This window comes from Xyrauchen texanus, chromosome 2 (genome assembly GCF_025860055.1).
Source record: "Xyrauchen texanus isolate HMW12.3.18 chromosome 2, RBS_HiC_50CHRs, whole genome shotgun sequence".
NCBI lineage: Eukaryota > Metazoa > Chordata > Actinopteri > Cypriniformes > Catostomidae > Xyrauchen > Xyrauchen texanus.
In genome coordinates this window covers 60783892-61055169 of record NC_068277.1, presented here as the reverse complement: position 1 = coordinate 61055169, position 271278 = coordinate 60783892, and the positions used below count along the sequence as shown (strand labels likewise).

The window sequence follows — 271278 nt, the reverse complement described above, 5'->3', positions numbered from 1 at the left end:
TGCCCAAATCTAAAAGTGCTGGTGATTGGCTGTGGTTAAGCATCAAGGAAAAACACTAGATTACACCGGTTATGCCCAGAGATGCAGCTCACAAGTGAAGCTGTAGTGTGTATGCGTCCCAACCCCCATAGATGTAAAAGATGTGGAAAAGATAAAAAGTGTGGCTACATTTCACCAGGCTTGATGCCAACAGTGTGTGATGCAATAATTGTGACAAGATAATTGCTGCCAAGACCGAAAACATGACAAATCTGATGAAGCACTTGACAGTGCTCAGAATAACCTTAAGAGCAGAAAGTTGCTCTGTCTTCGACTGCAAGAAGACCGAGCCACTGCAGTCATCCTATCAGTGTCCTCCTGCCACAGAGCCTCCTTCAACATGCCCACCACACACGTCCTCCTCCAAAACTACTGATGAATGCAGCGGCGCTATGACTGGGACTCCGACAGGGAAGGTTAACGTTTAGCACACAAACCAACAAACAAAATAAGCTAACTAGTAGTGGTACCTGCTTGTGTATTTGTTAAATAAAATTTTCTGTGTGTGGTGACATAGTTCTATAAACTGGGACCTACGTAACGTTAGATATAGTTTGGATGTTTGGCTATAAATAGCTAGCTAAATCAATGCTAAAAATGTTTTAAGGTTGACAATAACTGATCAAGTTTAACTCACTTTAAACTAGTTATCTTGTTAAACCATGCTTATCCTTAGGGTTGGTTGAATTAAGAGTTCTTTAACATTAACTCTTCACATTAATGTTATAGCATCTGCCCCTGCTGACCCTGGCATGAGAAGACCATCAAGTGTCAATCTTTTCACACTGGCAGAAAATGGAAAAATTATGAAGGAAATGCAAGATGAGAGCCACAGGGCAGTCACAAACTTCATTGTTAAATGTTTGCTGCCTTTTTCTACAGTGGAGGCTCCATGGTGGAGGTAAGTAAGATGTGTGGTGTTGTTGTAACTTTACCGCTACGGTTGTTGGCCAGGTGTCTAGATAATCTCTTAACCTAGATAAAGTAATTTTTATTACCTTTTTATAGGAACTAACAACGTTAAAAGAATGCTATTTTTATGTTTTATGGGCTTGCCTGAAAAAGTAGACCTGCTGAGTGATTTAAAGATCTTATGTATGCATTAGTGAGCCTCACATACTGATGGAAATTGTTCATTTTGCACTGAAAACTATTTGAACTTTATTCAAACTATTTCACTGATATCTTTTGTTGGTTACATTTTGTTCCTTTGTGCTTTTTTATTCCTTTGTTGGAGCTGCAGTGGCTCAGGAAATTAGTCTTTGAGTCTGTAAAAAAAGTAAACAAATTATTTCTTAAAATTTGTATCAAAAAAAGTATTGTTCAGGAGCCAGTGTCGAAGTCAAGATATCGATATTGATTTTTTTTTTAACTATACCCAGCCCTACTGGGCAGCGTCCACTCAGAGTCAACTCTCATGGAGATAGACTCCTCACTGTGAGGGCATGAGTCTCAATACGCTCCACTCGTGAATCACCCTAATTCTAAGGAACGATTCAGCCTCACGCGCCCTCCCACCTGTGATACACGAGGAGGCACGGTGGGGTCGAGAGTTTGAGCAGGATGACTTTGAGGTTGTCCTCATGGCGGCACATGCCCTGCGAGCCCCTCAATCTCTACAAAGTGCATGTTTTCCAATACACTATGTGGGAAACGAGCTCCGACCTTCTGAAAGAGTGAGCGTTCTCATCTCGTTCAGCGGTTTTGATGCTGGAGATAATAAGAACAATGTAATTATGCCCACCACCCCCCACAGCAAGGGAGAAGAATGCTGACAGGGAGATGCTCCACGTTCTTACAAGGGTGTCCAAGAGCTTCACTGTCACGATTCCCTTGTTGTCTGCCCTGGGTTTCACTTGTCCTTGTCAAAAACTACACTTCCCATGATCCCCGGCCCTCATCACTGCCAGCCCTGTGTCATTGTGCTCACCTGATTGTAGTTTGTCATCATCACGTCTCCAGTGATGATAAACCTTGTTTGTTCTCCATTCCCTTGTCGATCTTCAATGTTTATGGATGCTTGTTCGTTATTATTCCCTGTGCTCTCCGTCAATGTTAATCCCTGTGTACCCATTGAATGTCTTCCGTGTTTTTGTTTAATTTTCCCATTGTGGAGATTTCCTTTGTTCCTGTTTTGTCTGTTTTCAAATTCTTTCAATAAAACCCACTGCACGTAGATCCTCGCCCCTCGTCAGCCTTCCTGCTCATCGTAACATTCACCTTGAGTGGACTCCCCGAGAGGAACCTGAACAGTCTCGCCTCAATGAATGGTTCCTGCAGTCTGGCAGCTTCCCACAAATCTGCCACATTCTTCTCCGATGTTCATAATGAGCTATCCAAGTCCTGGTGATGAGGTCTTGATGCGCTCGCGCTGTGACGCCATAATCTTTAAATGGTAAATGGTCTGCACTTATATAGCACCTTTTATTAACCTTAGAGGTTACCAAAGCCCAGCGAGTAACAGGGTGTGGAAATCACAGCCCATACATCCTTCCAAACTATGTTGACAAACATCCGCACTTGCGGGAATAGCTTACTCAGCGGCAGGACAAGCTAGATCAGCACTCCACGCAATGGCAGTGCTCCAGGTGTTTCAAGCTCCTCAGGCAAATGGATGAGCGTGGCTTCGACTGAGCAGGCCATCGGCAAGTCCATGGGAAACCTGGAAGTTCTGGAGCCACATATATGGCTTACCCCCAGATAGCAAAAAATATCCGCACGGCTTCTTTTTGCCGCCGACCCTAAGCTGTCGGCTATAGGTGCGTCCCACTGGCAGAGACGAAACATTTGCCGCCGAATTCGTCACTCCCATTTCTTGCGAGATGCCACCGGCGACGAGCCGGTGGGCTGACTGCTTCATTTTCTCTGGCGGTTGCCTCCGTATAATGGACCGCGGCCGGCTGGCGGCAAGCCGCTTTGAAATACAAGGATTTCTACTCTCAAAATCGACCAGCTATGTTGCCTATTATTATTTTTTGCTCCAAAGCCATTAGGGTTTATAACAGATTCTTGACTCTTGATTCCATGATAAGGTAAGGTTTAGGAAATTACATTTAAATTACTTTGAAACTCTGAAGTGATTATACAGTAATATATGTAAAATATATTGAATTATTTTATGCACTTAGGTGATTTTTTTTTACATTTTTTTTGATTGATGCACATTTGAGACATGCACCAATAAACCAAAAATAATTCCTTTTGTAATACTTACTTGGCAATAAATATCTTTCTGATTCTGATTAGGTTTTAAAATAGATATTTAATTCATGGTATGAACAATTTAGCAGAATAAATTGATGAAGTTAGACTTTTCTCCAATGCCAGACTATCAGTGAACAGTGAAAGACATCTGCAACATGGCCAAAATCTTGGGTATACTTTATATTTTTTTTTTATTAATTTGCAACCATGGTGATATCTATCATAAACATGAAAATCGCTGTTTTGACGTGAAGGATAAACACAATGAAAAAGCTAAATTATCCTCTGGTTTCACAGTTGCGCAGAAATTTAAACTCTACATATCGAGTTATCTGCACAAATACAAGGGTAAGTATTTTAATCTAATGTGGTGTGCCGGCAGACAGCGGTTTAAGATGCAATCTTGTCTTATAAGTATTAGGCTATCATGATTATACAGTGAGCAAGCTATGTTAATAAGTGTTTAATATAATAAAAGTGTAGAGCAACAACCGAGGGTGTAAGGTAAAGGCTGAATATTGTAGATTTATTACAATATGTTGCATGTTTGAATTAAAATACCTGTGGATATGCAGGAGCACACACTCTACAAAGGCCTGACAGGAGATTTGCCTGATCTATCTGTCCTTCAGGTGAGTAGGGATATAACAATAGCAAATTTCACTGTACAGTATGATATATCAACCAAAATCTGTATACCAATATTTCATTATTTTCTTTGTCCTCCCCTTTTACAAACAAATATTCTGCTTCAAAGAAAAAAAATGAAATTGAATTGATGTTCTCATAAGGGTCCTTCATTATGAACTTGTATGCCATGCATAACATACTGTGGATAGAAATTAAAGGGAAAGTTACTGGTATAATAATTGTGGTTATATTATATTACTATTATATTTAGTGTATTGCTAATCAATATATTGTTACTTCCCAGGTGACAGCGGCTCACTTATAGAGCAGGTGAAGCAAGTTGGGACAATGTTGAAGACCTTTGCTCGCACTGGGCAATCAGGTACAACTTGCAAACAACACCTGTGGGTGTTGGTTTAATTCCCACTGGGGACACCTGTACATGTAGCAGACCTAGATATAAATGTCATAGTTTAGTAGTTGAAGGGCCAGGACTGACTACTTTATTCTTTTATTCTGGGAACCCCTGTAGGTGCAGATCAGACCCTAATGCTGCGACGTCTTGGAGAGTTTGGCGATGTTGTGCGTAGCATGGACACTATGCTGAAACATTTCAGTGCCAATGTGTCTGTTGGACAGTTATCCCTGACAGGGGATCTGTTACTCCCCCTAGACACCCAGGAAGATTTGGTGTTGCTTGATAACAGTTTGAGGCAGGATAAAGAGCTCCAGCAACGATTTGTAAGTGTGCTGATTTCGTTTATAATCTAAAAAGTAGAGGTAATCTAAAAAGTAAAATTAAGATTGTACACTGCATATTCTACTGTCTGAATCCACTGCCTGTCACATTTTAAATTTATGAGAAGCTTCAGAGAAATTACATTTGTAACACTTTTTTTTTTTTGTATTTTCAGCTTCGGTTTTTGGCAATCAAATGTTGGAGGGACCTAAAGACAACCGTGTGGCGAATGCTTCAGAGTATCTTCTCTAATCACCTTTCCATCGATACAACCTGGACTGGTGTAGGGGATAAAGCATGTTTTAGAGACATGTTCTGGAAGACCATTGTTCAAAGTAAGTTGGATATTTTTTTATATTTAAGTAGATGTATGACCTTATGCCATTCAAATGGAATGACAGATCTTTATTTTCTACAGGAGCCATCTGGAAAAACCCGGCAACCCAGGATGCCACTGATGAGGCGATCCAGGTTAACGTTACGAGTTACCTGAAAGGAGCATATGAACGTGAAGGTGGAAAAAGGCGCCGCACAGCTGAGAGGGACCCACAGCCGACCCCTTAAACCTAGGCTGACTACTGACACCCCAGCATCACTGACAACTGGAACCCTTTCTTTATCCTGCAGTCAGTAACATCAAGACCCCTAAAAAAGCCTGCTAAAAGTGTCAGACTACACTCACCCAATCCACACTGTTCACTGTGGAAATTACTCTTTTTTTTCTCTCTCTCTCTCTCGTGACCCTGCCTTGAGGGCAGCTCCTTGGATGAATATGGGATGGTTTGTCCTTTTCTACAGGTGCATGAGGAATCACTGAAGATATGCCAATTTGCACTGCATCATTCTGAAGCCATATTTTCTGCTGTTAATTGTATTTGTTCCCTCTTGTTGTCATGTGTAAGTTGAATGTCAAAATTTATATTATACCTGTTATCCTGCACATTCTTTGATACCAAAGATCTCAATTATTTCATATACAATTTGCTGCTTATTTCATTGTTACAGTGCTTAACTATTCTATTTTTAAATATAGCTTGTAAATCCTAGATTATACATCTAATACTTGATATCTGCACATTATCTGGTTTCAAATTTTCTACTTACCGTGACTGTAGTATTGGCTTATTTCATTCCGTCAGTGCTTAACGATTCTATTATAGTTTGTAAATCCTATTTCATGCATGGTATTTGATATTGCACATTAACTAGTACCAAAAATTCTACTTTCATTCCATCAGTGTGCTTAACTGTTATTCTATTAAAAATAGCTTGGGAATACCATTTCATACCTCTGATACTTGATATTGCACATTATCTGGTACCAAATATTCTACTTCATTCCATCACAATGCTTAACTGTTATTCTATTGTTAAATATAGCTTGTAAATCCTTGTGCCACAGGTCAGCATTGCAGTAATAATGGTATATTCTACTCCAGAGCTTTACTCTAAATTATTACCACTTATCCTATTGTTAGAAATGACTTGTAAATATGATGTTATACCTCAATTTATTTGGTATCCTGCACTTTCTTTGGTACCAAATATCCTCATTGCTTATGTTTACTGGTAATTCTTTTCATCCCAGAGCTGACATCTTTATATTATTAACAATTATTGTAAGTGTTACAATAGTGTTTTTTACAAAAGTGTGTTTTTTTTTTTAACAAAATTTAATTGGAAACCGTCTCGGGTTACATGTGTAACCCTTGTTCCCTGAAAAAAGCGGAAGGAGATGCTGCGCTGCTAAGCGCTACGGGGAACAACTCTAGCTGTGAACCGAGCTGAATAATGTGTGCAACACGTCAATGAACATTGACCACAATTTATAGCCTCAGCTGATGTAATCATTAGATGCACCTGCGGCCAGGCTATAAATGGATACGTCACCAGGTGTCGTCAGATACTTCTTTTTGAAGAGCAGTCCTGGGACGTCCCAGTGCTGCAAAGCAGCGCAGCATCTCATTCCGCTTTTTTCAGGGAACAAGGGTTACACATGTAACCCGAGATGTTCCCTTTACAAAAAACTTCACTACGATGCTGCGCTGCTAAGCACTACGGGGAACGCAATACCCACGCCGCCGCACTTGGGGCTGTCCGGACCCCTACGGTTGTGCAGTGTACTCACAAAAATGCGAGAGGTCTCAGACATGAGCTTGAGATGTCGACTCAAGGGCATAAGAGCCCGGAGTAGCATAAACATCTAAACCATTCAATTTTGATGAATGTGTGCGGAGAGAACCAGCCTGCCGCATCACAAACTTGTTTAGGCATGGGCTGAGATGTCGACTCAAGGACATAAGAGCCCGGAGTAGCAAAGCATCTAACCCATAAAGTTTGATGAATGTGTGCGAAGAGAACCCTATCGCAACACAAACTTGTCATAAAAACTGATGAATGTGAGCGGAGAGGACCAGCCTGCCGCATCACAAACTTGTTCAGGCATGAGCTGAGATGTCGACTCAAGGGCATAAGAGCCCGGAGTAGCAAAGCATCTAACCCATAAAGTTCGATGAATGTGTGCGAAGAGAACCCTATCGCAACACAAACTTGTCATAAAAACTGATGAATGTGAGTGGAGAGGACCAGCCTGCCGCATCACAAACTTGTTTAGGCATGGGCTGAGATGTCGACTCAAGGACATAAGAGTCCGGAGTAGCAAAGCATCTAACCCATAAAGTTCGATGAATGTGTGCGGAGAACCCTATCGCAACACAAACTTGTCATAAAAACTGATGAATGTGAGCGGAGAGGACCAGCCTGCCGCATCACAAACTTGTTCAGGTATGAGCTGAGATGTCGACTCAAGGGCATAAAAGCCCGGAGTGCAGAACATCCAAACTAAAAAAGTCCAATGAATGTGTGCGGAGAGGACAACCTGCCGCATCACAAACTTGTTTAGACATGGGCTGAGATGTCGACTCAAGGACATAAGAGTCCAGAGTAGCAAAGCATCTAGCCCATAAAGTTCGATGAATGTGTGCGAAGAGAACCCTATCGCAACACAAACTTGTCATAAAAACTGATGAATGTGAGCGGAGAGGACCAGCCTGCCACATCACAAACTTGTCCAGACATGAGCTTGAGATGTTGACTCAAGGGCATAAGAGCCCGGAGTGACAAAACATCCAAACTATAAAAATCTAATGAATGTGTGCGGAGAGGACAACCTGCCGCGATCACAAACTTGCTGCAGAGGGAGACCTCTAGCCAAGGTTTTAGAGGAGGAGAGCCCTCTGGTAGAGTGCACCCAAAAACCTACTGGCAAAGCTTCGAGAAACATATCCTGTTCGGCCAGCGCAGCGCCATTAATAGGAGGCAAGACCCTTGCTGGTGAACATCGCCAAGACTCCCGTGGGCAGAGAAACCGGGGAAAGAAATGCATACAGACGCATTCTGGGTCATGTATGTGTCTTAACGTCCAGACCCAAGGGGACTGGGTGACTTCAGGGAGAAGTAGAGGAGACATTGCGCTATTCATAGAGGCAAAGAGGTGCTCTTCTGCCCTAAGATCTCACCCAAACTTGTTCCAAGTGGAAAAAGCCCGGCATTTAAAAAGGTCTCGATAACCTCAAGAGAAAGCCCTGTGTCCCTCAGTTGGTACCCTTAGGGGCCAATCATGAAAGATTCTACAATTAGGGGCAGGGATGAAATATTGCCCTGTGCCTGAGATAGAAGATCCTTCCTGTTCGGAATCGCCCAAGGCGAGCCATCAAGGGAAGAGATTAGCTCCGAGAACCAAGCCCTGTTCGGCCAGCGCGGTGCTATCAGTAAGAGGCAAAAACCCTTGCTGGCGAACTCTTGGCACCTTAGGGTGGAGTTCTTAACTCCTCCGTTGGTATTTTCTGTCTGGACCTTAAATCTGCTCCCGTATACGGGCATCCAGGGATATAACTGACCTGAGTGACAGGAGCATACCCTGGGCCCTAAGGAGAATCCGACGTGTCAGAAATACAGCTGACAAGAACGTGGGTCTCCTTGATGATTTATGTAAGAGGCTACCGCTGTATTGTCCACCCGCACCAAGACATGGCAGCCTCAGGAGGAGGTATTTCAGGGCCAGAAATACAGCCATCAACCCGAGACAGTGACTGTGACAACCGAACTGACGACCCTCCTATCCCCTTAAGCTGGACGTCCACTTAAGGCCGCTACCCCGCCCGTCAGGGAGGCGTCTGTCGTTAGCAGTCTGCGACAACAAGACGCACCTAGAGTGGGACCCAAGGCAGAAAAACGGGGTCTGAACCACATAGAAAGGGAACGAAGCCTGAGGTGCATAACACTTTTTACCCTAGGGGTTTTGGCCCTTGGAAGAAATCCCCTGGCTTTTGGCCACAACAAAAACGGTCTCATGAGCAGAAGGTCCAGAGGGATCACCGTGGACGCGGTCGCCCTGAGACCTGGAAATCGTTGATACTGATAACAGTGCAACCTTGACCTAGCCTGACTTTGCTCAGGGTGATCTGAATGGACTCAATCCTAGCGGGAGACAGTTGTGCCCGCATTGTGATTGAACTCCATACGATGCCCCGATAGATAGTGTTCTGAGTGGGAGAGAGGACGCTTTTCTTGGCGTTGAGCCTCAACCCCAGAGAAACAGATGAGCTAAGACGATGTCCCTGTGCTGAACTGCCAGTTCCTGGAACTGCGCTAGGATCAGCCAGTCGTCTACATAATTCAGAATGCAGATTCCCCGGAGTCACAAGGAGCCAGCGCTACATCACGCATTGTGAATGTGCGGGTAAAAAGGGCTAGGCTGAGTGAAAGAACCTGACCCTGGAAGACTTCGCCCCCGGAAATGAACCTCAGGAACTTTCCATGTTGTGGCAGAACTTGTAAATGAAGTATATAAGTGCATCATAAGATCGATGGTGACCAGCCAAACGAGTTGTAGGGCTTGAGACACGACCGTCTTGACAGGCATCATCTTGGACTTGAACACCCACGGGTAGTTCAAGCTTTAAGATCTAAGCCAGACGCCACCCCTCACCCTCCATGGGAAATGGGAAGTATTTAGTGTAATATCCTAACTCTCTCTCTGGAAGGGGAACACATACCATGGCCCCTTTAACCAGGAGATTGAGTTTTTTTGTTTTCACATAAAAAGAAATCCGGTTCACGGTAGTGAGAACACGCCGTTGAAACACGGAAAAGCGGCGAGTGAATTAAATCCTGATGCCCTTATAAGACCCACAGAAAGAATATATCCGGCAGAAGTTTCCATGCTGCCAGGATCTCTGAGATGGGTATTATATTTTAACACTTCCTGTTGAGGGGTTGTCGAGTGTTTCGCGTCCTGAATAAAATGCAGGAACAGCGAAAACACCCAATTTTGACGGAAGCCTCTGCAACCCGAAACACCAAGAGGTGGCGGGAATGGAGAGGCTTCATGGGGGTACCGGGAGGGGTGAAGTGAAGCACGCGCCCCGTCCCGAGGGGAGCTACCCCCTAATCTAGGCGCAAGACCATCAGGGTTTTCTCTTACTAGAATTTATAGTCCTTGCTTCGGGGGCTGGCGAGGGCAGCGAGACTGTCCCCAATCCCTGGGAGGAGGAGCACGACTCACCACGCTTTGCTTTTGAGCCTCCCTTCAGTTAGGACCGAGGCGGGTCTGAGGCTTGCTCGTCAAGCGCAGAACCCACACTCAGGTCGTCCTGAGTTATGCCTGTTTTACAGGCATAATAGGCTGACCTGTTATGCCTGTAAAACAGCATAGTGTGCAGAGCAGCACCAGCCTGACCTGCTGCTTGATAAGCCCTTCCCACTAAAGTGGAGGTTGTCCTACAAGGCTTTGAGGGGAGAGAGGGCTTCTTAAGTGACGATGCTGAGCCCGGCGAGAGATAGCCCGGCTGCATCACTGAATACCCCCGTGCCTCAGCACCCACGATAGTCGAATACAATGACGTCGAGGGTATTTGAACACGGGAAGAAAATATATGTTTTTTTTTTTTTAGGGGTTCTCCATGAGCGAAAAAGCTCTTCATGGAGGTTATCAAAGAAGGGAAGGGACCCATGAGGCATTCCCTTTCTTAGACTGGAAGATAAAATCTATCCCCTAATTTGGAGCGTTTGGGGGCAACCGCACGAGTAACAACATCGAGCAATTCCTCCGTAGATTTTTTATTGCGGACGGAAAGCTCGGAGGCGGGAAGAGAATCGTGATCCACCTCATGATCCGAAGAAGCGTCGGAACGCGCTTCGAGATCATGTGAAGGACCAGCTGGGTTTGGGGAGAGAGTGAGAAAAGGGATCAACCCGTCTCTTGCTCCTCAGCCAAATCCATGCAAGAGCACCACGAACGATCTTTTTTTTTTTCGTGAGTGCTGACTCCCGGAAGCAAGCGAGGCGAACACGACGCACTCTGCCTGTTAAAGCAAATCGCAGTGCTCGCACCCACCCTGCTACAACGCGAGAGCAGCGTGCTCTTACCCCCAAACAAATAGAGCAAAAACTGATGTGTGTCGTCTTCAGCTATAGAGCGAGAAGAGGGGAACACGCACCGTTTGCGGCTTTCAGTCATTCTCTCTTTTTTTTCTTTCTTTTTTAAATATATATATATATATATATAATATTTTCTAAACAGAAGAGAAAAGAGAACAATGTTCACTGCACACTGCCTAACTGATTCTAACTATTAACAGAGGAAAGAAAGTTTTGACAGGGTTTGTGAAACACACAGAAACAGAATCGCTCTGAAAAAAGAGTTTCTGACAACACCTGGTTACGTATCAATTTATAGCCTGGCCGCAGGTGCATCTAATGATTACATCAGCCGAGGCTATAAATTCCGGTCAATGTTCATTGACATGTTGCACACATTATTCAGCTCGGTTCACAGCTAGAGTTGTTCCCCGTAGCGCTTAGCAGCGCAGCATCGTAGTGAAGCTTTTTGTAAAGGGAACTGCATGTTCTTTAGTGTGTGTGTGTGTATGTATATATATATATATATATATATATATATATATATATATATATATATATATATATGTGTGTGTGTGTGTGTGTGTGTGTGTGTGTGTGTGTGTTTCTGTTATTTATATTTCAGTGATCTGACATCTTGTTTCAATGACAGTTACTGTACTTTGAAATGTGGAATTAAAACGCCAAATGGAAATTTCTTGATAAACTGCATGCTATAAATATATATATAAAAAAAAAAAAAATATATATATATATATATATATATATATATATATATATATATATATATATATATATATATACTGTATATATATATACAAGCAGCGGCAGATCGCTGAAAAATAGCGTTTGCCTCCGACGCCCCACGGAAGGTCTGCCTTAGATATAACGGCGGCGGAAATCCTTTTTGGGAGTCCGCCTCGACTACACATGAGATCTGTTCAGTGCTGGCTGAAGCGTTGTGTGCCACGACATGCTTGGTGTCAAGGGCACATGCGCATCTCTATATCCTGTCGCCGAATAGCTGCTTTAGAACCATGGACAGCTCCTGCGTTTTACCAGTGAGGTGTCACGCAGGTCCTAGAGCAGGGGTGCCCACACTTTTTTGTGTGATGATCTACTTTTAAATGACCAACTCAATAAGATCTACCAACTAAAAAAACACAGTTTCATTTAAAATAAGAAAATGCTTGTTGGGACTACTGCTTGTATCCCTACATGGAATTAATCTTCTAATTAATAAAAAAAAATATATAATAATGTTCAATGTTGATATAATTCAGTTTTAAAACTAAACCCAAAACACCTACAGCACAATAGATTACAATAGCCAGGGCATTTACCTTATTCTGATGACGAGTAAATATTGACCAAGCGAGGTTTTGTTTATTCAGTTACTATGACAACTAGGTTTGCGCATACGCGCCTTCCAAGGACTTCTGAGAACAGAGCGCGAAATTGCGATGCTACTGCCCAGATTAGGCAAAACTGAATGGAATCAGACAATTTCGCGCTCTGTTCTCAGAAGTCCTTGGAAGGTGCATATGCGCAAACCTAGTTTTCATGGCAACTGAATAAACAAAACCTTGCCTGGTCAATATTTACTCGTCAAGTGCAAGTCAAACAGAAGCTAAAAGAAGGAAAGACATTATATTTATTTTTATAAAAATGTAACGAAAGTACATTTAAATTTTGTGCGATCTACCAGCATTGCCTTTGCGATCGACTGGTAGATTGCGATCAGCGTATTGGGCACCCCTGTCCTAGAACTATCGGCTGTATTTCTAGCCTTAAAGGCTTTTCAATCAGAAATAGCAAACTGTCATGTCCTTGTTTGCTCAGACAACATGACAGTTGTGGCATGTATGAACCGCCAAGGCGGAATTCAGGAGACTTCATCCTCACTGTATTGAGGATTTGGGAAATATTCAGCAAAGTAGAATCTATTTGCCTCAGTGGAGAATACTCACTGTCCCCTCTGGTACTCGAAGTCTCATGGCCTGCTGGTAGGGGCCCCATTGCATACTAATGGCTGGCGAAATGCAAATATGCATTTCCCCTGGTATGACTGATTCACTCTGTCATATGTAAAGTCAGAAAGGAAATAATTCTATTAGTTGCACTGAAATGGTCCAATCAGCCATGGTTTCCAGAAATGATAGGGATGCTGTAAAGCTCGCTCCTCTCTCAGGCAAAGACTCAATATGACATCCTCAGACCTAGATGTTGAACCTGTATGTATGGCCCCTGAACGGAGTGCACTAGACGCACCAGAACTGACACATTCAGTCATAAACACCATTTTACAGGCCAGAGTGCCATCCACGAGGCGCCTCTACACACTAAAATCAAAGGTGTTCACTGATTGGTGTCTCTCAAATGGTAAAGACCCAGTAAACTGACCCATACTGACCAATGAAATTCTCATATATCTACAAGAGCGATTAGATGCAGGACTATGTGCCTAAGGTCCTAACCACGCCCTTCCGAGCACAGATGGTTCACCTTCAGGCCTTATTCCCTCCTCCAATAATTCAGACGAAGAACAATAATTGCATTTTTATGCCCTGTGCGGGCACTACACGCATACGTTGAGCGTACACACCAGTTCAGACAGTCTGATCAGCTTTTTCTATGCTATGGAGGATGCACAAAAGGAATGTCTGTCTCCAAGCAAAGACTGTCGATGCAACTGCCCTGGCTTATGAGTCACAGGTGTAAGACTTGCCCAAACGGTGTTAAAGCACACTCAACTAGAGGCATGTCCTCCCCTTGGGCATGGACGAATGGTATGTCCTTACAGGACCTATTTTGTGCAACAGGAAGGTCCTCTCAAAACACATTCGCAAGGTTTTACGACCTAGACGTAATGTCTCTCTCTTCACAAGAGAGACATTTAGAGTGCTTCCTATCCATTGGCCAACTATATGTACTTATACTCCTCCCGTTTAGGATGCGCTCCCCATCTTTTACACAACCGCCTGCATTAGGCCATTGTAATTTACCGTAAGTCACATGCACTTGCATTATAAATAAACTTCCTTCCCGACTAGGTTCGAGAAGGAGTTAATTCATACAATGAATGTAGTTCATATATTCGTCCTGAGTGCTACCCTCCTGGCCCAACACAAGGGTCCCTTACTGCGACATACTCTTGCCAGTCGCCGTCCACGAGCCTGTGGCGTCATGCAATGTCAAGTACACTAAGTCATAAAGGAACGTCTCAGTTATGTACATAACCTTGGTTCCCTAAGATGAAGAGAATGAGACATTGCGAATGCTAGCAACACTATAAGACTCAGAGTTCTTGAGATATGAGCGATGCGCTCCTTGTTCTCAGTTATAAATTCTGAGGAAATGGTGTTTTTCCATCTTTTATAGCGGACAGTTTTGAGCCAAAACAGGCATGGCTCAAACACCATAGCCAATATTAGAATATTATCGTTATTGTAGAGAGTTTTCAACTAGAGAATGTAAGAAGGCATTCCCCATAAGCGTTAATAAATGCAATGTCTAATTCCCTTCATCTCAGGACAGAGACGGTCTGTATTAATGTAAATCGAACAGTCACGCATATGGCTCCCATTTGGTTATTTGTTTTTTTTGGGGGACCAAATAAAAAAGTCCTAGGAACATTCTCTGTAGGTTATTTTTTTTTTGTTTTTGGAATCATAAACCAACCTTCCCAGAATGTTGCAGGTAGGTTTTTTTCACTAGACATCATGCAGGACCCTGTGAGTATGAGATAGTTTAAAGCAGTTGTTTACTGTCAATGTTAAGTGGTGATAATTTAACAGAGTTTGATTAATGGTTTCGTGGTGAAGGCCCATGTACAATGGAGGAGGATGAGGAGGCCTGATGTAAGCACTGTTTGCACATTATACACTTAAATACCTATTTGTGTGGTGAGGTGCTCATTTTTTCCAACAATTATTGGCTCCAAGACACTGGAACCCTTTCAGGACCCTCTCTGACTGGGACCACAGGTGACAAAGTGAGTATTAACTTTTGAATTCAACAAAATGCCAAGAGCATTCCATCAAATAATTAAACTTTTTATTTCTACAGAATGCAGAGAACATAAAGACAGTGTACAATTGCTACCTCCTCAAATAAATGGATACACTGGATGTAGACATCCAATACAAAAAAACTGAAGATGGGAAAGTTGGAATTGGAAATCCAATAACTGGTGAAAGATGCAAGTAGAACTGCCATAATTAATAATGAAACTGACCTTTTGTTTTTGACACCATTTAATTGTATGCCTTCTCCCCCAACAGGCAGCTTCAACTTGAAATAAAATATACAAATTATGTGTCTTGTAGAATTAAATGAAATTGAGGGGAAAGTGGAAAAAAAGAAAAAAGAAAGCTACAATGTAAAGCCTTATGAGGATTGGAATATTAAGATATTTGACTCCTAACAAAACCCCTGAGAATTCGCCTGGATAGAATAAAAATAATATATTTATTTGTAATGACAAATTGGTGAAGGTATTTTTAAAGCTGTACTATTTGCCATATGTTAAGTGAATAACCTAGCTTGTGCCAGATGCTTGGAAAGAGGAGAGGCCCGAAATATTCTGGAGTCATGAGCTGAGTCAGGGCATTTTGCCTTTACATTAGTGATGATGCATTCTGCATGACAGAGCATCTGAAAGAATGGAAAATGCAGGTCACTAGACTGGATTAATATAGGCATAACAAAATATATCTAAAAAAAGGGATGTGGGTATATATATATATATATATATATATATATATATATATATATATATATATATATATATATATATATATATATATATACTATGACAATTATCATATATTATAATTTAATTTAATAAAATAAAACATAAATATTTCATTAAATTTGAAACACAAATCTTTATATTCATCTTAACCCAAACAAACATACAGACCCTGACCTGATCTGAAAAGGCTGCAAGTGAAATGAGATCTACTGTCCCAGATCCTAAAATTAGCTTGTTGCTGATCTCAGATAAATGTTGTTGCACTTTAGCACTGACACACAAATAGTTAGAAACAGAGAGTGATAGTTAAAGGAAGTTTTGCTACAACAAGAATAAAACACGAACGCCTACAAAATAAACATTGACAGACCGTTTTTATGGAATTAACACAAAAATGTTTGCCCATGGAATGGGAGGAATGCTGGAGGAGAGAGAAAGCACACAGAAAAAGGATGATCGAGGAAGGGGGGAAGAAAGTTGAAGAAGAAAACCGGAAACTAAAATGGATAATGTCCTACAATGACAACAGCATAGGAATGAAAGAGAGGGAGGTGAAGGAAAACAAGAGAGATACAATTGATGATCATGAACTGGTTCAGCATTATCAAAGGCACAGTTACCCAGGTGAGATATTCCAGGCTTTGCAGAATATTAGGTTGGAGAACCTCCTCACTGACCTAATCCTGAGCACAGAATATAAACTGAGCCTTCATGTTCACTCCCTTGTCCTGGCAGCAGTGAGCTCCCTTATCCACAAAAAGCTCCAGGAGAAGGCTGGAGATGAGAAAGTGATCTCAATTAGTTTGGGTCCTGAGGTGTATTGTTTGGGGCTGGCTGCAGTGGTGGAGTTTGCCTACACTGGGAACATCACCTCTTTGAACAAAGACAACATGGCACAGATCCGTACTGCAGCTCTAAGCCTTGGAGTTCCAAGAATTCTGGAGCTTTTTAAAGAGGAGGAAGAGCAAAAGACAGGCAGATGTAATAAGGAAGAAAAACCAAACAAGATCTCAGCTGAAGACCAGTTGAATGTCAGCTTGCAATCCATAAGAGACCTGTGGGTTGAGAGAGTGGGATGTGATATAGAGCTGGTTGCAGAAGGAAAAGTTTTCCATGGTAAGATACCCAGAGACACTGTGAATTTCAACACACACACACACACACACACACTATATATATATATATATATATATATATATATATATATATATATATATATATATATATAAAAAGATTTATAAATTAGAAAATATGAATGATTCTTGCCCATGCAAAACACAACAGGCTAGGGTGGTTGCCATGGCATTGTTAGGAGGTTCTGTGTTGTTGTTTACTGACCAAAGTGAAAAGAGCACATATTCAAGACTTTAAAGGCCTATTCACACCAAGATTAAGACTGCGATGAAAACTGACAGACCAAGTAGATAAGAGATTATTGCCATTTTCCCAGTTTCGCTGCTGCTGCACAATTCAGCTTGTTGGTGGCACTAATCAACTGGAAAACAAAGGTGCTGTACTCTTTTACATATCCTATGCACATAATATCTGAATTCAATGGAAATATGCAATAAACAACTGATTTAAAAGCTGTGAACACATTCTTTGTTTTTAGAATTTTTATGTAATGTGCTAATACCTCATATTATATAATATATTGGTTGTTTTGTCTATAAAGGGCTCATATCATGTGGAATCATGAATTTGCCTTCATATGTTGACATATGAGAAGTATTTCTACTTTTAAAAACATACTGTAAATTCCAGAACTCAAAACTTAATGCCCAATGCAAAAAAAAAACATTTATTGAAACCAAAACACCTCATTCCCTATATCCATATATAAGTGATGTCACAAAGGGTACTCATTAAATCATGACCACCTCTACAGCAACAACATCAACGCCTACTTTAAAATCATTGCACCCAGTGCCCCGCCCACTGGTGCTCACTTAGAAAACAGAGAGACAGACCTCATTCCCTATATCCATATATAAGTGATGTCACAAAGGGTACTCATTAAATCATGACCACCTCTACAGCAACAACATCAACGCCTACTTTAAAATCATTGCACCCAGTGCCCCGCCCACTGGTGCTCACTTAGAAAACAGAGAGACAGAGAGAAGGACAAAAGGCCTACTGTGGCTCACTACCCCTGAATGGTTGGTTTTGAGCAAGAGGAGGAACAATGTCAAAATATAGGAAAAATCGTAATGGAAATGGACCAGAGACACTAGTTAGTATTGATGAATCAGATGAGGAGGATGATCAAATGGATGTTGGTAGGATAGAGGGAAACAGTGATACGAAGGAAGATGCAGGATCAAAGAAAAGAAAGAAAAATCAATAGGAAAGGGAGGTAAGAAGTTCTGGGGAGAGTGGAAATGAACAAGAAGCGAGGAGTGAAATTATACTGAAATTCAAAGAGTAAGGTGGATTACAAAAGGTAAGTCCAATTGCATTAATGAAAGAGTTGAGGAAAGTAGTTGGAGAGATTAAGCTTGCTAGAGTGTTAAATAATGGAGATTTGTTGGTAGTAAGTAACAATGAAGAACAAAAAAGGAAAGTGATGAAAATGTAAGTAATGTATAAACAGGAAGTGGTGAGTAGCAAACTTGTAGGTCAGAGGCAGTGGGTAAGTGGAGTTATATCTGGTGTGCCATTAGGAGTGTCTATACAAGAGCTTAAAAAAACATAAATGGAGGGCATATAGTTAGGTGCCAAACAAATGTTTATGAATAGAGAAGGGAATAGAATAGAGAGTCTCTCAGTAGAGCTTAGATTTGATGGAGTTATTTTGCCGGAAAAGGTCAAACTTGGATTTATCAGTTACACAGTGAGACCATATATATACCTCTTCCCTTAAGATGCTATAATTGCCAAAGGTATGGGCATGTTGCTTTGGTGTGTAAGTCTAAGAAAAGATGTGCAAAATGTGGGGGGGAGCATGATTATGGCAAATGTGAAGGAGCTGGACTTAAATGTTGTAACTTTGGAGGAGAACATAGTGTTGCGTTTGAAGGATGTGAGGTGAGGAAGAGAGCTATTGAAGTGCAGAACGAGGGAGCTAAGAAGAACATTACATATGCAGAAGCAGTTAAAATGGTTGATGCAAAGAATAAAGAGAAAGTTAAAGAGAGATACATGCAAATGGAGGGAAGGAATGAGTTAGGTTCAGAGATGGAGGGTAGGATCACAGAGGATATGATGATTGTGAACAAAGTAAATTTCTTGCTGTTCATATCTGAAATAATTAATTGTACTGCACAAACAGAAAAGAAGACAATTAAAAGATGCAGGCACAATTGTCTCCCGCACAAATCATTTCCATTCAGGACACCCTGTGCAAGGTAAGGCTGGGTCAAGTTTGCACTGCTCGTCAGTATCAACGAATACTAGGACTCATGGCATCTGCATCCGTGGTGATCCCTTTGGGCCTTATGCACATGAGACGTTACAGCTGTGGCTAAAAGCCAGGGGGTTTCATCCAAGGGCCGGTCCCCTAAGGCAAATAAGGGTTACGCGCCGCAGGCTTCGTTCCCTTTCTATGTGGTTCAGACCCCGGTTTCTTACCTTGGGTCCCACTCTAGGTGCGTCTCGTCATCGCAGGCTGCTAACGACAGATGCCTCCCTGACAGGCTGGGTAGTGGTCTTAAGTGGTTGTCCAGCTCAAGGGGAATGGGAGGGTCGTCAGCTTGGTTGTCACAGTAACTGTCTCGAGTTGATGGCTGTATTTCTGGCCCAGAAATACTTCCTCCAGAGGCTTCCATGTCTTGGTGCGGGTTGGCAATACAGCGGTAGTCTCTTACATAAACCATCAAGGAGGTCCACGTTCACGTCAGCTGAATTTCTGGCACGTCGGATTCTCCTTGGGGCCCATGGCAAGCTCCTGTCACTCAGGGCAGTTTATATCCCCAGATGCCCGTAAGTGGGAGCAGATTTACTGTCCAGACAGAAAATACCGACGGGTTCTGTCACGAGATAGTGGAACAGATCTGGGTGAGATTTTACAGAGCAGAAGAGGTCCTCTTCGCCTCTATGAACAGCGCAATGTCTCCTCTACTTCGTTTTCCCCCAGTTTCTCTGCTTCCGGGAGACTTGGCCAGAATTCGCCAGCAAGGGTCTTGCCTCTTACTGATAGCGCCGCTCTGGCCAAACAGGGTATGTTTCTCGGAGTTAATATCTCTCCTCGATGGCTCGCCTTGAGCGATTCTGAACAGGAAGGACAATATTTGCAATATTTCTCAGGCACAGGGGACAATATTTCATACCCAGCCCGAATTGTGGAACCTTTCATGCTTGGCCCCTGAAGCGTACCAACTGAGGTACACAGGGCTTTCTCCTGAGGTTATCGAGACCATTTTAAGTGCTAGGGCTCCCTCCACTTGGAACAAATCTGTGTGAGATTTTACAGGGCAGAAGAGGACCTCTTCACCTCTATGAACTCTTCGTCTCCAAGCAGACTATGTCGCATTGGGTGAGGGACGCTACTGCCCTGGCCTACGAGGCACATGGTCAAGCTTCGCCAGTAAGTATCAGGGCTCACTCTACCAGAGGGCTCGCCTCCTCTAAAGCCTTCGCTAGAGGTCTCCCTCTGCAGCAAGTTTGTGATGCGACAGGTTGGTCCTTTCCGCACACATTCAGTAGATGTTCATGCCACTCCGGGCTCTTATGCTCTTGAGTCGACATCTCAAGCTTGTGTCTGAGACCTCTCACATTCTTGAGAGCACACTACACAACCGTAGGGGGTCCGGACAGCCTCAGTGCAGCGGTGTGGGTATTCTCGTTCCCAAAGCGCTTCCAGCGCATCATCAGAAGTGTAGCTTTTTGTAAAGGGAACGTCTCGGGTTACTTTAATGTAACCCTTGTTCCCTGTTAAAAACAGAACGAGATGCTGCGCTTCCCTGCCGCACTGGGATGCCCTGGCATTGCCCTTCAGACAAAATACCTGACGATGCTCTTTTGACGCATCTATTTATAGCCCAGCCCCAGGTGTATCCAATGATTACACCGGCAGAGACTATAAATTCCGTTCAATGTTCATTGACATGTTACACACATATTCACAGCTGGTCACACACATGAAGATGTTCCCAAAGCGCTTCCAGCGCAGCATCTCATTCCGCTTTTATCAGGGAACAAGGGCTACATTTAAGTAACCCGAGACGTTTTAGATTTAACATTGACATCTTATTAAATTGCAGGGAGTACTGCATGGGAAATAGTGCGACAAGACACTATAGGAAGTGATCACTATCCTATATTAAAAACAGTGCAAGTAAATGCAGGAAGAGGTAATGTGAATCAGGGAAATATGGGGAAATGGAGGTATGATAAGGCGAGTTGGGAAGAATTTATGAGTTTGAGTGGGGAGGGATTAAAGAACATTATAATAGAAACGGATAGATCGAGAGAGATGATCAGTAGAGAGTACAATCAATTCAAATAGTAGCAAATAAATATATACCAAAAAGTTAAGGGGGTAGAAATATTAAGATAGTTCTCTGATGGAATAAAGAGTGTGCATGTGCCATAAGAAGAAAAAAGAAAGCATTTAGGAGAGTCAGGAAGTCACATAATTGTAAAAATGTGATAGAATATAAACAAGCACAAGCAGTTGTAAGAAGAACAGTTAGGAAAGCCAAGAAGGTGTATTGGATGTCATACCCCAGATAGCAATGAGTCGGCGGGCCGCTGGCGGTGCTCCGGAGGCAGTAGAAGCGGCAGAATGGCGATATCGCAAACACATTTGACGGCGCACCGCCGGCGGCAGCCGCATTTTAAAAGGGTCCTGGTCCTTCAAATACTAAATTTCCTACCACCTTCGTTCCGCGCCGTTCCATCGAAGGCGGACCTTCTGCGGGGCGTCGGAGGCAAACGCAATTTTCGAGCGCTCTGCCGCCTCTTATTGTATATATATATATATATATATATATATATATATATATGGAAATTTGAAATTTGTCTGGTTTTATCAATCATTATTCTTGATAATCTGCATGCTATAAATATAAAATATATATATATATATATATATATATATATATATATATATATATATATATATATATATATATATATATATATATTTATAGCATGCAGTTTATCAAGAATAATGATTGATAAAACCAGACAAATTTCCATTTGGCATTTTAATTCCACATTTCAAAGTACAGTAACTGTCATTGAAACAAGATGTCAGATCACTGAAATATAAATAACAGAAAAATACAAACATTATATATACACACACACACTAAAGAACATGCAGGTTTCCAATTCAATTTTGGTAAAAAACACTTACAATAATTGTTAAAAATATAAAGAGGTCAGCTCTGGGATGAAAAGAATTACCAGTAAACATAAGCAATGAGGATATTTGGTACCAAATAAAGTGCAGGATACCAAATAAATTGAGGTATAACATCATATTTACAAGTCATTTCTAACAATAGGATAAGTGGTAATAATTTAGAGTAAAGCTCTGGAGTAGAATATACCATTATAACTGCAATGCTGACTTGTGGCACAAGGATTTACAAGCTATATTTAACAATAGAATAACAGTTAAGCATTGTGACGGAATGAAAGTAGAATTTTTGGTACTAGTTAATGTGCAATATCAAGTATCAGAGGTATGAAATAGGATTTACAAACTATAATAGAATCGTTAAGCACTGACGGAATGAAATAAGCCAAAACTAAAGTCACGGTAAGAAGAATATTTGATACCAGATAATGTGCAGATATAAAGTATTAGATGTATAATCTAGGATGTTCAAGCTATATTTAAAAATAGAATAGTTAAGCACTGTAACAATGAAATAAGCAGAAAAATTGTATATTAAATAATTGGGATTTTTGGTATCAAAGAATGTGCAGGATAACAGGTATAAAAGGACAAACCATCCTATATTCATCCAAGGAGCTGCCCTCAAAGCAGGGTCATGAGAGAGAAAAAAAAAAGAGCAATTTCCACAGTGAACAGTGTGGATTGGGTGAGTGTAGTCTGACACTTTTAGCAGGCTTTTTTAGGGGTCTTGATGTTACTGACTGCAGGATAAAGAAAGGGTTCCAGTTGTCAGTGATGCTGGGGTGTCAGTAGTCAGCCTAGGTTTAAGGGGTCGGCTGTGGGTCCCTCTAAGCTGTGCGGCGGCTTTTTCCACCTTCATGTTCAGATGCTCCTTTCAGGTAACGCGTAACGTTAACCTGGATCGCCTCATCAGTGGCATCCTGGGTTGCCGGGTTCTTCCAGATGGCTCCTGTAGAAAATAAAGATCTGTCATTCCATTTGAATGGCATAAGGTCATACACATCTACTTAAATATAAAAAAAATATCCAACTTACTTTGAACAATGGTCTTCAGGAACATGTCTCTAAAACATGCTTTATCCCCTACACCAGTCCAGGTTGTATTGATGGAAAGGTGATTAGAGAAGATGCTCTGAAGCATTCGCCACACGGTTGTCTTTAGGTCCCTCCCACATTTGATTGCCAAAAATCGAAGCTGAAAATACAAAAAAAACGTGTTACAAATTACATTTCTCTGAAGCTTCTCATAAATTTAAAATGTGACAGGCTGTGGATTCAGACGGTAGAATATGCAGTGTACAATCTTAATTTTACTTTTTAGATTACCCTATGGCGTTATAAACGAAATCGGCACACTTACAAATCGCTGCTGGAGCTCTTTATCCTGCCTCAAACTGTTGTCAAGCAACGCCAAATCTTCCTGGGTGTCTAGGGGGGAGTAACAGATCCCCTGGCAGGGATAACTGTCCAACAGACACATTGGCACTGAAATGTTGCAGCATAGCGTCCATTTTGTTGTCCATGCTACGCACAACATCGCCAAACTCTCCAAGACGTCGCAGCATTAGGGTCTGATCTGCTCCTACAGGGGTTCCCAGAATAAAAGAATAAAGTAGTCAGTCCTGGTCCTTCAACTACTAAACTATGACATTTATATCTAGGTCTACTACATGTACAGGTGGCCCCAGTGGGAATTAAACCAACAACCACAGGTGTTGTTTGCAAGTTGTACCTGATTGCCCAGTGCAAGCAAACGTCTTCAACATTGTCCCAACTTGCTTCACCTGCTCTATAAGTGAGCCGCTGTCACCTGGGAAGTAACAATATATTGATTAGCAATACACTAAATATAATAGTAATATAATATAACCACAATTATCATACCAGCAACTTTCCCTGTAATTTCTATCCACAGTATGTTATGCATGGCATACAAGTTCATAATGAAGAACCCTTATGATAACATCAATTTAATTTTTTTTCTTTGAAGCAGAATATTTGTTTGTAAAAGGGGAGGAAAAAGAAAATAATGAAATATTGGTATACAGATTTTGGTTGATATATCATACTGTACAGTGAAATTTGCTATTGTTATATCCCTACTCACCTGAAGGATGGATAGATCAGGCAAATCTCCAGTCAGGCCTTTGTAGAGTGTGTGCTCCTGCATATCCACAGGTATTTTAATTCAAACATGCAACATATTGTAATACATCTACAATATTCAGCCTTTACCTTACACCCTAGGTTGTTTCTCTACACTTTTATTATATTAAATACTTATTTATATAGCTTGCTCACTGTATAATCTTGATAGCCTAATACTGATAACACAAGATTGCATCTTAAACGAATGACTGAGTTGAAAACTTGAATAAGAACGCATTTTACCCGGAGGGGACCAGCTAGGGAAACTTACCTGCCTACAATAACTGTTTTCATTTGAGTTACATTAAACATGAATAACCTTAGCCATCGGGCTATTAAAGTAACAAGCCTATAACTGCGGTCTTATCAATTCTAGCTTCACCATACACTCAAACTGTGAGGTTTCTCCGTTTTCTTCATGGACCTGTAACACAATGCCCTGACAGTAGTGAAATAGGGACTGTAGTGGGACTGTAGTGAAATAGGTAAAAATAAATCAGTAGAGGAGGTGTGGGTTATGATTAAGAAAATTAAGGGAATTTAAAAGAATAATGGATATCCAGTTTTAAGCATGAATGTAGAAACAGCTGTGGAGGAAGGAGAGAAAGGGGAAATGTTTCTAAAGGCGTTTATTAAAGTAAATAGTTCAGAAAATTTGACTGATCAGAGTAAGAAAATAAGAGAGGATGTGTTGAAAGAATATCCAGATTTAAGGCGGGGAGAGACCGTTGGATGCCCCATTCTCTATGAGTGAATTAAAGAGGGCAGTGAGAAGAATGAAACAATCTACTCCAGGTTTGGATGAAGTTAGTTATTGTATGATGAAGTATTTAAGTGATGTTTCTATAAAGGTGATTTTAGCATTTTATAATAGAAAATGGAAAGAAGTTATACTTCCTCAAAGTTGGAAGGAAGCATTAGGAAAGACCCAAGTAATCCAATAAATTATCATCCAATAGCTCTTACCTCTCATTTATGCAAAGTAATGGAGAGAATAATAACTGATAGATTGACACATCATTTGGAAAAAGGGAGCTGTTTTTCTCCTTATCAAAGTTGATTTATGTGTGGAAGAGGGTATTTGGATCCAATACTATCTTTAGAAGCTGATATAAGGAAGGCATTTATTAATAAGGAAAGTGTCATCGCTGTTTTCTTTGATATAGAAAAGGCGTATGATATGCTGTGGAAGGAGGGATTATTAATAAAGCTGGGAAAGATGAATATTAAAGGAAGAATGTATAATTGGGTTAAAGAGTTTTTAATTGGGAGGAGAATTAGGGTGAAGTTTGGTGGGTTTATATCCTCTAGTGGTGTGGTTGATAATGGAACACCCCAGGGCAGTGTAATAAGTCCACTTTTATTTATCAGCATGATAAGATCTATATTGGATTATGGTTGCATAGTGTATGGTTCTGCAAATAAATCTAATTTAATTCAGTTGGATAGAATTCAGTCTCAAGCCCTAAGAATTTGTTGTGGAGCATATTTTACTTCTCCAGTTTCAGCTCTTCAAGTAGAGATGGGTGATATGCCTCTGCATATAAGAAGACAACAATTAATGGCTTCTTATCGGGTAAATCTAAGAGGTCAGAGTGGGAATCACCCTACAAAAAAGGTACTGATGTCTAGTTGGGAATATGAGAAGAAAGAGTGTAATAGTTTTGGATGGAGTGTGGGGAAATTAGTAAAAGGTATGAGACTGGAAGAATTCAGATATGCTCCAATAATTCCTTTATCTCCAGTGCCACTGTGGGTTATGCCCCAAACAGAAGGTGATTTTAAATTATTAGAAAGAAGGCAAGAGGAAGGTCCATATGATGCTGAGGTATATGATGTAAGGGAGTATGTGGGGTCAAGATATGGGGATTATATGCACATTTATACAGATGCTTTGAAAGACCCCAAAACAGGTCATGTGGGTGATGCATTCATAATACCAAAGTTAAAAGTGTATAAAAATAACAGGATATCAGATTACCTATCAGTGTATACTGGAGAGATGTATGCAATAATTATGACAATAAGGTGGATTAGTGAAGTTAAAATATCCTAAGCAATAATATGCTCAGATTCTAATTCAGCTCTAATAAGTCTGAATGAGCAGAAGTCAGAAACTAGATAATATATGATAATAGAGATTTCTCAAGAATTATATTCTCTTCACCAAAATAGTATAAAGGTACAGTTTTTGTCGGTACCGGCTCATATTGGGGTGAGAGGAAATGAAGAGGCTGATGTTTTAGCAAAAAAGGCCATAGAGAGTGAGATAGTTGATATCCAGATTCCTTTTAGTAGTTCAGAAATAGTCAATAATCAAAAAGTATATTATGAAATTATGGCAACAGTATTGGGACACTGACACAAAAGGTAGACATTTGTATGGTATACAGTCAGTTGTGGGTAAGGGAAGAGTTTCAGGTGGGAGCAGATTTGAGGAGAAAATCATTTCAAGATTAAGATTGGGGCACACAAGGTTGAACAGCACAAGGCACTTAGTAAGCAAACATCCAACGGGTCTATGTGAGATATGTGGTGTTAATGAAACAGTTGAATATGTTTTAATGCACTGTAGGAAATGTACTTTTGAAAGGAATGTGTGGAAGGATGAACTAGTAAAAAAGGGTGAGCAGTTTACAATTTAAAATGTATTAAATCTTGGTAGAACCATAATTCCATTGTTGTTACAGAATTTGGGAAGTACAGGTTTGCACAAATGTATATATGTATGTAAGAAACATTATTATTATTATTATTATTTTTATTATTATTAATTTATTTTCAGCCTATGCGGGTTTAAGAATTAAGGGTGATTGTATGTAGATTGGTGGAGTAAGGTAAATTAGAAGATTGTAAGTAGAGTGTCAATGGTCCATTTGGGTTATAGGTGGCGATAATGCACTTATATGTCTGCAATCCGCCGTAAAACAACAAGAAGAAGAAGAACACCACTCCTGAATGCCAAATGGGACATGTTAGGATGCGCCAGCAGATGGAGGCAAAAAATGACAGGGAAAAGCCAATGGATATATTCCCAAGGTGATTTATTGCTGTATTTACTATCAACACTCACTTCTCTATAAACAAACACTACTCTCCACTACAACCACCTATTTCAACTACCCACCAAAAACTGGCTTCCCGGAGCCCTTTTTATAGCCCTGGCCTCTTCCTGGAGGTAAGCGTAGTTCAGAAATACATACACACAAAAAATTATAATAAGAAAAAAATAATAAACATACATATAGTTTCTTTGTACATTCATTTCCATAATATAGAAACATTTAAAGAAAAAACATTCAGAAAATTATTTTTACACAGACAAACAAGACGGAACCCTTATTACGTCATCACCATATGGATGTGCTGCTCTAATGATGCTAATGTATTGCATAAACGAACCAGATTTTGAACTGTACAGGTCTTCTGATTGAGTTTCAAATATGTCTGGTTTCAAGGGGCTGGACGCTGTTAGCCAATCATAACAGAGGACATTTACATTAAAGTTTAAAGGAGGAGCTGTGGCAAAAATCAAGCTTTTCAGAAAGATGGCCTGAGACATGTGGAAATGATCATATATTGCTAAATTATGATTGTTTTAGTGAACAAAATCTTTACTAACATCATCAGTGGACCTCACAGAAGATAATGAAACAATTAAAAAAAGAGCCTTTCATGACCCCTTTAATGTACATTACTTCCCTTTGTATATCACTGTGCCTGTTATATTGTCCTGGCATTAAAAATAGAAGTGAGGTTAGTCAATTTGTTTGAACTAAGCTTGTAGTAAACTATGACATAAAAAAAGACTCTTTACATGCAGTACTTTACTTCAAGTGTAGCCAAACAAACTGCTGAACCTTGCTGCAATTTTTAATGCAAAAGTAATACAACACAACATATTCCTTTAACAGTGCTCTTTTTCTCACCACGCACAAGAAACTCTGAACATGCTAATCTAAATATTAAAAAGGAACGTTAGTCTGTGTATTCTTTTATTATTAATTGTATTATATCTTATAATATACATGTTTATATTTAAAGTAATTTATTCCATGTGTGCATATCACTGTACATTGTCTTATATTATCCAGACATTCAAAAAGAACAGCTGGTTTCGTGAGGTCATTTGGAATATTCATAACAAAATACTTGCATACATATAAAGAAAGAAGACACAGCACATATGCAACAATGCTCTTTACCTCATCTCACACCTACAAAAAACACATATGCTATATTCCTCAAAATGCATAAAAAACATGAAAAGAACATAATAAAACAGTTACGCCAAATTAGGTAAATAAATGCCTTATCTGCATTAAATATATTAATATCATGCATTGACAGTTGAATGCTAAAAAACCCATACAGTAAATCAGAAGTAGAACAGCACCGCCTACTTTACATGGATGAATTTGTTTTTCATTTTATTTGTTCAAGTCTTAGTGTGAATAGACCTTTCATCTGCTGTTCGTCTTTTTAAATTCGTAACAACTTTGGTGTGAATAAGCCATTATTTAAATACCTAGATTCATGTCCCTCATTCAGTATTAGACTATGAGATTGGTTTCACCCATTTATCGTCAGCTAGACAAATTTAATACATAAAAAATCATAAGTCATGGACCATTCATGTCCATAGTTAGAAATCACTTAAATCTTTTATCATACTCAAGAATATATACTGTTGTGAAAAATGCTTTTTGATAATGCTACATGTTCCCTGTCTGTCACTCACTTGACCTTGTGTCGATGTAGTAACACTAGTAGTTTGATCTTGAGTGCCCCAATCACCTTTGCTAAAAATAGAAAAGGCCAGTGAGAGTTGGCGAGTGGAATTTGCATGCCACTCTCCGCCCCGGACATACGGGTATAAAAGAAGATGGCGTGTGTCACTCATTCAGATTTTGTCTTTGTGTTCATCCTCTCAACTTTTCACTACGCTGCTGGATTTTATGGTGCATATCAGTGGTCACCCTTGCATGGTTGAGTGTTGAGTATATTTCTTTCTAAAAGAGCCACCTGGCGTGACTGACCAAGGCTCCCCTGGACATACGGGTATAAAGGTAGGGAATCGTGCATCTGTTCATTCAGGTTTTGTACTGAGGAGCTGAGAATAAGGTTTGGCCATTGCAGTGGCTCGGTTCAGCGTCGTGGCCGGGGGGACACAACATATCATTCCCTCCATCAGGGAACAGAGGTTACAACAGTAACCTAGATGTTCCCCATCTGTCACTCACTTCAACGTTGTGTTGAGTGAAGCAACACTAGGGGTCCCTATTCAATCAAGGCATGCACTGAACCGTGTACGTGTGCTGCTGATGCAGGTGCGGGCAGGCAGTTGCAAGCCAAAGCAAAAGGCTGTGTCAGACTGCACATACCCTTGCCCAATGCCCTACTAAAATAGGTGCTCCATAGATGGACCTTTATGGATTACCCCTGTGTGCATTCCACGGATGGTCAACACTAGCGACATGCCAAGCATGGGCAGTAGGCTGTGCCAGCCATGCCTTTGTATCCTCCTCGCAGGTGTTTACCTCGCATTTAGATGTGACCTGAAAGCCGCATGTGGGCATTTTGACACACTATCTCACTACATATCTGGGAAGCTGGTTCTCTTCTAACTCCTATTCTTTCAAGGAGAAAAGACCCTGTGGAGACCACCACCTGCCCAGGTTGGAGGGAGATAAATTGTGCCAAAATACGTCACATGGGCTTTCAGGCCACATAGTGAGAAATGGCATGGCTGGTAGATCCTACCTTCATGCTAGGCATGGAGCTTGCTACAACTCCGATGCCGAACCGGAGCAGCTAGGACTGCCTAATGGAGGCACTGGTCAGCCAGTAGGGGCAATCTGACACAGCATAATACACATAGGGGTTAATCCACAAAAGCCCATCCTGTGGAGCACCTATTCCAGTATAGAGTAATTTTATTACCCATAGTGGGTCTGGTCAGGGAATTCCTCCACTGAATTCTTGGACCAGAGGGCTAGGGAGGAAGAACATCCAGGTAGTGCAAATTTAGTGAACTCTCCTGGGCGAAAAGAGCGCAAGTGAACACCTCAATGGAGGGGGAAAGATGTTGTGTCCCCCCAGCCATTACGCTGAACCGAGCCACTGCAATGGCCGAACCTTATTTTCTACACCTCAGTGCAAAACCTGAATGAACAGATGTATGATTCCCTCCCTTTATACCCGTATGTCCAGGGGAGGGACATGAAAATTCTGTCAACCAAATTCTCATTGGCCTTTTCTCAAGTTCAGAGGTATCCGAGGGCTTCAAGAAAGTCCCCTAGTGTCGCTTCACTCGACACAACGTCGAAGTGAGCGACAGACGGGAACAGCTATTTGCGTGATTGTGTGATCTGAGTTTGTGTGATTCCTTTGTGAAAAGTTCAAATATACCAACAGCAGCTGCGGTTCTTATTAGAGCAGTCACGATAACAGCGAACTGTGAAATAACATCATTTATTTAAAATAATTCTCAACAGCACTTTTTGGGCATATTCAACTCAATTTGAGCTAAGCTCCTGTTAAACGCAGCTCCTATCCAGGCTGCAAAAAGAAACAGGAAGTGCCGGACAGGAGTGTTTGATTGTAAACAGTAACTTCATATATACACTTGTTGTGTGTTGAGTGCTAAGCTGTGTTAGAGACACCTACATTTCAGATGTGCATATTGTGAAGGAAGTTGTTTGGGGAAAAAATATTTTTCCTAGAACTTGCTGCCATCTAGGGGAATTAAATAAGAGATTTTTAAAGAGATATTGATCAAACAGCCCAGAAATGACATGCAATATAACAGGAAATAATAATAAAAAATAAACATTATTTAAAAATAATAATAACAAAATAAACCTATGTTCATCATAAGATTATAAACAATTTTATTTAAGAATTATAGAGATTAAAAGTTGGGGGGGGGGGTTTCTACTAAATGAGACCAATTTTATGTAGTCCACTGTATGTGTGCAAGGTGGGCTATTACATTTGTGTGTGAAAAATTGCAGGCTGCAGCCAAATGCAGCAGAGGTTAAAATATTACATTTATTTTTATGAATTCTTTTCCCCTCATTTAAGCTCATAGGGTGCTCTTGGCTGCCAGCTGCGAATACTTTAAAGGCATGTTTACCAGTGGAATGAGAGAGAGCCAGCAGGAATCCGTGTCTATGCTGTTAGTCGGGGCTTCCGAGCTCGACACCCTGCTGCACTGTATATACAGTGGGTCTCTTGCACTTGGATGGGGCTGTGTTTTTGAACTCACCTGTACATCTCTCCAGTTTCAGTTTGAGCCAGCTCTATCACTCTGCCTTAACTTCCTGCAAAAGGAAATTGACATTCACAACTGCCTGGATGTGGCTTCTTTCGCAGAGGCCTATGAGATGTCTGATTTGAAAGAGCTGGCAGAAGATTTTGTCTTGAGACACTTCCAAGAAGTATCTGCCACCCCAAAGTTCCAGGACCTCCCAGCAGAGAAGCTTTTGGAGTTTCTCAGATGCGATGCGCTGTCCACTCCATCAGAGCTTACTGTTTTCCGAGCAGTTGTTGCCTGGGTGGAGGCAGATCCTGTTGAAAGACTTCCGCAGGCTGAAAGACTCATGACAGCAGTCCGTTTTCCATTCATGACCTTCCGAGAATTTAGAGAAGTCCGTGCTGTAAATCTGAGCATGGAATGCAGTGGAGAAGGTGAGGTTGACCTCTACAGATCAGCACTTAGGGAGTTTGGTTTTGGTGTTTCTGACTCTGTGGCTCAGCATCGTGTGCGCCACCCTAAAGACGCTCTTGTTTTAGTTGGAGGTGATCAGCTGCATCCAGACATGGGGCAACGACTTCCTAGTAAGCAACTATGGTTTGCTAACTCTCTGCGGAGTGGAACAGGCCTCATAAAGGAGATAGAATGGAGAATGCTTGGGGAAATGCCTGATCGGGCCAGATTTAGACATGGCGTTGGGGTCTTCGGTGGTAAACTTTATGTTGCTGGAGGCTGCCACTTTTATGCCAAGGCTGATACTATGAAATCTGCTTACAGGTATTGTGTATTTAAAGACTGCAAATTTTTGGCTTTCATTTCATGTTTTTTTATATATATATATATATATATATATATATACACTTCTAAAAGCTGACAAATTACACTTAGCTGAGACTTAGCAGAGACTTAGAGACTTAGCAGACAACTCAACGAAATTAAACAAGAACACAAATAAATTAAGCAACAACACAAAGAAATGAAGCCATACCACAAATAAATTAAGCCACAACACAATGGAATGAAGCCACAATAAAAATTATTTAAGAAACACCACAACAAATTAAGCCACAACACAATGAATGTAAGCCACAACACAAATAAATTAACCCATAACACAAACAAATTAAGCCACAACACAAAACTATTTAGCCACTTAATTTTGTTGTGATGTAGCTTGATTTCTTTGTGTTGTGAACTTGTGTTCCCCATCTGTCGCTCACTTCGATGTTGTGTCGAAGAAACTAGGGGTCTCTCTTGAGCGCTGAAAATACCTCTGATCTATGAAAACAGGCCAATGAGAAGTTGGCAGACAGAATTTGCATGTCCCGCCCCGGACATATGGGTATAAAGGCGGGGAAATACGTCTGTTTCATTCAGATATTTTCTTCGGAACAGATGGTCGTGTATGCAGCGAGCTGCGAGTCACACACCTGTTCCTCTACCTCTGAGCGATATGCTGTTGGATCTACGGCGCACTTCAGCAGCTTTCTCGTTCTCTGCATGGCAGTGCAGTTTGCCCCTGGGCGCTTCGACAGCGCTAACTTAAAAGAGTGTTGTTAAAAGAGTGATTTCCACTCCTGAGAGTTACTATGCGCCCACAGGGACCAGGTGCTCAGGCACCTCAAACGCTTAGAGCTTCAGGTCAACTGTGAAAAGAGCAAGCTCGCCCCAGTTCAGAGCATCTCTTTTCTAGGTATTGGGGTTAGACTCAGTCTCAATGTCAGCAAGCCTCACCAACGAGCGCACACATTTAGCGCTGGAATGCCTCGCCACCTTCAAGCCAGGCACTGCGGTCCCTTTAAAACTTTTCCAGAGGCTCCTGGGGCATATGCGCGGCGGGCGCTGCTGGGGTTGATGCATATGAGACTGCTTCAGCACTGGCTCAAGACTCGAGTCACGAGACGAGCATGGCGCCACGGCACGCACCGTGTGATGGTCATCCCCGCCTGCCGCCAAACATTCAAACCCTGGACAGACCTCTGCTTTCTGCGGGCAGGTGTCCCCTTGCAGCCCCCTGGTCATGACTGACGCCTCCAAATTGGGTTGGGGCACCGTGTGCAACGGGCACGCAGCTGCGAGCCATTGGAAAGGGGCCCCACTGCACTGGCACATCAACTGCCTAGAGTTGTTGACTGTATTCTTTGCCCAGCAGAGGTTTCAGGGCAAACACGTCTTGATCAGATTAGACAGCACCACCGCGGTAGCATACATAAATTGTCAAGGTGGCGTATGCTCCCGCCACATGTCACAACTTGCCCGTCGTCTCCTCCTTTGGAGCCAGCTAGTCGCTGCATGCCACTCACATCCCAGCAACCTCAATGTGGTGGTGGATGCACTATCACGACAACGCTTGCCCAGTGGAGAGTGGAGGCTTCACCCCCAGTTGGTCCAGCTGATTTGGGAACGGTTCGGCAAGGCTCAGGTAGACCTGTTTGCCTCCCAAGAGACCACCCACTGCCCGCTCTGGTATACCCGAATAGAGGCTCCCCTCGGGGCAGATGCACTGGCACACAGCTGGCCCACGGGGCTGCGCAAGTACGCATTTCCCCCAGTGAGCATTCTTGCACAGGTGCTGTGCAAAGTCAGGGAGGACGAGGAACAAGTCACTCTAGTGGCTCCCTATTGGCCCACCCGGGTCTGGTTCTCGGACCTTGTACTCCTCGCAACAGCCCCTCCCTGCCAAATACCCCTGAGGAAAGACCTTCTTTCTCAGGGATGGGGCACACACTGGCATCCGCACCCCGACCTCTGGAACCTCCACATCTGGCCCCTGGACGGGATGCAGAAGATTTAGCTGATCTACCACCTGCCGTCGTAGACACGATCAACCAAGTCAGAGCCCCTTCTACCAGGCAACTTTACGCCCTAAAGTGGCACCTGTTTGTAAATTGGTGTTCTTCTCAGGCCAAAGACCCACAAAGGTGCGCAGTCAGGTCAGTGCTCTCATTTCTGCAGGAGAGCTTGGAGGGGAGGTGTAACTAGTGCCCTTTCCCTCGTTTAAGGTAAAACTGTGCGCTTTTTCTCCCAGTTCACCCAGAAAGGTGATGGGATCCCTCCCTGGATGACTCCTCCCTAGCCCTCTGGGTCCACAATTCAGCGGAGGAAATCACCAACCCAATCCACTGTGGGTACTCAGATCTACCCTGAACAGGAATAGGTGCTCCACAGATCAGGGCTCCCATGTAGACTTCCCCCTGTGTGTATTTACCATGGTACGGTCCCCTTACGAGCGGACCCGCGTCTCCCTTGGGCAGTTTCCACTGCCCCCCGGTCGCCGTGTCTGTAGCAACTCCTCCCTCCGAAGAAGCGGGATCTACCACCGCGCCACATCCCACATGTGACCTAAAAGCCCATGTGGTGTATGTCACCACTCTTACCTCCCCCTCTCTTGGCAGGTGTGGTCTCAGCAGGGTCTTTTCCCCCTTAAAGAATAGGAAACTGGGTAAGACCCCCTTCCCCGCTGCGTATAAGTGCCCCAGCCGCCGACTCTATGCGAGAAACATGGCTAGGCTTGGCCCATTCCCAGGTTGACAAGCGTCGCCTTGTTCCCCTGTCTAGGGTAACTATAAGGATTCTGACGACTTTATGGGGTATTGGGGGAAGGGTGCAGTCTGATACAGCTGGTCTGATACAGCTGGTCATTTTGGCACGTCAAGTACCTGCCCGCTCCTATGTCAGCAGTACACGTACACGGCTCAGCGCATGGCGTGATTTAAATTGGACCCCTAGTGTCGCTTCTTCGACACAACGTCGAAGTGAGTGACAGATGGGGAACGTCTAGGTTACGGATGTAACCTCCATTCCCTGATGTTGTGTCCTCCCGGCCACGTCGCTGAGCCGAGCCAGTGTTGTGACCGGACTATTTCCGGCTCCTCAGAAAACTCCTGAATGAAACAGATGTATTTCCCCACCTTAATACCCGTATGTCCGGGGGCGGGACATGCAAATTCTGTCTGCCAACTTCTCATTGTCCTTTTTTCATAGATCAGAGGTATATTCGGCGCTCAAAAGAGAGACCCCTAGTGTCGCTTCTTCGACACAATGTCTCGTTCCCTCCATCAGGGAATGAAGGTTACATCTGTAACCTAGACGTTTGCATTGTGTTGTGCACATCTGGGCCACCTTATGTTCCTCCCCCAAATTACCACCAGTAATCGGCTAGCAATAGCATGTAGCAAATAATGTTTTTGACAAGATTTTTTGTAAACAAAAGGCCATTGACTATTTAAAAGTACAAGCCCTTAAATATGGCCCTCCCACATTCAAAGAAAACAGGGAAGGGCAATCAGTAGAACATATTTTTATGCAAACACTATACTTGGTTATGAACATATATACTCTGATGGATAAAAAGATCCTGAATCTGGGCGCGCATGCTTTTCATTTCAAGTTCCAATCAGAAGGGTGGGAGTGTATAAATGGCTAACAGGTCATTTGGTAGTGTTTACAGTAGAGATGATGGCAGTGATTTGGGCATTAGAGTGGGTAGAGGATTCTAAGCCAGAAAGAGTGTTAATTTGCTCTGATTTGGTATTGGTTCTTCGGTGTATAAAAAATTACACTTCTAAAAGTAGGCAGTGTATGAAATTAAAAATACAATTAAGGCTAGTTACTCTGGGACCAGGATGTTCCTACGGTGGCCCAGAACACAACAAAGTTTACAAAGCATGAGTCACACAATGATATTAAGCCACAACAAAATTAAGTTATAACACAATAAAATTAGGCCACAAATCTAAATAATTAAGCAACAACACAACAAAATTAAGCCACAACACAAAGGTATTTAGACACATCACAACGAGAATAAGCCACAGTACAACTAAATTAAGACACAACACAAAGAAATGAAGACACAACAAAAATAAATTAAGCCACAACACAAATAAATTAAGCCACAAAAAAATAAAGAAATGAAGACACAACTCAAAGAAATTAAGCCACAACACAATGAAACTAAGCCAAAATTAAACAAAATTAAACCACAACACAAATAAATGAAGTGACAACACAACAAAATGAAGCCACAACACCAATTAATTAAGCCAAAACACAAAAAATTAAGCCACAACACAAATAAAGCCATAACTCAACGATATTAAGCCAAAACAGAAAATAAATTAAGCCACAACACAGCAAAATCTAGCTAAAACACAAATAAAGTGTTTTGAAATTAAGCCACAACTAAAATTTATTTAGACACAATTTAACAAAATTAAGCCACAATACGAAGATATTAAGCCACAACATAATGAAATTAAGCCACAACACATAGAACTTAAGCCACAACAAAAGGAAGGCACAACACAAATAAATGAAGCCACATCACAAAGAAATTAAGCCAAAACACAAATAAATGAAGCCACAACACAGCACAATTAAGCCACATAACTACAAAATGAAGCCACAACACAAATAAATTAAGCCACAACAAAATGAAGCCAAAACACAAATTAATTAAGCCAAAACACAAATAAATGAAGCCACAACATGGAAAAATTAAGCCACAATTAAAAATTAAGCCACAACACTAAGAAATTAAGACACAACTCAACAAAATTAAGCCAAAACACAAATATATTAAGCCACAATACAATGAAACAAATCCACAATACATATAAATTAAGAAACAACTCAATGAAATTAAGCCACAACACAAAGAAATTAAGACACAACACAAAGAAATTAAGACAGAACACAAATAAATGAATTAAGCCACAACACAATGAAATGAAGCCACAACACAATGGAAATAAACCTCAACACAATGAAATTAGGCCACAATACAAATAAATTAAGAAACAACACAACGAAAATAAGCCACAACACAACAAAATTAAGCCACAAGACAAATAAATTAAGCCACAAAACAATGAAACTCAGCCACAAGACAAATAAATTAAGAAACAACATAAAGCCACAACTCAACAAAATTAAGATACAACACAAATAAATTAAGCCACATAACTAAAAAATTAAGCCACAACACAATTAACCCACAACACAAAGAAATTAAGCCAAAACACAAATAAGTTAAGCCACAACACAGCAAAATTAAGGCACCATTACAATTAACCCACAAAACTAAGAAATTAAGCCACAACACAAATAAATTAAGCCACAACACTAAGAAATTAAGCCACAACACAATTGTTTTTAAGACACAACACAACAAAATAAAGCCACAACACAATTAAACTAAGCTACAATACAGATACATTAAGAAACAACACAACTAAGCCACAACACATTGAAATTAAGCCACAACACAAATAAATTAAGCCACAACAAATATAAATTTAGCCACAACATAAATAAATTAAGCCACAACACAATGAAACTAAGCCACAATACAAACAAATTAAGCCACAACACCAATAAATTAAGCCACAACACAATTATATTAAGCCACAACAAAATTAAGTCAAAATAAATTAAGCTACAAAGCAAAGAATTTAAGACAAAACACAAAAACTAAGCCACATGTGTAGCAAATAATATTTTTGACAAGCTGTTTTGAAAACAAAAGGCCATTGACTATTTAAAAGGACAAGTTTACATATGGCCCTCCCACATTTAAAGAAACCATGTAAGGGCAATCAGTAGAACATATTTTTATGCAAACATGAAAATATATACTCAGATGGATCAAAAGATCCTGAATCTGGGGGCACAGGCTTTGCATTTGAAGTTCCAATCAGAAGGGTGGGAGTGTGTAAATGGCTAGCAGGTCAATTGGTAGTGTTTACAGTAGAGATGATGGTGGTGATTTGGGCATTAGAGTGGGTAGAGAAGTTTAAGCCAGAAAGAGTGTTAATTTGTTCTGATTTGATATTGGTTCATCGGTTTATAAAAAAAATTACACTTCTAAAAGTAGGCAGGATTTGGTGTATGAAATTAAAATACAATTAAGGGTAGTTACTCTGGGACCAGGATGTTCCTACGGTGGCCCAGAACACATCAAAGTTTACAAAGCATGAGTCACACAAAGATATTAAGCCAAAATTAAGTTATAACACAACAAAATTATGCCACAAAACAAAATAATTAATTGGGCAGGGTTTGGTGTATGAAAGTCTAGCACATATGTGCTGGCACACTAGGGTGCCAGCACATATTGGGATTGAGGGAAATGAAGAAGCAGATTATTTAGCTAAAAGTACAAAAGTCCAGTCGCTGTTGAACAGAAGAAGAAGAATATGGCCCTCCCAAACTTCTTTCAAATGCTAGCTTTTTTTTGTCTTTTCTGTGTCAATTATTCTCACTGTCTATTTCTCTTTCATAACCAACACCTGTACATCTGCACATAAATGGCAGGTATGATCCTGTCCATGACAGCTGGGAAAGGCTGGCAGACATGGTGGAACAGAGGAGTAACTTTACAATGGTGGTCACTGGAGACAGTCTGTATGCTATTGGAGGAGACAAAGACATCAACACAAACCTTGACAGCGTGGAAAAATACTCACCAGAATCAGATTCCTGGAGGTAGGAGGCTGAATACAGATGTAGACAAGGATAAAATAGCTGTGAACTGTCTTTAAATATCCCTTTTCAATCCCTTAATCAATAGATTTAGTGTGAGTGTTTATTGTATAGACTGGAGAAGTGCAAGTGCTGTGTAGTGAAAATATGATCAGACTGAGGGCTTGTGGCTTTCACTCCTATCTTGGAATCCTTACACTGGCTCCCTGTAAGGTTTTGTGTTGATTTTAACATTTGTATGCTTACCTACAGGGCTTTGCATGGTTTGGTTCTCCAATATTTTTCTGAGCTTTTAACCATGTACATACCAAAGCGCAATCTCCACTCCTCTAAATTTTAATTTTTTTTAACTGTTCCTCAGATTCGTTTACACTCTATGGGTGACAGGGCATTCTTTTCTTATGCTCCGAAACGTCATGGTTACTGTCGTAACCTGTAATGACACTAGGGGTCGCTTTTGAGAGCCCCAAACACCTCCCATTCTTTGAGAAAAGGCCAATGAGAATTGGCAAGTGGAATTTGCATGCCACTGCCCCGGACATGCAGATGTCTGCTAGAGAGGTGCCATTGGCCAGTGCCAACGAGGATGCCACACTCCTTCTAAAGTGTGCTCGAACCAGCAAGGGGGCAGGCACGGCCTGGGTCTGGTAGGCCAATGCAATGGCGTCCACGATCCAGTGGACAATCCTCTGTTTAGAGACAGTGTTTCTTTTGCGCTGTCCACCAAAGCAGACAAAGAGCTGATCAGAGCTGACAGAGAACACTTGCAAGTGGGACATATTTAAGGAGAGGACTTTCAGCTCAACTGATTCTAGTGGCTCAAATGGGGCTCCCCGAAGGCCCAAGAGGACCACGGAGAGATCCAATGAGGGGAAGAGGCATGGCATGTCAGGATTCAGTCTCCGGGCGCCTCTGAGGAACCTGATGATCAGGTTACCATCCACTGCGGCATGGTGTGCGGCTATAGTGGCTACGTATACCATCAAGGTGGAGGAGAACAGCCGCCCCTCCAGCCTCTCTTGCAGGAAGGAAAGCACTGACCCGACTGCACATCTCTGGGGCTCTTCGTCTTGGGAAGAACACCAATTCCCGAACAAATGCCACTTCAGGGCATAAAGCTGCCTGGTAGAGGGAGCTCTGGCTTGAGTGATCTACAACTGCTGGTGGTAGGCCACTTAGATCTTCTGTGTCCCATCCAAGGGCCAGACATGGAGGTTCCAGAAGTCTGGGAAGAAAACAGGTCTACTTGTGCTTTGCCGAATCGACTCCAAATCAGCTGGACCACCTGGGGATGGAGTCTCCTCTGAGCGTTGCCTGCAGTGACAACGCATCCGCTGTGGCGTTGTGGCTGCCCAGGATATGAGTGGCCCACAGTGACTTCAGCCGCTGCTGACTCTAGAGGAGGAGATGTTGGGTGAGTTGCGACGAGAGTGTACGCCACCTTGGAGATGGAGAATTATGACTTCAGGCAGTTCAGCACCGAATTTGCGCACTCGCTTGTGAGGTGCACAATCATTGAGACCGAGTCTAACTCCATGCCGAGAAAAGAGATGCTCTGAACCGGGGAGAGCTTGCTCTTTTCCTAGTTTACCCGAAGCCCTAGATGGCAGAGGTGCATGAGCACCGAATCCCTGTGCTTGCACAGCAACTCTCGAGCGTGTGCTAGAATCAGCCAGTCGTCGAGGTAGTTGAGTATGATGCCAACTTCCCAACGGGGCAATAGCTGCCTCTGTGACTTTTGTGAAGACACAAGGGGACAGGGACAGGCCGAAGGGGAGGACCTTGTACTGATATGCCTGGTCGTCGAACGCAAACCATAGGAAGGGTCTGTGTCAGGCTAGAACCGAGGCGTGAAAGTACGTGTCCTTCAGGTCTACTGCAGCGAACCAATCATGATGCTGGACGCACGTCAAAATGTGTTTATGCGTCAGCATCTTGAATGGGAGTCTGTGTAAGGCCTGGATCACAACTCACAGGTCCAAGATTGGCTGCAACCCATTTCTTTGATATGATTAAGTAAGGGCTGTAGAACCCTTTCCCCATCTCGGCTGGAGGGACAGGCTCTATCGTGCCCTTGCGAAGAAGGGTCATGATCTCCACATGCAGGGTGGTGGCATTCTCGCCCTTCACCGAATTGAAGCGGACGCAGCTGAACCGGGGTACCCAACATGGTCTTCTGTTGTTGTCACCCATCCACCTCATGGTTCGACATGTTGTGCATTCTGAGATGCTATTCTGCTCACTACAAGTGTACAGAGTGGTTATCTGAGTTAACAGCCTTTCTGTCATCTCGAACCAGCCTGGCCATTCTACGTTGACCTCTCTCATCAACAAGGTGTTTCATCCACAGAACTGCCATTCACTGGATTTTTTATTTTTTTTGGCACCATTCTGAGTAAACTCTAGAGACTACTAAAACAATATTTACACAAAATGTTTATTATCTCTTGAGTTTATATTTATTAATCTATTCATAAACCTGGCCAATATAAAGTATTGGTCTATCAATCATCTAATTTCTGTCCAGGAGATACAACTTATATATTAAATATATTTCATTTGTCATTTTTTTTCCTGCTGGTGTCAGCTTTACCAAAGCTTTGGACCAAAGCCAGAGCGGCCATGCTGCAACAGTCTGGAGAGGAGAAATTTATATTTCAGGAGGCTTCAATTGCAGGTACCAATGCCTAGTGTCGATGTTCCTCTACCACCCAGAAAGAGGAACCACTTACCTCAAAGAAATGACCCACGATCGGGCCCAGCACTGCATGGAGAACTTGAGAAACCATTTCTTTGTAGCTGGTGGGGTGTGTAACCTCCATAATTTCTACACAGACCAGCTTGTCTGCGAGATGTACAACCCCATACACGACACCTGGACAGTGTTCACCCCTCTTCCTATTCCACATGTCGGAGCAGCCTCTGCTGTTCTGGAGGAGAGGTTGTATATTTTGGGCGGTTACTGCCAGGAGGACTACAGAGAGTCCAAGCATGTTCATCGCTATGATTCTGTCACTCAGAGATGGGAGTGCATGGGCAAGATGCCCGGCCCTGTCACAGACATACGGGCATGCCTCCTACACCTGCCTGACCATTTCAGAATATGAGACTAAAGTTAACAGATGTTTCTGTGCCTTATTTTATGATTGTATATGCTAATATACACTCCTTATATTTTTTGATGCAACGACAAGACAAAGGTCCGCAAACTTGCATGGGCTATTCCTGAGTCTTAGCATCACATGTACTATGACATGAATGTTTTGATTCAGTGGAAATATGTTCGTACGCTTGACAAAATTTTTACTTGTATTGACAAGATGTTTAGATGGTGTGACATGTATGATCGCTACAGTTCTGTAAAGACGATATTGTTTCAGCCTGAGCAGAGCATTATCAACCCTGAAGACTGACTCTTAAGTCCGCCCCCATATTATAGCCATTAAAAATGCCTGCAGATTGGTACATTTGATACATACATTCACCATGTCTCCAGAATCTGTCTGTCTACTGCTGCAGCAACACTCCTGAAAACGCACTGGCGATGCCTGATGACAATGCAACACTGCTGGACCCCCACCCACAAACTTGTGACAACAGCTGGTTGGATATATTTTGCAAGGGTCTGGGGTATCACACCCTGACCTTCCTTACAACGCCATACAGCAATGCTGGAGCAATAGCTGAAGCCGAGGCCTATGCTGGGATTGATGACATAGACAGTTGTATCCACTCTGACGGCTTCAAAATCATTAAAGCGACTGTCGTGGTCCTTCTGGAACATCTCATCAACAAAAAGCTTAAATAACTCTGTTTGGGTTGCGAGGTGGACCATCCAAGTCAGATTATACATTCCTGCTTGTTTGAAACTGATTCCTATTTCTTTGACGCATACTTTGAGGAATTGTCATGTAATCTGGTTAAACCAGGATTTAAACACATCATAGCTTAAGCATTGAGCTGGTGTGGTTTGAGGATTCACCCCCAGAGGATTCAGGGGATGGTGGACACTATTTTGCATGAACTGCGTGACAAAGTTTACATTGTGGAAAAGCTTCACAAAGTCAGAGAGAAAGTTGTGGATGTCAGCAGCGAACAGATTGTCTATGTGGACAGCTGGAAAGGCTCCGCACATGTTGCCTGAGAGTGATACTGAAATGGGGAACACATGCTGTGTAACAGGACTGGCAAATTATCTTCTTAAATGTTGTATTAGATGTAAGATGACCTATATATACCTATATACCTATATAAAGTGCGCGTGCAAACATGTGCAAAAAGTACAGGATAGAAATTTCTAACAATTAACAGAGCAATAGGCACAGTGAGAGACAGTGCAGCACCGACCAGTACACAGTAGTGCAAAAAGATGACAGTTTCTAAAAACGTAAACATAACATACTATGAGATAGTGTTCTATGCACATAGCAGTTATTGAGGTAGCAGACAGTTAGAAAGTGACAGTAATTAAAGCCTTAATGGGCTTTCTTGGTGATCGAGCTGGTGTTGAGGGACCAGGTGAGGTTCTCCACCAGGCGAACACCAATGAATTTGGTGCTCTTGACGATCTCCACAGAGGAGCCGTCGATGTTCAGCGGAGAGTGTTCACCTTGTGCTCTCCTAAAGTCAACAACCATCTCTTTTGTTTTGTTGACATTCAGGGACAGGTTGTTGGCTCTACACCAGTCCGTTAGCCACTGCACCTCCTCTCTGTATGCTGACTCGTCACAGTCGTGTCATCTGCGAACTTGGCGATGTGGTTCGAGCTGTGCATTGCTGCACAGTCGTGAGTCAGCAGAGTGAACAGCAGTGGACTGAGCACACAGCCCTGGGTGGCCCCAGTGCTCAGTGTGGTGGTGGTGGAGATGCTGTTCCTGATCCGGACTGACTGATGTCTCCCAGTCAGGAAGTCCAGGATCCTACGGGTATAAAAGGAGGGGACATGCATACTGCTCATTAAGTTGGTCATCTCACATCTAATATGACATTTAAGTTTAAGGTCCTGTTGCTCAGCACGTGTTCCCCATTTCAGTATCATACTCAGGAAACTTATGCTGGAGCCTTTCCAGCTGTCTATGGCATCATAGACAATCTTCGCTGCTGACATCAACAACATTCTCTTTTCCACAATGTAAACTTCGTCACGCAGTTCATGCAAAATTGTGTCCAACTTCCCATGAATCCTCTGGGGGTGAAACCTCAAACCACACCGGCTCAATGCTTGCGCTATGATGTGTTTAAGTCCTGGTTTAACCAGATTACGTGACAGTTCTTCAAAGTATGCATCAAAGAAATAGGTGTCAGGTTCAAACAAGCAGGAATGTCTAATCTGACTCGGATGGTCCACCTCGCAGCCCAAATATTCTTTCAGCTTTTTGTTGATGAGATGTTCCAGAAGGACCACGACAGTTGCTTTTATGATTTTGAAGCCGCATCTCCAGCTATTTCTCCAGCATTGCCATACGGCATTGTAAGGAAGGTCAAATTGTGATACCCCAGATCCTTGCAAAATGTATCCAACCAGCTGTTGTCACAAGTTTCCTATCTGTCACTCACTCGATGTTATGTTGATGTAGTGACACTAGGGTCACTCTTGAGAGCCCGAGACACCTCTGATCTTTGATAAAAGGTCAATGGGAATTGACGAGTGGTATTTGCATGCCCCTCCCACGGACATACGGGTATAAAAGGAGGGGACATGCATACTGCACATTAGATTTTCTCTTCGGAGCCAAACGAGAGTGGGCTTGTCCTGTCTGAAGGGGAAACCTCCGCTGGGCTTCCCCCACGGCTGTGGTCGTCCAGTCACATGCGGACGCTGAAATAACGGACATGCTTTCCCAGGCCGCTGTGTGTGTCAGGCTAGAGTGGAACCCTCCACTCTCCCCTGACCCTCGCGGATGGGTGATTAGTATCTGTCACCCGTGACCAGACCTCTGGAACCTCCATGTCTGACCCCTGGAAGGGATGCAGAAGACCTCAGTGGCCTACCACCTGCCGTGGTAGACACCATCACTCAGGCTAGGGCTCCTCTATGAGGCACCTGTATGCCTTGAAGTGGCATCCGTTAACTAAGTGGTGTTCTTCCCAACACGAAGACCACCAGAGATGTGCATTTGGCTCAGTGCTTTCCTCTCTGCAGGAGAGGTTGGAGGGACGGCTGTCCCCCTCCAACTTGAAGGTGTACGTAGCTGCCATAGCTGCACACCACAACACAGTGGAAGCCAAGCTTTAGGGAAGCACAACCTAATTATTAGGTTCCTGAGAGAGGCTAGGATGTTGAATCCCTCCTGACCTGACGGGGAACTGCAAGCGTTCTCTGTCAGAAAAACGTGCCTTGAGTTCGGTTAGGGCTACTCTCACGTGATCCTGAGACCTCGACCGGGCTATGTGCCCAAGGTTCCCATGACCCTTTCAGGGACCAAGTGGTGAATCTGCAAGCGCTGTCCCAGGAGGAGGCAAACCCAGCCTTAGCGTTGCTTTGTCCGGTTTGCACGCAGAGCTTCAGGATATCTGAGCAGCTCTTTGTCTGCTTTGTTGGACAGCAGAAAGGAAGCGCGGTCTCCAAACAGAGGATAGCCCTCTGGATCATCGACGCAATAGCTGTTGCCTACCAGGCTCAGCACGTGCTGCCCCCTGCAGGGCTTTGAACCCATTCCACCAGGAGTGTGGCGGCCTCCTGGGCTCTGACCAGTGGTGCCTCTCTAGCCAACATTTGCAGAGCAGCAGGCTGGGCTACACCCAACACCTTTTTGAGATTCTAGAATCTCCGGATTGAACCAGTCTCGTCCCGTGTCTTAGCAGGAATGAACAGGTAAGTCTGGGTCGACTGCCCGGGTATACTGCTTGCGCCTAGCTCCTTTCACCTCCCTTGAGCTGAAGATATGCATTGTTGATTCCCAGCAGTGTTCACAGATGTGTTCCCTGGTTGATTTCCTCCTAGCCCTATGGCAGATGAGTTTGCAGAGAAACTCACTACCAGCCCAGTATTGAGCTAACTACGCCCCATACTGGGACAGGAGCTCTGCATGAACTGGTTCCCCATAGGCAGCCCCTTGCGACGTATATTCCACTGAAAAACATTTCCCTGTTGGAAAACTGCATCTTCCTTGGGCAGAGATCCCTCTGTCCCAGTCTCCATGCTTGTAGAGCTTCCTCCCCCATTGGGCAGGACCTACCATGGGACTTCTCCACATGACATACTTCTGACTAGACTCGGCAAGACCATGTGACATACTTCCACTTAATATATCCCCCCTCTCTTGGTAGGGTGTGGTCTCCGCAGTGTCAGGGAATGGAGGTTACAGAAGTAACCAGGACGTTTGTGGGTGGGGCTCCAGCTGTGTTGCGTTGTCATCAAGCATCGCTGGTGGTGTCTCCGGAGTGTTGCTGTAGCATTAGACAGACATAGATTCTGGAGAGTTGGTAAATAAATGTTCCAATCTGCAGAAATTTTTTAATGGCTTTAATTTGGAGGTGGACATAAGAGTCAGTCTTCGGGGTTGGTAACGCCCTGCTCAGGGTGGATCACACATGTCACACCATCTAAACATCTTGTCAATACAGGTAAAAATGTCGTCAAGCGTACGAACATCTTTCCACTCAGAAACAGGCCATGCATGTTCGCAGACCTTTTTCTTGTCTTTGCAGCAAAAAGTATAAGGAGTCATACCGTCCTACTCGGCGATGTACAATGGCTCATTGCCACATTCATTCAAATCTCTCCAAACAGAATTGTAAAACATAAACTACTCTTTGGCAAGAAAAAAAGCCAGGGTACTTGTTATGTAAAATCATCTCCAATATCCACAGCGTAGTTTCACGGTCTGCATAACCTTGTCAAACACATATCTGCCTACACGATTACCAGACAATGAGAAATCAAATCCACATCTTCATGAAGAGAATTTGTCAAGCTAACATTTAGTTTTTCATTGGCACTAAAGTCAGGTCCTCTCTCATTTCAACAGGCCCTCTCATTTGTGAAATACACATCACTCCTTTAGGGGTTTTAGGAGCAGCCATTGTTGCATAAAGTTGCAGAGTGAAACAACAAATTCAGGATGTAGGTAGTGATGTAGGTGTGAAAAGCATACTAGGAAGGAACAATGATAAGAAGTAAGACATCATTACCATAAACATACCATAAACAATCATTGACATTTGACAACTGGCCAATACATCCCAGAAAGATCATGTCCAAACATTTTCTTTAACATGTCCGGACTATATTCTACCTGTCAAACAGGGGTGACAGGGGGGTCATTATTCACATGTCATAAATCAATCAATTTGACATTTTGACACATAGTATAGGTTATAACTATTACTTGCAACCATTTTAGTTAGGGCGTTACCATTTTCCTGGAATGTGCCCCAAAATGTGGGTAGTGGTACATCTCAGTCTATGCCTGTACAATGCTTATGAGCTCAAGAATGGTTTGTTCCATTTCATCAAAATTCATTTCATGCCATCTCAAATTAGAGTACACTGATACTAATATATATATACAGTATATATATATATATTAATGACTTTTGTGTATTATAGACTGTGTGTATTCATGTACATGTCTACATCTAAATGTTGAAAACATTGTGTATTAATGTGTGTTCACTTTACGGCTTTAATGGTGGTGACAATAAAGGGTCAAAAAAAGTAACGCTCTGTACACTTCTTGTCTCTGACATCAGTGGCTAGCCAGTTCCCCAATCTGCGAATTTGTCCAATGGGTCAAAGCTGCTGAATTAATCCGTTCATTTATGTATTATTTATTGTTCTTGATATTTCATAGTACATGTTATTACTGAAAATGTAGAAGAAATTAGACATTACTGATTTACTTTTTTTTCACTGCGCTTGAGGTCATTCCAAAGTATCTCTATTGGTTTAAGGTCTGAGCTCTGACTTGCCAAAAGTCGATTTTCTTTTTTTTGAAGCCATTCTGTAGTGGATTTACTTCGATGCTTAGGGTCATTGTCCTGCTGCATTACCCAACTTTTACTGAGATTCAGCTGGCGCACAGCCACCAATATTATTCTGTAGGATATCTTGATAAACGTAGGAATTCATTTTTCTTATGATGGCGAGTGGTCCAGGCCCCGAAGATGGGAAGCAGCCTCAAATCATGATGCTCCCTCAACCATTCTTCACCATTGCGATGATGTTTTCATGTTGGTATGTAGTGAACTTTTTACTATATACATCTTTAGAAAACTTCAGGAGCACAGCAAAACATTTTTGGGATAGTGGCAGCTTCGTTTATGGTATCATACCACTGACACCATGCCTATTTAAAGTTTTCCATATAGTAGACTCATGAGCAGAGATGTTATCCAGTTCCAGTGATTCCTTCAAATTTTTAGCTGTCACTCTAGGGTTCTTTTTTACCTCATTGAGCATTCTGCACTGTGCTGTTTGAGTCATATTGGCTGGACGACCACTTCTAGAAAGAGTAAGCACAGTAATAAATAATATCCATTTGTTGACAATTTTTTTAACGGTGGACTCTTCCAGAAGCTCTTATAGACACCTTTGTTACCCTTTCCAGCTTTATGCAATGCAACTGTAGTGTAGAATAATGCCAGTATGTTCAACAAGTGCTGTTTAATTCAACAGGAAGCATTTACATTACTACAGTTCTTACTACCAAACACGGTAGCAAGTCTGGTACATTCAGTAGTCACCATCTATTCTTCTCTTACTCTCTCACTCTTTTTCTCAGGGTCTCAACTAATACCTACTTTATGACAGTGCCATCTAGTGGTAGAACATAGCATACATATAGAGATAGAACACAACATCTCCCTTCTCTGTAAAAGATTACACATTCATAAAATATGTGTTAGCGATAAAGAGCAGATCAAAATAAGACAAGACTGTAGTTGTCCTATACTGTGGAACTAAACAAAATATACCCATATTTCCTAGGTAGCATTAGCACAGAATATTGTGAATAAAGTAACTTTACATAAGGCGCATTAAACATGTAACAGTGCACCTAAGTGTATACATAAGAATTTCCCTTCACTTAACATTTTAAATGTGTCTAGTGCATAATCAGTAATACTTTAACTATAACAACCAACCATCTCAGCTTCTCATTTTCAAGTAACGGCATGACATAGTCCTTATGCCACTTAGGCTTGTATTTAACACGTGGCTATTCATTAGAGTGGTCAGGAATGACTCGGTTGTCAGAGTGTGGCAGGTAGATGTGTCACAGACTTGTTCAGCCACAGAGGAAAAGCGAGCAAGGTGAGATGCATTCCAAATCTTCCCATCACATAGTAAGAAAGAGTTTGGCCCCATTCTCTTTCTCACAATTACTGGGTGAGTGAATCTGGGATGTGCTTTAGGGACATGCTGAGGTTTTCTTATCCTAACTTTCTATCCTGGTTTGAAAGAAGGTGTGTGTGCACCATGTTTAGCATCAGTGTAACGATTCATTGTATGCTGCTGTCTCTGGACTGCATCATGAGCAAAAGCAGCCAGTGGAGATGTGGCAGACTGCAGGGGAAGAACATCCACTTTGGTCTGCATTTGACTTTGACTCTCCTTCTGTAAAGGAGTTCATGAAGTGAGGTGGAAGTTGCTGCATGAAGCCAGTTCAATACAGTCTCTTTCCATGGCAGTCCAGACCTCTGGAACCTCCATGTCTGACCCCTGGAAGGGATGCGGAAGACCTCAGTGGCCTACCACCTGCCGTGGTAGACACCATCACTCAGGCTAGGGCTCCTCTATGAGGCACCTGTATGCCTTGAAGTGGCATCTGTTCACTAAGTGGTGTTCTTCCCAACACGAAGACCACCAGAGATGTGCATTTGGCTCAATGCTTTCCTCTCTGCAGGAGAGGTTGGAGGGACGGCTGTCCCCCTCCAACTTGAAGGTGTACGTAGCTGCCATAGCTGCACACCACAACACAGTGGAAGTGAGGTGGAAGTTGCTGCATGAAGCCAGTTCAATACAGTCTCTTTCCATGGCAGTGACTGTTGGATTGCGGTTTGAATGCAACTTCTGAGGACGCGATGGAATCTCTCAACAGCTCCATCCGTGGAGTGGTGGTGGCGTAGTGGCTAAAGCACAGGGCTGTTAATCAAAAGGTCGCTGGTTCTAACCCCACGGCCACCACCATTGTGTCCTTGAGCAAGGCACTTAAGTCCAGGTTGCTCTGGGGGGATTGTCCCTGTAATAAGTGCACTGTAAGTCGCTTTGGATAAAAGCATCTGCCAAATGGATAAATGTAAATTAGCAGCTGGATAGTAGACTAATGTTTTGCTGTAAGATATACCTTGGTCCTGAAGAAATGCTGCAAAACCTGCAGAAGTGAACTGTGCACCATTGTCTGTGACAATGTTATCTGGGTTACCATGACAACTGAAGACAGAGGTCAGGAACTGAATAACGTCTGCAGTAGTGGCAGTATGTGAAAAAGTAAGCTCAGGCCACTTGGAATAGTAGTCAGTCAGAGTAATGGCATACCTGCAGACAGGAACAGCTGTGTTGAAGGGTCCAACAATATCAAGGCCAAGTTTCTTCCATGGCCCATCAGGCAGTGGAACATGTTGCAGAGGAGCAGGGTGAGTTCTGGCTGTTTTATCATTAGACTGGCAGAGTACACATGAAGCTATGCAAGACTGCACTTGTGAGTCCATTTTTGGCCACCAGTACAGGTCTTTCAGTCGTTGCTTTGTGTGGATGACCCCTTGGTGACTCACGTATGATCAGAGTGTGTCATAGGGAGAATGGACAATGAGCTTTGAGCCTCTCAGGATGTAGGTATCCTTGACTGAGAGTTCATCTCTGATCTTGTAGTATGGAGAAAGTGTTTCACTTACTGAATTAATAGAGGAAGGCCAGCCACTTTCCATTTGTGAGCACAAGGCTGACCGCTCAGAACAAGCAGAGCAGGCAGAGTCAAAGTCATCCACTGGGAGGGAGCTCAAGGTAGCAGAAACTTGTGCCACCATTTCAGGTTCCGCATCAAGGTTGGAGTCGTCAGGCACATACAAGGGAAGGTGTTAAAGGCAATCAGCTGTGTAGTTCTGAGAACCTGGTCAATAGATGACATCATAGTCAAAACAGAGCAAACGTGTGGACCAGCGGGCAACACGCATTCCAGCCCTACCGATTCCTTTTGTGCTGAGTAGTGTTGTCAAAGCCTGATGAGAGTAAAGCGACATCCCCACAAGTATATTCTCAATTTTTCTGCGGCCCACACACAGGCAAGTGCTTATTTTTCAACTGGAGAATATTATCACTCTGTTGCAGTTAGTGTGTGGGAAGCAAAAGCCACAGGCTTCTCTGTGCCATCAGACTGTACTTGTACAAAGACAGCACCAAGTCCATAATCACTTGCGTCTGTGTATATTACAGGGCATAGAGAAGGGTTGAACAAAGCAAGTGCAGGACTGTCCACAAGAAGTTGTTTAACTTCTTCAAAACTGTTTTGAGCTGCAGGAGTCCATGTAAAGGTGTCTTTGTTGCTGACACATGCACGCATAGGGGCCACAACTGTTGCAAAGTTAGGCAGGAACTTTGAGTACCAGGATACTAGGCCCAAGAAGGAATGCAGGGCAGCAATGTCAGATGGAGGCAGGGCTTTCAGGACAGCATCGATGTGCTCTTGATCAGGAAGAATGCCATCTGCAGTGATGACATGGCCGAGGAAGTGTAGGGAGGGCTTCCTGAAGTGACATTTGTTGTCATTAAGCAGTCGTCCATCCTCTTTCAGTTTTTGGAGGACAGTGTTGAGGTTCTGGTCATGTTCAGCAGGGGTGGTGCCGTAGACAATGAGGTCATCCAAAATTTTCTGGAAAGCTGAATGGGCATATGCAAGGCCATAGGGTACCCTAAAATATCTGAAAAGACTCCCATGTGTGATGAATGCTTTGAGGTCTCGGCTCTCTTCATGGAGAGCCAGCTGGTAATATGCATTAGCCAGATCAATTGTAAAGAACACTTTCGCACCTTGTAGGTTTGAAAACAGTTCATCCATATGAGGCAGGGGGTAGCAGTCTGTAACTACTGCTTTGTTAGGTTTATGGAGGTCTGTGCACATTCTTATTACACCAGTTTTACGTGCTGTGACTACTATAGGTGAAACCCATGTTGATGCATCAATCTTTTCAATGACGCCAGCTTTTAGCAAGCGGTCCAGTTCCGCTGAGACAGAAGCCCTTACTGCAAAAGGCAGGCATCATAGTTTCTGACGTACAGGTTTGAGAGTATGGTTGATTTTCACCTTATGCACAAAGCTGCGTGCACAGCCGATGTCAGGAGTAGCAGGGATGCAGGATGCAGGTTTAGAGTCTGTAGTCAACACAGGGACAGGAGGAGTAGTGAACAGAGGTACGACAGTATTGCCTTGAATGCAGATGTGTAAGGCAGCCATGAGATCTCTTCCTATAAGAAGGGTGCCCTTCTTTACCACAAAGAACATGGCTGAGGAGGTAGAAACTCCTCTACTCACTGTGACGTGTATGCATCCAAGCACAGGAATTATTTTCCTTCTGTAGGTCACCAGCCGACTAGTAAGTGGAAGCAGTAGTATGTCGATGAGCCACTTATCGTAGATGTGGTGTGGCAAAATGGAAACTGCAGAGCCTTTATCCACAACTAGTTCAAGCTCATTGGCAAGGGAAGCAGGTGTACTGACATTAATTGTGCACAAAAGTGTCTCTGATGCATGGCAAGGGTCTCTCAAGAACAGCACAGTCAGTTCAGGTAGCTCTATCTCATGTACATCACTGGTTTTGAGTGAGCGGCAAACTCGTGCAAAATGTCCAACTTTATGACAAGATTTACATGTTGCCTTGGCTGCAGAGCACTGAGGGAAATTAGCAACATGTTTGTCAGAACCACATCTGAAACAGCTACGAGAGGACGTAGAAGTCACATTGGCAGACTTATTTGGGCAAGTTTTGCATTAGTATTTTGTATATGGACGGGGATGTACAGCTTGCACTGGAACACTGTCACCTGCTGCAATAGTTTTAGCTTGCTGGACAGCAGTTCCACTTGAGTTGCAATTGTAACTGCTTTATCCAGAGGTAAATCCGGTTAGAAAAGAAGCCTTTCCCTAATGCTGGTGTTGGTCACGTGTTCAATTTGCTGGTTACGGATCATTTCGTCCATTTTATCATCAAAAGCACATTTTGAAGCAAGGTTACATAATGCAGCCACATGCTGTGTAATAGTCTCATGAGGTGCTTGTGTCCTCTTTCTGAAAGCATGACATTCCACAACAACATTAACTTTGGGTGTGAAATGTTTCTCTAAGGCAGCGACAGCAGAGGCAAAAGTGTCACCTGTATCTGGCAATGAGTAGAAAGTCCGTTGTGCCTCGACTCCGAGGCAATGGAATAATGTAGCTCTCTTGCGAGCCTCAGGCCAAGCATTCCCTGTTGCATTAATCACCAGCATGTGAAAAAAAATAAAAAAGATCACCAGGCATCGGCGGATCTCCCGAGCAAGGCAAAAACATTGGAGGCGGAGGCATGTAAGCCACGATGAATCAGTAAAAACAAGCAAAAAGACGTAGGTTCACTCGTCGCCAAATGTAGTGTAGAAGAATGCCAGAATGTTCAACAAGAGCTGTTTAATTCAACAGGAAGCATTTACTTTACTACAACAGTTCTTACTAGCAAACAAGTTAGCAAGTCCAGTACATTCAATAGTCACCATCTCTTCTTCTCTTACTCTCTCACTCTTTTTTTCAGGGTCTCAACTAATACATACTTTACGACATTGCCACCTAGTGGTAGAATGTAGCATACATATAGAGATAGATGTGTCTCAGCAAACAGAGTACTCAAGCTAAGTTTTTGGCAAGCTGTAATATGCAAACACTTAAATTTAGATCAATAAAATTGATCATATAATTAAGAAAATGTTTAAGACACAATGCAAATACCTACACTGGTACATTGAAATAACCTTATTAAAGGAAAACACATTTGTATAACTGCAATACATAATTTGTTACATCACATTTGATTTTGATTATTCTAATTTGACAGCAATTATGCATGCTGTGCTAAGATTCCTGATTCAGTTATGATGACGTGCAGTAGCCTACCACTAGATGGCAGTAGGCAAGCAGCAACGATTAATCATTCTGTTCAAGAACGTATGCAATGTAGACATTTTTCCAAATCATGCAGGAGATTATGTGTGAGAGAAGAAACTAACAGAAAACAAAAAGCATCAGCAGGAAATACTGTAAATAAGACACAGCAGTTACAGATGTACACAAGGGAAATTAGTAATTGGACTTTAATACTGAGGAAGTCTGAGTCACAAACATTATATTACCATACCTGAACTGAAGAAATTAATATCAGACCACATACACTTAAGCATTTTTCCAAATTTCATAGTATATGAATGCTGAATCCTGATTGCCCAGTGCATGAATATGGGGGGATGGAAAAACCACCAATAACGTATATGACATGAACCTGATTAAGTTTATGTGGAACTTCTCTTATAAAAGTTACATTGATATTGCTGCTTGAAAAGCGAATACTGGAAGCAGTAATATAATGGACAGTAAAAAGTGAAATATTAATCACAGAAAAGCCTGAAACCCTAACGCCAACTAGGATAAGAAAATTGTTCCCCCAAAGAAAATAAATGAAACTTGCTATGTTGCTGATGGAGACCAGCTACATGAACATCAAGGTGAGTAACAAATGAGGGACAACAAAGTGCTTTTGCTTGGAAAGCAAAGGCATAGCATTTGAGATGATTGTGTTTCTCTTTCACATGCGATTGAGTGAAAACCAATAAGAAAACAAGAATCAATGCAACTACATAAAATTATATGACAAAGCCCATGCATGCTGAGCTGCTAATTACATATCAGTAATGTTTTAGCATCATAGCCTACCACTAGGTGTCAGATTTACACAGCAACATGGATACTGCCCCTTTAAAGGAGATTTGATTGTAGGCATCTGACGAAAATCGAAATAAGAGTTTGTGATGTAACATGCGATAGGAGCGACTAGCAGAAAACTTGCATGTCTTGTTGGATGAATCAGGAGCATGAGCATCGAGGTGAGTAGCCGAAAGATGTGTAATCCAAATGTTGAGCGACTGTTGCATGTGCTATGCTGTGTGTTTGCTCACATGCGAGTGAAATCAATGCACCGTATGAACGATGAGAGACAGCTGTGATACATTATAATCCATAGGGTATATCATGATTGGATGAGATGCCAGAATTGAATGACTGGATGATGTAATGCTACTACAAGTCCTCTAAGAGAATTATCACCTAGGCTTCCATTACAAGAAATGAAAAACAATAATGTGTAAGATTAGTTACATTTATGTATTATACGTTTTATTTATCAATGAATCTCACCAGCTTTGGACATATGTTTAGTGCAAATTGCAGCTCTCGACAATTGTGAGGCCAGCTCCCTTGGTTTCTTCTAGACCATTTTACCTAAACAATTAGAAAACTATTGTTGTTGAAACAAAACTGCATGTTCACTCCACAACAAAATAATGAAAGAAAATAATATTACCTCACAGCTTTGGCATGCATAACAGATCCTCAATAAAGGCCTTAACTCAGGACAGTTCACCACCAATTTTTCGAAGTATGGCCAATTCACTTGCAGGCAAAATCTGAGCAGAAAAATGTCACATCTTCTTGTGAGAGGGTATTTTGAAGGAACAGGGAGTAGGCAAATATTTCTCCTCTAAACATATTAAGGGCTTTAAGAAGTCCTCCATGTCAGCACACAGCAATCTCAAGGCCCTCTTTGTCAATCTTGGATGCTGACATTTTTGCTGACTCCTTGGCTACTGTCCACTGAGAGGACCCACAAACCCCTTTGCCTGATGCCTAGAAGACATTATTTGCTCATTATTATTCATATTTCAATAGTCATTAACAGACCCATTTGGGAATACTTTAAGACAATATAAAAATTTTGATTTTAGGTTAGACGTTATTATGTTTGGTCTTTCCATGCACATATCCAATGAATGAGACAACATCCTCATTTTTCACAATAAACATGCCATCAAAGTTGCACTTCTCTGTCCTATGTTTTATAGAGAGAAACATGCCACATACACTTAAGAAGTGCAAGAGAATGTGAAGACACCATATAATTAATTTAGTAGGAGTGGCCATTCAGATTCCAGAGAGAATTTGATTGGCAAAACAACTTTGCATTGCTGGTTGGGTAATTAATATTTTGGTACACATTGGTTGAAGCGAGAGACAAAATTTTAAATGCTTACATCTTCTAAAAGTTAGATTTGACAAAGTTTAGGCATACTGCATACAGATAACCTTTAGGCTAACATAAATTGAATAAAAGTCGCACAAGTCCAATTTGATTCATCGGTCTATCAAATAAAGGGTGGGAAAAAAGACGTACCCTGGCACATTTCGGAACCTGTAAAGCTTCCTGTTACCATCCACCAAGTTGCTGGAATTTTGGCCCATTCCTCCAGACAGAACTGGTGTAACTGAGTCAGGGTTGTAGGCCTCCTTGCACGCACACGCTTTTTCAGTTCTGTCTACAAATCATATTGAGGTCAGGGCTTTGTGATGGCCACTCCAGTACCTTGACTTTGTTGTCCTTAAGCTATTTTGCCTCATCTTTGGAGGTATGCTTGGGGTCATTGTCCATTTGGAAGACCCATTTGCGAACTTCATGGCTGATGTTGAGATATTGCTTTCATGTTTCCACATAATTTTCCTTCCTCATGGTACCATCTATTTTGTGAAGTGCACTAGTCCCTCCTGCATCAAGGCACCCCCACAACATGATGCTGCCACCAATGTTCCCTCTAAGCTGCATGCGTGCATGCCGTGTAGACTAATTGAAGTTCCCACGCAGCACAATTTTAGGTTGTGCACAAAAACTTACTAGCTACCGAGTAGGCGAGCATCCAGTGAGCAGCAATGACGAAATGAAAAGAAGAAACTTTACCTCTAGAACCTCTTAAGAAAAAGGTTACTTTGACTTTCAAACAAGAATGGCTAAATGAAATAATTCAAATGGATACAAGTGATTGTCCTATTAAGACAGTTAAAATGTCTTTAAAAACAGTAAAAAACATATTTAGCTTTGGAGCTAGTGGGGTCGTGTGCCAATTTTGCTCTGAAGCTAAAATCAAAGGAGAATGAATGAGTCAATGCTGTCTGTTCAAGAAATTCATGATCATCTGACTAAATATTTTAGCCTTCCCGATAGCTGGAGAAGTAAAACCTGTGTATTTGAGTCAATTAATACAGTTGTACAAGCTGAGACTATGGAAAGTGTGAGAAACTTTGATTCTTTGCATTAAGTTTAGGAAGTAAATTGACTTCACTTACAAAAACTGTGTTTGCCGGGATAATTCAGCTGGCAGGATGCAGCGTTCAGCATATTGCGGATGCAATAATAAACTTTTACACGGGTCACTGACTTTATTTACAGAAAATTGTAATGTTAATGTCCGACAGCGCCTCTGTCATGTTAGGTAAACATAATGGAGTCACTGCAATACTCAGACGACAGATACCGCACCATACTGAGCAATATTGTGTGCCTTTGATGAAGGAAGTGGAAACACTGCTTGGAACAGTATATTCACTATTTAGTAGGTCTTCTGTGAAGAAATACAAATTTGAAGAGTTAGCAAATGTCTTTCAGACCTTTGAATGAGGTACATTGGCAGTCACGTTGCCAAGCTGTAAATGCGTTTTTGCACAATTACAGTGTATTAACAGTATAGCACAAAAGAAGCTGAACCCTCATTGATGCCCATAGCCTTGCCAGTGCTAAAATGGAAAAAATTTGGTCTCAGTATCTCAGAGCATGTTTACTGGAGCAACCGAGTGAATGAGCTGTTGGAAACAAGTGACAGTGCGGTAAATACAGCAGATATTATTCTGTTTGTCCTTAAAGTCTGTGACCATCTTGATGGCAAGCAAATGCACTGAGCACAAACAGCAGCGTTCTGTCATAACTAACTATCGAAGCCACTCTTTTGGATGCTCCAGTATCTCCAGCCAGCCTCTTTGTTAGTTAATAAGTTTGCCGAGCGTTATGTCGCAACTCAGCAGCAGTCACAGGCTATGAGACACTTTATGCCCAAACTGAGTATATCACAGCCGGTTCGCCCTTGCTCTGTTTTGCGCCTGCACCCGACTAAAAGCTCCATACCTACTGCCTCACTGGCACCTGCGTATCAGCATGCTCCTGATGGGCACAACCATTTGAAGTGGAAAGCAGAGCCCACAGTTTCCTCCAGGTCTACTCCAAAAAAGGCTTGATTGGAGACACAAAACAATGTTCCCCATCATCCCACTACTGGTTGTCAGGAATGGAATACTGTTGTTCACAATATTGTTAAAAATGTTGTTTCTGTTCTTGCACTCAAATAAATGCAATAAAAAATGCAATAAGTGCAAAAAAGAATACCGCACTCGTTGCGAATGCACAAGATGCTCACACATTCTCAAAAAAGAGCCCTTTCCTCTTCAAAGTACACACATTATGTGCAACTGCTTTCCTATAGTGAGAGCCGCATCATATGAGTCCTAACGGGTATTTCAGAATGGGTGCAAAAAACAATCGAACATGGTTATACAATCCAACATACATGCCGGCCACCCTGTTTCAACAGCGTTCTGTCTTCCACAGTTTCACCTGAAGACACGCCAGTGTTACGAGCCGAAATACACAATAGAGATTTTGAGATTGCAATAGAGATTGTGCCAAAGTGTCAAGCACAAAAAGGGTGTTACAGGTGTTATTTTCTTGTTCCAAAAAAATACGGTGGACTTCAGCCAATCCTGGATCTGAGGCGTTTAAATCGCGCACTCGTAAAGCATCCATTCAAAATGATTACTCACAAATGGATCTTATCGAATGGGAGCAGATGCAATGGCACAAAAATGGCCGGTGAAACGCAAATATACATTTCCCTCTGTCATATGCAAAGTCGGATAGGACAAGGAAACGGTTATACTAGTTGCTCCAAAATGCCCCAACCAGCCATGATTTCCAGAAATGATGGAGATTCTGTACAGCTCGCCATTGGAAATGCCGCTGAGGAGGGATATCCTCTCTCAAGCGCAAGGCACAATCTGGCATCCACAGCCCCAGCTGTGGGAGCTGCATGTGTAGCCCCTAAACGGAGCGCACTAGACGTGCCAGAACTGACACATTTAGTCACGATCACCATTTTACAGGCCAGAGAACCGTCCACGAGAGGCCTCTACATGCTAAAATTTAAGGTGTTCACTGATGGGGAAGACCCAGTAAACTGCCTCATATGAAATCTGAATAGTTCTTTAAGAGCGATTAGAATCAGGACTCACCCCATCAACACTCAAAGTATATGTGGCAACTATTTTTGCATATCATGCACATGAAGCCAGCACTTCTATAGGAAAGCCTTATTCAATCGTAAAGTTCCTTAATGGAGCAAGATTAAACCCACCTCGGCTGGCTACAATCTCGACTTGGGACTTAACTTTAGTACTAAAAGCTCTCACAGGGCCCCCCTTCGAGCCTTTGAACTCTGTTGATTTGTGCATGCTCTCCGTTATGACAGCACTACTGCTGGCTCTGGCCTCAGTAAAATGGGTAGGTGACCTTCATACACTATCAGTCGACAATTCATGTCTGGAATTGGCCCCATCTTTCAAGAGCCACTGTTAAAGCCAGGAAAGGCTATGTGCCTAAGACCTAAATCACACCCTTAAAAGTGCAAGTGGCTCACATTCAGGCCTTCTTCCCTACTCCATTAAATTTGGATGAGGAACAATCATTGCATTTGTTATGCCCTGTGTGGGCACTACATGCATATGTTGAGCATACTTGCCGGTTTAGGCTGTCTGATCAGCTCTTTATATGCTATGGAGGACGCATAATAGGAATGTCCATCTCAAAGCAAAGTCTCTCTCACTGGATTGTCGATGCAAATGCACTAGCTTATGAGTCACAGGGTAAGACTTGCCCAATTGGTGTTAAAGCACACTTAACTGGAGGCATGGCCTCCTCATGGGTATGGATGAATGGTGTGTCTTTACAAGACATATGATTGCAGCAGTTTGGTCATCTCAAAACACATTTGCAAGATTTTACAACCTAGACTTAACGTCTCTTTCTTCACAATTCCTCTCTGGCCAAATATACAGTATATACTTCTGCACCTCCCCATCATTTACACAACCACCTGAATGCAGGCTGTTATAATTTACTATAAAATCACAATCACTTTCATTATAAACTTCCCAACTGGGTTCATATGGAGATAATTCATACTATATGACTATAGTTCATGTGCTGTTATGAATACTCCCCTCCTGGCCAACATGAGTATCACCCACTGTGGCATACTCATGTCGGTTTCCGTCCCACGAGACTGCGGCATAATGTTTCCTCTGTGGGAAGTTATGACATGTAGTGCGGCATGATGGGAATAATTTCCCCATATGCGTTGTTACTCAGTGTCGAGTGTACTGAGACATAAGTGAACATCTCAGTTCCGTACGTAACCTCAGTTCACTGAGATAAAGGAAACGAGTCATTGCGAACACTCGCCACATACAAGACTCAGAGATGTTGAGGTACAACCAATGCACTCCTTGTTCTCAGTCAGAAATTCTGAGGAAATGGTGTATGTGCAGCTGTTTTTATAGCGCACATTTTCACGCCAAAACAGGCAGGGTTCAAACACCATAGCCAATATTAGAGTATTGTCCTTATTGTAGAGAGGTTTCAACTAGGTCATATAAGAAGGTATTCCCCATACACGTGCTACGCATTGTCTCGTTCCCTTCATCTCAGGGAAACTATGTTACATACATAACCAAGATGTTTTCAACAACGAGCTGAAAGAAGCCGATTCATGTATTCGCACAATACTTGAAAATGTAAACGGTTTGTTTTTTGAATGTTAATTTTTCCCACAAGCACGGAGGTAAATCAGACAAGTTTCACATTCAGACAGCTAAACTGCATTTTTTTCATAGTACAAGCACTTAAAGGAATGTCCAGGGTTCAATACAAGTTGAGCTCAATCAACAGCATTTGTGGCATAATGTTGATTAACACAAAAATAAGTTTTGACTCATCCCTCCTTTTCTTTAAAAAAAGCAAAAATCTGTTACAGTGAGCCATTTAAAAATGGAAGTGAATGGGGGCCAATTTTTTTACATTAAAATACTCACTTTTTCAAATGATAGTTACAAGACAGAAAGGATATGCATTAAGCATGATTTTAGTGGGATAAAATCACTTGCTAACCTCTTCTATGTAACGTTATAGCCAAATTTACTACTTTGCCATGATGATGTAATGTCAACAAAACCTAAAACGACTGTAAAAATGGCAATCTAAGCATTTCTACAGCTTAAATAATACATGCATTTAAACAGAAGAATTAATGCAAGTGCTTTTATAAAATTATAAGATTCACATTTCTTTGCTTACACCCTCCAAATATCTTCCCCATTTACTTTCATTTTCCCCATTCACTACTATCGAAAGTGTCTCAATGTAACAGATGTTTGCTTTTTTTATTTTTATTTTATTTTATTTTTTTAAAGAAAAGGAGAGACGATTCTAAATTAATTTCTAATTATGTCACAACTGCTGCTGATTGAACTTAAATCGTATTGAACCCAGAACATTCCTTTAAATGTTGAGTTGAGGGGCTGTTTGTTGAATTTTATGTTCCAATATTGTGAATTTTGTTTTAAAATGTGTACCTGACATGTCAAGTCTACTCACAATTTCACATGCAATATGACATCATATGGATAGACTGGGCTATGTAGAATATGTAAATATAAAAAAACTAAAATGTGGTTAATTAGTGAAAAAGTAAATATAAAAAATTAAATATAAATTTTCACAAACTATATATTGCAGAAGTTTGTCCACCCCTTTTGTTTTAAGCCTGTATATTTTCACACCCCTTTCAGAAAGTATGCAAATATAAGAGATACAAGATTATGTATTTTATGTAATACGTTACATTAAATACAATTATGTAATGAAGTACTGCTCTTCAAATGCTATATGCACACAAAATGTACTCTTATTTACACAAATCATCCTGTTCAAAAGTGTGCATCCCCTTGGTTCTTGTGTTGCCTTCTTAAGCACAAGTTGCTGGGAAACCAAAGATTGTACAGTATTTTTCTTAAATTTTGAACCGGAAAATTTGTTTAAATTCAGTTACTATTTTGTCTTGTGGAATATATGTGAGTATCTGTTGTCAAATAGCTTCTTCAAGGTAGTACTAAATGCATTTTTACACACCCGTTCCTATTCCTCTGACGCTGCCTGCTGTTGGATCTACGGCGCACTTCAGTGGCTTTCTCCTTCTCTGCACGGCAGTGCAGTTTGCCCCTGGGCGCTTCGACAGCGCAGTTAAAAGAGTTATTTTCTCTAAAAGAGCAAATACACAGCTGGCGTTGAACATCCTTTTCAGGACGCGTCTTTTTAAAGACGTGTTTCTGCCTCTGTGTAGTTTCTGGATGCGGTTGATTTCTCCCCACCTCTGACGGTCATAAAAACTGCCTTGCATGCCTGGGCTGCGATTACACGCAGGCAGCGTTTTATGAATGTTTTATGTTCTCAGTGCGAGAACATAGCCATAGCAGCTTTCATTTGTCATGAGAGAAAGCCACTTAAGCCGCTCCCCGCACCTCTTACGGGATTGAGGCAGGCGCCGCGGGCGATGAAGGCGATTTGGGGGCACTGACAGGCTCTGTTCGCAGGGTAAATACCCTAGAACCACCCGCCTCCCTGGCACACTTGCTTGCTTCCATCCGAGCTTGAGATGAGTGCGGCCTGCTTCACAGCCGGCCGGCCGGTCCCTTGAGCTCTCGGAAATGGATGTCGAAATTGCTGCTGCATCGGAGAGCATTACAGCGGTGTCTGATGCTGATGACTCGTCTGAGCCGCCACCTACGGGTCTGCTCGCTCAGTCTGCACCTGACGCACAGAGGTCTGCTATGCTTTCCCAGGTACCGCGAATGCGAGGCTGGATCGGAAAACCCCGTCCCCCCCAACGGCTACTTGATTGGTTCCGCGGGCATGTGCGCCGCTCACAGCTGCGCCCCATCCCCAGTTCCTTTCTTCCCAGACGTGCATGACAAGTTGAGTAAGCCGCCGGCTTCCTCGCTCCTCCGCTCTCACTACACTTGAGGTGGAGCAGTCCCAGACCGCTTCCGCCCTGCATGCCATGGCCCCTCCTGCAACCAACACCAGGCCAAGGCACTTCAAAACTTGGACTTGGGTAGTCCTGTTATTGATGTGCTGCAGGAACTGCGCTCAATGACCGATCGCGCCACACGGGCCACGAAGGTCAGAAGCGCCAGCACTGGAACGGGCGATGGCCACCCTTGTGGTCCGGAAACGTAATCTATGGACTGGACATGGTTGAAATATGGGAGGTAGACAAAGCACGGTTACGCAATTCAGTTTGCCAGGCCCCCACCCCCTTTAACGGGTGTCCGCTTAACCGCTTCACCGCAGTACACGGCAAACATGCCAAATCTCTGCGCGTGGAAATCGCTACTCTTCTACTCAAAGACGCGATAGAGCCTGTCCTTCCAACCGAGATGAAGAAGGGTTTCTACAGCCCTTACTTCATCATACCCAAGAAAGGCGGTGGCTTACGACCAATCTTGGACTTGCGAGTTTTCAACCAGGCCTCGTACAAACTCCCGTTCAAAATGCTCATGCAAAAACACATCTTAACTTGCGTCCGGCATTAAGATTGGTTCGCAGTGGTAGACCTGAAGGACGCGTACTTTCACGTCTCAATTCTTCCTCAACACACGACCCTTCCTACGGTTCGCGTTTAATGGCCAGGCATATCAGTACAAAGTCCTCCCCTTCGGCATGTCTCTGTCCCCTCGTGTCTTCACGAAAGTCGCAGAGGCAGCTCTTGCCCTACTCCGAGAAGCCGGCATCCGCATACTCAATTACCTCGACGACTGGCTCATACTGGCCCACTCCCGAGAGTTACTATGCACTTACAGAGACCAGGTGCTCAGGCATCTCAGCCGCTTGGGGCGTTAGCTCAAGAAAAAGGGCAAACTCACCCCAGTTCAGAGTATCTCTTTTCTCAGCATGGAGTTAGACTCAGTTTCAATGTTAGCACGTCTCTCCAACGAGTGTGCGCAGTCAGTGCTGGACTGCTTTGCCACCTTCAGGCTAGGCACAACGGTCCCTTTAAAACTTTTCCAGAGGCTCCTGGGGCATATGGCATCCTCCGCGGCGGTCGCGCCGCTGGGGTTGATGCATATGAGACCACTTCAGTACTGGTTTCAGACTCGAGTCCCGAGATGAGCATGGCGCAAATGCACGCACTGGGTAACAATTAACCCCGCCTGCCGCCAAACATTCAAACCCTGGACAGACCTCTGCTTTGTACGGGCAGGAGTGCCCCTGCAGCAGGTGTCCCGATGAGTCCTGGTCATGACCAAAGTACACATTTCCCCCAGTAAGCCTTCTTGCTCAGGTGCAGTGCAAGGTCAGGGAGGACATGGAACAAGTCACCCTAGTGGCTCCTTACTGACCCACCCAGGCCTGGTTCTCGGACCTCGTACTCCTCGCGACAGCCCCTCCCTGGCAAATTCCCCTGAGGAAAGACCTTCTTTCTCAGGGACGGGGCACACTCTGGCATCCGCACCCAGACCTCTGGAACCTCCACGTCTGGCCCCTGGACAGGATGCGGAACATCTAGCTGGTCTAACACCTGCCGTCGTAGACACGATCAGCCAAGCCAGAGCTCCCTCTACCAGGCAACTTTACGCCATGAAGTGGCACTTGTTCACGAATTGGTGTTCTTTCCAGGTTGAAGACCCACAGAGGTGCGCAGTTAGGTCAGTGCTCATATTCCTGGGCTGTCCCCGTCCACCTTGAAGGTGTATGTTGCTGCTATCGCAGCCCACCACTACGCAGTAGACGACAAGTCTTTGGGTAAGCACGACTTAATCATCAGGTTCCTAAGAGGCACCCGGAGGTTAAATCCTTCCCGGCCAAGCCTGTTCCCCTCCTGGGATCTCTCGGTGGTTTCTGTGGTTTCACAGTGCTGTGTCCTGGAGCAAGACTTTCAATATTAAACTGTGAAAATCCATTATAAAAAAATATAAATGATTGTATAAACCGTGTGTTTTTGATTCCACCCAAAAAGAGACATTTACAACATGGTATAATAAATTATCCATGGGGTATTTTGAGCTGAAACTTCACAGGGGCATAATAGGTCTCCGTTAAAATAAATTATTGTTATAAAAAATCTCTCTCTCTCTCTCTCTCACTCTCTCTCTCTCTCTCTCTCTCTCTCTCTCTCTCTCTCTCTCTCTATATATATATATATATATATATATACTCCTTGTAACACCGTGGTCAGGTTTGAAAGTAAACATATAGTAATGTCACATTTCAGCAACACTTCAAAACAATTTAATTTAGCTCAAATTTGGCAAAGTTTAATAATGTGTCTAAATATATATATATATATATATCCAAATACATAATTTATGATAATCTAATCAAAATATAAACTTAGAAAATTTAAAATTAAGTTATAACAGGCAATCAGGCCACACAGTCTCTGCAGGCACCTACTAGTTTTTATTGTTATGACCTAATTTTCAAGTCACGTAATTGTTCTTTTTTTATACCTGACGTAAGCAATCCACCATCAGTGCATGACACACTGTTATATTTTCTTCATGTTTCAACTTAAAGAAGTTTAGGTTTTAACTGAAGTGAAGTTAACATAAATTTGCTTATTTGCATATGCAAATTAATGGTATAATTTAGAAATATACAGGTAAATAAGATATAATAGCTTAAAATTACAAAATAAGTGCTTTATTTTATTGGTTTTACTTCAGGGAATAATACATGTTATAATTTCTTATAAAAATGACCATGAACAGCCAAAGTGTCGACCTATATTGAACAGCCTAGGAGGGTTAATGAAATGAAATGCACATGAAATGGCCCAAAGTTAAAGAAACACCCATATAATATACAGTGCGGTGTATAAAAAAAAGGTAAACAGATAAAACACATTTACTGCATCAGAATTCTTTATTGCAACGTATTGTCTTATAACAGCATATTCTCGACCTAACCTCCATCCATCACTGCAATGGTCCGTCTAATATCCCCATGTAACAGTGACTGTTAACTACTGTTACTTAATCATCAAAGTTAAGCAAATATAACCATGTTTTACCACATATTGTTTTGCATGTTAATATGCTGAATATTTGCAGAATAAAAAAAAAGAGATATTTCTGTAGGTGAGTCTGTTTTAACTTTATTTAACCTCTTTGCATTGATAGTTTCATGAAAAAAAGTCATTCACCACGAAAAACTGTCCTTATATTTGCCTTTATTTCTTGTATTACATACTTTGTATTTACATAAACATTTTCTCTATACTCTGATTGTATTATTAACTGTATACAGTATGTGTACATTGTACAGGTACATGACTCACATGGACTAGGGACGTGTAACGTTGAACATTGTGTGATGGAGTGACTGTTAACATGCTGTTTCTAAACAGGTTTGGTTATTATCTCATGTGATTCAGTGCAAAAGTGCAGTTTTATGCTCTAAAAAACAATAGTGGAGACAGAGGACCTCCTGAAAGGCCTGAGTGATCCTTTTCTTCTGGAATATAGAATAAAAAGATGATAAAAAAAAAGAATGATGTGACAGCTCAAGTCCAGTTGAGTTTTATGTGAAATCTAAAAATTGAGAAAAACCTGCATACAAAAATGTAAGATTTCCTAAAGTGTAAATTCAGCAGGTTCCGGTTCATGAGGAGGAAACAACAAGCTAACACATATTAATGCAGTGCATATAAATATAAATTAGATGAAATATTTGACAAAACAAAAGGAAAAAATACTGTAGTGCTTATCCTGAATATTATGTATTTCTAGATTAAAACAAAATATGAAATCAAATATAAAATAAATGTGAAAATCAGATACCAAATAGGAAAATAAATAAATATTATAGAGTAACAAGATGGCAAGCTACTTGTGATACAAACATTTGAGCTTATTTTCAAAGGTCTAGAGATAGCTACATTGTTTACATCAGTAACATTCCCTTTTAATACCATCTGTTTTTATAAAGACGTGTTTCAGCATAACTTATTATAATAAAAGTCCATCGTTACCTCTAACAGTTCAGCTCAATTTCTCTTAATTAATCGATTTACCAGTTGACTGCCCACAAAAGAAATGCTCAACGCTTCATACAAAAATGAAAATAATTAACACATTTCATACATGTATATACACAGAAGACACAAAAATGTAAATACGGACACTTAGACCACACTTTAAAATATCTGAGGGTTGCATTAGATAACGTCATTTTTAAAGGATGTAGACTTTAAGCAAAACATCACAAAATATGTTAGGTTTTAAATCATTTTAATAGGTTTCAAAAACAAAAAGAACTGTAGAGAATTGTAAAACATGTCTATACACATCCGTTAAAATTAGCTGTTGAGATTAGCTTCAAATCTATCGCAAACTATTTCATTCTGAGGAAAACTCTAGCATCGTCTGTTTGCCAATTGGTTTGACATTTTGGATATTAATGCAATTCAATTCAAACATTTCAAGTGTGCCTTATATGTCCAAATATTTTATGGGGCTGCTGTATATGCTCATGTCAGTTATATTTGAATAATGCAAAGGGGGAAAAGTACAATTACCCACTAGAGGGCAGTATTTTCTAAGGTAATTGTACAGAGAACATTAAATATGGCAAACCGTTTCGACATTTACAGCCATCACATGCACACACTTTTCACTCGTTCAAATGCTAATCATTTTTTAGAAGTAATGGAAATACTATTAGTGAAAATGCTAATTCCTGATACCAAAAACTACATTTGCACTAGTAAAATCTATGAAGCCCATATTTATAATGCATTGTAAAGGCTTTATATACTGCATTCATAATGTCTCATAATAATAAGTAGTACATTCTCAAAAACAATTGTAACTACTGTTATAATACATTAAAATACTTCCCCTATTCATAGTAATACATTACACCTAAGAAGATTGGTTACAGTACATGTGTGATCAACATATTTACAGTTTCTAATATATCTATCTACTGTATGTATCTTTACAAGTGTTTTTCATAATCTCAAAATTTACATCGAATGTGTGTTATTTTGTTCATGTTATGTCTTATAAACCCTTAAAAATATCTTATGGATGTTTATAAGACATTGCTTTTGTCACTTTATTAAAGCACACCTATTATATATATTACACATATATAATACATTAAAACTTCTGCAGATCCAATTAAATGTTGCTTGTCTTATAATTGCATTACACTCTAAGGTATAAATATGAATAGTTTATTACAATGTATTATAATTGTGGTTTCAATTATTTATGAGAAGTTATAACATATTATATGGTGTATTATAAAACATTAAAATGCATTATAAATATGGACTTTAGAGTTGACAAATGTTAATTGTTATATCAAAACTTACGTCATCACTTGTGGAAATACCCATTCTTGATTTTAAGAAATTTTACTTTAACGTGGAAAAAAAAATAAAAAATGAAACAATGATTTGTCATTCACTCCGGATCAATATGTGAATACAGAATGAATTTCTTACTAGTTCGAATTCCAAATACACATATCAGCTTTGTACTTCTACTAAAAATCCTCAATTTTGATATCAATAATTACATTGTTACCAATGAAAACCTTTTTAGCGTAAGATTTGATGCATACTGATAGTGGCACCTGGTGGCCGAGGTTGGTACTGCATGCTAATTTTTAGTTAGCAAGCAACAAAAAACAAATTTTTATGTGTTGCCTCTTCAGGAGAAAAGAAAATTGAGAGAATATATATATATTCTCTAAAACATTTTTAGGTGTATTGTGCCTTCCTGAGCCTATTTCCTACCAAAAAAAAAAAAAAAAAACATAGGCTCAGGAAGGCACTAGACACCTAAAAAAAAATCACCTACTGATTTTTTTTTTTACAGGGCTTCTGTAGTATCTTGTCTTTAATTACTCTTTAATTAATTATATCTTAAATCCATTTCCATATATCTGAAATACTGATTTTAACAGATATCAAAATTTAGCATTCGTACTAGTTGTGTATTTGAAATTTTAACGTGAAATAAATTAATTAACAGGAATTAATTACAGATCATTGTGAAATTCTACTACTTGAAAATTCAGTTACAGATATCAAGTTTTCTTACTAGATGAAATACATTTTTTAATATCAAGTAATGAAATCATTTTTGATTTCAAGAGTTAGCATTTTCACTAGTAGTAATTCCAAAGCTGATTGAAAATAGAATTACAGAAATCTATAATTCACATTCTGCACATGATTAACTGTCGAAACGGCTTGTGATGAACCAACATCATTGTTTTGAGGTCTGTATCAGGTCATGATAGTGAATAACTCTCATTTTCTAATGTGACCCTCAATCTGTATCACTCTTTAAATAACAGTAAAGAATAATGAGTTAAATATACAAAAACAAATGGTCTGCCTCCACAAATAAGAAGTTTCATGCTAGTCTACAGTTATAAGTGAATATTATATATCAGTCATTTTTGTGTCTGTATAAATGAATGCATTGAATTTATGTCTGTACAGATTACAAAGATAGAGTCCTAAAGGACCCTTAGTAGGAATATGGATTGCACTATTCATAAATGCTTGTGATTTTACATATCTAGAATAAGTTCAGACAGTGCTAGAACATTAACACTCTTTCTTTACCAAAGGACTATTTGATTTAGCAAATCGTTGTGAATAATTTCTCTTTTGAGTCACACGCTATCTTGAATGTTTTGGCTACACATTGTCATGCAAGGAACGTTTTTCCTACTTTAAACGTCTAGTGCATTTCTACCACTGGGCTGATTTCCAGTCCAGATACACGAGTGTGCTACGCCAACTATTTAGGGAAGTCACCGCACATTTTAGTAGATAGAATTGACAAAAATATGTCTACAATTTTTTTTTTTTTTTTACACTTAACTACAGATTATAAGCATCTTTAAATGTCCCATTTCTAACATTATCTCATAACATTAATATTTTATTTTTATTTCTTTAAATGAGTGAATATTAAGGTTTTTATGCTTTGGGAAGTAACATGCAGTGATTTATTTCAGTTAATCTTCCGGTGCATATGAGGAAGCAAGTAGCACAGAGTTATTGAAGTTATTGGTGTACGGTTATTTTTTACAATCAATACTGCAGCTCAACTGTCTATACAAACTACTCCATTATTAAGTATAGAATATTTAAACTTGTGTCAAAGGGTGGTGACACACTGAACAATATGTCCACTTCCATAAAGATGTCGTATGTTACTTGACTTCTTGACACACATGCACAATATGTAAAGAAAAAAACATAAATATTCCAGTATGGCATCCTGAATCCATATAAACAATAGACGATGTTCTTTGTCATTGTGGTCATCGGCATTTCCGATGGAGAATTTGTGCACACTTTCACCGAGAACTGAAGCTGGTCCAAAGCGAAGAGTCTGAAAAAATATCGTTTCACCAGTGCCCTTGAAAGCAAGCAGATTAGACTTCTTGAAATATTAATTAGCAGAATAAACCAACGAGATGTTACTTGGGAATGTCGCTACCATCCATAGGTCCTGCGAGCTGGAGGAGTTCTGTTTTAACAACATTCAACGCATGATTCATCCATGCATTGAATCTATAGTACATCACCAAACAAATGTTGTCTTTGTCGCTCACATTCTTAAGCTAAGGTTGTAACGGTTCACACAAATCTGCTTTTCAGGAACTAATGATCAAAAATGTGTCAAAAAAACAATAAAACTATATTATAAATTGACCAACAGTCTGACATGCTATACTCTATCTAAAACCATTTTAAACAGTGTTTTGCTAATTCTTTTACAATTCATATGCATTTAGCGTTTATGACCTCAGGCTCTAAACTCAGTTCCTCTACTTGCCGGTTGGAGATTCCACTAGCAGGTGGTTATAAAGTTCATGTTCAAACTCTGAAAATAAAGTGGAACATCAAATTATGTCCATGACAAGCACTGCTAACACTAGCCATGATTTGTGTGTCAGTAGATCAATATGATTAATTAGACTTGCATTCTCTATAATTTAACACAGCCTCCGTTCATTTAGTCCTGATGAGCACCATGTTTTCCATGCGTATATAAAAAGCGTGTCACTGTCACAGAAACATGCCTGACATCCAACGAATGTAAGTCACAAACCGTCCATATATCTATTATTCTAATGCATTGCAAACAGCCCATTTTAGCTACCAAATTCTTATGAATAGTCTTCTTTTATATCAACATTGCTTGATGGGGAATGGAATATGTAGTATAATAAGCCGCAAACGGCACAATAACCGGAGAAGAACCTCAGAATTATGTTGCACTTCACCAAACCATTCACACTTTGCGTGTGCTATTTGGCCAACCCAAGAACAACCCCAAAACTCCATGGCCATACCCGCTGACTTTGCGCTTAAACGTATTGCATAACGCTGCACTTAAGACTTAGCGCTCTTAAAATAGGGCCCCTAATATTAATCGATTAACATGGAATATTTGTTCTATAAAAATAATTTGTCTGCAGGACCATTTAAAATGAACTAGTAAAGGCAAAAAGGTGTTTAAACATGGGGAGTCTTTTACAAATCCATTATAAATCAATAATATGTTTGAACAACATGCATAAAAGAGGCGAATGTCGTGCAACAGTTGCCAAATACTGAGCCATTTTAGCTCACATGTTATAAATGCTTAGTAACACTCGTTCAACATTATTAAACTATGAAAACTCATCTTAATGTAAAGTGAGCACATATGACAAATTGAATAAGGAGTTGCCAACATTATAACCCATGTACATAAAGTTCAGTATGGTTTAATAGTTTTCAAGCTTTATAATATAATCCAGGCTGTGAATGTGCATGAAGACCTGAAAAGTTTTTGTACACTGTTAAAATTATTTGTTGGCTCAACAACAACAACATATCAAGATAAATAGCTTTTTTTTTAATTATTATTGCATATATCCGCCATCTATAGTTTTTTGTGGTGCACACATTAATGCATTTTAAATAAAATCATGAACTCAGAGTGATGCAAACAATGAACGCATAATTATGAGATGTGTCAACTGTCAGTTAAAATTAAAGGCACAAACATACTTTACGCAAGTACGTGAACGTATACGCACCTTGCTTACGTAAGCTTGATTTCACGCGTTGTTGTTGTACATTGTAATAGTCTTTTTTCACGTTATTAATGTCCTGACTATATATTGTGATCAGTTGAATGCCACTTATATGAATAAAAGTACCAATTTCTTTCATTAGAGCAAAATCTGTACATTATTCCAAACTTTTGGCCACCAGTGTATACAACTTTTTGTCCCCAGTCCATTCAAATGAATTTGTTTTTTTCTCCATGTCTCTCCACACTCCTAACTATCGACTCATCTGGCACATCTGGGCTGCATCCGAAAACGTAGACAGATGACTTGCTGCCTAATCAGTTATTGGCTTAACTGACAGCTGTTTTGAATGAGTCCGTCTTAAATAAATTAAATATTATAATTTGTCTTTTGAACAAAAGTGTTTCATAAGCATGAATATCGAGTTTGCATGTTTAAGTATAACGTGCAGCAAGTTTGCACTTTTTTGTTTTGTGTCTCCGTGCATCCTGTTTGAATGTGTTTAATAATGTGCATCATCTTTTCACATACGCACAGAAAATTCATGTACATCCATCCACTCTGTAAGTACGTTTGAGTTTTTAAGTGTTGGGTATGTGCATGCACCGTGTTGGCACGTAAGCTTGAGTAATTAACAGGTAGCATATGTGCATGATGCATCCATCAAGTTGCTTGGATGCGGGTGTATTTTTGAAATATGTGCGCATCCTCTGAGTTTCATGTGCTATGTAAATACATTTTTTCCTTAAGTATAGGCTATATGCTCTGTATTGTTCACACGAATATGATCATCAATCGAGTGACATTAAGGCGCGAGTATTTTCTAAGTATACTGTATGTGCATCCATGGGGTTGTGTTGGGTTTAGGGGTTGTGTTGGGTTTAGGGGATGTGTTGGGTTTAGGGGTTGTGTTGGGTTTAGGGGATGTGTTAGGTTTAGGGGTTGTGTTGGGTTTAGGGGATGTGTTGGGTGTAGGGGTTGTGTTGGGTTTAGGGGTTGTGTTAGGTTTATGGGTTGTGTTGGGTTTATGGGATGTGTTGGGTTTAGGGGTTGTGTTGGGTTTAGGGGTTTTGTTGGGTTTAGGGGTTGTGTTGGGTTAACGGGATGTGTTGGGTTTAAGGGTTGTGTTAGGTTTAGGGGTTGTGTTGGGTTAAGGGGATGTGTTGGGTTTAGGGGTTGTGTTGGGTTTAAGGGGTGTGTTGGGTTTAGGGGTTGTGTTGGGTTAAGGGGATGTGTTAGGTTTAGGGGTTGTGTTGGGTTTAAGGGGTGTGTTAGGTTTAGGGGGTGTGTTGGGTTTAAGGGGTGTGTTGGGTTTAGGGGTTGTGTTGGGTTTAGGGGTTGTGTTGGGTTTAAGGGGTGTGTTGGGTTTAGGGGTTGTGTTGGGTTTAAGGGGTGTGTTGGGTTTAGGGGTTGTGTTGGGTTTAGGGGTTGTGTTGGGTTTAGGGGTTGTGTTGGGTTAAGGGGATGTGTTAGGTTTAGGGGTTGTGTTGGGTTTAAGGGGTGTGTTAAGTTTAGGGGGTGTGTTGGGTTTAGGGGTTGTGTTGGGTTTAGGGGTTGTGTTGAGTTTAGGGGATGTGTTGGGTTTAGGGGTTGTGTTGGGTTAAGGGGATGTGTTAGGTTTAGGGGTTGTGTTGTGTTTAATGGTTGTGTTGGGTTAAGGGGATGTGTTAGGTTTAGGGGTTGTGTTGTGTTTAATGGTTGTGTTGGGTTAAGGGGATGTGTTGGGTTTATGGGTTGTGTTGGGTTTAAGGGGTGTGTTGGGTTTAGGGGTTGTGTTGGGTTTAGGGGATGTGTTAGGTTTAGGGGTTGTGTTGGGTTTAGGGGTTGTGTTAGGTTTAGGGGTTGTGTTGGGTTTAGGGTGTGTGTTGGGTTTAGGGGTTGTGTTAGGTTTAGGGGATAGAATCTATAGTTAGAAAAGGAAAGTCCTCATAATGATAGTTAGACCAACATGTGTGTGTGTGTGTGTGTGTGTGTGTGTGTGTGTGTGTGTGTGTGTGTGTGTGTGTGTGTGTGTGTGTGCATTTGTTTAACACATGCAGTTAATGCAGTTTGATTTAAATCTTTCATGGGCTTTTCTCATTTTTTTCTCTTAATAATATTATCAGCATGTGAATATCCATCTTTCCATATTGCAGCAAGACAAGTTGTGCAGCAATATTTGCAATCATATATGAGGAAAGCATTCAGAGGTAACAATTTAATATATATATTTAGGGTTTTGATTGATATAAGTATGAATAAGTGTATTTTTTAAGCATTTATAGCATGTAAGTTAAATACTACCTATTTGGCAAGAATTGCATGAAAGTCGCCCATGGTATGTTGTTATAACCATGTGCATACACATATGTTGTTATGTGTAATATCAATAATTTATAACGCATTTGTAAATTAATTATTATTCATTTATGAACCCCTTTATTAACCATTAACAAAGGGATCAATAATGAAATTGTGACCAGTAAAAGGACAAATACCAAATTCAAATGTTACATGGGAACAAAAATTAAACATGCAAAATACAGTAGACCATGCTCAGAAACAATAGGAATATCATTGTAAATATCCACTTGAACATTCTCAGTGTTCTCAGCATTTAAAGAAACTTTGTGTGGTTATAAATCCTTAGTGCTCAGTTTAAGTTTGGTGTACCGTTACAGCCCTAGTTTAATCTTCCCAAAGCTTTCATTGTTCTTTAACAATCTCTTACACTGCAAAATACTATTTTCTTAATCAGTATTTTTGGTCACATGAAACTTTAACCTTTGCTGACAGCACAGAGTCTCCTAAACTGAGATCAGTCGGTATAAATGTATTTAAATTATGTGTTGCGTGTAGCGAAGCCAAAATACAACGTCCACACATGTGGATGAGGGGTCGCACGAGGGTAAATGTATTCTTCATTTTCTTTATGCAAAATATAGTTTCATATTTGTTTAGTATTGATATGGAGTTAAATATGACTAGGATGTTTTCTTGACAAGTTTCATGAGAATGACCCATTTAACAACATTTCAGTTCTTGGTTAAAACATGAAAGAAAAATATATTATCTTACACAATTTTGCTTTTTAATTAAATTGATCTAGTTTAAAGGAGGTTTTAATATTTCCCTGGAAAACCACACAAAAATACTGATTAAGAAAATGTTTTTTCATGCATTCATTCGAAGAAATGTGTGGTGTTGAAGTGCAAAAGGAGTTCCTGCTGATTTAGAGAAGAGTAGATTAGATGGGCTGGAGGTCGGGAACTCCCCGTATAGTGACGGGGGTCAGTGCGGTTGGAGCGCGGACATAAGAAACGATGTGTCGTGCAAATTAAATGACCAAAGGTGGGTTAAAGTCAGCAAGTACATACTTGTATGAAGTGGTATTTGCTTCATAAATGAATCAGGACGTTAGATAGAGACAGGGCAGACGATGAACTTATTCTCCAATAGGACGCTGACCACCAGGAAGACGATATAGAGCAGGAACATGATGAAGCCCAGTAGTTTGCTCATTTTCCACTTACAGGCGGCGATGGAGATGATGACGAAGAGGAGCATGAGGAAGAGTAGCACGATGGCACAGAAAAGACCGTTGCTGCTCACCTTTACTGGACTCATACTGTTTACAAAAGAGTACATCAGCCATGGGAACGGTAACCTGGGAAACAAAGGGGTAAGGGAATGAAGTAGAGGGGCGTTCATTCAAAAACGTTTGAGAAACACTGTTATAAATGTACAAAGTAATGTACAAATAACTCTGGGCTAAAACTGTACCAAAACATTGAGCTGCCTTTTCCAGATGTTGCTGGAAAAACATCTTAAACTAGCGTAAGGTCTCCAAGTCAGCCAAGTTGGTTTGGCTGGTCTGTTTTGATGGTTTTGGGCCTGGCCCATCCAATCACAAAGGTGTTTTAGGGTTTGATGACCCTTAAAAGTTTGGCCAAAACATATTTGAACTGAACGCTGAATGTATCATATTTACCTTCTGGTGCCTTAAAATGCTGTGTAAATAGACTAGGTGTAGGCTCACTAGGTTTTGAAACGGATAATTTTTTTAAAGTAGCTGTTGCTATTGATGATGATTAAGGTGATGAAGCATTCTTACCCTACAGTAATGTCAAATATGTTGGAGCCGACTGAGCTAGACACAGCCATGTCCCCCAGACCCTTACGGGCCACAATGACGCTGGTGATGAGATCAGGGATGGAGGTTCCAGCCGCTAGAATCGTCAGCCCCATGATCTCCTCTGTAATACCGATAGTCTCTCCAACCTGCAGCAAAATGAGCACAAAGCATTTGGATTGATATCAAAATACATATGTTAATAATGAACTAAAATATCATGTTCTGCGTCATCCATTTCAGAGATTTAAAATTGGAGTTTTGTTGCTTTTAGTTCATGTCTGGTAACTCCAGAGTGTTTGACAAAAATTGACAAAATAAACTCCACCAATGCTCATCATTTTTTCACCCTCATGCCATCCCAGATGTGTAATTCTTTTGTTCTTCTGCGGAACACAAACAAAGATTTTTAGAAGTATATTTCAGCTCTGTATGTCTATACTATGCAAGTCAACAGGGTCCAAAACTTTGAAGCTCCAAAAAGCACATAAAGGAAACATAAAAGTAATCCATTCGACTCCAGTGGTTTAATCCATGTCTTCAGAAGAGATTTGATAGGTGTGGGGGAGAAACAGATCAATATTCAAGCTATTTTTTACTATAAGTCTCCACTTTCAAAAAGCCATCCTATGTGTGTTCACAATGTTGTTCTTCTTCTGTTTTTTGGCTTGGTCTGTTTCTCACCCATACCTATCATATCACTTCTCAAGACAAGGATTACTATGAGTCGTTTGGATTACTTTTATGCTGCCTGTATGTGCTTTTTGTAGCTTCAAAGTTTTGGACTATGTTCACATGCATTGTGTGGACCTACAGAGTAAAGATATTCTTATTAAAATCTTAATTTGTGTTCTGTAGATGAAAGAAACCCATCTGGGATGGTATGAGGGTGAGTAAATAATGAGATCATTTTCATTTTTGGGTGAACTATTCCTTTAAATAAGTATATGCATTTGCAATTTTACAACATATGACATCATATCTTGTTCATGCACATACACAAATTGTTATCCGATTAAATGCTTTGTAAAGTGAGAATATGGGATTATGTTTTTTTTAAAGGTCCTGTCCTGTAATACACAACACAGGACAGAAAATAGTGTTTGTCTAACCATTTCTTGGGGTCTTTAAACTTTGTGGAATATTAGCCATCAGACAACTGTTGAAACCAGAACAAGAATAAAACATTGCCAATAAATGGATAACCAAGTTTGAATTGGAAGACTGCTCAGAGGTTTATTGGTTGTGACTAGTTTCCTGTGCTATGTATCTCAGATATGGCAGTACCTGGTGAGCCCACCACACCATCAGGTAGGAGAAGGCAGCAATCCAGCAAATCGCCCCCAGGAATGTAACAGGAAAGAACTTCTTGGAACTCTAAAAGGGAAGGAACAGGAAGTGTCTCACAGTTACGTTCATTTACCAGCACAATAGCTCAAAATTCCTACAACAGTACTGTAAAAGTACTCACAGACTTCCTGACATCAGGCAGGGTTATCCAGAGAGGTAAAACTATGGGCATGATTAAGATATACGTGAAACGTTTACGGCCTGTCTCTGGCCATGAGAGGCTAAGAGGCTGATCATCCTCATCATCTTCTTCACCCTGCTCAGAGAGAGAGAAAAACAATCATTTTCAAGCTCTCAATGTATTAGTATCTAAACTGTTTCTCCTAGACAACAATGAAAGGATACTGAATGGACACATGTGTGTCTCCTGCTTCTCAAATTTGGCTCTTGGGAAAAAGGCCCTGGTAATCTCACATGTGTCTCTCTAGACTTTTAGAAAAGACCTCAACAATGTCACAATCTGTGCTGAGATTTGCCAAAACACACAAGTCTGAGATTTTATTATGATGTCTTTCAAATTCTTCCAAGACCAAAATAAAAAGTAGGGACAGGATCTGTAAGGAATTTAATGATTCCAGTTCTGATTCTGTTGACTTTTAAAACTTCTGATTCTTTAACATTTCCATAAACGATTCTTCCTGTTGTGGAAGAAATATTTGGAAATAAGATATGCAGATTTTATTGCATTTAATGCCCTCAGCAGTTTGTTGATAATGATAACAGTATTCTTGCAAAAGGCATGTTTACACAGGCTTTTTAATTACTTTTCAAAGTTTTAGAAGCATAAATGCAAACAATATATTAAATAGAAAAAACAACAACAATAAAATGTGTTTAATTCAATTATTTATTTAATACAATTCCACAGATTACAAAGAAAACTCAACTACTGGATTACGTGTAGGTATGTCTTTAATTACACATTGTTAAAGGAACAACCAGCCAATAACTGCACAGCCTGATTTAAGTAAATCACTAAAAATAACTGTTTTGTGCTGTAGATGCAAAACAACAACAACAACAACAAAACAGTTCATCAGATTCATTGCTTAGTAACAGGATTACACTGGTCGTGCTGTGTGTTTCGCACTGTAGATTCAAAAGAACCGGCTCATGAGAGTCATTTGTTTGGTAATAAGACTACACTGATCGTACATACACTACTGGTCAAAAGTTTTGAAACACTTATTCTTTATTATAATTTTTTTTTCTTCACATTTTAGATTAATGTTAAAGTCATCAAAACTATGGAATAACATAAATGGAACTATGGGAAATATGTTGTGACTAAACAAAATCCAAAATAATTCAAAACAGTGTTATATTTGAGCATCTTCAAAGTAGTCACCCTTTGCCTAGAATCTGCAGACATGAATTCTTAACATTTTCTCAATCAACTTCTTGAGGTTTCACCCTGGAATGCTTTTTAAACTGTATTGAATGAGTTCCTATCTATGTTTGTCACTTATTGGCTTCTTTTCTTTATTAGTCATCAATTTAATAAAATTTTAGTTTTGTAATGAAATAAATGAAAATAGTGGCACAGTTATATGTTTGTCTGCAAAACTTATTTCAAACATTTAATCATAAGCCTTCAGATCAAAAGATTTTCAAGATCATGAGAAACATTTCAGTTAAGTGTTTCAAAAGTTTTGGCAAGTAGTGTAGGTCTTATTGTATTGCTAGGCTGATATACAACATGGTAAAAACAACCAAGAAGGACAAACAAATGTGGAGATACACTCACCGACCACTTTATTAGGTACACCTGTACATCTACTCATTCATGCGATTATCTAATCAGTCAGTTCAATAAAAATGTGATCTCAGTGATTTCAACCTTGATATCTGTTGGTGCCAGATGGGCTGGTTTGAGTATTTCTGTAGCTACTGATCTCCTGGGATTTCAACAGCTACACTTCTGCGTAATGCACAACACTTTGAACCTTGAGGAGAATGGGCTACAACAGCAAAAGACCATGTCAGGTTCCACTTCTGTCAGCCAAGAGCAGAAGCTTCAGCTTTCTGTTTTTAGATGACAGAAGTGGAACACGACGTGGTCTTTTGCTGTTCTAGCCCATCCGCCTCAATGTTTGATGTGTTGTGCATTCTGAGATGCTATTCTACTCACTGCAATTGTACAGAGAGGTTATCTGAGTTACCGTAGCCTTTCTGTCAGCTCGAATCAGTCTGGCCAATCTCTGTTGACCTCCCTCATCAACAAGGCATTTCCGTCTGCAGAACTTCTTATTTTTGGCACAATTCACAATTATTCAATAAACTCTAGAGACTGTTGTGTGTGAAAATCTCAGGAGATCAACAGTTAAAGAAATACTGAAACCAGCCCGTCTGGCACCAACAATCATGCCACCTGGCACCGACTTCATCTTGGAGTTGGAGGGTGTATTCGTGGCTTGTGTCCATATTGGCAGTGTGGAGCACAGATCCATGAAGAATCCTCTGGAGAATAGTGGGTTCGTAGGTTCTTCAGATGAATTTAGCCCCCAGCTATCGGCAGAATTCTGCCCAAAACCGTGACATGAATTGGGGGACCCTTGTAAGAAACCACATTGACCGGGAGGCCATGAATGCAGAAGATGTGATTAATGACCTCAACTGCTGTCTCCTTCACTGAGGGTAATTTGGCGAGGGGAATGAAATGAGCCGCCTTGGAGAACCAGTCCATCACGGTCATAACAATTGTGTTGCCAATTGTGAGACCAGGGTCTCAAAGAGACTGACAGCATTTGGAGGAGCCCAGTCGGAGTCTGAAAGGAAGTCATGCTAGATGCACAAACAGGACAAGCAGACACAAACCATCTAATATCCTGCGCTAACTAAGGCCACCAGAATCGCTGTCTAATGAGCGCCTGGGTACGAGCAGCCCTTGGACGGCAGACGATGTTGGACGTGTGGCCCCACCAGAGGACGTGTGTCCAGACAGAACGTGAAGCAAAAAACCTGTTGGGCGCTCGGCGGACGAGGTGGTGTTGCGGAGCAGACTTTAGCCTCCACGTCACAGGACACCATGCCCACCACACGAGAGGTGGGTAGAATGGAGGTCTCTATTTCAAACCTTCGAGACAGGGCATCGGGCTTAACATTTTTAGAGCTTGAACAATACGACAAAATGAATTCAAAGCACGTCCAAAAAGTCTGTCTGGAATTTAGATGCTCCACGGATGTTCGTACAAATTCTTATGGTCAGTCTAGACCACGAAAGGTACCCCCGAACCCTCTAACCAATGGCACCACTCTCCCAAGGCCAATCTGACAGCCATAATTCGTAATTCCATTCTGATGGGTGAGGCAGTGTGAGAAAAATGTGCACAGATGTATCTTCTCATCCGAGGAAGAGTGCTGCAACAGAACAGCTCTGACACTGACCTCTGACACAGTCACCTCTGCCACGAGCTGAAGTGAAGGGTCAGGAGTGTTTAGAATGGAAGCGGTAGTAAACCTTTCTTTTAATGTAGAAAATGTGGCATCAGCCCGTGGGGACCAGCAAATCTTAGTACAGGTGGAGGTGAGAGCCGAGTTTCTGCTCGATCATTCCAATAACAGGATACAGAGAAGGTGCGGAATTCGATGGCATAGTCCGTGACTGACCGGTTACCCTAGAACACACTGGACAAAACCCTCGCCGCTTCAAGGCCTTGGGCCGAATGATCAAAAACTCAACAGAGCTCTGCTGAGAATTCCTGGAACAATGAGCAACAGGGGTGACCATTGTCCCACATAGTGGTTCCCCACTAGCCAGCCCTCCTGGACAGGAGTGTTATGACAAAAGCCACCTTAGCTGTTTCCGAGGAGAATGTAGAGGGCTGGAGCAAAAAAAACAGTGAGCACCTAAAGAGGAATGTGCGGCATGACCCCGCCTCACCTGAGAATGAAGCAGGAGGGTTGAGACAGAGTTTCGAGCGACCGACACTGGAACTGCTGGGGTGGTGCGGGAGATTCTGCAGTGGGACAGTTTCGGAGGCAGGCAAAGTTGTTGGACCAGTGACGTGAGCTCCGCAAGCTGGGATTGCATCATCTCAATGGCATGGTTGGAGGCGTAGATCTGGTCTTGCTGACGACCCAAGAAAACTCCCTTCTGAGTGAGCGCAAATCAAGGTCAGCATTATCTACTAGATCCATCCTGGCTAGATTGTTCTGTCAAAAGATGAGACCAGAAATCCAGGTGCTGAAGCAAGAAACATAATTTATTAACAATTAAACACAGCAGAGCTGGTGAAGCATGAGGTCCACCCGGAACCGACTGCAGCTTGGAGATGAAGGGTGTGTTCATAGGCTTGTGTGCGTAGTGGTAGTGTGGAGCGCAGATCCATGAGGAATCCTCTGGAGAAAAATATGTTTGTAGGTCTGTATGCATCGTGGTAATGAGTAGAGCAGATCTGAGATTAATCCTCTGGAGGATAGTGTGTTCATAGGTTTGTGTGCATCGTGGTAATGTGAAGAGCAGAACAAGTGTAGAGACCGATGAGAAATACTCCAGTGAAGCATCAAGGCAAGCGATGCAACCAACAGGATGGTAACCACAAGTCAAGTTAAGTCAAGTGGTTCCCTGCAATTCAGGCACTACAGCGAAAACTGGCACTCAATACTGAAAACACACAACAGGACCCACTAGGGCAGAGAAATTGTGGTGAGTAACTAAACACACAACAATAATCTAGCAATGAACATTAAACAGAGTGGGGTAAATATAGGCAGAGAACAAATCATGATCAGGTACCTATTGTCCCATAGAAACACTGACAAGCCAGCGGCACCTGAAAAACATGAAGAGAACGTAAACACAGAAGGTACAAACCGGCGGACTCATCGAGACCGTGACAGCACCGACTGCTAAAAGTTAGTGTACCACACCAAGTGTAACTTTTGTGAAACATAGTTCTGAATGTGACAAGGTGCATGCAACTGAAGGACTTTTTGTTGAAAAACTGAAGGATCATTCTGTTGTGCACTACCATAGATTTGCACATTCATGACCTGAGAAAAGTCTTGCAGGCCAAGCTGTTGGAATCATTCATACCCTGGCATTAAAAAGCAGTTGGATGCCCTGGTTGAAGTTGGAGACATGCAAGCGGATGATTTCTTTTGTGCAGAGAGAAACTTTTATTCAGCATCGCTGGATTACCTCCAAAGTTGGAGCCGCTCATTGGAGAACTCAGGAAAAACTTGAGTGGCCCCTATTGAGAGATTTCCCAGAGTGGAAAGACATTCAGAGCAGCCTCAAATCCTTCTCCAGAATCCCTCAGTTTGATTGACGAAACCATGCTCTTTGATGAGTAGGCTTACGTGAAAAACATTGCCACTCGTCGCATCACTGAGTTGAATATGAACAAGATGGCTGTATCTGAGAGATGGACAGATGAGCTGGAGAGCAAGACCATCAACTTTGGAATCAGAGCCATGGTTGTGGAGTTTGTTTTATGCCTCCCTGGGACCTCAGTGGAGCATGTGTTCTCATTAATCAATGCAGCATGGACACCAGATAAATCACAAATTACTTTAACAGTCATTGTAAGGATGGGCAAGGAGGAGGCGAGAACCGGCTTGTCAATATAAATTATAATTTAATGAAAACTTAAACCAAAAGCACAAACATAAACACACACATGACGGACATGCCCGTAATTCTCTCTCCCTCAAACCGTCGTCACCGGGCGCCTTTATCCCTCGCGTGCCCCATCAGGCCGATTGGGCATTCTGGGTGTTGGGCATTGACCTGCGCTTAGGTATGGATATGTCAATTTCATTTTTGCTGGGAGGGGGCTGTCTCATTCATTCAGGAATTGAATTTCACTGGTCGTGCTGTGTGTAGGAGAACGTTTTATCATAAAAACCAATTGCTCAAGTCACCCTCCATAACTCTTCTCAGATAGAATTTTAGCAGAAAGATCAGGGACAATGTTTGTACTGAACTGTTACATAACTCCATTCAGTCTCCAGAGCTATGAAATAACAACCTCACACACACACACACACACACACACACACACACACACACACACACACACACACACACAAAACACTCCAACACTTTCGATTGGGTCCCTGAATCTCCAATTAAAGGTTATGTAAGTCCTACGGGACAGAGACCATCTTGTCAGAACATGCCACATTTAAAAGCAGCAATAAACCCAACTGCCCTCCGAGTACCCTTAAATAACAACAGTCAACCGCTGGGGCCTCCATCATTATCTGATTGTGTGTGTGTGTGTGTGTGTGTGTGTGTGTGTGTGTGTGTGTGTGTGTGTGTGTGTGTGTTTGTGTTTGTGTGAGTGGTTTTCTGCATCTGCAGTATTACAGTGAGTGCAGCGGAACTCCTCTGAGACGTGCCGTCAGCTGCTTCACCCTAACTGCCGTGACGGAAGTCGCTGAGACGGAGCAAAAAACATATCGAGAGGCTCCTTTTGTCTCCAGTATTCTCTTTCATCCTCTCTTACTTATCCACAGGTCTGAAACAGGTCAAGTACAGTAACTGGCCATGCTAGCTATGTAGTGTGTAAGTGTAGTTCACAATTAGCGACATTGCAAGCAATCAAAACGTGTTTTGCCCTTTAAGGAACATGGAGTGGTTACTATGGTGATGGGTTTAAGAGGTTCCAGCTCGGAAGATTTGTTGAGGAAGATGGCGTACGCTTAGATGGGTGGGTGACATGTGACAAACCTGAAAAAGGAAACGCCTTCTAACAGCTTTTCTGACAGAAAAAAATCCACACGAATTATTATGACTATGATTTTGCCAATCACTTGGTACACACTTCCATCATCTTGTTCCAAATCCTGATGTTTCTCTTTCGTCCATGCTATGCAAAAGTTAGTTTCCTATTAAAATCATGGTTTATGTTTAGGATTATTGAATGAGTATGACTTTATGGTTAAGTTTGGGTTAGGGGTTAAACTTAGGAAACATCATTATAACCTTGTTAGCTGATTTGTTCATTTTTCCTCTATGGGAGTAAAAAAAATAAAACAAAAAATAAAATAAAAAATTATAATAATTGTATGAGCCAACTATTGCAAGAAACCCCTTAAAGGGATAGTTCACCCACAACAATTACTCACCCTTATGCCATCCCAAATGTGTGTGACTTCCATTCTTCTGATGAACACAAAGAAGATTTTAAGAAGAATATCTCAGCTCTGTAGGTCCATACAATGCAAATGAAAGGTGTCTTGAACTTTGAAGCTCCAAAAAGCATATAAATTCAGCATAAAAATAATCAATACAACTCCAGTGGTTTAATCCATGTCTTCAGAAGAGATATGATAGGTGTGTGTGAGAAACAATATTAAATATTAAAGTCCATTTTTTCTATAAATTCTCCTCCCTGCCCAGTAGGTGGCGACATGTACGAGGAATGTGAATCGCCAAAAGCAAATGAAGAATGTGAACGTGGAGATTTAAAGTCAAAAGGACTTAAATATTGCTCTGTTTCTCACTCAAACCTATTATATCGCATTTGAAGACATGTATTAAACCACTGGAGTCTGGATTACATTTATGCTGCTTTTATGAGCGTTTTGGAGGTTCAAGGTTTGCCATCATTCACTTGCATTATATGGACCTACAGAGAGGAAAATATTCTTCTTAAAATCTATGTTTGCATTCAGAAGAAGAAGGAAAGTCATACACATCTGGGATAACATGAGGGTAAGTAAATGACAACAGAACTTTCCTTTTTGGGTGAACTGTTCCTTTAGAGCTATATGCTAATTCCATTAAAGAATATTTCCATTGTATTCCGTTACATTTAAAGTACTCCACAGTGAATGGCATTTGACCTTCATTTAAAGTGTGATCTCACAGCACTGTCCTGGTGAAAGAAGGGACAACGAAAAGTCAGAGCTGGATTTCTGGTAACTGTCTCAGTGATATTTCGACTTTCCCTCCTACTCGTACATGGATGTGGCCTTTCTCAGGTAAAAAGAGCTGCTTGTTGAGCTAAGATTATTTTGATATTTTTGAATGTCACCTTCAGATGGAAAATGTGTGTGTGTCAAGGGACAGCATCCTACAGGAGCAGAATAATTATCAGGACAGAACACTCGTGAACACTTGTGCAGGTGTGGACAGAGTGCCTCGGCTCCTGACAGACTGTTGCAGAGAACAGCCCAAAATACAGTCCACCATATTGTTAAAAAAATATATCATTGGCGTTCTGCCTTGTTTCCATCTCCCTGAGAGCACACATCCACACAAACCAATTAACATCTGCTAAACATCTTTACAAGATCAGATTGAAAAACATTCTCAATCATAAACATCTCTAAGACATCAGGTGAATGTCTTATTGACATCTGAGAGAAAATGTCTTTTAGATGTATTGCAGATGAGCAAATAATGTAAAAAAATACGTATTCCAGATGTAAACACTCACACATCTGGGTGATGTACATGTGCTATCAGGGCTAAAAACTTACAAAACGACAAACTTAAACTACCATAAACATTGATAATTGCTTGGCAAAGATAATGTAACATCAACTGAAACAGCTCCTAACAGCTGACATTACTGAATAAAACAGGATTTCTTTTTTTAGGAATGTCCAGGACAATCTGTCCAGACATAAAACAATCCTAAAAGAAGAAATGCTCGTCTTTATCAATAATTTAGTGTTGAATTCTCCACATGAGTGGTTCTCCTTTCCTTTCCTTATGTTCTCTGTTAAATATTATTACTCTGCATCTTGTGACATGGAGTAAATCATAACTAGCTGTACACCCTAGTCAGAATAGATAAGATATTTAACATAAACTAAACAATTTATATATTGTTTCCATACTTAACCATCAACTTTAAATCAAATGTTTTAGATATTGTCAATAGTTTTTAATTTATGTCATTCACAATGCCTTAAATAAAATTGGAAAAATACATTCAGAACCAAGATGGCTAATAAAGTGGGCCTGCGGTGTTGTGCTCTATTGACACTGAGGTCCAGAACAGTACGAAATATTGGACTGTACTTGTTCTCAATCGTGTCAAAAACTCTGGTGCATTGTTGGGTTACTGCCCGCAATTTTTCACACTCAAATTTAAAAGCTCAACATTTACACATACTGTGGACTAATTGCAAAAAATTTTTCAGAAATCCACCCAAATAAAATAAAAAAGACTCCAATTATTCATAAATTATATTGTCTGTGTTTATAATCTTATGATACTTTTGTTTATTTTATTTTTATTTTAATAAAAAAAAATGTGTTGTCCAAACTTCATAACTCTAACTCATTTGAACCCTCACAGATGTGCTCGTCCATAGACATTCAGTCTAATTTTCAATTCATGCACAACCCTTATTATTACATTGAATATCTCGGCCTCTGAGTGGACTACAAGCTCAATCTAGGTGTCATTCCAAAGCTAAGATCCTCCCCTTTGTGATTATATATGACATCAATAGTTGAAAACATATTTTTTGATGATATGTTTAGCATGCTTTTTGTGTTGAATGGCATATTTTGTTCTGGACATCTAAGATGTAACATTAGATTATTCAACCAATCAAGCTCAGACAAGTAAACAATGGCTCATTTTTTTAGAAACTGCATAAGGTAAAAGCAGATATAAAGTTTTTAGCTATTTGGGGCTTACAGCAGCAGTTATCGGAGCATAAAAGAGATGTTTGTATTACAAATATCATATTTCACTTCGAACTGTGGTATTAGTGCAACAAAATAAACTGTACAGTCACATTCCTGAGAATGGTAGCTTCTATTAGGTGCTATGTGACTTTTATTTTTATTTAAATATTTCTCCCCAATTACCTTTAGGGGTTGTTAATTTTCAACAATAATATTTTGAGGCCTTATTTTGATATTTTAAAAGTACAGAAGTAAGTTCGGTTTCTAAGCTTTTCAAATGATACCTCATATGCTTAACTTACGTATACGGAAACTTTAAAATTTTTAAAGAATTTTTAAAAAAAAAAATTTTAAAACTTAAAAAACTTTAAGTTTTTTCACAATATATACACTTTTCAGACTATATAATTATTAGGGCTGTCGATTTAACGCGTTAATAATGTGCAATTAATTTTACAAAAAATAACGCGTTAAAAAAATTGAACGCATTTAATCGCAATGCTTTCCTGAGAAATTCAAGATTGTAGTACCACCTGTTTACTCCAGAGGGCAGTAAGTGAAATTTCAACTGTTTGAGCAATGCACAGTTTATACAGTGAAGAAAACATTAACAACCCATCAGCAGACACACATCACAAACATGCGTTATGTTCTTGCATTCAAAACACTTGAAGGAGCACAAATGCGAACTAAGAAATATCAAGATGTGTTTAAAGATTGTGTATTAAACTATATTTAACTTGACACAGTGACCTAAACATTTTAGTTTTATGACGCAACACACACGAGACGTGACACAGCATGTCTGATGCAGGTCGCACAGTCTTTACCTCACAAATATTTAATTACCAACAAGGTTAAGGAGGTGTCCTTTAAACTGTTACAGCGTTTTTACCCAGTCAATCTTTATTTAAGAAACATTATCCCTTAAATAGATCCACTCCTTCTGTAATGCTGTAGATGAATCTGCCCCTCACCTTTTTTGGGAATGTGTCCACGCAGTAGTATTTTGGTGAAAATTTTGTTTGTTTGTACGTACCTCTATTTTAACTAGTTTTTCTTTGCTTTATAAAGACGTTTTATTTGGTTTTCACAGATTTGATAACTTAAGTTCTCTTACGAGAGGTTCTCGTATTGCGTAAGCTAGCTTACGCTATGGGAAAGATTAATCTTTTCTGAGATATTGAAGCCAAAAAATTATCCTTAATTTTGTATCCATTGTCAACGCAGTGCAGCAGCTGCATACCTTGAGCGGGCTAGCTAGCGAGCTCATTGGTTGCTCTGCGGCAACTGCTGCAGCCTATAGACGAACTTGAGTGAACTTACGTCTAATGACAGGCGCCCGCGCCGTCACTGTATCAAAGCCCGCCAGAAATGGGCGTGGCTAGAGTGCATATAAGCGTAAGTTCGTAGGCTGGAACCCTGATTTTCATCTATTCAGCGAAGCTCTTCGCATCTCTGAACTGCAGAAGCCGCGTTGCCGTTCGAGGGGCATCTAGCAAGCTTGGACAGCACTCGAAGAAGCCGGCCGTCTTCGCCACCTTCAGCCATCCTGCGAGCTACGCCATCCGGCGACGTATCCTTTTTAGAGCAAGCTAGTTCCTCAGCGAACTTCACAAAAAGAGCAACGAGCGTCTTTTAAAGATGCCTCGCACCACCTGCGCCTCATGTCGCGCCCCTCTCAGCGCCGGTGACCGCCACCTCATCTGCGCTCTCTGCCTGGGACTGGAACATGCAGAGCTCGCCCTCGCTGACGGCGGATGCGACCTCTGCGAGGAGCTTCCGATGTCGACCCTGCGGGCTCGACTCGAAGCACTCAAAACCGAAGCCGCCGCGCGCCTTCGCTTCGCCAGCGCAGAAAGAAGCGCCGCTCCCAAAGGCTGCCGGAACCAGTGTTAGAAGCGACTACCTCGCCGGAGCCTCTCCCTGGAGCCTCGCTTTCACCCTCCCGCCCCCTGGGACCGCGCAGTTGCCGCCGAGCGGCCGCGACTGTTGCCATCTCGGATGACGAGGCGGAGGATAAGGGCTGCTGTTCCATCATGGCTTCGGACAGCGAGGAGTGGTCAGGCTCCCAAGCCTCCTCCTCGGCCCAGGAATCCAGCAGGACCCGCGCCGAGTCGAGGAAGAACTAAGCGCCTCCTCACACAGGCCGTCGACCGCCTCGGGCTCGAGTGGTCACCGCCCTCTGAGCAGGCTCCCAACAGACTCGACGGCTGCTTTCTTCAGAGCCGTCGCCGCGGCGCCCGCGTCCGGCCGCTCCCTTCCTGCCGGAACTCCACGCCGAGCTCTCTAAATCGTGGAGCAGCGCCTCTCTCGGCCAGGAACCGATCCCATGTCTCCACCTCTATCGCCGGTGGACGGCGCCACCGAGAGGGGCTACTCTTCCATCCTCCCGGTCGAGGATTCGGTAGCAGCACACCTTTGCCCGCCCTCCGCGAGATGGCGGTCTAAGCCAGTGCTCCCGTCTAAGGCCTGCAGAACTACTTCCGCCTGTGTTGGCGCGCCTATGCCGCCGCCCGCTAAGCCGCATCTGCTCTGCATTCCATGGCCGCTTTACAGATCCTCCAAGCGGACCTTCTTCGAGAGTGGGATGAGAAAGGCAGGCACCCAGAGGCTGTTTCAGATCTAAGGAGCGCGACGGATCTCGCCCTTCGCGCCACCAAAGCTGCAGCTCAAGCCCTAGGGAAGTGCATGGCCGCGCTGACTGTGACCGAGAGACAACTATGGCTAACGCTAGCCGACATGGGAGAAGCTGAACGCTCCACGTTCCTCAACGCGCCGCTCTCTCCGTCCGGTCTCTTCGGTTCCGCGGTGAGTGGCATTGTTGACCGTTTCTCGGAAGTCCAGAAAGCCACCCAAGCCATGAATCTCTTCCTGCCTCGTCGCGCTAGCTCCTCTGCAGAACGCGCTCAGACAGCCGCCACAGACCGCTGCCCCCCCACGGCCTCGGCCTAAGATTGCGCTGAAACCTGAGCAACCGAAGTCCTCCTAGCTTTGTTAAGGAAACGACGGCTCAGTCCCGCCGCGGCCGGACCACCATCAAAGCTTCGCCCCCTGTCAGTCCCCTTCTCTCAGGCTACTGCAGTGGTGGATTCAGCAGCCAACAAGCCGGTGATACTGCCCGCTTGCCTGGACTCAAATGCCGTTTTCACGGCGACCCAAAGAAATCTTGTGAAAAGAAAACATGCCTTATGTGTAGAAAATGTGCCCACAATCCAGTGTTCACCCCTACACACAAGCATTACACTTCCCGTGTCCCTATCAGAGCCCACTCACATAAAGCAGGCACAGCCAGCTCGAGTGTTAGTCAATAAACGCGCCCACGAATCCGTGCACGCGCCCCTTCTCTGCCCGCTCTGTCACAGGGCCAGCAAACACCTCTCTGTATGTAAGTCCCATGCCCGTGACTATGCTTGCGCATCACTTCACAGATGTGACTCTTTCCCCATTCACCTCAATCGGGAAGTCACTCACAGAACAGCCTGTCCCTGCTGTCTGCGAGCAGTCATGCATAAGCACGGTAAGCGCGCTCACACATTCAGTTCAGCACGCTGTGTGCGGCAATCAGGGCGACTTGGCCATTCACCCTCTAGCGTTACGCTTCAAAGCGTGGAAAGCTATCCCAGGGATATCCAAATGGGTGTTAAGCACAATAAAACAGGGCTATTTGCTACAGTTCGATCGCCGCCCTCCCCGCTTCAGAGCGCGGCTCGAAACGACTGTGAACACGGAAGCAGCCTGCATGCTTCGTTCAGAAATAGCAAACCTTCTGTGAAAAAGGGCCATAGAGAGAGTGCCACCTTCTCTGAGCGAGTTGGGGTTTTACAGCCGTTATTTTCTTGTCCCCAAGAAAGACGGCGGCCTCAGACCAATATTAGATCTCAGGGTTTTGAACAAGGTGCTCGCAAAAAGATCGTTCAAAATGCTTACAATCAGGAAACTCCTCGCGCATGATGCGCCAGGGGACTGGTTTATTTCTCTCGATCTGAAAGATGCCTACTTTCAGATTCAGATAAATCCCGTCACAGGCCATTCTTGAGATTTGCCTTCGACGGCCAGGTTTATCAATACACCATCCTTCCGTTCGGCCTGTCTTTAGCACCCGTACTTTCACGAAGTGCATGGATGCGGCACTTCGCACCCCTCGTGAGTCAGGGCTTGCGAATTCTGAACTATTTGGACGATTGGCTGATTTTGGCACAGTCACATACGGAGCTTCTGTCTCACAGGACAGTTCTCCTCAGTCATCTGAACATTTTGGGTCTTGCAGTCAATTGGACCAAGAGCTCACTACAGCCCAGTCAGGCAATTTCCTTCCTTGGAATAGAACTAGACTCCATGGCGATGACGGCTCGCTTATCTACACAGCGCGCCGTGTTCAGCGACTAGCCGCGTCCTTTCAGATGAACAGCCTCACGCCTCTGAAAAAATTTCAGAGAATGCTAGGTTACATGGCCTCAGCCGCAGCAGTACTTCAGCTGGGTTTACTGTGCATGCGCCCGCTTCAGCATTGGCTAAACACCCGCACGTCTCGCCGGGCTTGGGCCACAGGCCGCCAGCCGATCAGAGTGACTCAGACCTGTATCTCAGCTCTGCAGCCCTGGGCAGTGGCCGAATGGTATCAGCGGGGAGTGACGATGGGAGCTGTATCTCGCTGAAAAGTCATCTCGACAGACGCGTCCAACACGGGTTGGGGCAATGTCTGCGAGGGCTCTCCGGTTTTTGGCCTGTGGTCAGTTCAGGAAAAGCTCCTTCACATAAATTGTCTGGAAATGATAGCGGTCGAGTACGCGCTCGTGCGCTTCCTCCCAGTCATTCAGGGTCACCACGTCCTGGTCCGTTCGGACAACAGATCTGTGGTATCCTATCTAAACCGTCAGGGCGGTGTCAGATCCAGGAACCTCTTCCATCTGACAAAACGCAGACTGAGTTGGTCCCAGTGCCACCTGCGCTCGCTGAGGGCAACGCACGTGCCAGGCCACCTGAACGACGGCCCAGACAGACTGTCCAGAGACAATATTTCCCCAGGGGAATGGTCCCTGCACGCTCAAACAGTCCAGAAGTTATGGAGCATATTCGGCAGAGCAGAGATAGACCTCTTTGCGTCAGAAGAGAACTCTCACTGCCCAGTATTTTTCTCGAGCGAGGACGCGCCGGCCCAGGACTGGCCCAACCGCCCGCTTTACGCCTTCCCTCCCATCTCGCTATTGCCACAGGTAATGCAGAGGATCAGGAAGCAGCGTCACTCGGTGCTCCTCATAGCCCCGCTGGGAGAATCAGACATGGTTCCCGGAGCTTACGCAGCTGTCACTGACAACCCCGTGGCCCATTCCAGTGAGAGCAGATCTCCTCTCTCAAGCTCGCGGCACAATCTGGCATCCCCACCCAGAGCGCTGGGCGCTGCACGCGTGGGTGATCAACGACTACCCGTCACTTTGCCAGAAGGAGTAATAAACACTATCATACACGCTAGAGCCCCTTCCACGAGAAGACTCTATGCGTCCAAATGGTCTGTGTTTTCAAAATGGTGCACCGACAGAGACCTGGACCCACGGACACGTGGGGTGTCGTCACTGCTCGTGTTTTACAAGAGCTGCTGGATAAGGGCAGATCCCCATCCACGCTCAAAGTGTACGTGGCGGCCGTCGCGGCGTTCGCTGAATCCCTGCACGGCCAGTCACTGGGAAAAAACGAGCTGGTCATCCGCTTCCTCAGGGGAGCTAGAAGGATGAACCCCCGCGCCCCATCGGTTCCTATCTGGGATCTTTCCGTAGTTCTCGAAGCTATGAAAGCCCCCCCTTTCGAACCGCTTCAATCCGTGGATTTGAAATACCTTTCACTCAAAACCGTTTTTCTAACTGCCCTGTCATCAGTTAAACGTGTGGGAGACCTTCACGCGCTGTCTGTCAGCGCTGCGTGTCTTGAGTTTGGACCAAGTGACTCCAAGGTCATTTTAAAGCCTAGACACGGCTATGTCCCCAAGGTGATCGGTACTCATTTCAAAGCACAAATCATTTCCCTATCGGCGCTGCCGGCATCCAATAGCGAACGCGACGCCAATCTCCTTTGCCCAGTCAGAGCACTGAGATTGTATACTGCGCGCTCCGCCTCTTTCAGACGCTATATATATATATATAATATATATATTTTTCCAAGTTTTAGTATTGCTCAGTTACTGTGTTGTAACCTTTTATGTCAGTAAAGTCTTAAAGTGTATTAAAATGCAAACAATTATCAGTATCTGTTATCAATATAGTTTATTACCATTTTCTGAGGGTCCCTTAACCCTGACCCCGATAATCATATCAAATCAATCAGTGTGCTAATAGCAATGGAGTCATCAGATGCCTCAAATTGGCCCAAAGTGTGTGTGTGTGTGTGTGTGTGTGTGTGTGTGTGTGTGTGTGTGTGTGTGTGTGTGTGTGTGTGTACGCATAGTTTTTGAGTGATGGGACCTCTTATGTTCTGGTTGTCACGGTGACATTGAGAGGGCACTCACTCAGCCTGCATGCATGCTGTGCCGTCTGTTCCTCTGGCATGTTGCCTTACCAACAGGAGGCAGAGGATGAGAACACTACAATTTCTAAGTGGGGGAAATGAGTCCTGCCAGTAGCACAGGACAGTGTATGTGTATTTGTGTGTGTGATACAGGGAGACACAGTACAGCAGGTTGGGAGACAGTGAAATGTGTTTTCCATTGAGTCATATGCATGAGGTCTAGCCTGCCGTGACTTGGCCTTCACTTTCCAAAGTCAGCGCTATGAGTCACATTCTATCATGTTATAGTGCTGAATATCACATTGCACTTTGAGTGTACAGTGGTGTGTGTGAGTGGGGGGGGTTGACATGGACATTTTTTAGGTTACAAACTGGTAATTACAAGGGTATTAGGCTATTAATGTGGTTTATGAGGACATTTCTAGAGTCCCCATAATTTAAACCTCTGTTCAATCAATGTTTGTTTGAAAATGTTAAAATACAAAACGTTTTCTGTGAGGGTTAGGTTTAGGGTAGGGGTAGTATTTGGGGATAGAATCTATAGTTCGTACAATATAAAATTCATTATGTCTATTTGAGTCCCAGCCAAGTTGTCCAAATAAATTTAGCTATTTATATTAAATGCTCATGAAATTCATATTCAATTTATATCAAAGGATATATGCTGTATGTGTGTGTGTAAAAAATAAAATTAAAATAAAAAATTAAAATAGACTCGTGCATTCAAAATGCAAGGAAAATATGTTAATACCTTATATTTCATGGTCACACCACTGAATAGTTTTAAAACCTTTATTTTTTTTTTATATGCTATATTTTTTAATTACTGAAACCAACATAGACACAAGAAACTGTAATGGGAGTCCCTTAAAATCACAGAAAAATAGCATTAAATAAAATAAATGCAAAGGTTATATGTTATTGCATTCAGGGGAGGAATTGTGTGTGTTCCTGCAGAACATTCTCTTAACAGTTTGCAGTTTTGTTTTTCTTTTAATCATGAATAGTTTAGTTATGATTGTCCAACTGCATCTAAAAACTTTGTGTGTGTTTGTTTTTGATATCAATAACTCACCGCATCACCATCTTGTCCAGCAGTGCCGTTCAAGGGTGGGGTCATGTCAACCTCCACTCTTGAGCTGTTGGGCAGATTTTTATCTACAACACACACAAAAAGAAGTCAAATGTGAATTTAATTTTGATGGTGCTTATTTTTTCTTTTTTATCTATTTTGGAGCTTGATAGATGTGGTCACTCTAAACTGTTGTTGTACGGACAGATCTGTGAAAAAATAAAAAATTACATCAAACAGATTCGTACAAATTTAAGTGTTGTCCTATAATTTAATCTCATATCGTAATATGACTTAATCTCATAATATGATTCCACTCTTCTCAGTGAGTTCAAGACAAATGTGGACATTCATTTCAAGTGGGAAATTATGCTAACACTTCCATATTAGCATATTAGCATCAAAAGCAGGGCCGTTTAGAGCAGCTTACTTTGATGTCATCTCTGTTCACAGGATCACAATCTATTTTCAAAACAACTTTAACCCTTTCAAATGCTTCCATCTAACTCTTTTCATCATTATGGCCAATATCGCTCCACTTCCCAAAAACGTGCCGTGGTATTGCCATGTCACTTGAGCCGTAAATGTTGCTAATGACTCCAAAGGTGCAGCAAAATTACATTCTGTCTAGCTGATGGCACCACAACAATATGTACAGAACAACAATTTGCTACTTGGAAATTAAATTTTGTCAGAATATACAGCTACTTTTGCCATCTGTGGAGAAAGATAACATTGCTAGCAGAATGATGTAGTTACAGTATCTACTAGCTGGAGCTAAATGCTAATGCTAACCAGCCGAACCTTGACCCTTGGTGCAACCAAATGTAGTCAGGTTGTTTCAGACAGATTAAATAATGTTATTAACTTAAAACCTGTTTGCAACCTGTTCACTTTTCAGGTGTAAAGCCTATATTACGTTACCCGCTTAAACATATTTACATTGTGCAACACTTACCAGCGACTCCATTTGAATCCTCCACCTGGCATTTCTTTTTGGCAATTTTGTGTAGTATTGATGCCTTCTCACGGAACTTTCCTGAAAAACAAGCCGGAAGGAGTGACGCCTTGGATTGGAAGACATTTCAAACACTCATTGAAAACTACCTGTATATATCATAGTGATGGGTAGTAACTGATTACATGTAATCTGGATCACACAATGAGATTACAAAAATCAAGTACTTGCAATTGGATTAAATTACATTTTAAAATACTTATAATCGAACTACATTTGATAGCTTACATGATTACATATTAACAAGGCAACAGCAATAACTTGTTAATAATTTATTGATCATTTTCATATCAATATCATCATATTCTTACCCAGAAGCGCAATAGTCTCACAGATACAAAAGTAAGATATTCATCTCAGCTAAGGAAAAGACGATGGCCTACTAATTGAAAGGTTTAAAGGTTTTGAGCAGTTAGCTTTCACTTTTGATTCACTTCTGACATTTCACAGTTAATATTAGGTTCATTACTGTTTGTTTATGTAATGTTTCTATTGTTTTATGCACTTAAATGAACTAGATAAGTAAAAAAAAAAGTTACAAATATATATATATACACTCTAGCAACCAGAGCCTCTTTGCAAAACTGTGTGAAAATGAAGCACACCAAAATATTCCTCTTCTCAACAGAGGTGTGGCGCGCTAACTGTCACGTGGCCAAGTGCGTGTGAGTTTATTTTTCTTGGATCTAATAATTCATAGAATTTCTGTGTCATATCCACGCACTGAAAGACTGCAAAAACCTCTTTAAACAACATAACTTGTTTGCTTGGCATGTTAACGCTTTATTATGAGACCATCAAGCAGCTGCAGGAGGGCTCTGAATGTAAACCGCTAGAAATGTACAACTGTTTCTATCGCGGTTATGCAAAATCCAACTTAATGGCAGGGAATGTGCATTCCAAAAAATATTATATTATAATCATCATATTATTTTTATGAGTCATTTTTACTTCTGCATAATTTTAGCATTTACCATGACCTTTGTGCTCTATCTCACACACATGTGAGCACACAGTGAGAGAGAGATTGAGCACATCTTTAGTTACTGCTGCTAACACCGTCGTCATGCTTTCCTTTTAGCATCTGTTCTGCCACAAAGCATGGAGGGAGAAGCAATGGAGTAAATTAATTTGTAAGCATTGTATTATATGTAAATATAATATAATATATGGGGTCATTGACAAATAAGGTTGCCTGAGGTGATAATATATATATGATTTGTTTTTAAATCTGGTTTAAAACACAAGTGTCAACATGTCATAGACATGTAATCTTTGAGTTCATGTTGTTTTTACACATTTTTTGAAAATACATTTAAAGCATTTTGTAAAAAAACATAAAAAACATTTAACCCTTGTGCGTCAATAAAAAAAAGATACTTAGAGGTCCTTCGAGGATAAAAATGTCCACATCAAAAAACTGCCATAATAATATTAAATATTAATATTATTTTCCACTTTTAATTAGAATTTTTTTTTTAACCAACATCAGTCATGATCATAACTACCAAATATTAATTCATGTTCAGGATTTTAACATTTAATGCCAGTTTGTTAACATAATGCCACTGATGTTTTTACACACACATACACAAACACAAACACACACACACACACACACACACACACACACACACACACACACACACACACACACACACACACACACAAATGACAAAACAAACTATGATGTCCATACAAACACACACACACAAGTTTAGCTGCATAATTTATTAAATTGTCCTGCAGTGCTCTATAATACAGCAAACAGTAAATAGGAGAAAAGCATGTATTTTCTCCATAGGCATAACTTGAGAAAAATGGCACCATCTGGTTGAAAATATTAAACATTTACATTTTGAAGCCAGGGCTCCTGAATGAAAGCATAATATCATATAATTCATGATTTTATGCTTTAATGGAACTAGGATCATATATTGCAGTTAAATTTTTGTCCTGAAGGTCCTGAGTGTAACTATTTTGTGTACACAGTATATTACAGATGTATTATAGGTTGAAATATAAAAATTCCCCAAAAAATACACAGAAATGGCAAAATGTATGCAGCTGGCATTAACACAGCCAAAATGATCGAAAAAGCAAAGACAAAAGACAAAAATGTTCCGAAGGTCGCACAAGGGTTAATCGTTTTTAAAATGTCATGTGGCAAAACCATCAATTAAAAGGTATTAAAATAGTTTCCTTGCACTTTGAGTACATGAGATTGTAAACAGTTTCATCATTAATTAAAAAAAAAATATTCAAAAAATTAAAATATTAATAAGTGACTGATTGGTTGTTCTTTAATGGCAACATCCTGATTAGTAAATGTCTTTGACTTCTTGTTGAATCCTTCTCTCTGGTTGGCTGATTGACAGACTCTGCTGTCTGTCTCGATTGAAGGTACCATAGTCAGCACTGTGACCCCAAGTTACATGCACATATAGTATATACTACATGACCTAAACATCATATAATATTGCAGAAAGGGTTTGGGGTATAAAGCAGGTTTGGAGAATGTCAAGATTGGGGTGACTACGTATGTTGGTTTGTTTATCATTTAGGAATGTGGTAAATTATGCCTAGTTTGTAATGTAGGCAGGACCTCTGAGGCCAAGATTAGCTGAAACATATTAAATTGCCATAAATTTAAAAACAATTGTTTTTAACAAAGGCTTAATCTAAATGGTATAATCTGATAATTATAAAATAGGCATTACTCTTGTACTGCTATAATCTATGCTGCTGGGTTACTCTGAGGAGTAAACTGCTGAGTTACTCAAAAACGAGGCAGGATATTGTTGGGATATCCCATATAGTGTATTGTTGGGTTTCTCAAAAGTTAGTTTAACTCTTGACAGGGTATTGTTTGGTTTCTCTAAACCCAGGCATTGCATTGTTGGGCAACTCAAAGCAAGGTATTGTTGGGTTACATTTGGCAGGGTAATGTTGGGTTTAATCAAGGCATGGCATTGTTCAGTGACTCTAGGCAGGGTACTGTCAGGGTTACTCTAGGCAGGGTATTTTGTGATAACTCAAAATTGGGCAAACAATAAACAGGATATCGTTGGTCTTCTTTAAACAGAGTCATGGCATTGTTGTTTACTCTTGGAAAGGCATTGTTAGGTTACTCTGGGCAGGGTATTGTTGGGTTTCTCAAAAGTTGGATTAAATCTAAACAGGATATTGTTGGGTTTCTCTAAACAGGCAACTCAATGCAAGGAATTGTTGGGTTTCTCAAAAGTTAGTTTAACTCTTGACAGGGTATTGTTTGGTTTCTCTAAACCCAGGTATTGTACTGTTGTGTTACTCTTGGCAGGATAATGTTGTATGTCTCTAAACAGAAGCATGGCATTTTTGGATTACTCTTAGCAAAGAATTGTTGGGTTAATCGAAACAGAGGCATGGTATTGCTGGGTTTCTCAAAAGTTGGGTTAACTATGTACATGATATTGTTGGGTTTCTCTAAACAGAGGAATGGAATTGTTGTTTATTTTTGGAAGGGTATCGTTAGGTTACTCTGGGCAGGGTATTGTTGGGTTTCTCAAAAGTTGGATTAACACTAGACAGGATATTGTTGGGTTTCTCTAAACAGGCATGGCATTATTGGGCAACTCAAAGCAAGTAATTGTTGGGTTTCTCAAAAGTTAAGCTAACTCTTGACAGGGTATTGTTTGGTTTCTCTATACCCAGGTATTGCATTGTTCAGTGACTCTAGGCAGGGTACTGTCAGGGTTACTCTAGGCAGGGTATTTTGTGATAACTCAAAATTGGGCAAACAATAAACAGGATATCGTTGGTCTTCTCTAAACAGAGTCATGGCATTGTTGTTTACTCTTGGAAAGGCATTGTTAGGTTACTCTGGGCAGGGTATTGTTGGGTTTCTCAAAAGTTGGATTAACTCTAAACAGGATATTGCTGGGTTTCTCCAAACAGGCAACTCAATGCAAGGAATTGTTGGGTTTCTCAAAAGTTAGTTTAACTCTTGACAGGGTATTGTTTGGTTTCTCTAAACCCAGGTATTGTATTGTTGTGTTACTCTTGGCAGGATAATGTTGTATGTCTCTAAACAGAAGCATGGCATTTTTGGATTACTCTTAGCAAAGAATTGTTGGGTTAATCTAAACAGAGGCATGGTATTGCTGGGTTTCTCAAAAGTTGGGTTCCCCTTCTGTCGCTCTCTCCACGTTGTGTCAGAGAAGCGACACTAGGGGTCTCTCTTGAGCACCGATATTCACCTCTGAACTATGAAAAAAGGCCAATGAGAGTTGGCAACCAGTATTTGCATGTCCCGCCTCCGGACATACGGGTATTTAAGCGGCGCAAATACGGGAGTTCATTCAGAAAATTTCTTCGGAGCCGATGGTCGTGTCTGCAACTGCTGCATACTACACACCGAGTTCCTGTCATCCCTCTGCTGCATAATAGTTGGATTCCACAGCGCACAACAGCGGCTTTCTCCTGTTTGCACGGCTGTGCATTCCTGCCCCTGGGCGCATCGACAGTGCAGATTTAAAAACTCTCACAAGTTTTTTCCCTAAAAGAGTGATTTTATTTAAGAGTAATTTCCTCTAAAAGAGCAAAACACAGCGGCGTTGAGCGTCCTTTTAAGGACGCGTCTTTATAAAGATGCCCTTCCGCCCCTGTGTTGTTTCTGGATGCAGTAGAGTGCTCTCCGCTTCCGACGGCCACAGGCGCTGTCTCGTGTGTCTGGGTAGCGATCACACCGAGGCTGCGTTTGTGGATGGTTCATGTTCTCACTGCGAGAACATGACCATGACAACGTTGCGGTCGCGGCTTGCTTACAACCGTGAGCAAGCCACTCCAGCCGCCCCGTATTGCTCCTTCTTCCCACGGGATTGAGGGCGATGCGGCTGGCGATGGAGGCGATTTGGGGATGGCTGCGGGTGCAGCTCCGCCGAGTACGCCCCTCGGACCACCCGCACCCCAGCACGCTTCGTTGATTCCGTCCGTGCTTCGATGCGGCGGCGACTTCGCCTCACAGCCAGTCAGCCGACCCTCTTGCGATGGAAGCCGATGAGCTCGCCCGCGACATCGGAGGCGCGGCATCTGATGCAGAGGACTCCCCTGGGCTGCCGCCTTCGGGCTTGCACGCCCAGGCTGAGGCTGACGCACAGATGTCCGACATGCTTTCCCGGGCAGCCAACAGCGTGGGCTTGGATTGGAACCCTCCATCCGCCCCACAGCCATCACAGCTGGATGACTGGTTCCTGGGGTCTGCACGCTGCTCACAGCCTCGCCCCCGCCCCCGGTTCCGTTTTTCCCGGAAGTGCATGACGAGCTGACGTCTTTGTGGAGAGCACCCCTCTCCACTCGTCACACTGCCACAGGCTCGTCCGCCCTCGCCACCCTCGACGGCGGAGCGCGCCACGGGTACGCGGCGATTCCCCAGGTGGATAGGGCGGTTGCGATCCATCTATGCCCCAGTAACCATACAACCTGGCGAGGTCGCCACGTACTCCCTTCCCGGACCTGTAGAGCAACCTCCTAGCTGACAGCGAAGGCCTACAGCGCCACCGGACGTGCCGCTTCCGCCCTGCATGCCATGGCTCTCCTGCAGGTCCACCAAGCCAAGGCACTTCGCAACATGCACGGGGGTGGCCCTGATTCAGACACGCTGCAGGAACTGCGCTCAGCGACCGACCTCGCCCTTTGAGCGACGAAGGTCACAGCGCAAGCGCTCGGGCAGGTGATGGCCACGCTAGTGGTCCAGGAATGTCAACTGTGGCTGAACATGGTCGAGATGCGTGAAGCTGACAAGACTCGCTTCCTCAACGCCCATGTCTCCCAGTTCGGCCTCTTCGGTGACACCGTCGAGGACTTTGCCCAGCAGTTCTCCACGGTAAAGAAGCAGACGGAGGCCATCTCTCACATCATGCCTCGCCGCAAGCCTGCCGCCACGGCCCATGCCCCGTCTGCTCACCGAGGGCGTCCTCCCGCAGCCAGAAGACAAGCTCCTGCTCCGCCTCAACCCGGGCACAGCTCTCAGCCCCAGCGTCGAGCAAACCGTGGGAAGCGCACGCCCCCTGTCTCACGGACCCCCTCGAGGACCCGGAAGGCTCCCAGAGACAATGCACCCAGAGTCAAAGAAGTTAGCTCCGGAGGTGGTAAGACCGCTCCATCCCCTGGTGGAGGGCCGGGAGGAGAATCCTTTGTTTTTTCATTTGCCGCACCCCTTAATGCGGGCTGCAGTACCCAAATTCTCAATAAAAGAGCTATTTCCTTTGTCTCTGGGGCATATGGCCCGCAAATGCCGTTCTCACGGCACTCTGCTTTCAGGCCTCAACAGTCCCGGCTCCATGGACGCGGTGTCCCCGCCTTCAGCCCCATGACTGTTCCCCGGCCGGCCAGTTCAGACGAGTCCAGAGGACGCCAGCATCAGACCTCCTCCTCAGTCACGAACCCGCCCCCTGCCGGGTGCGCGGAGCAAGGTAAGTGCTTTGAGTTTATTCTCAGCACCAGAGCCTCGGGACGCCACGTTGCCTCCCGGCGCCACGTTACCTGTTCCGCACCGCTCGCGAAGCCCGCCGAGTGCGTCCAAAAACCCGTCCCTTTGGTGCCCCTAGCACGGAGTTTAGAGGCATGGCTTTCACTGCCCAACCCGTCACGCTGGCTGCACCGGACCGTTCGACTCTGTTACGCAATTCAGTTTGCCAGGTCTCCGCCCCCCTTCGTGGGCGTACATGGCCAACATGCCCATTCCCTGCGCGAAGAAATCGCCTCCCTTCTATTAAAGGACGCGATAGAGCCTGTCCCTCCAACCGAAACGAAGAAGGGTTTCTACAGCCCTTACTTTGTTGTACCCAAGAAAGGCGGCTTATGACCCGATCTTGGACCTGCGAGTTTTCAATCGGACCTTGTCCAAACTCCCGTTCAAAATGCTCACCCAGAAACAAATTCTATCTGGCGTCCGGCATCTAGATTGGTTCGCAGCAGTAGACCTGAAGGACGCGTACTTCCACGTCTCAATTTGCCCTCGACATCGACCCTTCCTACGGTTCGCGTTCGAAGGTCAGGCGTATCAGTACAAAGTCCTCCCCTTCGGCCTGTCTCTGTCCCCTCGCGTCTTCACGAAAGTCGCAGAGACAGCTCTTGCCCCGCTCCGAGTAGCCGGCATACGCATACTCAATTACCTCGATGACTGGCTCATACTGGCTCACTCTCGAGAGTTACTATGTGCACACAGAGACCAGGTGCTCAGGCACCTCAGCCGTTTGGGGCTTCAAGTCAAATGGGAAAAGAGCAAGCTCTCCCCGGTCCAGAGCATCTCTTTTCTCGGTCTGGAGTTAGACTCAGTCTCAATGACGGCACGTCTCTCCAACGAGCGTGCTCAGTCAGTGCTGAAATGCCTCGCTTCCTTCAAGCCAGGCGCCGTGGTCCCGCTAAAACGTTTCCAACAGCTCCTGGGGCATATGGCATCCTCCGGCGGCGCGCGCTGGGGTTGATGCATATGAGACCACTTCAGCACTGGCTCCGGACTCGAGTCCCGAGACGAGCATGGCGCCGCAGCACGCACAACGTAAAAGTTACCTCTGCCTGCCACCAGACCTTCAAACCCTGGACAGACCTTTGCTTTCTAAGGGCTGGAGTACCCTTTCAGCAGGTGTCCCGACGCGTTCTGGTCACGACCGACGCCTCCAAACTGGGCCGGTGGAACCGAGGCCCGCTGCGCTGGCACATCAACTGCCTAGAGCTGCTGGCTGTTTTTCTAGCCCTGCAGAAGTTTCTTCCGTTAATTCGGCACAAACACGTCTTAGTCAGGACAGACAGCACCACGGTCGTAGCCTACATAAACCGCCAAGGCGGAGTACGCTCCCTCCACATGTCACAGCTCGCCCGTCGTCTCCTCCTATGGAGTCAGCAGCGACTGGAGTCACTGCGTGCCACTCACATCCCCGGCAACCTCAATGTGATGGCGGACGCGCTGTCAAGACAAAGTTTGCCCGGCGGAGAGTGGAGACTCCACCCCCAGTCGGTCCAGCTGATTTTGGACCGGTTCGGCAAGGCCCAGGTAGACCTGTTTGCCTCCCAAGAAACCTCCCACTGCCCGCTCTGGTATGCCCGAAACTGGGGGAAATGAGCAAGTACGAATTTCCCCCAGTGAGCCTTCTTGCACAGGTGCTATGCAAGGTCAGGGAGGACGAGGAGCAAGTCACTCTGGTAGCCCCTACTGGCCTACCCGGACTTGGTTTTCGGACCTCACACTCCTCACGACAGCCCCTCCCTGGCGAATTCCCCTGAGGAAGGACCTTCTTTCTCAGGGATGGGGCATGCTCTGGCACCCGCACCCAGACCTCTGGAACCTCCACGTCTGGCCCCTGGATGGGATGCGGAAGATCTAGCCGGTCTACCATCTGCCGTCATAGATATAATCAATCAAGCCAGAGCCCTCTCTACCAGGCATCTTTACGCCCTAAAGTGGCGTCTGTTCGCGGACTGGTGTTCTTCCCGAGCCGAAGACCCGCAGAAGTGCGCAGTTAGGTCAGTGCTCGTGTTTCTTCAGGAGAGGCTGGAGAGGAGGCTGTCCCCCTCCACCCTCAAGGTGTATGTCGCCGCTATCGCGGCCCACCACAACACGGTAGACGGAAAGTCTCTTGGTAAGCACGACTTAATCGTCAGGTTCCTAAAAGGTGCCCGGAGGATAGCTCCCTCCCGGCCTAACCTGTTCCCCTCCTGGGATCTCTCGGTCAGTCCTCACGGGACTCCAGAGACCCCCTTCGAGCCGCTTGACTCAGCTGGACTCAGGGTCCTCTCTCTCAAGACCGCCCTGCTGATCGCGCTCGCTTCCATCAAGAGGGTCGGGGACCTGCATGCGTTCTCTGTTAGCGACGCTTGCCTGGAGTTCGGTCCTGCAGACACGTTCGTGATCCTAAGACCGCGACCGGGCTATGTGCCCAAGGTTCCTACCACACCCTTCAGGGATCAGGTAGTGAACCTGCAAGCGCTGCCCCAGGAGGAGGCAGATCCAGCCCTTTCACTGCTGTGTCCAGTACGTGCCTTACGTATCTACCTGGACCGCACACAGAGCACTAGACGCTCTGAGCAGCTCTTCGTCTGCTTTGGGCGACAGCAGAAAGGGAATGCTGTCTCCAAGCACAGACTCGCCCACTGGGTTGTCGACACCATTTCCCTGGCTTATCACACCCAGGCCGTGCCCCCCTTTTGCGGGTCCGAGCCCACTCCACCAGGAGTGTTGCGTCCTCATGGGCACTGGCTAGGGGCACTGCCCTAGCAGACATTTGTATAGCAGCGGGCTGGGCAACACCGAACACTTTCGCGAGATTCTACAATCTCCGAGTTGAGTCAGTATCGTCCCGTGTTCTCAAGGGTACCGAGCCCGTAGAACTCGGTGGCACGCCCACGATCTGACCGGGTGAATCAGCTTGCATCTAGGCCCTTCCCCTAACCAGGGAAACAGTGCGCCTTCATTCCCAGGAGATCTCAGGTTTGGGACACTGGTTGATTCCTCCCTAGCCCTCGTGGGTCGCAGTTCAGCGGAGGAACTCGCCGACCCAAGCCACTGCGGGTACCGCAAGCTACCCTGCACTGGCATAGGTGCTCCACAGGTAAGGCCTCCTTCGGACTCCCCCTGTGTGTAACGCCACGGTTCTGTCCCCTCTGGTGAGTGGACTCCCGTGCTTCCCTTAGGCAGTCACGGCTGCCTCGGTTGCCGTGCTGTATGTTCCCCCCTCTATAGGCTGGATCCACCACCGCACCGACTTTTCCACATAGGCCCTAAGTCAGGCCTCTGATGGTTTTGCCACTTAAACTTGCCTCCCCTCTCGGGTAGGCGTGGCCTCCGCAGGGTCTTCTCTGCCCTGAATAAGGGCTAAGACCCCCTTCCTTCAATGCGTGTAAGGGCCCCGGCCTAAGTTGCTCTATGCGAGAAACATAGAGAGAAAAGAGGCACGGCCAGGCTTGGCCCGTTCCCAGGTTGGCAGCCAGCACCTTGTTCCCCCCTCCAGGGTAACGATAAGGAATCCTGATGGCTTAAATGGGGCATTGGGGAAGGGTACGTGCAGCCTGATACAGTTGGTCGTCCTGCACGTAAGAATACCTGCTCGCTCCTGTATCAGCAGTTCACGTACACGGCTCAGCGCGTGGCGATTTTATAAGTGGACTCCTAGTGTCGCTTCTCTGACACAACGTGGAGAGAGCGACAGAAGGGGAATGTCTAGGTTACGTATGTAACCTCCGTTCCCTGATCTCCCCTGCCACGTCGCTGAGCCGAGCCACTGTTTTGGCCGGACTATTTCCGGCTCCTCAGAAAAATCCTGAATGAACTCCCGTATTTGCGCCGCTTAAATACCCGTATGTCCGGGGGCGGGACATGCAAATACTGGTTGCCAACTCTCATTGGCCTTTTTTCATAGTTCAGAGGTGAATATCGGTGCTCAAGAGAGACCCCTAGTGTCGCTTCTCTGACACAACGTCTCGTTCCCTCCATCAGGGAACGGAGGTTACATACGTAACCTAGAAGTTAACTATGTACATGATATTGTTGGGTTTCTCTAAACAGAGGAATGGAATTGTTGTTTATTCTGGGCAGGGTATTGTTGGGTTTCTTAAAAGTTGGATTAACACTAGACAGGAATTGTTGGGTTTCTCCAAACAAGCATGGCATTATTGGGCAACTCAAAGCAAGTAATTGTTGGGTTTCTCAAAAGTTAAGCTAACTCTTGACAGGGTATTGTTTGGTTTCTCTATACCCAGGTATTGCATTGTTCAGTGAATCTAGGAAGGGTATTGTCAGGGTTACTCTAGGCAGGGTATTTTATGATAACTCAAAAGTTGGGTAAACAATAAAGAGGGTATTGTTAGTCTTCTCTAGACAGAGTCATGTCATTGTTTTTTACCCTTGGAAGGTCATTGTTAGGTTACTCTGGGCAGGGAATTGTGGGGTTTCTCAAAGGTTGGATTAACTCTAGACAGGGTATTGTTGGGTTTCTCCAAACAGGCAACTCAATGCCAGGAATTGTTGGGTTTCTCAAAAGTTAGTTTAAATATTGACAGGGTATTGTTTGGTTTCTCTAAACCCAGGCATTGTATTGTTGGGTTACTCTTAACAAAGTATTGTTGGGTTTCTCAAAAGTTGGGATAACTATATACATGATATTGTTGGGTTTTTCTAAACAGAGGCATGGCACTGTTTGCTAACTCTAGGCAGGGTATTGATTGGTTTCTCAAAATTTGGGTTAACTATAGACACATGTATTGTTGTGTTTCTTTAAACAGAGGCATGTAATCATTGCATAAAGATGCACTTTATGCATATTTATACTAAATATTAATTTGTCTTTTTAAGATTTCATGTAAACTCTTTAGTCTGACAGACTAAAGACAAATATAACTAAGTTATATTTTCTTAGTCAGACTAGATAATGTGATTGCAGCTCAAATTTGTCCAATATGTATACACCTTGATTGTACCATAACTGGCCTTGTCATTGTGTGCATGTTCAGTATGATGAACAAATGGTCTCCTTTATTTACTTTGAATGCCCATAATAATAATGTGCTATGAATGTGACAGTTACGTGCACCTCATATCATCTGGGAGAATCACAAACATCCACTGCTCATTATATTACCATGATGATTTTAATGGATTGCTGACCATTGCTTTGATCTGTGATGTGTTTCAAGCTTAATGCATCTATAGCCAATAGTTGGCAAGCAATAATTTTAACAACCTATACGAGATGACTTGCAGTGTCATATTTGATCATACATTGTGTAAGCTTGTACAAATAGATAAAAACTGTATCTTGATTACACAAAAACCTGCTGTTGATTGATTATAACTGCTCATGTAAAGTCAAGGAAATGTATTGTTGGGTCAAAATGAAGGCAGACTACTGTTGAGTTAATGTAGACAGGATAGTATTAGTTTTCTCTAAATAGAGGCAATTTAGGGATGTGTTTCTGTAAACTGAGTCAATGTATTTTGGGGTTAATCTAAATCGAGGCAGTCTATTTTGGGGTTTCTCGAATTACATACAGGGCATTGTCGGGTTACTCTCAACAGAGGCAGGATAGTGTTGGGTTACTCTAAATAGAGACATTGCACATTTGGGTTTCTATTCTCAAAATAACGGCAAAATATTGTTTATTTACTCTAAAAAGGATAGTGTTGGTTTATTCAAAATACAGGCATGGTACTGTTGGTTTTCTTAAAATGGTGGCAGGATATTGTTGAGTTTCAATAAATAGAGGCAGATAATTGTATATACTCTAGGCAGTATAGTGTTGGGTTGTGTTTTTCTTAAAAGAATAAATAAAACATTTACTTATGCACTTTTCTATCGATACTGAGTCCTAATATAACAACATCAAAATCTCTTTAGTATTGGAGGAAGTAACTAAAATTAGAATCCTGTCAGTAGGTGTCACACACACACATACATACATAGTTAATTGTCATTCTGTTACCCTGGAGTTTAAGGCTCCTCAAAGAGACTTCAGCATTCAGCCATAACCTGATGTGTAAGAACTGACATTATTGCATTTATGAGACGAGAGAGACAGTGACTGTTATTATTGTATTATCTCTGTGTTGCTGGTGTTACATAACTCTAGTTATAGAATGAGTCACTCTTCCTCATCTCAACACTGTGACGTACATTTCTAACCATATATTTGTGTGTGTGTGTGTGTTGTGTGTGTGTGTGTGTGTGTGTGTGTGTGTGTGTGTGTGTGCGTGTGTGTGTGTGCGTGTGTGTGTGAATGCAGCCAGGCGCATTATCTGACTGCTATGGATTGCCGAGCAGTAACAGACAATAATGATTAATGCCTGTAAAACAGCATTCTTCTTATCGGGAAACACAGCAGCATTTGTGTACATTCGCCCAACAATTCCAAATGTAATAATTCATATCTATGACTCCAAATGTTTTACTTCAAGACCCCTATTTTTGTACCCAAGTTAGGTGCAGGGCTATGCGCTACGCCTTCTCCAATATCCGCATAATTTCAGTGCAAGTTTTGTGCAACACGCAACTGGCCGTGGGTGGGACGGATCTGCGCGTGTATATGCTCAAACTGTGGGTGTATTCTTAAGAACAGCATTTATGGGGAATTCCACCAACAGGTGCTTTCAGAGTTCATGTCCAAACTCTGGAATTACATAATTACAGTTAATACTAGCCACTATGTTGTAAACTTCTCATGAACGGGCTGTCTTTATCTTTTATATCGCTGTTGCTTGACAAATAAATCGCACTTGACCCATGTGACCCTATCCATTTACACTTACACTCAAAACCCATTTTGTGCGCACAATTTTGCCAACCCACTTGTGGCTTACACTTCAAAAATGTGAAAAGCATGTACTTTTTGTTATTTAAAGATTGGGATAAGGGGGAAATACTGCATGTAAATACTGTGGGTACCTTCTGTCACTATTACAGATAACCTCGTAACAATGTTTTACAAAATCTTTCATAATTTCTGTAAAATTTTGTATCTATTTATCTAAACACAGGACTTCCATAGACTTACGTTACAAAAGCATAAAAGCTTATCTGATAATATTGTGTACATTTGCTAGCGTAGGATTGGTCAGTAATGTTTTTAAGGGCTTAGCAAAGGTAAAAAAGTTGACCTGTACTCTCTTTCAAGCAATACAATCTTTTTTTAAATGAAAAAAATATATAAAAATAGAGAGTGTTTACTTAAACCAAGAACAAACTCACAATGAACAATACAAACTGTAAATAAATACATGAATAAACAAATAAATTAAAATGAACATGATACTAAATAAAGGATGGAGACAGCGATTTGCACTTATGTTAGTGAAATCTCGCAAAGAGGGGTCATGCAATTAAAAATGCACACACACACACACACACACACATACAAACCAGTGTGATCTCATTCGTTCATACAGAAAGTATGTGCATTTTATTATGCTTGGATAGACAATCTCAATGTATTGGCAGCATCTAAAATGTAAACACTTTAACATATGTACAACTTCAGAAATATACATGTCTTTATGAAGCCTCTGAAGACTGGTCGATCCTATAGCGGGACTCTCATTTAATAGTAAATGATGGAGAAAGTTCTCTTACGAGAGGTTCTCTCGTATTGCGTAAGCTAGCTTACGCTACGGGAAAGATTAATCTTTTCTGAGATATTGAAGCCAAAAAATTATCCTTAATTTTGTATCATTTGTCAACGCAGTGCAGCAACTGCAGACCTTGAGTGGGCTAGCTAGCGAGCTCATTGGTTGCTCTGCGGCAACTGCTGCAGCCTATAGACGAACTTGGGCGAACTCGCGTCCAATGAGAGGCGTCCGCGTGCTTACTGCATCAAAGCCCGCCAAAATGGGCGTGGCTAGAGTGCATATAAGAGTAGTTCATAGGCTGGAACCCTGATTTTCATCTCTTCAGCGAAGCTCTTCGCATCTCTGAACTGGAAGCCGCGTCGCCGTTCGAGGGGCATCTAGCAAGCTTGGACAGTGCTCGAAGAAGCAGACCGTCTCCGCCACCTTCAGCCATCCTGCGAGCTACGCCATCCGGTGACGTATCCTTTTTTAGAGCAAGCTAGTTCTTAACGAACTTCACAAAAGAGTAACGAGCGTCTTTTTTAAGATGCCTCGCACCACTTGCGCTTCATGCTGCGCCCCTCTCAGCGCCGGAGACCGCCACATCATCTGCGCTCTCTGCCTGGGACTGGGGCATGCAGAGCTCGCCCTCGCTGAAGGCGGATGCGACCTCTGCGAGGAGCTTCCGATGTCGACCCTGCGGGCTCGACTCGAAGCGCTCAGAACTGAAGCCGCCGCGCCGCCTTCCGTTCCGCCGCGCAGGAAAAAGCGCCGCTCCCAAAGGCTGCCAGAACCGGTGATAGAAGCGACTGCCTCGCCGGAGCCTCTCCCTCGAGCATCGCTCTCACCCTCCCCGCCCCCCCGGGACGCGCAGTTGCCGCCCAGTGGCCGCACTGCTGCCATCTCGGAGGACGAGGCGGAGGATAAGGGCTGTTCCATCATGGCTGTTCCATTATGGCGAGGAGTGGTCAGGCTCCCACGCCTCCTCCTCAGCCCAGGAATCCAGCAGGACCCGCGCCGGAGTCGAAGGGGAACTAACACGCCTCCTCACACAGGCCGTCGACCGCCTCGGGCTCGAGTGGTCACCGCCCCCTGAGCAGGCTCCCAACAGACTCGACGGCTGCTTTCTTCAGAGCCGTCGCCGCGCAACACCCGCGGCCCGGGCCGCTCCCTTCCTACCGGAACTCCACACTGAGCTTGCAAAGTCGTGGAACGCGCCTTTCTCGGCCAGGATCTAAGAAGCGCGACGGACCTCGCACTTCGCGCCAACAAAGCTGCAGCCCAAGCTCTAGGGAAGTGCATGGCCTCGCTGACTGTGACCGAGAGACACCTGTGGCTAACTCTAGCCGACATGGGAGAAGCAGAGCGCTCCAAGTTCCTCAACGCACCGCTCTCTCCGACCGGTCTCTTCGGCTCCACGGTGAGTGGCATTGTTGACCGCTTTTCAGAAGTCCAGAAAGCCACCCAAGCCATGAACCTCTTCCTGCCACGTCGCGCTAGCTCCTCTGCAGGCCGCCCACATGACCAGCCTCCTGCACGAGCCTCTTCACAGCGCCCAGCTCAACAAAGTCAGACTTCTCAGCATCGACAGGGCGGCCGCCCTCGATCGCGCTCAGACAGCCGCCGCAGACCGCCGCCCCCCCGCGGGCCTCGGTCTAAGGTTGCGCTGAAACCTGAGCAACCGAAGTCCTCCTAGCCTTGTTGAAAAAAACGACGGCTCAGTCCCGCCGCGGCCGGACCACTGTCAAAGCTTCACCCCCTGTCAGTCCCCCTCTCTCAGGCTACTACAGTGGTGGATTCAGCAGCCAACAAGCTGGTGATACTGCCCGCTTGCCTGCACTCAAACGCCATTTTCACGGCGACCCAAAGAAATCTTGTAAAGAGCAAACATGCCTTATGTGTAGAAAATGTGCCCACAATCCAGTGTTCACCCATACACGCAAGCATTACACTTCCCGTGTTCCTATCAGAGCCCACTCACATAAAGCGGACACAGCCCGCTCGAGTGTTAGAGTCAATAAACGCGCCCACGAATCCGTGCGCGCGCCCCTTCTCTGGCCGCTCTGTCACACGACCAGCCTTATGTGTAGAAAATGTGCCCACAATCCAGTGTTCACCTCTACACACAAGCATTACACTTCCCGTGTCCCGATCAGAGCCCACTCACATAAAGCGGACACAAACCGCTCGAGTGTTAGAGTCAATAAACGCGTTCACGAATACGTGCGCGCGCCCATTCTCTGCCCGCTCTGTCACACGGCCAGCAAACACTTCTCTGTATGTAAGTCCCATGCCCGTGACTATGCTCGTGCATCACTTAACAGATGTGACTCTTTCCCCATTCACCTCAATCGGGAAGTCACTCACAGGACAGCCTGTCCCCGCTGTCTGCGAGCAGTCATGCATAAGCACAGTAAGCACGCTCACACATTCTGTTCAGCGCGCTGTGTGCGGCAATCAGGGCGATTTGGCCATTCACCCTCTAGCGTTACGCTTCAAAGCGTGGGAAGCTATCCCAGGGATATCCAAATGGGTGTTAAGCACAATAAAACAGGGCTATTTGCTACAGTTCGATTGCCGCCCTCCCGCTTCAGAGCTGGCTCGAAACTATTGTGAACACGGAAGCAGCCTGCATGCTTCGTTCAGAAATAGCAAACCTTCTGTGCAAAAGGGCCATAGAGAAAGTGCCGCCTTCGCTGAGCGAGTCGGGGTTTTACAGCCGTTATTTTCTTGTTCCCAAGAAAGATGGCGGCCTCATACCAATATTAGATCTCAGGGGTTTGAACAAGGTGCTTGCAAAAAGACCGTTCAAAATGCTTACAATCAGGAAACTCCTCGCGCATACGCGCCAGGGGGACTGGTTTATCTCTCTCGATCTGAAAGATGCCTACTTTCAGATTCAGATAAATCCCCGTCACAGGCCATTCTTGAGATTCGCCTTCGACGGCCAGGTTTATCAGTACACCGTCCTTCCGTTCGGCCTGTCCTTAGCACCCCGTACTTTCACGAAGTGCATGGATGCGGCGCTCGCACCCCTGCGGAGTCAGGGCTTGCGAATTCTGAACTATTTGGACGACTGGCTGATTATGGCACAGTCACATACGGAGCTTCTGTCTCACAGAACAGTACTCCTCAGCCATCTGAAAAGTTTGGGTCTTGCAGTCAATTGGACCAAGAGCACACTACAGCCCAGTCAGGCAATTTCCTTCCTTGGAATAGAACTAGACTCCGTGGCTATGACGGCTCGCTTATCTACACAGCGCGCGCGCCATGTTCAGCGACTAGCCGCGTCCTTTCAGATGAACAACCTCACGCCTCTGAAAAAATTTCAGAGAGTGCTAGGTTACATGGCCTCAGCCGCAGCAGTACTTCAGCTGGGTTTACTGCGCATGCGCCGGCTTCAGCATTGGCTAAACACCCGTGCATCTCGCCAGGCTTGGGCCACGGGCCGCCAGCCAATCAAGGTGACTCAGACCTGTATCTCAGCTCTGCAGCCCTGGACAGTGGCCGAATGGTATCAGCGGGAGTGACGATGGGAGCTGTATCTCTCCGAAAAGTCATCTCGACAGACGCGTCCAACAAGGGTTGGGGCGCGGTCTGCGAGGGCTCTCCGGTTTTTGGCCTATGGTCAGTTCAGGAAAAGCTCCTTCACATAAATTGTCTGGAAATGATAGCGGTCGAGAACGCACTTGTGCGCTTTCTCCCGGTCCTGGTCCGTTCGGACAACAGATCTGTGGTATCCTACCTAAACCGTCAGGGTGGTGTCAGATCCAGGAACCTCTTCCATCTGACGAAACGCATACTGAGTTGGTCCCAGTGCCACCTGCGCTCGCTGAGGGCGACGCACGTGCCAGGCCACCTGAACGACGGCACAGACAGACTGTCCAGAGACAATATTCCACCAGGGGAATGGTCCCTGCACGCTCAAACAGTCCAGAAATTATGGCGCATATTCGGCAGAGCAGAGATAGACATCTTTTCATCAGAAGAGAACTCTCACTGCCCAATATTCTTCTCGAAAAGCGAGGACGCGCTGGCCCAGGACTGGCCCAACCGCCCGCTTTACGCCTTCCCTCCCGTCTCGCTATTGCCACAGGTAATGCAGAGGATCAGGGAAACGCATCACTCGGTGCTCCTCATAGCCCCGCGTTGGGAGAATCAGACATGGTTCCCGGAGCTTACGCAGCTGTCACTGACAGCGCCGTGGCCCATCCCAGTGAGAGCAGATCTCCTCTCTCAAGCTCGCGGCACGATCTGGCATCCCCACCCAGAGCGCTGGGCGCTGCACGCGTGGGTGATCAACGGCTACCCGTTGCTCTGCCAGAAGGGGTAATAAACACCATCATGCACGCTAGAGCCCCTTCCACGAGAAGACTCTATGCGTCAAAATGGTCTGTGTTTTCAAAATGGTGCACCGACAGAGACCTGGACCCACGGACATGTGGGGTGTCGTCGCTGCTCGTGTTTTTACAAGAGCTGCTGGATAAGGGCAGATCCCCATCCACGCTCAAAGTGTATGTGGCGGCCGTCGCGGCGTTCGCTGAACCCCTGCACGGCCAGTCACTGGGAAAAAACGAGCTGGTCATCTGCTTCCTGAAGGGAGCTAGAAGGATGAACCCCCTGCGCCCCCCATCGGTTCCTATCTGGGATCTTTCTATAGTTCTCGAAACTATGAAAGCCCCCCCTTTCGAACCTCTTCAATCCGTGGATTTGAAATACCTTTCACTCAAAACCGTTTTTTGTCATCAGTCAAACGTGTGGGAGACCTTCACGTGCTGTCTGTCAGCGCTGCGTGTCTTGAGTTTGGACCAAGTGACTCCAAGGTCATTTTAAAGCCTAGACACGGCTATGTTCCCAAGGTGATCGGTACTCCTTTCAGAGCACAGGTCATTTCCCTATCGGCACTGCCAGCATCCGATAGCGAAAGCGACGCCAATCTCCTTTGCCCAGTTAGAGCACTGAGATTGTATACTGCGCGCTCCGCCTCTTTCAGACACTCTGAGCAGCTTTTCGTTTCGTTCGGAGGGCGCACCAAAGGTCTCGCCACCTCGAAACAGACACTGTCTAGATGGATAGTGGACGCTATTGCTGCCGCATACGCGTCAAAAGACCTGCCATGCCCGTTGGGCATTAGGGCTCACTCCACTAGAGGCATGGCCTCATCGTGGGCATGGTCCAGTGGGATTTCCATTCAAGACATATGTGTGGCAGCGGGCTGGGCTTCCCCTTCCAACTTTGTCAGATTTTACAATCTGGAAGTGCCCGCCCTGCAGGTAAAACTACTAGCGGTTTAATACGCTACAGCTCCCCTGGTGAGCTGCACTGATGGGACTCATTCCACACAGACCAGCACCGCCGCTCTGTCGTTCCTTTCCCACTATGTGCTTATGTATTACACACACACTGGCCCGCACTCTTGCCGGCCAAATATTATTTCCCCACTCACAAGGGCTCCCCCGGGTCCCCCCCACCCCCGGGGCTCATGCAGTGGATGCTTGGCACGCACGGCGTTGACAATGGGTTCCCGTAGCATAAGCTAGCTTACGCAATACGAGAGAACCTCTCGTAAGAGAATGAATCGGTTACCTAACGTAACCTCGGTTCTCTCTAGATGAGGGAACGAGTATTGCGTAGCCGGCCGTGGAAAGATGAATCTTTCCCGTAGCGTAAGCTAGCTTACGCAATACTCGTTCCCTCATCTAGAGAGAACTGAGGTTACGTTAGGTAACCGATTCGATATCTGAGAAAGACCCTTTAAAATAAAGGTAACACTTTATAATATTGTTCCATTAATGTTCATTTCAACATGTACTAATACATTTTTAAAATCAAACATTGTATTTGTTAAAATTAATACACTATCTATCTATCTATCTATCTATCTATCTATCTATCTATCTATCTATCTATCTATCTATCTATCTATCTATCTATCTATCTATCTGTCTGTCTGTCTGTCTGTCTGACTGTCTGTCTGTCTGTCTGTCTGCCAGCCTATCTATCTATCTATCTATCTATCTATCTATCTATCTATCTATCTATCTATCTATCTATCTATCTATCTATCTATCTATCTATCTATCTGTCTGTCTGTCTGTCTGTCTGACTGTCTGTCTGTCTGTCTGCCAGCCTATCTATCTATCTATCTATCTATCTATCTATCTATCTATCTATCTATCTATCTATCTATCTATCTATCTATCTATCTATCTATCTATCTGTCTGTCTATATGTCTGTCTGTCTGTCTGTCTGTCTGTCATCTGTCTGTCTATCTGTCCTTCTGTCTGTCTGTCTGTCATCTGTCTGTCTATCTGTCCTTCTGTCTGTCTGTCTGTCTGCCTGCCTGCCTGCCTGTCACTATCTGTCTGTCTGTCTGTCTCCCTGCCTGTCTGTCTGTCTGTTTGTCTGTCTGTCTTTCTGTCTATCTGTCTGTCTATATGTCCCTATATAACTATGTATCTCTGTCTGTCTATCTGTCCCTATATATCTATCTATGTCTGTCTGTCTATCTATCTGTCTGTCTATCTGTCCCTATCTGTATATTTCTGTCTGTCTTTCTGTCTGCCTGTCTTTCCCTATCTTTCTGTCTGTCTGTCTTTCCCTATCTATCTATGTCTGTCTATCTGTCCCTATCTATCTATATATGTCTGTCTGTTTGTCTTTCTGTCTATATGTCCCTATATATCTATCTCTGTCTGTCTATCTGTCTGTCTATCTGTCCCTATATATCTGTCTATGTCTGTCTGTCTGTCTGTCTGTCTGTCTGTCTGTCTATCTATCTATCTATCTATCTGTATGTCTTTCTGTCTGTCTGTCTGTCTGTCTGTCTATCTATCGGTCTGTCTATCTGTACCTAACTATCTATATCTGTCTGTCTTTCTGTCCTTCTGTCTGTCTGTCTGTCTGTCTGTCTGCCAGCCTGCCTGCCTACCTGTCAATATCTGTCTGTCTGTCTCCTGCCTGTCTGTCTGTCTGTCTGTCTATCTATCTATCTATCTATCTATCTATCTATCTGTGTCCCTATCTATCTATAATCTGTCTGTCTGTTTGTCTGTCTGTCTTCTGTCTATATGTCCCTATATAACTACGTATCTCTGTCTGTCTATCTGTCCCTATATATCTATCTATGTCTGTCTGTCTATCTATCTGTCCCTATCTGTCTATTTCTGTCTGTCTTTCTGTCTTTCCCTATCTATCTGTCTGCCTGTCTGTCTTTCTGTCTATCTATCTATCTATCTATCTATCTATCTATCTATCTATCTATCTATCTATCTATCTATCTATCTATCTATCTATCTGTCTGTCTGTCTATCTGTCTGTCTGTCTGTCTGTCTGTCTGTCTGTCCCTATCTATCTATATCTGTATGTCTGTCTATCTGTCCCTATCTATCTAAATCTGTCTGTCTGTTTGTCTGTCTGTCTATATGTCCCTATATAACTATCTCTGTCTATCTATCTGTCCCTATATATCTATCTATGTCTGTCTATCTGTCTGTCTATATGTCTCTATCTATCTATCTATCTATCTATCTATCTATCTATCTATCTATCTATCTATCTATCTATCTATCTATCTATCTATCTATCTCTGCAGTATGTCTTTCTGTCTGTCTGTCTGTCTATCTATCGGTCTGTCTGTTTGTACCTATCTATCTATCTATCTCTGTCTGTCTTTCTGTCTGTCTGTCTTTATGAGCATCTGTCCGTATCTATATCTGTATGTCTGTCTATCTGTCCCTATCTGTCTATATCTGTCTGTCTGTTTGTCTGTCTGTCTTTCTGTCTATATGTCCCCATATAACTATCTATGTATGTCTATCTGTCCCTATATATCTATCTATGTCTTTTTGTCTGTCTGTCTGTCTGTCTGTCTATCTATCGGTCTGTCTGTTTGTACCTATCTATCTATATCTGTCTGTCTTTATGAGCATCTGTCCGTATCTATATCTGTATGTCTGTCTATCTGTCCCTATCTGTCTATATCTGTCTGTCTGTTTGTCTGTCTGTCTTTCTGTGTATATGTCCCCATATAACTATCTATGTATGTCTATCTGTCCATATATATCTATCTATGTCTGTCTGTCTGTCTATCTGTCCCTATCTATCTATATCTGTCTGTATTTCTTTCTGTCTGTCTGTTTATTTATATATGTCTGTCTGTCTGTCTATCTGTATATTTGTCTTTATCTATATCTGTCTGTCTGTCTTTCTGTTTGTCTGTCTGTCTATCTGTCTGTCTATATGTCTCTATATAACTATCTCTGTCTGTCTATCTGTCTGTCTATCTGTCCTTATCTATCTATCTATCTATCTATCTATCTATCTATCTATCTATCTATCTATCTATCTATCTATCTATCTATCTATCTATCTATCTATCTATCTATCTATCTATCTGTCTGTCTGTATTTCTGTCTATATCTGTCTGTCTGTCTGTCTGTCTATCAGTGTTGTACATAGGCCTGTACAAAAAATTACTTTCCACTCTAAACTACAGTGCTTAAAGTTTTTTTTTCCTCAGTTGTTGTCCTCTAGTGTTGTATTATCAAAATTCATTATAATTCAGGGGTTGGAGCAATTCACATGATTTTTCATGGATGGATGTTTGTCCTTTTAACAATGGGATTACTTCATTGTTTTAGCCTACATTTGTGATAAACTCACATCACACGAGCCAGTCTCCATCTCTATGTAAAACTACAACTGTCATAAACGCATGAACACAAGTCAACATGATCTTATGTTCCCGTTATAATTATAACTTGTAATAAGGATTTACGATTTTGTTCCACATATTATTTGAATGTGCTGCCACACAGATTCTGAAAAATCCTTTATGCGTTCTAGACAAACTTGTGCAGGTAAGTTATCTACCGTTTTGACAGGACTTGAGTCACAACGTATTCTTTGTTAACGGTTTCTGTCATTTGATTCGTTTATGTCTCTTACATTGTCAGTGAACATCACAATATCATTCTTTCTGTCTACCTGTCTTTCCCTATCTTTCTGTCTGTCTGTCTTTCCCTATCTATCTATCTGTCTGTCTGTATATCTATCTATCTATCTATCTATCTATCTATCTATCTATCTATCTATCTATCTATCTATCTATCTATCTATCTATCTATCTATCTATCTATCTATCTATCTATCTATCTATCTATGTCTGTCTAACTATATATGTCTGTCTGTTTGTCTTTCTGTCTATATGTCCCTATATATCATCTCTGTCTGTCTATCTGTCTGTCTGTCCCTATATATCTATCTATGTCTGTATATCTATCTATCTATCTATCTATCTATCTATCTATCTATCTATCTATCTATCTATCTATCTATCTATCTATCTATCTATCTATCTATCTATCTATCTATCTATCTATCTATGTCTGTCTATCTGTCCCTATCTATCTATATATGTCTGTCTGTTTGTCTTTCTGTCTATATGTCCCTATATATCTATCTCTGTCTGTCTATCTGTCTGTCTATCTGTCCCTATATATCTATCTATGTCTGTCTGTCTGTCTATCTACCTATCTATCTATCTATCTATCTATCTGTATGTCTTTCTGTCTGTCTGTCTATCTATCGGTCTGTCTATCTGTACCTATCTATCTATATCTGTCTGTCCTTCTGTCTGTCTGTCTGTCTGCCAGCCTGCCTGCCTACCTGTCAATATCTGTCTGTCTGTCTCCTGTCTCCCTGTCTGTCTGTCTGTCTGTCTGTCTGTCTGTCTGTCTGTCTGTCTGTCTGTCTGTCTGTCTATCTATCTATCTATCTATCTATCTATCTATCTATCTATCTATCTATCTATCTATCTATCTATCTATGTGTCCCTATCTATCTATAATCTTTCTGTCTGTTTGTCTGTCTGTCTTCTGTCTATATGTCCCTATATAACTACGTATCTCTGTCTGTCTATCTGTCCCTATATATCTATCTATGTCTGTCTGTCTATCTATCTGTCCCTATCTGTCTATTTCTGTCTGTCTTTCTGTCTTTCCCTATCTATCTGTCTGTCTGTCTGTCTGTCTATATGTCTCTATCTATCTATCTATCTATCTATCTATCTATCTATCTATCTATCTATCTATCTATCTATCTATCTATCTATCTATCTATCTATCTATCTATCTATCTATCTATATCTGCAGTATGTCTTTCTGTCTGTCTGTCTGTCTATCTATCGGTCTGTCTGTTTGTACCTATCTATCTATATCTGTCTGTCTTTCTGTCTGTCTGTCTTTATGAGCATCTGTCCGTATCTATATCTGTATGTCTGTCTATCTGTCCCTATCTGTCTATATCTGTCTGTCTGTTTGTCTGTCTGTCTTTCTGTCTATATGTCCCCATATAACTATCTATGTGTGTCTATCTGTCCATATATATCTATCTATGTCTGTCTGTCTGTCTATTTGTCCCTATCTATCTATATCTGTCTGTATTTATTTCTGTCTGTCTATCTATATATGTCTGTCTGTCTATCTGTATATTTGTCTCTATCTATATCTGTCTGTCTGTCTATCTATCTGTCTGTCTTTCTGTTTGTCTGTCTGTCTATATGTCCCTATATAACTATCTCTGTCTGTCTATCTGTCTGTCTATCTGTCTGTCTGTCTGTCTATCTATCTATCTATCTATCTATCTATCTATCTATCTATCTATCTATCTATCTATCTATCTATCTATCTATCTATCTATCTATGTCTGTCTGTATTTCTGTCTATCTATCTGTCTGTCTATCTGTCCCTATCTGTCTATATCTGTCTGTCTGTCTGTCTGTCTATCAGTGTTGTACATAGGCCTGTACAAAAAATTACTTTCCACTCTAAACTACAGTGCCTTCTTACCAATTGTTTAAAGGTTTTTTTTTAATGGGATTACTTCATTGTTTTAGCCTACACTTGTGATAAACTCACATCACACGAGCCAGTCTCCATCTCTATGTAAAACTACAACTGTCATAAATGCATGAACACAAGTCAACATGATCTTATGTTCCCATTATAATTATAACTTGTAATAAGGATTTACGATTTTGTTCCACATATTATTTGAATGTGCTGCCACACAGATTCTGAAAAATCCTTTATGCCTTCTAGACAAACTTGTGCAGGTAAGTTATCTACCGTTTTGACAGGACTTGAGTCACAACGTATTCTTTGTTAACGGTTTCTGTCATTTGATTCGTTTATGTCTCTTACATTGTCAGTGAACATCACAATATCATTCTTTCTGTCTACCTGGCTTTCCCTATCTTTCTGTCTGTCTGTCTTTCCCTATCTATCTGTCTGTCTGTCTGTCTGTCTGTCTGTCTGTCTGTCTGTCTATCTATCTATCTATCTATCTGTATTTGTCTAACTACATAAACAATTTCTATCTATCTATCTATCTATCTATCTATCTATCTATCTATCTATCTATCTATCTATCTATCTATGTATCTGTATGTCTTTCTGTCTGTCTGTCTGTCTGTCTGTCTATCTATCGGTCTGTCTATCTTTACCTATCTATCTATATCTGTCTGTCTTTCTGTCCTTCTGTCTGTCTGTCTGTCTGTCTGTCTGCCAGCCTGCCTGCCTGCCTGTCACTATCTGTCTGTCTGTCTGTCTGTCTGTCTGTCTGTCTGTCTGTCTGTCTGTCTATCTATGTGTCCCTATCTATCTATAATCTGTCTGTCTGTTTGTCTGTCTGTCTGTCTGTCTGTCTGTCTGTCTGTCTGTCTGTCTGTCTGTCTATCTATCTATCTATCTATCTGTCTGTCTGTCTGTCCCTGTCTATCTGTCTTCCTGTCTGTCTGACTGTCTGTCTGTCTGTCTGTCTGTCTGTCTGTCTATCTATCTATCTATCTATCTATCTATCTATCTATCTATCTATCTATCTATCTATCTATCTATGTGTCCCTATCTATCTATAATCTTTCTGTCTGTTTGTCTGTCTGTCTTCTGTCTATATGTCCCTATATAACTACGTATCTCTGTCTGTCTATCTGTCCCTATATATCTATCTATGTCTGTCTGTCTATCTATCTGTCCCTATCTGTCTATTTCTGTCTGTCTTTCTGTCTTTCCCTATCTATCTGTCTGTCTGTCTGTCTGTCTATATGTATCTATCTATCTATCTATCTATCTATCTATCTATCTATCTATCTATCTATCTATCTATCTATCTATCTATCTATCTATATCTGCAGTATGTCTTTCTGTCTGTCTGTCTGTCTATCTATCGGTCTGTCTGTTTGTACCTATCTATCTATATCTGTCTGTCTTTCTGTCTGTCTGTCTTTATGAGCATCTGTCCGTATCTATATCTGTATGTCTGTCTATCTGTCCCTATCTGTCTATATCTGTCTGTCTTTCTGTCTATATGTCCCCATATAACTATCTATGTATGTCTATCTGTCCCTATATATCTATCTATGTCTGTCTGTCTGTCTATCTGTCCCTATCTATCTATATCTGTCTGTATTTCTTTCTGTCTGTCTATCTATATATGTCTGTCTGTCTGTCTATCTGTATATCTGTCTCTATCTATATCTGTCTGTCTGTCTATCTATCTGTCTGTCTTTCTGTTTGTCTGTCTGTCTATATGTCCCTATATAACTATCTCTGTCTGTCTATCTGTCTGTCTGTCTATCTATCTATCTATCTATCTATCTATCTATCTATCTATCTATGTCTGTCTGTATTTCTGTCTATCTATCTGTCTGTCTATCTGTCCCTATCTGTCTATATCTGTCTGTCTGTCTATCTGTCTATCAGTGTTGTACATAGGCCTGTACAAAAAATTACTTTCCACTCTAAACTACAGTGCCTTCTTACCAATTGTTTAAAGGTTTTTTTTAATGGGATTACTTAATTGTTTTAGCCTACATTTGTGATAAACTCACATCACACGAGCCAGTCTCCATCTCTATGTAAAACTACAACTGTCATAAACGCATGAACACAAGTCAACATGATCTTATGTTCCCGTTATAATTATAACTTGTAATAAGGATTTACGATTTTGTTCCACATATTATTTGAATGTGCTGCCACACAGATTCTGAAAAATACTTTATGCGTTCTAGACAAACTTGTGCAGGTAAGTTCTCTACCGTTTTGAGAGGACTTGAGTCACAACGTATTGTTTGTTAACGGTTTCTGTCATTTGATTCGTTTATGTCTCTTACATTGTCAGTGAACATCACAATATCATTCTTACAGTACGACTTTAATCATGTATTATGCACCACCGACCAAATGGAGAGTTGATTCCTCAAACTCTGATATTCTCCCTCGCTATACCACGTCTACAGAGGTTATAACGAGTTATTTTGCGTTATAATAGATTTGTGAGTACACATAACATGTTTTGAGTGGCACACACACTCTCTGAACAACAGCAGGAAGATTTGAGAGTGGATGTCCAGTTTTGAGTGAAAGCAAAAGAAATCCATGAGCAAGCACAGAGATTCGTGCTCACGCAACTGGTACATGGCATACATACATGTGATCTCATGCCATAAAAGGGTAGAACGCCCTCTCCTCAGAGTCAGAATGCACCCAATGCACGAGTCCAAGTCAAAGTCTGAGTCATTAGTGTTCAAGTCCAAGATGAGTCGTTAATATTTCAACTCGAGTCAGACTCGAGTCCAAGTCCTGTACTCGATTACTACAACACTGGCATTATGAACTAACATGAATTAACAATGAATTTGTAATAACTAACATTAACAAAGATTAAAAACATGATGTAAAAATATATTGTTCATTTTTTGTTCATGATACCTAATGCTTTAACTAATGTTAACGAATGGAACCTTATTGCAAAGTGTTACCAAAATAAAAGATCAATTAAATCCAAATAGGATTAATAAAAGTAAAGTAATTTGCAATCTTTGCCCTCTTGCACCTTCTATGCAATGGTGTTTAACATATGTAATAAAGAAATGTGTATTATTATTGATATTAAACTCAGTGAAATCAACCTATGAATACAGTATTTAATATGTACCTCAAAGGTTTCGTAACATTTGTCCATGTCTCAAGTTGTTCAATAGTTTGATATTGTACATATCTGAGTGCCTATCCTAATTTATGAAAAAGTATGGCTGCTAGTACCACATTTACATATGAACACCTATGAATACTAATGAAACCATGTAGCACACACACACACACACACACACACACACATACACAGAATACATCATGGGTAGAGAGGTGAGACAGAAAGATGAAAGATGAGGATTGAATGAAACGTTCTTACCTTCCTCAATCATTGAGTGATAATATTTTAGCTTGCCATAAGTCCCCAGCTCTACAATATCACACACAGAGACAAGGGTAAGGCAACACACACCAGCACATGAATACAAGTGCACAAAAGCACGCACGCACAAAACATACACACATACGCATCTCTCTCTAAGCTAATCTCACCAGCATAAGTGCACAAAAACTGGAAAAAGACAAAAGCATGAAAAATTAGGCCTTACTCTGAGGTATATTTCCATTCTAATGGAGAAGGAAAAGCCCAACCCTCATGTAATTCCCAACCCATATGACTTTCTTTCATGGAACACTAAAAGAGAAATTCAGCTGCTCTTGACAGGGGTCGTCAAGTAAAAAAAAAGCACACGTTTTTCTGCGTTCCGGATCAGTTGCGCCCAGTCTACCAAGTTAGCTTTCAAAGTATCAACCTACTAATTTGACCCTGAGCAAATGTGAACGCATTCAACACATGCGCTCTACGACTGCTTTGAGATACAGGTACAGTCAACGGCAGAAGCATGTGCTGATGATGCATACAGACAAGGAATGTCCATGTTTCGTGAAAATCTGGATACAGTCTGAAAACATGGACAGTTTGTGCAGACTGTGCAGATGACGAAATATGCTTCACACATACTGTGCGGATACAGGAGCGATTAGGAACGCAGAAAACTAAAGTATATTTTGGCCTTAACATAAAGCCTGATCTCATGAAAAATATGTGACTGTGGCGACATTTTTGCGAAATGACATTGCTTTGTTCATTACAAGTATCGCAGAAGTTCCGAAGTGAAATGCCCACTGAGTGGCGCTAAAAGTTAGGTTAACACTTTATCGAGATTAAAATCAAACAAACAAAACTGACCTCCCTACCCTTAACCTATTCTGGTGGTCAAAAGTTTCGAATAATGTACAGATTTTGCGGTTTCTGAAGGAAATTGGTACTTTAATTCACCAAAGTGGCATTCAACTGATCACAAAGCATAGTCAGGACATTGCTGATGTAAAAAACAGTGCCATCTCTATTTGAATATACAATGCTTGAAACTGCTAAAAAATCTTAAGATTTTGTACAAATGTGTACACTACAGTCTTCAAAGACAAAGGACAACTGGCTCTAACAAGGATAGAAAGAGATGTGGAAGGTCAGATGTACAACTAAACGAGGATAAATAAATCAGTCTCTAGTTTGAGAAATAGACACCTCACATGTCCTCAGCTGACAGCTTCATTGAATTCTACCTGCTCAACACCAGTTCCCATTCTGTCACTCACTCGACGTTGTGTCGATTGTAGTGACACAATGGTCTCTTCTGAGAGCCTCGCGTACCTCTGAACTTGAGAAAAGGCCAATGTCAAATTGGCAGGCAGAATTTGCATATTCCGCCCCAGACATCTGGGTATAAAGGGGAGCGGGCGAGCGTCTGTAAGCCGAGCCGAGCGGTTGTGTGATCAGCGTGCTGTGTGTAGCAACTGCTTCACCCACCTCTGAAAGAGAGCTTTCTATAGGATCTGATGGCGCATTCCAGCGGCTTTCTCCCCTCTTTTCAGGACGGTCTTTTTAGTTCCTGGATGTGGCCAGTATCTCTCCAGATCTGATGGTCATAGACAATGCTTGGGTAGCGTTCACACCGAGGCAGCATTTGTGGATGGTTCATGTTCTTACTGCAAGGACATGTCCATGGCAACGTTGCGGTTGTCGCCTGTTCCCATACGGGTACTGGAAACCTAAGAGCGGTATGTGACACCTTTTATTGGGGACGTTGGGGAGGGTTACGTGCAGTCAGTCATCACTGACTGCAAAAGCCTGGACAGGCCACCTCCGCCTTACATGCCATGGCTCTCCTGCAGGTACACCAAGCCAGGGCACTCAAAGATCTGCACCAGGGCAGTCCCGATCCCGACGTGCTGCAGGAACTGCGCTCTGCCACCGACCTCGCTCTCAGAGCTACGAAGGTCACATTGCAAGCACTCAGGCGGACAATGGCCACCCTCGTGGTCTAGGAACGCCACCTGTCGCTGAAATTGTTCGAGATGCGTGATGTTGACAAAGCCCACTTTCTCAAACCCCCGTCTCCCAGTTCGGTCTCATCGGTGACACCGTTGACGAATTTGCCCAGCAGTTTTAAAACAGACGAGGCCATCTCTCACATCATGCTGCACCATGGCAGCACAGGCAGTCCCCTGTCCGCTCGCCATGGGAATCCCCCTGCGAAGAAACCAACACCAGCTCCTCCTCAACCTGGGCCCAGCTCTCAGTCGCAGTGTCGAGCTCCCCGCAGGTGGCGTACGCCCCCTATTCTAGGGCCCATAAGACCCCTAAACGCTCCAGGAATCCAGATGTTTGCTCCAGAGCTGGTAGAAAGACCACTCCATTCCCCCGGTGGAGGGCCGGGAGGAGAATCCTCAGTTCTCCCTTTTTCTTTCACCGCACCCCCTTTGGACATACCATGTGTTTATCACCCCTTCCTGCCATGATACGTTCAACCCTTGGACAGACCTCTGTTTTCTGCAGACAGGAGTCCCCCTACAGCAGGTGTCCAGACGTGTCGTGGTCACCACAGACGGTGCAGATTGATCTCTTTGCCTCCCAAGAAAACTCCCACTGCCCACTCTGGTACTCCATAACGGAAGCCCCTCTCGGCACAGATGCGCTGGCACACAGCTGGCCCCGGGGGCTACGCAAGTACGCATTTTCCCCAGTGAGACTTCTTGCACTGGCCCTGTGCAAGGTCAGGGATGTCGAGGAACAGGTTACCTTGGAGGCTCCTTATTGGCCCACCCGGACCTGGTTCTCAGCCCTCACGCTCCTCGTGACAGCACCTCCCTAGCAAATTACCCTGAGAAAGGACCTTCTTTCTCAGGGACGGGACACCCTCTGGCGCCCGTGCCAGACCTCTGGAATCTCCACATCTGGCCCCTGGATGGGAAGCAGAAGACTTAAGCGGTCTACCATCCGCAGTCGCAGACACGATCAACCAAGCCAGAGCTCCCTCTACCAGGCAGATTGGCATCTGGTGGACGCCCTCAAGTGGCTCTGTTCGCAAATTGGTGTTGCTTCCAGATCTGAAGACTTGCAGAGATGCGCAGTTTGGTCAGTGCTTTCATTCCTGCAGGAGAGGTTGGAGAGGAGGCTGTCCTCCTCCACCTTGAAGGTGTATGTCGCTGTTATCATAGCCCAGCACAATGCAGTAGATGGCAAGTCCCTTGGTAAGCACGACTTGATTATTAGGTTCCTTAGAGATCCCTGGAGGTTGAACCCTTCCTGGCCAAACCTGTTGCCCTCCTGGGATCTCTCAGTGGTCCTTCCAGGCCTTCAGAGACCCCCCTTTGAGCTGCTTGTTTCAGTTGAGCTCAAAGCCCTCTCCTTGAAGACGTCGCCACTGATCACGTTTGCTTCCATCAAGAGGGTCGGGGACCTTCAAGTGTTCTCTGTCAGTGACACTTGCCTGGAGTTCGGTCCGGCAGATGCTCACGTCATCCTAAGACCATGACCGGCTATGTGCCCAAGGTTCCTACGACCCCCTTCAGGGACCACGTCGTGAACCTGCAAGCGCTGCCCCGGGAGGAGGCAGACCAAGCCTCTTGTGTCAGGTGCATGCTTTACGTATCTACATGGACCGCACACAGGGCTTTAGATGCTCTGAGCAGCACTTTGTCTGCTTTGGTGGATGGCGGAAAGGGAACGCTGTCTCCAAACAAAGGTTAGCTCATTGGGTTGTTGATGCTACTTCCCTAGCCTATCACACCCAGGCTGTGCCGCCCCCCCCCTTGCGGGTTCGAGCACACTCTACGAGAAGTGTGGGATCCTCGTGGGCACTGGCCCATGGCAACTCCTTAGCAGAAATCTGCAGAGCAGCGGGCTGGGCAACACCCAACAACTTTGCTAGGTTCTTCAACCTCAGGGTTGAGTCGGTCTCGTCCTGTGTTTTGTCAGGTCCGAGCCGGTAGAACACTGTAATACGGAACAATCGACCGGGTGTTCCACTTGGACCTTGCGCCCTTCACCAAGCTGATCCAGTGTGCCTTCTTTCCCAGGTTAGCCAGTAAGCTCTCTCTTCCTGGATGCTCTTCCTCCCTAGCCCTCTGGCCGCAGATTCAGCGGAGGAATTCGTCACCAGACCCCAGACCCAACATGAGTCGAGTGCTCCATGTTGGGCTTAGGCTCCACAAGCATAGTTCTCACTTCAGGCAACTCCCTGTGATGAATTTTCCACGGTACGCTCACCCTGCTGGCAGGACCCGCCTCTCCCTAGGGCAGTCCTCGCTGTCCCCCGGTCGGCATGTCTGTAGCAACTCCTCCCTTGTCAGGCAGGATCTACCACTGCGCCATGTCCACAGGTGGCTTGACAACCCCTGTGTGTGTTAGCTACAAGTTACCTCCCCCCAGTCTGGGCAGGTCGTGGTCTCCGCAGGGCCTTTTCCCCCTGAAAGAATAGGAACGGGAAAGGATGCCTTCCCCGGCACATCTATAGCGTTAAGATAGCCCCAGCCGATTTAACTCTATGACGAGAAACATAGAGAGAGAAAAGGCCGCGGCTGGCTCCCATCCAAGTCATGTCGCCTGTTCCCATACGGGTACTGGAAACCTAAGAGCGGTATATGACACCTTTTATTGGGGACGTTGGGGAGGGTTATGTGCAGCCAACCCAGCTGCTTCTAGCACACAACAGCTTGCTTGCGTCTGGCTCAGCAGTCACGTAACATGGGTTAGGGCAAGGCGTTTTGAAGCGGAACCCCTTGTGTCACTACAATCAACACAATGTCGAGTGAGTGACAGAAGGGAAATGTCATGGTTACTGTTGTAACCTCCATTCCCCAATGGAAAGAATGAGATGTTGTGTTCAACTTGCCACGTCACTATCCCTACCACTGTAATGCGCTGTAACATTACTCTCGGCTCCTCAGTGAAAACCTGTCTGACAGACGTTCGCCCGCTCCCCTTTATTCCCTTATGTCCGGAGGCGGGACATGCAAATTCTGTCTGCCAATTTGATATTGGCCTTTTCTCAAGTTCAGAGGTATGTGAGGCTCTCAGAAGAGACCCCTTGTGTCACAATAATCGACACAGCGTCTCGTTCCTTCCATCGGGGAATGGAGGTTACAACAGTAAAGAGAAGATCAGGGGTGCAGGCCTTATGGGAAGAATTGTAAAGAGAAAGCCACTTTTGAAACAGAAAAAAACTCAAATAAAAGGTTAGAGTGGGCAAAGAATCACAGACATTGGACAACAGATAATTGGAAAAGAGTGTTATGGATCTTTACACCATTGAGCTTTTGTGGGATCAGCTAGACTGTAAGGTGCATGAGAAGTGCTCAACAAGACAGTCACATCTATGGCAAGTGCAACAGGAAGTGTGGGGTGAAAGGTCACCTGAGTATCTGGATAAACTGACTGCTAGAATGTCATGGATCAGCAAAACTGTCATTGCTGCATATGGAGGATTTTTTGATGAGAACTCTATGAAGTAGTTTAAGAAGTTCTGAATATTATGTTCAAATTGTAAGAGTATTTTTCACGTTATTGTCCTGACTATACAGTGTGATCAGTTGAATGCCACTTGATCATACTCAAAAAAGCATGAAAGCTTAGTTCATTATGTAATGCAAACTTCAAAATGTATCACTTTTAATCGTAAAAATTATTTGATCTCATAAAATTATATTGTTTGAGAATCAGCTCAAACAGTAACTGTTTATGAACTGATAATCTGCCGTTTAACTCATGGTTTGTGTGAAAGTGATTAAAAGTCACTGTTTAAAAGTTTATTTTACAAGGAAACTGTCTCGACTCACACTTGAGCTTCTATTTGTCTGCACAGAAACAGGATAAGTGGGCTGCCTATGAAAAAAGTAGCTTTTACCAGCTAGAATAACAATAGTGTTGATATTTTATTTAATAGTAAAATATTTGTATATTGTATATGCAGAAATGCACTTGAGATTTGAGAACTGCAGGGGAGGGAAGATCTGCAGTGAAAAACTTTGGAAATTGTCTTTTCTTCTCACAAAGCTACTTTAATGGTAATTTTAATGGGGCTTTTTTGCTCTTTTTTTTTGTGTAATTGGCCACAATGCCAAGTTAAACTATTCTGATAACTTCTACTTTTCTCTGCTGATTACGAAAGCGTGACATTTGAACTTTAGTTTGTTTATGGTCTGAATATCTGGGATCTGAATTTGGGAGATTTGTATTTGAATTTTGAATTTCATCTTAATCTGAAAATTATGTTTCCAGTTTCTCACCCACACCTATCATATTGCTTCTGAAGACATGGATTTACCAACTGGAGATGTATGGATTACATTCATTCTGACTTTATTTGCATTTTAGAGCTTCAAAGTCTTGGACCCTGTTGACTTCTACAGAGATATTCTTCTAAAAATCTTCATTTGTGTTCTGCTGAAGAAAGAAAGTCATACCCATCTGGGATGGCACGAGGGTGAGTAAATGATGAGACAATTTTCATTTTCGTGTGAACTGTTTTTAAATGCTCTATGAGTCCTAAAATGTATATATAATGAGACCTGATATGATACTGCTGTGCCTCCATGTTAAGCGATGAGACCAGCGACCTTACAGAATGACCTCTGCAGCTTTTGGAGACTCATCCCAGCGGCATAAAGCTTTTAACATTGATTCAGCCGGGAAAGGGTGTGGAAGATTGTGAGTGCATGTATGTGTGCTCGTGTTTCAAAATAAAGGTCGCACTCAATAACCAGACGGTTATTGGCATTTGTGATTTTTTTGTGCATGTTTGTAATCAATCAGTCGGAAGGAATGTATGGCATATGACAGTGTCTTTATGAATGTGTGTGTGAAGGTTTGAGGGAGTGGACAGCTAACTCCAAAAATAGAGAAACTGTTGGGCTGGCATGCTGTTGAGTGCAATAATCAATACAGACTGCCGCGCAGAGGTCAGACACAGTAAAAAAATAAATACAAGCATGCACACACACGCATGGACAAAATCACTGCGTATTATGTTTGAAATGTCTCTGAGAAGCGTGAACGGTAACTGAGAGCTGTGGCATGGTGTGATCTGTAAGTATGTTTGTGTGTAATGTGAAGGATAAATTACGTGCACATGTGGAAAAACAGGCAGCGTTCATTAATCATGTGTTCAACATCAATTAATGAACTTATGCAATTAATCAATCCATGCGAGAGTGTTGCATGTGTCACTGTCAGTTTCTGTTGATTCACTCTCAGCTGTATGAAAGCTACTTCAAAACTGTAGTTTGCCAAGCTACAAACTGTTCATACTTTAAAGCAATGTTTATTATAAACAGTTTTATTAGAGCCCATTTTTGTGTCCCCATCATGTCGTATTCATTACTTCAGGTCCCTTTCACTCTAATTAGTCAAAAAAACAACAACTAGGTCTGTCAATTGATACATTTTTTTATTGAATTAATTACATAAGATGCTGATTATTTAAAAATTAAATTAATTAAAAATATTAATCACAATTAATCTTATATCTTATATACCTTAATCTTATCTATACTGTATATTTGATGAAATTAATAATAGTGTTACCACAGAAATATGGTGTTAATATAAAAACCATATTCAATTTTGTGGTTACTCTGACTTTACTACAAAATACCATGTTGATACTATGCTTACTATAGTAAAACCATGTAAGGGAAGATTAGGGTTAGGTTTAGGGATGGGGTTGGTTTACTGTGCCTTAAAACACAATAAAAATGCTGCAGTGCCTATGTGTGTTAGTATTCAACTAAAATGAAAGGTTTGTAGACAAACTTTATGTTGGTTTGAGAAAGCCAGTCTGAAAGTTAAAAAATTTGTAAAACGTTGTACACATATTTCTAAGCTTGAAGTTAGTATAAAGTTTAAGGATAGATAGATGTCATATTTTTTTGCATGTTTTAGCACTTAGCTAGGTGTTGCTAACATGTTTAATCATGTTGCTTGCATGTTTCTAGTATGTTTTAGTATTTCGCTAAATGTTGCTAGCATGTGTTAGCATGTTGCTAGCATGTTTCTAGTATGTATTAACATTTAGCTAAGTGTTGCTTGCATGGTTTAGCACATTTCTAGCATGTGTTAGCATGTTGCTAGCATGTTTTAGCACTTAAAATGGCATTGTTAGCATAGATATCTATACCTTATTAGTAGCTGTTTATATGAACCACGATAGGTGAGCATGTCCAACATGTTGGACAGGTCAAGAGCCATCAACACATGAATGTAAATTGATATGCAAAAGTCTATTGTCTTTTCCAGCCAATTCAGATTATCTAATTTTCCATAAACATTTGGCAATATTTTAGATTATATAAAAAGTCCTGACTTTACTTTTTTTACTCATAGCAAACTGCAAAAAAAGTCCTCTAAAAACTAATATATCATGGCAAACATACTGAAAATTAACACCCAGACAGTCAATTCATGATGAACTGTTTCCACACAAAATAAGTTTATAAAGCAGTCTGAGCTCTTTCTCCATTCACTTACATTCAAACAGCTCTCCATTTTGACCGTTCAAAGATGGCACCATGGTTGATGTATCCAAACCAACCAAATGAGGCACCTACGCATGTATATATTGTTTTTAGCACGTTTTAGCAGTTTGCAAGCTGTTGCTAGCATGTTTTATCATTTAACTAGGCATTGCTAGCATGTTTTTAGTATGTTGCTATAATGTTTTAGCACTTAGCTATGTGTTGTTAGCATGTTTTAGCCCTTAGCTAGACATTGCTAGCATGTACCTAGGTGTTGTTAGTATGTTTTGCTAGTATATCTATTACAGATTTTGTACATGAAGCTAAAAAGCTTTTCCAGTAAGTATAGTCAGACATTTTTAAATGGGAAGTTGGGCCTGTTCTGAAGTCTGCTACGGGAATACCATAATTCCGATCCATTAGAAAAGTCACAGCAACCCGAGTCAGAACAGGTAGAAAGGCAGAGTTTGGAGAATGTAGTTTGAAAGTTCTAGGAGGAGATAGGGTCTGAAAGAGTCAAAGAAGAATAATAATAAGTTGAAATTGAATATCAGTTTGTTGGCTTTCTCATGCCAGCATAATTAGGGGAGCAAATAGCATCTACCACTATTTGTAACAGGGTTGGGGTGCAAATAATATTTGTCACTATTTGCACTGGGGTGTAAATAGCATCTACATTTATTTGCATAGCACCTGTCATCTTATTTGTATCATCTTCGTTATCACTGGGGAAATCGAAATACCCTTCATCAATGAACATTTTCATTTACATTTAATTAGTGGCCTAAAAATAGTGCAGAATTTTAAATAGTTCTTATTTATTACATTATAATTACATAAACTTTTGTTTATGGGTCCTTTTGAGATCTGATAACACCGCTATTAAGCAGCAAGAGTCAAGCTATTAAATATACATTAGTTAGCTACCTTACAAGCTACTGAGGAAAAGTAGCTTATTACACTGAAGCTATATTAGTGGAGCTATTAAATAATGAAGCAATTAAATAAAATAATTATATATATAATCAGAGAAATATTTATCTGGCACAAAAGCAATGAGGATTTCAATCAGGGTGACAACATTATACTTGAACAGATTAATTTACACTATATACAATTAATAAAACTAGAAAAAAATTGCGGAAACATAGTAATTAAACAAAGTGACAAAAATGACATAAAATGTATTGCACGGACATCTACATAGGGCCACAGATGAATCAGTGAATCATTTAATGAATCAGCTTGTTCACATGGTTCCATTAATTCAGCAGTTCAAGGTCACTAAATTGAATTAGGCAACCCAATGCTAAATATGAGAGAAAGGAAAGTATATGAGTGCATTTCAATATTAAGATCAAATGGCCACAATACTGCATGTGCAAACAATGTGATATAAAAACAGTTAAATAGTGTTTTAACATGTCACACTGTAAATCGCTGGAAAAAGTAGCTTGTTGGTCATATGCTTAACCCAACTAAACTGATATGGGCACATATGGGCATATTCTGTAACATGAAATAATGTTAAAGCCTCACTAAGTGTTGTAAAATTGGACTAGCCGGAATGAACAGCTAATGGAACGCAACAGGAGGGCTCTGGAAGTAATGATCCCATTCATTTTCCCCACAGAGAAATTTTAGTGACAACATACGATTGACTAAAGGAAGCACTGCTATCTTTAATATTTCATATGAAATGCATCAATAACCAGTTTAATGTAGAAATTATCAATATAAATGACTTATTAGGCTTACGCTTTGTGCATATTGAATTTTAGAGAATAAAATATAAAATATCACTTATTACACTTAAATATTGCACTGTTCGTTCAAGGAACATAATGCACTTTTTCTACATGAATATGTCCAACGAAGTTAGTGGATGCCCAGCCCATCAAGTGCTATTGAAGCCGAATTTTTATGGGAGTTTATGGCAGATACCTGTCCAATTAGATTTCATTGGAAGAACAAATGCTCTAAACAGGTTCTTTTTCATCTCGCCCAGACGTTGTGCTTCTCTTGGAGTCAATTAGAGATTCATGAGCGATATTGCATTGCATCTGCATATTATTGTCTATTGGGCATTGGGCTTTCAATGTATTTTTGTCCCACCTGGAGGCATGGCTTGATGATTGGTCGGGTTCTTAAATGGATGGGACTTCGCAACAAATGGCCAATAACTGAAACTGTGTACCAGTTTGACCGCATAGGAAATGTAAAAGCACTGCTGTCGAGCACAGAGTGATTGGTACCAAATGGCGGCTCGGACATAAACGTGCAGTTATTTGCTGTCTGACTTAACATTTATTTCAGCTTTTATAGTCTGATATTTATAATTGTTTTGAGTTGAATTAAATGTTTTGTTAAAGGGGCCATGTCATGAGGAATACATTTTTCCTTGATATTTTGACATATAAGAGGTCTTTCTACTATAAAAACATACTGTAAAACTCTAAATGAATCGCAAAGCAAAAATTTCTCATTCTCAACTTCTGTGACTTCCCTACATAATTATAGGGCTAATTAATTCATTTCCACCTCTACAGCTCAAAAATTCAACACCTACTTAAATCATCACACCCTTGGCCCCACCCAATGGTGCTTCAGTTCGTAACCTGAGAGAGAAGGACAGACAACGCCTACTGTGGCCTTGCTATTTGCTATAAATACCAAAGGGAACCCATATGGACAATTTTAAATTACTTTTTGTTTTTAACATGCACAGACAAACATATTTGACTGCTTTACACGTGCCGCTTTTAAAAGATGCAGTGTCAAGTTACAACTCTGTAGAGGGGAAGTCATTCACAGCTGCTGCCTCTTGCTGTTTTGAGCATGAACAAGTCATGGACATGCTCTTTCGCCTATCTGCACTATTTTTAATTGTTGGTGTATGCAAACATGCACTAGATGGACATCTTTGACCATCTTGATGCGTTTCCGGTGGTGGGCATTTCAGTGCAGGATGATACTGGAAACTGTATGTGTGTGCGTCTAGTTCACACCATGCTTTGGACTATGTATGTGCATCATGTGGATGTGTCTTCAGAATATTTCAGCATGGATTGCATGTGAAAAGTCATAAAACATTTCAAGCTTTGCAAAGTTGTTATTGCAGGATGAGGCAGTTAAAAACACTTACACAAAACAGTAAGTAAACAGTTCCATACACCAGGGGCGTCCGTTGATGCGACGGACTGAGACTGTATACTGTACACTGGGCACTTCGACTCAAACTTTATAATCTGTTTATTTGTGTTGTTAACTGTAGTAGTGCCAGTGTGTGCACCACAAAATTGAACGGGACATCTGTTTACTGTCGGTGCAACAAAACGCGACACACCGCAATGGATGCTTCTATGGAAGACAGCATCATTGATTATAATGGCACATTTTTGCCGACTTGACTCTCGTGTCCGGTGTAGATAGAGTGTGAGTGTTAACAGTTGTGCTTGAGATGAACAGTTTAATATATTTAGATGCAATGTGTTGGATGTACGTTATGTGTAAACCCTGAAATTTTGTTTTATAATGTTGTGGCGCTTGTTCATTCTCTTCAGATTAAGTTTCAAAAATTGATGAATTTGAGGGGCTGCACGATGTTAGCCAATCAGAACAGTGAGTGTTTCAGACAGAGGGCCAGAGAGGGTCAAAAAATTATCATATATTACTAAATTATGACTGTTTTAATGAAAAACAAAAATTACAAACATTATCAGTTGACCTAAGGGACCTAAAAAATTGCATTTCATGACCCCTTTAAGAAACGTGAGCAAATTTTGGGAGCCACATTGACACTTTTGAAAAGCACCAGTCGCAAAACCTTTCAACCAACCATAAGCTCTGTGGTTGTTAAGTGATGGTATATGCTTCTCCAGAAGCCACAAGTCAGCATGTAAGTAATAATAAAAATAAAAAGTAGCCAAATCCTCATAATCCTTAAACCAGATATACCCATTGTGACACTGAAGCTCAACAGTGACCTCCCATAAAGCATTGAAAATGGTGTTATAAAGCTGGTCGGTTTCATTGAAGGCTTATATGTCTATATCAAATAATTTTCTTGTAATGTCTATGGAGAAAATTAATCCGCAGCAATGTTACTGAAAAAGTGGGCGGTCACTGTTGTGCTCTATAATGACTACTGATTAAATCAAAGCTTTTGGCCCAAAATATTGCTTTAAATCCAAACAATGTCTAGGGCTAGCCAATGTTATCTGTTGCTGGGTTTTTATGAACAGTTTAAAAATAGATCTTGTGTTGTGTTAGGGAGTTAGATGGGTTATATGGGGTGGGGCTGTAGCAGATACACACAATGAAAAGTGACACAACACAAATGGAAACTTTAGCGAAACAAACAGTATCCAGTATCCATCCTGAATACCGAGAGGAAATGTGAATAAACAGCAAAACAGACGGGCGAGCAGGACACAAGTTTCAGTTTTTGGTGTATGTGTGTTGGGGGGAGTGGGGGTGCGGGGGGTTGACATAGAGGAGGTGGGGGTGCTGTTGACTGTGATGACAATGAGATTTAAAGAATAACTCACCAGAGTCAGCAAATTCTGAGAAAACAGTAGACAGAGAGACAGAGAGAAAGAGAGATGATAAAGAACAAGCAGGAAAATACAGTTTAGCTCTAGTGCAAAGCTAAATGAATAGAACGATGAGATGTGCCGTTAATGTCGAAATACCCATAAAATTGTGTGCAGAGTTAAAACCTATAAACTGTGGGGCGACTTCCTTAAACACTTGTGCTAGTTTTGAGTGCGGTACTTCAACACAACTAACTAACCACCCACAATCATTTTTACCAGGTAATTAATGTATCAAGAATGTATGCAATTTATTACAAAGAAAAACATTTAACTATAAATGCAACGTTTAATGTGTGTGTTCGTGTATTTCACGTCTTTTATTTTGAAAGTTTATTTCCCATTTCCTGTCATGTGTCCCTAGTCATGTGATGTCCTGTTTTCCCTCCATGTTCATGTGTCTTGTTTTCATTGGTTCATTGTCTTGTTATGCTGTTATCAGTTCTGTTTGTTCATTGGTTATCTTTGTCATGTGTTCTCCCATGTCCATGTATTTAAACCATAGACTGTAAAAAAAAAGATGGACGACGCCCCTTCAATCTTTTCCATTGGTGAGAACTGAACAGTGTCCCGATATGGCGCTGACATCTTGGGACTTGAGTCTGCGCAGTTGCGATTTCGGGACCAGACCTGCGCAGTAGTGAGCAGGAAGTAAAGCCGCGAAATAAAGGCCCCGCCCTCACTCTCGCTGAATCAATCGCTAGCACACGCCCCTGCACTTTTGACTTTTGACTTATGATGGTGTGAAATAATTAATTATAGAAATTTAGATATTACATTTAAAGCTCCAATCTCCTCAGTCCTCCGAAGATCCTGAAAAAAGTCAGTCGGTGCTTCAGTGACTACTTCGCTCAGAGCTGTCAATCACAGCTGTCAATCATGATGTCACAGCACCGTTTTTATAGCATCAAATAACTAAAAACAAACTTATTTTGAAAACAAACACTTGAAATGACATCAACGTGATAGTTTCTGTCATTTACTGTCATTTCTATCTTTGGAAAAAAGATATGTGAAGTGTAATTTAATTGTTTAGTTGGTCTCACGTCCCGTTGAATAACATGGGGAGGCGGGGTTCATGACCTATACTAGGACCAGTCACCGGGGGGCGATTGAGACATTTTGGCTTCACTTTTGAGGGCTTGTGCGGCAAGCTTGATTTAAACCCTCATTGTCTTTTGTTAGGTATTACAGGTGAAACTCGAAAAATTAGAATATCGTGCAAAAGTTCATTAATTTCAGTAATTCAACTTAAAAGGTGAAACTAATATATTATATAGACTCATTACAAGCAAAGTAAGATATTTCAAGCCTTTATTTGATATAATTTTGATGATTATGGCTTACAGCTTATGAAAACCCCAAATTCAGAAGCTCAGAAAATTAGAATATTTTTTATTGATTTCATGTAAAAGGATTTTAAATACAGAAATCTGAAAAGTATAATCATGCATATGTACTCAGTACTTGGTTTGGGCCCCTTTTGCATTAATTACTGCCTCAATGCGGCGTGGCATGGATGCTATCAGCCTGTGGCACTGCTGAGGTGTTATGGAAGACCAAGATGCTTCAATAGCGGCCTTCAGCTCTTCTGCATTGTTTGATCTCATGTCTCTCATCTTTCTCTTGGCAATGCCCCATAGATTCTCTATGGGGTTCAGGTCAGGCGAGTTTGCTGGCCAATCAAGCACAGTAATACCATGGTCATTGAACCAGGTTTTGGTACTTTTGGCAGTGTGGGCAGGTGCCAAGTCCTGCTGGAAAATGAAGTCAGCATCTCCATAAAGCTTGTCTGCTGAAGGAAGCATGAAGTGCTCTAAAATGTCCCGGTAGACGGCTGCGTTGACTCTGGACTTAATAAAGCACAGTGGACCAACACCAGCCGATGACATGGCTCCCCAAACCAACACAGACTGTGGAAACTTCACACTGGACTTCAAGCATCTTGGATTGTGTGCCTCTCCATTCTTCCTCCAGACTCTGGGACCTTGGTTTCCAAATGAGATGCAAAATTTGCTCTCATCAGAAAAGAGGACTTTGGACCACTGAGCAACAGACCAGTTCTTTTTTTCTTTAGCCCAGGTAAGACGTTTGACATTTGAAGCCCATGTCCAGGACCCGTCTGTGTGTGGTGGCTCTTGATGCAGTAACTCCAGCCTCAGTCCACTCCTTGTGAAGCTCCCCCACACATTTGAATGGCCTTTTCCTGACAATCCTCTCCAGGCTACGGTCATCCCTGCTGCTTGTGCACCTTTTTCTTTCCACTTTCCACTTTTCCATTCCACTTAACTTTCTATTAATGTGCTTTGATACAGCACTTTGAGAACATCCAACTTCTTTTGCAATTACCTTTTGAGGCTTTCCCTCCTTGTGGAGGGTGTCAATGATGGTTTTCTGCACAACTGTCAGGTCAGCAGTCTTCCCCATGATTGTGAATTCAACTGAACCAGACTGAGAGACCATTTAAAGGCTCAGGAACCCTTTGCAGGTGTTTTGGATTAATTAGCTGATTAGAGTGTGACACTTTGAGCCTACAATACTGAACCTTTTCACAATATTCTAATTTTCTGAGATTCTGAATTTGGGGTTTTCATAAGCTGTAAGCCATAATCATCAAAATTATATCAAATAAAGGCTTGAAATATCTTACTTTGCTTGTAATGAGTCTATATAATATATTAGTTTAACCTTTTAAGTTGAATTACTGAAATTAATGAACTTTTGCACGATATTCTAATTTTTCGAGTTTCACCTGTAGATGTTTGTAACTTTGTGTCATGTCAAGTCAAGTTAATGTCTAGTTAAGATTATGTTAAGTCAAGGTTATAATCAAGTTCATGTTTATGCTTATGTTTCATGTTTAAGAATACTATTTTGGATATACTGTATCTGTAATGCCAGTAATGCACTTTATGTTATAAATTTAATTAATAGCTAGTAACTGTAAACTGACTACAATAATTTGAATTGTATAACGCAATTTTGTGCAAAGAAGTGTATCAAATGGAATTGAAAAAATAATAACTTCCTGTTGCTCAACTGATACAGCATGGCGCAAGCAAAGTAAAGGTCATGGGTTTGATTACCAAGCTAGTCGCTTTGGATAGAAGTGTCTGCTAAATGCAATATGTCCTACCCCAAATGTAATGTTTTCAGTTAGCGACAAGTCTGCCGAATGAAAGTCTTGTAGTGTGGTCTTTGATGATTTGTAATAGTAATTGATGCACCCTGTCAGCGTTTAGTCGTGTAGTGTGCGCACCAACATGACGTTAAACGCAAAAGGGAAAATTCATAAACATTTGTGCCATTTTAGCGGATGGTATTTCTATGCAAAAACCTGCTTTTTATTCACTAACCACCTACAATATAGTTTAAGCAGGCGCAACCAGCGCTAAAATTGCACTGCATCTTGAGTATTTAAATTGAGTCATTCCTTTCGGTGAAAAAACCTTTTTATGTGAATTAGTCTTGGATCACAGAAGTCAGTGATGCTGTTCAGTCCTGCCAAAGTGTGTCAGATAATGGTGGACTACTGCTTCATACACTATATAGTGCTCAGAATCGCTTTATTACAGCTCCTTAGTGGGCTGTTGGTGCTGTAGTCTGATCTGCTAATTCTTAGTGAATCAGGCGCTAAACCAGCGCATACAGCATAATTTATGTATCACATGAAAAAGGAAATGGTGTAAAATGAAAACATATTCTGAATAAATAAACAATACATAGTCGCGCAGTATAGTCACGGTCCCACCCTCTTCCGCATCCTAAATGGGTTAATCTTAGGAAAACATATCCTAAGGCCTCGTGTATAAAAGTTGACCAGCATTTAATCCCAAAAACGTGCAAACACACAAAAGACGTGATGACACATGCACGCCCCCTAATCAGGCTAATCAAGCCCACGAGAGGGATAACGGAGGCCAGAGGTGGCAGTTCAAGAGAGAGAGAGAGAAAGACAGAGAGAGAGAGAGAGAGAGAGAGAGCTACAGGCAGCTGTCTTGTATGCATTTGTGTTGTATGTCTTTTGCTTTTAAGATAATCATTAAATTATTATTATTTATATGGTCAAGCCAGTTCTTGCCTCCTAAAGGCATGTTTCTGATAATATGTCTTGAATATAATTGCAATATTCTCAAATTATGCAAATTATACACCTGAAGATACTTGCAAAAAATGAATTACAATAAATTAGGCTTCAGGAACATAAAGAATTTCTTTTGCTACATTATTTTCATGACAATTAAGCACTATATATATATATATATATATATATATATATATATATATATATATATATATATATATATATATAAAACTGTAATGCAAAAAAGCTCATTCACATTACTGTAATTATGTAGTGAAAATCATCCAGTACAGTCTTTTACAAAATTAAAGACATAAAATATCACCATTAAATTTGATACTGTACAAATATACAAACATTTATGCATTCATGCAGTACATTCAAATTTTACATTTTATCAGTGCATGCATTTCCCAGGAATCAAACCCATGACATTTACATTACACACACACACACACATATATATGAGTAAACAGTGTGTAGATAGGACATGTATTAATTGTCATGAAAAAAATATCACAAAGCAAAAATAGCTTCATTTTCTCTATGTAACTTTGTATTTCTTATTTGTTTTTTCTTTACTTTTGATTTTAGGGGGAAATATGTCTCAAACATTTCACTTGTATGCTTAAAAAAACCCATAAATTAAACATGGTTTGTACATTTTATGCGGAAACATTTACAATGACATTTATTACAGATTAATCGATTGATCAATAAAGCAAATAATGTTTTGTCTTAAGAATGTGTCTTTTTTTTTAAAGGTTAAGGTTAGGGTTTGGGTCAGTCTATAGTTATTATAATTACAATCCAAGTCTATGGTATGTCAATTAGATAACTAAGTGAGTGTGTGTGCGTGTGTGGCTGTGCGTGTGTGTGGCTGTGCGTGTGTGTGTGCATGCGTGTGTGTGCATGTGCCTGTGTGTGTGTGTGTGTGTGGGTGTGCATGCATGTGTGTGCATGTGCCTGTGCGCGCGTGTGTGTGTGTGTGTGGTTGTGCATGTGTGTGCGTGCATGTGCGTGTGAGTGTGTGCATGTTAGTGAGTGTGTGCGTGTGTGCGTGTTAGTCTGTGTGTGCATGTGTGCGTGTGTGTGTTACCTTCACTTAGAGGATCAAGTGTGTGGATCATCAACTGAAAAATGCTATTTCTCATCAGGCTGTTGTGCAAGGAGGCGGAGCTTCCTCCTCTCTGCAGCCGGGGCTTGGCCTGTCATAGGAGCAAAAACATGTCAGTCAAAACCCTCTGGCCAATAACAGCAGAATTCAGAGCTCGGAGTGACAGAACGGTTGTCATAGAGACGGGACGAGATTACGGTTGACTGATTCTGAACAAGGCTGGATGTCCTAGCATTTCAGGGGTCAGAGGTAAGGGGCGGGAGCTGGCAGTTAGGGTCTCAATAAGAGTTAGCGTGTGTGTGTGTGTGTGTGTGTGTGAGCGTGTATTTATCACTTTGTGGGGACCAAATGTCCCCATAAGGATAGTAAAACCCGAAATTTTTGACCTTGTGGGGACATTTTGTCAGTCCCCATGAGGAAAACAGCTTATAAATCATACTAAATTATGTTTTTTGAAAATGTAAAAATGCAGAAAGTTTTCTGTGAGGGTTAGGTTTAGGGGTAAGGTTAGGTTTAGGGGATAGAATATAAAGTTTGTACAGTATAAAAACCATTATGTCTATGGAAAGTCCCCATAAAACATGGAAACACAACGTGTGTGTGTGTGTGTGTGTGTGTGTGTGTGTGTGTGTTTGTATGTATGTGTGTGTGTGTGTTTGCATATGTGTGTGTGTGTTTGTATATATGTGTGTGTGTGTGTGTGTGTGTGTGTGTGTGTCTGTCTGTCTGTCTATCTATTATGTGCCATGTTTTTTTGGACATGAACACGTAAATATGGTCTCTTTATAACCATTTGTCTGTCCATCTGCCCACTTTTCTTAAGCTAAATTTGTATGTCTCTCATGTTCATATTTTCCATTAATGAGATCAGGTGTCAAAGGGTTACATTTTCTACCACCCACATGGCATCATGCTTTATAACTAATACAAATAGATGGACCAATGGCCATACATACAGACAATACTTACCGAGAGTTTGCTGTCATCCTCCACTCCGCCAGGGCTCAACTTCACAGTCGAGAGATGAACAGAACACAGAGAAAGAGGGAGAGACAACAGTACAATGATGTGAGACAAGACCAGACATCAGACTCCATATAGACAGTACACATAAACAACACATCAACTGCCATTAAAGAAACCTACATACTAGAGCACGGTATTCATGGTGCTGTAGGTGAATAATAACATGAAGAAAATTCTGAAATGTGCAACCAGTGGACATATTCCTGTCCCATAAGGCCATAGGAGATGAGGAGCTGCCAGGTACACAAAGTTGAAAAATAAAAATGGTGGAGATCTGTGAGCTAGGCACTTACCGTAAGTAAAGTGTAAGAGCTTAAGAGAAGAACGTTCTTCATCAAATTCAGATTGTATTGAGGCACAACCCTAAACTTTGATCTCATTTTGACATCTCACAGAGTGTGAATCTGGACCATTGACCTTGCAGAGTATATACTTCTATCTTGGACCTCATTGAGTGTGCAATTTGACCTCGCTAAGTGTGTATTTTCATCTTTAACCTCAAAGAGTCTGTATTTTGACTTCTGACATTATCAAGAGTAAATAACGGAGTGGTGGTGGCGTAGTGAAGGTCTCTGGTTCGATCCCCACAGCCACCACCATTGTGTCCTTGAGCAAGGCACTTAACTCCAGGTTGCTCCGGGGGGATTGTCCCTGTAATAAGTGCACTGTAAGTCGCTTTGGATAAAAGCATCTGCCAAATGCATAAAAATTTAAAAAAGTATATTCTGACCTTTAACCTCATCAAGGGAGTATTATGACCTTCTTACCTTATCAAGTGTTTAATTTGACCTCTGACCTTACAGAGTATGTATTTAGATTTTTAACCTCACTGAGTCTGTATTTAGACATCTGACCTTGCTGAGTGTGTATATTGACCTCCAACCTCCTCCAGTTTCTAGTTTGATTTCTGACCTCATCGTATTTCTATTTTAACCTCTGACTTAATCAAGTGTATATTCAAACGTTTACCCTCATTGAGTGGGTATTTTGACCTCTAACCTTGTGTAACCATTCCTACACGGCCCGCTCCAAGCGGGATTCGAACCGGCGTCTCCATGGGAGGCAGGCATGGTAACAAATAGGCTAAAGGCTTCAGCCTCTAGTGTCAGTCACTAGTCCGCCTCTTGAGGCCAGGGGAGTGGTGTTTACACATACCGCACAGCTATCCCGTACCAGCTGGCTCCGGTTACACTCACTCCCTTAAACCTCACTCCCATCCAGGTCACCGCACCACTGTTACCAGTCCTACTCAACCCGCTCCGAGCGGGATTCGATCAGGCATCTCCATGGGAGGCGGGCATGCTAAAAAAGAGGCTAAAGGCTTCAGCCTCTAGTGTCAGTCACTAGTCCGCCTCTTGAGGCCAGGGGAGTGATGTTTACACATACTGCACAGCTATCCCGTACCAGCTGGCTCCCGTTACACTCACTCCCCTAAACCTCACTCCCATCCAGGTCACTGCACCACTGTAACTTGTCCTACTCAACCCGCTCCGAGCGGGATTTGAACCGTGTCTTCGGCATGGGAGGCAGGCTAACTAAGGAGGATAAAGGCTACAGCCTCTAGTGTCAGTCACTAGTGCACCTCTTGAGGCCAGGGAAGTAAGGTTTACACTTACCGCAGTCTATCATGTACCAGATGGCTCCCGTTACACTTGTAGATAGGGTATTTTGACCTCTGACCTCCTCAAGTGTTTATTTTGATCTATGAACTAGCAGAGTGTGTATTCTGACCCCTGACCTCTTCGAGTATTTATTTTGATCACTGACCTCGCAGAGTGGGTATTTTTTTACCCCAAATGTGTAATTTCACCTCTGACCTCCTTGGGTGTGTACTTTGATCTCTGACTTCATCGTCTTTATTTTGATCTCTGACTTCATAGAGTGTGAATTTTGACCTCTATCCTCCTCGAGTGTGCATTTTGACCTCTGACCTCATAGAGTTTGTATTTTGACCTCAATCCTCCTCGAGTGTGTATTTTGACCTCTATCCTCCTCGAGTGTGCATTTTGACCTCTGACCTCATGGAGTGTGAATTTTGACCTCTATCCTCCTCGAGTGTGCATTTTGACCTCTGACCTCATAGAGTGTGTATTTTGACCTCTATCCTCCTCGAGTGTGCATTTTGACCTCTGACCTCATAGAGTGTGAATTTTGACCTCTATCCTCCTCGAGTGTGCATTTTGACCTCTGACCTCATAGAGTGTGTATTTTGACCTCTGACCTCATAGATTGTGAATTTTGACCTCTATCCTCCTCGAGTGTGCATTTTGACCTCTGACACTGCATATTGTATATTTTGTCATCTTACCTCTTCAAATGTGTATTTTGCCCTCTGACCTCATAGACTCTGTATTTTGACCATTGACCTAACATAGAGTGTGAGCGCCAATCCCAGCCCGGCATATAACATTGTGGTTCAATTAAGTTCAGTGGAGAACATCCGAGTTCAGTAGTGCTCAGTCCAGCATACATCTGCATCAAGCATATTTTAAGCTCTGATCTAAATGGCTGGTATTACACTACTTCTGTGAGTCATGGTGCGAAGGTTTTTATCAGTCAGCTAGATTATGCAAGCTACTGAGGTTCATGGCATGAAATCTTTAAATAATGTTCAATCAACAAATAAACAAGATATTCTTTAGCACACCTGCGCATTCCACTGTGTTTACTCATCCCTAAATGTCACATAAAAAATGTAATTGTTATTGATAATTTTACACATCAGTCAGACAGCCTCCTGTCTAAATGGGCTGTTATTTGCTAGGATATGTTCATGACAATAGTCTCGTTGTCACTATGTCTATATTACAGACACAAGTTCACCAGACATACAGCACTATTGAGCTGTAAATTCTTCGTCAGCACTGGTTTCAATGTTTTAGCAGTGAAGCAAATCTATTGGAGCCTCGGTTATGATGGAGAAGACTCTTAATTAGCACTTAAGTCTAAATTAGGTCAAAGATAGAGGCCCTGGAAGGCTGTTTTTATAGGAGAAAATCAATCCGTACCTAACATCTCAGCAAACACAGTTTACTCATGACCACAAGGGTGGATTTGATATAATGCCGCACAAGCCTGCACTGTGAGAACATTAAAACCTAGCATCCATTTTCATGCTTCTATTTGCATTATATACCACAACCTAAAACTATGCGCATCCACAGATTTCTCTTTTATAATGCTTCATAATTGTATTCCAAATGCAACGCCACATAGATAAATAAATAAATGTATGTATTCTGCAGCCTTCCTCCTCTTGCTAATTAGTGACCCAAATTTCTGCAAGCAGAACTAATTACAAAAGCAGCCACACTCGACACCTTCAGGGGATTACACGATGGCACAAACCCTAAAGTGATAATCACAACGGAGCCAAATCTTTCACTTCCAACATTTGATATAAATCATAAAAGCGTCATACATACAAAGCATCATAAACGTTTCTTAAAAGTAATCTTTACATTTAACACGTTATATTCAATGTCATCTGAAGTCACTTGATGGCTGTGTAAGAAACACGTTAATAGTGCTTTTACAGTGTGTTTAGTTCTTTTTGTAACTTTACAGATGTGGTGATCATGAACTGCCGTTGTGTGGCACAAATTTCTACTTTTGTGTTCCACAGAATAAAATGCCCTCAATAAGCTATGGTAGAATTTGCATTTTGGATGAACTATTGGGTGCAAAATGGGGGAATGACTAATGTCTGCCTCTGCAATAAACAGACATGAAGTCACAGATTGCTGATAGATCTTCCTATCAGCACAAGTTGTAAATGGTAAATGAAAGTCTTGTAATAGACAGGCCCATTAACTATGTGAATAGTGCAGCTGTGCTCTGGGATTTCAAATAAATGGACAGCTTAGTTTAATTTCCTCTAAGCAGCTCAGAGCAACAGCTAAACACATTTGAAGACATGACTTACTTGTGGCCATAGATATTTATGATGAAGCCTATTAGAGTACTTAATGTGCCCCCACCTATGTTTATGCATTTTTACTATACTTTTTTTATGCAGAATACAATTCAATATTGTTACCTTACCTACTCATTCTGTATTACTGGTGTTACTTTTTTATGCACATTTTTAAATAATATTAAAGTATTAAAAACAGTGAAAAAAAGATTATATAAACAGAAATTATGTATGATTGAATAAGCATAGGTCAGTAGGGTTGTGTGTGTGTGGGTGGGTGAGTGTGCGTGTGAAAGCATGTGCGTGAGTGTGTGTGTGTGTTGTGTGTGTGTGTGTGTGTGTGCGTGAGCGCGTGAGTGTGTGTGAGCATGTGTGGGAGTGTGTGTGTGTGTGTGTGTGTGTCAGGGTCACCTTGGAGATGTTGAGCCAACAAAACAGATGGGGATGATTGTAATTATGAGCACAGGCTGCTGAATGAGCATTATCGAGTAAATTCAGTCATTATGATAATTAGCCTTTCACAAGCCTCATCTTAGTGACTGATTGCAATAATAAATAATAATAAATACACTCAATAAAACAGGGCAGAGCAAAATAGACAATTAAAAAATTGGTGCCTTTTCATGAGTTGGAATTGAATTGACTTAGATATTTTGAATAAAGGAATGTACTGAATTGAAGTAAATAAAAAAAATTAAACAGAGGAAGTGGTGTGACTAATAACGGTTTAAAAAAATATTGTATTGTATTGTATCATATCATATTCGATTCGACGTTCACGATTTTAGATAATATATATTGTACAATACATATTATACCAAGCAATACAATATTGAGAGCAGTGAAACAGTCTCCTCCCCGGAAAGGCGGCACTGAGCGCTCACAGGAAAACAAAGCAACTGGTCTACATAGACGAGTTGAGAGCTCGAAGACAGATGGCAAACAGCAAGTAGATTGTAACGTTACAGTTTGTTGAATTTGCCAAACAAAGGTGTTGTGGTGCTACAGCACATCAAACAAGTCATTTAAGTTACGTCAGAAACAGCAGCAGAGAGTTGCAATTAACAGCCAATGTAAGAAACCTGTAACTACATGAGATGTATTATTCTGTATCTTTAGGTTCAATGTTAGAAATGCCAGTGTGAGCACTAAGCAAACCGAATAATGTATCGTTTTCTCAAGTGTGAACACACCCTAGGACTCTAAGGCATGATTTTCTATAAAGTTGCATTGAAATGATGAGCATTGTGAAAAGAGCTATTTAAATTAAAATTACTTCAATGTAGACTCATCTGTCTCAAGAAACCGATAAAAGCAGTGCTGTTGTTTAAGTGATTTAATTTTAGAGCTATACTTTATGATGCCAATGTCAGGCACAGTTGAAGATTTGAAATACATTTATGTTGAATCCTTGAACAAGTTTAAGCAAAACTTTTTTATCGTATTGGGAGGCATAATTGCAGAAGCATAATAAAATTAATTTGAACTAATTATGCTTATTGGTCATCAGAAGAATTTTAACTGATCTCAACATCGGCATTTTAAGCTATTGATTTTAGGTGGATCCCAAATTCGGTCAAAACTTGCCCCACGTAACGGAAGGGGTAGCGCTACCTGGCCGTGATGCTTGCCAGACAAAACAATTGTAATTAATGGTGAATATCCAAGCCTGATGGAGGGAATGAGACATTGTGGTGATGAGTTGACATTAGGGGTCACCCTTGGGAGCCCAGACATCTCTGATCTTTGAGAAAAGGCCAATGAGAATTGGCATGAGGAATTTGCATGCCACTCCCCTGGACATACAGGTATAAAAGGAGTGTCACTTGCAAACAAACACTCAGGTTTCGCACTGAGGAGCAGAGCCAAAGACCCGGCCATTTCAGCGGTTGGTTCAGTGTTGTGGCAAGAGGGTCACAAAGTCTCGTTCCCTCCATCAGGGAATGAAGGATACATCAGTAACCGAGACGTTCCCTATCTGTCACTCGCTCGACGTTGTGTCGATGAGTTGACACTAGGGGTCCCAATGGAAATCACAACAAGAGCTGAACAGGGTTACGCAGATTGGTGGTGCGAGATGGGCAGAACTCTGCACGTTGGTGGGTGTCCCTCCAAAGAGGAGGACACTACGGAGACCACAACCGGCCCCAAGAGGTGTGGGGGGTGGGGGGGCTTCTAATTGGAATACAACACATGGTCTTACCAAGTCAGAGAGGAAGCATGTTGTACGGAGCAGCACCGAGGTAGGTTCTACCAAAGGAGGGGAGGAGTTACTACAAACACAGTGACCAAGGACAGAGGGCCCTCTGCCCAAGGAAGACACGGTTTACCAGCGGGGAAACTTTTTGCGGAATATACATCACACGGGGTTACCTAAGGAGACAACCAGCACATGTGGAGCACTTACCTCAGTATGGGGGCCTGAGTGACACACGTACTGGGGCGGCAGCGAGCCTCTCCGAAGACTCGTCAGCTGCTGGGCTAAGGAGGAAGATTGTCAAGGGTTCACAATTTTTGCGAACGCAGCTGGGAAAAAAGCGCACATCTTCACCAGAGCTGCTTGGCGCTTCTAAAGCTCTGTGTGCGATCCAAGTAGATGCGAAGAGCACGCACCGGACACAGCAACGCTAAGGCTGGGCCAGCCTCCTCCTGGGGCAGAGCTTGCAGGTTCACCACCTGATCCCTGAAAGGGGTCATGGGAACCTTGGGCACGTAGACCGGTCGGGGTCTCAGGATGACATGAGAGTAAACCGGACCGAACTCCAGGCACAGTTCGCTGACAGAGAATGCCTGCAGGTCCCCTACCCTCTTGATGTAGGTGAGCGCCTTTATGAGGGCAGTATTTAAGGAGAGCGCCTTTAACTCAGCTGACTCAAGGGGCTCGAAGGGAGATCCCCGAAGGCCCCGAAGGACCATACACCTAACCTGATCCGACTGCGCATCTCTGAGGATCTGTGCATCGATAAGAATCCTCTATGGTGCTGCCGGTTCGACCAAGTTGGTCCAAAGGTTGTGCTCCTGTCACACTAAGGTGGACATCGCCTGCCCGAGAGACCACGCCATGACCATGATCGCTCATAGGGCGATCATGAAATCGGTCACCGAGCGCAGTTCCTGCATCAATCTTGTGTCAGAACTACCCTCGTGCAGTTCTTTGAACGCCTCGGCTTGGTGCACTTACAGGAGAGCCATGGCATGCAGGGTGGAGACGGCCTGTCAAGTGGCACTGTAGGTTCAGTCGTGAGTGACGACATAAACCCACAGGCCCTGGATGGGAGACTTGGACAGCTCCGGGCGCAGGTGCACCGCGATCGACTTACCAACCTGGGGAGTCACCGAGCACCCCCTGGCAGGGTAGCCGCGATTGCGTGAGCTCAACATACACTTCCGGGAAGGAAGGTACAGGGGCGGGGCGGCCGTAAGCGGCGCTCGGAGCCCTGGGACCAATCATCGGGCTGTGAGGGTTCAGAGGGGAGCAGGGAAATCCACTCCATCCTGACACTCGCAGCGCCCGGGCAAGCATGGTCGTCAGCTGCGCATGGCGACAGACTGAACCAACCCACTCTCTGATGCTGTAATCGAAAGCTCATCCACTTTGCGAGTTGCGAACGCACTCTGAGACGAGCCGGCGGTCACATCGCGGAACTCGCTGGGGCAAACGAGCGTGCTGGGGAATGGGAGGTGATTTGCTGGTGGAGAAGCTACCACTGAAGTCCCCAAATCGCCCCCAGTGCTAGCCGATCCCGCCTCATACCTACGAGTAGGATGACCGAGTCGGGGAGCCGCTGGAGTGGCTTTCCCTCTTACGAGAGAAAGCCGCGAGAGAGCATGACCCGTCCACAAACACTGTCCCCGCGTGGGGAGTGCCCAACATGAGAGGCAGCAATAGTGGTCATGGGAAGCGGACAGGTAACAATCGCAAACAGGAAAACACACAAACGAAGAGGCGTCTTGAAAAAAATGCTTTCGTTTAAGCCACTCTTTTAAGGGAAAATCTACTCTTTTATATGTGTATGTATATATTTATATAAGAAGCTATGCTCAGCTATCGAAGCACCCAGGGGTGTTTACTCAGCACAACCATTGTGTGTGAGGGGGATAACCGCTGTAATGTGCCGTAGATCTAACAGCCTTTCAGAGAGAGAGATGAATGGAACACCAGGAGGAATTGAGCTCTGTGAATACGTCCACTCGGGTCAGAAGAAAAAATCTGAGTGTGTGTTTGCAAGCGACACTCCTTTTATACCCGTATGTCCGGGGGACTGGCATGCAAATCCCACAAACCAATTCTCATTGGCCTTTTCTCAAAAATCAGAGATGTCTGGGCTCCCAAGGGTGAAACCTAATGTCAACTCATCGACACAACGAGTGACAGATAGGGAACAGCACTTTAAAAATATAAGTTGAATGTCATACTGTTATTTAAGATATAAATGTTGGACTGAGGTTAATTCTCTACAGCAGTGGTTCTCAACCTAGATAGGCTACGATGGAAGGGGAAAAAAACTGGAAAAAACATTTTTTTTGGGCACATTTTTATCACTAAACTACTGTCATAAAAAGTTATACCCTGTAGTTTTGTATATACATAACTTCTGAATAAAAATTAAAATGTGTTTGGACTGATTTAAAAAAAAAAGTTTTGAACAAATTTTGATTGGTTTGTCGATAGTGAGCACAAATGCAGGTGATAAGCATAAGCGGTTCAATTCAAACGATTCGTTCAAACGGCCGATTCATCAAGAATGAGACAGATGTTTGTGAATGGGTCATTGAATCTTTGACTCAACCGATTCGTTCACAACACTGAATCATTCAAAACACGATTGAGTATTGCTGTGAGATGCGCTATGCTAAATAAATAACAATACATTGTTGTAACAGCAATATCTCCAAGTTTTGTTTTTCACTGTAAAAATGGCATGATTTGCCAATGCAAAGAGAGTGCCGCCACCTTTTCCCCCCACTTCAAGCACTGATTATAACACAAACAAATCATTCTCCTGGCGGCTTTTTTTTTGTGTCAAAAGCGACAAATCCAGCGACTTTTACTGGTGTTTTTGGAGACTTTTGTGGTGTTTGGAGACTCAAAAGCAGGAATCACTCTGCAGTTACGAACAGCGGGTGCTGCTGTGAGCCCCTCTCCCGTCCAAAAGCACTCACAGGCGGTCAGTCTCTCAGTAGCCTCGCGCAGCAGTCAGAGCAGAGAGGAGACACACACCCCTCCGCGTCCAGGCTGCAAATGAATCGCGCATGCGCATGGCCGCCGCCGTTCCCGCCCTGGCTTACAGTGCGGGGTATAAATGTAAATGTTCACTCACTCTCACACAAAAATAAATCACTGCATTTAAATTGACTCACGACATAGCTTTCCATTCACTCTAGTCTAGTCTCTTGCCAAGTTCGCTTGTGCCAGCTCTCGCTAGTCTTATCAATCTCGATTTACATAGGCCTTTACTACAAAACCCCAACAGTCTTTTTAAAGACTAAACCCACAAACATTCTTTTTTTAAGATTAGATCAAATCTCAGCCCTAGCCAGTATTTTTTTTTTAACTGCTAGGCAGTAGCTACACTTAGCTAAAACTACCCACACGACTAAAACACACACACACACACACACACACACACACACTGACGAGGACTACAATCGTTAAGAATTAAAATAAAATCTGAATTGTCTGCAAAATAATTATTTTGTTCGTTTAATTAAAGATTGTGCCTAAGTCCCGACTGATTAGCCCCTGATACGTCTCTCAACATACACCACACACACAGTTACATATTGCCTAAACTTTATTGAAAACACATAAAAATGGAGAAATTTCTTGTGAGGACCAACAAGCCAACCGACGCACCACCAGCTGAAAAAAAGCTTTGAAGGTACGATGAAGCATACCTGCAATTTGGGTTTACAGTCACGGCTGATCTGAGACCTCAGTGTGTCGTGTGTGCTGAGGTACTGGCAAACGACAGTATGAAGCCCTGCAAATTAAAAAGGCATTAAACCGCATACAATCGCAGAGACTTTAATTTTGCCGGCAGAGCAAGACATGTGCAGAATAATGATAGGCGATAGTGCAGCAGCCAAACTCGGTGCGGTACCACTGTCCAATGACACAGTCGCTAGGAGAATTGTAGACATGTCCAATGATATCAGAGAGCAACTGATAGAGTTCGTAAAAAAGAGTCCTTACTACGCGCTGCAGCTGGACGAATCCACTGATATTGCTGGGCAGGCACAGCTCCTCACCTATGTCAGGTATCTGCAGGACAAGGCGATTGAGGAGGATGTCCTGTTTTGCCGGCCTCTTCATTCGCACACTACAGGAAAAGCCATTTTCAATGTCCTTGATATTTTTATCCGTGAAAATGGTTTGGCTTGGGTCCGATGCGTTGGCCTATGCACGGATGGTGCGCAGGCAATGACAGGGCGTGAGCGTGGCCTAGCTACACATTGCATGGTCCATTGCGAAGCACTAGCTGCTAAAAAAAATGCCGGTTCTCTTTGACTCCGTGCTGAACCAATCTGTGAAAATAATAAATCTCATCAAATCACAGCCACTAAACTCTTGCTTGTTTGGGGTCCTCTGCCAGGAGATGGGGTCAGGGCACGAACAGCTGCTTCTGCACACTGAAGTTCGCTGGCTCTCCAGGGGGCGGGTGTTACAGCGGTTGTATGAGCTGCGAGAGGAGGTGAAGTGGTTTTTGACAGAAATCAAATCAGATCAGAAGCATCTGGATGAGACTATGTGGCTTGCGTCTCTGTCCTATTTGGTCGATATATTTGACCGCTTGAATGGCCTCAACCTGTCTTTGCAAGGCCGCGAAACTCATATTTTGCTCCTTGCAGACAAAGTGCACGCCTTCACACAAAAACTAGACCTCTGGCATGGCCGCATCAGTCGAGGGAACTGCGACATGTTCCCCAGCCTTGCAGACTTTATCACTGATGCAGGCACGTCACACGATTTCTCCTCCCTATTTCAATCAGCGTCTGAGCACCTGTCAGCAATGAGAAAACAATTTGCGACGTACTTTAAAGAGGATTATCGCTCTTTTGCGTGGGTTCGAGATCCGTTTGTGTGCACAGCAAACAAGCTATCAATTGATATGCAGGAACCGCTTATTGAGCTGAAGAGTGACAGTAGACTGAAGGAACTCTTTAGCTCCTGCCCTCTTTCGTCATTCTGGGCAGCATTGATGCAGGAATACCCTGAACTCTGTGACGTCGCCTTGAAGATTCTCCTTCCTTTCGCGTCGACATATTTGTGTGAGTCAGGATTCTCAAAAATGACTGCACTCAAAACGAAATACCGCAATCGTGCACAAATCGAGGATGATTTGAGGCTATGTTTATCAAACATTGAGCCAAGAATTGAGGATCTTTCAAGGCAAAGCAGGCTCAGGTCTCACATTAACATCACCTACCAGCAAGCTTCTGTAAAAAATGCAGATGATGCCTACTATTAGGCCTAGTAATAATAACAATAATAAAGCATAAATTAATATCAGAGGTCTGGTGCCAATTCCCAATTATAGCAATAGCCTAGTAATGATAATAGGCCTACTGATGATGATAATAATAATAATAATAATAATAATAATAATAATAACAACAATAAAGCATGTAACCTCATATAATTATATAGCAATAGACTAGTAATGATGATAGGCCTACTACTACTCATAATAATAATAATAATGCCTGCAAGCTCACATTAGAAATCTGGTGCTACTGCCAATAATAATAATAATAATAATAATAATAATAATAATAATAACAACAACAATAAAGCATGGGGCGGGGCAGGGCGGGGCGGGGGGCACTGGGGCCCCAACTGCAATGAACCAGCTTTGGGGGGGCCCAGCTTGCAAAAGGTTGAGAACCCCTGCTCTACAGTATGTGGGGCATGTGTAGCAACACATTGCATATGTTTAAAAACTAATTTACGTCATTTGAAAAACTGTGAATACTTCTGTGTAATAATAAATAACATTTTTAGTGGTGCATTTGGGCCTCATTGATGAAACACGGGCAGAAATATTTTTTGTGTACTGTAAATCGTATGTTATGAGCTCTATAATGTAGGTTTAGTATAGGCATCCATAAATCACATTCAGTTTTTGTGCGAACACAATACAACAGGGCAAATATAGAAAAAGCCCGCACATTATCGTATAGCTTGCAAATCTGTTATATCATATAGCGTTTGTGTCAAAGACCTTCTTCAGGCATTCTATTAATATTTCTGAAGATTATTCCAGTTGCATGTATATCAAACGCTATTGTGCTTGCTAAATCAAAATGTTACGATGGGAATGCACTTCATTCATAAAAACAATTTTATTACTGTTCAGCATAGATGTTTACAGCATTTACTAGCGAGTCTGGTGCCTTCTTTATATGCCGTTTTCATAGGTGTGGATTATGATAATTGTGGATGAACGAGCACTCACCCCCTATTTACTAATATTTGGAATTCACAAACATACACACACTTTACTAACAAATCTGGGGAGTTCCAAGCGCTTGTGAATTTGGCGGAAAGTTTTCAGGTAGGTCCATTTTACATGCAAATTACTCAGAATTTACTCAAACAAGAAAGTTTCATGAATGAGGTCCAGAGTGTGTAATTTGGGACACAACTTATGTCTTGTGAATTGGGCTACAACTGCACATGTGTACCAGTGTTGTCGGCTTATCAAGCGTAATTATTGTCAGAATAAATGTGCACTTAACCAGCTCAAACAGCGTGTGCAAATACAATAAAAGTGTTTCACCGAGATTAAATCATTCTTAGTAATTTCCCCCTCTATGTTTAATTTTGGATGTTAGTATGCAGTATATCTAGAGTTTGCATGAGTATTTGTCATTTCTTGACAATTGCTTTCTAATATAATCTATTTCACACCAAGGATGCTGTGTGGTTTTATTGAATATCCACCTCTGACTTGGTAGGTGGCTAATTTTATTTATTGGCCACCCATCTGGAAAACCCCCTGATTCTTTTTAAAAAATCTACTTCCTTAAATTAAATTTGAATCACAAATCTGTATCTTATTTACTACCTCTACACCTTAACAGACTGACTAACAGCTGGCAGCACAACAGCTTGTGTATCTCCAGGTTATATCCAACCCACGACTGCACCATACACACATAATATGATGCTTCTGTAAGGAACGTCCCTTCCTGACTGTTCTACCATCTACTAATTCCCTCTTTTAAAATAGCATAAATCGATTGAGCCTCAGATTTCTCTCTGTCTCTCTCTCTCTCTGCTCCTCACCTTCAGTCCTCCTTATCAGTGTCATTGCAACTCAGAATCAAATATAGACATAAGTGATCTCCTTACACACGCACGCACACACACACACACGCACACACACACACATAATTACATGAGCATGCACACCGCCTGACAGCAGAAGAGGAGAGTGGGGTTAGTAATGGCACTGCCAATGATTCAATTTCCAAGTTGCCAGTTTGTTTTTATTTGTTTTGTTGAGTATAATTTCATGAAGAATTTATGTTTCTCTTGATCATGCTATAAATATTGGGGGGGGTCTAATAGCAGAGCAGTGAGTATTCTGTTATTGTGCTATTGTGGTCTGACACCATCAGCACTCGGACGCTTCACTGTGTGTATCACTCCGCTTGTGTTCATTGTCCTAAACTAAAGTGTAAGAGCAGTGCAGATGTGTTAAGAGCTCCTGTAGGCTATGTGTCTCTTTTTACATCTATTTTTTTACATTACATAAGTTAGCCAGCAGGTGGCGGCGAAATATCATTTTTGTGTGTAATATGAGCCAGTTGGGTAATGTGAAGTGAATCATAGAACAGCGCTCTGTGATCACTAGTATTACTACTACACTACTAAAGCTAGGAAATATCTTTAAACGGCTTTAAACAAACCACTTCAGCATTAAGGCTCATCACAGCTGAGAGACACAACAGACATATTAATTACAGAACTCAAGGCGCACACCTCTTACTGGATTTTCCACATTGGATACATACTGTTTAAAATGGTGAAGGATATTGCAGTTTCTATAGTGAATGACACTTGTGCACCGGTTACCACGAAATAGGGTGAAATATCCCTGCTTGGATGGCGCACGATCCATCTCTCACTCCCTCTCTCTCTCTCACACACACACACACACACACACACATCCCTCCATCCTTATTTATCCAATAACTTGTTCGAAACAGCACAAGCTGTGATACTATTTCTGAAGTGACATTTTTAAATTACTAACGGAGGCTTGCGTGTATCATTTGGTTTGAACCAGCAATGGCAGATTCTGATCCATGGCGTAAGAAAGTAGTTCCATGCACAAATGTGTTTTTAGGACCGTTTTTCAAATTTTGTTTTAAATGTACTTGTTCATTGAACTGTTGTATATAAGCAATATCACACTCGCAATCGTGAGATATGGCCCTAAATCAGTGCTGATGCTCTCGCGAGTGTGATATTGCTTATATACAACAGTTCAATGAACAAGTACATTTAAAAAAATGGATGATTCCATTCATAGAATGAGGCAGAAAGCAGATTATATTTTTAATGTCCAGCGTGCAGCAGACCACAGCTCTCCAGTAACTGATTCTTCTGTTCTATTATGCTTGCAATAAGAATACAAATATCAAAAACAGCAAGTGAAACAGGCAATGTCAACAATAATCCATTTTTGTTTGAAAACACATCTCTTTTCTCTACATTTTGGCCTTCCGTCCACACTGAGATTGTGTTTTTGACAGCATAAACTGAGCTTTTCTAAAAATGCTCTTCCGAGTGAATACATTTGAAAACACTGTCTCTGTGTTGTAGTATGGACAGGGGAAGCAGAGATATCACAAACAATTATGTATTTGTTGTCATGTGACGCAGTCATGTGATCCATTCAACCCAAAACATGCAAGATGTTGTTGCAGCGTTGTTTTGCCTGCTATTAATTTTGAAAGCATTGTTAAAGATACATTTTGTTTTGTACAACATTGCATTCCTTCAAAGACGATGGGAAGTTTATTCGGAATTGCTGTCCGGCAACGGAACACGAGGTCAATTGCATTTCAGACAGTACATGAAATGGAATATTTCGCATATTCAGTAAGGACATTCAAAAGTTTCTATACATTTTAGTGTGGATGAGCATCTTTTGGAAAATCCTTAAGAACAGCAGTGTGGAGAATGTTTCAAAAACAATTTTTTTTTATATCAAATGTATCCGAATTAATGTGGATGTAGCTATAGACAGACCATAGCCTATATTTTCGTAATCGCCTATTTACAGTCAAACCCTTATTTTTATGCTTTATACATTCGTTAGGCTAATATCGTAATGGTATATTTTATGAAAGTACCTGTTATGTGGCATTGAGGCAAGATGCAATAACTTTCTTATTCTATGACCATATTTAGACCGCGATATTCACATAGGGCTCCCCTGGCTTACACAGTGTATGGAACTCACAACATATGAGTTAATATAATTAATATATTGGAGAGTGGACAGAAATAATAATACTTTATGTTGTAAACATATGAGAATCCATCAATATTTCTCTAAATATGTACACTTTTGGACTAAACGGTTATTCACAGAAGCCTGCTAGAGACAAATCACCACTGTCTTTTTTAACCTTTTAATTTTCAAAACGTTTCGGTTACGTACACAACCTCGGTTCCCTGAGACGAAGGGAACCAGACATTGCGTATTAACGCATATGGAGAGTGCCTTCATGCACAACCTATTTGAAAACTCTCTATAATAATGCCAATATTTTAATATTGGCTATGGTGTTTGAGCCCCACCTGTTTTGGCGCGAAACTGACCGCTATAAAAACAGATGCACAGACACAGTTTCCTCAGAATTTGTGACTAAGAACAAGGAACTTGTAGTGCAGCTAGTATTCGCGATGTCTCGTTCCCTTTGTCTCAGGGAACCAAGGTTATGTACATAACCGAGATGTTACCTTACAACTCAGTACACTTGACATTGCGTATTAACGCATATGGGGAATAGAATCCCATTACGCCGCACTACAGGACATAAATTCCCTGAGAGGAAATATGGCGGTGTAGTCATATAGGATGACGACCGACATGAGCATGCTGCAGTGAGTGATCTATATATATATAAAAAATATGTCTTTTAAGGACACACCATTCGGCAATGCCCATGAGGAGGCCATGCCTCTAGTTAAGTGTGCTTTAACACCAATTGGGCAAGTCTGACCCTGCGACTCATAAGCTCACAAGCCAATTGCATCGACAATCCAGTGAGAAAGTCTTTGCTTAGAGACGGACATTCCTTTTGTGCATCCTCTATTACATACAAAGAGCTGATCAGACAGTCTAAACTGGCATGTACGCTCAACGTATGTGTCTAGCATCCACACAGGACATAACAAATGCAATGATTGTTCATAATCTGCATTAAGTGGAGGAGGGAAGAAGGCCTGCGCTTTGAAGGGTGTGGTCAGCCCCTTGGACATAGCCTTTTCTGGGTTTGACAGTGGCTCTTGAAAGACCGGGGCCAAACTCCAGACATGAATTGTCGTCTGATAGTGCATGCAGGTCACCTACCCGTTTTACTGAGGCCAGAGCCAGCAGTAGTGCAGTCTTAATGGAGAGCATGTGCAAATCAACAGAGTCCAAAGGCTCGAAGGGGGGCCCTGCTATAGCTTTTAGTACTAAAGTTCCTAAAGTCCCAAGTCGGAACTGCAGCCGGCCGAGGTGGGTTTAATCATCTTGCTCCTTTAAGGAACTTTATGATTAATTCATTCTTGCCTATAGAGGAGCCGGTTTCATGTGCGTGATACGCAGATATAGTTGCCACATGATGAAAATATTGAAGAAATATTTGAATTTCATGTATAGGTAGTTTACTGGGTCCTTGCTATGCGAGAGACACCAATCAGAGATAACCTTCCATTTTATTGCATAGAGGTGACTTGAGGACGGTGCTCTGGCTTGTAAAATGATGTTCATGACTTAATGCTTCAGTTTTGGCATGTGTAGAGTGCCCCATTCAGGGGCCACACATGCAGGTTCCACAGCTGGGGCTGGGGATGCCAGATTGTGCCCTGCGCCTGAGAGAGGAGATCCCTCCTCAATGGTATTTCCCATGGTGAGCTGCATAGCATCTCCATCATTTCCGTGGCTGGTTGGGCCATTTCGGTGCAACTTATAGCACTGTTTTCTTGTCCTCTCGGACTTTGCATATGACGGAGTGGATCAGGCATATTGGAGGAAAAGCATTTTGCTGAAGAAACAGCATTATTGCTGGCCATTTGTGTGCCATTGCATCCATTCCCAACAGGGCTTGGGACTTCAAATCGAGACTTCGGAACAGTGGGTATTCTACACTGAGGCAAATAGATCGATTTCTGCTTTGCCGAATATTTCCCAAATCCTCAACACCGTTTGAGGATGAACTCTCCAATCGCCCAGTATCACCCCTTGGCGTGAGAGAGTAGGTCCGCACCATAATACTGGTGGCCTGGGACATATGTCACTCTCAGGGAGAGAAGATGATGCTCACTCCATAGGAGGAGGTGCTGCGTCAGTCTCAATAGTGGCGGAGAATGAATTTCACCTTGGCGTTTTATATATGCCACAACACAATTCATGTTTTCTGAGCGAACCAGGACATGACAGTTCGCTATTTCTGACTGAAAAGCCTTCAAGGCTAGAATTACAGCCGATATAGGCGGTTGATATGCCACACCTTCTTCTGACCTGTCCAGTTGCCAAAAGTCAGGCACCCATCCACACCGCCCCCCAACATGTGTTGAAAGCATCCGTAGTCACCACATTCCTCCTGACACCACGCTGGTAAAATGCAAGAGCTGTTCATAATACCAACGCAGCTATACAGTGTCGGGATATAGTGATGCGTATGCGCCCTTGGTGCCAAGCATGTTGTGGCACACAACACTTCAACCAGCACTGAAGAGGTCTCATGTGTAAAAGACCTAATGGAATGATGGCTGATGCCACTGCCATAAGTCCCAATGCTTTCTGAAACAGCTTCAGTGGAAGTGTTCTCCCCAGTTTGAACTGAGACAGACACTGTAGAATGGCCTGAATGTGCACGCTCATGAGGTGTGCGCGCCCGATTGTGGAGTTGAGGCGGACTCCCAAAAAGGAGAATTTTTGGGCTGGGAGAGAGCATGCTTTTTGAACAGTTTACATTGAGGCCCAAACTGTTTAGCTGCTGAAGCAGTAAGTCTCTGTGCTAGCATAACAGAGCCTCTGATTGTGCCAGTAGTAGCCAATTGTCGAGATGCGTAGGCCGCTCAGTCTCAGAGGGGCGAGAACCACATCGATGCACTTCGTGAATGTACGAGGAGCCAGAGACAACTCGAAGGGCAGGACTTTGAATTGATACACTGTTCCATCGAACACGAATCTCAAAAACATTCTGTGGTGTCTTACAATTTGGATATGAATGTACGCATCCCTGCATGGCCACATCTCCATCTGGGCCACAGCTTGCATGGCCTCCCCGGTGGCTCGGCGGGGGCAGGTGCTGATGCTGAGTTAGACATCCAGTGTGGACGTCCATCTACGTGGCTTAGAAGGATGTTCAGGGCATGATTTCCATGCCTTGTTACTCGTAGGACAGAGAAGTGCCACTACCGCTTCCTCTACAGGGTGTAGTTAGGCAGAGCCATTCTTTTCCCCATGGTCCACGTTCGTGAGAACGGCGTCACTGCGCTGAGTAGGGCGCGTGCCAGGACTTAGATAGATTGCTGTGCACTTCGGGGGAAAACGGGGCAGATCTGTGGGAAGCGGTCGCTTGACGGCATCCGGACTGCAAGAACCACTCATCAAGGCGAGTGTGCCCAGGTTTCTCTGGGCGCGAACACTCGAGCTTGAGTTCGTCGACAGTCCTTGTAAGGATGCGAAGCATCTCCCCGTCAGTGGCACATACACGGTCCTCGCCCTCATTGGGGGGACCATTCTCCTGATGCGGCGAGAGACATGACATTGTCATCATCCCCAGCGTCAGATCCATCAAATGAGACAAGGCCACACGCATCTTCTATGAGCTCGTCTTGCACATAGCGTACTGGGAAAACTGCGCTTCGGGGAGATTGAGGTGCGTGTGCAGGCACGAAATCCACCTGAAATTATATAAATGTATATATATAATATATAAATGTATATGTATATATCTCACACAAATGAAAATTTGTACATTTTTACTCTACACCTGCCGACACGCTGCATAGAATCAGGATGCTGAGGTCCTTTCACCAGCGAAGCGTCAAGCGGTAAGGTGGAGAGATGTTCACCAGAACACTGCAGGGCAGCGGAGAGTGTTCTCGCTGCCATGAAGATTCAGTCTGTTGGCTCATGTGTGTCGACGGCGAAAGGTAGAGGGCTTTGAGACAAGAGATGATCGCCATCTTGAAGGAAGAAATTCTGAGGAAATGGTGTCTGTGCACCTGTTTTTATAGCGGTCAGTTTCGTGCCAAAACAGGCGGGGCTCAAACACAATAGCCAATATTAAAATATTGGACTTATTATAGAGAGGTTTCAAATAGGTTTTGTATGAAGGCACTCCCCATATGCATTAATATACAATGTCAAGTGAACTGAGTCGTAAGGTAACTCTTGTTTTGATGTTTTGTTATGTTGACAAATTAAGAGATTACTCCAGTAGTTACATTTCTTTTGTGAAACAGTGGCTAAACGTCAAAGTGGCAGCCATTGCTAATATTTTGAAACTTTAGTACTGGGATACATCCATCGTATTGATATACCACGCAAACCTTCCTTTGAATAGATGGGGCGATAATAATACAGGTTATTATAATAATACAGGTATACTACAATTAAATTGTTGCAGTATTGTTTTTCCAGTATGGCTAACAAATCAAATCAAATTATAATAAAATTAAAAGGTAATTATATTTATTTTTTTTGTAAAGTGTTACGATTAACCGATACTTATGAAGCAACAGTTTATTTGTAATTTTTTTTTTATATGTGCCAATCATAGTAAAGATGCTGGCAACCACCAGTTTGCTAGTTTGAATCCAGGGCGTGCTGAGTGACTCCAGCCAGGTCTCCTAAGCACCCAAATTGGCCCGGTTGCAAGGGAGGGTAGAGTCACATGGGGTAACCTCCTCGTGGTCGCTATAATGTGGTTCTTTCTCAGTGGGGCGTGTGTTGAGTTGAGCATGGATGTCGCTGTTTGGCGTGAAGCTTTCACACTTGCTATGTCTCCGTGGGAACACGCTCTAAAAGCCCAGTGATAAGATGCGCGGGTTGCCGGTCTCAGACGCGGAGGCAGCTGGGATTCGTCCTCTGCCACCTAGATCGAGGCGTCTCACTACGTGACCATGAGGACTTAAAAGCACATTGGGAATTGGGCATTGCAAATTGGGTGAAAAATGGGAACCCCCCTCCCCAATTTGGAATGGCCAATTCCAGTCAGCGTCAATACTCGCTGAGCTACCCAGGCCCCCATCATTTGATCTCCTTAAACACATCAAAAAGTAAGAAATATAATAAAAATAATAACATTAAGAATTTTAATGATAACTCACAATCAAACGTGCAAAAAGTGTCCCCTGACATGCGGGTGAGTAAATAATTTTAGAATTAATTTCCGTTTTAGGGAAAACTATTCTGTTGCTAAAAAAAAAAGAAATAGTTTCTTTCATAAAGCATCTGTTGCAGTAATCTATGTTTATTTAATAGAGAGATTAATATGCATCTCTAACTCACATTTACATTTACTATTCACACACTCTTCTCATGCTGATGAGCGCTGATATCTGCACAATGGTCTGGAGGCGTGGCAATTAATTCTAAAGACAATAGTGAGCACACACACACACTTAGAACACATGTAATGGTGGATTAAGGGTCTTTGTGTGGTCTGTGGCTACAGGGTCAATTATTCTCTGCTCTTATATGGATAGGAAGTGTTATTTTTTAACATTGTAGGGGCAATACCATTAAGACAACTTAGTCCCTGGCCTTGTACGGTAATGTGTTTACAAAATAGAGCGCAACAGTCAGGTTCCGGAAGTAAATACACTATTCATTTTCTCTATAGGGGAATTGATTTCCTAATGAAAACATATAGCTTTTAATGAATGATATATAATTCTGCTAAATTCTGCTTGTGTTTAATAGTGCAATTCCTGGTGAAAATCTACACTAAGGAATGATCCAGTGGTGAAGCGGTGACGGAAGATATGAGCATACTGTGAATTTATTCATCCACTTCAATTCATACGCATCTGAACTTGGGAGACTGGAAACACAAGCTCATACAAAATAAATTGTGCATTTCACTGAGTACCTAAAGGTGCCAATATACTTCTAGTGCAGTCGAAGACTGAACAGATGTGACTTCATTTGGAACAAAATCTAGGTGTTTTTGAGTTGTGAAACAGTGGTGTACTAATGTTGTGGTGTTATAATGTAATGTTTCGACCTTCTTTCTAGCTCTGAGTGACCTTTGCTGTCAGTGTAATGCATTAATGTTGCCTTCAAGTCCAATTTGGGCATTCAATAGTACAAGATGTCATGAATTCAAGTCTGAAACAAAATACAGAAGAGGCCAAACTAGTAGTTCAGTACCAAGTCGACACTGAAATAAAAAAAGATGAGGGGAAAAACAGAATACACAATTAATACAATTAAAATCTTGATATATTTTAACTGTTAAAATGCAAAAGCATGTTATTTTTCAATTTACAGTTTGCATGTGCTGCACACTTTACTGTGAATATGTTAAACACACTACTAGTGTTGTCATGAGTTCACTACCGATACCATTATAATTTCACAATATGTCTATACCAAATTTGATACCAAAGAAAAAATAGGTCATATGCTATTGAACAGCCTATTTAAATGTAAAATTTCAATGTAAATAATACATTTAAACAATCATGTTTCCTTCGAGTGTTTCTCAATTAAATTTTGTTTCAACTTTTTTAACAAGCATTTTTCTAAATTCTGTTTTATTTTTTTTCTCAAATTCCACATTTATAAATTTTTAATTCCATAGTTTAATTACATTTTGTTATCAAAATTGTGCAAATCAAATAATTCCAAACTTTAATCAAATTAAAATATTAAATTTTAAACATACCATTGCATTTGTTATTAAAAGAAGTGCTTTAGTAAATACAACATAACTAAAAACACAACATTGGTCTTCACCTTATAAATGAAAACATTGATGAAAATTGTATTCAGTACAACAGCACTCTTGCTTGTGATATATAGCCTACAGTAGGTTCACTGCCTTGCGATTCATAAGCAAGTGCAATGGCATCCTTGACCTAGTGGGAAACTATAGGCCTGGAAATGGACCAACCTTGTAAACGGCCTCCAAAGCAAACAAAGGTTTGTTCAGATACCCTGAATTGACTTGTTTGGTCAATGTTTAGAATAATGGCCATACAGAGCTGAGCATGTGCCGTCTCTTATTGTCGTCTGACTCAAACGAAGAGGAGAGGTCATATAATCTGCAAACTGAACCCTAAAGGGGGCTGCCAGCACTTTGGGCACATAACCGCCTCTGGGCTTGTGAATGGCCTTTGAAAGGCCCGGTTGAAATATAAACAAGAGTTGCTGACTGAAAAGTCCTTAAAGTTATCAATACATTTTGCAGATGCCAAAGTGAATAACATCACAGTCATCAGTGAGAGTATGTTTATGCTTACCTTTAGTGGCTCAAATGGTGAGTCTGTAAGTGCGTCCAACACCAGTGCTATGTCCAAGATGTCTCGCACCATCCAAAAATCTACTGACCATAGGGTGCTTGCCTACAGACAAGCCCTCAAGGAGGTCATGAGTATACACTGTGGCAGCGATATAGATGAAGTCCTGCATCCAAATGAGTCAAGAAAGATCAAAGTCATCAGCCATCAGTGGTTAATAAGTTGATTGGAGGAATTAAAAATTATCACAAAAACTCCAGTGAAAACATCTTGGTTACTGTCGTAACCTCTTTCCCTGATGGACGGAACAAGACGTTGTGTCGATGTAATGACACTAGGGGTCACATTTGAGAGCCCAGAACAACTCCCATTCTTTGAGAAAAGGCCAATGAGAATTGGCGAGTGGAATTTGCATGCCACTCCCCCGGACATACGGGTATAAAAGGGATTTGATTCCATTTAGGTTTTGTGCTGAGGAGCCGAGACAAGGTCCGGCCATTTCAACGGCTAATACAGTGTTGTGCAAGAGGGACTCTCCACAGAGTATTAGATTCAGCTGGGGCCATCTAACGATATCATACGCATCGGGGAAGGTGTTCTTTTCCTTTCCTATTCTTTCAGGGGATAAGACCCCGTGGAGACCACATCCTGCCCAAAAGGGGAGGACAACATGTGGCAATACGACACATGGGCTCAACAGCCGCACGTGGAAGAGGCACGGTGGTAGGTTCCGCAACGAATGGGGGGGGGCTCTACAAACACAGCGACCAGGGATAGAGAGAACTCTGCCCAAGGGAGACGCGGGTCCACCGTCAAGGAGACAGTACCACGGAATATACATCACAGGGGTTACCGGAGTAATCTGCACCTGTGGAGCACCTATCCCAGTACAAGGCATATTAGACCCTGTAGTGGGGCTGGCTGCAAACTCCTCCACCGAGTTCACGAACCATAGGACTAGAGAGGAAGGACATCCAGGGTCCACGACTTCGTGAACTCGACGGGGGATAAAAGCACAAGTTTTCGCCTCAAGGGAGGGGAAAGACGCTATACGCAAGCGATACACCAGGCCAGCTGTTCCGTATTACCGAACTCTACCTGTTTGTGCCTGAAAGAACACGGGATGAAACTGGCTCAACCCAGAGATTGTAAAATCTTTGTAAAAATATTTGTATTATAATTTTAAAAAAAGGTATTGGGTATTGCCCAGCCTGTTGCTCTGCTGATGTCTGCTAGATAGGTGCCATTGGCCAGTGCCCACAAGGATGCCACACTCCTTGTAGGAGGGGGCAAGGGGGTCTCAGAGCGTCTAAAGCTCTGCGTGCAATCCAAGTAGGTGCGCAAATCACGCACCGGACACAGCCACGACAGGGCTGGGTTTACCTCCTCCCGGGGCAGTACTTGCAGGTTCACCACCTGATCCCTGAAGGGGGTTGTGGGAAACCCCGGTCGGGGTCTCAGGATCACGTGAGAATCTGCCGGACCGAACTCCAGGCAAGAGTTGCTGACAGAGAACGCTTGCAGGTCCCCCACCCTCTTGATGGAGGTGAGCGCAATCAGGAGGGCCGTCTTTAAGGAGATGGCTTTCAGCTCAAATGACTCTAGCGGCTCAAATGGGGCTCTCAATGGCAATAGCCTCCATAGTGCGAGAAGTACAGCCAGCAATTCTTGGCAGTTGATGTACCAACCCAGTCATGGTTCTGACCAGGAACCGGCAGGCCCGCTGCACATGTGCCCCAGCCCAGTTTGGAGGCATCTGTGGTGACCATGACACATCTGGAGTCTTGCTGTAGGGGAACTCCTGCCCATAGAGTAGCAAGGTCTGTCCAAGGGCTGAATATGTGGTGGCAGAGCAGCGTGGTGGCAGAGCAGCGTGGTAGCTACGTGAAGTTTGCCACGGCACCATGTCCATCTCGGGACTCAAATAATGTACATACTGTGACAGATTGCGATTTCAGATGCAGGGTCTATTTCTGGAACACCAAAAAAGTACCTTAAATCTCAGTTCTGGGAATGTTCTGGGAACCAAAACTAACATTCCCAAAATGTTCTGGGAACCAAGAATTGTTAGCTGAATTCATAACAGAAAGAACATCATATTAGGAACAGCATCAGGGTGAGTAAATTAAGACAAAATATTCTGTTATTAGTTAATTATTCCTTTAAAGGTGTCATGTCATGAGGAATCAAATTTGCCTTGATATATCAACATATATGAGGTCTTTCTACTATAAGAACACACTGTAAATGTCATAACTCTAAACTTAGTACCAATGCAATAAAAGCATTTATTGAAACCAAGCTGCCAAAATGCCTTGTTCTCTACTTTTGCGACATCCCTACATCACGAGGGGGCTCATTAATTCAAGACCACCTCCACAGCGTAAAAATATTAACGCCTACTTAAAATCATCACACCATTGGCCCCGCCCACTGGTGCTTCCGTTCATTAACATAGAGAGAAGGATAAACAAGGCCTACTGTGCCTATTCCTGAACACCAAAGGGGACCCATCAGGACTATTTTAATTTATTTTTGTATTTAAACATTCACATACAGATGTCTTTGACCACTTTATACATATATCAGCCTGCTTTTAAAAGATGCAGTGTCAAGTTACAACTCTGAAGAGGAGACTTTAATCGGTTTCATTTGACCATTTAGATGTGTTTCCGGCAGGATGATACTGGAAACTGGATGTAGATCTGTCTTCAGAGTATTTTAGCTTGGATTGCTTGTGAACCAGTCATAATACGATTCAAGCTTTGCAAAGGAACTGTTATTGAGGATGGGGCAGTCAAAAACACTTGGACCTGATGCAAAACAGTAAGTAAACCTTTTAATTTATGAATATTTCAACTGTCATGACTGTTTGATAGTTTATGGAGCTGACACCCTGTTTACACCGGACGCATCCATTGACACGAAGCAAAGGCTTGAGGCTATCTACACCAGATGCATTGACACAAACTTTCTAAACAATTTATTTGTGTTGTTGGCACTTTGCAGTCGTAGCGCTAGCGTCTGCAGTGCAAAATAGAAGGGGACATCTGTTTATTGTCGGCACAACGCACCGCAATAGACACTTCCATGGTAGACAGCATCATTGATTATAATGGGTTCTATTGTTTTTGACGCCACTCTCGTGTCCGTTGGTTATGCATGGTTCGCATTATGTGTAACATAAGCTTGTTGGAGCTTGTTCATTTTCTTCAGATTGAGTTTAAAAAAATGGCTGAATTTGAGGGGCTGCATGTTGAAGTTTTAAGAAGTTGCTTATGTCAAAACCGAGCGTTTTAGACAGAGGGCCAGAGACAGGGTGGAAAATGATCATATATTACTAAATTATGAATGTTTTAATGCAAAAAAATAAAACATTTATTAACATTATCAGTGGACATCAGGGAAGACAATACAATAATTTTTTAAAGAGCATTTCATGACCCATTTAAAAATGAGAAACTTGAGTTCATGTGCTCTTTGAGAGTGTTCATTGTGATGTATACTTTATGGAAGAGAGTGTAAGTGCCTTTAAAACAAGGCTTATAGGCTGCTAATGCAGATCTCTGTTTAAGGATTCCAGCTGAAATGAGAGTGTGTGTGAGTGTGAAGCATATAAATCAAGGAGTGTATATCTGTGTGTATGTGAGGATTACTGGAGATGAATCACTGCAGCTTGAGCTTCAGGAAGAGGAACATATGCTAATTTTCTCTTATACATTCATCTCTGCATCTACATCAAAATGTGCAAACATGAATTCCAGTTTACAGGGTATGCATTCTGACAAGACGTGACTAGACAGCTGCCTACCTAGGCAGAATTTTAAGGCATCATAGGGGTATTCTTGAATTGAAGACTGTTCCAGACAGTAGGGAGACACACCAAGATGTCCACACTGTAAGGCAACATCACATGTATCCTTCACACAGAAGGCAATATTCATTCAAGATGGTGGACTAAGTCATGAGTATCAATATACAAATATTTTATTTAATACTGGATAGTATCACTAAACGTAGATGCATCTAATCAGTGGTGTAGTTTGGGCCATACGCACGTATACGCTTACTTTTTCAAAGGGCTGTTAGCATATAACGACTTCTAAAGATCAGTATTACCCTCAGTATACCCACTTGTTTTGCTGCTTCAGAAGTCCATAATCTACTGTTAGTTTCACTTTAACTGTATTGGATGCTGTTTTGTGAAACTGGAGATTCTTTGTTGTAATTGGTAGAATTCAAGTGAAAATGCACCATTCTCCCGCCCCTGACAACCGTTGTCGCCACCATCATCAACTGAGGGATTTTATGACTGTGAGTGGAGAGAGTCACCCTCACGCTGAAGTAGTATCAGGTCAAATTAATTAACAAAATTAGCCAAACGTCCTGTAAAATAAGGAATCGTCCCGTAATTAAGGGAAAAATTTCAATTCGTTGACATTTAATTCTCCATTACAAGTGCGTAGTATTTATATTGTTTAATTTCTGCTGATTACAATTTTGATAGGCTTGTTAAAAAGAATAAAAAGATTTTATAAAGTTAAACACTTCTGTGGGCTTAAAAGTTACATTTTAAATATGTTTTCGATTGCACATGTCCCACAACCGAACTGGATGGACATCTCATTTTTTTACTAATTTAGCTTGACCAGCATGACTAATACAGTCATTAATATGTCCCTGTAATGATGAAACATGAATAAACTTGTAAAAGTATGTTTTATTTTTCAAAGGTTTCAAAGCCAGAATGTCACAGAATTGTTGGAATGACCCATTTACGATATGTACAGAGTTGCAGTTCCGCAGCTCTCTCTATGCAGATTATGCAGTCTACAGTAACAGTAAGTACAGTCTATAGTAACAGGCAACTCTCTGTCTAGCCTATATTTTATTTATGTACTTAAGTTAAATCCTGATTTAGTTAAAGCTTTACCATACAGCTTTGAGAGCTCATATCTCCAAAACTAATTTCCATCTCTTGTCATTGGGTAAGACTAAATCCTTAGGGATAATCGGAGTGTCAGTAACACATTTCACAGAGAAAGATCCTTCATCTGCACCAGAATAGGAGAAAAGGAGACTTGCACTTCACCTCTAAACACAGTTATTCATTCTAGCTCTCTTGCTCCAATTGGGTTTTTCACATTCTGCCTATATTTTACTCACTATAAAAAAGCATTAAAATTGCTGTATTCCTCACAGTCATTTTATTGAACCACACAACCTTGAACTACTTAGGCCTGCACTGTCAGAATGTCCCCATCGTATGAGTTTTGACATATTGGATTCAATTGTAAACTTACAGTTTTTGAAGATAGACATCATATTAGTTTATATCATAAATATTATGTATTTTTTTCGCAATCACAAAAATGTATGCAAGGAAGAATTTTAAATAATTTCTTTACTTTGGTTAAATTATGTCCTGAAACTTGTTTTTTTATGTTTATAATCGATTAATCAAACGATTATTAGAACGATTATTCGACTATTCTGGCGATTATTGCAATGTTTAATCATTAGCTCTTAACTGATTATTCCGCTTGTGCCCGACTTAAAAGGTTGTTTTAAATGTGAATGCAACAATAAAAAGGACAAAATCATCTTTTAAAAATACCTCTAAATGGCATTCACTGAATTAAATGGAAAAAACATAATTATTTTATTAAGTTTAATACAGTAAAAAACTCTAAGCAAAATAAAAGCCTCTTGTTATCAAGTGTTTTTGTCTCGTTTTCCATTTAAAATGGTCTAAAAATCCTTAAAACAAGATATATTTACTTTCTTAAATAGAAGTGTATTTTTTCTGCCAGAGCAGTAAAGAAAAACATATACTCATAAACAAGATCTATTCTCTAAAAGCAAGTCTAAATATCAGGTAAATGCATCTAGTTTTAAGTAGCTTTTTTTTATAGATATTTTAAAATATTTAAATATCTCTGTTGCAGCGCGGAGGGCGGGGCCAGGTTGTGATTATACACACCCGGTCCCTTATCAGGCTAAGTAAGCCTCCGAGAGGGATAAAGGCCGATGGCAGACGATGGTGCGACGAGAGAAAGATAGTTTATGGACATGTCCGTCATGTGTTTGTTGTTGTCTTTTGCGTCAGTTTTATATTAAACTATTATTTATATAAAAAAAAAACCTACTCGCCGGTTCTCCGATACACCGTTGCATGGTCCTCGATCACTTCTCCACCCTCTCAGGCGGCTGACAGCCGCTTCTCCCGGGTGGACCGAAGTCAGACTCATGACCCCCGGCGGTCAGAACGCCCCTCCGCGTTCTCGTCGACTCGTGGGGACAACCTCCGCCCCTGGCAGCGGCCCTACCGCTCCAGGCGGTCGGGGTGTCACTTCCCTCCTCCCCTTGCGGACGGCGGTCTTCCTTCGACCCCTCCACGTTTCTGGGGGATGGCAGGGCTCTCCTTTGCCCCTGGCAGCGGCTCCAGGCGGTCAGGGAGTCCAGTCACCACTCTCCTCGTGGACGACGGCCGTTCACCGTGTTCAGGCGGTCGGTCTACTCCCTCCCCCGGAGGATGGCTGCGGCGCTCCCCTGGGTGGACGGCAGTGTCGAGGACTCCGCAACGGGCATCCCTCCTCCTTCCTGGGCTTCGGCACCAGTGTAACGAGTTCAGGAGCTAAGGAGGACACAAAAGCGAATAGCTACTCTCAAGGTAAATATTTCATTGGCGCCACTGTCATCCGGGGAGGGGAGGGAGTAGACCGACCGCCTGGACGTGGTGAATGGCCACCGTCCGCCAGGGGCGGATGAGAGCCCTGCCACAATCTCCTAAAGTATGTTGGTTTAAAGGAGTTTTAGATATTATTTTTGGAAAACAAGCCAAAAAAGACTCATCAAAGTGTACATCAGCCGGGTGCAGTTTCAATCACTGCACGTGACTCATAGAAGCAGCTTTGACCACACAGAAAAATGCCATTGTCTGAGTTTGTTTATGACCCACATCCTTATTATTTGAACTTTAATAAAGGATGCATTAAAGATATAACGGCAGGTTGTTTGCTTTTTAGCTGCTCTGACATGAAACTTTTGCTTAAGTGGAATGCCAGATCCGGCTCTGCTTTATTCCACAATGAGAGCGCTTCTGTATTTCCTTATTTTGTATTTTTGTTAAGTTTAGCTGTATTTCACAATATGTTTCACATGACTTCATGTCACCATAGAGACCTGTTTTGTGTCAAAGCAATTAACATTAAAGGAATATTCCACATTCAATACTCAATTTATTATTTAATTTATTGATTCATTTAAGCTCAATCGACAGCATTTGTAGCATTATCACAGAAAATAATTTCTGTCCTTGTCTGTCCTTTTCTTTAAAAAAAATAAAAAATAAAATTCACGTCACAGTGAGGTTACTTACAATGGAAGTGAATGGGGACAATATTGGGAGGGTTTACAGGCAGAATTGTGAAGCTTATAAGTTTATAAAAACCCTTAAAACTCATGTATTATTTGAGCTGTAAATTTGTTTAAATCATAATTTTTTGTTGTTTTAGGATTTTAGGGTTTGTTGACATTACATAGTCATGGCAACAAAGTTGTAAATCTAGCTAAAGAGTTACAAAGAAAAGGTTAGTAAGTGAAGTCAAGTCCAAATTACTGCTGTTGATTGAGCTTAACTTGTATTGACCCTGGAATATTCCTTTAAACAAAGGCAATGGCATCCATCTTTGATATATCAGCCTAAACTACCAATGCGCAGTGAGATACATCTGTTCTGCTGCACTTTAAAGGACTGGTTTTATTTGAGGAACAGACTGAATTTAAGTAATTATTAACTGAATATGACATATGGACTACTTTTGTGACATTTAATGGTAATTGTACTTCCTATTTAAAGCTTGAAAGTTCTAGCCTATGTAATTGCCAGGAAAAAAAGACCAGCGCATCCTTTAACATTTCTCGTTTGTCTAAAGGCTTTGAAACAAAAAACACAAGGGTGAGTAAATCATGACCATGTTCATTGTTGGGTGGAACTATTCCTTATAGTACGTTTCTTTGACATCATCAACCAGAAATTCCCTCCCACCTCAGATGAACCTTTCTAACCCTGTATGACTCCGGCACATTGGATTTAAAGCTTCATTACTCACCTGAATTACATCAGCAGATCCAGGCAGAGGTTCTCAATACGGTCTGAAAAGCCTCTAATAATTCTAAAGATTATTTTTTTCTTTATTTTAACAGGACACAATTTGTTCATCTTATTCCAGCAGGGCTTCACAGACACTTGACATTGTTTAATCTCTTGTGAACAGAATGATGCAATGAACAATGACTTCACAATCTCCCACTGTGGCAATACAGTCCCCTCTGAGCTCAAGCGCTACAAGCGACTCACTTAGTCCACATTGGTTTACAACAATGGCAGCATAGGTATTCTTTGAGTCTCATATAAAATCTCAAATTAAGAAACAGATGAGGGAGGAAAACTACTCTAGATCAGCTCTGTTCCATGTGTTGGTGGTTATGGATGAGATGCTTTTACTGTAAAACCCTGAAACTTTCACCGGCCAGACAAAGTCTAAATAGGATGCTCGTGATTATGCATTATTAATCTTCATTTGCGGGGCATGTGGTAAACCAGGTTCGGGCAGTCAGAGGTAGCAGCGTAACGGTTAGGGATCTGGGCTGCTAACACAAAAGTTACAGGTTTAATCTCTGATAGGTGACCAGACACCATTGAAATACTGATATCACAGTCCTGCTCTCCATTGCGCTCCTGAGCAAGACAACTAACCACAGGTTGCACCAGTGGGACGGGTCCCATAAACAGATGAGGAGTGGTGGCGGTAAACTGGTAATCAGAAGGTCGTTGGTTCGATCCCCACAGCCACCACCATTGTGTCCTTGAGTAAGGCACTTAACTCCAGGTTGCTCCGGGGGGATTGTCCCTGTAAGAAGGGCTCTGTAAGTTGCTTTGGATAAAAGCGTCTGCCAAATGCATAAATGTAAATGTAAATAACTCTACTGTTTAGGTCTGGGCTCTGGCCATTCCAAAAGGTGGATTTTCTTTTTTTGAAGCCATTCTGTAGAGGATTTACTGTGATGCACACCAACCCTGACATTATCCTGTAGGATATAATGAAGATACACTTTGGTTTTAATTTTTTCCCCAATGAAAGCAAGCGGTCAAAGGGTGAAATTATGAAATGTTCTTAAGAAGAAATTTCTTCTTAACTACCATTTTTTATTTAATTTGTAACTTAAAGAGCATTTGTAAAAAAGTCTGCAATGTTTCAAAAATCAAAGTGCACAACAAATGGATTTATTGACTCCCAAAAGAAAGAACCGATTCTGAACAGCTGAAACGAGTCGTTAGCAATTCCAGACTTACTTCCTGAACTAACCTATGTAATTTGGTAACAAAAAACCCACATCTGGTCTTCATTGGCTGCTCGTGAACAGCTTTGCACTAAGCGGTAGACCAATAACAACAGACTGGGACATCTGACCAATCAGAGCAGAATAGGCTCTGTGAAAGGAGGAGTTTAGAATGAATCCTTTAGGACGAATCATTGAACGAGTCATTTTTGACACTGGGGATAAAAAGTTAATGTTGCAATTTAAATTATGAGTAATGAGTTTTTTTTACCTTGGATGCATATAAATCTATTGTTTCAGACCTTTCAAATAAAATCAGGCACGTTTAAAAACCATAATAGGTGCACTTTAAGAAAAAAGTTACGAATATTTTGTAGTCCCGAATAAATTTCTTAAGAAATTTCTGGGTTTTTCATGTTGAGTCCGAAGTCGCAGTGGGCTGTTTACGCAGAAATGTGATTTTAGACCAAAAAACTAACAAAAACATTTTTGGACTGTTTTGTGTTTAATTATATTTTTTATTTTCAGCTTGTAAATCATGTAAATGTTATCACCAAATTCAAACAATAAATGTTGTTTGAATTTGAATTGCCAATGATTTCCAACAAATACACAGCAATGTATTTGTTGGAAATCATCGGCTTCCCCATGGTGTCCTACCATGAACACCATACCTGTTTAATGTTTTCCATATTGTAGACTCATGAACAGAGATGCTAACCAGTTCCAATGATTCCTTTAAGTCTTTAGCTGTCACTCTAGGTTTGTTTATTACCTCATTGGGCATTCTGCGGTGTGCCCTTTAAGTCATCTTGGCTGGATGGACACTTCTAGGGAGAAAAGCCACAGTACTAAATCATCTCTATTTATAGACAATTTATAGACTGTGGACAGATGAATATCTAAGCTCTTCAAGATAACATTGTAAACCTTTCCAGCTTTATACAAAGCAACAATTCTTGACTGTAGGTCTTCTGAAATCAATTTTTTGCCAGGCACATCAGCAGATGCTTCTTGTCAATAGCAAACTCAAAATGTTTGAGTGCTTTTTAGAAATAAAAGTAGCTCTAACCCACACCTCCAATCTCATTTCCTTTATTGGACGCCAGCTTTGGTTTTCTTTAGCCTATGGGGTTCACAAACTTTTTCCACAGCACTGTGAAACTTTAATTGGACATGTTTAATAAAGACATGACATATTAGAATTGTTTGTGTGTTATTAGCTTAAGCGCATTGTGTTTTGTCTATACTTGTGACTTTAATGAAGATAAGATCACATTTTATGAGCAATTAATGAAGAAAACCAGCTCATTTCACAAAGGTCACATACTTATTCTTGCCACTGTATTTGCCTTTGCTTTTGCAAGTCTGTGAGTTCCAGCTGTCATTTTTTGATTTACAATGGTGGTCACAAGCACCCTCTTTGTGGTCACGGGCCTTTGGATGTGGCCTTGAGGCCTACGAAGCTCACACTGGTGCAAACCTAACAGCAGACTGCTAAGTAACTGTCTATACTTTGAATAAAAATTGACCGCTTTAGTGACTAACTAACCCACAAACTACACCCTGACATGTTCTAGCAGCACCTGCAAGCAGGATGTTGCTTGCAATAATTGCAGCATTGATCCCAAAATCCGGTTAATGGTGCAGATGGCAAAAATTTGTTCAGAGTGTTGAAATGTGTCGTGTGTGATGTCTTGTTGTATTGATGGGCATATTGCTCGAAACCTGAGACTATTGAGTCCCTAATGACATTTGTGATTAATGTGGCAACACTCCCAATAGACGATATCTAAGAAACTTCCTTTATACATAGAGTTGTAAATGTGCTCCAAACGGGTTCAAGTATGCGGCGAAAGCTTCAGGGGTTAGGGATCAGGTTTGAGGTTAAACTGTGGTATTATATCATGATTATTGTTAGTGGAAGCCTCATTGCAGAAGAGACAAATGGATTATGGTACATAAAGCCTACAGGATTACTTCAGCTGCATCCATGACTACTGCATCACATATGAAGAGCTTTTGCCTCCATGAACAACCAAAATATGCACAGCAGGAAAAATACATTCACTCTCATGCAAGGGGTGGAAACGTATCCCATAAAATAAACATGTGCCTGTTGCCTGGCAATATTAGAGGGCCGACACTAGTCCAGTATTGTTGTTTAGAATATATATGACCGCTCATCATCCTCATGATCTCACAAATGATCTTTAATTCATGCCAAATGTCCTATACTGACCTTTTCTGAATAAACCACATATCTTTATTGCCGTACAGGCCATAAACAGCTTATGAAAAACCTGATCGACACGGGTAGATTTTGGCCATGTAAACACCTTCCTCTCATCGGCTCATTTAATGTGCGCACGTGTTCTTCCCGGTTTGACGTCAAAAGAAGAATGCGGATTTCTTGCCTCATCAGATTTTTTAAATAAGCTGATTTTTAGAGAGTAATCAACAGACTGGTGGGCATCTAAACAGGCTCAATGTGATACAGGGCTCCAGATTAACATTTGAGAGCGGTGGCGACATGATATCTTTAAAGCATCCATTATTAAAGTTCAAATAATAAGGAAGCAGGTTATGAAAATAAATAAAATGTGCAGTCAGCGCCACGTCTATGAGTTGCGTGAAGTGACCGGGGAAGAGATTGAATCTTCTCCCGACTGATGCACACTCTGGTTCGGGAACGCTCGTCAATCACGCACATTTGCTGCAGCTAGATTATAACGTGATTGCTCGCGACATAGTGAATCATAATATATGTTACGGTGTGCAACTTATCGTGGAGAAAATTGCCAATGTGCATCTCTATTAAGAAGAGAAAGTTTGTTTTTGTGAGTTAAAGATGGATCGAAGTGAACAGAAAGGTGAGACACTGTAGTGTTAGCCCATTATACACTGGAACAAAATAGGTTTTGATCAGTCTATTCTGGTTAGTATTCCAAAATAATATCTAAAATTCAATATCTCAAAACAATGTACATTTACTTTAGAAGCAATACTGCAGAAGAAAAATTGTTATCGGAGAATGTTTAATACAGTATATCACTTGTCCGTGCCAAGTGGATTTTTGAAGGGGCAAGTGAAAGAAAATTTTCCTTGACCGTCTGTACAAGCAGACTGATTAAAATTTCAATAACAAAAAATAACCAGCTATATTTGTCAAAGGTTAGCCTTATTAACATATATATTAATGTTATTATTTGTTGTGTTTTTGAAGCTTGTATTTCATGACTGTGATTTGTTTATGGTTGACACTCTGTTTACACCAGACACGTTCGTTGATGCGATGCGACATCTTGAGGCTGTGTAAACGAGCATATCTACAAAAACGTTCTAAACCATTTATTTGTGTTGCGCAAAATGGAATGGGAAATCTGTTTACTGTCGGTGCATAGTTACAGTTAGTGTTACTATTGTAAATCCATGGTAAATTTAAGCGTGGTGGTGTGGAATGGAAGGCAATTTGTCTTTGTATGGTTTTCTAGGGCCCTATGATTTCAGTGTTGCGGAAAACACGGACATAATTGTGGAATCCACAGAATTAACTCTTAAGTCACGGATTGTCTCGGAATTTGACATATTTGACATGAAATTAATGTATAAATGCACAATTAATCAAGTTAAAATCGTGATATGTCCTAGCATGATGATTAAACCTCAAAAGGCTGAGATTTAGGGTCTGCATGAGCTGCGTGCTTCAACAGTAAGTGAATGTGAGAAGCCACTGCTTACACACTGTGTGAGTATTAATGACAAATTGCAGAGCACTTTATTCACTGTGAAGCATGTAGCACATGCAGACTACATATTTATATAATTATATTAGTGCTGGTATTAATACAGATTTCCAAATTCAATTCAATTCCGATTCTCAAGCTCTCGATTCGATTCCGATTTCAATTAGATTAGATTCCATATCAAGTCATATGCCTATATTTCAGTTATAATGTCCCTTTTGCTTACATATTAAATTAATTCTCTAACAGCTAATGCTGTGAATTATACAAGGGACCTTCAAACAATCTGTTATGCTGGGTGTGGAAGCAGGACAAGACAGACAGAGGTGCGGATCCAAACCCGGTATTTTATTTAAGATAAACAAACAAGAAACAAAAGGTAAACACAAAGAAAAGTCCACGAGGGGAAAACAGGAAACTGATGCACAACGAAACAGATATAAACACGATGAAACAAACTCTGAACTCAGGTAGGGAACACGGACCAGGCTTGACAACATGCAAGAAACGAAAACGATCGACAGAGACTAAACAAAGAACCAGGGTTTAAATACACAAACACAATGAAGACTAAACGAGACACAGGTGAGAACAATGAAGAGTGCAGGCAGTGAGAGAGGCCAGGAATTGTGGGAATTGTAGTTTATACAGAGACAGTGAAACATGGGGCGGACAACAAGGAAAACGTGACATGGAATGTGACGTGCTGAGTGAAACAGAAAACATGGACCGGACCACAAGGAACGTGACATAAACGTGATGGGTGAAACAGAGAACATAGGGCAGACACACAGGAACGTGACATAGCCCCCCCTCAAAAGGACCGGATTCCAGACAGTCCTAAGAAAAGGAAAGGAAAAATAAACAAAGGTTCAAGGAGAGGGGGCCTGGACAAGGGGGAAAACAGACAGACCAAAGGGGCCACAAGGGACACAAAGACAGACTAAGGAGGCACAAAGGACACCGAGACAGACCAAGGAGGCAGAAGGAACAATTAGGCAGTCCACGGGGGAAATAGGGGCAATTAGGCAGTCCACGGGGGCACAAGGGGCAATTAGGCAGTCCACGGGGGCACAAGGGGCAATTAGGCAGTCCACGGGGGCACAAGAGGCAATTAGGCAGTCCACCGGGGCACAAGGGGCAATTAGGCAGTCCACCGGGGCACAAAGGGACAGTTTTAGGAGGCCAGGGAGGTATCGACCAGGCAGGGACAGGTTTAGGTAGTCTGGGAGATGGCCGTGGGCCAAGGGCCGGTTCAGGGGACCTGGGAGGTGGCCACGGGACAGAGGCCGGTTTAGGTGGCCTAGGAGATGGCCGTGGGGCAAGGACCGGTTCAGGGGGCCTGGGAGGAGGAGTGGCCACTGGGGAGGCCTGTGGTGCCGCGTGAGGCGGAGCCAAGGAGGACCTCTGAGGCGGAGCCGAGGAAGGTTCAGGAGGTGGAGCCGAGGAAGGCTCAGGAGGCAGAGCTGAGGGAGGCTCTGGAAGCTCAGGAGGCGGAGCTGAGGGAGGCTCATGAGATGGAGCTGAGGGCGGTGGCGCCATAGGCAGCTCTGGAGGTGGAGGCCTGGAAGGCTCTGGAGGCGGAGCCAAGGGAGGCTCAGGGGGCGGAGCCTTAGGAGGCTCAGGGGGCGGAGCCGTAGGAGGCTCGAGAGGCGGAGCCGTAGGAGGCTCGAGGGGCGGAGCTCTAGAAGGCTCTGGAGTCTCTGGGAGCAGAGCCGTAGGAGGCTCTGGGGGCGGAGCCGTAGGAGGCTCGGGAGTCTCTGGGAGAGGAGCCGTAGGAGGCTTGAGAGGTGGAGCCACAGGATGCTCGAGAGGCGGAGCCATAGGAGGCTCGAGAGGCGGAGCCGTAAGAAACTCTGGAGTCTCTGGGAGCAGAGCCGTAGAAGGCTCGGGAGGCGGAGCTGTAGGAGGCTCGGGGAAAAAGGCCGTGGAAGACTCGAGAGGCTCGGGAGGCGGAGCCGTAGGAGGCTCGGGAAAAAAGGCTGTGGAAGACTCAAGAGGCTCTGGAGGCGGAGCCCTGGAAGGCTCGAGAGGCTTGAGAGGCGGAGCCCTGGAAGGCTTGAGAGGTGGAGCCCTGGAAGGCTTGAGAGGCGGAGCCCTGGGAGGCTCGAGAGACTTGAGAGGCGGAGCCCTGGGAGGCTCGAGAGACTTGAGAGGTGGAGCCCTGGGAGGCTCGAGAGACTTGAGAGGCGGAGCCCTGGAAGACTCGAGAGACTTGGGAAGCGGAGCCCTGGAAGACTTGAGAGGCTCGGGAGGAGTAGCTCTGGAAAGCTCGGAAGGCGGATCTCTGGAATGCTCGGGAGGCGGAGCTCTGGAAAGCTCGGGAGGCGGAGCTCTGGAAAGCTCGGGAGGCTCGGAAGGCGGAGCTCTGGAAAGCTCGGGAGGCTCGGAAGGCGGAGCTCTGGAAAGCTCAGGAGGAGGAGCTCTGGAAAGCTCGGGAGGCGGAGCTCTAAGAAGCTCGGAAGGCGGAGCTCTGGAAAGCTCGGGAGGCTGGGAAGGCGGAGCTCTGGAAAGCTCGGGAGGCGGAGCTCTGGAAAGCTCGGGAGGTGGTGCTCTGGAAAGCTCGGGAGGTGGAGCTCTGGAAAGCTCGGGAGGCGTTGGCTCTTGAAAGGTCATGGCTGCTGGCGCTGGCTCTGGGACGGTCATGGCTGCTGGCGCTGGCTCTGGGACGGTCATGGCTGCTGGCGCTGGCTCTGGGACGGTCATGGCTGCTGGCGCTGGCTCTGGGACGGTCATGGCTGCTGGCGCTGGCTCTGGGACGGTCATGGCTGCTGGCGCTGGCTCTGGGACGGTCATGGCTGCTGGCGCTGGCTCGGGGACGGTCGAGGCTACAGGCGCTGGCTCGGGGACGGTCGAGGCTACAGGCGCTGGCTCGGGGACGGTCGAGGCTACAGGCGCTGGCTCGGGGACGGTCAAGGCTACAGGCGCTGGCTCACAGACATCGGGGGATAGTGGCTCTGGCTGGTTGACCGTGGCTAACGAGGGCTCGGGCTCGCTGACTGTGGCTGACGAGGGCTCAGGCTCGCTGACCGTGGCTGACGTGGGCACAGGCTCGCTCACCGTGACAGGCGTGGGCTCTGGATCGTTCACGGTGACAGGCGTGGGCTCTGGCTCGCAGACCGGGACAGGCGTGGGCTCTGGCTCGCAGACCGGGGCAGGCGTGTGCCGGAAGACAGAAGCCCGTCTTCTCTCCCTCCTCCGGGCAGACGAAGTGGGCCGTGCTGGCTCGTGGAAGGCGACTGGCGTGAGGGTGAACTCGTTGACAGGTGGGACTGGCGTGACAGGAAGCGCCATGGGTGACTGGAGAGTCACCATTGAGGGAGGCGAGGTAGGATCCTCCTCAGAGACGCCCAAGGTTAACGGCGAGCCGCAGACCCACAAAGTCATCTCCACGAAGCTGCAGAGAGTCCACTCGTGCGTTGCCGGTGGCAACCGTTCCCTCAATGAGGCGTTAAGGTTGCCCCTGAAGTAGACCACCAGGGCAGGGTCCGGGAAGTCAGAGATGCTAGCCAGCTTGAGAAAGTCGCCTATGTGGTTCAACGCCGGTCGGTCCCCTTGCTTTAGACAAAGCAGCCGATAGTTGGCCTGTTGGACCGCTGGATCCATTTTTGGGTCGATCGTTCTGTTATGCTGGGTGTGGAAGCAGGACAAGACAGACAGAGGTGCGGATCCAAACCCGGTATTTTATTTAAGATAAACAAACAAGAAACAAAAGGTAAACACAAAGAAAAGTCCACGAGGGGAAAACAGGAAACTGATGCACAACGAAACAGATATAAACACGATGAAACAAACTCTGAACTCAGGTAGGGAACACGGACCAGGCTTGACAACATGCAAGAAACGAAAATGATCGACAGAGACTAAACAAAGAACCAGGGTTTAAATACACATACACAATGAAGACTAAACGAGACACAGGTGAGAACAATAAAGCGTGCAGGCAGTGAGAGAGGCCAGGAATTGTGGGAATTGTAGTTTATACAGAGACAGTGAAACATGGGGCGGACAACAAGGAAAACGTGACATGGAATGTGACGTGCTGAGTGAAACAGAAAACATGGACCGGACCACAAGGAACGTGACATAAACGTGATGGGTGAAACAGAGAACATAGGGCAGACACACAGGAACGTGACACAATCAATGTATTTAATAAATGAGATATTATATTGCATACATTATATTTTCTTACATTTTTATTGTTAAATTGCATAATTTGTAGTTTTGTTGAACACGTGCTAAAAAGCGGTACTGTCTCTTTAAGGGAATCCAGCATTTCTGTGAACAGTAGGCTCATTTGAGATAAGCAAGTTCTGCACAGAACCGATCACCGTGATTAGAAATCTGTCCAACTTGCTGTGATGTAATTTCAACGCATGTCAAAAATACTCCCACGAGAGCGAGGTGGCTGCAGTTGTAGCAGCCAGGTGGCGCAGTTGTTTTTTCCGAGCTGCGCAAACTGCAAGCACAATTGGAGATAGTGTTGGGAACCGAGAACCGATTCTTGTTCAGAACCGATTCCATTCTTTCAAAAATACCGGAATCATATGATTTTCGTTCCATTAAAGGTTCTCCTGCAGGCAATTTTCAGCCAACGCAGCTGGAACGCCTTCCTGAAATACTCTGACAGTGTTTCCAGCAGCGCATTTCTACAGCAACCCTCTACTGACTCTACAGCATAAAACACACAGCTAAACCAGTGTATTTGATTCCTGATCTCAAGCCGGATCCCTCTTTTGAATCTACAGCACGGAAAATATGCGCTTCCGATATAGTTTAATTCCTGAAATAATTTTTCAAAGGAGTCGGTTCTTTTGAATCTACAGCCCAAAACATATGGTGCTTCCATTTATAGTCCAGTATACAAGTCATCTTATATTGATGTGCAAGTTACTCAAAATGAAATAAGAACTGTTGAAATCTCACAAGTCTGAACTATGACATTATTCTACAAATGCTTAAATTAATTACTGGTATCATTACTGGAACCGTTACGGAACCGGAATCCTTACGATTCCTTACGATTCCCATCTCTAATGGGAAATAACTTGCTGACGACACTGGCTTAAACAACCGTGATGTTTTGTTCTCTTTAAAAATGTCAGATTTATTTTATCTCTAATATCATGTTTTATTTGTATAAATTATATGGGAATATTCCCAACACTATGACTAGTGCAATCTCTGTATGGGATATGTGATCGGTATCATATTTCTGAAATATCTAAAATACGTGTTTTTATTAAACAAAAAATTGATGGAAAGACACGTCTTATGGGGGAAATACATAACAGCTACATTAAGTGTCTTGTTTATCATATTTATTTTCATTTAAAAGCAACAGAATTTAAACTGCATCCACACTATTAACAACAAAGCACACGTGATATCTGCCTTTGATCTCGTAACGGCTGATCCACTATGAGAAGTGAGAAATGTCTGACTTGACAGCTCTTATTTCACTCCTCCCCTGACTACAGCCGCCTACTCTCTTCTACATTCCAGACGAGGCATCTCAAACGAGCCTAGTGTCTAAAAAATTAGTGCATGTTATTGAGAGACACTCAAATAGCATTATGTCATCTGTGCTATGTCTTATTACAATTAAATGTTTATTTTTGTTGTTTTTGATCAACAACTGACTGTAAAGAACAGAAACGGTATTAAAAGAGACATTATTTAAGGACAAATCGTTTGCGTGGATCTCGTCTTTGGACACACATTACACGGAACAACTTTTACTCTCAAAACGCAGTGAAAGGATCTTGCTGCTGAATACTCCACCAATATACTACATAATTACTGGTGAGTGAAATCTAAACATTTACCAGCCAGTTGCCACAAATATACATTTTTAGTCACATAGCACCAAATTTGTTTGCAAATGCGAGTGATTCCCTCTCATTGTAGTGGATGGTTGCATACAGAGTAAAAGATCAACTTTTTTGCCCAGCCCTATATAACATCATTGTGGTTTAAAAGGATAGTTCACCCAAAAATGTAAATTCTCTCATCGTTTACTCACCTTCATGCCATCTAAGATGTGTATGACTTTCTTTCTTCTGCTGAACACAAACAAAGATGTTTAGCAGAATATATCAGCTCTGTAGGTCCACAGAATGCAAGTGAATGGTGACCAGACATTTGAAGCCAAAAAAGGAGATAAAGTCAGCATAAACATAATCCATCAGTCTCCAGGGGTTTAATCAATGTCTTCTGAAACGACCTTGTTGGTTTTTGTTGAAACAGACAAAAATATAACTCGTTTATCACTGTACATCTTGACAGCAGTCTCCTTGGCGATCATGATTTCAAGCTTGATTACACTTCCTACAGCTCCATCTAGTGATCTGTGCATGCATCATGTACTAGGAAGTGTAATCAAGCTTGAAATCATGATCGCCAAGGAGACTGCTGTCAAGATGTACAGTGATAAACAAGTTATTTTTTGTCTGTTTCAAAAAAACCAACAAGGTCGTTTCAGAAGACATTGATTAAACCCCTGGAGACTGATGGATCAAGTTTTGGGTGAACTATCCCTTTGATAAGTACATTGGCCCATATAACAAACTGCCTTTCCAAAGGTAAGAAGTAGACGTGTGAAATTAAAATAGATATTTTAATAAAAAAAATTGAAATTATAGACTATTATGTACAACATTAAAGTGTGAAATTTGAAGGGACTGCAAGGGCTGAGGGCAGCATTTGTGGCAGGTCCATAGTATAGTATTAGTACTATATAACAACACTGTCCTAGGCTTTGTGTCCCAAAACATTGTACACCTAAGAAGATTGTGCAAATCATAAATCTACGAATGCTCTTTAGTTACATCAATACAATTTAATACAGTTAATGTTGAAATTCTTACAATATATGCAGACACCGACTCTTAAGTAGCACTTGAAGTGCTTGCACATTAATGCAAACACAAATTCGACATAGAGAACTCTCTTTAGAGCTAAGATCCATCATTTTTGGGAAATGCAGCCCTGCTTAATTTAAAAGAAATCATTCTTCTGCTTGTTCCTGTGGTCTTCAAACTCAGTACCATTCTGTCTTTTGGGTTTGGGAAGCAGGTAGGTTGCAACATTGCAATATGTCCCTTTTATTACTGCTGTAAAACTGTCCAAAAATGACTCTCTACAATCACACCAGACACCAAATTACTCCACCAAACAGTTAATCTCCTCAATAACTTCCCAAGCCAAATTGGAAACCATAGAGTCTATGATAATTGGACAGTCAGAAGAAAGAAGAGATGTTGTCAGCTCACCTTTGGTTGGGCCTCTACTTCCACCACCTGGTTTCTGTTCATGATGCCCTTGACGAAAGACTCTACATTCCCATTGAACTTCATAAATATCACATAGGCAGCATAGGATAGCAGGAGGCTGATACTCTCCCAGTACGTGATGTAGTTATCCAGGAAGAAAACTATGAGCATGATGAGGTCGATTATGTAGAAAGAGACGTCCCTGAAGAGAGGCCACCACGTCAGGTTTAGGATCTCCTTCGAGAACACGGCGCACATTCCTATGACAAACAGTATGTTGAACACGGCAGAGCCGACGATGGTTCCGATGCCCACGTTACTATGGGAGATGAACATGCCAATGACCGAGGTAAAGAGCTCAGGAGCAGAGCCCCCAGCCGCCATGAAGGTGGCTCCCGCCACATCATCCGAGATCGCGAGTTTCTCTGTAATGACAGTGAGCGCGGGTACGAAGAATTCATCGCACACGATGGCGAGGGCGATGAACATGTAGATCATGCCGAACATGTGCATTACCACAGCGCCCCTTCGGCGTTCTTCCAGGGTAAACAGGTCAGTAGGGTAATCCCCCTGACTCTCGTTCGACTTCGTAGACGAGCGCATGGCAATGGGCATGTCCTCCGAGAGATTACCGCGGTAACCCAAGTGTGTGGACAGTAATGTCCTGTGTGGGATGTGGCTGTGTAGCCCCTCCCGCTGAGAAGAAGAGTGCCATGAGAAGGTCACAGCACTTATTGCTACAAGACTGATGAGGAGGCCGAGCACCCGTGTGGGTCGAAGTTTCTTCCATGGGCGCTGAGAGCTCAGGCGGGCCATGGCCGAATTCTCAGCTTCAATGCTCATGTGCTCTCTCACTACACTACAGTTGGGCCTAGCGCATGCCAGGCATACTACTTGTCCAGTAAATCAGTGGAATCCAGATAACCTTCAGCACGGCAGAGGCTTCCTCATATTAGCCTGAAAAAAAAAATCATGGTAAGACAGGATGGGTAATCACAAAGCCAAGAATATCTATGCTGTCAGGACAGTAAAAGACTGTAAGTTCCTAAGTAATCAGTGTGTCTGCACATGTGAATCTGTAAGCGCGCGCGTTTGCTGACTAGCACTTACTCTCTGCTGCGTCTGAATTTCAAGGTCATAGTGAAACAGCCCAGTGTCAAAACAAGCATGTTTGCAGCTCTCTCATATTGTGTATCTTATATAGGGCTGAAACGATTAGTCGATGTTATCAACAACGTCGACAATAAAAAAATTGTCAACAACATTTTTTGTTGACGAATAGTCGTTTGATCTCATTTAATGTAACATGAGATCACAATAAACTGTAATGATGATGTGTGAGAGCAGCACTGCAGCTCACGACTGACTGATGAGAGGAAGAATTACACAGATCACTAGATGCACTCTTAACCTTCCAAACAGCTTCAGGTGATGTACATCACAAAGTATTTGGGAATTATACAAAAAACCTAAATAAGCACTCATTCAGAAGCACTCTCGTTGTGGAATAAGAGGAGCTGGAGCAATACTTGTGTGTCAAGCGACTTTAAAGGAAACACCCAGGCGTTACATCTTAAATGCAGTTATATTTAATGCGTTATACCTTAACCAGCCAGATGGACCCAATCTTTTTTGTACTATAAACTAAGTGCTCTTCCTCCGAAAAATAGATTATTACAGTGCTTTTGATCACCTTAAGATGACTGAATGTGAAATTTACAGTCTAGCATACAGTTATCAGAGCTAAAACGTTCATAAAACGCCTCTCACTAGGTCATGTCAGCACTATTTCTTCCTCGATGAGCGTGCTGCTAGATGAAAGAAAGAATTAATGAATGAATGGCTAAAGACATTTAGTCTACACATTAAAGCAATTTACCAGTATGCATAAATACTGTATTGAAATACTAAATATATTTAGGGTTAGGGCAATTTAAGATACAGATCAAATTTTAGGAATTACATAAAAAGTCCAGCAACAAATATTTTTAAGGTATAAGTACATATTCGAATTCCACTAGTATCTGGGAAAACATACAGTATATTACAAAAATGACAATTTTTATAGTATTTTGTATTTTAGTACTTTATGTTGTATAAATGTATAAGTATGTGACTTTTTATATCAGAGAAAGCCATGTTTAACCCTTGTGTGTCAATAAAAAAAGTTACTCTTATATTGTATATATTGTATTATATATTAATATTATTTTCCACTTTCAATTAGTTATATTTTTAACCAACATCAAACTTTATCATAACTAACAAATATTCATCCATTTTCAGGATTTATACCTTTAAATGCCAGTTTGTATAAAATAATGCCACTGTTGTTTTTCACACACACACACACACACACACACACACACACACACACACACACACACACACACACACACACACACACACACATTTCTCAGTACATATATACATACAAAAGACACTCTGACGTCCATACCAACACACCCAATTTTAGCTGCATCATTTATTCAGTTGGCCTGCAGGTCTCTATAATACAGCAAACAGAAAATAGGAGAAAAGCTTGTATTTGCTCCATAGGATGAACATGAGAAAAATGCCGCCATCTGGTGGAAAATATTGAAACATTGAAATGTTGAAGCCCCAGCTCCGAAATGAAAGCATAATATCATAGAATTAAATTTTTTTATTTTTTTTACTTTAATGGCACTGGGATCACTTATTGCAGTTTAATGGGTTTCAATGGGGACATTTTTGTCCTGAATGTCCTCAGTGTAACTATTTTGTGTACACAGTATATTACAGATGTATTATAGGAGGATGAAATATCAAAATTCCCCCAAAAATACACACCTTTGGCAAAATGTATGTCATTGTCATTAATACTAACACAATTATTGAAAAATTCAAAAGACAAAAATGTCCCGAAGGTCGCACAAGGGTTACGTGTGATTAGTTCTAATTGTTGTACTGTTCACCTTTATTTTTGCTTTATTTCGCAATCTATTATTATTATTATTATAATTATTATTATACAGTCTTTATAATCCTACCCCTGGAAAAAGGGTTGAAAAAATGGGAAAGTCAGATCAACATGGCTAAAAATAGGCTAAATATATAAGTATGCAATAATGACAAAGAAATCTGAACATAATTTCTCTAAAGTCTTTAGTCATGCTGGTTTCATTGTTCCTCTCTGACATTGGACATTTCATGTTGTGGACATGAAGTCAATGGCAATGTCACTTCCAATAATACTGTCATTTATCATGTGGTTATTAAAGGGTGCATGGCTGTCATTCCTGAATAATGACCGTCTGTCTGACACGCAACAGACCTGTCATTCTCGTGACCTCTGAGCTCTGTGAGGAAATATGGATGTACATTTACAAAAATAAAATCAGTGTGTCCAGATTGAGTTAACTGCCGACACTTAACACGCACATCCTAAATAATAACACATTCGTGTGTGATATATAACGGACCGATTCCGAACTCTTCAATGAACATAAATAAATGCATTTATAAACTCACTGATCAAATGAAAGATGTGACTTACATCCAGATGGACGAACGCGACGGCGCGGCGCGGCGCGTGCAGCAGGTTGGCAGTCTGCGTGCGTCCTCTCTCGTGCCCTCCAGATGTTTCTTTCAGACTGTGATGATGATGATGATGGTGGTGATGTTATTTTGGGGCGGTGCTCTGTGAGTGCACTTCTAGGCTCAGTTTCATGCTTTTATTCCTAGACATCACCTGTCCTATAGCGAGGAGCGATGATCTGACCGACCAGGGTTCTCTCTCTCTCTCTCTCTCTCTCTCTCTCTCTCTCTCCTGTGTGTGTGTGACGTCACACTAGCCCGGGTGGAAGCGTTGCTGTGGTTACGGCAGCAGCGTACTTTCACCTCATCAGAATGAGCTAAACTCAGCATCGCAGTGGTCATAGCTTATCAAAACTGTTTCTAAGCAAAACGACTCTATAACTGCACTCAAAATGAATAAAAAAAATGACAACAACTTGATTTCAATATAGCATAGTTCGCCTACTAAACTACACTCTGTGGTGTTTTCAACAATTAGCATGCTAACATTCACTTAGTTGAATTGAGTGAGGACATGTCTAATTTTTGGGGGTTTACTCATTCAGCTAGGTTCTTTCTACACAAAGTTTTTGTGTTGAGATTTCATAGTAATATTACGTTTAGAAAACTAATTTCAAACATGTGGAAACAATGTCCACAATTAAATCAGTTTCAGCCAAAGAGCAACTTTTTGAGAGTGTCCTCCAAGAAAGGTTTTACCTTACATCTGTTTGGGATCTCAGACCCCAGAAAAAACATGAATGCAATGACTTCAAATGAATGTTCTGTGTATTAAAGGGAAAGTTCACCTAAAAATTTGTATTTACACTCTCATGCCATTCCAGATGTGGATGACTTTCATTCTTCTGTTGAACACAAAGAAAATTTCTGCTCTTTTGGTCCATACAATGCAAGTGAATGGTGATCAGACCTTTGTAAATCCAAAGAGATGTCAAAGTGAAAGTGAAAGTTGAGATTTAAAGTAAAAAACAGACTTTTTATCTGTTTCTCACCCACACCTATTATATCACTTCTTTAGATATAGATGTAACCCCTTGGAGTCATATGGATTACTTTTACGTTTCTGATTTTTGTAGCTACAATGGTCTTACCACCATTCACTTGCATTGTATGGACCTACAGAGATGAAATATTCTTCTAAAAATGATTGTTTGTGTTCAGCAGAAGAAAGTATGTCGTGGCATGAGGGTGAGTAAATGATGAGAGAATTTGCATTGCTGTATGAGCTACCCTTTTAAGGGTTAATAAAGGGGTTTATTAATGACAAATAATTCATGTACAAATGCATTATAAATCATTGATATTCAGTTATAACAATATGCGTAAAATGGGTTACTTTCATAAATACTTTCCAAATAGTGAGCATTTTACCTCACGTTATAAATGCTTAACACTTTTTCAACAATAGTAACCTACTATGCAATTTAACGTGGACACATATAAAGAAAATATTAAGGAGTTGCCAACATTAGAAACCTATTGCTATGTGGTTTAATGTGGTTTACATGGCTTAATGGTCATCAGGTTTTATTATATGATGTATGCTGTGAATGAGCACCTGAAACGTGTTTTCGCAGAGGAAGTTAGGTATGCTGGGACACCACTCAAAGTAGCACAGACAGTCAAGCCTTTCATTAATATAAGCACAAAGCAGACTGTAGCAAAATGACACAGAACCTCATTTTAATTCCGCTATAATAATGAATTTTTGTTGCATTGTGACATAAATCATGAATTAGGGCATTTTATATATTTGATTAGTATGAGTTAGAGTATTTATTAAGCATTTGTAACATGCGAGTGAAAATGCTCACAGTTTGGAAAATATTACATAATGTTGTTATAACTGCATATAAATGATTTATAATGTGTTTGTAAATGATGTATTACTCCTTAATAACCCTTTTATAAACTCTTAACAATGGAAATCATTATTTAAAGGTGTTACTTGAAATTCATTAAATACAATTAATCATTGTAGCATCAACAAATCATAAATAAAAACAACAACAAACAAATTAACAAAACAATTCATAAAAAATAAAAACAAAAAGTCAGTCATGGTAATATCAAGACAGAAGAAAGTAGAAGACTTTCAGAACTAGATAAGTGTTCTATTGTACAGATATACACCGATGATTATTGTGAGTCAGGATGGTTTCTGAAGGTGTGCAGTTTAAATGTGATTTTGCCTCCATCAGTTGCATTTGATTTTTATTTCTGCGTGTATCATTGTATCATAAAATCAATGGAAGTAAAAGTGAAAGTCTCTCTCTCACACTCTCTCTCTCTCTCACTCTCTCAGGATAAGGACCCGTTTAATTACACTGCCTGTCCAAAAATAAAGTTGCATACTCTTTTACGTTGGACCGTCTTTAGCTTCGATTACGACGCGTATTCGTCGTGGCATTGTTTCGACAAATGTATACAACTTCACAAGATTTATTTCTGTCCAAAGTTGGATTCATTTTTGGCCGAGATCTTGTATTATTGGTGGGAGAGTCGAACCACTCCGTAAAGTCTTCTCCAGCACATCCCAAAGACTTTCAATGGGGTTAAGGTCAGGACTCCCCTTACAAAAAAAAATCGAAACTAGCTGCAAACTTACCACAAATTTGCAGTTTGCTATTTTCACATGCAAATGAGCTTTTGATTTGCCTCAAATGTTTGCCAGAAGTTTGCAGCTCTTCGCTGGTAGTGGTGAACCTCCGCCATATCTTTGGCAACAATTAACAATTTGCCACAAGTTTGTCACAAAGCTCATTTGCATATGAAAATGTACCATGGAAGCCATTCATGTGTGAAAGTGATTCCTCGTGCTCCCTGAACCACATATTTTTTATTTTTTTGCCAGGCGGTGTAAATCATAAAGTCTGATTCTCTATTCATCAGACAGTCTGTTGTGTTCAACACATTCATCCAGACAGTTTTCTGTGGAAACAGAGTGAGCTTTCAGGAATCAGTGTAGGCTATTGATGCTCTAAATTCCTCTAATGTGTCTCCGACAAACTGAAGCTCGCCAATTTTGTTTTCTATAATTGCCTTTGTTTTCTGACACTCTGAGGAAACAGGAGTTGTAGGAGTATTGCCTTTGTGTTCATTACAATTGTGTGTGTGTGTGTGTGTGTGTGTGTGTGTGTGTGTGTGTGTGTGTGTGTGTGTGTGTGTGTGTGTGTGTGTGAGCGTGTATTTATCACTTTGTGGGGACCAAATGTCCCCATAAGGATAGTAAAACCCGAACTTTTTGACCTTGTGGGGACATTTTGTCGGTCCCCATGAGGAAAACAGCTTATAAATCATACTAAATGATGTTTTTTGAAAATGTAAAAATGCAGAAAGTTTTCTGTGAGGGTTAGGTTTAGGGGTAGGGTTAGGTTTAGGGGATAGAATATAAAGTTTGTACAGTATAAAAACCATTATGTCTATGGAAAGTCCCCATAAAACATGGAAACACAACATGTGTGTGTGTGTGTGTGTGTGTGTGTGTGTGTGTGTGTGTGTGTGTGTGTGTGTGTGTGTGTGTTTGGAAAGTTGACTTGGGTACTTGTGTTTCTTCACTGTGCAGATCTATGCAGTCCTTTTTGCTGAATCTATTACAATTGCCCACACAGAATCCTGTAACTCCATCATCCTCTCACCCTCATTAACAGACACTATCTCGTTAAAAGTCGGACTGATGGACAGTTCTGAGTGAGTCATGATTTTCTGTCTGCTAGCGTTAACTCGTTTATAATGATGGCATATTCTGTCCTCTCTAATGATAATTGGCCTTGAAGGAAGAATATGGAGCAGTTCTGTGTGGATTTATAAAATGATTTTAAAAAGGGCCATAAATATCTGTCCTCAAGTCTAATTTGTAACACATCGACCAACAGAGCGACTTGTACTTTGTAGCCAGGCCAATAATAACAGCATGAAAGCATTGAATATTGTGGATAACACAAGATCAATAGTTTTCAATTAGCCCGTTTGGCAAATGTCACAATGTTAACAAAAATACTTGTATATGCTTAGTCACAGCCATTTCAGAACATTGTTCTTTACTGGTGGAGATGAGCACGTAAAATAGAAATACATGAATTAGAAAACCAAACGTTGTTTAAATCAACGTTTACCATGTTTACCATTGTGAATATGAAGAACTGAGATTTTCAAAGTAAAAGCCGCCCAATTTTGCCACCTTGTGGTTAATCTGTGTCAGAACACCTATTTTTCTTTGCACTAGATCGATTACTTTCCCCTCAAATATCTAAACTGTATAGTTTTTTTTTTATCTTACAGATGTTTTTCCTTTTCAAAGGTATCTAAACATATATATATATATATATATGACCAATATGGAATTACAATATGGTGCTTTGAAATTTCTTTCTGATTGATATTTTATTTTAATACACTGAAACTAAAAATCAATTATTGTTAGGTGACATTGATTTTATGTTGGGAAATAACAAAAAAATTAAAAAAAATCCTAAATTACTTGCATAAGTATTCATCCCCTGTGCTGTAGAAGCTTCCAAGTTACACAGATGAAAGAAATGTCCCTAGTGAGGACACATTTACTTTACCATTGGCATCCACCTGTGTTGTGTTGTGTTAATGCAAGGAGAAACCACATGAGGGCGCTGTTGGGAAATGATTGAGATTTTGACTACTGAGATGAAGAAGAATAAAAAGCTGAAAGAAGACAGTCGCATGTTTCTCTGACAAATACTTTATTTCCTTTTTACAAGTGTAGTATACAACAACCTGTGAATCATTGAAGTTGCAATCACATTTTCTGGATAAAAACCCCATTGTTGAAGGATCATTGGTCAGGCTGTGAATCTGAATGAAAATGAATACCAAAGAGCATTCCACAGAAGTTAGAGATAAAGAAATAAAAATGCATAGATTAGGGAAAGGGTACCAAATAATATCCAAATGTCTGGATATCCCAGTAAGCACTCAAAACTGGATCAATAATTTGGAAGCTGCACCACACCACCCACTTTTGGTACCATTAAGAAAAGGCCATCCCACAAAACTCAGCGCTCTAACAAAAAGAAGACTTGTGAGAGAAGCCACAGAGAGAGGCCAACAATCACTTTGAAGGAGCTACAGAGTTCTGTGGCTGGGAGTGGAGTAATGGTGCACCAGTCAACCATATTAAGAGCACTGCATAATGCTGGCCTGTATGGTGGAAAAAAAGAAGCCGTTACTCAAAAGTACCATTTGAAAGCATGTCTGGAGTTTGCAAGAAAAAGGTATGGGCGTACCGATACTAAAGTATCGTTACTTCCGATACTGATGTGGTATCAAGAATATCGACACTCACTTTTTTGTTTAACTAGTGATCTTTTTATTTAGATTACATGAATATTAATGCATCTCATAAGCTTCGAAGTGGAAAAAAATAATTATATTATTGAATTGTTGCATGACACCGGAACAATTTTTTCTTCTGCTCATCTTGACGTGTAGAAATGCTAAAATACACCAGCAGTCAGACAGCACTCACACTTTCACTCACAGTGCTCGTTCAAAGAGGAAACAGTTATTCACACCAAGTAATGACAAAACTAGACGTGACATGTATTATAATGGGCTTGTGTGACAATTTTTATAGGCTTATTTAAATTCAGAGGTGTTAAAACATTGAAAATGATCTTTAATCCTCATTAATAAATGATACCCTTATGAAAACTAGCCATGGATTTACTGTAGTAATATTGTATTACCCATGACTGATGTAACCTCCGGTCCCTGATGAAGGGAACGAGACGTTGTGTCGATGAGTTGACACTAGGGGTTGCTCCTGCGGAGCCCAGACAACTCTGATCTTGAGAAAAGGCCAATGGAAATTGGTGTGTGGAATTTGCATGCCACTTCCCCGGACATACAGGTATAAAAGGAGTGACGCTGCAAACACACATCAGGTATCGCACTGAGGAGCCAAGCCAAAGACCCGGCCATTTCAGCGGTTGGTTCAGTGTTGTGGCAGGAGGGACACAACATCTCGTTCCCTCAGTCAGGGAACAGAAATGACATCACTAACCGAAATGTTCTCTATCTGTCACTCCTCTACGTTGTGTCGATGAGTTGACACTAGGGGTCCCAATGGAAAATGCCACAAGAGTGAGTTACGCAGACTGGCGGTGCGAGACATCTGTGTGCCTCGTAGCCAGCGCAGCAAGCCATCGCATAACTACCCCCAACACACTGGCAGGTATGAAGCAGTCCCCTGCACCTAGGGGAACGGCTAACTGCTCTAAGTATAAGGACTGGCTGGCCCAGCCATGGCCTTCTCTCTATTGTTCTCCCCAAAAAAGGAACGAAATCGTTCGGCTCGGGGCCAAATATATGGTCCAAGCTGGGTGGTGTCCCTCCAAAGAGCAGCCGAAGCAGACAAAGAGCTGCTCGGAGCTTCTAAAGCTCTGCGTGCGATCCAAGTAGTTGTGAAGAGCGCGCACCAGACACAGCAATGCCAAGGCTGGGGCAGCACTTGCAGGTTCACACCTGATCCCTAAAAGGGGTCGTGGGAACCTTGGGCAGGTAGCCTGGTCAGGGTCTCAAGATGACGTGAGAGTAAGCTAGACCGAACTCTAGGCACAGTTCGCTGACAGAGAAGGTCCCCTACCCTCTTGATGGAGGTGAGCGCCGTCAGGAGGTTGGTCTTCAGAGAGAGCGCCTTTAGCTCTGCTGACTCAAGGGGCTCGAAGGGAGGGGGGGTTAACCTCCTCGCACCTCTCAGGAACCTGATGATCAAATCATGCTTCCCAAAATACTTACCGTCCACTGCATCCAGATGTACCGATATGGAGGCTACATATGTACACTTTCAAGGTGGAGGGCGACAGCCGTCCCTCCAAATTTTCCTGCAGAAAGGAAATCACTGATCCAACTGCGCATCTCTGGGGGCCTTCACCTCAGGAAGACCACTGAGCAAACAGACGGCACTTAAGGCCGTAAAGTCGCTTTGTTTAGGGGGCCCTCTGGAAAGAGACTCGAAAAGCTCCTGATTAGCAAGCCGAAAGCCTGGGACTCAATTTGGCCAGTGTGTTGAAAGAAATTTGGCGACAATTGATGAACGTGTCAGCAATGCTGACGAAGGTCCTTGCAGTCTTTGAGGAGCTTGCTGTAATACGTAGATCGATCACTGCCATGGAGACAAAATTCACTGAGATGGTTACAAGAATGGCAGAAGTTGAGAAACGGATCCATAATCTGGAGTCATCGGAGAGGGAATTAGCTGCTAAACCGGTAGGAGCCAAGGTGGATTTAGAACACGTTTGGGAAAAGTTTGAAGACCTTGAGAATGTAACTAGTGAAACAACATCCAAATTGTTGCAATTCCTGAGGGAGCAGAGGGTGGAATTTCTGGACGGGCTCTTTCCGAGTCTGCTCGACATAACAGGCCATAAGCTGGAATTCAAGCAAACACACAGAGTTCTGGCTCGGAGATCCGTTTCGCGAGGCAAGTAGTACAGGAAGGTTTTCTTGGAAGAACCACAATATTTTCTTGTTCCCAGACTTTGCGAATTCAACGAGAGAAACGTGATCGATTCAAGGAATGCAAGAAACTCTTACATCAATGGAAGGTCGCTTTAGCAATGATGTTCTCGGCAAAATTTAGAATAGATGCTAAGGATGGTCGTAAAATATTTACACGCCCACAGCAAGCGATGTTCTTCAAAAAGTCAATTTAGTGAGTAAGTCATTGTGTGATACTCATCAGCTGGAGTTTGTTTTGTGGAATAACACTCCTTCGGGACAGTATGTGGATGAATCTGCACATTCTCTGTGCTTATGCCTCCTATCAGTTGGTTTGTTTTGTGGAGTATTTCTTGCAGGACATTGGAGTGATTAGGTCATGTGTAGCGCTCATGTAACAGCCGAGTGGGCCTGACTCACTGAACATTCACTTGACTGTCCAAGGAATCAGAACTTTTTTTTTTTTTCTGCTGGTTCCGTTCTAGATCCGTTTGTAATAGACATGCGTGCACAAAACTTGACCTTGCTGATGTTATTCATGAAATGTAAAAAACTCAAACTTAAATTAATATTTTTATTCTTTAGTTAAGATTGTTATGCAGAAACAGCTGGTCGTTCTGGAGGAAGAATATGAGGTTGGTTTGGATCTGATGATCACATAAACACACTTGTTATAACTACCTCTAATTAAGTTATAAGCTGTTATAAGCAGTTATAAACACAATTTGTGTATCATTGAATTCGTAGATGATGTCATTAATCTGAGGATAAAATAAAATACTGTTGAATCCAATATAGATTGTGTGGGTCATGCTTAAATGTGATTTCTCTGTTTGTTTCAGGATATCTCACTGGATGAACTCATACAAGAGCTTCCAGAGCGTCTGTCGCGATATCCTTCTGCTAAAAATAAAACATGATGTTGTAAGACACTGTCTCATTCACCATGAGACACACAGATCCTGTATGTGCATGCTGATTTCAAACTAAGCGATGAGTCAAACTAGTTGTTTTGTGACAGTATACACCTTCGGGACACTTATGTGGATGAATCTAGAAATGTTTTGTGTTTATCCCGCCTATTGGCTTGAGTTTGCTTTATAGATTTTATTTTGCCATGTAATTCTGTCTCACAAAATGTGTTTAGAAACACTGGACTTGAGCAATCCAACGGCAAAGCTGTCACGGGGGCTCTCTTAGGCGTACATGGACTGTTTGAATTTAGAGGGATAAACGGCAGCTGGCGCTATCGTGCGCAGGGTTAATGTGCACATTTTTCTTTTTGTTTGGTTTTGGGGAAATTTGGGGTTTGGTTGTTGCACTAATGTGGAATGTGGACTTTATAATGTAATTTTTGACACTATCTATATTTTCTAATATGTCAAAATGTCAAATGTGGAATGTGAATGTGTTGGGTCACCCCATAAAAAGTATATAAGAAATATGATATAGTGTTTCTTCAAGAAATGCATCTTTCCCCTCCCCTTTGGGAAGATATGGGATGGACATGTTTTCTTTTGTGCTGGCTCGAGTAAGATCAGGGGAGTCAAGATCTACAATTCAAATGTCTCAAACAGATTAGACATAAATTAGAAAGATTCATTATTTTTTTAGCAGAAATTCAGGGTCAAAGGTTAATTTTGGCTAATATTTACGCACCTAATGCTGATGATTAATCGTTTTTATAGATCTTGAAGGGATGTTGCAAGCCGCTGGCACCCCTCATGATATAATATTGGGAGGAAACTTTAATCTTTTGATATACTCAGTACTTGATCATAGTGAGGCAAAAGTGTGTTAGCCCCCTAGAGCAACACTGACACTTCACAGGATGTGTAAAAATCTTGGTCTTACAGATCTTGTTGGGACAATGCTTTCTTTTCATCAGTCCATAAGATTTATTCTAGAATAGATTTTATATATATATATATATATATATATATATATATATATATATATATATATATATACATATATATCTGTTATGGATTGCTCAATTGGAAACTTAGTCTCAGATCACACCCTGGTATGTTTAGAGGTATTCATCATATAGTTGGTACTTTAATGTGTCCCTTTTGCAAAATCCTGAATTCCAACAAATGAAATCAATGTTTATTTGGAGACCAACTGGTCCTCAGTATCCTCTGTGGGCATGGCTTGGGAGGCACTTAAGACAGTTCTTAGGGGTCTGATCATACAGTATCCTTCATTCATCAAAAAATCCAAAGCATGATAACTCATGGAGTTGGAAGGGAATATTAAAAGTGCCGAATGTCGTCTGATGGCCTCAAAGAATTGACCTGACTGAAATACATATATAATACTATTTTGTCACAGAAGGTGGAGTTTTGGCTATTCAGGTCAAGACAGTCATACTTTGAGTTGGGGGAAAAATAGGGTTGCAACGGTATGAGATTTTCACGGTACGATAACTGTCTCAGAAAATATGGTTCTCTTACGAGAGGTTCTCTCGTATTGCGTAAGCTAGCTTACGCTACGGGAAAGATTAATATTTTCTGAGATATTGAAGCCAAAAAATTATCCTTAATTTTGTATCCATTGTCAACGCAGTGCAGCAGCTGCATACCTTGAGCGGGCTAGCTAGCGAGCTCATTGGTTGCTCTGCGGCAACTGCTGCAGCCTATAGACAAACTTGAGTGAACTCGCGTCCAATGACAGGCGCCCGCGCCGTCACTGTATCAAAGCCCGCCAGAATGGCCGTGGCTAGAGTGCATATAAGCATAAGTTCGTAGGCTGGAACCCTGATTTTCATCTATTCAGCAAAGCTCTTTGCATCTCTGAACTGCAGAAGCCGCGTCGCCGTTCGAGGGGCATCTAGCAAGCTTGGACAGCGCTCGAAGAAGCCACCTTCAGCCATCCTGCGAGCTACGCCATCCGGCGACGTATCCTTTTAGAGCAAGCTAGTTCCTCGAAGCACTCAAAACCGAAGCCGCCGCGCCGGCTTTCGTTTCGCCGCGCAGAAAGAAGCGCCGCTCCCAAAGGCTGCCAGAACCGGTGTTAGAAGCGACTACCTCGCCGGAGCCTCTCCCTCGAGCCTCGCTTTCACCCTCCCCGCCCCCCCCGGGACGCGCAGTTGCCGCCGAGCGGCCGCACTGTTGCCATCTCGGATGACGAGGCGGAGGATAAGGGCTGCTGTTCCATCATGGCTTCGGACAGCGAGGAGTGGTCAGGCTCCCAAGCCTCCTCCTCGGCCCAGGAATCCAGCAGGACCCGCGCCGGAGTCGAAGAAGAACTAACGCGCCTCCTCACACAGGCCGTCGACTGCCTCGGGCTCGAGTGGTCACCACCCTCTGAGCAGGCTCCAAACACAAACACCTCTCTGTATGTAAGTCCCATGCCCATGACTATGCTCGCGCATCACTTAACAGATGTGACTCTTTCCCCATTCACCTCAATCGGGAAGTCACTCACAGAACAGCCTGTCCCTGCTGTCTGCGAACAGTCATGCATAAGCACAGTAAGCGCGCTCACACATTCTGTTCAGCTCGCTGTGTGCGGCAATCAGGGCGACTTAGCCATTCACCCTCTAGCGTTACGCTTCAAAGCGTGGAAAGCTATCCCAGGGATATCCAAATGGGTGTTAAGCACAATAAAACAGGGCTATTTGCTACAGTTCGATCGCCGCCCTCCCCGCTTCAGAGCGCGGCTCGAAACTACTGTGAACACGGAAGCAGCCTGCATGCTTCGTTCAGAAATAGCAAACCTTCTGTGCAAAAGGGCCATAGAGAGAGTGCCACCTTCTCTGAGTCGGGGTTTTACAGCCGTTATTTTCTTGTCCCCAAGAAAGACGGCGGCCTCAGACCAATATTAGATCTCAGGGTTTTGAACAAGGTGCTCGCAAAAAGACCTTTCAAAATGCTTACAATCAGGAAACTCCTCGCGCATGTGCGCCAGGGGGACTGGTTTATTTCTCTCGATCTGAAAGATGCCTACTTTCAGATTCAGATAAATCCCCGTCACAGGCCATTCTTGAGATTCGCCTTTGACGGCCAGGTTTATCAATACACCGTCCTTCCGTTCGGCCTGTCTCTAGCACCCCGTACTTTCACGAAGTGCATGGATGCGGCGCTCGCACCCCTGCGGAGTCAGGGCTTGCGAATTCTGAACTATTTGGACGATTGGCTGATTTTGGCACAGTCACATACGGAGCTTCTGTCTCACAGGACAGTTTGGGTCTTGCAGTCAATTGGACCAAGAGCTCACTACAGCCCAGTCAGGCAATTTCCTTCCTTGGAATAGAACTAGACTCCATGGCGATGACGGCTCGCTCGACGCGCCGTGTTCAGCGACTAGCCGCGTCCTTTCAGATGAACAGCCTCACGCCTCTGAAAAAAATTTCAGAGAATGCTAGGTTACATGGCCTCAGCCGCAGCAGTACTTCAGCTGGGTTTACTGTGCATGCGCCCGCTTCAGCATTTGCTAAACACCCGCGCGTCTTGCCGGGCTTGGGCCACGGGCCGCCAGCCGATCAGAGTGACTCAGACCTGTATCAGCTCTGCAGCCCTTGGCAGTGGCCGAATGGTATCAGCGGGGAGTGACGATGGGAGCTGTATCTCGCCGAAAAGTCATCTCGACAGACGCGTCCAACACGGGTTGGGGCGCGGTCTGCGAGGGCTCTCCGGTTTTTGGCCTATGGTCTGTTCAGGAAAAGCTCCTTCACATAAATTGTCTGGAAATGATAGCAGATTCCTGGAGCTTACGCAGCTGTCACTGACAGCCCCGTGGCCCATTCCAGTGAGAGCAGATCTCCTCTCTCAAGCTCACGGCACGATCTGGCATCCCCACCCAGAGCGCTGCGCGCTGCACGCGTGGGTGATCAACGACTACCCGTCGCTTTGCCAGAAGGAGTAATAAACACTATCATACACGCTAGAGCCCCTTCCACGAGAAGACTCTATGCGTCCAAATGTTCTGTGTTTTCAAAATGGTGCACCGACAGAGACCTGGACCCACGGACATGTGGGGTGTCGTCGCTGCTCGTGTTTTTACAAGAGCTGCTGGATAAGGGCAGTTCCCCATCCACGCTCAAAGTGTACGTGGCGGCCGTCGCGGCGTTCGCTGAACCCCTGCACGGCCAGTCACTGGGAAAAAACGAGCTGGTCATCCGCTTCCTCAGGGGAGCTAGAAGGATGAACCCCCCGCGCCCCTCATCGGTTCCTATCTGGGATCTTTCCGTAGTTCTCGAAGCTATGAAAGCCCCCCTTTCGAACCGCTTCAATCCGTGGATTTGAAATACCTTTCACTCAAAACCGTTTTTCTAACTGCCCTGTCATCAGTTAAACGTGTGGGAGACCTTCACGCGCTGTCTGTCAGCACTGCGTGTCTTGAGTTTGGACCAAGTGACTCCGAGGTCATTTTAAAGCCTAGACACGGCTATGTCCCCAAGGTGATCGGTACTCCTTTCAGAGCACAAATCATTTCCCTATCGGCGCTGCCAGCATCCGATAGCGAACGCGACGGCAATCTCCTTTGCCCAGTCAGAGCACTGAGATTGTATACTGCGCACTCCGCCTCTTTCAGACGCTCTGAGCAGCTTTTCGTTTCGTTCGGAGGGCGCACCAAAGGTTTCGCTGCCTCGAAACAGACACTGTCTAGATGGATAGTGGACGCTATTGCTGCCTCGTACGCGTCAAAAGACCTACCATGCCCGTTAGGCATTAGGGCTCACTCCACTAGAGGCATGGCCTCCTCGTGGGCATGGTCCAGCGGGATTTCCATTCACAATATATGTGTGACAGCGGGCTGGGCTTCCCCCTCCACCTTTGTCAGATTTTACAATCTGGAAGTGCCCGCCCTGCAGGCAAAACTACTAGCAGTTTAATACTCTACAGCTCCCCTGGTGAGCTGCACTGACGGGACACATTCCACACAGACCGGCACCGCCGCTCTGTCTTTCCCTTCCCACTATGTGCTTATGTATTACACACACACTGGCCCGCACTCTTGCCGGCCAAATATTATTCCCCCACTCACAAGGGCTCCCCCGGGTCCCCCCACCGCCGGGGCTCATGCAGTGGATGCTTGGCGCGCACGGCGTTGACAATGGGTTCCCGTAGCGTAAGCTAGCTTACGCAATACGAGAGAACCTCTCGTAAGAGAACGAATCGGTTACCTAACGTAACCTCGGTTCTCTCTAGATGAGGGAACGAGTATTGCGTAGCCGGCCGTGCTCGCGCCACGAGCGACTTTCGCTTCATTCAATGAAAACCAGGGTTCCAGCCTACGAACTTACGCTTATATGCACTCTAGCCACGCCCATTCTGGCGGGCTTTGATACAGTGACGGCGCGGGCGCCTGTCATTGGACGCGAGTTCAACCAATGAGCTCGCTAGCTAGCCCGCTCAAGGTATGCAGCTGCTGCACTCCGTTGACAATGGATACAAAATTAAGGATAATTTTTTGGCTTCAATATCTCAGAAAAGATGAATCTTTCCCGTAGCTTAAGCTAGCGTACGCAATACTCGTTCCCTCATCTAGAGAGAACCGAGGTTATGTTAGGTAACCGATTCGTTTTACGGTATCATGGTATTAAACAATTATTATTATCAGTTGCAATGACCCTCAAAGGAGTGAAAACAGAAGGATTTTTTTTTGTTGAACAAATGCTTTATTATAATTGAAAATTGGAAATATGTGTAAAAAAGTCTCCCTTTTGAAAATAAATAAATAGAATAAATAAGCTAACAGAATTATAATAATAAACCAAATTATTAGCATGATAAAAAATAGCATGTAAATATAACATGTTATATAACTAAAGCATGTTAGTTTAAATGTTAGCAGCATGTTAAATTAACTAAGTAAAATAACATCAGCTGTGTGAGCTTTTAAAGTAATGCCCTATGATTATTAACAATTAACATACTGTAGGTGCGTGACACTCACTTATGTCAGACCCCCTCGCCTCGCTTCTCTCTGGCATTTTCTCTACTGCATGTGTGTGTGTGCGGTGCAAGATGACAAGTCTGACAGGCAGTCGAGGAGGAAAGGAGATGCACAGGTGAGATTCTCCATCCAGTTGCATTTTTTTCTCAATACCGTAGATAAGCAAATGTACATGCTTTAGAACCCTCAATGTTCATACCGTGGTATACCGTGAAACCCTAGTGACAGAGCAGGGAAGCTTTTTGCTAGCTATAAAAGCAGAGAGACTCTTTTTGTACCATTCCCTCAGTGAAATCTGCTGGTGGTAAAATGTTTACAATTTATCATTGATATTAATAATGCTTTTAAAGAATTCTATCTTGATCTATACTGTATAGTTCCATGTCTTTGTCTACTGATCAAGATATTAGAATCTTTGTGGAACCATTAGAACTCCCTAACCTGATGAATGAGCAAAATCATTTTCTTGATTCTGAGATAACATTGGCGAGGTAATTAAGGCCTTGCCTCTGGGGCCAGATGGCTGTGCCACTGAATTTATAAGATCGTATGTTACAAAACTGGCTCCACTATTGTTCGAAATTTATATGGAATCATTAAAGAATGGAAAGCTTCTGCCAACCATGACATACGTCCGGATCAGTGTAAGAGTTAACGTTCAATTTCCCTGATCCAACTAGATGTAAATATATTGTAGAAAATACTGGTCTTATACATATAGATCAGTTGGGGTTTATTCAGGGTTGCAGCTCTTCTGATAACATTAGGTGTCTCATCAATATCATTTGGTCAGTGGCGAATGATCAGACTACGGTCGCTGACATCTCACTTGATGCCGAAAAGGCGTTTGATATGGTAGAATGGGATTATCTTTGTGGCAGGGCGGAGGGCGGGGCTGGGTCGTGATCCTTCTCACCCGGTCCCGTATTAGACTAATCAAGCCTCCGAGGTATAAAGGTCGACTGCAGGGTGTCGTGCGGGAGAGAGAGATCGTTAGCGGACATGTCCGTCATGTGTGTGTTTGTGTCTTTGTTTTAAGTTGATCATTAAAAATATTATTTATATCGTAAAGCCGGTTCTTGCCTCCTCCTTTGCATTGATGCGTTACACTGGTGCCGAAGCCCGGGAAGGAGGAGGGATACGCCGTAATAGAGTTCCCGCCACTACCGTCCACCCCAACGGAGCAGCCGCGGCCATCTGACTGGGGATGGAGCCCAGCCGCCTGAAGAGGATGATGGCCGCCGACCGCGAGGGGAGAAGGGGCTCCTAACCGACCGCCTGGAGCGGTCAGGGCCACTGCCAGGGGCGGAGGAGTTCCCTACCAGCCGCTGAAACGCGGCGGGGTTTAAGACCGCGAGCGGGGAGGGGCTCACTGCCAACCGCCTGGAGCGAGAGAACTGCTGCCAAGGGCGGGGGAGACCCCTTCTGTTCCCCGAGAACGCGGCGGGGTGTTCCGTCCGCCAGGGGCTGGAGGACTGCCTCGGATCCGCCCGGAGAGGCGCGGCTGTTGTCCGATAGAGGGTGGAGGAGTGGCCGAGGAACAAGCTGCGGCGTATCGGAGAACTGGCGAGTAAGAGTTTTTTTTTTTCATCTCTCTCTCCTCTCTCTCTCACTGTCGCTCTGCGTTGGCCTTTTCCCTCTTTTAAATTTTACAGTTTTTTGGGGGGTACTACACTGTTACAGGAAGTCCTTGCCCATCCTTTAACTGCGTTACAATCTTTTTTTCACATGAATCTTTTTTTTTACGCAAACAAAGAATGTGACAGTATTTACATTTAACAATTAAAAAATAACCAAGGCAAACAAACATACATTCCAATGGCCAACAAGACCAGTCTATCTCCTGTATGTATTTATATTTGTGTGTGTGTGTGTGTGTGTGTGTGTGTGTGTGTGTGTGTGTGTGTGTGTGTAAGTGTATCTGGGTGTTGGGGTGGAAGCATATAAACAAAAGAACATCTAGAAATGTATAACAGATATAACAATAGTAAAAACAACAAATAATAATGACAATAATAATAAACACCATCCATTAAGAATGCAGGGGGGCAGGAAGAGGGCAAATAATAATAATAATAGTAATAGTAATAATAATAATATAAAATTTTTATAAGGCTGCCTCTGATCCCTCCATGGCCACGTCATAAATTAGTCCGCCCATGTCATGCCACAACAGGCCATCAGTGAGAGATGCCCCCATGCCAACATGGCTTTGTTGTTTTTTTTTCTTTTTTTTTTCCGTTTTATAAATTTTCTCCTCCTCCTTCAATAGGTGTGTATGTGTGTCAACTAGAGTGTGATGCATTAAAAAAACGAGGGGTGCAGCTTAGAACCAGCCCAGGGCAAAGCCCAGGCCACCACACACATGCCATGCTTACCCTGTGTTGTTGTGTTCTACCCTTTTCTCCTTTTTCTGATGCATTCCTTGTTAAGCTCTTAATAGATATGAATGTATCTCAGCTAATATGTGGGGCATTAAAAAACAAAGCGAGGCATGCAATGCATAACCAGCCCAAGGCAAGAAATCAAGGGCAAAAAAGTGTGGGGATTATCTTTTTAAGATTTTGGAAATATACGAGTTTGGGAATACTTTTATTGGGTGGATTAAGTTCCTTTATATACACCCGGTATCGGCAGTATTAACAAATTGATTATTTTAGTCTGGATAGGGTTGCCCTCTTTCCCCATTATTTTTCTGTCTTGTCATAGGACCATTATCAACTGCGATAAGAAGGAAGATGATTTTCCAGGAGTGGTGGCGGGAGGAATGGCACTGTCATGTTCATTGTTGTCCTTTGTTCTTTTGTGTACTTTTATTTTGAAATTCCTGTTCTGTTCCTAGCCTTGTCACATCCTGTTTTCCCTCCATGTTTTGTATCTGGTTTTTATTGGTTCATTGTTTGATTACTTTGATTCAGTTCTTGTTTGTCAATGGTTTTAGTTAATTATCTTGTTATCCTGTTTCAGAGATCTGTTTGTTGATTGGCCTTGTTACCCTTGTCCTTGTGTATTTAAACCCTGTTTATTCCTCCATTCCCTTGTCGGTCGTTGAATGTTTGCACTTCACGTGTATGTGTTAGTTCCTTGTTTCCTGCCCTGTTCCCTATTATCACTTACTCGTTCGAGGTTCCTGTGCCCTTCGTAGATGTCTCCATGTTCTGTCAAGGTTTAGTCTCTGTTTTCCCTTCGTGGATGTTTCCTTTGTTCCTGTGTTTTGTGTTATTTTTAGTTAGGTTTAGTCTCTGTTTTCCCATCATGGATGTTTCCTTTTGTTCCTGTGTTTTGTATTATTTTTAGTTTTAGTTGTTGCAATAAAGTTCCGCGTTTGGATCCACACCTCCCGTTTGCCTCTGTCTCTATTCATAACAGAACGACCGACCTCAATGGATCCAGCGGTTCTTCATGCAAGCTGCCACCTCCTGAACCTGAGGCAAGGAAGCCGCCCAGTGGAGGACCACCTTAGAGACTTCCTGGACCTAGCGTGGGCTACTGACTTCCCAGACTCCTCCCTGGTGGTGTTCTTCCGGGCTAGTCTGACCGATTCGCTCAAGGAGCTGTTGCCACCAGCGACGCATGGCTGGACGCTCCGCGATTTTGTGAAGGAGACTTTGCTGGTCAGCGGCTCGCCCATGGCTTTTCCCATCACGCCTGCCCCACCTGTCAGCGAGCAAGCCTCCACACCAGTCGTTTCCCATGAGCCTGCACTGCCCACTTCGTCTGCCCAGAGGAGGAGGAGGAGAAGACGGGCTTCCGCCTCCCGGCCCAAGCCTGCCCCGGCCAGCGAGCCTGAGCCCTCGTCAGCCACGGTCATCGAGCCTGAGCCCTCGTCACCCACGGTCAACCAGCCAGAGCCATTAGCCCCCGATGTCAGTGAGCCAGCGCCTGTCGCCTCAGTCGTCAGTGAGCCAGCGCCTGTCGCCTCGACCGTCAGTGAGCCAGCGCCTGTCGCCTCGACCGTCCCTGAGCCAGCGCCTGTCGCCTCGACCGTCCCTGAGCCAGCGCCTGTCGCCTCGACCGTCCCTGAGCCAGCGCCTGTCGCCTCGACCGTCCCTGAGCCAGCGCCTGTAGCCTCGACCGTCCCTGAGCCAGCGCCTGTAGCCTCGACCGGCCCTGAGCCAGCGCCTGTAGCCTCGACCGGCCCTGAGCCAGCGCCTGCAGCCTAGACCGTCCCTGAGCCAGCGCCAGTAGCATGACCGTCCAAAAGCCAGCGCCAGTGGTCGTGCCCGTCCAAGAGCCAGTGCCTCTCGAGCCTCCCAGGGCTCCTCTCGAGCCTTCCAGTGCTCCGCCTCTCAAGTCTCTCGAGCCTTCCAGGGCTCCTCCTCCCGAGCCTCCCAGGGCTCCGCCCCTCAAGCCTCTCGAGCCTCCCAGGGCTCTGCCCCTCAAGCCTCTCGAGCCTTCCAGGGCTCCGCCTCTCGAGTCTCTCGAGCCTTCCAGGGCTCCGCCTCTCGAGCCTTCCAGGGCTCCGCCTCTCGAGCCTTCCAGGGCTCCGCCTCTCGAGTCACTCCCAGGCCACCCAAACCGGCCCTTGCCCTGTGGCCACCTCCCTTGCCTCCTAAACCTGTCCTTACTCGGTGGACACCCCCCAGACCACCTGACCCGGTCCCCGTCACATACCCTCATGGACTTCCTGTCTGCCCCTTGCGCCTCTGTGACCTGCCTGTCTTGCCCTCTGTGTCCCCCTGGACTGTCTGTCTGCCCCTTATGCTCCCTTGGACTGTCTGTCTGCCCCTTGTGGCCCCTTGGACTGTCTGTCTGCCCCTTTTGCTCCCTTGGTCTGTCTGTTTGCCATGTCATGTGTGTAGGATCGTCTGGAATCCGATCCTTTGAGGCGGGGATTCTGTCATGTTCATTGTTGTCCTTTGTTCTTTTGTGTACTTTTATTTTGAAATTCCTGTTCTGTTCCTAGCCTTGTCACATCCTGTTTTCCCTCTATGTTTTGTATCTGGTTTTTATTGGTTCATTGTTTGATTACTTTGATTCAGTTCTTGTTTGTCATTGGTTTTAGTTAATTATCTTGTTATCCTGTTTCAGAGATCTGTTTGTTGATTGGCCTTGTTACCCTTGTCCTTGTGTATTTAAACCCTGTTTATTCCTCCATTCCCTTGTCGGTCATTGAATGTTTGCACTTCACGTGTATGTGTTAGTTCCTTGTTTCCTGCCCTGTTCCCTATTGTCACTTACTCGTTCGAGGTTCCTGTGCCCTTCGTAGATGTCTCCATGTTCTGTCAAGGTTTAGTCTCTGTTTTCCCTTCGTGGATGTTTCCTTTGTTCCTGTGTTTTGTGTTATTTTTAGTTTTAGTTGTTGCAATAAAGTTCCGCGTTTGGATCCACACCTCCCGTTTGCCTCTGTCTCTATTCATAACAGGCACATAAGCTTTTGCTCTACGCAGATTATATTTTATTATTTGTCTCCGAACCCACAAGATCTATGCCTTGCCTTCACAGAATTATCAGTTCTCAGGATAAAGAGTTAATAGGTCTAAATCCGAAGCTTTGGCTCTGACAGCGTACTGCCCAGCGACGGCTTTTCAAACAGGGTATTAAACATATGGGCATTTCCTTTGTAGAAAATTTGTGTGATTTAGTTAGAGTTCATTTTGATCCTTTAATAAAAAGGTTTTCGAGTGATGTGGGCAGGTGGGCTTCATTGCATTTATCGATGATTGGGAAGGTTAATGTTATTAAAATGTATTGTATTCCAAAATTCAACTACCTGCTTCAATCTCTCCCTGTTAATGTCCCCCTCTCTTATTTTAAGCAATTTGATAGTATAACGAAGTCCTTTGTTTGGAATGGTAAACATCCCAGATTACATTTCAATAAATGACATAGGCCGATTGACAAATGTGATCTTGGCCTACCTAAGATTTTGTTTATTGTTATGGGTTTGGTCTCAGATATTTGGCTCTTTGGTCGCTTCCACCTGTGAGAGCCCCTCCCTGGTTTTCTATTGAACAGGAAGTTATTTCCCCAATTTCGGCATTGCAAAGTCTATCAAACTAATCGGAGAAGTTAAGTTATACCCCATTATCTCGCATTTGCACTCGGTATGGGCAAAAGTGTCCAGAGTGTTTTATTTGGACATTTATTTAAATGTTGCCTCGAGCATATAGCTGCACCCAGTTACGTTTTAATAAGTCCCCTTTCTACTGGTCAGAGTGGATTGTGTGGGGGGTTACTAAACTCGGTGACCTATAGACCTAGGCAGGGTTGGGAGAGTTACTTTTGAAATATATTCCACTACAAATTACAGAATACATGCTGTAAAATGTAATTTATAACATATTTCATTAGATTACTCAAGGTCAGTAATGTATTCTAAATACTTTGGATTACTTCTTCAGCACTGGTAGATTTTTTACTTCAAACGTACTTCTCTGTCTGCTCGTATGAATGTAACACATCATAAGAAAGTGTTTCACCGCTGTTCAAATGCACTTTGGATCGCATCATTTATATATATATAAATGTTTTCCATCTGAAAGGACTAAATATTAAATGAAACAAATGACAATAAAATGCAAAGTAATCTCTTCAGTAATCAAAATACTTTTTGAATGTAACTGTATTCTAATTACCAATTATTTAAATTGTTACTGTAGTGGAATACAGTTACTTATATGATGTATTTTAAATACATAATCCCGTTACATGTATTCCGTTACTCCCCAACCCTGCCGATATGAGAGCGGAGTGTTGAGATCATTTGAAAATTTGGTTCAACATTTTGGGATCCCCAAATCTCAGTTCTTTATGTATTTACAGCTGCGCCATCTGATCTGTACTATCTCAAAGGTTCACCACTACCGGCAAAGAGCTGCAAACATTTGCAGTGAATTAAAAGATAATTTGCATGTGAAAATAAAGAGAGGCAAATTTGCTGTTAATTTAGATTTTTTTGTAACGCTAGAAAAACTTAATTTTCCCGGCTTGTAAAGCTAATGTTCTTGTGCGTTCTTGAGCTGATTGACAAACGATGTCTGTATCTAAAACGTGATTGGCTCTTTTACCTGTAAGGCAGGACTTCCTTTCTACGTCTGTTGACCATTCCAATTTCTCCCATTCATTATAATAGAAGTGGCCCATCTCGGATAAAAAGTATCTGCTGCATTATTTCAAAATAAAAGTCCCATGCAACTTAAAATTAAAGCAGTTAGTAATGTCATTACTTTTTCCATGAAGTAATAAGTAGTGTAATCTGATTACAATTTCAGAGAATTATATCTTTTGTTTTGGTGTAATTTACCCAACACGGCACATAAAGAACAAGACACTAAAGTAAACACTTGACTTTATAGAAAATGGCTACACGCACACACACTAAATTGAATGCACTGGTATGCAACACGTGAGTACACATTGTTGGTCTCAAACTCACACTGCTAGAAAAACAGAAACATAGTTTGATCTATGCCATCCTGAGCCAAATACACTGAGATCTTGTGTAAAATCCAGTCGGTAATTCACTTCATGGACAATTGCAAATGAGCTCATTTGTCTTTAGCACTCCTGCTAACTGATACAAAATTCAATGTAACTGCTGCTTGCGAATCCAGCGTATTTTAGCTATAATTCAACTGTTTGTTATACAATAATAATCTAATTAACAATAGTAATGTGCAAATCTCTTCACAAAAAATAAGGTGAACAAAATGTACCATAATTGATACAGAACAACACAATCATACCATATAAAATGGCTCACTTATTGTTATCTCTTCATATTAAACTGGGTTAGGAGCAAGTATTTTAACATAGAAAAAAGCGTAGCTTTAAAAACAATAGAAGTGTGTATATGTGTGTGGCTCTTGACTGTTGCCGGTATCTTGGTCAATTTTGCCAATGTGAGACATGAGCACTCTCTAGATATGAGTCTTTCAGTTCATTCCTGATGGAGGAGACGACTGATGTGTCTTTATTGCTGTAATGACGATGTCATCACTGAGGCGCTCCTCCTCTTTTCCAGTCTCTGCAGACCCTCCTCTCGCACCTGAGCATGCTGGGTACCGGCTCTGTGAGCTGCCTCAGTTGCTGCTATGTCAATCTGAGCATATTTACTGGAGCTTTTCCCTGCACACATACAACCGACAAATAAATGGTGAAAACTTACTAGCAATGGACAAAGAAAAACAGGTTCACTTTTTACAGGAAAATATTGAAAAGGGTACCAACATAAATGTTTTTGAAACTTTTTTTGGTGCATAAAACCACATATAAAGTTTTCAAATATGCTGATTCAAGGCTCGTCACACCCGGTTTGATGTAAAGAATGATCAGTTATTAGACAACCTTAGCATAAAAGTAATCCATCAGACTCCAGTAGATTAATCAATGTCTTCTGAAGCAATCCAGTTGGTTTTGGGTGAGAACAGACCAAAATATAACTCCTTTTTCACTGTAAATCTTGCTACTGCACTCTAGGCATGATCAGGATTTCAAGCTTGATTACACTTCCTAGTGCTTGATGCATGCGCAGATCACTTGATGGCGCTATAGGAGGTAACCTCGAGCTTGATTGCCAAGAAGAATCCGATGTCAAGATTTATAGTGAAAAATGGAGATACGTTTTGGTCTGTTCTCACCCAAAACTGATTGGTTCGCTTCATAAGACACGATTTAAAGGTGAAGTGGGACATTTTTTGGGGTCGGCTGTGGCTCCGGTGGTAGAGCGGGTCGGCCACTAATCGCAGGGTTGACGGTTCGATTCCTGGCCCACATGACTCCACATGCCGAAGTGTCCTTGGGCAAGACACGGAACCCCAAGTTGAGCCCAATGGCAGGCTAGCGCCTTGCATGGCAGCTCTGCCGTCATTAGTGTGTGAGTGTGAATGGGACACAGGTGTAAAGCGCTTTGGTTACCACTAAGGTTATAAAAGGCGCTATATAAGTGCAGACCATTTCGCATTATTTGATGTCAAAATACATTCTATCCCAGTTTATTGTTCACTGACAACTATATGTAAGCCATTCGTGAGTTTACCTTCACCAAAAGTGTACACACTGAGCCTCCCATGCACTATTAAAACGTTATGTTTATATTTTGAGTGGCTTGCTCAGTCCCATCCATCCCTTTCTAGCTCAACCTATAGCATGAGTTTGGGGTGTGCCTATTTGTTCAGCCAGGGGAATATGAAAAACCATGGCATACGTGTACAGAGGAAATTAAAGTTAGCATCGCCTACAGAGACAGAGAGAACGGAGGAAAACCAGAGTGAGCATTGGCGTCTCATTAACAAGGTGGAAGACACACACACCACACATTATGGGATTGCTCTGCCCCAAGCCCTTATATTATATTATTATAATTTGTTGTTTTGGGTTACAGTCCATTCGCACCTCTGATGGCTGTGATGGCCTCCTGAAGCTCTGGTTCCATGTAATGCAGCTGTTTCTTGGATGTGGGGCTGGTGGGAATGTTCACGTATGTTACTGTGTCTCCCCTCGGCCTGTCAGCTGCTGCCGAGCCGTCCACAGGAAATGCAAACACTCCACCTAAAACACATGAATTTAACAGACTTTATTTATAAGGAATGTTCAGTTCTTGACACTTGTTGATATAATGTGCTACATCTGGTGAAGTTACTTTAGTTATCCGGTCTTCTCCACACATGAAAAACGGTCAGAATGCTGCTATATGTGACACAATATCTATTATTTTGGGTTTATCATTGTGTAGTTTGGCCAGTGAAAACACTGTATATAAACTACTAGTCCAACCAGGCCAGCAGAAAAAAAGGACATTGTTGAGCCCTGATTTCTCCATCTGTAAGAAGCTGTTATCTATCTGAGGTTAACATTATAAGATATTCATCTCAGTAAATTTTTATATTTCAATTGTAAAATTACAATATGGTGGAATCATTTGTCATATCTAAGAAGAGTATCATATGAGTCCAATGTGTAATAGTTCCAGGGGCGTAGATTCTGGCCCCCTCCCAATAACCAAGACTAGCAAGTACAAGGATAGTGAAATAAGTAGGTTTTTCAACTTTTTAAGGAAATGTGACAATTCATAACTCATCTAAGGGCTTGAAACCTTTCATTTTTAGCCACTGCACCACACCATTCACCATATGTACAATGTACAGTTTCTAAAAACTACATTTAACTTCAGTCAACTGGATGTTTTGCTGTATGAGGCCTTTGAACACAATTACAATAGTTTTTCAAGAGAAGGACTCATGTGACTCAAACAAAGAGACCGCTCACCATCAGTGAAATGATGAGAGCCAAACTGTGATCCACTACAACTCGCCATTAGCTCATTCCTGCTCCTCTTCTCTGACTTTAGAAAGAGAAAAAGAGAGAGAGAGAGAGAGAGAGAGAGAGAGAGAGAGAGAGAGAGAGAGCATTAATAAAGTCTGATTCACATTAATATTCGGTAAGATCTCAAATTTGGACATGATCTAAATGCCAGCTGTAAATCAAGTATCAGACCAGAATTTTCTATCCTAATCCAAGCAACAACTTTGGCAATAAACTTTGTTTTTAATTATTATTATTATTTTAATATTTTCCTTGAGGCTCACTTAAAATAGAGCTCAAGAAAAAGTATGTGAACCCTTTAGAATTGCCCGCATTTATGTTACAATTTCTCTCAAACTCTTGTTTGATCATCTAAAAAACACAATCTGGTTTTAACTAATAACACACAAATTATTACATTGTTCTTGTACATATTAAATACATAATTCAAACATTCACAATATAGGTTGGAACAAGTATGTGACAAAAACAACCTATCCACAACAGCTTAATTTGAAACTTGTATTATAGAGACATAGAGAGAGAGAGAATCATTCCCAGACTTTCTAGAAACGATGTAGTTTGAGAGAGTTACACATCTGTCCACCACTGCAATTCAAAATAAAAGCATATATATATATATATATATAACAGATCAGCCACAACATTAAAACCACCTGCCTAATATTGTGTAGATCCCCCATAAGCCACCAATGCAGCGCCAAATCTCATCTCAGTATAGCATTCTGAGATTATACTCTTCTCACCACAAATGTAACAGAGTGTTATCTAAGTTGCCGTAGACTTTAAGTTCGAACCAGTCTTCGGAGTAAATTCTAGAGACTGTTGTGTGTTAAAGGAGATCAGCAGTTACAGAAATACTCAAATCAGCCCATCTGGCACCAATAATCATGCCATGCTCCAAATCACTGGCATCACATTTATTTCCCCATTCTGATGGTTGATGTTAACATTAAGCTCCTGACCTGTCTCTGCATGATTTTATGCACTGCTGCCACACGATTGGCCGATTAGATAATCGCATGGATGATTGTTGGTGTCAGATGGGCTGGTTTGAGTATTTCTGGGATTTTCACACACAACAGTCTCTTGAATTTACTCAGAATGGCGCCAAAAACAAAAACATCCAGTGAGGGGCAGTTCTGTGGATGGAAACGTCTTGTTGATGAGAGAGCTCCACAGAGAATGATCAGACTGGTAACCACTCAGATAACCACTCTTTAAAATTATTCTGAGATGTGGGTTGGTGCTGTTTTGGCGGTTCAAGAGGGATCCACACAATATTAGGCAGGTTGCTTTAATATTGTGGCTGATCAGTTTATACATATATATATACACATATACCGGTCAAAATTTTTGAAACACTTACTTTATTTACACTTAATAAGTAAGTAAATAAAGTAATAAATACACTTATTATATATTTTTTAAAGTCATCAAAACTATGGAATAACATAAATGGAATTATGGGAATTATGTTGTGACTAAACAAAATTCAAAATAAATCAAAACTTACTGTTTAAAAACAGTTATATTTGAGCATCGTCACAGTAGTCAACCTTTCTCTAGAATTTGCTGACATGAACTCTTGACATTTTCTCCAGCAACTTCTTGAGGAATCACCCTGGGATGCTTTTAAACAGTATTGAAGGAGTTTCCAACTATGTTTGTCACTTATTGGCTGCTTTTCTTTATTATTTGGTGCAAGTCATCCATTTCAAAAATATTTATATGGTGGCTCAATTATATATTTTTCTACAAAAGAAATTTCAAACATTTAATCATACGCCTTCAGATCAAAAGATGTTTAAGATCATGAAAAACATTTCAGTCAAGTCAACTTTTCACCGGTAGTGTGAATATATAAAACGTTTACTTGAAAAGTCAGTATGCTTTATTTACGTCAAAGCTATGAACATACTTGCAATTTGTTTGCAGAGGAAGAGATATTTTCATTCTAGAGAGCATTTTACTGGACAAAATAAGTGAGTACAAGATGAGTCATGTTTTCGTGGATGAGAAAGATTGTACATGTAAATGTCTTTCTGCTAAATTTGAATTATTTCCACTTTTAGATGAACCACTAAATGTAGAAAAATCATGCATTAAAGGGATAATAGAATACCATTCCTAAATACACTGGGCTGTATTTAGGAATGCCAACTGTAATTCAAAAGGAATATTGCTTCACCTCAATGCTCCTCTCCGTCGCTCGACTGTCCATGATTTCATAGGCAGGATCTGTTCTTCCTTTCTCTGCATAAATCCTCTGTCTATTATCTGTGCAAAGACAATTAGAAGAAGAGTTCAAAACAAACATACTAGAGACACAATATATCCGTGATAATATCGCTTTCTACAAATATTGGTGCTTTTTAAAAATGATCAGTGTATTTTTTAGACATTATATTTTTATATATAATTCATTGTACTGAATTAACTGGTTTAATTCGAGAGAGCTAGTTACCAAAAATTTTATTTTAGACAGTGACTGACATGGTTTTTGTCCCAGCCAAATAACACCCACACACAAACATTGCCGCCCCAACAAGTCAAACACAGCACCACAAGCAGCATTAGGTAAATCCTGTATCTTCTTCTAAATCCCATAATGGAAGAAGTCTGACACATTTGGAAATAACTGTGACATCATTCTTCCGCTCAAATCCCTTTTCAAGTCTATGAGGTTCTCCACCCACCCAAAACCTTCAAAGTAGCAACAAATGGCAATCAATGAACTGAGAGGAGGCAGAACAGCTGGAGAAGGAGTGGAAAACAACAGTGAAATAGAGAGTGTTTGCATGCAGTGAAACTAGCGATTATAATATTAACAAGAGAGAATAGACTGATGAAAATTTGCAGGAGTAAGAAGAACATTGACGGAGGATTCACTGAGAATGAATTGCTCCTCCTGATACTTCACGCACAATATGCACGACACAAATGTTGTCATCAGCACAGTCTGCGTGGACTGTCTGCGCATGCCCAAGATATTCTCAACACGCTCATAGTCGTGCGTGCGTTAACTACGTTAACTATACTAAAAGAGTATCACAGAGCAGTTGTACTAGCATGCATTTGCAGAGCCGCCAATAAGGGGGGACAAAGAGGGGCTTGAGGGGGGAGTCCACAGAACCTTTCCATATTCCATACTGTAGAGCGGATCTAACTGTGTTCAGCGGATATAAACTCGGAGACAGCGCGCAACCGCGAATACCGTCCAGGAAGCGCACGTTGATGGGATAACTGTATGTTCCCTCTGCACTGTTGGTGTAGAAAGTGGGGGTGCGTGGATACAAAAACAAAGGGTAGTAGATTCAGGGACACAGGGGACAAAGAGGTGTGGTGACCTTGGTGTGCGCACATGTTATGTCTCCTGTGTGTTGCAATTGTACAGAGATGGTTCCACCTCTAAAAAACTCAACTGAGCCCAAGACAAATAAATGGCAATTGCCAATGAGGTGGGCCGGCTTTGGTACATGGACCATTCACAGAAAGCATGGCAGAAAATCCATTCAGATTGGCTGGATGACTTGATATCCTCCGGTATCCTTGATCTTAGAAAAAAAATACAAACCTAAGTGGTCAAATATGTCTGAAACATACGTTACCTGATATTAACCCCATAACATCTAGTGGCGGGTCATGATAAACAAATCATCTGCAAAATATATTCTCAACTGATGATTAAATGTTATACACTTAATATATTAAGTGTATAACTTAATATAATCATCAGTTTAACTGTATAACATTAAGCTGTGGCTCAGTTGGTAGAGCGGGTCGGCCACTAATCGAAGGGTTGGTGGTTTGAATCCTGGCCCACTCGACTCCACATGCCGAGTGTCCTTGGGCCCCAAGTTGCTCCCAATGGCAGGATAGCACCTTGTATAGCAGCTCTGCCACCATTGGTGTATGAATGGGTGAATGAGTCACAGTGTAAAGAGCTTTGAATACTGTTAACGTTAAAAAGGCGCTATATAAGTGCAGACCATTTACTTTCACAAAGCTGAGGATCTTAGCTTTTCAACAACCCCTAGAATAAGCTTCTATTCCACTCACAAACTGAAATATTCCATGAATCATTGAGTGGGATTTCAACATCTCAGAGTGCTCAGCTGCTCTAGAGCGCCACCAACTCTCTTGTGATAAAGTTCTTGCTGCCATCTAGTAGAATAAATTAACACTTTTTGCAGGGACATAGAACAAACAGAGCCTGAATCACAGGCTTTCAAACAAAAAAAAAGGAAAAAAAATGTATGGTGTAAATATTTACAATACTATTTATTAATTATTTGATGGTTTTTTTCTTTTTAATTGCGGGGCTTTCCATAAAATGAGACCAATATGTCTAGTGTATGTGTGTAAGGTGAGCTTTTAGATTTGTCCTGGTTTCATGAACATTATGTGACCGTGGCAACATTTTTGCAAAATGAAATGATGTGCCTTTTTACACATTTTGATGCAGTTTCCCAGTGAAATGTCCAGTGGGGTCGCCAAAAGTGAGTGAAATGTGTCGTAATCAGACAAGGCTTTTAAGGTGAATATTTCATTGAGGTCTTAAAGAGTAAAACATACCGGCCTAACCTAAACTAAAACCAAGTGTTGTATAAACAAATGAGAGGTAGACTCATAACAGACATCCTTACCTTTTAACCAACACCTAAACCTAACGGACAGAATGCGAAATGAAAAGCTTGTTTCCTGCTACGCTTATTTCACGTGTCAGTTTGTGGGTTTGACTGGTCTTGAACCGCAGTCTAAACCTCTATCAGGTGAGCTAACTTGGAAATTAATTATATTGGAATAAGTGTGTAACTGTAGGTGGGTCTGTAATATAAGCATTAAAATGTATCATTTTTCAAATAATGTGTTATAGTAAAAGTGTTTTGATTTCATAGCACAGCAGTGTAAGTATTAGAGTGAAAAATAAGTGTTTATAAAGTGATAAACAGCTGTTGTAGTCATGAATTGTGTGAAATTGAATAAAAATGTTGTTGTAGCGTCTCTACTGTTAATTTCACCAGGAATCTGCGACAAAATGTAGAATTCGGCATGTAAAAGTTAGTTTGAAAACTTTTGTCATAGTAACGTTCATTCTATAAGACTAGGTTACTAAAAAGCCATTGAGCCTTCGAAGGAGAGTTGAGAAGAAGGAGGTGCATTTTGATGTTTTGGGTTAGCGACGAGACGAGTCCGGCGTAAGAGGTTTATGTGTGATGGCCAGATCTTCTCTTACCTTTTTCAGATATTCTCAGATATTCTTCAGACAGTCCTCCACTCTGGAGGGTGAGTTGTTGGCGTTCTTGTTCCTGGGGAAAAATGTCTCTGGATGGAGTTGGTTTGCGAAGCTGACCCATGCCCTCTCCTCTCCTGCACTGAAGGCAGTTCTCATAGAGGAGAGTGTGCATGCTCTGAGCGGGACGCCTGCACTCAGCGCCTACAGGCACCACATATGGTGACATTGGCTCATAACCCCTGCCATTTACGGACCGCAGGTCTGATTTCCCGGTAGGTCCGTAGTGTGCCAGAAGATCAGACAGACAGGAAATGTAGCCATCAGATCCTCCCTCCTCATTGGTCAGTAAGTATTCAGGAGACTGCTTCCATGTGTCGTGATTGGGTAACGATGGACATGACTCGCTGATCTCTTCTAGCTTCTGATTGGTTGGTTGACTAGTGACATCACTAGCAAGCGTGGCTGAATGTTCACCTGCCGAGGTAAAACCTGAAGCTCTGAGAGTTTGTCTGTACTTACCTGACAAAATCTCACATGTGCAACATACTCTACAACATTGGGGTGCAATAGTCACTAATAGGCCACTATTGAAAATGCTTCTTTAAAAATAACATATAATGTATATACATTTTTTTAATGCACATTTTGGAGATTTGTTTTTCACATCTTGGTTTTTCCATACAGCATTTTGCATGCAATATCCCAAATATTTGCACAAAAATATGTGAATAGAAACTCTTGAAGCTATTGACCATCTTAACGCATTTGTACAAAAGTTCAAATATCCTTGCTTCCATGGAAGCACATAAGATGCTGGATAGCATGGATTATCTTTAGTGCATACCAAATGCTAAGAAATTCTGAAATACGTTTACATTTCTCAACCTTTTACTTAAATTATGATGCCTTTGTGTATTTGTATTCAATTATAAAAGTAGCAAAACAGAGGCACTTTCACTTGTGAACTCCGACTATTGCAACCCAACGTACAGTGAGGAAAATAAGTATTTGAACACCCTGCTATTTTACAAGTTCTCCCACTTAGAAATCATGGAGGGGTCTGAAATTGTCATCGTATGTGCATGTCCACTGTGAGAGACATAATCTAAAAAAAAAAATCCAGAAATCACAATGTATGATTTTTTAACTATTTATTTGTATGATACAGCTGCAAATAAGTATTTGAACACCTGAGAAAATCAATGTTAATATTTGGTACAGTAGCCTTTGTTTGCAATTACAGAGGTCAAACGTTTCCTGTAGTTTTTCACCAGGTTTGCACACACTGCAGGAGGGATTTTGGCCCACTCCTCCACACAGATCTTCTCTAGATCAGTCAGGTTTCTGGGCTGTCACTGAGAAACACGGAGTTTGAGCTCCCTCCAAAGATTCTCTATTGGGTTTAGGTCTGGAGACTGGCTAGGCCACGCCAGAACCTTGATATGCTTCTTACAGAGCCACTCCTTGGTTATCCTGGCTGTGTGCTTCGGGTCATTGTCATGTTGGAAGACCCAGCCTCGACCCATCTTCAATGCTCTAACTGAGGGAAGGAGGTTGTTCCCCAAAATCTCGCAATACATGGCCCCGGTCATCCTCTCCTTAATACAGTGAAGTCAGCCCTGTCCCATGTGCAGAAAAACACCCCCAAAGCATGATGCTACCACCCCCATGCTTCACAGTAGGGATGGTGTTCTTGGGATGGTACTCATCATTCTTCTTCCTCCAAACACGGTTAATGGAATTATGACCAAAAAGTTCTATTTTGGTCTCATCAGACCACATGACTTTCTCCCATGACTCCACTGGATCATCCAAATGGTCATTGGCAAACTTAAGACGGGCCTTGACATGTGCTGGTTTAAGCAGGGGAACCTTCCGTGCCATGCATGATTTCAAACCATGACGTCTTAGTGTATTACCAACAGTAATCTTGGAAACGGTGGTCCCAGCTCTTTTCAGGTCATTGACCAGCTCCTCCCGTGTAGTTCTGGGCTGATTTCTCACCTTTCTTAGGATCATTGAGACCCCACGAGGTGAGATCTTGCATGGAGCCCCAGTCCGAGGGAGATTGACAGTCATGTTTAGCTTCTTCCATTTTCTAATGATTGCTCCAACAGTGGACCTTTTTACACCAAGCTGCTTGGCAATTTCCCCATAGCCCTTTCCAGCCTTGTGTAGGTGTACAATTTTGTCTCTAGTGTCTTTGGACAGCTCTTTGGTCTTGGCCATGTTAGTAGTTGGATTCTTACTGATTGTATGGGGTGGACAGGTGTCTTTATGCAGCTAACGACCTCAAACAGGTGCATCTAATTTAGGATAATAAATGGAGTGGAGGTGGACATTTTAAAGGCAGACTAACAGGTCTTTGAGGGTCAGAATTCTAGCTGATAGACAGGTGTTCAAATACTTATTTGCAGCTGTATCATACAAATAAATAGTTAAAAAATCATATATTGTGATTTCTGGATATTTTTTTTAGATTATGTCTCTCACAGTGGACATGCACCTACGATGACAATTTCAGACCCTCCATGATTTCTAAGTGGGAGAACTTGCAAAATAGCAGGGTGTTCAAATACTTATTTTCCTCACTGTATGTTCAAATGTGCTGGTGAATACAGTACAAATCAAAACCAGTTAATTCAAGACATGCAGAATGAGTGTTGCAGGAATCTTACCTGGCAGAGTAGACTTAAAAGTGACTCCAGGCTGAGGCAGAAGTGCCCCCTGTTTAACAAACACAAATACCAACTCAATGAACATTAACATAATACCATGGCTATGTTCAGAATGGAATACTTGCGTACTGCTTACTGTATACTGCCAAATGTTATTTATTTACTCTGAAATCTCGAAGTCGAGTAGAAATTATTGTAACAAGTTAAATGGATGGAAACAAAGATATCGTCATTAAATAATTATGAAGTATTTTTTTCAGTGTTGTCACATCCTCATTATGTTGCATGCTTAATTCAGCAAGTGGCATGTAGTTATTGTCATCAAGAAATTAACTCTTGCCAATCCAAACAAATAATGAGTGGAGAAAAAGATGTTAAAAGTGTTTTTAAGAACAGAAATTTCTTCCTGTTCATTCATCAATCTGGAAAAGGAAGGTCAAATCGAGCACATTGCATTGTGTAATCTAGTATTGCATGCATTGTGCTCTTTTACTCCAGTGTCATCATATTTGTTCTTATAGCTTTTAAGTAAACAAGCAAATATAATCAAACCACACTGGAATACATTAAGGCAAAGCTCAACTACTGTATGTTATGAAGGCAGATTTTAGCGAAAGTTTGATGTGTTTTTATGACAAAATAATTTTTCAGGAAAGTCAGAAAATTTATCAAACTTCAGTATGTGTTCAATGACCTGTTTCTTTTTACCCTGTGCAAAAACAGTGAAAATAATAAGACTTAAATAGAAAGACTTCAAGGTGTTTGGCTATGCAGATACTGATAAAAAATAACTACACTGAGAAATATTAACTGGAGTAAAAAGTGAGACAACTTGCCCCGGTCTCGTCTATTAACTGGAGTAAAAAGTGAGACAACTTGCCCCGGTCTCGTCTATTAACTGGAGTAAAAAGTGAGACAACTAGCCCCGGTCTCGTCTATTAACTGGAGTAAAAAGTGAGACAACTAGCCCCGGTCTCGTCTATTAACTGGAGTAAAAAGTGAGACAACTAGCCCCGGTCTCGTCTATTAACTGGAGTAAAAAGTGAGACAACTAGCCCCGGTCTCGTCTATTAACTGGAGTAAAAAGTGAGACAACTGGCCCCGGTCTCGTCTATTAACTGGAGTAAAAAGTGAGACAACTGGCCCCGGTCTCGTCTATTAACCGGAGGAAAAAGTGTGACAACTAGCCACTAATCACAGATGTAACTGTTTAACCTTCAATAACAACACCGTGTCTTCACGTATTTGCTTAATGATTAGTGATTTGTGTTACAGCAAGATGCCAAAGACAGTAAACAAATCATAGATATTAATAATTTCTCACTGGAGCAGTTTTAAATATTGTAATGGATATATTTTTCTTATTTTTGAAAGTATCTCTGCTGTGTGTGATGCTCTCATGGTTTTTACTGGTTGCAGTGTGTCACAATGACTTTTTAATATTGACAACAGAACTTTTAATAACTGTTTTCAATACAAATACATGTAAGAAAATCACAATTAATGTCATTTTGATAACACTTAATAAAAAGGTTTAATTTCTTTAACATTAGTTAATGCATTAGGTATCATGAATAAAAAAATGAACAATATTTTTTACAGCATTAATTTATCAATGTTAGTTAATAAAATAAAATTGTTCATTGTTAGTTCATAGTGCATTCATGTTACAAATACAACTTTGGATTTAAAAAATGTATTAGTATGTTGTAAAGCATTAAGTTCATTAGTTCATGTTAACTACAGTAATGTTGTTAAATAATATTAACAAATTGAACCTTTTTGTAAAGTGTTACTGTAATCTTACTGTGTGAGGCAGAAACATAACTTGCAAAAGTGTGGCAAAGGGCACTTAAAAAAAAATGGTATTGGCCGATCTTAGTGTTAAAAAATAAACCGTATCGACCTCAAATTTCGTGATCGGTGCACCACTAGTGCTTAATATGCAGTTGTTGCCTCTAATTTCACATAGCTACAGATATTTTTAATTCATTTAAGACCAGTTTGGCCTATAAAAGAGCAAATAAACATCTTTTTGATTAAATCTTTCATTCTTTCTTGTCTGTTGCTTAAACAAAGAAAAGAAATCGTCTATCGGTATCGGCTCATTTGCTTGTAAAAAATTGGCAATCGGAATCGGCCATGAAAAATCGGCCATGAAGTTTAGGGTTAGATTTAGGGATAGGGTTAAAGTTAGGGTCAGGTTTAGGGAGTAGGGCTAGGTGTATGGTTTCTGTGGGAATACATTAAACAGTGTGTAAACATGCACATGCGACTCTCACAAGACCTTCGGTAGCTGGAAGATAACCTTCTAGACACTGGAGGAAAAATCGGCAAGCGTGGCACCAACTTAAGAGGAATGATCCTATAGAGTGTCTGTTTTTTATTATGGACATGTCAAGTTGAAAATAGAGTTTTTGTGTACCTTGAGTCCTCCACAGTTGGGGCAGGTAGTGAACAGTGATTTGGAGGTGACAGGAAGAGGTAAACAGGTTGCACAGTCACAGCAGCTCTTACTACAAGATGATCTCTGAGACACATTCCCTTTCTTAGGCTCCTTTTCTTCATTTAGCTCCTCCCTTGTCTTAAGACCCTCTTCTCTATCAAGATCTAGAGTTCTTAGTGTCTCTTCTATCCTGTCAGTATAGATCAGGACTGGGCCTGAATCTGATTGGCTGGGACATTCAGACTGCTTCCTGACTGACTGCTCAGGCTGTCCCCAGTCTACAAGTCCAGTATCATTTTTAGATCTACTTCTGTCTCTGGTGTCTTCAAAAGTCCTCCCAATCTCCAGCAGACTGCGAGGAGTGTCATACAGGTATCGCAGAGACAAGGGCACCTGGTACTCATTGGCAGAGCAGGGTGGGCAGGTGCACAAGTGCTTCTCCGGGTTCACAGGTGGTGGTATGTTGAGCAGCATCCCATACTCCTCCCCTTGACCTGGAGCTTCCAGAATGCCACTATAGGAGGAGAAGCTTCCAGTGAAAGAAGAGTGGCTTCCCGTTGCAATTCCACTGTCGGATGAGTTCTGTCGGTCAGTCTCCTTAAGCTTCCTTGAGCGGACTGGATCTCGGAGACAACCGGTCGAGCTTCCAGACAGTTTCGCCTCGGCCTCATAAGTTGTCCTAGGGGCTAAAGGGTGGGATGTTTCAGCTGAGCAGGGCTGGACCCACTCTGTCCACATTGCATGGCGACTGCTATTTGTGCAATTTGATTGGCTGGCGTCTGAGGTGTCAGATGACCCAGATATGCTGCGGTTGTCTCCAGCCACCGAGGAGCCAACATTGGAGCTGGACGCTTCCATAAAAGTAAAAAGAAACCAATATTACAATATTCCAGATTGCTCACAAAATAAACTCACAAGGAAACAACACTTTACCAACAATAAATTTCGGAAAAGCTCTGGACATGTTTTTTACCTTGTATTAAACAATTCCATCAACATTTTAGGGAATTCCATTGAGCCTTGGTTACTGCTGAATGCCTTTGCCGGCTGTGGTGTGTCATTGTGAATTGGTTGTATTACTCATTATAAATTCGAAGTACTGAAGCAAAGTTTTTGAATGACTTCAAATAAGTGTGTGTGCTATATATGCATGTGGTGTTTAGAACAATCACACAAACTTATATAATTCATATTGTTCTGTAATGAAAATGATAACCCATGGCAAAATCGTAATGAATCATTGAGTTGGTTTGTACGAGGATTTGAATAGGAAATCACAGTGAATACGGAAGCAAGAAAAACATCGGGTTTCGAACAAACTTTCTTACGATTTTTGCAAAGTTTAACCCAAAATCTAAACCTAACAATAAAGTGTAACCCCTTACCAAAACCTCAAACCTGAACCTAACCATGATTTTAATAGGAAATAAATGTTGTGTACCACAGAAGAAAACATCTGCTAGCTCGAATTTTCTGCATGTATTTTATCACATTCAAATTTTGTTTGTTGATTGGTTGGTCTAAAAGTCATACCTTTTCAAATGAGCCAAGTTGTATGATATCTTACGAGTTCGCCATCTTGTATGGATTATTTTAAAAGAGTTATTTATTAGCTTGATAATTATTACGAATTAGCTAAATTAAGACATATAGTTTTTTTAAGTTACTTACGTATTCTGGATCGCTCATCATTCAAACATGTGATACTGTTCAGAGATAACCGAGACATAGTGGAAATCCTTCAAAATGATGTTGAAACCAGGGCTGGACTGGTAATCTGGCTTACAGCGCAATTTCCCAGAGGGCTGACGCACTTTTGGGCCGATGAGGGGCATAATGGCCATCGGGAGAACCGAGTGGGCCAGTGGTTCGGCCGCGAAACGTGCCGAATGCACCGCAATAAGCAACAATGAGCCGCCGCGTTATGTAGAACGGACCACAAAACTGCGCCGCGATATGCAGAAAAGGACAGCGAACACACATGGGTAATGCAACATTTTCCTTGTTTGACTGGTTTGGTTGAGACAGTTACCTGTGCTTTGAGACAGCAGATCAAGCCTCCGTTCCAGCTCTTCAGCTTCATGGTTTAGTCTGTCCTGTACTGAAGCAGCACTGACATTGGATTCTGAGATGCACACAGAGAGAAAATGAACAGAAAGGGCATTTCTGTTAAAGACAGCTAACACAAATTAAAGAACAATAAAAGAGAGACAGTAAATACAAATACATATAGAGGCTTCCCAGAGCCATCCTTATAGAGGCATCCTAATGTTTCTGGTCATAGTGAAGTTATGTTTAGGATTCAAGCCATGTTTCTTAGTTATTTGTGTGAATTGAGTTTAGCTGTTAAGTTGATAGGTTACAAAACCTGTTTCTCGCTACATATTAAAAAATTGCACTTGATTTCAAATCTGTTATGTCCCATGCAGAGACATGCTGGCCACATGTGAGGGGGTCACAGAGGAACACTCTTCATAGCAGTGTGTGAAACTCAGACACACTCTCTAGTCTAAACTAAAGACTTATCTATTCAGCAAGACACACCTAATTTATCCCTCAATTCATAGCATCTACACAAATTTTATTCTATTTCTTTCTCTGTCTAAACCTTGGGATTATTATGTCCGATGCCCACTGTAGAATTGATGCAAACTCAAACACATGGGACTCTTCATGTGCAACAGCCTGAAGCATGGGGTCAGTATGGGTTCACCAAATTTACCTGCAATAAACTTCCAGCCGGGCTGCGACGCTCCTCACTGAATGATACCTACAGTATATCAACTTAGTCAAAGTAGAGACAACACTTTCTTAAACTATATAGACATTTTTATAACCACTAACAAGCCTTGATCGGCCAAAATCAAAGGACAGTGCATCTACGTGTATAGTCGGGATAACTAATCATTGACACACACACTTAATTAGTTTACTAATTTTAACCACTAATATTTCTAAAACTAAATAACTAATTTTGGCATTACAATCATTCATTTTCTGTTATAGTATAATTTCATGTACAGCTGCTTTGAAACAACGCCTGTTATGAAAAGCGCTATACAAATAAATTTGACTTGACTTGACTTAACACTCCAGTGTTTGTCTAGCCCTTAAAGTGCTATAAATAGAACCGACATGTGGATGGGATGGCACACAGCCAAAGGAGGATGGTGTGTATGTGTGTCTTGTTTGGGGTGTCTGAATGTTGGCAGACATTTTATGATTTTCCAATCATCACTGATCAACATTCATTACTAATGGACACAACAAACATAAAAGTGTCCAAAAAAAACATGAAAGTGTTTAGGTAAGCTACATCATAACTGTACAAGAAAACAATCTACACAATCCTTTGAACATTGGTAGCCTGTGTTTTTTCCTTCAGCTGACCTCAAAACATTCTCAATCCCTCTGTAAGTATGAGTAATGTGCACACCTGCTACTGGTATTGAGAAAGAGTGAGCGAGGATGAGGTTACAGTGTTCTGAGGTTACAGTGTTCTTGGAGTGATCAGGAATGTTTGGAGCTTTGCTTGCATGAACTGTTATTTTAATAAATCAAAGCCCCCCCAACCTCGTTTGAGAAGAAAGGAGGAGACAGGCTGAGATTCTGATTGGTCAAGACGAGGTGTGAAACACTCTGTTGGCTGTGGCAATGTGCATTAAAAGGAATAAACTATCAGCACCCCTGTTAGTGTCTACAATGTGCAGATAAAAATCATATACCTGATCTTTCATGAACTACACAAGCATCTGATATTATAAAAACATAACGACAAAGTCTGATTGCTGACTTGACACAGTCTTGTCTGAAAGCCATGGATAATACTAATGGATACTATAGGTGGATGGATATATATACTATGGATGGAAACTGGATGGATGGATATATGGATGGATGGATGGACACTATGGATTAATGAATAGATACAGTACTATGGATGGAAACCTTAGATGGATGGATGGATGGATGGATGGATGGATAGAAGAATGGATAGATGGATGTATGGATGGATGAATAGACAGATGGATGGACGGACAAATGAACAGACGAACGGACACAATGAATAGATGGATGTAAAATGGACGATGGATGGATGGATGGATTTGGTGGATGGATGGACTGATGGACAGACGAACAGACTAAATGGATAGATGGATGGATTCATGATACTATGTATGGATAGATGTACTGATGTACAAATGAATGTACACAATTAATAGATAGATGGATAATATGGATGGACAAATGGATGGATGGATGGATAGATACAGTGGATGGATAGATGGAAACTATGGATGGATGGATAGATGGACTGACAGATGGATGGACTGGATAGATGGATGGACTGGATGGATGGATGGATGGACAGACAGATGGACAGATGCATTAATAGATGGATGGGTGGACGGTCCGCTTCAGGAAAATAGTAAGTCTGATCAGTTAGAAAAAATACAACATACTAAGTCTGAACAGTCCCTCAGACTGTTCAGACTGTTCATACTAAGTCTGAACAGTCTGAGGGACTGTGCAAAGTTTAGTGGATGAAGCTTGATAGCTCTTGGTGAAGCTATAGTTTGGGAAAAAAAGAAAGAATCCCTAACCCAAGTTTGTGCAATCGCATTATGTTGACTCCACTGATACCCAACCAAACTGACATACAGTAACCACACTCATGCACATCACATTAGCAGCAGCACTGACCTGGCAGCAGTGGCTTCAATCCAAACGGGACTCTGGATGGAGAAATACCACGAACAACACAGTCAAACAGAAAACTGATATGCTCACCATCGGCACAGGACAGGAAGAACACGCCAGCCCCTAAATAAAAACACACAAAGATGCTGAAGAATTCAGAGTAATAGTTAGGAAAAAGAATCAAAATATTGCTGCACTTGGGATGGGTCTGAAAGCATATGCCATCACATCAATGTCTCATATACACAGCGCCACCCTGTGCATTCAGTTATAACAGTCAGATTAAGGAGTTTCAGTGGAAAATTTGGTGCATGCGGCAGGCAAAAGTTCAAAGAAAAATCAATTTGCCAAAAATTCTATTTTTTTTTTTTTACTAGATTGTTAGTTGGATAGTTTCACCATCCAAAACATAAACCAGATTTACAGATCTTTATGAATTGACAGTGCATGTGTTGTAAATTTCAGTGTCTATACAAAATGTGCTCTAACAGTCTGTATAATTGTCCCTCTGACAAATTTGACCCCAAATTAAGTAAAACAACTCACACATTCATTCAACATTTATTCATTAGTTTTAACAGCAGTGATTATGAATATAAATATTAGACTGTGCAATTACCAAACAAACCAATGCAACCATTTACAAGATTAAACAAATCTTGTTACAACACATACTAAATATTCACAGAGTCAAAATGGCCCGAAACTTACTCTGCATGAACGTGAATGCAAACGCTTCTACTGTAGTAATGCAAGCTCCATTTTGTGGATTGTTGAGTTCCGAAATGTGTCAGATTATTCATAACACAAAAATGTGTGGCACTGTACATACAACTGGACCATGCGTTTGCAATGTAGTGAGCAAGCATTCACGTCTGCATTTGCACACTTGTGTAAAGTATGTTTCTGGCCAATCACAGTAGTTTTACCATTTTCTACATATGTTTACCAATGGTATCGCACACACTCACAGTAACCACAGCGTGCCCCTCCCTCAAAAACGAAACCGTTGTGCACTGGACCATATCGCCGCAGGTCCAGCAGGTTCCAGTGGCCAATGACTACCGGCAGCAGGTCTTTAGCAAGGACCAGAAGATTGTTGCATAAATGTAGAGTAGCAGGGCCGCTTTCCAGTTTAGTGCCCGGAAGCACAGAGACGCTGAAACTGTGGACTGACAGGAGAGACAACAACCATGTTCACATACGATTCACCTTTCTGTGAATCATTAAACTGAAACTAGACTCAGTGGTGCTTGTCCATGAAAAGTAAAGTGCTAAGGTGTTCTGAGTGGTTACCTGGGCATTGCTATGTGGTTGTTATGGCATTGGTAGGTTGTTGTCAAGGTATTCTAGGTGGTTTCTAAGGCATTGCTACAGTGGCAAGAAAAAGTATGGGAACCCTTTGGAATTACCTGCATTTATATCTAAAATTGTCAAAATCTTCATCTAAGTTACAATAATGAACAAACATAATCTGTTTTAACTAATAATAAACATATTATTGTATTGTTCTTGTACATATTGAATACATCATTCAAAAATTCAAAGTGTAGGTTGGAAAAAACCTATAGAGTTGGCAAACCCAGCATCCAATAAATGAAACGAGATTGGATGTGTGGTTTGGAGCTTCTTTGACTTATAAAAAGCACTCAAACATTTTGAGTTTGCTATTCACAAGAAGCATCTGCTGACATAGACCATGCCTTGCAAAACAGATATCTCAGGAGACCTATGATCAATAATTGTTGTTTTACATAAAGCCGAAAAGGCTTGAAAGTGTCTAGGTAACAAATTTATCTCAAAGATCTTAGATATTCATTTGTCCACAGTTAGACAAACCATATATAAATGGAGATGATTTAGTACTGTGGCTATTCTCTCTAGAAGTGTCCGTCCAGCAAGACGACTCAAAGGGCACACCGCAGAATGCTCAATGAGGTAAAAAGGAAACCTAGAGTGACAGCTAAAGACTTAAAGGAATCATTGGAACTGGTTAGCATCTCTGTTCATGAGTCTACAATATGGAAAACATTAAACAGGTATGGTGTCCATGCCAGGAAGGAAACTAAGGAAGCCGACAAAAACATTGCTGCACGGCTGACCTTTGCCAAAGACCACCTTGACACTCCACAATGCTACTGGGATTATTTTTTTTTAACAGAAGTTGAATTGTTTGGGAAGAACATGCATTACTACGTTTGGTGTAAAAATGGCCCGGCATTAACAACATGAAAACATCATTCCAACGGTAAAGTATGGTGGAGGGAGCATCATGATTTGAGAATGGTTCAAAATTTCTTCTGAACGTTGTACAGGTCGAATCTGCAGCTGCCGCAAATGCTTTTTTGAGGTTATTGCTGCCAAAGGAGGATTGACCAGTTATTAAATCCAAGAGTTCAGTTCTTTTCCACAGCACTATGATTGTTTAATGGGATGTGTTCAGTAAAAACATGAACTATTACAATTGTTTGTTTGTATGTTGTTAGCTTAAGCACATTGTGTTTGTCTATACTTGTGACTTCAGTGAAGATGCGATCACATTTTATGAGCAATTAATGAAGAAAACCAGCTAATTCCAATGGGTTCACATACTTTTTCTTGCCACTGTAAGTGGTTGGTTGAGTGTTAATAGGTTGTTTCTAATGTATATTGAGTGGGTTTTTAGGGCATTGGTAGGTGGTTCCTAGGGCACTTTTGTAAGTTACAAGGGAAGGGCTTGTCAACTGGGGCCTGCACAGGCTAAACCCGGCCTGCCAATAATATCTATTTGGACCTCCGACAGATTTTGATAAAATCACCTCGCAGACTGAGACATGAGAGCTCTCTGCGCAAATGTTGAGTTTAACAACACTCAGATGAGCGTGCACTGCCATACAGCAGTCGTCAGTTATTCTTACCGAAGCTCGCATGTTTAATCTTTTCTGGCCATAGTTCAGTTACATGCTTTACCAAATCATGAACCAGGACCATTTGTATGTGAGCATTTGATTGCATCTTATACAATCAAATACATTTATGCGAAGTGCGGTCAAATATACAGATGTACAAATTATATTATCAAAGCAAATATTAAACCTCGTCGCATTTACCTTTTTATCCACTGGCTAAATACAGTCATCTCAATGGAAATCCATGCGATCGTGAATTTTGCGCGATGGACTTCCTGTGGCGAGGAATTTCCCCTTGCGGATTTCGCGATGAGTTCAAGTTTTATGAACTTTGACAGCCGAATATGTGGTGTTGACCAATTGGCAGTTGCTTGGTTTGGCAGTGACCTCTGTGTGGGTGGTACTTCGAACACAGCCACACTGAATATTCACATTGGATAAGGATATCATTTTAGCGTCAAATTTATTTTTTAAATTATTCTCACAGAGTATAAAGTGCAGCATTAAAGGGGTCATGAAATGCTCTTTTTTATAGTTTCATTATCTTCCCTGAGGTCCACTGATAATGTTAGTAAAGTTTAAAAACATTTTTTTTTACAAATGACAATTATAAATGTAAAGACAATAAAAATCATAATAAATAAGCCTAATAAATTCCCTTGTGTTCCCAAGATAATGCTGCCAAACGAAAATAAATAAAACTAAATTTTAGGTTCAAGGTGAGCATTTCTTGTATTACTTTATGACGTAATCACTTTCGTCTTTGTTTTTTTAATACAAGGATACAAGTGTCTAACAGCATTTCTTTTCATGTGACACTCCGAGACGTTGCCCGCCTGTTGTGGTAGATGAGCAAAATTACCAGTGCATGAAATGCATTTCGACAAGGAGCGTGCAAACTAGATCCTGCCTTGTCGCATATTTGCTGGTGGTGGGTGCTAGATTCACACCCTGGCAATGTTTAATATATTTGCCGACTTCCCAGATCCACGGTTTTGCCAATTCCCGATATTGTCGATCATCGTCTTTTCGCAATCGGCATCGGGATCTTTGTAAGACATCGCTGATATCCGATTACATTGTCCAGTTAACAACTGTTAACACTCACACCCCGCCTACACTGGACGGTATAATCACTGATGCTGTCTACCATGGAAGCGTCCGTTGCGGCGTGTCCCTCCAACAGTAAACAAACAGATTCCATTTCGTTTTATGCTTCACAAGAAGCACACATCCAGTTTATCATCCTGCACTGAGGTGCACATCGCTGGAACCAAATCAAAACGGTCAAAGACGTCCATGTATTGCGTGTTTACATACACCAACAATTAAAAATCGCTCTGATAGGCAAAACAACAGTTTGTTGAGCAGTTTAAGCAACAAAACAACAGGAGCCACAACAGCTGATGAAACGCATCTTCTCTTCAGAGTTGAAACTTGACACCGCGTCTTTAAAACGCATACCAGAGTTTACTTTTATTTCCCCTGCTTCAAGGTGTTCTGGGTCGTTGTTAGGGCACTGGTAGGTAGTTGCTAGTGCATTATGGTTGGTTTCCAGGGCTTTGGAAGGTGCCTGTTAGAGCATGGTTAGGTTATTTCTATGGTATTCTGGTAGTTGTCAGGGCATTGGTTGGTGTTTGCTAGGGGATTGGTAGATAGTTGTTATTCTAGGTGGCTGTTAAGGCATTGGTTAAAGGTTGCTAGGTCATTGGTAGGTAGTTGCTAAGGTATTCTGGGCAAATGCTAGGGCATTGCTAGGGCACAATCTGTGGTTACTAGGTGGTAGCTTAAAGGCTCAATTCCTAAAAGCCTACACCCAATGATCTCTATGATATTTTGGTTTCTGTATATGGCTCGAGTACCTCCATCAGTGTAAGTCTGTGAGATTTGTATGCCAGTTTTATCATCCACCAGCTAGAAAATGTCCAACCACTTTGAAAAATGTTAGCAAACCTCTCCTCAGCAATCTGCACAAATGCTAGGAGTTACACACCTAAGTTTAAGAAAAAGCTTAGGGGTTTATTCAAATAACTAACCCTAAATATGAGCAATATTAATAGTGCTGCTCGCTCTAGTAAATTTTCCTGAGTGTCTGTCAGGAGAAACAGGGATTGAAATGCTTTCTTTTTGGCTTTCATTGGTTCCAAATTCACATTGGTTTTGCAATACATGAAAGGCTTTCACAGCTACCACAGTTAACACAGTGTGTCCTCATCTCTCTCTCTCTCTCTCTCTCTCTCTCTCTCTCTCTCTCTCTCTGTGTGTAGTAATGAGTGAATGCAGGCAGGGTTAAACCTGTTAGCACTAACTTTGAAACTGATATATGAGGGGACACAAATCAAAACAAAGTGACAGCTACACACACATGCAGTGGCAGCAGAATTCATTGCATGCCTGGTAAACACCACTACAAAGAGATCAAACACACAGTCAGAGGGGAACTGGCCCCCACAGTGAGTCTGGTTTCTCCCAAGGTTATTTTTCTCCATTAATCATCATCTTATGGAGTTTTGTGTTCCTTGCCACAGCTTGCTTACTGGGTTTATAAATACAATTATTATGTAATTACTTATTTTTAAACACAATTAACAATCGTATTTTATCATACAATGCTTTGGGCTTTATAGATATTACGGTTTCATTTTCTGTTTTCTGAAATTTTATGATTGTGGCTGGAAGAACATTAAAGAATACAAATGTTCTTACATTTCCTTTGTGATTAACACTATTTACTGTCAAAACAACACCATAATCCAAGGAGAAATGCACTATTTTAACATTAAGCATTGAAAATATCTATTTCAACTTTTTTAGCACTTTATTGGTCATATATAGTCTACAGACAATCTGATGAGCCCAAATTCAATGCAAAACACATTTTGTTGTGAAGAAATGGTTTAATATGCTTAATTAAAAGGAAGATAACAATTAACGGAATTATGTTGTCTTTCTCCATGATTGCGGTTTCGTTCTTTTGGCAAAACACAGTGTTTACTGTGTTCTTCCTTTACATATTCGATACGCTTTGTGTCATGTACACTTAAACAGACATATGAAGATTGTAGCTTACAACCTAGTCTCATAGAATAAACGCAACTTTAACTTTATTTTTTCAACTTGTTAGCTTTAAGTGCTGCATTCTACGTTTCGCACAGTTTCCTGGTGAAATTAAAACTAAAGGTGTGCGCTTTATTCACTTTCACACAGACTACGAGTACAATGACTGATTATGACTTTATAGACTTTATTAATTTCTTTGCTCTATAACTCACACACTTTTGAATCAGTTTTATCGCTTGTATTACAGACCCACCTCCATTCACACAATTATTCCAATGTGATATAATTAAATAAAGCTTGTGCGTCAGGTCACCTTATAAAGTGTTGGACTTTGGACTCGGAAGACCACGGTTCGAGACCAGTCAAGCACGAAAGTGAACATGTTGGTTAGGTTTAGGTAATAGTTTTTGGTTAGGGAGGTATGTTTTATTTATTAAAACCTCCATTTAATATTCACCTTAAAAACCGTGTGAGATTACAACACCATTTCACTCGCATTAGGCACCCCTCGCTGGACATTTCCCTGGGAAACTGCAGCAAAATGTGTAATGAAGCACGTCATTTTGTTTCGCTAAATTGTTACCACAGTCACGTAGTTACATGAGATCAGGCTGGTAGATTGATTGCACAAAAAAAAGAACGAACAACCAAAAAACTCTGTATCTTGATAATAACTGTGCATACAAATCAAATAAATTATGTCAAAACTGTGTCTTAAGGTGTCAGATTTGAGAGCTGTGGCGGAGACTAACTGAAAAGTTAGTCTGTTCCTCATAAAAAAGCTATATAATGGCTATAGAATATAGCACACAAGTCATATGGATTAGTTGTATCCTACTTTCATGGTATTGTTTGTCATTTTTGGAGCTTGACTGTAAAAATCATCATCCACTTTCCTCGTATGTAAAACAGAAGCTCGGATATTCTCCCTCACATCACCTTTCATGATTCACACAAGTAAGAAAAATAATGTGGGTTTGGAAAGGTGAGTAAATAATGGCAAAATAAGTTGACCCACCTTCTCCGAGGCAGTAGCGCAGTCGCAGGTCCCAGCTCTGTAACGCCTCTTTGCTGTCAAAGCCGAGCACTGCCGTTTGAGTCAGACACAGGATGGAGAGGGTGAAAGGAATGCCGTCACTGTCGACACGTGCCTCCAGACCACAGATGTGCTCTAGAGTCATGCTGCTCCTTTCCTTCACACCGCGTTCCTTATACACATGCATCACCAAGCAATCTGACACACACACACACACACACACAATGCCAAAATTGATTAAATTCATTATTTTCCTAAAAATTCTACAAACAATACCTCATAATGACAACGTGAAAGTTTGTTTGAAATCTTCATGTACATAAATATTCACAGCCTTTGCCCAATACTTTGTTGAAGCACCTTTGGCACCAATTACAGCCTCAAGTCTTTGTGTATGATGCTACAAGCTTGGCACACCTATTTCTGGGCAGTTTCTCCCATTCTTCTTTGCAGGACCTCTCAAGCTCCATCAGGTTGGATGGGGAGCGTCGGTGCACAGTCATTTTCAGATCTCTCCAGAGATGTTCAATCAGGTTCTGGCTGGGCCACTCAAGGACATTCACAGAGTTGTCCCGTAGCCACTCCTTGGTTATCTTGGCTGTGTGCTTAGGGTCGTTGTCCTGTTGGAAGTTTAACCTTCGCCCCAGTCTGAGGTCCAGAGCACTCTGGAGCAGGTTTTCATCAAGGTTGTCTCTGTATATTGCTACATTCATCTTTCCCTCGATCCTGACTAGTCTCCCAGTTCCTGCCACTGAAAAACATCCCCACAGCATGATGCTGCCACCACCATGCTTCACTGTAGGGATGGTATTGGCCAGGTGATAATAGGTGATAAGATAATTCAGGCTAAAGAGTTCAATCTTTGTTTCATTGGACAAGAGAATTTTGTTTCTCATGGTCTGAGAGTCCTTCAGGTCCCTTTTGGCAAACACCAGGCAGGCTGTCATGTGCCTTTTACTGAGGATTGGCTTCCGTCTGGCCACTCTACCATACAGACCTGATTGGTGGAGTGCTGCAGAGATGGTTGTTCTTCTGGAAGGTTCTCCTCTCTCCACAGGGAAACGCTGGAGCTCAGTCAGAGTGAAAATCGGGTTCTTGGTCACCTCCCTGACTAAGGCCACTCTCCCCGATCGCTCAGTTTGGCCGGGTGACCAGCTCTAGGAAGAGTCCTGGTGGTTCCAAACTTCTTCCATTTACAGATGATGGAGGCCACTGTGCTCATTGGGACCTTCAATGCTGCAGAAATTTTTTTGTACCCTTCCCCAGATCTGAGCCTCGATACAATCCTGTCTCGGAGGTCTACTGATAATTCCTTGGACTTCATGTCTTGGTTTGTGCTCTGACATGCACTGTTAACTGTGGGACCTTATATATACAGGTGTGTGCCTTTCCAAATCATGTCCAATCAACTGAATTTACCACAGGTGGACTCCAATCATGTTGTAGAAACATCTCAAGGATGAACAGTGGAAGCAAGATGCACCTGAGCTCAGTTTTGAGTGTCATGGCAAAGGCTGTGAATACTTATGTACACGTGATTTTTTAATTTTTTATTTTTAATAAATTTGCAAAGATTTCAAACAAACTTCTTTCACATTGTCATTATGAGGTATTGAGAGAGAGAGAAAGATAAATATAAAATACAAAATATTCAGATATAAATAAATAAAATATTTGTGGCAGAAGAGTTAATCATTGATAAGACAATACAAAAAGCGGCTTTAGAATACAATGTATTGTTTACTACCATATTATTGATCATAACTCAATCATTGGCACACAGTTCACAGCAATCCATTACACAAGTGAATTTTTCAATCAGTTGGAGAAGCATCAGACATGCTTGTGTAGCGTCTCGAGTGTGTTGCGTCATAAACATAAAATGTTTAGGTCACTGTGTCAAGTTAAATATAGTTTAATACTTAGAACACATCTTGAGATCCCGTAGTTTGAATTTGTGCTCCATCAAGTGTTTTGAACGCAAGAACGTAATGCATGTTTGTGTTGTTCTGCCTACTGAAGTGTTTTCTTTACAGTATAAACTGCACGTTGCCAAACAGCTGAAGTTTCACTTACTGCCCTCTGGAGTAAACAGGTGGTACTACAAGCTTCTATTTCTCAGGAATCTTCCTTATTACAGTACGGGGGCATTGCGATTAATTACGTACATTTTTTAACACGTTATCTTTAATAAAATTAATCGCACTGAATTAACACGTTAAATTGACAGCCCTAATATATATATATATATATATATATATATATATATATATATATATATATATATATAGTTGAAAAGTATTTTATTTTTATTTGATTTAAACTGTACAGTATGTATATAATTAAACACAATTTGATCATAACATTTAAATAAAACATTTCGTAACAGAGCAACCCTAAAACCAATGTTTATTTGAGCAAACTGATGTATTTGACTAAAACAACGGATATTTCTACAAACCAATGTGTATTTCAACAAACCAGAACAAACCAATGTGTCTAAACCAATATATATTCATATTTCAACAAACCAATATGCACTTAAACAAACCGATGTATATTTGAACAAATCAATGTATACAGTGAGGGAAAAAGGTATTTGATCCCCTGCTGATATTGTACGTTTGCCCACTGACAAGCAAATGATCAGTCTATAATTTTAATGGTAGGTTAATTTGAACAGTGAGAGAGAGAATAACAACAAACAAATCCAGAAAAACACATGTCAAAAATGTTATAAATTGAATTGCATTTTAATGAGGGAAATAAGAATTCCACCCCTCTGCAAAACATGATTTAGTACTTGGTGGCAAAACCCTTGTTGGCAATCACAGAGGTCAGACGTTTCTTGTAGTTGGCCACCAGGTTTGCACACATCTCAGGAGGGATTTTGTCCCACACCTCTTTGCAGATCTTCTCCAAGTCATTAAGGTTTCAAGGCTGACGTTTGGCAACTCGTACCTTCAGCTCCCTCCATAGATTTTCTATGGGAGAATGGTGGTCTGGAGACTGGATAGGTAGGCCACTTCAGGACCTTAATGTGCTTCTTCTTGAGCAACTCCTTTGTTGCCTTGGCCATGTATTTTGGGTCATTGTCATGCTGGAATACCCATCCACGACCCATTTTCAATGCCCTGGCTGAGGGAAAGAGGTTCTCACCCAAGATTTGACGGTACATGGCCCCGTCCATCGTCCCTTTGATGCGGTGAAGTTGTCCTGTCCCCTTAGCAGAAAAACACCCCCAAAGCAAAGTTTTCACCTCCATGTTTGACGGTGGGGATGATGTTCTTGGGGTCATAGGCAGCATTCCTCCTCCTCCAAACACGGCGAGTTGAGTTGATGCCAAAGAGCTCGATTTTGGTCTCATCTGACCACAACACTTTCACCCAGTTCTCCTCTGAATCATTCAGATGTTCATTGGCAAACTTCAGACGGGCCTGTAGATGTGCTTTCTTGAGCAGGGGGACCTTGCGGGTGCTGCAGGATTTCAGTCCTTCACGGCGTAGTGTGTTACCAATTGTTTTCTTGGTGACTATGGTCCCAGCTGCCTTGAGATCATTGACAAGATCCTCCAGTGTAGTTCTGGGCTGATTCCTCACCGTTCTCATGATCATTGCAACTCCACATGGTGAGATCTTGCATGGACCCCAGACCGAGGGAGATTGACAGTTATTTTGTGCTTCATCCATTTGCGAATAATCGCACCAACTGTTGTCACCTTCTCACCAAGCTGCTTGGCGATGGTCTTGTAGCCCATTCCAGCCTTGTGTAGCTCTACAATATTGTCCCTGACATCCTTGGACAGCTCTTTGGTCTTGGCCATGGTGGAGAGTTTGGAATCTGATTGATTGATTGCTTCTGTGAACAGGTGTCTTTTATACAGGTAACAAACTGACATTAGGAGCACTCCCTTTAAGAGTGTGCTCCTAATCTCAGCTCGTTACTGTATAAAAGACACCTGGGAGCCAGAAATCTCTGATTGAGAGGGGGTCGAATACTTATTTCCCTCATTAAAATGCAATTCAATTTATAACATTTTTGACACGTGTTTTATTGGATTTGTTTTTGTTATTCTGTCTCTCACGATTCAAATTAACTTACCATTAAAATTATAGACTGATCATTTCTTTGTCAGTGAGCAAACGTACAAAATCAGAAGGGGATCAAATACTTTTTTCCCTCACTGTATGTAAATTTCAACAAACTAATGTATCTAAAACAATATAAACAATATATATATATATGAACAAAGCAATATATATACTTGAAAAAAATATGTTAATGCTATATCAGTGATTATGAAAGCATAAATCTGGCGATCCAATACATATGCAAGCAATTTAATATGCACTGAAACAAACCAATATTTCAAATAATTATGTAAATGTTAATCCCCGACGAGGTGTCCATTGTCAGGTTTTAATGGACGACGGCGAGGTGTGAACCGGCCGACGCGCAGCGGAGGACGGTTGCCTCCGCCGAAGGCCATTAAAACCTGACAATGGACACCTCGGAGGGCATTAACCCGCTTATACCATGGTCACTTGCCAAATAAAACATTTTTAAAACATTAGTTATTTTAATTAGGCTAAATCTAGTTTTTACAAATAATAACTTGCCTGACGGTTTATTTAGCAACCGGAGATATTTATAGTCCGCTCAGCTTGTAGAACCCTTCAGGTTCAAAAATGCATTTTTTTTTTTCATGAAACACAAAGGTAGGCATAGTTATTTTTTTATTACGCATAAAACAATTAATCAAACAACAATCAAACAAAAAAAAACAATTAGTTCTGCGCTGTACTCTCCTCCTGCCTTGGTTGTCTGGACAGCTGCGTAAAACTCCCGCAGGGTCTCATTCAGAGCAGCAGCGGTGTAATTTCAAAGCTGGAGTCCATTTCTTTTTGAACAATAAAGTCTCTGAGTGTATTTACTGCCCATTTCGTATTTTTTTTCGTGTTGATCTCATCTTTTTCGTCTTCTATTTGATTCAGTTCTCCCGGTGTTATCTCTTTGTGTCGTTTCTCCGTTTTATTTACATTTTTTCTTTCTTCAGCAGCATCCCAGTCGTCAAAGTTGTCATATTCTCCATAAATGTTAAAAGAAATAACGAAGTCGCTCATTGTTGTATTAGTAGGCTATGTAATATCTAACTAACGTTAGATGTTTGTTTTGATAGAGCAAATTGTTAACGGATACTTTGACTGCCTGTTGCTATGGTTACTCACAGCTGTTGTAGGCAGCGCATTTATTTATTAATTTCGAATGGTAAACAGGCAGTTTCACCAGAACTACTTTACTAGGTGTCCTCTATCACTTTTTAACGGACACCCTGCAGCCAATCAGAATCGAGTATTCACCCAGACCATGGTATAAAATAATTTAATGCAGTGCATAAATACATTTACCATTGTAAATGCATTCCATCCAATGTATGTGGCAGCAATCCAATGCAGATTAAAGCAATAATAGTAAATAGTTCAGCAAACCAGTTAATATACTTAAAATCCAATGACAAAAACCAATACATGTTGGTAAATCAATATAGGTACTTGAAAACCAAAAAGTATGACTTGAAACCAATTATGAAAGGTTATACCAATATATTAGAAACCAATGCATTCACCATGAAACTGTATAGTCCACCAGTGGACCAATACGTGTTTACACAACATGCATGTATTATTTCCTAAACGGCCCCTCATACCCTCACAATGACTAGTTAGAGGGTGCACACCCTTCAGCTATCACAGAAAAGAAAACAGACGTACATATTTGCATAATTCATATTTTAAATGTCTTCTAATATTATTGTAGAAATATGTGTAATCCAAGTAATATACTCAAAAGTAATTAAATTCAGTAATTAATTCAGAAACTGTACAATAATCTGATTGCAATAGGATAACAATCAAAAAGTATGCAGATTACAGTTACTAATTAGTTTGCAATTACATTACATCCAACACTACTAATCAGTGGGTCCACAAGATGGCAGCACTCACAGTTGGGTTGTTGCTTTTTCAAATTAGTGCAAGAAGACTACAAAAATGCAATGAACAACAGGACAATGTGCTTGTCAAGATTCCATGTGTGAGGTCAGGAGATTCCTTCAGTTCTATAACTTTTGAGTCTGAAAGAAACTCCTGAACAGAAATAGTCCAGTTTTGCATAGCAGTTGTAGCATGCAAACATGGACTGCCTGTGTACGTGGCACAGTAAAATGCAGTATTCTTTAAAAAGGTAGATAGTTTGAGTCTACGCAAATCCATCCACATAAAAAGATCCCACCCCACACAAACACACAGCATGAACAGCTGTGATAATGGGGTTCAGAGGGCCTGTGAGCTGCAAGCATTTCTGTGATCTACAGCAAAGAAGACCACACTGCATGCTTTTACAGCTGATCTACTACAAGAGAAAACTCACACACAAATGCACCATTCATGGCTTTATTATAGTCACTTAAAATAGCCTTATTTGGACAGTAAAATGTGATTGGAATTTGGAGTGAAAAATAATCACAGTTATCTTTAGACGATCAGACGATTATTTAATAATTGAGACAGGCCTATTGATGATGCTTTAAGCCCAAAGCAAACTTTGGTTGTCCATGTTGCTTAGATTTTGTCAACACACGCAGTCCTCGTCTGCGCACATCATCTGCGCATGCGCCAAACGTTGACTGTACTAAAATAATATCACAAAGCAGCCGTAGTGTATGTGTCAAATACGCTCGTATTCGCTCGCAGTCAAGAGTATACTTTGAAATGCAATGCGGTTGACTAGATGCGATCCGATCCGTAACGCACAAAAATTAAGTATACCCAGACCTTAACACTTCCAAGCTCTAAAAAAGACATAACGTAATTTCATACAACACGAGTCATTTAATACATGTCTTCTGAAGCAATACGATCAGTTTTGGTGTGAAAAAGACCACAATGTAACTCCTTTTTCACTTTAAGACCCCGTTTCCACATGGTATTACGATGCGTCTCGGGTGATCCGATAACATGTGGTCAGGTGAGACACATGGCTGTTTACACCTGGTCGCTGGACAACTTGTGTTCGGATTTGGAGGGGAGGGTCTCTGTTTTAAGAGGACACACAAGTTTCTTAATTTGTCCATGCCGCCCCCGAAAGACGCCGCCTACCTAAATCCACCACTGGCGGGTAATGATGGACCTGAGTAACAGGGGCCCTTACTGGAGGGGCGGCCCTTAGAAAGATATTATCTTTTGTTATATATAAACTCAGCAGAATCTGAGACGCCTTAGACAATGCTACAGGAAGACAGGAAGGACTGCGATCGTCCTCGCAGTGGCAGACCACTTGTAACAACACCTGCATATGATCGGTACATCCCAATATCACACCTGTGGGACAGGTACAGGATGGCGGCAACAACAACTGCCCGAGTTACACCAGGAACACATAATCCCTCCATCAGTGCTCAGACTGTCCGCAATAAGCTGAGAGAGGCTGGACTGAGGGCTTGTAGGCCTGTTGTAAGGCAGGTCCTTACCAGACATCACCGGCAACAACAACGCCTATGGGCACAAACCCACCTTCACTGGACCAGACAGGACTGGCAAAAAGTGCTCTTCACTGTTTTGTCACACCAGCGGTGATGGTCGGACTTGCGTTTATCGTCAAAGGAATGAGTGTTACAACGAGGCCTGTACTCTGGAGCGTGATTGATTTGGAGGTGGAGGGCCCGTCATGGTCTGGGGCAGTGTGCACAGCATCATCGGACTGAGCTTGTTGTCATTGCAGGCAATCTCAGCGCTGTGCATTACAGGGAAGACATCCTCCTCCCTCATGTGGTACCCTTCCTGCAGGCTCATCCTGACATGACCCTCCAGCATGACAATGCCACCAGCCATACTGCTCATTCTGTGCGTGATGCAAGACAGGAATGTCAATGTTCTGCCATAGTCAGCGAAGAGCCCAGATCTCAATCCCATTGAGCATGTCTAGGACCTGTTGGATCGGAGGGTGAGGGCTAGGGCCATTCCCCCCAGCAAGTGCCTTGATGGAATAGTGGGGTAACATCTCACAACAAGCACTGGCAAATCTGGTGCAGTCCATGAGGAGGAGATGCACTACAGTGCTTAATGCAGCTGGTGGCCACACCAGATACTGACTGTTAATTTTAATTTTGACCCCCCCCCTTTGTACATGGACATTACTCCATAGTAATTCAGACATTATTCCATTTCTGTTAGTCACGTGTCTGTGAAACTTGTTCAGTTTATGTCTTGGTTGTTGAATCTTTTTATGTTCATACAAATATTTACACATGTTACGTTTGATGAAAAAGCAGTTGAAAGTGAGAGGACATTTCTTTTTTGCTGAGTTTATATATGTTAATAACATGCTATTGGTTGGAATAAAACATTGCAAGACTGTTTTCCACTTGTAAAAATGGGTAGTTACCCTATAATCTGCCTTGTCTCCTCCCATGTTAGTGATCCCCACCCCCCCTCAACAAAAGCGAAAGTGGTCTGGTCCATCAGTGGCGCACGGTCCAAACTGAGTACACGTCATGATATTTATTGCTCCGTTAATTTTTCTGCAGAAATTAATCCAAAATCGGACATTCAATAGAAAAAGGACACTCAGCTCCAGTGCGTCAGTGAATGGCGCTGCTCTGTTTACCCACACACTCATGGCTTGTTTTAGCCTTCACAGCAGTGAATATTTGAGTGCTACTCATGAACAACATCGATGAGTAGATGCTCAAAAGTTCGGTTCACTTATAATATGCATTTACAAAGGCACCGGAGGAGCATTTTACCAGAATTTAAATAAGAAGCGAATAAAACTACTGTGAACTTGCCTACAAACAGACACATACAGGACTTCCTGGAGAGTTCAGAATATCAAAATAAAAGCGTGAGTTTTTAAAAAATAAAAGGTGCACGATTGAGATATATTACTATTATAATATATTATTATTTGTTTACAAATGATAATATTTAAGTTGAATGGGTTCCAAAAAGTAACTGTGTGAATGAAAAGTGGACTGACAACTAAATTGAACAAAAAAGAGATCATAAAGTCCAGATACAAGTTGAAAATGTTTTGCAAAAAATACAAACGGTTTCTTTTCTACTGAAGACTTATACTGGAATTACTGTTCATTTTGCTGCTACATTATCCAGTATACCAGTTAATAATAAAGTGTTTCTTAATAAGCTATACATATATATTGAAATAATGTGTAGTTAGAGGTTTGTGTTTCTTTACATATTAAAGAGTTTCTGATATCGGAATCGGATCGGAAGAGAAAATGTGGTATCGGTGCATCTCTACTCTTGAGTCTTCTGGTCCGAGTCATTCAATCTTTTGTCATATGACAGCACTACACGATATCCACATACGGCTGTCATGTGACAAAAGAACGAACGACTCGAACAAGAAGATTCCAGAGGTGAATCATTTCAGAGTCATTTCTGTTTATCATAATTTGTCCTTGGCTGCATAATACATTTTTCCTTATTGGGACTATAATCAAAGTTTGCACAAGTAGATGTGTTGGGGGGGGTTCAGCTATTGAAAATATAGCATTTTAATTTAATTCTGTTCAAATGAATGAAATGACTTGAATAAAGATTCGTTTATTTTGCTGAACGAGACTCAAAGGTTCAAGTCAGTAAAATGATCCGATCATATCTGCAAGAATTCACAGCACTAATTTTAAGTTAATTTTGGACTCTGTGTAAATATCAGCTAGCAAGTTATGACTTTTTAAAACTGTCTGAGATGGACCGAACAACCTGGCACCCTTCTCATTTCAGAAATGTTATGGTGAAACACATACATTTCCTTTTTTCGTTTGAAAATAAAAAAGTTATATATTATTTATGAATTAGCACTGTTAACTATCCATTGAAAACCCCAAATTGGTCAGGGGGCCCTAGAATATTTCTAATTTGGTGGTACACCCCTTATAAGTTTGTAAAGCTATATAATAGCATAATAGATCTAGGATGTTTTGTCAGTTAGCCTAAAATGCACTGGTTTTTACATTTATAAAAAATATTGTTAATTTGACCAACATTAGGTTACACCAATAGTCGTTTTAAAGAAAGAAATTAAAAGCTCATTATGGTAACAGATTTCTATTCTATTCTATTTGTGGTGTAAAAAGAAGTGACCACTTTGTACAGACCTGCCACCGGTGAGGGTTTGCGCAGAACGAGCCAGCGACTCTTCCACTGCAACAGAGAAATCAAATCAAACTTTCACACACATTCACAAGTGAACCGCTCTAAACACACGGTCATACATTATCGCACAAGCGTGAAGTTCCCGTACTTTTTTACCGTCTCTGATTTTAACGGCTCCCTCCGCGACCACGATATCGCTCATCTTCCCCTCATGACAGCTGCGCGCGCTCCCGCACGGATCACTTTCAAAATAACTCTGGAGCTCGCGCGCGCTTTTGACACCCCTCACGGGCCACATATGTCAGAGGTCAGTCAAAGGTCAGTGGGTTAGTTGTTAATAGTTATTGTAGGTCAAATATAATTAACCCTTACCTGCATACTGTTCCTTGTATGAGTTCCATACATATTAAATATATCTGGGGGTCATGTTTTATTAAAATATAATTCAATTACATTGATATTCGCATACATATAGTTAGAAATAGAGAGGAAAAAAAAAATCATTTATACTACACATTTAATTATTTGGTCATGTATTTTGACATCATTTAAATATTTTATTAAATAAACACATTTTCCTGTGATTGTTATTACCATACTGCATCTGGATTATTTACTTTTTAAATGTGATTATATAGTCCTGTCTCATTGTTGTTATTATTATCCTATCAAAACACACTTATTTTATTAAAATCTGAAAAAACAACAAATATTACCAGGATGTAAAAATCGTTTATTTTGAATAATATTTTATTATTTTTATGCAAGAGAATTGAGGAGAAAATATTTATGCATTCCAGTTTATAACACATTTCCATGACTTTAAGTTATCTGGATATAACTTGATTAAAGATTACACCATTCAATTTAATGGCAATTGGTTATAAAATTAAAATGCAATATATATATATATATATATATATATATATATATATATATATATATATATATATATATATATATATATATATTTGATGTATATATATATATATATATATATATATATATATATATATATATATATATATATATATATATATATATATATATATTATATACATCAAATATACATATGAGCCTATTTTTAAGATGTGTGCATTTGAAATATTTTTCTAATTTTGGCTTTAAAATGGCTGCATTTTCTTTAATAATTGATCATTTTAAACCTTGGCAGGCTTCGTGGAATTCACCCAAACACCACCTAAACAATGTTTACATAGCATGCATAGAATACAGTTAAAAGATACAGTTACATCACAGTCATCTTACAAATAAAATGTAAAAATCATAATTTATTGAAATGCAAATCAACCAAATATTACATGATAATACTTTACATTACAGTGAAGATGTCACAAATATTGCATGTTGATATAAATACAATAGCAATAAACATGTAATTACAAGCAGATTCACAAAATAATTACATAATAAGTACATGTTCATAGTATTACTTACACACAGAACACTGTAATATAAAGTGTGACCTAACAAATAATAATATGTTCACAGTTTTACTGGTTATCTTTGGCATTGCTTCCCAACACAGTGTTTCCAGTGTTCTGTTAACCAATGTGTTTGTTTTTGTTTTTTTTTTTTTTGGGTGGTTTGAGGACACTTTTTATCCAGTCAGCGTATTTGGGCACTAGAGTGTAGACGCCCGGTTTTCCTGTCCGTCCACATCCATCCCCCCAACTGATGATGCCATAGAGGAAGCTCACACCGTCACACTCACACGCTAAAGGACCACCGGAGTCTCCCTGCACACACACACACACGCACACACACACACACACAGTGTTTCTCTTATGAGGCATTCTGATGGTCAGATCAACAGATAAAGTGTTTGGACTTTGAAACTATATATCAGAGCTGTCAAAATAAACGTGTTAACGCATGCGATTCATTAAAAGAGTTTGACGTGTTCATTATTCTTTATACTGTGGAAGACTTTGTTTGGAAAGTGTTAATAAAGCACTATGTTGTTACACATTGTTTTGTTTTCTGTCCTAAGAAGGAAATAAATGCATTTTGACAGGAAAAGTAGAATATAGAGAGTCCAATTTCAGCACTTTCAAAATATGCGATTAATCGCGATTAAAAAAATGTATCGTGTGTCAGCACTACTATTTAGACATCCAAAATGTATTACATCTCCTGGCCACACCCACAGACCTGCTGGTGGGTCTGCAGAGTTACGGGTTAAACAAGCATAGTTGTTATTATACAGATGTCCCTAGTAAGGCAAAAAAAGACCTCAAAACTTTAATGTAGCTCAATGGAGGATAGGGCATTTCAGGCCAGAAACCGGCCCCTTGAAACCGTGTTGTTTCTCAGAGGCCACTGTTATTACAATATTTGCTGCCCAATGTATTCAAATCATCTTACCTGGCAGGCATCCACACAGGAGTCACTTCCTGCACACAGCATGCCAGACCTGACATCTGCTCCATACACCTCTGGAGATGAACAGCGCTCAAATGGAATAATCTTCACAACACCCTCTTGCAGGTGAGAGTATGAGTTCGCCTCTTGAACACACACACACATACACACAAGTTAAATTCACATTTTATGCAGAGAGTAATACATTTTGAGACTCATTGTTACATTGTAGTTCAGTGTCATGACTTATTGTCCCAGGATCAATACAAGTTAAGCTTAATTGACAGCATATGTGGTATAATGTAGATTAATACAAAAAATACTTTTGACACGTCCCTCGAAAGAAGCAAAAATTGTGGTTACTGTTAGGGGCTTACAATGGAAGTGAATGGAGCCAGTCCACAAACTTTCAAAAGTATAGTATCAAGACATAAACATTACACTTGTTAGCGTGATTTTTGTGCGATATAATCACGTACCCTTACTGTGAAAAGTTATAGCTAATATTACAACTTCGTAGTCATAACATTGTTATGCCGAAATAACCTGAAATATGGTAAATAGTGTAAATTCCTCTGTATATGTGTATGTTCTTACTCTCATGCATATGTCCCCAGCCAGTGATTTTACAGCAGGAATGATCCGGAAACACAGTGTCTTTCCCCGGAAGACAGATCGGCCGGATAAACTGTGTTTTCTTAGCACAGCGTCCATTTGTCTTCTTCAGCTTCACTAAGACTGTAAAATGACTTTTATTACACACACGCACACACGTAACACAACACACAAACACTTAAACCCTGTTTAGACCTGGTCCGTTTATGACGATCGCAGTAAATGCAGGAGTGAACAGGGTTCCAAAACATTTGTCCTCAAGAGGGATCCGAGTTGTGCTTCTTGTCTAGGCAACTAGATAAACAAAAATTATAATAATAATAGAAAAATAGGGCTGTCAATCGGTCCAATTTTTTTCTTGGTATGCCGATTAATGAATCACAATGAATCGCATATATTAATATTTGCTTATTATTGGTTGGTTTTGGTGCGTCGCGTTTCACTGGTTTTCAGCATTTCTAGCCCTAAACGTTGCGTTTTTAGAATGCTGTGTCAAGTTAAATGTAGTTTGAAACTTTAAAAAATACGTCTAAAGCCCCTTGCACTCTTCTCCATTCAGCTGTCGATTTGTTGCCTGTACAGCCGGAGCTGCGCTTACTGCCCCCTGCTGACTGAGACTTGCAAAAATATGGCGATGGCACTTTAATTAGGCTTGAATCACTCCGTTGGTTGGATAATTCCTTATGGAGGCGTGATTAATTGCGTAGGCATTAATCAACAGCCTTAAAAAAATTGTAGACTTCCAAAAGCTACTGTTCCACTATCGGGCCAGTGCAAGCCAGGGATATCAACTGGCCAGGAGGGGCCAATAGCCTCGGACCTCGAGGTGCAAGACCACAATCGATCTGCATTAAAAAAAAATTAGGTAACTAGTAAGATAAGTTAGCGTTGACAACTCACCGACTGTAACTGCCATGGTGTCATGAGTGGGAAGATGTCCCAGCACACCATTTATGAATACACCATGGAAAGTAATTTCTTTGGACATTGGGTCTTTTATCATATTTGTACTGTGTCCATATTTAATAATTTTTTTTCACTGAACCTGTACCTTCGTGCTCTGGATATACAACATGGGAAGTTCGGCGAAACTCTGCCTTTGGCAATGAACATGCCTCAATCCCCGGTTGGCCGTGTTTGGCCCAAGGGTAATCGCCAGGCCAAAGGCCATTGGCCGTTAGCCCATAGAAAGCCCCTAAGGAGGCATGATGAATACCTGGAAGTGACATTGGGAACGCAACTGGCCCTGGCATGCACTAGCACACCCTAATTTGGCCCGATAGTGGAAACGTGGCTACTGAAGCTCCCAAGCCCAATACACAGATTTGAGGGAGACATGGAGACAGGGTTCCCATTTGTCCCATAAAATAGGGGATCGTGCCATATTTAATGATTAATTTATGCGTCTTGTATCGAATCGATACAGGACACGATTTGTCCTGTATTTTAGCCGATCTGATGGTGTCACAAAACAATTATTCAAGATTGTTTTTTTAACCTTGATATTGATTGGAAATTTTGCCTACGGTAAGTAAGGGACCGTCTGTAAAGTCCACACATTGCGCTAAAACGTGCTAAAACTGTGGAGGTTGTGGTCAGCGATCTTCAGCCAGCATTCCTCAACACCAGCAAAAAATGTATTAATATATGGTTAAATCTATACCTTAAGAAGCGATATGATAGGTGTGGGTGAGAAACATATAAATATTTAAGTACTTTTTTACTGTAAATCTCCACTTTCAAACAGCCATCCTAAACGCTCTTGTCTCCTAAGAGTTCTTCTTCTTTTGTTTTTGGCGATTCGCATTCTTCGTACATATCGGCAACTACTGGACAGGGAGGAGAATTTATAGTAAAAAAAGGACATAAATATATATATATATATATGTTTCTCACCCACACCTATCATATTGCTTCTAAAGATATAGATTTAACAACTGGAGTCATTTGGATTGCTTTTATGCTGACTTTATGTGCTTTTTTTGATCTTCAAAGTTTTGGACCCTGTTGACTTGTATTGTGTAGACCTGCAGAGCTGAGATATTCTTCTAAAAATCTTAATTTGTGTTCAGCAGAAAAAAGAAAGTCAAACACATCTGGGGTGACATGAGGGCGAGTAATGATGAGAACATTTGAATTCTGGGATGAACTATTCCTTTAGCACGTTGGAGCATCACTTTAGGAGGCCAAATATGCACAATTAGGCATAAATACAATCCCCATGAAGCAGATCTAGACCAGTGGTGCTGGGGTGAAGGAGGGATTCAGAGAAAACTCTTACACTGGCTTACTTGAAAACTGAGCAAATGTAATTGTTAGGAAAAAAAGAGCATGCAAGTTTATTGGCTATCAATATTACATGTCAAAGGACCTATCAGCTGACAACACGTGAGCCAATTGGCTTAACATATCACATGTGAGCAAGCCGATTGGCTAACAGATAACATGTTCGAAAAACCTATTAGCTATTAACCATTAAGAGTTTCATGCCTGAACTTAGTCACTGATGAAATGGTTGGGAATTGTGATGTTTTTTTTTTTGGTTTATGTTTTTTTGTTATAGCGCTCCCTATAGGCAGCACTGGACGAAATTTATCAGGAGCATCTGTAGATAATGTGACATTTCCTGTGAGTTTGTAAAGATATTCAAGTGTTTGGAGTCAAAACCCACCGATATCATGTACAGTTGGCTGGTACAGATTATAACTGTCATACAAAACATAATTCTCAACACCAAACGTCCTGGTGTTCGGGCCTGTGTCGTTGAAGAAATGTTGGCCAAGAACAACTCGAATCTGCGACAATAATGGACTGAGAAAAAAAAAAATTAAGTTTTTTGCAGTTACTTAGTTATAAAATATAATTTTATAAATATGCATTTATGCAAACTTTATAAAGATTAATTTGTATATATAATATAATACAATTATGTATTAAAATTGAAGACTAAATGTAAAGTTTTGTAGTACTGTTACAATGAAGTTCTTCATAAGTTATAAAGTCTAAATAGAAATGTCATTTTAATGTCATTATATAACGTAACATTAATGTAAGCTGTTTTAAATCCTGCAGCACACATAAACTGAATGATGTCTCATATTTCATCATTACATTTTTTTTTTGTTTAGTTTTTTAAACACACACACATACTTGCGCAAAAAGCAGTGAGCCGCTGACATGACCCAGCAGGAGGAAACTAGGCTGCCCGCACAGAACTCTTCACCGATGTACAACGCTGCCATCCAAGGGTGAGCTCCGGGCAGTGCAGATGTCCCACCAATGATACGCCCTCGACTCACCCGCTTCTCATGCTTCTTACCACAAACTGGTGTTTTGCCAGGAGTGCGGGATGGGCGCGATGGCAAGGGTACAACAGGGCCTCTTCGAGTGGCTGAGAGAAAACAGAGGAAGAGTCAAATAATCTGCCAACATTACAAAAGTATATTACATTTTCTATAACTTAAAACACATTATGACAAAAGTTTTGTCTTGTAAATGTCACCTCAGCAGATAACTAAAGACACAAGTCAAATACTGACAAAACCCCTTAACTTGCAATAAGAACACCAGTTGGCATTCAATATGTATACACAATAAAAGCGTGCAGTATTTGGGTCACTCTTAGTTTACTACATTTACAAATCTTCCTAAAGTAAATGGCAAGCCACTGGACACAGGCATTAATAAGTAGTGTTTCCAAAGACAAACATAATTATTACGGTGCAACTGGGCTAAAGCGTGGAATAACCCGGAGTTCATCTTTAATATACAAAACAATTTCTACTGTAAAATTGCACATCCACTGAATCTAACCTCCCAAATAATCAAAACAAGAAAGTACAACCTCCCCATTACTTATACCATGATCAATGGAAACATGTAAATGCTTCAGGCTGTAACCCCCCCAAAATGCTATGTTGTGCTAGCTTCAGGGTAGCTCATCTTGCTGCTTTAATAACATTCATAACATGCTCATGAAGTTCCAGGAGTATGATGTCAATCGTTCATGACAAATAAATCTAGTGCCTTGAGCAGCTCTGTATTAACTGAACTGTAAAAGTCACTTTGAGCATGTGAGAATTCTGCAGAATTTGCACAATAGCTTCTATTGTGTGTGTGTGTGTGTGTGTGTGTGTGTGTGTGTGTGTGTGTGTGTGTGTGTGTGTGTGTGTGTGTGTGTTCGTGGATTTGTACTAACATGTGTGTTTGAAGCAGCGTGGGATGTCGCAGTACTCCCAGGAAATGGCTCTGTCCATCATTGTGTAACACCACGGCAGTTTATCATGATCTGGATTCCTGCCAAATTACACTAAGTCATTCAAACGGCATTGCAAAGACAACATCAAAGTTTCCTTATAAAGCAAAATAATACTTAATGAAATAAATCCCTTTAACCTTGAATAATTCACTCTAACACACAGCCTCAAATAGTTGAATCATTTTATAAAACGGCAGCAACAGCAATGTAATCAAATACATCAATGTTCAATAAATAGTTACATTTAATAATCATAACAATTCAAATTAACAAATCTTCCACCAAGTAATACAGTTCATTAGTATAACTGTGACTTCTGATTCTAGAAGTAAAGAAACGTATGAAAAAGAATTGGAAAAGCATGATAAAAATGAGTATGTGACCTGCAGAAAGCGTGTTCTCCAAGCCCCCTGAGGGATGCGCTGTCTACTCTCTCTACTGTCAGTTCATTGAAGAGAAGATCAGAGTTCCAGGGAAGGCAGGATGATGCAGACACTGTGGCATTAGCGATACCGCGGTACTGTACACCTGAATCACGGTAACACTGCTCATCTGGCTCTGAACACACACACACACACACACACACACACACACACACACACACACACACACACACAACAAGTAAGCTTATTACACCGTGTTTGCATTAGTCTTGAGTGTCAATCAGAATTGGAGAATGTATTTTAAATTCCACTTTGTGAACACTTTCATTAATAAATCATTTACAAACATTACATAATGCTTAACAGATCATTAGTTACTGTAAATACAAAAACTTACAGATGTTATTTATAAATGAGCTCATGCATTTTTTTTTTACATTTACAAATGCTTTCAGAAATGATTAGTATTTTTTACCACTTCACACACTATTCATGTTTACAAATGATTAATTAATGTCCAGCTAATTAGTAACAAACCTCTGTAAAAGACACACATTTACTGTTTGTTTGTTAACGTAAGCATGCTTTAAAAATCATTTATTAATAATTTTTTTCATATGTTTGCAGTACCCAATCTAAAGTTGAAACAATGTATACATCGTAAATGTTTATAAATGTTTACTAATGATTATTCTGTACATTTATGGGGCACTGGACTTTGAGCTATAGCAACAAAGATTCTATAAGTGATGGTTTGCTAAATTACGTTGTATGCTTGATACAGACATTAACAACACATAACAATAATAACAAGACTTACTTTGGGAGCAATACCTTGTGTTTATCTCCTAAATAACACATTTATAGTCTACTATATCCTTAAACAGAGAATATTCATTTCATCATAAATGAACAGTAACATTTTTATAAAAGAGAGAGAAAAAATACATCCTAATTTTTCTAAGCTATGTTAAACAAATAAATGTGTTACCTTAGTAATGAAATGAAAAACATAATAGTACAAATAGAATATCAATTTCAATTGTATTATTCAACACCCTGGCTGTGTCTCATTTGGAAGGATGCGTCCTATGGAGGTCACGTCCTTTGAAGACTGCAGTATACCGAGTGTCCTCATATAATCAAGCCTTGTTTAAATGAGACGGCCTTCGTTGGACGAACGGAAACGGAATGGAACATGGTTGCTACTACAGCACGTCACACTTTAACCAGCAGGAGCGATTAGAGTGAGAATGTCCAGTAGAGATGGCCGATCTAAACTCCCGACATGCGGGCAGAGGTGAGGTATCCTCTGTGGAAGACCAGCAAAACTGGAAGGCAACCACACCCGCAATGCGGGCAACTAACAGATACATGAGACAGGACCAACTGGCAGAGAGAGTGATATTAGTATTCAACATCAAACAACAATCTGAGAACACGACAGGCTTAAGGAGGTAGTGAATTAGAGGAGAACAGGTGTTGCTCAGGATGCTAATCAGTGGCATGATCAGTCACTGATTAGTTCAACAATCAATGCTCCCTTGGAAACGCAGACATGAGGGAGAGAAAATGACAAAGTAAACAAAAATGAACGCCAAACTCACCGGAGCCGTGACAGTATGTGGAAGACGTTGTTAATGATTGCTACCATGATCTTCCTCGCTGGAGATAATTTGGGGTGGGGAATAAAAATTAGTTGCCTTCGAGAACTGCTCCACTACAATCGTGTTGCCATGGGAGGGGGGGCAGTTACGAAATCCATGGCTATGTGTGACCAGGGTCTTGAAGGGACAGGCAGCAGTTGGGGGAGCCTGGCCTGGGGTTCACAGGATGTCTTATTAGTGGCACAAATAGGGCAAGCGGCTACTAATCGACATACCTCTAATGAGTGTCTGGGTGTGAGTCTCCCCTGGATGGCAAGTGACCCCACTATAGATCATGGAAAAAATAACCAGCCCACTGGGCACGTGGCGGGGGCGCAGTGTTTCGTAGCGCCGCGCGGACTTTAGCCTCCACCCCCCAGGGTACCATGCCCAACACGCGATTGGAGGGAAAAATTGTATCCTGTGGGACGGTGGAGTTCTCGACCTCAAAACACGAAATAAGGAGTTGGGCTTGACGCCAGGGCAATAAGACAAAACAAAGTTGAATCGCATGAAAAATAGTGCCCAGCGAGCCTGTTTAGAGTCGAGGCATTTGGCACTATGAATATACTCCAGGTTCTTACGATCTGTCCAGACCTCAAAAGGTAACCCCGAACCTTACAACCAATGAAGCCAATCGCCCAAGGCCAATCGGACAGCCAATATTCTCAGTTGCCAACGTTGTAATTCTGTTCAGCTGGTGTTAAGCAGTGCGGGGGAAAAAAGCACACGGATGCATATTTCCATCCGAGGGAGAGCACCACTCCGACACCAATCTCAGGCACATCCACTTCCACCACGAACATACTCGTAGGATCAGAAGTACCGAGGATGGGTGTGGTAGAAAACTGCTCCTTTAGTTTAGAAACCATGGTCTCAGCTCGCAGGGACCAACAAAAACCAGTGCGTGTGGAGGAGAGGTCCGTCAGAGGTGCGGCGAGCTGACTGTAGTTACTTTTAAATCTCAAATAAAATCAGCAAACCCAGAAACCTCTGCAATGCCTTGCGAGAATCTGGAGTAGGCTAATCGGAATTAGAGGAGAACAGGTGTTGCTCAGCATGCTAATCAGTGGAATGATCAGTGTTCTGCCGGGAACAATCAATACTGCCATGGAAATGCCGATCACTAATGCCGGCCGCACCTGTGAGACATCAGGGAGAGAAAATTACAAAACAAACAAAACAAACTGCTGAACTCACCGGACCCGTGACATAAATATAAATGTAATTATAAATCAAATATAAAAATCCTGAATTTATAGTTAAACTGAATATATTTCAGTCTGAATGTATAATTGTAAATCTGAATATATTAATTTACTGTAGATCTTAATATCTAGTTCTGAATCCGAATATCTAATTCTAAATCTAAATATAAAATTATAAAACAGAAAATATATTTGAAAATCTGAATTCATGGTTATAAATACTGAATATGCTGCAAGTCTGAATGTATAGTTATAAATCAGACTATATAGTTATAAATCCTGAATATATTGATATGAATCTGTATATACAGTTATAAATCCTGATTATACAGTATACTGTAGTTAAAAATCCTGAATATATAGTTATGAATCTGAATATATATAATTATGACTATGAATATATAGTTCCCTGTCTGTCGCTCACTCGAAGTTGTGGCAAATGAAGCGACACTAGGGGACTTTCTTGAAGGCCTCGGTTACCTCTGAACTTGAGAAAAGATCAATGAGAAATTGGCAGACAGAATTTGCATGTCCCTCCCCTGGACATATGGGTATAAAAGGAGGGAATCGTGCATCTGTTCATTCAGATTTCTGAAGAAATGGCAACATTGTGGTCCGGTTCCTCCGAGAGAAAGCCAATTCAGCCGCCCCCCAGCGCCAAACCTCCTGAAATGAAGGCGAATTGGGGAGTGTGAACTACCCACCCCCCAGCACACTCCTTTGCTTCCATCCGGGTCCGACGCAAGACCCGCTCGCCCCACGGCCAGTCTGATGTCTTCCTTGGACCCCGCGAGCTGGATGATGATTTCGGCGCTGCATCGGAGAGTGTCACAGCGCCATCTGATGCTGATGACTCAACTGGGCTGCCAACTTCGGGTCTGCTTGTCTGGTCAGAGCCTGATGCGCAGATGTCCACTATGCTTGCCCGGGCCACCGTGAGCTGGACTGGAACCCTACGTCCCCCCCTCACTCCTCACGGCTAGATGATTGGTTCCTCGCGTCAGGGCGCCCCTCACAGCCCGGAAGCCAGGCCAATGCACTTAAAGATCTGCACTTGGGTAGTCCTGATCCTGATGTGCTGCAGGAACCAGGTAGTGATCCTGCAAGTGAAGCTGTCCCGGTAGGAGGCAGACCCAGCCTTAAGTTGCTGTGTCCAGTGCATGCTTTGCATACCTATGTGGACCGCACGCAGACCTTTAGATGTTCTGAGAAGCTCTTTGTCTGCTTTGGTGGACAGCGTAAAGGGAACGCTGTCTCCAAACAGAGTGTGGAGCAGAGGGGGGCTGGGCTGGGTCGGAATATTGCACGTCCGGCCCCGCCCCCCCTCCGCTCCACACAGAGGCATCAGATTCAAAGCAATATATTCAGATTCATAACAATATATTTCGATTCATAACGTCTAGGTTACTGTTGTAACCTCCATTCCCTGATGGAGGGAACGAGATGTTGTGTCCCCCCGGCCATGACGCTCAACCGAGCCACTGTAACAGACAAACCTTATTCTCGGCTCCTCAGTGCAAAACCTGAATGAACAGATGCACGATTCCCTCCTTTTATACCCATATGTCCGTGGGAGGGACTTGCAAATTCTGTCTGCCAATTTCTCAGTGGCCTATTCTCAAGTTCAGAGGTAACCGAGGCCTTCAAGAAAGTCCCCTAGTGTCGCTTCATTCAACACAACGTCTCATTCCCTCCATTAGGGATTGGAGGTTACAACAGTAACCTAGACATTATTAATCTAAATATATTGTTATGAATCTGAATATATAGTTATTAATCCTGAATATGTAGTTATGAATCTGAATATATATTTTTAAATCCTGAATATATTGTTCCATCCATCCATCCATCCATCTTCAACTGCTTATCCAAAGTCGGGTTGCGGGGGCCGCAGCTCCAGCAGGGGGCCCAAAACTTCCACCTAGTCCTGGGTCTTCTCCGAGGCCTCCTCCTAGCTGGACGTGCCTGAAACACCTCCCCAGGGGGCATCTTTACCAGATGCCCAAACCACCTCAACTAACTCCTTTCGACTCAAAGGAGCAGCGGCTCTACTCTGAGCTCCTCACGGATGACTGAGCTCCTCACCCTATCTCTAAGGGATAAGCCAGCACACTTCTGAGGAAACCCATTCCGGCCTATTGTACTCGCGACCTAGTTATTTCGTCATGACCCAACCTTCATGACCATAGGTGAGGGTAGGAATGAAAATTGACCGGTAGATCGAGAGTTTTGCCTTCCGGCTCATCTCTCTTTTCGTGACAACGGTGCGATAGAGCGAGTGCAATACCGCCCCCACTGCCCGATACTCCGGCCAAACTCCCACTCCATTGTCCCCTCACTTGTCAACAAGACCCCGAGGTACTTGAACTCCTTCACTTAGGGAAATACCTCCTTCCCTACCCGGAGTACTCATCGGTTTGCTGCTGAGAACCATGGCCTCAGATTTAGAGGTGCTAATCCTCATCCCAGCCGCTTCACACTCGACTGCCAAGCGATCCATTGAGAGCTGAAGGTCACGGACCGATGATGACATGAAGACTACATCATCTGCAAAAAGCAGCGATGAGATCTCCAGCCCACCGAACCGCACACCTTCCCCACCCCGACTACGCCTCGATATACTGTCCATGAATATTACAAACAAGATTGGTGACAAAGCGAATATATTATGATTCTGAATATATAGTTATACATTTGAATATATAGTTATGAATCTGAATATATAGTTATAAATGCTGAATATATAGTTATGAATCTGAATATATAGTTATAAATGCTGAATATATAGTTATGAATCTGAATATATAGATATAAATCTGAATATATAGTTATGAATCTGAATATATACATATAAATCTGAATATATAGTTATAAATGCTGAATATTTATTTATGAATCTGAATATATAGTTATAAATCCTGAATATATAGTTATGAATCTGAATATATATTTATAAATCTTGAATATATAGTTATGAATCTGAATATATAGATATAAATCTGAATATATAGTTATGAATCTGAATATATATTTATAAATCCTGAATATATAGTTATGAATCTGAATATATAGATATAAATGTGAATATACAGCTATGAATCTGAATATATAGATATAAATCTGAATATATAGTTATGAATCTGAATATATAGATATAAATCTGAATATATAGTTATGAATCTGAATATATAGATATAAATGCTGAATATATAGTTGTGAATCTGAATATATCGTTATAAATCCTGAATATATAGTTATGAATCTGAATATATAGATATAAATCTGAATATATAGTTATAAATCTGAATATATAGATATAAATCTGAATATATAGTTATAAATCTGAATATATAGATATAAATGCTGAATATATAGTTGTGAATCTGAATATATCGTTATAAATCCTGAATATATAGTTATGAATCTGAATATATAGATATAAATCTGAATATATAGTTATGAATCTGAATATATAGATATAAATCTGAATATATAGTTATAAATCTGAATATATAGATATAAATCTGAATATATAGTTAGGAATCTGAATATATAGATATAAATCTGAATATATAGTTAGGAATCTGAATATATAGTTGTGAATCTGAATATATAGATATAAATGCTGAATATATATTTATGAATCTGAATATATAGTTATAAATCCTGAATATATAGTTATGAATCTGAATATATATTTATGAATCTGAATATATAGTTATAAATCCTGAATATATAGTTATAAATCCTGAATATATAGTTATGAATCTGAATATATACTTATAAATCTGAATATATAGATATAAATCTGAATATATAGTTATGAATCTGAATATATAGTTATGAATCTGAATATATAGATATAAATCTGAATATATAATTATAAATGCTGAATATATATATTTATGAATCTGAATATATAGATATAAATCTGAATATATAATTATAAATGCTGAATATATATTTATGAATCTGAATATATAGTTATAAATCCTGAATATATAGTTATGAATCTGAATATATAGATATAAATCTGAATATATAGTTATGAATCTGAATATATATTTATGAATCTGAATATATAGTTATAAATCCTGATTATATAGTTATGAATCTGAATATATAGTTATGAATCTGAATATATAGATATAAATCTGAATATATAGTTATAAATCCTGATTATATAGTTATGAATCTGAATGTATAGTTATGAATCGCTATATATATTATAAATCATGTTCTGTTGCTCTGTTGTGATAATCTGTCAAGTTATTTTCCTGTTATTCCATTTCAACACCATTTGGGGTGTGGCCAGTTCAATTCATTCAACCATTCATTGAAAGAGAGCCCATTCTTAAATTGTGAAATTTGCCGAGCCCTGATATGCATGTGCACGCGTGTGTGTGTGTGTGTACTCACTGATGTTGCAGTACTGTCCAATATATCCTTGTGTGCAACCACACACCTCTTCTCCTGTGGCTTCTATGATTCTACACACTCCGTCATATTCACAGCGATTAATCGAGCACACTACACACACACACACACACACACACACACACACACACACACACACACACACACACACACACACACACACACACACACACACACACATTCACAGAGAGAGAAAGAACAATGTTCACCAGGAAAAGCAGCAGCCTCAGGTGATCAGGTATCATGTGTTTATTTTCAGGTGAGATGTACCTGTGTAGTGTACACGCTTGCATTTAACTCCTCCAGCAAGGCACATGCAAAGCTCGACATTCCGCTTATAGATTCGTCCCCACGATTCTCCAATGTCATAGTATTTAAGATGCAGCTGTTCATAACACTTCCCTACAAATCAAACCACAGAACAGAAACTCTTGACTTTATACTCTCGAATAATGGACCAATCAGAACAGGCCTGGAGTAACCAATCCACCAATATCAGATGACACTGACAAAAGCTTATGGAAAATATGATTGCATTAAAGATGAGACCTATTCATTATGCTGTGAAAAAGACAGCCACGACTGAATGGAGACCAACATGTGATGATGTGCTAGACAAATAAAAAATAAACACATTTGTGTTTTCTGAAGTCTTTCATTTTTTAAAATAGGCAAATTATATTTTCTAAATTTCTAAATATGTATTATATATTTTCATTAAGACATTATGTTTAAGCTGTTCTCCTCATGGGGACCACTGTGACCACCCATGTGACTCTAACCTCCCTAGCCAATTTGGTTGCTTAGGAGATCAGGCTGGAGTCTCTGGAGTCACTCAGCACGCCCTGGGATTCAAACTCACGACTCCAGCGGTGGTAGTCAGACCTATACTTATTGTATTATATACTTTCTTTTTTTAAATGCACGGTGGCTTCAAAACTTAAGTTTGAGGTATGACTGTGTGTTATTTCCATTGTAGAACAAAACGTTCACGTATTGTCATGTTTACCACAGACCTTATTTTACTCATACGTTCAAAAACCCCATTATAAAAACCCATAGGAAAATCCAGAAGAACCCCCTAGTGAATTCTCTTCTGGGTTTTTGAGCTACAAGTTGAGCAGCTCTATATCGGTGGCAACTATATAAAAGTAATTCATGCGCACCACACAAATAGGGCTCCACACACGAAGCACAAGAGACTTGACTAACCTGACTTGTCTCATGGAAATGATGTGACTGTGGCAACATTTTGCAAAATAACATTCCGCGATTCATTACATATATCACGGACGTTATGAGGTGAAATATCTACTGTGTGGTGCCAAAAGCTTGTTAAAATCTTTTCCAAAAAAGTTGCGTTTTTTAAGTTTAATGCTCTTTCGAGTTTCAAGTCAAACCACCCTCCCTATCCTAAACCTTAAACCTAACCAATAGCATCATAAAAGCAAATGTTAGGGTAGAAACGCAATTGCTGAAGCAACCACATACTTTTTTGGTGCTCCCCTGACTTTCAGTTTACATGTCAACTAACACGGTCTGCTGGACTAGTACCTTTGCGGGTCCCATTTTATATTAGGTGTCTTTAACTACTGTGTAATTAAGCATTTGATATAATGTACTTGTTATGTAAATACATGTTGTTGCATTGTACTTACATTTAAAGTACCTGCATTTAATTACATGTGTCCTTTAACCCTAAACCTTACCTAACCCTTACTCTAAAACTTAACTCTAACCATCATCCCCAACCTTAACCTTAACCCTATCCCTATCCCTAAACCTACCCGTACCTCAACCTCAGTAACGGCAAATGTAAATCTTGTGACAATTTTGCAGGACAGCAATAGTTACACAGTAAATACATTATATTGTATGTATTTATTGTTAATACATAGTAGTTAAAGACACTTAATGTAAAGTGGGACCCCTTTGCGTTACAATGTATTTCAATTGTAACTGTAGCGTAATACCTTTACTAATATTGTGTATTTTAAGTGCGTAATCCCGTATTACGTTACTCCTCAACCCTGTGTATGACCATGCTGCTCAATTAGGTATCTTACTAGGGTTTGGAACAGAGCAAATTATTTATGTTTCCCCAGGGCACAATTACCCCCCCACACACACACACACACACACACACAAATGAACTGATATTATGTTAGCTGGCCATCTGTACCTCTCTGCAATGTTAAATGTAAGTTAACTTCAAGCATTTCTTAAATACTTTCAGTGATAAAGTGATAAATTAAGCCTACCAATCTCTCTTTATCCACTTGGGCATTCTTTTCTTCATTTTCCTTTTTCTGTTCTGCGCCCCATGCCAGAACGCATACACCCTCTAGCCATTTTTGTCATATGACAGTAAGAGCGACGACGGTATACACCACTTTTGTGCTCCTGTGTTTCCCAATTGTATTAAGCAATTGTATGTGTGTGCATATGTCACTCACTCTTTTCACACAGGGCTCCAGAAAAGCCGTCTGGACACACACACTCAAACGAGTGCAGATGAGCAGCTGTAGCGCACACACCTCCGTTCAAACATGGGTTCTGTCGGCAGAGGCCCGGATCCCTGCGAGGGGGGAAGAACCCTGAGAGCAAAACAGTGATGTCATTAAGGGGAGAGAACAAAACTTGTGAGAGCAAAGCTTGCTTATCATCATGAATACAACGCTGAGTCATTGCAACAGCTTTGTGTGCGAGAGAGAGTTTCATACTGCTGATGTATACGCAGTATCTATTTTCCCAATCATAAACAAAGTCTTAGCCAGTGCTCCCTCTACAATTCCCTACAGTCGTATTTGTGTGCAGATACACTACCAGTTTGGACACACTCGACTAAATGTATGTTTCCCACTTTCTTAAAAACCTTTTGATCTAAAGGCTTATGCATAAATGCTTCAAATAAGACTTGTAGACAAATACAAATTGTGCCGATTTACAAATGTTGCTTTCAAAACTAAAATTGCATTTTGATAGTTATGATTAGAGGACCAGAACTCGCTACTGTGTAATAGTTTTAATTTGTTTAACATATTTGACAATCTATTTCCCATACTTACGTTAAAGAATGAGTAGGCATGTATACAGTACATTTAGGTGTGTGAGCATATGCATTGGCTGTGCGTTTGAACCACAGCGAACACTCTTGAAAATCCACACTGTACATCTGCTGTTATAAACATCGAGGTCTTGAGGACTGAGTCTTACAAACAGAATGTGTTTAGTTTTCGCATTAATGTAAACACACATCCCTCTGAAAGAAAAACAATCCTGATGGACGCACACGAACGGGAAACACAATCTTGACCGCGGACATTCTCAACACTGTGACCGCAACTGCTTGCATACGGCAGACGTAAACTCCAACTTTACGGAAGACTGTACCAGAAAAAACGTTAACGTAACAGTTTCGTAGGGGAGGAAAGGGTCATTTCTCACCATTAAACAGTCGTGTGCGTGGACTGCAGAATCCCCATTGCTGGTCACGGTCAAAGTTGTGTGTAAGAGAACACCTACACAAACAAAACCAACAATACAATGAACATGACACACACCTGATTTATTCGAGACTTGGGCAAGCATCAAACAGACAGATAGACATAATCTAAAGCCATGGACCAAAAATGTCTTGCAAGTCTACTCTGATAGGGTTACGATAAACAACCTCAAACAAATCCTTCTCCATAGTTGTGGAGTGACAACTCACTTAAGAGATCTGCACACACCTGTTCAACTTCAGCGTGAGATGACATTAATAACCGTGGCACCCCCTTCATCTTTCATCATTTCCCAGATTGTTCCGCCAGATAAGACTCACTGAAACTTCCCCCATTCAGAATGTTTATAACTGTTTATGAAATCTGTACGTATAGTTAACAGCACTTAAATCACAGAGATAATAAAATAGATAATTATTACCACAAACAGTGCGTTGGGAGAGGACTGGGGTCACGGGTTATGGAACAAGGCCTGGGGTTAGGGCGGTAGGGCTAGGTGAACCTTTCTCAAGATGTAGATGGGTTAGGATTGGTATCAGGGGTTACATCAGATATACTTTTTGTTAATGATTATTGAATTGGGTTGGGCTAGGTTTTGGTTACTATTTGGGATGTGTCAGAATGTGGTTTGAACTGGCTAAGAATCTAGTTTGAACTGATTTAGAATCTGGGTTTGGACTTGTAAGGACCTACCTCTGGGTTGGCTAAGTATCTGGTTTGAGCTAGCTAAGGATCAAGTTTGGGTTGGGTTAGAATTTCTGTTTGGGCTGACTACTGATCTGTTTTGAGCTGGTTAAGGATCTGGGTTTGGACTGGTAATGTCCTGGCTTTGGGCTGGCAAAGGATCTGGTTTTGGCTGACTAAAGATCTAGGTTTGGGCTGGGTCAGTTTCTAGGTTTGGGCTGGCTAAAGGTCTGGGTTTACACTGCAAATAGTGGTAACCTATCAACATGGTCACACGTACGTCAACATGTTGCTTCCAAATGTTCCTGTACCCTGACATCGGCTCAATTATCCCGAGTTACTGACAAGCGGCATCTCCTATTAGACATTTTTGCATCAGTTCAAGTGTGTTTACTTGCTACTGTGACCTGACTGATAGCGTGTTGCGTCAGCAGTGTGGGAAACCGGGGTTCTCATCCCATTTTTACATTTTTACTCCACTGACTATTGGGTTTAGGCTTGGCGTTTGGTGGTAGAGTTAATAAAAAATGCTTTTCTCTTCACTGTATTACAATAACACTATACCTAACCATAGAGTAGAGTCTGTAAGGATGATCTGAAGTGTAAAGAGAATGGTTTGTATGATGGACGAAAGTAACTGTTGCGTTTTAGAAGGAAAGAGTACTTAAGTAGCGAGTAACTCGTTACTTTCACAAATGACATAAAAGACATTTACTCCCCTATATTGCATTACATAATACACATCGAACATGTACTACAGAATTATGATTATTATTATTAATGTAAATTCTGTCATCATTCACCATCATGTTGTTCCAAACCCATATGACTTTCTTTCTTCCATGCAAAACAATAAGGAGATATTAGACAGAATGTTTGCCTGAGTCACTATTTACTTTCAGTAAATGTGTATATATATATATATATATATATATATATATATATATATATATATATATATATATATTGAAAGTAAATAGTGACCGAGACTGTCAGTCCCTAACATTCTGTCTAACATATTTTGTGTTCCACATAATACAAAGCCTCACACTGATTAGGAACAACATGAGGGCAGAGAAATGATGACAGAATATTAAATTTTGGCTGAGCTATCACTTTAAAGAGATAGTTTACCCAAAAATGAAAATAAAATCTCTCATCATTTACTCACCCTCATGCCATCCCAGATGTGTATGACTTCCTTTCTTCTGCAGAACACAAATTCAGATTTTTAAAAGAATATTTTAGCTCTGTAGGCCAAGATTTTGATGCTCCAAAAAGCACATAAAGGCAGTATAAAGGTAATCCATAAAACTCAAGTGGTTTAATCCATGTCCATTTTTTGCTAGACAGCAGGCGGCGATATGCAGGGACGAATGTGAATCACCAAAAACACAACAAGAATGTGAAAGTGATCTATTTCTCATCCACACCTATCACATCACTTCTGAAGATATTGTTTTAACCACTAGAGTCTTTTGGATTATTTTTATGCTGACTTATGTTTGTTTGTTTAGCTTTAAAATGTTGCCACCCATTCACTTGCATTGTATGGACCTACAGAGCTGAGAAAATCTTAATTTAAGTTCAGCAGAAGAAAGAAAGTCATACACATCTGGGGTTGCATGAGGGTGAGTAAATAATGAGAATTTACATTTTTGGGTGAACTATTTCTTTAAGGGCTCTTGTCAGATCTGGATGAATTTGTAAGTAAGAGAGGTTTGGAATCATTTCTAGTAATGATTACAGTGAAAATGTGAAAATGTCCCACAAGGACATTATATATAATGCTGAAATATAAATCAAATAAAATCATGTTTAATGAGTTCTTTTGCAATTTCATAACTTTTACAGTCCTGTGTGGATTCCTATTTCAGTGTTACAGTTTTCAGTGTCGAAAGTATTTAGATCGTTATTTCTGTACAGCAGTATCACTGTTCTCTATATGCAGAGAATGCAGCCTGCATAGGACACCAACTCTGGTTGTGGAAAACTCGCTGTGTCTGAAACCGCCCCTATCCACTATATAGTGTATTATTTTGAGTTTTCGCTATTTTGTAGGAGTGTCTAAATTCTGAGTGAGCCTCAAGTTCCCTACTTTTGTTCATTCATTCTTACCCACAATGCACTCTAATTTCAAGTGTACATTTCAAGTACACTCGATGACAATTAATTTCCCACAATCCACCACGGGAAGATGTACGAGCTAGGAGTTTACTGCTTCTTTCACTCCTGCAATGTTTTATTTCATGCTGAATGTAGTAAATTACTTTTTTGACAAATCATTACTTGATTAAAATAACATAATAACATATAGAGAGGCAAAACATAAAGATACAAATAAATGTACTCTTTATTTGATCAAATGTGTTTACTCTTTATATTAAAAATGACAAACAGAATGAAGATTTATTATATTAATATATTATTTAATAAGAATAACAAATAAGGCCCAAGTATTTTAAAATTTCATAAGTGACTTTTCTGTACCAGCCCCAGAGCTCCGACACTCTCGTCCGAATTCACTCATTTCGTTCACTTACTGCTGAGATATAGTGCACTAACAGCCATTCACTCTATAGGGAATAGTGAATGAGTGAACGACAGTGGACACAGCCACTCTCATCGCCACGATTGCCTCATGCACACATATCTCATCCGTGCATGCCCCGTGCACCTCAATGTGCATGAGCAGAAATGCTGTCTGTTCGCGCTATTCTTTTTTTCACTGTGCGGAGTGAAGAAAGTTTCACTTTGAAGAGTTTGATGATGCTGCGGTGATTGAGTGACAGTCTGTGATTCCGGCTCAGAGCATGCAGCTGTGAACTTCCACTCTCGTAAAAGTCCCATTCAATAATCTCTCAATAAAATACACATTAATTCAAATTAAACCCAGTAATGTAACAACAGTAACGCCACACATTGTAAAGAAGTAAAAGTTAAAAAAAATCATTCGAAATTTAGTTGATTGAGAGTAAAAAGTACCCACTTTTAAACCTACTCTAAAAGTAAAAATTTCCCCCAAAAGTTACTCAAGTAAATGTAACATAGTAATTGTAACATGTTACTATCCACCTCTGGAGAGTAATCCGATTGGCTGTTGTAAAAGTTGTATGAATTTGCACGACCCAGCTCGTATGATTTCATATATTTATCCAACTTGTACAAATCTGTATGATTTCTCCATGAGAGTGTGTTGGCTTTTCACTCTGAAACCAGAGTTCCCTTGCAATCAAAAACACTTTCCGCTTTGGCCACTGGGGGCACTGCTTTGAATTTCGGTAGGCACAGACTGATTTTAGCTCAAGAAAAGTCAACACACAGTTTCTGAGTTCACTCTGAGATACAGCTTTTATAGGTTAACATTTTTATCAACTTAAACATGTGCAGCATGCGGTAACTTCGAAATGAACTGATTTGATTCAAGTAAAAACATTAGCATCATTGGATCAACCTGAATATATTAGGTTACACCAACACAACTAATTTCAAAGGTTAGAATAATGGCAATGATTTTAACCTCTAGCATATCTTGTGGACTTTGACTTTGAAGCCAACTACAATATGTCAAATCATTGTTCAAATCACATTTGTCTGCATTGCAATATCACGGCAACCAAGTTTTATTCTGTGTGATCATGCATGTGTTTTATCACATACCAGGCCATAGTGGAGCTCATTGGAATACACTGGCCATAAATTGTCCCACCAAAGCGAAAAGGAAACTTGCACTCCTTACCATCTGTTGTGAGAACTAAAACACACACACACACACACACACACACACACACACACACACACACACTGAATTTACCACAAATTACAACAGTTATGAGAAACAGATAGGCCCAATAAAGAACTATGAGCAATGGAAACTGTTCAAGAACAGCTCATACCTTTCTGGATTACTCTGTTGGATGTTCCAGAATCTAATAGTTCAATACCAGGTGGCTGTGTGCGCTTCATGAAAGGAGAGAGAGAGAGAGAGAGAGAGAGAGAGAGAGAGAGAGAGAGAGAGAGAGAGAGAGAGAGAGAGAGAGAGAGAGAGAGCGCTTAAGCACATACCAAAAATATTCCAAATACAAAGTCACTCATTTCCATCATCTATCTGGGGCACTTACCGATCGAGCACACTGCATGCAGGGATAGAAAATAAGACACGACTGCAACACCAGAAGAAAAACCCGACTAGTCAAAAGTGGAGAAAACACAGAAAATGGCAAGAAAGGCATTTCTGGACGAACTGTTCTCCACATGACTGTACCTTTGAAACGTTTCAGCAGGGGACAGTGAGAGTGTTTCTCTCCCGAACACGAGCTGACCCAAAGAAGTGTCATCAGAAGGATTCCTCAGTTATATGTTATATCCCGGGGCGATGGATACGTAAAACCTCTACATGTAAAGCCTCTCCAAGGGAGTTCCCACGAGAAAACCCTGTGATTACACCTGTGAGAGTGGGCAGACCAACCCCAGCGGCAAGCCTGTGTGATGTAATCCGGGTACTCATGCTTTGATTTCGGGGTTTTGTCAGTGACAGCGGAATCCACCCACCCGGGATATTACGCACGGTTGCGCACCTTTGCGATCGAGAAACACTGCAGTGAGTGGACGGAAAAGCTTAAGCAGGTTGTCGCGCGTCGAGTCAGTCCATTCTTGAAGAATGCGGTTAATTATTCATTAGACCGAAACTTCCTTGGTTGCTATGAAACAGTAATTTCAGTAATGTCAAAGTCGATTTTGGTAATTAATTGTAAGAAATTAATTATTAAATGTTTTATTATATATATATATATATATATATATCATCATCACAATAAATTATAATATTAAAAAAATAATTAATACATTATTTAGTGATAAATGAGGTAATGCAGTACACAAATGATATTTCATTATTATTAATAATAATATATGAAGCTTAGCATAGAGTTAAAAACTAGAGCTACAGAAAAAATAATAACATTAATAAATGGTAATATAACAAAAACAATTAATAAATAATGTATTAACGAGATAACACAGTATATTACTTATGGAGCTTTACACTAGTGTTCAGAACTAGAGCTACCAGTTAAAAGTTTAAGAAGAAAGATAAGCCATAAGTACATAGACCAAATTATAATAAAATAATAAGGATAATAAGAAGGATAAGAATAAAT

At 41.6% G+C, this 271278-nt stretch overlaps 4 protein-coding genes across 7 annotated transcripts; 1 reads left to right on the top strand and 3 right to left on the bottom strand.

The window, feature by feature from the left end:
- The first annotated feature begins 16083 nt into the window (after window positions 1–16083).
- On the top strand, window positions 16084–42153 carry si:ch211-63p21.8 (kelch-like protein 33). Its single transcript, XM_052143810.1, has 5 exons — window positions 16084–16412; window positions 16524–16904; window positions 31336–32284; window positions 38825–38995; window positions 41580–42153. Exons 1-5 carry the CDS (start codon window positions 16166–16168, stop codon window positions 42097–42099), a joined length of 2268 nt encoding a protein of 755 aa, XP_051999770.1. The 5' UTR covers window positions 16084–16165; the 3' UTR covers window positions 42100–42153.
- A 31549-nt stretch (window positions 42154–73702) lies between these two features.
- LOC127655847 (sodium/potassium/calcium exchanger 2-like) lies at window positions 73703–190276 on the bottom strand. 2 transcript variants are annotated; one of them, XM_052143865.1, is made up of 12 exons: window positions 190086–190276; window positions 186548–187504; window positions 143498–143536; window positions 142511–142619; window positions 137283–137297; window positions 124256–124306; window positions 95871–95951; window positions 94916–94998; window positions 77863–77997; window positions 77679–77768; window positions 76374–76540; window positions 73703–75926 (listed from the first exon to the last, which is right to left on the bottom strand). In XM_052143865.1, exons 2-12 carry the CDS (start codon window positions 187388–187390, stop codon window positions 75677–75679), a joined length of 1863 nt encoding a protein of 620 aa, XP_051999825.1. In that variant the 5' UTR covers window positions 187391–187504; window positions 190086–190276; the 3' UTR covers window positions 73703–75676. The 2 variants fall into 2 exon arrangements, with proteins under 2 accessions (XP_051999825.1, XP_051999833.1); XM_052143873.1 differs by lacking the exon at window positions 124256–124306.
- Window positions 190277–211801: 21525 nt separating this feature from the next.
- Window positions 211802–247206, bottom strand: dok7a (docking protein 7a). 2 transcript variants are annotated; one of them, XM_052143832.1, is made up of 12 exons: window positions 247154–247206; window positions 247000–247045; window positions 236802–237017; window positions 230807–231007; window positions 229839–229958; window positions 227167–227259; window positions 225114–225985; window positions 222689–222737; window positions 216963–217051; window positions 214715–214790; window positions 213842–213997; window positions 211802–212575 (listed from the first exon to the last, which is right to left on the bottom strand). In XM_052143832.1, the coding sequence occupies exons 3-12, from the start codon at window positions 237004–237006 to the stop codon at window positions 212421–212423; spliced, it is 2016 nt and encodes a 671-aa protein (XP_051999792.1). In that variant the 5' UTR covers window positions 237007–237017; window positions 247000–247045; window positions 247154–247206; the 3' UTR covers window positions 211802–212420. The 2 variants fall into 2 exon arrangements, with proteins under 2 accessions (XP_051999792.1, XP_051999782.1); XM_052143822.1 differs by having other exon boundaries at window positions 247146–247203.
- Window positions 247207–248081: 875 nt separating this feature from the next.
- On the bottom strand, window positions 248082–270718 carry LOC127655838 (hepatocyte growth factor activator-like). Of its 2 annotated transcripts, XM_052143850.1 has the most exons (15): window positions 270384–270718; window positions 270241–270282; window positions 270016–270079; window positions 269780–269873; window positions 265377–265450; window positions 264386–264526; window positions 262200–262331; window positions 261912–262022; window positions 254639–254813; window positions 254196–254293; window positions 253148–253388; window positions 252669–252808; window positions 249980–250120; window positions 249386–249528; window positions 248082–248757 (listed from the first exon to the last, which is right to left on the bottom strand). In XM_052143850.1, the coding sequence occupies exons 2-15, from the start codon at window positions 270256–270258 to the stop codon at window positions 248563–248565; spliced, it is 1767 nt and encodes a 588-aa protein (XP_051999810.1). In that variant the 5' UTR covers window positions 270259–270282; window positions 270384–270718; the 3' UTR covers window positions 248082–248562. The 2 variants fall into 2 exon arrangements, with proteins under 2 accessions (XP_051999810.1, XP_051999801.1); XM_052143841.1 differs by having other exon boundaries at window positions 270241–270718.
- Window positions 270719–271278: the final 560 nt, after the last annotated feature.

What these genes read in the sequence shown, in the direction of transcription:
- si:ch211-63p21.8 (XM_052143810.1), top strand. Translation starts at nt 16,166, where the DNA reads ATGGAATTAACACAAAAATGTTTGCCCATGGAATGGGAGGAATGCTGG. An exon ending in TCAAAGGCACAGTTACCCAG is followed by an intron (nt 16,413 to 16,523) that starts GTGAGATATTCC and finishes TTGTCCTGGCAG; the next exon opens with CAGTGAGCTCCCTTATCCAC. An exon ending in CCAGAATCAGATTCCTGGAG is followed by an intron (nt 38,996 to 41,579) that starts GTAGGAGGCTGA and finishes TGCTGGTGTCAG; the next exon opens with CTTTACCAAAGCTTTGGACC.
- LOC127655847 (XM_052143865.1), bottom strand. Translation starts at nt 187,390, where the DNA reads ATGAGCATTGAAGCTGAGAATTCGGCCATGGCCCGCCTGAGCTCTCAG. An exon ending in GGATTCAAATGGAGTCGCTG is followed by an intron (nt 94,999 to 95,870) that starts GTAAGTGTTGCA and finishes TGTGTGTTGTAG; the next exon opens with ATAAAAATCTGCCCAACAGC. An exon ending in CTGGACAAGATGGTGATGCG is followed by an intron (nt 77,998 to 94,915) that starts GTGAGTTATTGA and finishes CTCTCTGAGCAG; the next exon opens with GGTGAAGAAGATGATGAGGA.
- dok7a (XM_052143822.1), bottom strand. Translation starts at nt 247,199, where the DNA reads ATGAGCGATATCGTGGTCGCGGAGGGAGCCGTTAAAATCAGAGACGGT. An exon ending in ATTGAAGCCACTGCTGCCAG is followed by an intron (nt 227,260 to 229,838) that starts GTCAGTGCTGCT and finishes TGTGCATCTCAG; the next exon opens with AATCCAATGTCAGTGCTGCT. An exon ending in CCAACTGTGGAGGACTCAAG is followed by an intron (nt 222,738 to 225,113) that starts GTACACAAAAAC and finishes TTTGTTAAACAG; the next exon opens with GGGGCACTTCTGCCTCAGCC.
- LOC127655838 (XM_052143841.1), bottom strand. Translation starts at nt 270,456, where the DNA reads ATGACACTTCTTTGGGTCAGCTCGTGTTCGGGAGAGAAACACTCTCAC. An exon ending in ACGCACACGACTGTTTAATG is followed by an intron (nt 264,527 to 265,376) that starts GTGAGAAATGAC and finishes TTTTGCTCTCAG; the next exon opens with GGTTCTTCCCCCCTCGCAGG. An exon ending in CAAGCGTGTACACTACACAG is followed by an intron (nt 262,023 to 262,199) that starts GTACATCTCACC and finishes GTGTGTGTGTAG; the next exon opens with TGTGCTCGATTAATCGCTGT.